Source organism: Mytilus trossulus, chromosome 1 (genome assembly GCF_036588685.1).
Source record: "Mytilus trossulus isolate FHL-02 chromosome 1, PNRI_Mtr1.1.1.hap1, whole genome shotgun sequence".
Lineage (NCBI taxonomy): Eukaryota > Metazoa > Mollusca > Bivalvia > Mytilida > Mytilidae > Mytilus > Mytilus trossulus.
In genome coordinates, this window is record NC_086373.1 from 12,002,071 (window position 1) to 12,222,938 (window position 220,868).

Below are 220,868 nucleotides of genomic sequence, written 5' to 3' on the forward strand. Positions count from 1 at the left end.
ACAGACATATTATAGGGAACATGTGTTCTTGGTTTGAAGTTGATTGGGCTCTCAACTTCATCAAAAACTACCTTAAACAAAACCTTAAACCTGAAGCAGGACGGACGGACAGACGGAAGAACAAACGGACGGACGAACGAATTAAAGAACAGACAAACGGACCCACAAACCAGAACAAATAATGCCCATCTTCTATGAGGGGAGTTGAGAGGGGGTCTCATCCCGATTTCCCGGTTTTAATATAAGAAAATCCCGAAATCCCGGGCATGTTTTGTTAAAAATCCCGATCCCGAAAAATGTGTTCCCCAATTTTAAAGTTTAAAGTTCAATGCTTACGATTTAAACGTTTCGGGTATGATTGATATATTCAAAGTATTTCAGCGTAACAAATATGAATATATGTATTATCATTATGACTGTGACGTCAAGCTGCATATAAGCATTTTATATATTTTTATATAAGCTTTAAATTTGGATTTCAAATATTTTGTCCACGAGCATCACTGAAGAGACATGTATTGTCGAAATGCGCCTCTGGTGCAAGAAAATTGGTACCGTTAATTTTATTATTATCGTAAATCTTCAGTAGCCAGTCATGCAGAAAATTGGACAAACTCTAGTTCAAGTCAATACAAGAACATTTATGACAAGCACTGGGATCGTTTTGTAACGGAGAGAATTTGAATACATTGAGTCCCCATTCGAAAAACCACTGAACCAAGTTCCAGACACAAACAGAACTACAAATGTCACTTGAGAAATTTATAACTTGAGTAGTCGAAACGCTGATTTAAGGCCCCATCCCATCGTAAAACATGATCGCACCACGTTCTCATCGCGTTTATTCTGCGACCTCACTACGCTTATCAAGATCTTTCTACGGTCTTCACGTTGTCACTACGACTATACTACGAGTTATCCAATTGCAACTCGATCTTACCACGCTTCTACTGCGATTATAGCACGATCTTACCATGATTGTACTACGTTCATACCGCGATCTTAGTTACGTTCTCAGCAATGACGTTAGCATCGTGTTCCATATCAATACAGTTCCATTCCTTCTATTTCTGATTAATACGTAGATTTCTCGGAAACAATACAGTCATGCCAACAAAATATATTAGAACACGTGGGCGCGGTGGTAGGGTTGATTTAAAGGCAGCGGAGGGGCAAAGTAACGAATCCTGTTCAAGCAGAGATGTCTGACCGACCAATCCAACCTAACTTACAACCTATTGCTGGTATAAAACTCAAATGAAGATATTTAAGGGAACGATAGCAGAGGTGACACAATATAGAGAGTGACCTATAGTTGTTAATGTTTGTGTCATTTTGGTCTTTTGTGGATAGTTGTCTCATTGGCAATCATACCACATCTTCTTTTTATACGGATGTGTCAACAGATACAGAAAGATGTGGTATGAGTGCCAATTAGACAACTCTCCATCCAAGAAAAAACAATTGGATGATCAATGCATTTGAATGGAGACATATAGTTGGACCCCCCCTTTTTTTTTGTCCTGGGTTGGGACACCTCCTTTTTAAAATGGCTGGATCCGCCCCTGAGGCTAACACACGGCCTCTAACATGGAACCTTGGCTCACACCAAACAACAAGCTAGAAAGGGCATAAAAAAATACTAGTGTAAAACCATTTGAACGGGAAAACCAACGGTCTTATCTATATAAAAAAAAGAAACATAGTTAAGCCGTTAGAGCAAATGGATAAATTCATAAAGACAAACAAAATCTAGGAACCGTTTTATATATTTCATGTGAAAATGACGATGATAGCATGAACGTAAGAAGAGCGTGACGAGGACGGCAAGCGCGTGCTAGAATCGAACTATGGTCCTGAACAGCGTTGTATAGTCGTAGACGACGTGGTGGGTAGCGATGAGAACATGATGGTCGTAGTGAGGTCATACTGACATCGCTGTGAGATTGTAGCAGTCTGTCCGAATAAAATTACGCTCTCGCTACGATGGTACAGCGACCTTTGCGATCTTAGTGCGCTCACACTACGCTTCTACTACGACCTGATTTCGCCACGACCGTACCACGATTGTTTTGAACATGTTTAAGGTTTATGTACCCTTCTGTAGCCATTTTTGTACGAATTTTTCAAACTTCAATTTTATCAAAACTACAGATATAATGAATACTAGAGATAGGACATTTAGTACATATTCCATGATACAAAGCATTATTTTTCACTGTTTCATTGCATTTGATAGAAAAAGAGGACTTTGTGGCAAATAAATCAAGATTTTTATAGAAAATCCACAATTTTAATACAATTGAAGTTTGAAAAGTTCGTACAAAAATGGCTACAGAAAGGTACATAAACCTTAAAGTTTACCAGGCTCATCACGATATTGAAGACCTCAACACGACCGTGAAACGACCTTTACTGTGATCTACACGATGGTACTGTACGATCATCAAAATTTGCATTTTTTGCACAAATCGTAGTTCGATCGTGGCCCAGTGGGACTGCGGTATTACATTATAAAATTTGAAAAAATAGCAGATTTTAAGACACGAGTTAGGATAAATTATTATGCTTAGGGCTGTATGTAACTACACAACTGATCACCAACAAGAAGCTGATCGACCGACCTTGGGAAAATTTTAAAAAGTAGAAAGTTAAGCTTATCTTATGTAGAAAACATGTTTTAAAGATTAAAAAAATCATGATAGTCGGATTTTGATTGAAGTATAATCATTATAAAATGGCATTTTTATATGTCCAAGGTACAGTTTTTTGTCAATCCCGTTATATTTCAACATAAAAATCCCGATTTCCCGTTGCTAAAAACGTGGCTTTCCCGTATCCTGATGTTTTTCTATCCCGAAATCCCGATCTTAAAACAAGGCAATCTTTCTAAAATCGGCCGATCCCGGCGTCCCGAAAATGGTCTCGCCCCCCCTCTTCTATCTTCTATCGTAGGTGAGGCATAAACATAACGTTGACGGCTTTGACGCAAATATGTATCTATCCATTTTATTTGATTGATTGGCATTGTTATCTACTCATATTGTTTGTATTAAATATGTGAACTAGATGCTGGATACCTATGATTCTAAATACTGAATTTAAATTTAGGTGTAATACCACCAAATCATGGTACGTCACATGCATACGAAAGTAGGTCTAAAAAAATATTCCCTTAAATTTGACCGTTGTAGGTAATTAATCCTACATTTTATTGCAGTAGAACTATTTCTGTGTCATAAACATATGTCTTGGGTATTTCAAAATACCATTATTTTTTATTTGTGATTTCTATAGAAAATTTTGTAATCTTGAGGTTACATGGTGACTAAACCTTGTACACAGATAGAATAAGGGGAGAAATTTGATTGGTTAACTTCCAATGATGGTTATTTTCTTATATGCAATGAAATGTTATGTGAAACTTTTTCTATAGAACTGGACAGGATAAAACTTTACTCATGCCAAGTATTTTTTTATTTGAAACAAAGATAAATTCTGTACAATTTTTTGAAAAGTGCAAATTTAACAAAGACTAATAGGGGAAAATCAATGGTGGTATTACACCTTTACTGAATTTTTTTACTATATTCATCACGATAATTCCTCGGTTAAATAGTGACACTACTTTTTTTAAAAGAAAGGCAAATATTGTATCGCTGGAATATACGTAAATGAACACTCAATAATTTTGACGAAGTCATTTGTTTTTGCAACTGATCAGTTATCGTAAATTGTTTGTTGTGCATATTTGCAGGAACATTAGCAATAACTAGCTTACTCTGATTCCGTTATATCGTATTTATAGTTTTTACTATCACGAATTGGTTGCTCGAAACGATGCATAAGTGTCTAAACTCACCAGTCACATATTTTGCAGACTTAAATCTTTACTTACCATTATTATGTTATAAGAATGTATGATATTTTGACTGATTGGGAATGTCATGGCAAGTGATGCATGCATAGGATGGAGATGTTTTCCTGGTCGACAAACAAAGTTTTACTCCGTTGCTTCTGGCGTACAAGATTTTTTACCGTGGCTTCTATGATGAATTTAATTAGATTGTCTCCGTTTTTGTTTGTAACCTTGATTTATCTATTCTTAATCAATTTGTGAGAAATTTGAACATTGGTAAACTACTTTCGTGTTTATTCATTGTAAAAAAAGAAGCTTTAATTATTTATTCTCTGCTTGATATTAGTTCTTGCGTACCTGTCATGATGATACGTATAGATTTACTACACATTGATATCGTATAATAGCAGCCGCGAGCCACATTCAAGTCCTTTTTGGCGAGCGTCTAATATTTTACGATATTTATACACAATGACCGCGTTTATCTGTTTATCGTTCCATTACTGGTCTTTATCTCTTCCTAGGACAGTTGTATGTTTAACGGAAACATGCTTGATAACTTTTTCGTTCGCTGTTAATGCCTGGTTACGTTTTGTTACGAAAATTACGGAGCGACAGAGCAGGGTGAAATGCGCGTAGGGAAGGACGATAAAATTAGAATTATTAACAAGTGATACCGTTTCACACTGAAGGTATGAATTAACGTTGTTGTTTAAAGACGATCAATCATTTACTCAGGTCAACGAATGTTAAAACGGTTGCAGGATGCATAATGATATTTGAGTGAACTAAAAACTCTTGGTATCTTCTGCTCATTTTCTTGTTATACAGAAATTACTATAATTAAATTTCATATTTGTTTTAAGGTAGCATGTTCTAGCGAGAATCTGTTTATCCCAAACAACGTTTTCAAAGTACGCTTTAATGCTGCAAGTCTCATTGAATATTTAATTGTTGGTGACATAGATTTTTCTTAAATTTCTATCTTTTAAAAAGTAATTGGCATATGACTGCAGGTGTAACACTCACATAATGATTAAATGTCTAAACAGATCCCTTTTACTGATGATACTTTATGTATATGAAAAGATTTTGAGATATCTTTTTTATAATGTGACAAAGGCAAATCAAACTAACATTTCTTGACAAGCATTTACATGATTTATGACAATAAATAGATTTGGCACATTACAAATATAAATGACTATTTCAATGAAGTATCAGACATGAACAACTTGTTTGGTTGGACGTTTAGGTTTTACATTGTTGACAGTTTGTAACATAATATCACTTCGGTAAGACTCCCAGTCCACAGTATTCTGTAAACGTGATTGCATCTCTTCCTCTGATGGATAGGGACATAACTGGAAAATTGACATAATAGGATGAATGATATAGTGTATGTATATGCATATTAATTAACAAAAACATTAAACAAAAATCCAAAATAGAGTTATTATTTTTTTCGACAGTGATTGCATCGACTCTTTGTTTGTATGTTGTGTTGTTGTTCATTAAAGTTTTGAATTGTCCCTTCGGATATTAGTATTCTTTCTTCTTTTTTTGCATTGCATTTGAGCGGGAGGTTGGCTAGCCATAAACCAATGTTCGACCCATCATTTTTTGCAAGAGAGACGAAAGATACCAGAGGGACAGTCAAACTCATAAATCGAAAATAAACTGACAACACCATGGCTAAAAATGAAGAAGACAAACATACAAACATTCTCATATTATAACGAATCCGGTAAATAGTCTAATTCGGTAGGTCACATTCATGAAAGGGAATGGGTTTGTAGTTACGACATAAGGAACATATCTGATATAATCTAAATGTCCTGTACCAAGTCAGGAATACAGCATTTGTTACCACATAGTTTGTTTCTATGAATGTTGGCGCTTTTTTTGTAGCAGTTCGGAGTATTAGTGGTTCCGTTGTGTTTCTTGAAAAGTTGATGTGTTTCAGTATTTGTTTGTGCACCGGATTTGTTTCAGATTTATGGCTATTGAACAGTGGTATACTACCATTGCCTTAATTCTAAAACGCAAGTATTTTTTTTATAGCTATAGTTATATGTATAAGATATAGTTTTCAATTACTAGGATACTGAATACTGTAACTACATGCAAAACATTTGATCAACATAGGCATTATTCTGTGACCATCTGTGTTTATTTGAATGTAACTATGTAGTGCTAAACTTACAGACTGTGAATGATGGATGTGTTCTTTATAAATGTTGAAACTTCATGATTGTTTAAGTTGCATGGACGATATTTTAACATTCAGTAACACGAGATAGGTTTATTTTAATGTCAGGCTACATGACATTCTGTTCATGGAAAAAAAAATCGTTTTAACAATTCATCTTAAACAAAATAGTAATGTCTCACCTCATTCCGAAGCCTGTTCTTTAGATTATCTGTAGTATGTTGCATATAAAAATGTTTATCTATCAAGATGCAATCAGCACCATTGCTTACAACACAGAAGTTTGGCTGAGGTTCTAATATCAAATCTGCTAGTCCCTGTAAACAGAACATATTGTGTTTTTATACGATGTGAAAAATATATTTCTTTCGCGGAGTTTGTACATGATATCATATGTTCACCCTTATTCACCCTTATGCATTTTCATATATCTTCATATCAACAAACTTTCGGGTTTAAGTGGAGTTCGTGTTGTTTCTTTTTTTTAAACTATTGTTGTACATGTCTTTTGGTTTGATGAGTCTTTGTTTACTCCTTGGTTTTGATTGTGATTATTTACCTTTAAATAGTCAAATATTTTTTTTTAAACATGAGTATAGAAAAAGTCATCTTGTTTAAGGAAACATGAACTCATAAAATGGTAATTTTCTGTTTTCTATTTGTTTGAAGTCATATACTAGTACACAAAATGATGTATCTCTTGAAAATCTACACTTAATATACTGTAGACCGACCTTGCATTATCTTTGAAACACAATGAGACAGAAACTACAAATATTACGCAAAATTCAGCACATGCTTTATTCTTTAGTTTTGGGTACCCACCAAAGCAGCTTGGGGATCAGACACAATCTTATGTTAGGTTCGGAATTCTCGATCTATAGTTCTGCATGTACTCTTAAGTACGTTGTTGTGTTGTCTTATTGTTATGTTGGTTTTTTTCTGGACAGTTTAGTTTTACCTTTGAAAGAAATTCTTTCTTTTCCTAGCTAATTTCAAATGTTATTTTTAAATCTAAAGATCAAAATTACTCAAACTTACAAATACTTGACCTTTAGTTAAAGTTTGTATATTAACAAATTCTGGCTTTAGATCAGCTTCTGTGATATGATCTGGATCCTGTAAAATAAAAACAATTTCAAATTTCTTCTATCCTTAGAATCTTTGCATTTTCATTATTGCGGTTCTCTATTATATATATAATATGGTGTCTTAGTGACCTAATGCAATATGTAATGTGTGACTAGTACACTATGTAACCAATTTATCTTACCAACTTCCTTAACATTTGGTATTTAGACTAGTGGCTTCTCAACGTGATCAAGTATTCAATATCGTTTGTATTTTAAAAGTTACTAGAACCATTGATCTACACAAAAACAAAATGCCAACAATACCAACTTATTAGCTTTATATGTGTTTTAGAAAATATTTCAATCGTTCATTATCATTATCGTCGTATGTAGAAACCTTTAAGATTCCTCCTGAACACCGTGTTGTTTTCTTAATGGGACGCAACACCATTACTAACTGTGTATTGAAATAAGCCCCGCATTCTAACCTACTAAGGAACCCTACTAACCTAATATGGATGAACGCGGTCTCCACGCGGTTGCTTTTTACCAATCAGAATAATATCATCATGTTTTCCTCTAGTGGTTCATTTACAAGACACGCACGCTAATATTGCATTCGCATTTAGAAGGCCATATTTTTCTGGCACATTCGATCGACAATATATCAAAAGAAAAACAATTTAAGGACAGATATAAGGGTGAAAAAATGTCTTCTTTAAAAGGATGTAGGTGTATTGATACGCAGCATCACTCAAGCGTGTAACATTGTTAGATACTTAAAAGTACCTTGTTACATGTTCTATAACTGTTAAATTTTCACTGATGTCTAATATTTTACCTTTCGTTTGATACCAGTATCTATATCATCCCTAAATGTTATTTTTTCTTCCTGAAACCCAATCATTTCTCTTTCTAACTCAGCAATGCTTTCTTTTCTTCTTGTATCTACAATGATATTAATACATTTTGTAAAATTGATGTATAGTTTAAATGATGTTTGCAGTAAATTCCAAATAAACTGAATAAGTAGAATTTGTAATTGGTAAAAGGAATATTTAAAGATTACCAATAAATCAATTGTTTAAAAAGGCAATAAATTGTGTTTTAGAACAGTTCACAACAAAAATGTCTTCCACTCAAAAATTGCTTCAGCACGACGAAATGAATTTGAATAATCTAATAACTTTAAGACTTTTATCAGGGAAATATACGGTTAACATTAGTGATAGGAAATTTTTTTGACCTATATAGGAGTAAACTTTACCTGTACTCAATAATAATTTTCCGGTACCAACTTCTTTTTTATTTTGTCGAGTATTATATGCATAGTCTACAGAACCTTCAGTGTCTTCGGACAGTGTTGGTAAATATAATGTTTGTATATTCTGAAATGAACTGCGACTATGTCTTGTTCCTTTGTATTCTGATGCAATATCCGGTAAACTGAAACTAGAGCGGTTGCTAGGCACTTCTGGTACCGATTCCATATATCGGCCATTAGACATGTCTATATATTTAATCGAATTGATTGGATGTTTAAAAATTTTATATTTTCCTGGAAACTCTTCTAAATATTCATCATCAGTCTGAGCATTTCTTGTTGGTATATTTAACTCTGTTAAAGCTTGTCGTCTATTCATATCTTTTTGATCGGCAATGTCTCTTTTCTGTTTTTCAGACACAAATTCTGTTTTCACTAAAATAAATAAAGACTATTGATTGCAGTTTAACCTTCATTAAACTAAATTAAACTTGTATTTAACCCCAAACTTAGTGATTATAAAAGACATGTAATTCATGGTTGTTGTGATTCATATATGGTAATCAAAAGATATTGAAATCGGATAGAACCGAAACGTTCTCTTTAAAAACAAGAAATGGACAATATCTTTTATAACAATTGTTTTTGTTGTAGGAGAACACGCTTTAAGACGAATGTATATTGAGTCTTATGTAGACGAAAGTCGCATAGGATGTACCAATTAATAAACCTGATACCTTGAATTAGTTTTTGCTAAATAAATACACTTGATATACTAATGATGTAAATCCTCGAACCCGTATTGATGAATTAGCAGATAAATATAAAACAACACCTGGCGAGTTCTGAGTTCTCAATTATTACTAATGAATACACGATGTGTAATGACGACTCGAATGACCCTAATGGGCTCAATTATTAAGTGAAATTTGTATTTCAAAAAAGAACTGCGAAATATATTTGTTGCAATACAACGATTTAAACCGAGCACAACTCAATATCTACAGGTATAAATAAAAAAAAATCGAAGTCCGAACACCTACTATCCTACTAGATTCCCCAAGAGACAACATGACATATATGTAACAACATGGGTTAACAGGACATTTAATAAAAGAATGTTTGTATTATTTTTTTCAGATAAATACCATATACCAGCATGTTTTTAAAGAAACTCGTCTACACAGATGACTTTCGAAAGATTTTTTGTTTCTATTTCATAAGTAAGAGACAAATGCAATAAAGTGAAGTCAACTATATTATATAAACATTAATTCGAATAGACTTTTTTTTCTTTTGGATGAATATTTTACAAGTAACTCCGGTTACTTGTGAAGTTTATTTGCAGCTATCAAGTCCTAACTTTGATTATGAATCTACAGAAAACATCATTTATGTACAACGTTTGATTAGGTCTGGAAATCGCTATCAAAGGTACCAGCATTATAAGTTAGTACGTCAGAGGAGAGTTTCGTCTACATAAGAGTTCTCAGTGACGATCATATCAAAATATTTATAAAGCCAAACAAGTACAAAGTTGAGGAGGATTTAGGATCCAAATTTCCAAAAAGTTGTGTCAAATACGACTAAGGTAATCTATTCCTGAGATAGGAAAATCACTAGTTTTTGAAAAATTTAAAGTTTTGTAAACAGGAAATTTATAAAAAAAAAAAAAAAACACCACATAGTGCTGACTACTGGGTTGGTGATACCATCGGGGACGAAACGTCCACCAGCAGTGGCATCGACCCAGTGGTGTAAATCGTTATTAAAGGTACCAGGATTATAATTTAGTACGCCAGACGCGCGTTTAGTCTACATAAGACTCATCAGTCACGCTCATATCAAAATGTTTATAAAGCCAAACTAGTACGAAGTTGTTGAAGAGCATTTAGGATCAAAATTTCCAAAAGTTGTGCCAAATACGGCTAAGGTAATCTATTCCTGGGATAAGGCAATCATTAGTTTTTCGAAAAATTTAAAGTTTGGTAAACAGGAAATTTATAAAAAATAACCACGTAATTGATATTAATGTCAACACCGAAGTGTTGATGATACCCTCGGGGACGAAACTCCCACCAGCAGTGGCATCGACCCAGTGGTGTAAATCGTTATCAAAGGTAGCAGCCATGCACTATGGTTCATTATGCATGATAACTTCAACAAAGTAAATACTGATTCTCTATTAGACACAAAGGTGTGTGTAACGTCTTGTTATTACAAAGGCTATAAATAAAGGCAACAGTAGTATACCGCTGTTTAAAAAACAAAATTGGGGTAACAAACTTAAACTGAGGGAAACCCATTAAATATAAGAGGAAAACAACGACACTACATTAAAATGTAACACACACAGACACGGATTAAGTATTAGACAAAATCCGATGAAAATAACAAATATGACATCATGAAATTGTTTTTTGGATGGAGAGTTGTCTGAATGGCCCTCATACCACATCTTTCTATATCTATTTGATATTTAAATTGTTTGTCCCTTAACCTGTATCTGAATAACTGATGTTTGGTTTTCAGTACAGCTTCCAGTTACAGTTGAAGCTATTATCAATAAAAAATACTGGTATTTAGAATGTCTACTAAATAATAAAAAGTACCTTTATTTTTCCATTCGAATGGAGAAACCTTTTTCAATTTCTTCAGTACACTTATACTGCCCTGAAATAAATGTTGAAAATATTTTTTATTAAATATCAAAATATTGAATGCATACATCAAATTAAACATTAGCCAATATAACAGTAAACTAAAATTCCAGAAAGCTAGCAATCATTTATAACACACAAGCTGTTTTGACTATGAAGTCAACTGAACCTATTTTCAATAATTTTTTAACTAGAATAAAATTTTAATAAAAGGCATCATTTAAAGACTGTCCTGTTTGAATGGTTTTACACAAGTTATTTTGGGCATTTTATAGCTTGTTGTTTAGTGTTACCTTAAATGTTTACTTTTTACAAATTGAGATTTGGATGGATAGTTGTCTCATTGGCGCTCATACCACATTTTCTTATAACTCATAAATAAAGACTTCAAATGAGAGAGAAAAACGGAAATTGTTGAATCGTATGTACCGTTCCTGGGGGGAAAAGAGGATTGATTTAATAATTATATTAATGAATTATATCCTATGGAACAGATTTTGACTTTTTAACATTTTTTTTATTCGAGCGTCACTGATGAGTCTTAAGTAGGCGAAACGCGCGTCTGGCGCAAATTTAAATTGTAATCCTGGTATCTACAATGAGTTTATATGCAACCGGCACTGGATCGATGCCACTGCTGGTGGAGATTTAATTCCCCAAGGGTATCACCAGCCCAGTAGTCATCATGTCTGTGTTGACTTGAGTTGTCATTAAAATCTTCATAATTATAAATTAACTGTCTACAAAACTTTGATTTTTTGGAAAAACTAAGGCTGTTCTACCTCAGGAATAGATTACCTTAGCTGTATTAGGCAAAACTTTGGGGAATTATATGTCTTCAATGCTCGCCAACCTCGTACTCTTATTTGAACTTTTTATCATTTTTTTATTCGATCGTCACTGATGAGTCTTTTGTAGACGAAACGCGCGTCTGGCGTAAATTAAAATTTTAATCCTGATAACTATGATGAGTTTATATGTAACTCCAAATTATTCAAGGTGTAATACCACCAAATAATGGTACGTCACATCCGGTTGCATACGAAAGTAGGTCTAAAAAAATATTCCCTTGAATTTGACCGTTGTAGGTAATTAATCCTACATTTTATTGCAGTAAAACTATTTCTGTGTCATAAACATATGTCTTGGGTATTTCAAAACACCATTATTTTTTATTTGTGATTTCTATAGAAAATTTTGTAATCTTGAGGTTACATGGTGACTAAACCTTGTACACGGATAGAATAAGGGGAGAAATTTGATTGGTTATCTTCCAATGATGGTTATTTCCTTATATGCAATGAAATGTTATGTGAAACTTTTTCTATAGAACTGGACAGGATAAAACTTTACTCATGCCAAGTAATTCTTTATTTGAAACAAAGATAAACTCTGCACAATTTTTTGAAAAGTGCAAATTTAACGAAGACTAATAGGGGAAAATCAATGGTGGTATTACACCTCAACAGTAATACATATTCCATATACTGTTGACATGTTTAACTAGAAGCCTAAGTTGACACTATAATAAAATACCGATTTATTAAATAAGGTTTTAGTTTGTAGCCCCGATTTGTTTTCTCACAATCGATTCATGTCTTTTAAACATAATCATTGGTCTATCACTATTGATTTTCTTTACATGCCACCTGTACTATCACAAGTCTCAATACGAATGTTTCATCCTTTTTAAAATTCATTCAAATCTTGTTCAAAGCTGTGCTAACCTTTTTGGTATAATTCTTTCGATATAATCATCGATCAAGTTTCTCGTATGATCAACAACGTACATAATTGGGCCAGTTCATCTACAATGTTTAATACAGTCTCTTCTTTTAGAGTTGCGATATTTAAACCTGCTCAACGTGATGTGTTCGACTTACATCATAATAGTTAAAACTATTATCATATCGAAAGGGCGTAGAACATTAACAAACAAATGTATATTTATGAAAATATTGTCACCCTAAGCAATCTGTCTTCTTACAGACCTACTTTTGATAATGCATTAATAACAATGTGTTTACTTACAGATTTGACAACAATGATCCAATCGAAATAATGCGTTTCCTTCGCTATTATATCGCCTCTCCTGTGAATTCAAAAAAGAACATAAACAGAAGTAAAATAACAAAAATACCGAACTCCGAGGTAAATTCAAAGCAGAGAGGCCGTAATAAAATGTCAAATCAGATGTTTAAGCACATCAAACGAATGGCTAATAACTGTCATATTCCTGACTCGGTACAGGCATTTAGTTATGTAGAATGTTCCTACAATGCCTAGTATAAACATAATTTCAGATACAAAACTATGCTGTCAAAACAATCCAAATATGAAAAAGACGAGTTTGCACTTTTAAGTCCCAGTTGTACAGTCCATTATTCGGGAAGCGCATCATGGGACATTGTAACGTGTAGATATTTGATTTGTGACGTCAAATGTTTCCTGTGAAAAGAGCCAGTTGGAAAATCAAGAATAGATGACTATTTCCAATTCGCACACTTTCCAATAAACTTCCTAAGTCACATGGCTTATGTTGGTGTGTTGGTTTCAGAGTAAAACCGGTCGACAAAACTGTGACAATTATCATCTTTTGTATCTATAGAGAATTAAATATGTTAGAAACTGTGGTATAACATTAGGTTCTAACGTTACATATTTGGACGAAAACGTCGCATTTCAAATGGTCTTAGTTCAATGATACTTTTAAGTAGTCACAGACAGCAATATAACATGAACACTTTATCACCTTAGCCGTATTTGGCACAACTTTTGGAAATATTGGATCCTCAATGCTCTTCAATTTTGCACTTGTTTGGCTTTATAAATATTTTGATATGAGCGTCACTATGAGCCTTAAGTAGACGAAACGAGCGTCTGGCGTACTAAATTATAATCCTTTGATAACTATTATCGTACAAAATATCTATATCCTACTTTCAAATATATGTTAACTTACTTATAATAGTGAAACATGGTTTTATCTTTTATTTCTTTAATAAGATCTATAGGCCATCCACGTAAAAATGACAAACTTCTACAACAAAACAGTAATAGAATGTGATTAAGTACAAATGAAACATTACATTATTTTTATTTATCAGATGTCAGACATATATAATTTTTAAATGCTATTTTGAAGTAAAACAAAAAACTCAAATGCCAAACATCAGTTTCCTTATTATAATGATTCACGTCAAAACTAACAAGAATGCTTCCTAATTTATAAAACAACGACCGGAACAAAGAGCAGAAAGCAGCCAAAGGTCACTAATCCATAGCCAGAAAATCCTGCACCTGGAGTCGTACTTCAGCTGGTCTCTAAACAAAAATGTGCACTAGTTGAGTGAGAATTGACGTCATACTTAAAATGGACTAGAATTAAAAATCTTTCAAACCTGTTTTAAAGTATGTTTCAAGTTATCACCGCGCATTCAATAAAAGATATCAAATGTATCATTCTATAACTTCTATTCAAAACTAGTTTGTTGTCAAATAGATTCATATTTTTATTGGTGAAACGGAAATAAACTTAACATTATATAAAGGTATACTAAGTTAACTACCAGCATCAGTTAGTTAAAGAGGGAAGAAAGATTCAAACTCATAAATGGATAATAAACTGACAAAACCATGGCTTAAAAGGAAAAAGACAAACAGACAAATAATAGTCACAGAAAAATAAAGACTGAGCAACAAGAACCCAAACAAAAACTGGGGGTTAGTAAAAGGGACCCTTTCATTAATTTCAGAGGGTTTCTGGTGTCAGAAGTATCAGACACATTCTAAATGTATATTATCATAAATATCAGAAAACCTTTTCTAACGTTCAATACTAACAACCTTAAATGATAACCGAGAAATATCATAAAACTTTTGAATGTTATTTCTGAATAAGGGTATTCACATAGCTCAATAACCGCGTGAGAATAAAGTGGAAGTGAAAGTGTATTCTATTGAATAGTCCAACATACTTTAGAAACTGGTCTTGATCAGGATCATTTATACTTTTAACTCCACCAAGCATGAATATGTTTTGGTAATCTTTCTTTGAAATGCTAAGTAGTTCTGTTGGTTCTCGGCATATAATAGTGGCTTTCCGTCTTGTTCCTTGTATGATTCCCAGTTCCTAGAAATAAAAGCATCATTCATTCCTTTGACATTTGAAGTGGACAGTCTGGTATAAAATTTAATGTAGTCTCATCAGTACAAATAAGCCACAAAACATGACAATAAAACTATGCTATCCAACACACAAAAGGATATTTTTTATTTATGGTTAATGAAGGAAGCTATAGTGTAAAATCTAACTGCAGCATTACGTGAAAAAATCACGAGAACAACAAAAAATATTATAAACCGACGTTATAACTCAATCCGTACCTTACTAGGCTTTTGTGTCACTCTTTTGATTCGATCGGCACTAGTAGGCATTTTTTGACGAAATATGCGTCTGGTGTATAAAAGATAAATCCTTGTATCTATGATGAGTTTATTTATGTGATGTCAGTTCATCCGACTTCAACCGAATGGTGAACGTGTGTTGGTAATCGTTGAATTCAATACTTCAACATTTATATACTATAAAAGTAGTTTTATCTGGACGAATGAAGGACGGGATTAGCAATCGTTCCTTTACTTCATACTTACACCAAAAGAATCTCCCTTTGATAAATGTAGGACGGGACGTGCATATGTATTACTTTCGTCCATTTTCATAACTACAACTGTAATAAATCAAGTGTTTAATATCTTTACGTACAATTAAACAAACAAGTTTTTATAATATGGATATAATTAGGTTTTTGTACCCATGTAAACGAATAAAAATCCTTATTTTTAACCGGTGTTAAATAGTTTGTTATATAGAATTTTTGAAAGAAAAATTATGAGTTCAAATAAAATAAGTCTTTTAAATTTCTTTGTTTAGACAATTTCGGAATATAGATGTGGAAATTAATATATTAGTTCGATCTTTGTCGTCTCTGTGTAAATTCATTCCCTTCTCGTTTTAAAACTCGTCCTTTTTTGTATAGTGAATCATTTATGTCAATTCCTGATGGATTGTTGTTCAGCTTACACTAAATCTACTCCACTCCTCATTTTACTTGTATGGAAATGAAAAAACTAAAAGAAAATTCAAAACAAATTAAAACCACTGAATTCGTGTTGCGCTATCACGAAGTTTGAAGGAAATCGTGATTCGACAGGGTTCAAAAGTATTGTTATTTTTGTCTAAAGCATTTAAAAAGTATATAATATACAAACATATCTATATATTACAGTGCTCAAGTACTTACCATCCCCTGATAATATGAAGTAAAATGCAGATGGAGGATGACCCTGTCTTACGATGATTCTTTTGGCTTCATATCTATAAAACATTATAAAGATTTATAAACATCAGTTATTTTTGAATGATTAAATACCATACACATAGTATTACTGATGAATGATGTGTTATGCACAATTTGCGAGGTTTGGGGTAAAAACTGAGCCTTATTTAACTTTAGTGTGCACTACTCGTATTTCACTTTTTTTCCTTATCCAAGGACTTTTAAATTATAAGACTTATTAAATACAAATTAGGATTTAAAAGTACAGGCAATGGTATTCGTGCTGTACAAACTGACCCAAGGCTGTGACATAAACTATTCTTGTCTGACGAAGTTCAATTAAGGTAAAATAACTAAATATGACAAAGTAAATTGTCAACGAATATTCAACACGCTTGGTTCTTTGTTGTGGACTCAATGTATACAAATATACCATTAAAAACTGAGTAATAACTTAAAATGAATAAAACAAAAGGCAGCCACCTAATACATAATAACTAACTGATAGGCCTTGTCAATCCTCCTTAAATGAATTAATGTGATTTGCTTCATTTTGATGTACGAATAGAGAAAACAACAGAAATATTAAGGCCGTATAGGAAAATCTTTTATACAGCTATTTAGATATATTTACATCACGTTTATGTGGATTTTGGAGGGGAAAAGGAATGGCAGTTTCAATATTATTTCGCTGACCAATGATGTTACAGGTTTTAAAAAAAGGTAAGAAAAACGAGATCTTATACTTAGCCCTTAAATTTCAAAAAAATAAATACAAAATATACAGAAAATTCAATGAGACCACTAAAAACTAATATTCTATTCAATTCTATGTAATACTATCCTTTTGATGTCACAAGACGGTATCTGTCATAACATTTTTTATGATTTGAATAAATATGTCTATACCTATGACGTAATAGATCATTTAACAAAATTTAATTGCGGAGGCATGACATGGGTTATCCTTAGCTCATAATAGTAAACGTCTCAAGTCCTGTCATTAATGTTAATGTATTGCGTAAGATGAAAAATCCGGCTATTTATTAAGTGTACAAACATATTTGATTTTCAGATATATAGATGACCAGAAATTCTCTTTGTACAATTCTCGTTTGAATTGTTTTACATTTGTCATTTCGGGGCCTTTAATAGACGACTATGCGGTATGGGCTTTGTTCATTGTTTAAGGTCGTACTGTGACTATAGTTGTTAATTTATGTGTCATTAGATCTCTTGTGGAGAGTTGTCTCATTGGCAATCATTCCCCATCTTCTTTATATATTTACTTTAATCAGCGAATGTTCATTGACGAAATCTTACAACAAAATGTTGTTTTGAGATAGACGTTTACTCATAGGCTAATTTTACCTTTAAAAATTCTAAACATGAATACCAATATCTGACCTTATAAGGTCTATCTACTGTACGTTAATTTTCTGTCGAAACAATTTTTTTTAGTTGATAGGTACCTTTCATATACTCCAACCTCAGCTATTTTCCTCTGCATCCTAGCAGGATAATCTGATATAGATCTTATATTCCTGAAAGCTATCTGTGCCTAGTTAAAATAAGCATTACATTATTACGTAAGCACACATAGAATATTTTACATTTCATAACGTAACTAGAAGTGTATACGTCTTTTTATCATACTCGATGAAAGTAAAACTATCAAAAGTCACAATCGGATTGCTGATCAGAGAAGTGGTTACTATTGTCAGTTTTGACACAGTAAGATGGGACGTGTTCCAGTATAGTAAGTAGTCGAAAAAAGTTATCAAAGGTTCCAGGATTATAATTTAGTACGACAGACGCGCATTTCGTCTACATAATAAGACTCGTCAGTAATACTAAAAGATGGACAGAGTATAATGGTCGTAGTCGAGCCTAATTTCATGTTACTCCATGAGCACATAAGCATAGTAACATTAAAATTAGTAGTTGATCTCGAATCCATGTTCCTCATTTGAACACAGAAAAAGTGACAAATTCGTTATACGTTGTAGTGGATTCGATTCAAATTTACTAAATGAATCCTAGTAAGATTAAATGAGTACCTTTAGTTCGTATAGTGCTCGAACTCATATGGCTCAATAAAAAAAAAGACCTATCAAGCAACAACACTCGTTCAAACTTATCGTGACCAAGCATGTATACACATGTTTTCATTCGCGCATTTCAACTATAGTAAGGTAACACGATTCAAAAGGCCTTGTTATATGACTAACCACGGCAAATAATTCCATAAACTTTTGTTTCCCTCTGCATATAATTACTAAAAGTACTTGTTTGCTTTTATGTTTGGTTGTTTTTCTTAAATGGGTAAATTTTAAGTGAGATTTATAAACTTACAGAGTATATGTCATGAGGAGTTCTGTCTTGGCTTTCTTTACTTAATATTCGCTTGGTTTCTTCTGTTAAACGCATCTACAATATATAAATATAACAAAGCTGAATAAATCTTCACCATATAAACATGACGGTGCTGAATACCAGGTAACACAGCACAGATAGAAGTTATTTATCATCAATTAAGATATCCTTTCTAATACTTACAGATTTGTTAGCTTTAAACTTGGAGGGATCAAACATCAGGTCTATTGGACTATCATAATCTCTGAAATGTAGACCTTTAATGAAAGGAGATACTTCGTCGTCATTTTCTCTATTCCTGTAATGCAAATGAAAAAAGATATATTTTCGAAATTGAAAGTATTGACATTCTCAATATAACAGAAACAATCACAATACACATTAAAGTAAAATAATAATAATATCAAACTCCGAGAAAATTCTAAAGGAAAGTCCCTTAGCAAATGGCAAAATCAAATGAATGGATAAAAATTGTCAAATTGTCCATATAAGTAAGTCGGTGTCTAAGCGATTATGATGAACAGAGGAACACACTGAATAGAAAATTTATATTTTATTCCAATGTGTCGCCAATAGTTAATACAGATATAGGAAGTTGTGGTGTGAGTGCCAATGAGACAACTCTCCTTCCAAATAACATTTTAGTTCTGATGTTCATATTTTACACACAAAAATAACAAAGTGTGTGTTTTAACTTTCTGGTCTAGAAAGTCAAAAAAAAAATGCCGGCGTTACTCAACGTCAATCGGGTCAAACTTCCAACTTCTGATTGCGCTGTTCACTTTTGTTTGTCTTGTGTGTATGGCTGTATTTTCCGGAGGAATTGGGTGTTTGCGATTTGGATGGTCTTTTGTTTGTATTTTCCCATTTTGAGGAAATTTCTGATATCTTTTAATATATTATTGAGAAATATCATTTGATTTTAATTTGCCACGAACAATACATTGAATAGGAGATAGAGATTAGTGCAATGAATACTTTTGGGAGTTTAGGTCCCTCAATGCGCTCTAACTTCCTACTTGTTCTTGTATCATTGATGATTCTTATGTAGACGAAACATGCGTCTGTTGCATAAAAATTTAATCTTTCATGGTATCTATGATGGGTGTAATGTTAATGGCTTGTCTCGTATTTAAAATGCTTTAGTTTACTCAGAATACTTTACAAACAATTCACAATGGGAAAAAAAGTATGGCTTAGGTTTGCATCAGTTTATTATACTTAAACTGTTTGAATTGCATATACCAATCAGTTTGGTACTGTTCTTACAGCAGTCGATGTAAAATGGCATATACACCTGTGGTTTTCATTGATTGTCATCTGCGACAATAGTTTTAGTTTATTGTTTTAGCATAATACAGGTCTAAGATTTATTCTGAAAAGGTTTCATTTGTTCATCCTTGGGCTTTTTGTAACCTTCTATACCCGTATTGGTATTGATTAATGTTTAAGGCCGTACGGTGATCCTTAGTTATTAGCATTAGTGTCTGTTGGACTCTTCTTTTTTTTTTAATTCTAATCAGTATACTTCATCCATGTCCTTATTTTCATATTTCTTGATGAAACATTCGATGATTATACCCAGTATCAATGCGTCATAAACTGAAATATCTTGTTAAACAAAACAATAAAATGAGAGGGTTCAGTACCTAAGGCTATGCATATTCATCAGTCGTATACAGTACACAGTCATCTTACCAGCAAGACGAAATAAATGGAGGCAAGCCTGAAAAGGAAAAATAAAAAATAAAGACTATTAAATTTTATAAGATAACTGAATTATGTATGATATATGTTTTTCCTTGTACAATGTATTAACATTCCTTTTCAAGTTTTTCTAACAATAGAAGTTAAGGAAATGCTCGAAATGAATCTACGTCCAATAGCATGCATAACGAAGGTTACATGTGCAACTTGTATTATCATTTTGTCACAATACCAAATTATCTGACAAGTGCTGTCTACCAGATTATACGTAACCTGTTGAAAATAAAATCATCGAACTTCGTTCTGCCTGAAATTAAATTCGAAAATTTTAAAGTGAATTTCGTGTGCCAAGTAATGCATTTCCTTTTCCCATCACTTTGCGTCCGTCGTCCGTCGTCGTCCGTTGTCCTTCGTCGCCCGTACAAAAATCTTCTCCTCTAAAACTTCAGGGACAATTAAACCAAACCTGTCCACAATCATCATTAAAGTATCTAGTTTTTAAAATGTGTCCGGTCAACCAACAAAGATGGCCGCCATGGCTAAAAATAAAACATAGGGGTAAAATGCAGTTTTTGGCTTATAACTCAAAAACCAAAGCATTTAGAGCAAATATGACAGGGTTAAACTGTTTATCGGGTCAAGATCTATATGCCCTTAAATTTTCAGATGAATCGGACAATCCTTTGTTGGGTTACTGTCCCTGAATTGGTAATTTTAAGGAAATTTTGCCGTTTTTTGTTATTATTTTGAATATTATTATAGATAGAGATAATCTGTAAACAGCAATAATGTACAGCAAATCAAGACCTAAAAATAAGTCGATATGACCAAAATGGTCAATTAACCCCCTACGGAGTTATTGTCCTTTATAGTCAATTTTTAACAATTTTCATAAAATTTGTAAATTTTTACTAACATCTTCCACTGAAACTACTAGACCAAGTTCATTATAGATAGAGATAATTGTAAGCAGCAAGAATTTTCGGTAAAGTAAGTTGCACAAACACATCACCATCACCAAAACACAATTTTGTCAGGAATCCATCTGCGTCCTTCACATAGACCAAGGTGAGCGACACAGAAAATCAGAGAGTACTGTTTTTTAAATGTGTAATGTTTGTCAATGGACAATAGAGATAAAAGTACTATCTGGAATGCCTGCGATAGAGAATCCTATCAAATCGTCCCACTTTAACGAAATTAAAGTTTATTATTGCATATTGAGTGTCAATGTATATCACAGAGGATCAATAATTAAGACTTAAATTTATCTGATATAATCTTTTTACGTATTTGATTGCATAATGTTCATGTTATGATTGTAATAAATATTTCATTCATTCTAACATTTACATTTGAAATCCAAACGTACTGCATTGTGTAAAGTGTCACTTGAACCAAGGAACGAATTGTAGAAACATTGCATTATATCTTTATCAAAATTTTAATATATTATATACATCGTGATTTTTTTTTATTATTTTTTATTTTTAAATGACAACTGCTGTGATTTTTCATTTTAAATTACATATAATTTGAGAAACATCAAACCATAAAAAAGTTTTAAAAAATTGAAACTGTTTAAATAACGTTTCTTGAAAACACTTGAATACTTTTTCGTTCTAAATCTGTTGAAATTATAACACTCAAAGATTTACAAGGTTGCATTATACGTGCGTTTAATTTGATTTGTTCTTAAATTTCTAATGGAAATGTGCTTTATGCGATCACACATGTCAAAATAAATATTAAGGACAACGATCAAAGAAAATAAATGTTTATATCAAGGACAAATAACACTTGGAACCTGGGATTAGATACTCAAAGTTGTCCTCAATATAATAATATTTGATGGTTGAAAAGAGGGATATTTAATATTTAATATTGTTATTATTTTTTGAAATTTAAAATTCCGCTCGGAGAATTAAGCTATTACAATTTGAATAGATGTTTTCTTAAGGTTTCAAGGGGGACATTTTTTTCTTTTTGTTTAGGGATTTTGGAGTACATATAGAGTCAAAAAGTCATTGAAATATAAATTTTTATAAAAAACAAATCATTTTTATTTGTTTACGAACAAAATATGAAGCCAAAATAAGTCATGAAATATGTGATGTAATGTATAGATTGGATTTCAAATCAACTAACATTCAAGGTGTACTCTTCCGCGAAAGTCTTGTGCTAGGGTGTGTTGCCACATATTAACATCGATTTGATTGCAAAATTCTCATTTTTTTGCATTAAATCGTCTTTTTTCAGTAGATAAAGTCATCATAGATCCCAGGACTACATTTTGTATCTACATTTTATATACACAGCTGTAAGGAATTACACTCCCTTTTCAATACCCTGGATCCGTCCCATGAAACGTAGCGTTTAAGTGAAAGACAAGGGATGGTTAACTCGGATTTTGAATGAAGTGTCTTACAAGGTTAATATGTTTCTTTGGTAAAGTACGTTAAATTTGTCCCAATATATAGGCGTTTAGAAAACAGAGCATATCAAATAAACACGTAACAGTCATGGAAAAGCACGAACTATTTGTCCTTGGACTTTCGGTCGCTTAAAAGCCACAGATCAAGATAAAATATGGATTTAGGATTGCTGATGAGACAGCTATCCACCAAAGTTCAAATTGATTTGGATGTAAGCAATAATAGGCAACCGTATGACCTTCAACAATGAGAAAAACACATATTGTATAGTTGGTTATACAAGGTCCAATGTATATAATGAAAAAAATATAACAACCTAAACTATACTGGCATTTTTAAATCAAAATCATCTGATCTATACAACTGTCATATTTTAAAATGAATATACTTTTGAAGACAGTTTAACGTTAAATAAATCGATGGCACACCCATTATACTCTGTTTGTGTATATGTCCACTTAAAGTACATTAATCATATCTGCTGTTCATATATATACAAGCAAACAATTTAGTAAAATAAATAAATATCTTTGAATTTCCTATGTTAATCAATGTTTTTGTAAACTGTTTAAAAACAAGAAGCTTTCGACTTTGTTTTAAATAATTGGTATTTGCAAAAGGGTATATTTAAAGTCGGTCTATTTGTATTTATAAAGTCGATGAATTTTTCTAAAGTTGAGCTATGAATAGCAAATAATATTTACGAAAGGCTGGCTTAATGTTTAACATTCTAAAAAGAAGAACATGTTTGTAAAAGAATTAACAAGAAAGTCGAAAGTATATTGTGGGCTGGATGGTTTTAATCAAATGTTTATTAATATCCAACAAACAATTTGACAAGTTTTTATGGCTAAGAAATAACAAGCCGTAATTTCCTAAACAGGGCTTGATCGCTAAAAGTGAATGGGTTATTCACAACCCGTTTTGGGAGAATTTTGTTCTCTTACATACATTAAGAACGGGGGCCTGTTTATCGAAACTGTCCTAAGATCGGTCCTAAGAATTTCTTAGGACAGAAGTTAAGATAAAGTTAGGACCGACTTACGACACGTCTCAGCATGCACATCGAAGCTATCTTAGGAATATCTTAGCTAGGACGTCCTAACTGATGTCCTAAGTATTGGCGGAAAAGAAAATACGAACTGAATATGAAAAAAATAAATTATGATATCATATTTTATCAATGATTTTATTTCAAATATGGTTAATTAGAAACTAATAACTAATAGGTAGTTCTAAATTAAAAGTAATAAATATATTTTGTAAAATAGTTCTAGATTTAAATTGTATGAAACAAAACATAAGACAAAAATAAAAATTGAACAAACTAACTGTTAAACAAGATTTATAATAAGTAAAATTCATAACATGTTTTTGAGTGAGTTGAATTCGAAGTGTCACATTTTCATTCTTTAACGGTTCAAATCCAAATCTCGTGCACTATTCATATCATTACTGATAATTTCAACTAGTTTTACTACTGCTTAAAAATAATACGCGTGAAAATGAACAAAAGACGAAATTCGAATGTATCCTAAAGTTAGGACCATCCTAAGACCATCTTAAGACACCTAAATTGGTATCCTAAAGTTAGGACAATTCCTCGGATTTTCCTAAGTTGCGACACGTTTGATAAACTCGTTTAGGACTAAGATGTGTCCTAAGTTGGTCTTAGGACACGTCCTAATCCTAAGTGAGCTTCGATAAACAGGCCCCGGATTGATAACTCTTTTTTGTGTTGGATACGACCGTTTCCAAAGGTCCTTCTGTAGAGAGATGACACATTTCCAGATTATATTAGTTAGTTTTCTTTCTGTTTACATAAAAATGTCTTTCTCTGTTTAATCATTACAAAATGTGTCAAAATTCACAACATGTAACTCGAAAATAAGATCGTTTACCTATAAACTGTATTATAATTTTGAAAATAGCTATTTTAACCTCATTTTGGCAAAATATAAAAAAAGGTAATGTTATCATGGAAAGTGTTATTCTACTATAAAACACTATATTGAATCTAAACCGAGATTAATTGACTGTTTTCAGCATATTCGTATTACACCTACGCGTATCTTTCCTTGCAATAGTATAATTCTAACAGTATCATTCTATGTAAAACCAAATAAAAGACATTCTCTTAAATAAGTCAATTATAAAAATTCATCAAATTACAAACGTGAATTACATTTATTTTTAATTTTCACAAATTGTATTGCACAATATTTTGTCGGAATTGTGTAATTGAAATATGGCACTTCAATTATATAAAAACGGATAACTCTATAAAATGTAATATAAATCAAATTTGTTTTGTTAAATATTAATGAAATTTTAATATAATGTAAAAATAATAGAATTCTTCCTCTTGAATGTTTCCGATTGTTTCCGATTCTCTGATTTGTCATTTTTTGGAGCTCTATATGAACGACAGTCATAACGAGATGACATCAAAGTTGTCAACAATATCTAAGGAAATGAAACTAAACACTTATTATGATGTATATGGCATAGTTTTTTGCTTTTGTTATACCGGGATAGTTTGAATTCAAAATGGTTTTCATGAATCATGGCCATGAGTAAAGGATTATAGTTCTCTTTTTATTGCTCAAAATAAAAACAAAATTTGCTTATAATTGTTTTCTTTTCATTTTGCTTAATAATGTAAATATAGTTATAACAAAATAGTTTTCAAAATTTGCTGTCGTCGTAAAGACAACTAGAGGCTCTAAAGAGCCTGTGTCGTTCACCTTGGTCTATGTGCATATTAAACAAAGGACACAAATGGATTCATGACAAAATTGTATTTTGGTGATGGTGATGTGTTTGAAGTTCTTACTATACTGAACGATTTTGCTTCTTACAATTATATCTATCATGAACTTTGCCCATTAGTAACAGAGAACTATATTTGGTAAAAATTTACATAAATTTACCAAATTAATGAAAATTGTTAAAAATTTACTATAAAGGGCAATAACTCCTTAAGGGGTCAATTGACCATTTAGGTCATGTTGACTTATTTGTAGATCTTACTTTGCTGAACATTATTGCTGTTTACAGTTTATCGCTATCTATAATAGTATTCAAGATAACCAAAAACGGCAAAATTTCTTTAAAAATTACCAATTGGAGGGCAGCAACCCAACAACCAGTTGTCCAATTCATCTGAAAAATTCAGGGCAGATAGATATTGACTTGATTAACAATTTAACTTCTTGTCAGATTTGCTCTAGATGCTTTGGTTTCATAGTTATAAGCAAAAAACTGCATTTTACCCCTATGTTCTATTTTTAGCCGTGGCGGCCATCTTGGTTGAATGGCCAGGTCATCGGACACATTTTTCAAACTAGATACCCCAAAGATGATTGTGGCCTAGTAGTTTCAGTGGAGATTTTGTAAAAGATTACTTAGATTTATGAAAAATGGTTAAAGATTGACTATAAAGGGCAATAACTCCTAAAGGGGTCAACTGACCATTTTGGTCATTTGACTTATTTGTAGATCTTACTTTGCTGAACATTATTGCTGTTTACAATTTATCTCTATCTATAATAATATTCAAGATAATAACCAAAAACAGCAAAATTTCCTCAAAATTACCAATTCAGGGGCAGCAACCCAACAACCGATTGACCGATTCATCTAAAAATTTCAGGGCAGATAGTTCTTGACCTGATAAACATTTTTATCCCTGTCAGATTTCCTCAAAATGCTTTGGTTTTTGAGTTATAAGCCAAAAACTGCATTTTACCCCTATGTTCTATTTTTAGCAGTGGCGGCCATCTTGGTTGGTTGACCAGGTCACGCCACACAATTTCTAAACTAGATACCCCAAAGATGATTGTGGCCAAGTTTGGATTAATTTGGCCCAGTAGTTTCAGAGGAGAAGATTTTTGTAAAAGATTACTTTAATTTACGAAAAATGGTTAAAAATTGACTATAAAGGGCAATAACTCCTAAACGGGTCAACTGACCATTTTGGTCATGTTGACTTATTTGTAGATCTTACTTTGCTGAACATTATTGCTGTTTACAGTTTATCTCTATCTATAATAATATTCAAGATAATAACCAAAAACAGCAAAATTTCCTCAAAATTACAAATTCAGGGGCAGCAACCCAACAACCGATAGACCGATTCATCTGAAAATTTCAGGGCAGATAGATCTTGACCTGATAAACATTTTTATCCAATGTCAGATTTCCTCAAAATGCTTTGGTTTTTGAGTTATAAGCCAAAAACTGCATTTTACCCCTTTGTTCTATTTTTAGCCGTGGCGGCCATCTTGGTTGGTTGACCAGGTCACGCCACACATTTTTTAAACTAGATACCCCAAAGATGATTGTGGCCAAGTTTGGATTAATTTGGCCCAGTAGTTTCAGAGGAGAAGATTTTTGTAAAAGATTACTTTAATTAACGAAAAATGGTTAAAAATTGACTATAAAGGGCAATAACTCCTAAACGGGTCAACTGACCATTTTGGTCATGTTGACTTATTTGTAGATCTTACTTTGCTGAACATTATTGCTGTTTACAGTTTATCTCTAACTATAATAATATTCAAGATAATAACCAAAAACAGCAAAATTTCTTCAAAATTACCAATTCAGGGGCAGCAACCCAACAACCGATTGACCGATTCATCTGAAAATTTCAGGGCAGATAGATCTTGACCTGATAAACATTTTTACCCCTGTCAGATTTGCTCTAAATGCTTTGGTTTTTGAGTTATAAGCCAAAAACTGCATTTTACCCCTATGTTCTATTTTTAGCCGTGGCGGCCATCTTGGTTGGTTGACCGGGTCACGCCACACATTTTTTAAACTAGATACCCTAATGATGATTGTGGCCAAGTTTGGTTTGATTTGGCCCAGTAGTTTCAGAGGAGAAGATTTTTGTAAAAGTTAACGACGACGGACGACGACGGACGACGACGGACGACGACAGACGACGGACGACGGACGACGGACGCAAAGTGATGGGAAAAGCTCACTTGGCCCTTCGGGCCAGGTGAGCTAACAAGGAAATTGCCATGAACGCAACAAGCGTTGCATTTAATTTCACTATCATAAAATAAAAGTAATTTCCCTATGTATTGTTGTCAATTGTTAAAACCGTAACTGAAATATCACTAACACACAGAAAGCGCTCTTTTTCAATATTGAAAGTTAAAAACCCCAAATATTTTCTCAAAAATTATAAACTTGCTAACATTTTCTTCATTTGGTGGCTAGTTGTATAATTGGCAATTATACCTTATGTCCCTAATTTATATTGTCAGTATGATATGTCAAGCCCTTGAAACAGAATTAGACTAGAATTGTTTTGAATAAAGATAAATACCTATGATAAACATCAAATCCCCAAACGAACAAAAAGCAACCCAAACATTAAGATATCACACATGTATCACTTGTTAAGCCATGATACCAGAACTAATGTTACATGGAACATAAAAATTAAGTTCTACAAATTCCCTCTTAACTTTAAGATAATAAGACCCAAAGTATATAGTCTTGCTGCAATTATCAATTGCATTACAGCATATAAGCATATTGAACAATATCAAGGTGTGGGTTAAATGTTAACGTTTTTGAATTAAACGAAAAATGTAGAGTTTGATTCACCAATTTAACATCAGAGGAGGCCTTGATAGAGATTATTGCATTATACTTTTACCACTCAAACATATTCATAATTGAGGTACAAACGTCTTCAAGGAAAGTATTTATTGCATTGGACACTTCATCACGTCAAGGATTTAAACGGGTCCCTGCATGGTAAATAATTATTATTTAAATAAATATTGACAGATCGCTGCTTGTTCAAAGTATGCTTGACAATTCTCTGTCAAATTTAAAGGGACTTTGTTGATTTGAAAATACCCACAACATATTATTAACACCAATTTACTCCTCTGGACAACTAAATTGTATCAAAATGATAATTCATGTAGTTATTACATATAAATACGAAACTTACACATATTACTTATGATATGACAATATCAATTATTAGTTTTCTATAAGGGTTTTTGTAAATTATTATTTGTATGCACACTATAATTCACATCAAACTTCATACGTGTAAGACATTCACTGATTTTAATTGATTGATTGTTGTTGTTTAACGCCACTTTCCGCAATAATGGCTACCTCGATGCGACAAAATTTTATTTTTTGAGAAAGTCCGATTGCTCTGAGAGAATTATCGACCTTCGCCATGAAAACTGGAACTCAATCGAAATTTGGAGTCGAACGCACCTACCAAGTGAGGGTTTCGAATTCATATCTTAACCTCACAAAATTCTCCCACAAGGCTGCTGTCAACCACTATGATTCATTTTAATCAATATGTATGAATTAGTTTTCTTTGAATGGTATGTTATCATATGAAGAGTTTCAAATTTATAGATCATCTCAGAAAAAAAGTTATTTGAAAAAGAATAAATATTGACATTATTAAAGATCTTTTCTAAAATTATATAAACTAATGTTTCCTATTTTTAAACATTTTCACACTGCTTATATTTATTTTAGCCTTTAATCTAACTGACCTGAGCAGCATCCTGTTTTTGCTTTGCAAGCCTCTGTTTTCTATTTTCCATCAAATCCCTAGACATAATACGTCTTAAAACACCAACAAAGTGTACTTTTCCTTGAAGAAAATCCCACTTATTCTTAGTCTCCCTAAATTTATCTATTCCGCCTCCGTTTAGTTTATCATTTAGTAAATCCCAGTGGCTTCTCTTTCTTTGAGATTGGAAATCTTTTTTCACTAATTCTGCGTAACTTCTTGTGGTTCTAAGATTCTTACGTCTTCCTCTAGACTGTGACGTATCAACAGTTGTGTCACTCTCTGAGTATCTAGATCGACGACCTATAGGTGTTGACCCATCAGGGAAACTCCCACTTCTGTAGCTTCTATCATCACTAACACTTCTCCTAACAGATTGTCGACTTCTGTTGTTCTCATTATAGTATTGCTCGGGCCAATCCCGGTCAAACGATACCCGTTTGTAAACACAATTTCCTTTCTTTACGTCTAAATTTGACATTTTATTTGCTCTTTGGCTTCTCTTTTAACAAACAGTAAGTTTTCTTATTCAAATATAGACCTTCATATATTTGCTTTCATACTTATCATAATTCAAAATGACAGTTTCAAGATCGACTTACTTTTAATTAACATTTCTCCCTCTTCTTTGAATTAAAAATATTGTAAGTCCTTAAAAACCATTATATTTTAAAATGTCCACTAATGTTACACCTTCAGTGAAGTAAGTACTGTGCTACCTATATATGCGTATACGTATATACTTCTCTACTTTTAACGAAATTAAAAGACAGTAAAATATCAAATGGTATAAAATGGCACGTTTGTATCACTGTTGAGATTTGGTTATGTCAATATTTCGGAATGATAGTAGCGCAAGGATCGATCATTAGATAAATCCGAATGTGTACCTTTTGATCAAATTATATATTAACAGGTGAAATCTTAGACAATTTTCTCATGTAAATTCTACCAAGGTCGAAACCTTAATTATATATTAAAACTTATTACTTTTAATTTAGTCCACATATTTTGATCTGACCTTGTAATTGACTAATCCAAACAATTATAAATTTTTGTGCAAATCTTTATATTTAGGATTTAAATGCTTTATTTCAAAATATAATTTCCAATGAAAACCTTTAACAAGCATATCATTTGTAACAATATTTTAATATGATATTCTGACAAATTGGGTCGAATGATAAAGAAAATGATTGCTATATAGTTTTACATAATGTTCAGTTTATTTAGCATTTTTTTCCGACTTTAAAATATTTCATTTATAAAGTACATAACCAACGGAGTGTTATTGTATTAAACGCTAGAAACCAGGTTTGTTATGAATTATTAATGTGTTTGTGTGGTTTTTAGATAGTCTACGATATTTGAAAATACAAACACTAGTAATGTTTGGGGCCCTTTATAGCTTGCTGTCCGACGTGAGCTGAGGCTCAGTGTTGAAGGCCGTACCTTGACTTATAATGTTTTACTTTTATAAATTGTTACTTGGATAGAGAGCTGTCTCATTGGCACTCATAATACGTCTTCCTATATCTATACAAAATGAATAAATTGAGAATAAAACAGAAAATTGTAAACGCACATAAATAAAAGAAAAATAAAAGGAGAAAGGAGATGCAATGTATACGTCAATGAACCAGCAACCTAGCAACACATAAACACAGACATTTATAGGTCAACATGAAATCTCCAACAAAAATATTCTAACTAAAATACAGATCTCAGAATACAGATCTCAGAATTGTTTATTATCATACGAGCTTCGATGAGTAAGCGAATGACGCTCATTCGAAATTTTTACATATGTTACTTGTTATAATATTCTTAAGCAGACCACCTTTTTCATCTCGATAAGTAGACTTTTAAAAATATGTACAATGAACTCAAAAGAAGACTAGAGGCTCTAAAGAGCCTGTGTCGCTCACCTTGGTCTATGTGCATATTAAACAAAGGACACAAATGGATTCATGACAAAATTGTATTTTGGTGATGGTGATGTGTTTGAAGTTCTTACTTTACTGAACGATTTTGCTTCTTACAATTATATCTATCATGAACTTTGCCCATTAGTAACAGAGAACTATATTTGGTAAAAATTTACATAAATTTACCAAATTAATGAAAATTGTTAAAAATTGACTATAAAGGGCAATAACTCCTTAAGGGGTCAATTGACCATTTAGGTCATGTTGACTTATTTGTAGATCTTACTTTGCTGAACATTATTGCTGTTTACAGTTTATCGCTATCTATAATAGTATTCAAGATAACCAAAAACGGCAAAATTTCTTTAAAAATTACCAATTGGAGGGCAGCAACCCAACAACCAGTTGTCCAATTCATCTGAAAAATTCAGGGCAGATAGATATTGACTTGATTAACAATTTAACTTCTTGTCAGATTTGCTCTAGATGCTTTGGTTTCATAGTTATAAGCAAAAAACTGCATTTTACCCCTATGTTCTATTTTTAGCCGTGACGGCCATCTTGGTTGAATGGCCAGGTCATCGGACACATTTTTCAAACTTGATACCCCAAAGATGATTGTGGCCTAGTAGTTTCAGTGGAGATTTTGTAAAAGATTACTTAGATTTATGAAAAATGGTTAAAGATTGACTATAAAGGGCAATAACTCCTAAAGGGGTCAACTGACCATTTTGGTCATGTTGACTTATTTGTAGATCTTACTTTGCTGAACATTATTGTTGTTTACAATTTATCTCTATCTATAATAATATTCAAGATAATAACCAAAAACAGCAAAATTTCCTCAAAATTACCAATTCAGGGGCAGCAACCCAACAACCGATTGACCGATTCATCTGAAAATTTCAGGGCAGATAGTTCTTGACCTGATAAACATTTTTATCCCATGTCAGATTTCCTCAAAATGCTTTGGTTTTTGAGTTATAAGCCGAAAACTGCATTTTACCCCTATGTTCTATTTTTAGCGGTGGCGGCCATCTTGGTTGGTTGACCAGGTCACGCCACACATTTTTTAAACTAGATACCCCAAAGATGATTGTGGCCAAGTTTGGATTAATTTGGCCAAGTAGTTTCAGAGGAGAAGATTTTTGTAAAAGATTACTTTAATTTACGAAAAATGGTTAAAAATTGACTATAAAGGGCAATAACTCCTAAACGGGTCAACTGACCATTTTGGTCATGTTGACTTATTTGTAGATCTTACTTTGCTGAACATTATTGCTGTTTACAGTTTATCTCTATCTATAATAATATTCAAGATAATAACCAAAAACAGCAAAATTTCCTCAAAATTACCAATTCAGGGGCAGCAACCCAACAACCGATTGACCGATTCATCTGAATATTTTAGGGCAGATAGATCTTGACCTGATAAACATTTTTATCCCTGTCAGATTTCCTCAAAATGCTTCGGTTTTTGAGTTATAAGCCAAAAACTGCATTTTACCCCTTTGTTCTATTTTTAGCCGTGGCGGCCATCTTGGTTGGTTGACCAGGTCACGCCACACATTTTTTAAACTAGATACCCGAAAGATGATTGTGGCCAAGTAGTTTCAGAGGAGAAGATTTTTGTAAAAGATTACTTTAATTAACGAAAAATGGTTAAAAATTGACTATAAAGGGCAATAACTCCTAAACGGGTCAACTGACCATTTTGGTCATGTTGACTTATTTGTAGATCTTACTTTGCTGAACATTATTGCTGTTTACAGTTTATCTCTAACTATAATAATATTCAAGATAATAACCAAAAACAGCAAAATTTCTTCAAAATTACCAATTCAGGGGCAGCAACCCAACAACCGATTGACCGATTCATCTGAAAATTTCAGGGCAGATAGATCTTGACCTGATAAACATTTTTACCCCCTGTCAGATTTGCTCTAAATGCTTTGGTTTTTGAGTTATAAGCCAAAAACTGCATTTTACCCCTATGTTCTATTTTTAGCCGTGGCGGCCATCTTGGTTAGTTGACCGGGTCACGCCACACATTTTTTAAACAAGATACCCCAATGATGATTGTGGCCAAGTTTGGTTTGATTTGGCCCAGTAGTTTCAGAGGAGAAGATTTTTGTAAAAGTTAACGACGACGGACGACGACGACGGACGACGACGACGGACGACGATGGACGACGACGGACGACGGACGCCAAGTGATGAGAAAAGCTCACTTGGCCCTTCGGGCCAGGTGAGCTAATAATAATGTCGGTTAAAAAGTACTAAATTTCATAACCGGTATAAAAGACAACAGGAACACATTCACTAATACAACCTGTATAAAAGACAACAGGGACACATTTACTTAAACGACCGGTAAAAAAGACACAGGTCACATGCATTAAAACAACCGGTATAAAAGACAACAGGAACACATGAACCAAAACAACCGGTATGAAGGACAACATGAACACATGCACCGAATCAACCGGTGTAATAGACAACAGAAAAACATGCACTAAAAAAACATTTAAATAGACAACAGGAACACATGCATGCACTAAAAAAACATTTAAATAGACAACAGGAACACATGCATGCACTAAAACAACCGATAAAAAAACTTAAAAACAACAAGAACACGTGCACTAAAACAACCGGTATACAGGACAACAGGAACCCATGCACTAAACCAACCGGTATAAAACACAAAAGGAACACACGCACCAAATCAACCGATAAAAAAGGACAACAGGAACACATGCACTTAAACCACCCATGTCATAAAACAACAGGAACACATGCACTAAAACAACCGGTATAAAAGACAATCAGAACGTATGCACTAAAACAACCGGTAAAATAGACAACAGGAACAGGAAAACAGAGCACTAAAACAGTAATTATCTTGCATCCACTTTATTTGAACTCTGGTTAATTGTCTCATTGGCAACTCATACCCAATCATCGTATTTTCATAAAGAGCAATTGAACAAATTTTGGAAACGCATAAATTGATATATTTAACGATTATAGATAAATTACAAAATACACCAATTATAAACCTTCATATGAATTTAAAATCTTATCGGGAAAATATTTCAAATCAAAATGACAATTTGTCTGAGACATACAAAAATTGTAATTTGCTAACAAAAAGTCAACCTGACTTAACAGACGATCAGATATAGATACGTCTAATTAGGATTAAATTTCCTACCAATTTAAGTTGAATAAAACCAAAAGAAGGCCACAAGAATATACAAATTTCTTTAAATACAAATTATGATGAAAAAAATAATTGCTGTCACCACCACTACGCTACCTGCTTTTACATTAACAAAACACTTTCACCATTTATATATAAAGTTGAAACTCAGATACCGTTTTTAGCATTTTCAATCACGAACGAAAAGATTACAGCCACTAAAAAACTAAAAAAAAAATCGAAATGATTTTTAGAGGACGTCAAAAGTAATATTCAAAAACAATTACAGTCAGAATACAGTGCAATATTTCTTAATAGTTTTACGATAGTCATACACTACCTGGAAAGAGGATAAGGAACAAAACTCTCAGTGATCCATTTTAAAAGAAAGCAAATGCATCGAAAAACATAGAAGAGGGTGTCCTTATTACTGTGTTGTATGTATATGAATACGTTGTCCACTGCGGTTTAGATATAAGGATGTGCTTCACGTAGATGAAGTGTCACCATCTCTTCTCGGTTAGGGAATCACTGCGACAACTCTTTTTGTAGTGCTAAGGTGGCCCATCACAATCCAAAACTCTGTAAAATTACAGTTTCTTAAATATATCTGGCACCTTAGATTTTACGCCTCTCCTTTCATTCAACAAAGTTTAAAAAAAAAAAAAAAAAATTTATTGTTCATTTGGTTTCGTCCTGAATATGCAATAAACTTTTTGCTATTTGATGTTATGCATGGGTTAACTTGAGTTCTACTACTGAATTGATAGTTTTGTGTTTTCTCTTCTGCTGTATTTTGTAGACTTGTCTTTTAGTATTTGTGAGTTTTTTGTCATGGCATTGTGAGTAAGTTTCCTACTTGTGATTTTGACTATCAATTTGATATCTTCTACTGCTTTCATATTAGGACACAAATCTATGGTTATTTAGAAACAACTCAGCTTAATAATTAAAAGTTAAAAACGTCTATTTTCTCACATTATTCACTTGAAACGTCATCTAATGTAAACAAAATACTGAATCACACCTTATATCAACCATTATTTATGATACAGGAAACTCAATATGTGATTAAAACTTTTATCTTTGAAGTCTCTTTTGAAATGCGATGTGAAGCCGGCTTTAAACATAAATACCCTGAAAGCGGAAAAAAGGTTAAATTTGAAAATTGATATCTATATAGTATACAATGAACAATACCAAGAGATAACGAATGTCATACTAATCTCCCGAATGTCATTTGAATACTAATGTATTATAGCTGGATTACTTGTTTAAGGATGTAATTTCTGTCCAATAGAGACATAAAACAAGTAGCAGTATTAATCGTTTCCTTGTGTAGACTTTAACCGTTTTTTGTGTCCTTTAAAATTCACATAAAGAAAATGGTACTTACAGTAACACAAAACGTATATCTTCTAATTTTGTTTGAACTATGAAATGTAACACATTCACAAACTAAGATAAATTTCAATGAAATTTTGAGAGAAGTTTTAGTGCTTTATATATTATGCAATTATTTTTTTTAAGAATAATTAAATAATAGATTGTGTACTGACTGAATAATAAAACTTAACGTAGATCTATTTATATAACAATTTATCATATATGTATAAAAGAAGATGTGGTATGAGTGCCAATGAGACAACTTTCCATCCAAGTCAAAATTTGTAAAAGTATATTAAATTTAGGCGACTAGTACACTAAACAATGATTTTATACAACAAATAAAGTTGACATATTCCCATAGCACTTGAAACACTAACCTGATCATAATAACTTTATTTTTTGGGCCGTGAAAATGAGTATGAGGTTTTGTTTTTCAACTTAATTAACATGTATTACAGTTCTAATGACCAATTATAGTTCAAATACAATTATTTCATACTGACCGAGTAACTGAACATGCCAAATTTCAAATATTTTCTACCCCCAGGAATAGATGAAGGAGCTTTGTTGGCCAAACCCGTCGGAATAATGGAATCTATTACGTTATTTGACCTTTTTAGATTCGAGCGCCACTAGACGAAAAGCGCGTCTGGCGTACACAATCCTAATTCTGTTTTATTTGAGTTAATCTTTATCCACCTCTAACAAAATTTCATTATTATATTGGATTAGCGCAGTCCAATAATATGTGACCAAGGAATGCCTCGTGCTGATGTTATTGCAGAAATCGTACATCTACATATTGTGTGTGAAATCAAGGCATGTATATCCCTTCCTTGTGGCTGTCATAACTATTTACTGTTTGTTATACAAAAGCCTGTGTGCATTTCACAAAGAGTTTTAAAGTGGTAGGTAATATGCAGTCAGTGGTTGTATATAGCATATACATATACATATAACTCATTTGACTGCTCAAATTACCAGCCTGCTGGTATTTTTTTTTGAGTTTTTAGAGAATAATTACATTATATAGTAGGTTCAATTACGTAGTACAAAGCTCAATAAACAGCTGCGCCATGATCACATGATACGCCCGACGTCTTGTGTGGAAGTTTTATGCAATAATCATAAATAGTTTCTGAGAAAGTTTTAACACCAATTCTCTGTAAGGGCCAAAAAATCAAAACACTGGCTCGGCACACATGTTTGTAGATTTTCTAGATATTTTGTCCACACATCATATTTGACCTAAAGTGCTCATAAAAAATGTATAACATATTTTGTTTTTGAGACACGGCGGGACATGTGAAACCCCCAACCCTGTTTTTTTTTTTTACAAAAAACTAAATATCACTAAAATAAAATTTTGAATCAAAACCAAAAAGTATACAGATCTTTAGATGATCTGATTAATATAACAAAGAAGTGTGTAAAGTTTTAAGCAATAATCATAAATTATTTTTGAGATGCGGTGCGACATGTAAAAAAACCTTCCCCTGTTTAACAAAATACTCAATAACTCCAAAATCAGGTTTTAAATCATCACCAAAAAAGTATACATATCTTTAGATTAATATAACAAAGAAGTGTGTAAAGTTTTAAGCAATAATCATAAATTGTTTTTGAGATACGGCACAACATGTAACCCCCCCCCCCTTTTTTTTTTACAAAATACTCAATAACTCAAAAATGAAATTTTTAATCATCACCAAAAAGTATACAGATCTTTAGATTAATATAACAAAGACATGTGTAAAGTTTTAAGGAATAATCATAAATGGTTTTTGAGATATGGTGCGACATGTAAAAAAAACCTCCCCCTTTTTTTACAAAATACTCAATAACTCAAAAATTAAATTTTGAATCATCACCAAAAAGTATACAGATATTAAGATTAATATAAATAAGAAGTCTTTAAAGTTTTAAGCCATAATCAAGAATATTTTTTGAGATACGGTGCGACATGTGAAAAAACTTGTTTTAGTTACAAAGTGCCATAACTCAAAAAGTTTTAATCTTATTTTCACAAAAAAGTATACAGATCGTTTGACCATCATAAGAAACAACTATGTTAAGTTTCATGAAATTTGGATAAGGCGTTCTCAAGTTACGGTGCGACATGTTTTCGCCGGACAGACGGACGGACAGACGGACGGTACGACAGTCGGACGGACAGACGGACGGACACAGGACATTTGTATACCATAATACGTCCCGTTAAAATTTTGACGGGCGTATAAAAACTGGTAAAAAGGTAATCATTAGGCAATAATTCAAATGAGTCAGATTATAGTTTCCATCATATTTGACAGTTGTTGTTTTTTAATCAGAGTGCTGTTGTTCATTTTAACTGTTTACAGTTCCTATCTATATTTCAAGACCTTTCATTTTTTTTTTAAATAATTGCAAAGCAAATCACTTTTTCATGATCGTGATGACTTTCAACATGCTCAAAACAACCGTGGTGTGGTTGTGGTGGAATGAGGTAGTAGTATAGAAGCGTAACGAAAGCGCAATAACTTCGTTGTAAGATCGCAAAGGTCGCTGCACCATCGTATATAATAAAGCGTAGGCAACGCGCGATCCTAGTCTGAGAGACTGCGCTACGATCTCACAGAGACGATCAGAGACGTTACTACGACCTCACTACGACCAGCAAGTTTTCATCACGACCCAACCACACTACTACTACTAAACCATGTTTACACGGCTCCGTGTTAAAGGCCGTACATTGACCTATAATGGTTTACTTTTTTTAAAATTGTTATTTGGATGGAGAGTTGTCTCATTGGCACTCACACCACATCTTCCTATATCTATTATACCACGCTGTTCAAGACCCGGCATATTTCGATTCTAGCACGCTCATGGAGGCGTTTTTTTTAAAAATTCAGTTTTAATTGAACCATGGAAACACAAGACTATGTAAATGAATACAAAATCTTAACGACCAGAACATGATATGTATATTGAGAGAAGGCGAAGAAGAAGTTTTAGATGCTGTAGGTCATGTTGAGTATGTTCTCGTATATCAACCGAAAGGAGACTATGGTTTGGATATATTGATCAGTTGATGAACGAGTTATGAATCATAGATGAACCTAGCTTCCATCTTTTTTGTTTTGAGATGTTTGATGAACTTCTCAACAGAGTTTGTCCAAAGAATCAAAAACTGATATTCTGTTTAGAACAGCCCTGTCATCAAGCCTTAACATTTTAGACAATAAGCTACTGGTGACAAGTATTCGACCCTGTAGTATGACTTTTAAAGTTGCTTGAAATACAAGAGTGCACACGCTGAAATGTCTCGCTTTCTTTACTAATCATTGATATTATGTTGATAGACCTAAATATGAAGCTTTATTACAACTGTCACATAAAATCAAAATTAACCAAGAAAATGAAACATTGATCAATGAACTATGAAAATGAGGTCAATGTCAGATGAACCATTCCAGCCAGACATGTACAGCTAAAAATTCTTCAATACAACAAATATAGTTGACTTATTGCTTATAGATTAAGAAAAACAGACCAAAACACAAACACTTAACACTTAGCAATCGACCGCGGAAATGAGGTCAATTTCTAATAAAACCTGCGTAACAGACACATAGATCATAAAATATATCCATACACCAAATATAGTTGACCTAATGCATAAAGTATTAGAAAAAAAGGCCAAAACTCAAAAAACTTAACTTTGACCACTCAACCATGAAAATGAGGTCAAGGTCAGATGACACCTGTCAGCAAGACATGTACACCTTACAATCATTCCATACACCAAATATAGAAGAACTATTGCATATAGAATTTAAATAATAGACCAAAACACAAAAACTTAACTATAACCACTGAACCATGAAAATGAGGTCAAGGTCACATGACACCTGCCAGTTGGACATGTACACCTAACAGTCCTTCGATACACCGAATTTACTAGACCTATTGCTTATAGTATCTGAGATATGGACTTAACCACCAAAACTTAACCTTGTTCACTGAGCCATGAAATGAGGTCGAGGTCAAGCGTAAACTGTCTGACGGGCATGAGGACCTCGCAAGGTACGCACATACTAAATATAGTTATCCAATTACTTATAATAAGAGAGAATTTAACATTACAAAAAATCTTAACTTTTTTTCTCAAGTAGGCACTGAACCATGAAAATGAGGTCAAGGACATTGGACATGTGACTGACGGAAAGTTTGTAACATGAGGCATCTATATACAAAGTATGAAGCATCCAGGTCTTCTACCTTCTAAAATATAAAGCTTTCAAAAAGTTAGCTAACGCCGCCGCCGTAGCCGCCTGATCACTATCCCTATGTCGAGCTTTCTGCAACAAAAGTTGCAGGCTCGACAATAATAAGCATATGTGTATATGTATCTGTTTTATACTATATATATATGGACAAGCTATATGATGTCATTCAGGTCGATTTGGTCTGTCCGACATCTTTACTGTATCAGGATTCGTAGCAGGGGCCATTTGCCTCTACCTCCACCCCTACCACAACACCCACGATTTCTGGTAGATTTTGGTGGCATGACTGTGTGGTTTCCAAAAAAATCTACGTATTTATAAAATATAAGGAATGGAAAAGTATTTATATGGAACACGATCGTCATTGCTCAGAGCGAAGTAGGATCGCGGTATGAACGTGGTAAGGTCGTAGTATGATCGTGGAAAGAGCGTGCTATGATCGCAGTAGAAGCGTGATAAGATCGTGTTGCAGTCGGATAAATCACGGTATTATTGTAGTGAGAACGTGATGTGCGTAGTAATCGTGATGAGAACGTGATATCATCGTACCGTGATAGTTGTAGAAGCGTAATGAGGACGTTGTATCATCGTCAAAACAACGAACATCTACATTTCATGCTATTCATACCACGTCCTCACCACGATCTGAATTTATTTTACATCGCTGTGAGCGTGGTGTGATCATGGTCTAGAATGACGGATGCTCTATGATTTTTTTATGATTTCAGTTCAATTTGCGCAACGGTTTAAGTAGTGAACCTTTTTTTTACATTACAGAATAACACCAGATACACATCAAAGTTACAAAATATTTCATTTTTGTTATAATAATCTACTGCCTGTGTCTATTGAAATATTTCCCCGACAGAACTTTCTTAGATAATCATGACAATAAAACATATCATCTCTAAAATTCACATCATGTTTTAAAAAAAAATAAAAAAAATAACGACGTACGAAAGATGTCTAAGGAGGGTCTAGTTTGTGCAAAATCCGATCTGTGCATAAAAACAATTTAAAACATTTCTATCAAAACACACCCTTTAATGGACAACAACAATTAAAGGTATTTTTAACTCATAAACAATTGAGTAAAATGTCAGAATGAATCTTTATCCACGACGTGAATCATCAACACAACACCAAAATCATAATTTGGTCACACAATGGCACTTAGGAATCAGCTGGACGGATTTCCAGATACTTTTTGATGTTTGGAACTGACTTGACTCTATCGACAAGACTCTGTATCGCGGAGTAGTCATCAATGGCACCAGAAAACGCTGCATCATTAAACCATTCCAAAATATCAAATAGAGCAATATCAGCTACTGTCAGCTGTTAAAAAAATATAAATTATCGTTATTTACAATACACCTTATCAATAATCCCGGCTGACCTGGCCGCTTGAACTTTTGACGCAAACAACAATCACTTTTCCATTGTGGCGTCAGATATTTTGTTTTATGACGTCGAAATTTTACGGGAAACTGTGTGATATTCAGTAATGGCGATAAGGTGTTATCAATATGTATACTGAAAAGACAATTTATGCTTTTTGCTACAACTATATTTATGAAAATTAAAAAAAATGCACTATTTACAGTTTTACAAAATTTGGTCCACATAATCTCCCTAGAAAATGAAACAAATGTCGTTTAAAAAAATAGCGGTCCATGCACTCGTTTTCTAATTAAATCAGTTTGAATGATAAACATCAGTCCAAAAATGCATCTTTTCCCGATATATCACAGTTTGACGGAGGTCGCGAAAATAACATTTTTTATTAGCAACGTCATTACCTCCCTGTAATTGTATCGTATGCCCTTAACGTGCATTCTGACATGAACATCATTTTAACTTTTGTTGGAAGAAAGTAAGTATCGTTTTGAATCCGAATGCCATAAGCAAGTAAAATACATCATGTTATTTTTTTATAGATTTTGTGTTTCCTGTTCAATACACAGTTCAGTGCTTTAAATTCAGTGGTTGTCGTTTGTTTTGTGTTACATATTTGTTTTTCGTTCATTTCTTTTTTTACATAAATTAGGCTTCAGTTTTCTGGTTTGATTTGTTTTACATTGTCGTTTCGGGGGCCTTTAATGGCTTAATATGTGGTGAATGTAGGACAGAAAGTCACAGGACAAAAAGTCACAGACAAAAAGTCACGGACAAAAAGTCACAGGACAAAAAGTCACAATTCATTTTTTACTGATTATTTTCTTTGAATAAAAACTGCTTATTTCTACAAAAATATTTTTGTATTTTTCTTAAACTATTGAATAAAAACCAACTTTGTAAACAAAATTTATCAAAAATATGTCAAAGATGATCAAATAATTGTTAAAAAAACAAAATGTCAAACTGGTTTGGCACTTAAATGGCTTCATTGTGCCAAGAAATATATCTTTTGCATGATTAAAATTAAATAAATCTTGATTTTTCAAGTATAATGACACATTTCCTAAACTTTAATATGAATATATGTATTAAAAAGTAAATATTTCAAGATATTTCTCTTATATATTCAAACAATTGTCAACAAATTATTTGTGACTTTTTGTCCTGTGACTTTTTGTCCTACCAAATTTGTGACTTTATATCCTGTGACTTTTTGTCCTGTGACTTTCTGTCCGTTTGGCCTTTGCTCATTGTTGAAGATCGTACGTTGACCTTTAGTTGTTGATTAAATTTCTATGTCATTTTAGTCTCTTGTGGAGAGTTGTCACATTTGCAGTCATATCACATCTTCTTTTTTATTTTATATACTTTAAAGTTAAAAGTTACCAAAATCTTCATTATTTTTCAAATATCCAACGGATTACTTACGTCAGATCCAACGAGATATTTGTTGCCATTTCCCTCCAAAACTGTAGTTAAAAACTTCAAGAACTTGGGTAGAGAGTTCTCCTTTAAAGGTTTTAATGCTTCTGCCTACAAAATATTTGTTGTCCCTTAATTAAACGTATTGCATCAATGAACGAATTGTCAGAAATAGAAATATTTAGTTTTGTAGGCAATGGTTATTTGTCACATTTTCTACATTCGTTTTGATGATATGAAATTACTCTAGTATAATGGTTTTTACCTTATTATCCTTTATTCAGTGTTATAAAGTGGAAAAGGATTGATTGATTGATTGATTGTTGGTTGCTTTGCGCCGCATTATCACAGAAAGAAGTGGGAAAGATACAGTGTTCTATGTTTGTAAGACTATAGGGGTAAATCAATATTGTATCCTGCATTTCTCTGGGATCTATATGGTGTATAAAGACACACTGGTCGTATCAGCAAAGTTTTAAAGTATGCCACTCCAAAATAAATTCATGTACTTCGGCCTGTTATGAACAAAATTAAGCTAGCGAGCGATAATCATAAATCTGACAAATAACAATAACAACAAAATTGTAAGAGTTTGACATATATTAAGTATGTGGATTGTTTTACTGTCGATGAAATTCTAAAATGGAAGGTTGATTATGTTTAAATAGAGCGATGGGTCAGAAAGTCTCTGCAAAAAGTGGCGAGATTTTTATTTAGGTTTCCAACGTTTCGGAGCAACCAATTCCGAAAACACTATAAATCAATTTGGAGTTATGACCTTATGATGTCTGAAAGGGACGAACTCTTTTAATATATATCTTAAAAAGTGTAAGATTCCGGTTCTCTCTGTTTTTGATATTATTTTGTATAACTTACCTTTTTTGTTTCATTTTTCTCAAAGAAGTATTTGAGCATATCTGTAACTATATCGTTAATCGTTTCTAGAATTACATCACATCTGGTGTTCTCCATATTATCCTTTCCATACAACCCTAGATATATAAAATGTATATACTCAAACCATGGAAGTATTTTAATTATAATGCATGTCGTTTATATGCTCAAATATTGTCACACCATGGAAGTATTACATATAATACTTCCATGTTCACACGAACTATTTTATAATGTGCCAGAAATTATATAAGAGTTTTGATACAAAAACTAAATTCAATTCTGTAAACTAATAAATCAAAATTCTGATTATATTTTACTGATTTAATCAAAATGATGATTTTAATCAGGAAAAATTATTTCCGTATAGTAAACAATTATTTGTGTTTCAGAACAGTTTAACAAACAAAACTATCGGTTCCTCTCTCCCACAATTCAAAGTGCAATCGACTGTACCGATACCGTTCACTTCTCTTCCGCACCAACTTCACCAATAATACATGATGATCTTGAAGTATATATTACAGGAACTGACGTTGTTTATCATTGTGTTGTTGTGCAATGGTATTTTTTGTATTCTTGTCTTTATGTGCTAATGTGCTTTGTCTATATGCCCTTTTGGGTTTTTTGTTTTTTTTTTTTTTGTTACATATTTGTTTGCTTTTGCAGTGATTATAATTACAACAGAATATTGACTGCCATACCCCTATTTTGACATTTTTACCTATTATGTTTTTTTTTGTTTCGTTCACACATCGTTGTCAATATAATGGAATTTTGTGCGCCTGACATACACATGAGAGGTTTAGCTTCAAACCAAGGTTTAATCCACCATTTTCTACATAAGTAAATGCCTTTACCTGATCTAGAATGTGACAGTTTTTATCAATTTGTTTGATGTGTTTTAACTTTTAATTTTGCAGTTTAACTATGGACTTTCCATTTTGAATTTTCACAGAGTTCGAGGTTTTCCCCCCAAAGATCTACGCAATGGTGTCGAAAACGTTTAACGCCATTTTTTTCTTTTAATCTTGACGCTGACTCAAGAAAATCCGATGAGACTGAGAACATTTTATTTCATAAATGGTTAGTGAAAAATTATTAGTATTGGGGAAAGCAGAGCCATGAGTCAATTGTAATAATCAATAAAAAGAAAGAATACTAACCCAATTCTCGAGCTAGAAATCGGACAATGGCACCACTCTGATTGATCATTTTCCCATCTACTGTTAAAACTGGCACCTGACCGTATGGTGTTTCTGTAATGAAAAAGAATATATAACTTTAATGATTAGAAAGTGTTTGCAAGCAACGAAGGAGAAAAGATTGAACTAAATTCGCGTTGTGAACTTCCTTTTGTAGGATTTTTTTTATTGTTGAGTTGTCTTCCTTTCTCCTTTATTATACCTTAACATATAATGCACTACTTTTTGCCAAAGAGTAGTGTTCCATCACTTTATTAATTGAATACCAAACATACATTATTAGTACATTGTTTGACATGGTAATCTAATCAATCTAAGGAACATTTACTTCACTACAATGCATGCAAATGAAACAAAAAAAATCAATTTCAAAATGAATCGATCCCCACCCCACCCCACCTTAGTAGCAATATACCAATTTCACCTGCATATGGAATATACATTTTCCAACTTATTCAGTATTCAAGAGCTTGCAATGTTCTGCTACGCAGACATTGTAAAACGTCCGAGTAGAAAGTTGATGAACCAGGGTAATGTCAAGGAATTCTCATCCATTTTCTAAAAACAATTTCATCGGAAGGTACCAAGAATTTGGGGATAAATATTCCGTATCAATTTCACAAATACGTCTTGAAGTATATATTCAGGGTTCTGACGTTATTTATCATCTTAATAACGTGTAATAGTATTATTTTATTTGTCTTTTTGAATACTAATTTTAATGTTTAGTTTGGGTTTTTTTTTATAATCATTTGACGTGGCTTGGTACTTATACATCCCATTATTGTGTTATTATGCTATGGTAAATTTTTGTATTCTTGTCTCGAATTTTTGTTTTTGTGCTTTTTCTATGCCCTTTAATGTGTTTTTGTTACGTTTTTTTTTTTTTTTTTAGTAATTTAGATCATAACACAATGCATACTGTTGTACCTCTATTTTTTACATTTTTACCCATTATGTCTGTTAGTTTTATTCACACATCGGTGTCAATATAATGCAATTTCATGCGACTTTCGTAAAAGTTAGAGGGTTCAGCTAGCTGCAAAACCAGGTTAAATTCACCAATTTCTACATAAAAAATGACTGTACCATGTCTGGAATATAACAGTTGTTATCCATTCGTTTTATGTGTTTGGGCCTTCGATTTTGCCTTTTCATTAGAGATTTCCCGTTTTGAATTTTCCTCAGATTTCAGTATTTTTGTGATTTTACTTTTTAGAACGGTTTCTGACAGAAGCGGTTCTACCTTAAATCCGTTTGGAACGCTCTATAGAGGAAAACATTTAAGACACTTCTAACCTACGTAAATATAACGGAATTTGATGAGACTGTCATTAAAGTGAGAGTGTTAGCGCTATAGAACCAGATTTAATCCCCCATTTTCTACATTTGAAAATACCTGTACCAAATCAGGAATATGACAGTTCTTGTCCATTCGTTTTTTATGCGTTTTGTTATTTGATTTTGCCATGTGATTATGATTTTCCGAATTGATTTTCCTCTAAGTTCAGTATTTTTGTGATTTTACTTTCTACAACAAACTCTGACTGTTGCCGTCTAGAAATAATTCTAAAAGGTTGTTCCCCACCAATGTAGAACACATGGAATATACATGGTTTTAAAAACAACAACTGAATTTAGTTTGATATGGTTCACTCAGGTTTAAACCCCCTATTGTTCTGTTCCTCTTTTGTTCCTATCAACCCATACACATCAAATCAAATCTTTTACAACCATATCATGTACACATACTGGCAAATTGTACTGCAAATGCAATAGGTATCAAACATAATTAAAAATTGCTTTGTCATGATAGCAAACATAACACTTTTGAGATTTTTTAAAGTTATAATGGAGAACACACATCCTTTTGTATTTACCGTAGTAAAAGCCCACAATGTTATCTCTTTTCATACAAATCAGTGACCCATATTGGGTAAAATATCGAAACTTAGAAGCAAATTAAAAAAATTCCAGAACGTGTTTCAAATTTTTAGAAGCAAAAAACGCATTAACTTTTCCAGGTTTATCTATAATCACAATAGATAATGATATAAACATTATAAAATCAGATATTTTGCAGAATGGTGTTGATGAACCATGATCGCCAATATTGCTATATGTATCATGATGAGTCAGCACATTTCTTATTTGATAAAAAAAAAAAAAAGGTTCAACGTTTTAGTATACCCAGACACACCATGCATCCTTCCTCACATAATAATACAGATTAAAATATCAAGTAGAAACGATATATATACTTACTGGGTTTGAATGCTAGCCATTCCTCCCCGGCTAATCTTTCGTCTTCGAATTCTTTACCAGCCGCAGCAAACATCAATCGAGCAAGTTCACCCCTTCCTTTTCCTTTGAAATACGACAATTTGTACGACGGCATTATTTATTTTATTCTATTCTTTTCACACTTATGGATAAAACAGGTTCTTCACCAGCTAAAAATCACTGATTCTTTGTTCTAGATTTTGAACTGACAATAGATATGTTCAATGACCTACGTAAAAATACCTGTGTTGATACAGGCTAGGTTAAACATGACATGTAAGTTTATACGGTTATCTTTCCGACAGGATAAATAGTAATGATCAGAAATATTGATTTAAATTGAGTATATATTGTAGCAATAGTTTCTGTGTTTTTTTTAAGGACGTAAACTATCTTTCTGAATCTTAGTGAACGCTGTAATGTATTCATCAAATTCAGTTCGTTCGCAAAACCGAATTTCAGTTTGAATTGTACATTCTAGTGTTGATTTCTTTTTATGGATGTCAACGAAATTGAATCCGTATTATTCAAAGTCGGATATCTATGTTTGCATATATTTGGTAAAAATTATAGATACAGCTTTGAAAGATGTATGATATTGTAGTTGTACAGATGAAGACTGATATAGATACAGGAAGATGTGATATGTAAAGACAACAGTAGTATACTGCTGTTCAAAACTCATAAATCCATGGACAAAAAACAAAATCGGAATAAAATACTAAAACCGAGGAAAACGCATTAAATATAAGAGGAGAACAACGACACAACACTAAAATGTAACACACACAGAAACGGACCAAGCATCAGACAAAATCCCACGAGAATGACAAATATAACATCAAACCAAATACATGAATTTGGGATAGACAAGTACCGTGACACGTCTTATCGCATGTGTGAATTTACACTAAAAAACAAGAGAAAACAAACGACGCAACGTTAAAATGTAACACACACAGAAACGAACTATAATATATAACAATGGCCATATCATATAAGTGCCAATGAGACAACTCTCCATCCAAGTCACATTTGATCAAAGTAGACCATCATGTTCTCTTAGTCTTGAAAGGGTCGCACCGATATTCGAACACCCCATTGGTCCGACAACCTATTGGTCCTACACCCCATTATTCCAACACCCCACTGGCCTAAAACCCCAATAGTCATACAGAAGTGGATACCTACATTAAATTGTTTATAATACATTTAGAAAATCTGCTTCATGAGTGTGTGAGATTTATGAGAACACATTCTACTAAAAAAGTAATGTCATCAGCAGTGCAGTCTCTTATCTTAAAGAATAAAAGAAGGACGAAAGACACTAGAGGGACATTCAAATTTATAAACCAAAAAATAAACTGACAACGCCATTGCTAATAAAAAAAATAAACAGACAAACAGACAAATAATAGTACACACGACAATACATAGAAAAATAAAGCCTTATCACCACGAACCCAACAATAAACTGGGGATGATCTCAAGTGCTTCTGCAGGATTTGACAAACAAATATACATGTGACACCTGTCTTAGTGCTCCTGTCAGTAAAAACACAGCAATAAGTTTAATTCGGTAGGTCAGATTCGTGAAAAAGAAACTGGATTGTAGTGACGACAATAAGGAACATATCCGCTATCATCTGTGAAACGGATATTCCACAACAGTCAACCAACTCGTGATGGCGTCGGTCGAATTTACGAAGAGATGATTTCAACTTCGCCATTTGGAACTCTTGGTTTGGTTTAATAGCTCCCTTGTGAGTAGTAAACCTCTAGCATGGAAATCATTCATGATAGGAAATTTAAGCCTGGGAATATTGTATAAATTGGGAAAAGTAAAATCACTAAGATACTGAACTCCGAGGAAAATCCAAAGCAGAAAGTCCCTAATCAAATGACAAAACACATCACATGGACAACAACTGTCATATACCTGACTTGATACAGGCATTTTCAAATGTAGAAAATGATGATTTGAACCTGGTTTTATAGCGTTAAACTCTCACTTGTATCACAGTCGCATCAAATTCCACTTTTTTCACAACGATGTGTGACCAAAACAGACAACAAACGTAAAATGGTCAAAATAGGGTTACTGCAGTCATCACCGTGTGATTATCTTAATCAGATAAAAAAAATATCAAATTAACAACACGTTCATTGCTTTCTTTTTTTGTATTTTAAATCAACCCATAAAGTATTGAAATATTTGAACTTCTGTGACTGAATGGCTAGGGTCACGTCAACTCTGGTCTAGAATCACGTGTTTGACGTCAGAATGTAAACGTCACACAAGTAGAGATATGAAATGATTTTGTTGGATGGGAGATATATACTCCGTATTCAGTCGCTGCTAAAATATTATTACATAGAAATGGAAAGTTCACAATTGGGGAACTGACATCATCTCTTTTGTCGTAAAGTTTTCGTTTTAACCGTCACTTATTGTCAATGTCTAGATGTAAGTCAAGATATGAGTCAGATTTAGCTGTATCTGTTGTATCCTTTATCTCTAGTTCATAATAATACAGGAATAAGTCGACAAGAAGAGGGACACAATTGGTTCCAATTGGAATGCCCGACAGCCTTTGAAAAACACGTACTCCAAACTGAACAAATATGATATCATGTACGTAATCAAGCATCTTGATACAGTTAGTTTTTGTGAATTTTTTGGTTGAATGTATCCCTCGCTAAGATAAGATACTTGTATCTACGTTGGCCATTCTCTTTTATGAAACAAAGCAATATCAACTCTTTCAATTTGTCTTTTATGTTGGAATGGGGAATACTTGTGTAAAGTGTATAAAAGTCAAATGTTTTAATATTATTGCAAGACGAAAGAGTTTTAGATTGTATGTACGTTAAAAGATCTTTGGATTTTTTTAATAACCACATCAGATTCACGCAGTTTCACCAAAAATTAAAGCCCGGCTTTGATTGCGGATAAAATAGATGTTAATAATTTAGAAGGAGGTTTCGTTGAGCACTTGGGAGACCCAGGAATATACCGTTATTTGGAAGGACACTTAGTAGTAGTTTAGGTATCCAATACAGTGATGGAAGATCCAGTTCTTCATCTTTGGTTGAATTTTAAAGGAACATAGAACAGACCTATGATTATTCAGCATTTCCAAGTGTCGTGAAGGTATATGTTGAGTTTCCAAGTGAATTTTCTTTACCTTATTCATTTATCAAGCAAGTGACTGTCCCTTTGGTATCTTTCGTCCCTCTTTTATGTAATGAGATTTACAAACGATGTTGTTTGGGGCATTATCTGCAGCGACAACAGCATGTTTTTCATTGGGACTGGACAAGTTTTTTCTTCTGGAAAAGGTTCATAAATTGTGCTGATGATAAAGGTGAATTAAAAGTCCATTAGAAGTCTGGTGTATAACTGTGACTGTCAGTCCAATGAAAAAAATTAAGCCGATGGACCAGTGTACATTCCTGTGAAACACCTTAGGCGAACTGGTTAATGATAGTCCGATGGTAAAATCTCGGAATAAATCTTCATTATCAATGCAGAATTCTTTGGAACTAGAGGTTCATTTATTATTTACTAACATTCAAAATATTTTCTTTCAAAGTACATAATCAGTTAAGTATTATAGTATAAAGGACTAGAAACCAGTTTTTTTATAGTCATATCTTTGTGAAATGTTTTGTTATACTTTACAAAAAAGATTTCAAAAGTCGTTATTAATCAAACTACTTGATTTGAAGAAACTAGCACAAAGAATAATATACATGTACTATAGGAATACAAGGAGAGCTAGGGAGGAAACATTAGTAACAACATTTATTGGTCAACTTGATGTCTCTTAACATTGTTTCGGCAATTATCTAAATATTTTAGTTGCGACCAGTAGAATAACAAAATTGTGCAAAGAATAAAGAATGAAAAATTGCTATCAGTTCAAAAAATCTTTTAATTGATAATAGCGATGATAAAAAATCAACAGGAACACATGCACAAAAATTTTAATCACTAATATAGAATAAAAACAGTTGTAGATACTATACATGTTCGATTAAATTAACGAACTTAATTACTGATTTATTGTGTGCATTTACTTAATAAAAAAGGGAAATAATATCATACTGTTGTTCAATAGTCATAACTCGATTTTACTGAAACAAACCTGGGTCACAATCAAAACCCGAGGGAAACATCATCTATAAAAGAAGAAAGACAGCACAACATAAACTGCTGCAAAAACAAACGCCAAAATACATAGGAACGGACAACCTGATAACAACTTTCATAATCCTAACTTGGTTCAGGACAGATATAGAATCATCAACACTCACAACAAGTAAAAATCAGAAACGGAAGCACAAAGTAACTTCAAACTAATTTTTGAAATACAGATGAACACTATTTAAGGCCAGCTTTTACAACCACATTTAACATCACCCCTACAACACTATACATACCAATAAACGGTGTTGTTCCTTTGATATTTTTATTCCATTTTCGAGTTGTGATTAGGCGTTAAAAATATACTATTTCATAAAAATATAACCTACTCTATTGTAGAACATTTTGGTACTCTTTTAGTATGAGCAAAGAGGAAAAGTTAAGCATTCACTTGGTGTAATATAATAATATATCATCTGATTATATTATTTTTACCCCTTCAGCTGTTTTCTTAATTTTTTTACATGATATTTTCATCTTTTAGCTAACACATGATGACGATGTTTACAACAGATCAGTAGATCATTTTCTTGTTTGATATGCTTTATGCAACAGCTAATTATGCCAAACAAATTTCATACCTAAGAAACATTATTAATGAAACAATAAATCTAATATATGTTGAATACATTTATCTTAAAAGAGGGACGAAAGATACCAAAGGGATAGTCAAACTCATAAATCTAAAACAAACTGACAACGCCATGGCTAAAAATGAAAAAAGACAAACAGAAAAACAACAGTACATATGACACAACATATAACACTAAAGAATAAACAACACTAACCCCATCAAAAACTGGGGGTGATCTCAGGTGCTCCGGAAGGGTAAGCAGATCCTGCTCCACATGTGGCACCCGTCGTGTTGCTTATGTGATTACAAATCCGGTAAAATAGTCTAATTCGGTAGGTCACTTTCATGAAAGGGAAGGGGATTGTAGTAACGACGTAAGGAATATATCCGATATCATTTGTGAAACGGTTATTCCATAACGATCAACCAACTCGTGATGGCGTCCGTAAAATTTACGAAGGGATGATTTCAACTTCACCATTTGGAACTCTTGGTTTAATAGCTTCCTTGTGAGCAGTAACCCTTTATCAAGAAAATCATGATAGGAAATGCAAGCACGGGAATATTGTATCAATTGGGAGATATACACCCCGTATGCAGGTGCTGCTGGAATTTTGCTACTTAGAAATGGAAAGTTCACAATAGGAAAGCTGAAATAATCTCTTTTGTCGTAAAGTTTTGTTTTCGACCGACCCTCATTGTTAATTTCTAGATGTAAGTCAAGATATGAAGCCGACTTAACTGTATCTGAAGTATCCTTTATCTCCAGTTCGATGGGATAGATGCGTTCCACATAGTCACCAAATTTTGAATTGTTTAGTGAAAGAACATCATCTATATAGCGGAAAGTAGAGTTAAAGGATATTGCTAACTTCTTATCTTTCTTCCTAAGAAGTTCCTGCATAAGGTCAGCCTTATAATAATAAAGAAACAAGTCGGCAAGTAGAGGGCACAGTTTGTTCCCATTGGAATGCCGACAGTCTGTTGAAAAACACGTCCTCCGAACGTAACAAATATGATGTCAATCAAGAAATCAAGCATCTCGGTAATATCACTTTCAGAGAATTTTTTGTTTGAATCAGAGTGATTCTTTACAAAAGAGGGACGAAAGACACCAAAGGGACAGTCAAACTCGTAAATCTAAAACAAACTGACAACGCCATGGCTAACAATGAAAAAGAAAAACAGAAAAACAATAGTACACATGACACAACATAGAAAACTAAAGAAAGTAGGATTTATCCCTCCCTAAGACAAGATACCTGTATCTACGTTGGTCATTCTTTTTTATGAAGCAAAGTAATACCAACTCTTTCAATTTGCCTTTTAGTTTTGAATGTGGAATACTTGTGTAAAGAGTAGAAAAGTCAAATGTTTTAATACTGTTACAAGATGAAAGCGAGTTAGATTGTATGTACTCTAAAAGATTAAAATTGTCTATTGGAACGTGATTTAAAGGCATTATTTGAATGGCTTAGTAAAAAGATTCAAATTAAAAATCGGTATTATAGTAGAACATTATTAAAAATGCAAAGAGATAACAAATGTCATATTGATCTTCCAAACCTATTGATTTACATCATTATTACCTTTATACTTGATAAAGTATGTTATTTCTGTCTTGTAGGGACATAAAAAGGTAGTTGTATAAATGCATTTTCGTGTCTGGTTCAATAAATGATTTGTTTAGGTTTTGTGTAGATTAGTAGCAAATGGTACTTTGTTTGGCGAATGGTATAGCAATTGTTGTTCCGGTTTCTTAGGTTTTAAATATCATACAGTGCATTCTATTTTACTTTTTTGTTGACTTAATTTTAAAATGAGTATGTAAAAGAGTAACTCGTAACAAATTTTGAAATGAGTATACAAAAACGTAACTTGTAGTAAATTTTGAAATGAGTATGCAAATAAGAACTTCATAGATTTTTCTTCATAAAAGAAGTGGGTAGTTTTCTTTAATCTTCAATACTGTATAAAAAAACACTGTACATAATATTTTATTTCAATATGAATTTATCATTCCCTAATGAAAAAATTATAAACCTCAATGTATATCAATTAATCATGAATATAAGGTCATGATCAAGGGACCTCTGTCAGAAAGACTGGTACAGGTAACAATGGTTATGCAGAACAAATATATCGTTCATAGCAAATTATCACCATCATTACGTTATATACATACACATAATATTTATCGTAGAAACCGTTTCTTAGAAAATACAAATCTGTTTACACATCGCTGTCAATATGATAGAATTGTATGCGACTCTCATGCATGCAAGTAAGAGGTTTGGCTATCTTTAAAACCAGGTTTAATCCATTATTGTCTACATGAATAAATTGCCTCGCCGAGCGCAGCTGGATACGACCACAGAGAACAAACCCTGAACAGTTTTTTTTTGCTTTTGTGCAATACACTCTGCTGTTAAGAATTGACCCCCCCTCCCACTAAAAGTAATTGTTCATTTACCAGGACTGCCTTGTTATCCACTTTGTTGCCCCTAATTTCTAAACAGTTTGAGCCATAACTCACCAAAGCTAAACCTTACCATCCTTTTCTGGTAAGGAACCTTAAGGTATGTTTTAAGAGAGAACCATACACTGTTCCACAATATATTGTCTAGAAACTTGAAAAATGCTTATTTGGGCCCCTCATTCCTAAACAGTTAAAACCACAACCCCAAAAATCAATCCCAACCTTCCAATTGTGGTTATAAACCTTTGTCTTTAAATTTCATAGATTTCTATTTACTAATACTAAAATTATTGTCTGCATACCAAGTGTCTTCGGACGACGCATACGACGACGACGTGATACCATTATATGAACGCAACATTTTTGCGGTCGTATAAAAATACCTGTACAAGGCAGGAATAATTCAATTGTTATCAATACGTTTGAGGTTTTGATTTTGCCATTTGCTTAGTGACTTTCCGTTTAGAATTTTCCTAGCAGTTCAGTATTTTTGTTTTGATGGAAAATCTATCTCAGGAATAGATCACCTGAGCTGTATTTGTCAACACGTTTAGGAATTTTGGTTCTCAATGCTCCTCAACTGCGTACTTTATTTAGCCTTTTTAACTTTTTGTTATTCGACCTGATGATTATTATGGAATTTAAATTGCGCAGTGGTGTTAGAGGATACTATTAAAAAGTAAACGTATCTAAAGGTAATAATACAATCTGAAACAACGTTATCCACATCATATTCCAATATGTTAATCGCAAGACACAAAGAAAATATTTTATCACAAAAAAAAACATCAACTACTCATAACAAAATTAGAAATTGTTGAAAAAATGTTAAGTTTAATTCACTTTACATTACTTTCTATTTATTTGTTAAGCTTTGTTATGATAATGCACATGCCATATTTTACTAAAAGGACTAATATAGGATTATGATAAGTTTATTAATTCATATAATTCTAAGGATATAGCTCATCATCTAAACTCCAAACTTATGTGATGAATGCATGAACTTTATTTACAGATGAAGCAACATTTCAAGTCATGAAGGTCTAGTTTGTGGATTCAATAATCAATCAGTTTGACTTAAGTTGTGAATGAAAACAGACTAAAACCATCCCATTTAAACAAAAGGAAATAACACTAAGAAGTGCTTTCAACTCGTTTGTGTTAGCGGAAGGGATGAACTTATATCTATGTATTTCTTCAAAATTTTAATGAAAACAAATATTTCTTGATGTTCGGAACTGTCTCTACTCTTTCGACAAGACTCTGTATAGCCGCGTAATCATTCAAGAAACCGGGATATGTTGTTGGATCAGCTATAAATCGGTACAAAATATCGAATACTGCAATATCCGCTACTATCAGCTGTAAAGGAAGTACCAGTTGCCGTTATTTAGAATAACAATGTGTATACTAAAAAGACATATTTATATATTAAACGTAGTGATTACTTGACATAGGACCTCTTGTTAACATTATCATCCTTACAACCAACAAAAATTATCTGATCTGAAATAAAACCACCATCCTTACATGGACTGTGATACAATGCTTAGATACTTTGCAGATATGCATTTTTCGACTAACGAAAACTGCATTTTTTGTTTAGCTTAGTTGGTCGAGCGGTCTAGTGAATTGTACACATTGCAGTCGGGGTTATAACGATGTCACTGAAGCAGGGGTTTGAACCTCGCTGAAAGAAGAACAAAACATTGTAACTCAAAATACCATATATAATATAATTTGGCTAATTTCTCTAATTTCTCTAATTCAATTGTGATTTAGCTCTTTCCGGAAATATAACGTAGCGACTGTGTTAAAGCAAATGTGTTAAAGTTGCTATGATATGTTACTTTCAACTCAGATTTAGAGCCAAGTAATGTATATCATTAATTTTGATTGTTGTGCAAAATGTCTTCTTTTTAATACACATGTCCGAGCTTTACGATATTGCATTATCTTTCAAATTTAAAATTCTGAATTACTTACGTAAGATCCAACGAGATATGTGTTGCCATTTCCCTTCAAAACCGTGTTATGTACTTCAAGAACGTAAGTATTGTGTTCTCCTGTACACTTTTAAACGCCTCTGCCTATAAAATATCTGTTCCTTAAACTTATTGTAGTATTAAATTATATACATTGACAAGAAAAGATAGGTTCCTTCCTCTGTATGTAGAGGTTAAATGAAATTAAAATCATGATCAATGTCACTGAATCATTAAAAATGGGACATATCACTACACTTTCTGACACATAATAAGAAGCATCCGCGTACCAAAAGTCATGTTTCTATATATACTGATGTGTGATGAGTGAGTAATGACAACAACAACGACGTGAACGCCACTGTTGTCCAAAATAGTCCCCCTGAAATTTATTTCTCAAGTTTTTAATCTTGATGTATATGATTTTTGAAAAAAATCTTTAATGGTGATTTATTTTAAACGAATTTTGGCTTCCTGTTTTTGGCATATGCAGTGCATTAAACCTATGTGTCTATGTTTTCATTGGTGATTTAAATTAAAATTTGTATACAGAACATTAAATACACTCGAGAAATCTGGAGATCATCGTACGATTTTCAATAGTAGACAGATATAATAGGACCAAATCTCTGACAAATTGGTGAATAAATTATACAGACAGACATTAAGTGTGCAATTGTTTCTACTCACAGATTTCAATTTATATAAAACACCTAGGAAAAAAAACGGGTAAATATTTATACAGATGTCAATCATGACAGTGCAAGACTCGAAACTTGAATACGATACCAATGTAAATACATTGTTCATTGTTACGCTCTGCGAGGCAATACTGTATCCGACATCCATTTCGAGAGAGTTGTGCGATAATCGTGATGAGAGTATAGCTATATCTGGCTTTGGCGCCAAGGAATCCATTTAATTGCTATGTTGATAATTAGATGGTTAGTTGAAAGGCCAAATAACTCCTCTCATTTTCAAGTGAAAGACCTATGTTAGGCTTCAATACTGGTCGTTTCCAAAATCAAGGTCGACGGAATGCCACGCTCTGCACATCAAACCTAAATCCGATATCCGTATTCAGAGAGAACTCTGCACGTCGAAGAATCTTTTCAAAGGAGACTTTGTAAAACCGTCACCTTTGTCTGAGCAGAATGTTGATGAACAAGGGTAATGTCAAATAACGTCTCGTCCTTTTTCTAGAGAAGTTCATCGGAATTTGCCAAGACTGTTGGTTTTGAACATAATTGATATGTTCATGATTATAAATTTAATATTAACAAAACTTTGAATTTTTGAAAAACTAAGGCTTTTCTATCTCAGGAATAGATTACCTTAGCTGTATTTTGGCAAAACTTTTAGGAATTTTTGGTCATCAATGCTCTTCAACTTTGTACTCTATTTGGCCTTTTAAACATTTTTTGATTCGAGCGTCACTGATGAGTCTTTTTTAGACGAAACGCGCGTCTGGCGTAAATACAAAATTTTGATCCTGATATCTATGATGAGTTTAATATCTAAATAATCCGTATCAACTTCAGAAAAAAGACACGATTGTCTTGAATTGTTGTAGGTGTCTTTGAAAATTAATACTTTTCGATTCTCTTTAGTCATTTTTTTTATAATATTCATTTGACGTGGTTCAGTTCTTGTAAATCATGATATTGTGTTATTTTTCCGTTATTCTGTCTTTCGTGTCTGCTAAAGAGTTTTGTTTTTTGTTTTGCATTTTTTTCTGTTGACATATATGTTTGATTTTATAGTAATTAAGATTTAAACATAATGTTGACTTCTTTATCCCTAATTTTTTACATGTTTAACTATTACGTCTGTTTGTTCTTTTCACACATTGTTGTCAACAAACTGGAATTTTATGAGACTGTCATACAAGTGAGAGCTTTATCTAGCTATAAAACCAGTTTCAATCCGTCATTTTCTGCATAAGAAAATATATGTACCAAGTAGGGAATTTGACAGGTTTTTTTATAGTGCTTGATCTTTCTTGTGATTTGCAGTTTGATTTGAAATTTATTCGGAGTTCCGTATTTTTGTAAATTAATTTTTTCAACAACTCAGATTGGTTTGAACATGGCCTGCTAAAATTCCAAATTTTGTTATTTTTTACGATGCACAGATTTTTTTTTAATGGTAAATATAAGTTAGAATGTTAAAAAAAAATCTTAAAGGTCTTACATTACTTATCAGTTATACTGTTTATGGTTTCTGTGTATCTATAGAATAAAGAAAATAAATTGATATATGATATAGATGAAAGGATACGACATTTTGTTTTGCATCTTTATCTAAACTATTAATACAATTTTAACGGCGTGAGTGACTACGTCGTAAGCAATCGAAAAAAAAAGTCTAAATATCGACAGGATATAGGACCACATGTGTTAATATATAGATATTAAATAAGTTTCGCTTCGTCCTCCTATATTAAAACTCCTTTCTTAGATCTAAAACATGTGTTCTAGTATGTTATGTCATCAAACATTGTCGTTTCTATCATTTGAAAAATCTGACATATATATAGGCAAGAGTATTTTATACCATTTTTGAATTGTACCGGTCGAACCCCACATCAATTTCACAAACAGTTTACTAATCAACAGGACAGGAAACTAAAAAATGGGAAGAGAAATTTGAAAAATTAAACTAACCAAATTCTCTTGCTAAATATCGAGAAATGGCTCTGGTTGATAATTTTCCAGTCTACTGCCAAAATTGGCATCTGACAGGTATGGTGTTTCTGAAATGATAATTGTGCGTTATAAATGGTATACATCAAAGTGTGAGAGATAACGCGGGACTAAATATTTTTCAATTTACATTGTAAACTGTAAAACTGTACTTTACAACAAAAATATTGGATTATCTCCCGTCAATATTTGTATGAAGAACATATTTCGAGATTTTATTAATAAGAAAATTTTATGAAGGATTATTAATTTTTGACAGTTGAATTTTAAAATGTCTCTGTACTCTTTGTAACGATAGGGCGACTTAGAATATTTGAAATGTGATATGACAATGAAGAAATAATGACTATAAAGCATTATAATTTATGATAGATATTTTTTTACAGAAGCTGACCGAATGAATCGGAGGCGGCGACGGCTTAAAAACAATCCTGAATAATTGTCTCAAAAAAAAGAATAACCGTTCATTGCATAGATTGCAAATTAATGCTCGTGCTAAAAATATAAAACTGTTCTAATTACATTTTTTTAATTGCATCTGTCGCAGTGATAGTTAATAATAGGGTTTGCTAGTGTTTTTATACAAATTATTGACATGCAGTTTGTAAAAACTAGTTACCCGTCATAGTTCAGTGTAAATGCATTTTGCTTCCTAATGTCTGCCATGCCTTCTGTAGTTTTTCTAGTTTTACATGCCACCACGATGTTTTACTACTTCGGCAATATTATCTTATTTGAATGTAAAGCACAGAATTTCCAATTACATTGCATGATATGTTGAAATTAGTTTGCTTAAATACAAAAACACAATTATACTAAATTGGTTTGAATGTTAACCGTTTCTCAGCTTCTGGTCATTCATCTTCGATTTTTTTAACAGCAGCAAACATCAATCGAGCTAGTTCACCTCCTCTTTGTTTATTTGAAATATGACTATTTGTACAATAGCATATTTCTATTTTCCCCTCTTTTTACACTTGCTGATTCTTCACCAGCTAAACAGTTATCAAAGGTACCAGGATTATAATTTAGTACGCCAAACGTGCGTTTCATCTACATGAGACTCATCAGTTCCGCTCATATCAAAATATTTATAAAGCCAAGCAAGTACAAAATTGAAGAGCATTAAGGATCCAAAAGTCCAAAAAGTTGTGCCAAATACGGCTAAGGCAGTCTATGCCTGGGACAAGAAAATCCTATTTTTTTGAAAAATTCAAAGTAGTTTTGTGAACAGGAAATTTTTATAAATGACCACATTGTTGATATCCATGTCAGCGCCAAAATTTTGATTACTAGGCTGGTGATACCTTCGGGGATGAAACGTCCACCAGCAGTGGCATCGACCCAGGGTGTAAATAGTTATCAAAGGTAATAGCATTATAATTTAGTACGCCAGACGCGCGTTTGGTCTACATAAGACTCATCAGTAACGCTCATATCTAGATATGTATAAAGCCAAACAAGTACAAAATGATAGAGCACTAAGTATCCAAAATCCAAACAGTTGTGCCAAATATGGCTAAGGAAGTTTTTGCCTAGGACAAGAAAACCCTAAGTTTTTCGAAAAATTCAAAGTTTTGTGAACAGGAAATTTATAAAAATGACCACATTATTGATACTCATGTCAACACCGAATTGGTGACTACTGGGCTGGTGATAATCTCTGGGACGAAACGTCCACCAGCAGTGGCATCTGTTTTCATTCCATCAATTGGCCAAACACAAGCTACAAAATTATGTCTCAGATTTTTGTTATAGGCCTCCAATTAAAAGATATTAAAACATCTGTGTGTAACATTTCATTTAAGCTTTCATCTTCGGAGACCTATAAATTATATATGTATATACATTAAAAACGGTGTTCAATTTGTGAGGCAGCTTTTTCTTTCTAAACAATGTTTAAAATATTATTCATATTTCATTAAACTGGTACGAATCTGACCATCACACAGAACATTGATTTCAGATCAACATACTCTTTTATATCATATGACATTCAAATGTTACAATTTTTCTTTATTTTCTGACATTTTAACTTATGTTGTGACCATTAGTCTCAAGTGTGACAGTCCACTAATACATTATTTCCCTAAAATTACAAATCAACTATGGCAAGCCGTTCTCGTCAAAACTATGGTTAAAACATTTTTTTGAAAAAAATATACACTGAGATTTAAAAACCTAACATAACACACTGAGAAATCAAAATTGCACACTGAGATTAAAAAAAAACCACAGACACTGAGAATTCAAAATTACACACTGAGATTTTAAAAAGACACAATGAGATGAAATAAATTGAAAACACACACTGACACCGAGATTTCAAAAATACACACTTAGATTAATATGCAAATTACTAATGAATATTCATGAGATGAATAATTCAACAGATTAATATCTTGATCTCAAGAACTCTTGTCATTATAATGAAATTGATTCCTTTAACCAACATTCGTAATAAATTTCAAGACTTAACATTGCTCATATTCATAAGTTTGTTGCCTTTAATTCAGATCATTACTACCAGTGTATCGCGTTTGTTTGTTTTTTTTACTTAAAACCGTTTAAGCATGGGTCCCTTTTCAAAAGTCTTCCAACTGTTACCCTGATTTCGTAAGGTAATCTTTTACATTTTTGTTAAGTTTATATGCTTGAGTAAACAATTTGCATTCTGTGTTTTTTTTGCAGATTGTTCCAATGTTTTCTTACAAGTTTTTCACCATTTGGTTATATTTTTGTAATAAGAGTAAGTGGGTAATTAACTTGTTCTTGTATTTCTAAAGTTTTTTTATTAATAATTTGGAACCAAATCGAAGGACTAACAATTAAGTCCTGTCCCCTAGCTGTTTTAAGCTTGTAATTGATTCAGATTAAGTATGCTAATTGAATATGTGCGCATAAAAATTGCTCACAAATCTCAGTGTGTAATTTTAAATTCTCAGTGTATAATTTTAAATTCTCAGTGTGTGTTTTCAGTTTATTTATTCTCAGTGTGTCTTTTTGAAATCTCAGTGTGTAATTTTCAATTCTCAGTGTGTAATTTTCAATTCTCAGTTTGTGTTTTTCATTTTTGTAATCTCAGTTTGTCTTTATGAATAGAATAGAATAGAATATTTTTATTTACCAAATTAGGGCCCCAGGAGGGCATCTGATACAGACAATAGTATTATAAACAATAACATATGCAATACACACACAATAAAAGATATGTAACAAGTGTTATAAAAATAATAAAATATGAATCTCAGTGTGTATTTTTATTTATTCTAAGTGTGTATTTTGAAGTTTTTAAATCTCACTGTGCTTTGTTGTAATTATCAGTGTGTAATTATTTTCGAAAAATGGTTTTAACATAGTTTTGACGAGAACGGCTTGCCATAGTCAACCTTCCCTTCAACTGAGTTTTACTGTGCGTGTTGTTGTGTGTTTGTTTTTTCTTCATTGGCTAGAGGTATAGAGGGAGGGTTGAGATCTCCAAAAAACATGTTTCACCCCTCCGCATTTTTGCGCCTGTCCCAAGTCAGGAGCCTTTACTCTTTGTTAGTCTTGTATGATTTTTAATTTTAGTTTCTGGTGTATGAATCAGTTCAGTATAGTGTCCATTATTAATGAACTAGTATACATATTTGTTCAGAGGCCAGCTGAACGACTCCTCCAGGTTTGGGAGTTTATCGCTGCATTGCAGACCCATTGGTGGCCTTCGGTTGTTGTCTGCTCTATGGTCGGGTTGTTGTCTCTTTAACCCATTCCCCATTTCCATTCTCAATTTTACTGAAATGATTACACTAAAATATAATTTGAAAAGTAGTTTGTTTATGAGATTAAGATTGCAATTGGAAAATAAGAGCGCTGGATAGCAATAAAAATTTTGCTTTTCAAAAGGCTACATTCGACTAGCTCCTGATCCATTGAGAGTTGTTGCCAGGTTGGTTTAGTTATGCTATTCAGTTAAACTCCGTTGTAAATCAAATACCACCAAATTTAAGGGAGCTGCGGAATAACCATTTATGACGGGTTCGATTTGCAGACACCCGATATTTTAGTCATAAGGTTTGTTAATTAATAGAACAGATATAAATTCGTTCCATGTATATATAGATTCTACCGATGAATCGAATTGGATACCATACTTATCCATTCGAGACAAAACAAAATCAAATTTTAAAAGCGAGGCTCGCCGAGCGTTTTAAATATTTAAAATCTAACTATTGAGGGTGGATAAATATCGTATTGCAGAAATTTGGTGGTGTAATCTGTTTCTCTCTTGATTTAAGACATCCTGAAACAAAAGATTTGTTCTTTCTATGTGACGTCATCAGGCATGATCGTATTTTTACATGACGCCAGAATAGGAGATTGATATGAAACAAGAAAAATGACGTCATAACCAAAATTTTGACCTATGAGGAACTGAGATCAAATGTAAGTCAGGAAAGGGATAAATCGAGTAAGAACTAAGCGATCACGGAAAAACACTTGTGCTGTATTTAGCTAATTTTCGTGAAACAGAGATTATTTCGATGAATGTTTATGAAACCAGTGATATTAACAGCCGTTTCCAATTACAATTGTGTACAAAAGGAAGTAATTCTAAGCGAATTCCATGATCAATAATAATTAAGTTTAACCATTTATACAAGACCAATGTATGGTGTAAATACAAAACAGATATAAAAGAGAGATTATCGTAAGGAACCTCGTCCGTTTTGTTTTTTATTGTTTGTGAACGAATTTTGTGCTGATTGTTTGTTCGAAAACTATGCTTAATTCGTTCACAAATATATAAAATTTGACGATCAATTCCATAATTGTAGACTCATCTCGTTGGTCTGTCTCTAAATTGTGACATAACCGATAGCAGCGGTCAAACGATTTGTTACTTGTGCAACACGACGGATGCTACTTGTTGAGAAGGGTCATCTTCTGCATCGGTTTTTCGATTTTCGTGTTGAACAATTTTACGTTTTCTGTGCAGCATTTTTACAAGTCCAAAAACTATCTTTATCTTTGCCTTTGTGGGTTTTACCCTTTTTCAAAACCCTTGATCGTGGTTTTTTCATCAGTTTATAGCCTTTTTGAATGTCTTATTCTTTGTTATTTGTCTCATTGTATTACGACTCGTCGACTTGGTACTTGTCATATTGTAAATTCACCTGTCTAATGTTGAAAACTGTCTGTTGACTTATTGACTTATGTCTTTTACTTACTTGTTGGTTTGTTTCATTGACATATGGAAGTTTTTGTTTTTCTTTGTTTTTCTTTGTTGACAGTTTTGTTTTGTTTTAACGTGACTGAAATTATATCCCAATGTTGACCGTTGTATCCCTAAAAAAAATTTGACATGTTAACCTATTATGTCCGTTTGATTTGATCACGCGTTGTTGATAGTGCATGAAATTCCTTGCGACTGTCACACAAGTTAGAGGTTTTGCTACCTATAAAACTTGGTTTAATCCACCGTTCTCTACATAAAAAAAATTCTATACAAAGTCAAAAATATGTCAGTTATCCATTCGTTTGATGTGTTTGCGCTTTTTATATTGAAGGACTTTTCGTTTTAAATTTGCCTCAATGTTCGGTATTTTTGTAATATTCCTTTTTGTTTTGTAACCCGGTTTAGTTTTCTTTCAATCAATTAAAAAAAATGACTTTTAAACAGCGAAATACTAATATTGCCCTTGTTTTGATTAATCTATTATGCATTACTATTCATTAATCATCTAAACTTTGTTATAATAATGCACATATTATGTCTGTTAATATATTCCTGAAAGGACTAACTCATATAATCCTAGCGAAATAACTCGCTATCGAACTCCAAACTTATGTTATAAAAGAATGAAAACTATTTACAAGTCTTGAAGGTCTAGTTGGTGGAAACAATCAATAATCAAAACAAGCTTGATTTAAGTTGTGAATGGAAACAGACTTAAACTTTTCCATCTAAACAAGATCTTTTAAAAAGACAATAACACTAAGAATAATTATCTTTGGATAGTATAATTTATATCTTTGTCTATCTTAAAATTATCAGAAAGAAATAAAAACTTTTGCATGTGGTGTGTTTGAGCTTTTGATTTTTTTATTTGAAAAATAGACTCAAATTTTCCTCCGCAATAGGTTTTTTCTGTTTATTATTTCTCCAATCCTCGATGGGGATTTTAAAGTTACTCTACTTTTATCAAAGAGAAACATCAAAACTAGAAAAGTTTGATACATCTTCATTCAAGTCATGCAACTTCCGTTTCTAGAAAACCGAGTTCTATACTCGAAAACTTTGTCAGTCAAGTCTTCTTGTTGACTTATTGACTACAAAGTGTCTTATGGCTTTTGCCAATACGAAATACAATTAAAATTCAGATCTATAGTTACTCGCTTACTTGTCATAATAAAATCAGAACTCATCTTTAATCAGAATATTATGGCTTTTTACTATACTAGGTTTCGTGTTGCTTTCTGTCTACCAGGCTTTTGGCTTCTATGCGTCTTCTTTTATTTGGCAACTAGGTGTCTTGTGTATTCATGAGTTTTTTTTGTTAAATTGACTAATATTCCACGCATAGTTTATTTTTCTCCTAAGGCAGATAGTCAAAACGTATTAGGACGACGTTAACTAGGGAATAGTGCATGCTGCTTAAAGAACGCTATTTTACAATACAACTTTACAACCATAAATAAGTCTACTAGACGATTTAGTCGAGAGAAAAAACAAAGAAAAATAATAAAACTTGAAAATCAAAAATGGATTAGTCAGCGGCAAAAATTTCAGGACTTAAAATTTATAATATTGGAAATATTGGGAAATTCTACTGTTGAAGTCGGATATACAATCAATTACTTTATTATCGAACTCCCCCTTTTATAGTTTTCCTAAAGCTAAATGTATATATATACTGAAATCATACCATACCGTCTTGGTTTTTTTGTTATTCATACCACTTAAATCTGAACTGGTCTACTGTGCCGAAAAGGTACAACCAATAAAAAAACAAATACACTACTAGTTCAAGCTCAATTCTAAAAAGTAAATTTACATATTTTAAATCCTCATGGAAACTATTTGCATTCGATATATATAGTTCTGACTTAGTTTATGAAACTCCGAAAAAAGTAGTGGGTTGAATCAGAGGTTTTATTGCACTTCAAATCTTCGACGGTCTTGGTCCAAAATTTTATTTATACATCTTGGCGTTAACGTCAACAATCAGACGAGTCACGAACCGGGTCAAACTAAAGACTTTAAAATCGGTATTTGCTGCTGCTCCGTGTACTATTTTTCGAAGGACAAATACATAATATTTTAATCAATTTAATTCAAGTCGGCTCGAGCTGGCCTGACTGTAAATTTTACTAGCCCTTTGTTAATTTATCTTTATCGTTGTCAATTCGTTTAGTTTATTCTGTGTCCTTTCCAAACATTGGACTAAAGTACTACTTAGTACTTTTATACTGAGTTTTACTGTGCGTTTATTAATTTCATATTGCATATAAGGAATAGGGGCAGGTTCAGATCTCATAAAACATGTTTTTCTCTGCCGCATTGTTTGTGCCAGTCCCAAATAAAGTCAGGAACCTCTAGCCTGTGTAAGACTTGTGTGGTATTTTTTTGATAATTTTTATTCCTTTGTTTGTTTCGGAGTATGGCGTCCATTTCCCTGAACTAGCATATATTATAAATTGATAAGTGGCGGGTGCGGGATATCATCGTTCTGTCAAAGACACATGTGTTACCTTAAACTATTTTCTGTCTTTGGTCCCGTTTCCAAACTCTATTCTATTTCACTTTTCGCTGGACGTTAAGCAGCCATGCATCATCACCATTGATTACTTTTTGTTTTCATAAGCGTCATGTTGCAAAAAATTCATGCATTATTCATGATGGTAACAAATAAAGCAATAAATAAAATAGGGTGTTCTTTAAAGTTACTACAAAGAAAAGAATGCCGAAAATACAGATCAAAATTCATCTTTGCATATTCATGATATTGGAAACAACATTTGTCATCAATACTACGTTCAGTGGGAAAACGATTATAGAAACAAAGGAACATTTATAGCTTTCTTCTTTATGATAATGTCCATTTATTTTAAAATATTAACGATTAATTTTCTGTAAATACAACAGACCATTATTTACTTAACGGTGTCAGGATAACTTTGATCATATCATTAACAGTATAAACTGAAATATGAAATCAAATGAAATCAAATGAAATACTAGAGATAACGATTTTACAGTATATTTGTGTCAGTTTGTTAGTAATTAGCTTTAACTGGTGACAAAAGAATGCCATGGTAATACTGGCAATAAGATTGGTTTCGTTCATTATTAATATGTCAATAACACCAAATACAGATGAATTATGTATTCTTCCTTTTAGAAAGTAAAATGTATTATTACGCAGGTGGTTACAGGTGGGTGATTAGTTGATACATTTGTACCTGAGATTACAGGTGGGAACTTGGTCAGATATCGACGAATTGTTGTTCGCTCCATTACAAATTAAACAACGTATTCTTGTTTAATTCAAACAGAGTCTCCCACAGGAAAATTCTACATGTAACTTAATGAACCTTCGTGTGAGAGCTCAAACAAGTTAACGTCTTATTCTCTCTTGAAAACTTAAAGCTCGGGAACATAGGTATAACCAGAAACCACCGTTTTAACAAAAAAAGTTAAATTACCCCTGTTAGACCTTTTAAACTACATTAAGGATCCATTTCCACCTCTAACAAAACATCATTTTATGTGTCGTGATGTTTATCAGTTTTGTAATTTTGTTAATATCATGATTTACAATACTACCAATATATATGCTCCTACTTGAATCAAATTAACTGTCTGATACATTTTAAGTGAAATAAAATATTTTCATGTACAATGATTTTACAGACCTATAAAAGAAAAAAATGTCTTGGCATATGTATATTCGTTTATGAAGGAATTAAGGCAGCAGTTGATAATAATAATGTTGCAGTGTCTACATATATAATAGTATATACGTTATGGGTTTTGAACATCGGTATACTACTGTTATCTTTACTTACGTGTCTGCAACACAAATCATATCTTTGTACTGCATGCCTATCAACGGTTGATATGAATTTCTTGATCATATATACGACTTCCTTCTTAAACCTTTTACCAAATGCTATGTCTTGCCCATATATAGGTGTTCTGTCATTGACCGTGTACCAACAACTGCCTTGTCAGTCATATAAAGATGTTACTTCATTAAGCGTGTACCCATATATATGGAAGTGTTTTACGACCTTGATTGGCTTTTCAGCCCTCGCACGGTCGGTAAAAATTTCGTGTACCCACTACTGTGTCTTGTCCTTATATAGGTGTTACTTAATTAACCGTGTACCCACTACTGTGTCTTGTCCTTATATATGTGTTACTTAATTAACCGTGTACCCACTACTGTGTCTTGTCCTTATATAGGTGTAACTTCATTAATCGTGTACCCACTACTGTGTCTTGTCCTTATATAGGTGTTACTTCATTAATCGTGTACCCACTACTGTGTCTTTTCGTATAGCTATATATAGGTGGTCTTCCATTAACTGTGTACCCACTACTGTGTCTTGTCCTTATATAAGTGTTACTTAATTAACCGTGTACCCACTATTGTGTCTTGTCCTTATATATGTGTTACTTCATTAAAAAGTTCAAATGACCATTGCATTGCTATCTTATAATATAATAAGACTAAAAGTTTGTTCTTTTTAAAAATGTTAAGAATTAACTAGATATAACAATGCAAAAATGTTAAGAATTAACAACTGACCATTCATAGATATAACAATGCAAAAATGTAAATCAAACAATCAAGAAAATTAAATGTAACTGATAAAAGATGCTCAGAACTAAAATGTATCTAAAATGTATGTCTAACCTTATCTTCATATGTTAAATTTGAAAATTTGTGAAACAAGTGAACCATTTTAGCAAGAAATGAGCTTATTCATAATTATGGCATAATGCTGCCTCGATACTCAGTTCACGCCATCACATTGTAGGCCAAATACTTAATCTTAAAATAAACCAATGAATTTTCTCCATAATTAGTTTAATTTGTCGATGGCCGGTGAAGCCGTTTTTGTAATTTTCTTGATTTTATATTTACTTATACCATCATATTGATTTAACTGAAAGAGAAGATAATTGTTCGTCGGCTATTGATTTCCTTCTGATGACAGTACAATGTGTAATAATGGCGATTACATTTGCAAAATTAATCATACAAATATTGAACCAATTGTTCTTTGCACTTTTAGAGAAAGATTAAATGTATAAATTTAACACACGTTATAAAAATTGGGTAAACTGAAATCGATCTGTCAAAGCTTTCATAAAATTGTACACATGCTACCTTGCTTACAGTAAATAGCATTTCCTAAAAAGGTTATTTGTATTAAGAAAACTGATTAAAATTTGAGATTTAAAATAAATCCTACAATAAAATAAATTAACACTTACGTTTGTTATACAGGTAATGTTCCTCACCTGGAATTTTGCTAATCAGACGACAACATAGGCACGTGACGCAGTGGAACATTTCTAGTTTGGCACCGTGGAATCACTGAGAACATATTTTGAATCAGTGAATTCTACAAGTGCCAAGAATAGTCATGCTCCTCACAAAATGCACCCGAATCGACAATCAATCTAGTCAACAATGCGTGATAACTGGCTATGTGGTTAAACAACCCATTGATGCTTGCAATATGGCGCCCGCTGTTAAAACGTAGCTCATGTGACTAGTAATTAAAGCCATAAATTGGTGACTAGTTTAATGTAAAGTACTGAAGCTGAAAATAAAGAACAATCGCGTTCGACCAAACACGAAAACAATTATAATGGACAGTGTAGTTTTTAACGCATATTCTGATTTCAATGTATGTATTTGAAGTATTATATCAAATTTATCGAAATTATAAAATGGGGTTATGTGTTAACGTTCAATGATTTAGATTTTATTGCACAAGGTTTTTACATACACATAAAGAATGTGTGACGAGAGAAAACTGTGAAAAAGCATTAAATTGTCCATTATGGAGGAATACGTCAAATTCAACATACATATTCTTTATCAAACTGTTAAAAGGAGGAAGGGAATCGTTGATTGCCTTTTTGATTTTTTTCAAATTAATAATTTCCTCTCGAAACGAAGACGGTGATTAGTATATTTTAATAAAATTGATAGCGAGTGACTCTCAAGATTTGAAAGTTTACTCGGTGAGCTTACTTGACGTTAATTTGACAATTTACTGTACATGTAAGTAGCATAAAATTTCTGTTCTTTTCTACAAAAAACTTATTCTTATGCTAAAATATAATAGCTATTTCTTTCTCTTTTATTGTGACGCTGTTGCTGCAGCAATCAAAATATGTAATCAATATGTTACAAGAAGTTTCTTTTCTTTAATAAACATCCAAACAGCTTTAATACCTTTATCATCATGAAGAGAGAGTTCCGCTTCACCAGTTTACACACCGTGACTTTCCGGAGGTTTTCATGGTACATGTAGGTGAAGTGATATACATTAAATTTAAATTATCTTCAGGCTTTTTAGATGGGTTCCAACTCGAGATCATGCTTCTAATGACAATCAAAATTATACAAGACATTTTAGACTTTAATTGTGCTGAACAATACCGTATATATGTATCTTTTCTAAATGAAAAACAAAATAAAAACGGCCAACTTTCACAATTGAAAATTTGAATAACAAATGCTCAATCCTTTAATGAGAGTTTGCATAATCAAAAAAGAAAAAAAAATGCATGGACTATTAATCCTCACCTTGCAAGCCTACTAAACACGAAAACTGGTAATTGTTGCACCTATGATTGCAATGAAATTGACAAAATTGACGGTATAGATATTCAATCTTGTCAAAATAAAATATCTAAAGTTGTCTTTCTAGAAACTCGATGAACATGCTGAATATGTTCAACTTTGTACCTCGGCGTTAATGAAAGCCATCGTCATCAGACAATTTGGACCGATTGGCATTGTAAACGATGTAACAGAGAAACGATCTTTCAGAAGCCTTTGACGACAAAGATCTCAAAGCTATTTATAAGGCAAATATACTTCACCAGAATTCAGTTCCTTGCTTTACAGAACATACTGTTCTGAGCATCTCTCAAACATATATCACGACTATTTGCGAATTAAATTTTCAACTCAAAATGATATGCAGGATCTCGATTGTGCATATTTCAACTAAAGGCAACAGTAGTATATCAATGTTTAAAACTCATAAATCGATAGACAAAAACAAATTCGGGTCATAAACCAAAACCGAGGGAAACGCATTAAATACAAGAAAATGAAGACACAACATTTTGTAACACACACAGAAATCTGAACCTCGTGATTTATGAAGGGCTAGTTCATCAGTAATAAGAAACACTTGTGAACCGCATCAACAAACGACAACTCCAGATCATCATGTTCATGACATAGGACAGGTGTAAATGCATCGGGTTTAAGCTTTTTTTTAATAGGTACAAAGCTTCACCCTAAAGTAACCCGAAACAATAGTGTAACATCACGACATAGAAAGACACACTATAAAATATCAATTGAAATTGCTTTACTCAATCAAAAGACATTTTGATACACATACACTGAACACATATTTGATGTGTTTCTTTTTGAAACAGTTATTTATTTTAAAGGGAGTAACATTATATTCCAATGTTGACTGCTGTACCCCAATTTTTCACGCTGTTACCTATAATGTCTGTTTGTTAAGATCACACTTATTGTCAATAATGTGGAATTCAATGCGACTGTCATACAAGTGAGAGGTTCAGCTAGATATAAAAAAAAAAACGTTTTAATTCTCAATTTTCTACATGAGAAATGCCTGTTCCAAGTAAGGCATGTGATACTAGTAGTTGGTTTCCATTCGTTATAAGCGTTTGAGCTTTTAATAACGCAAAATTATAAAGAACTTTCTGTATTGAATTCCCGTTTCCAGTTCAAGACGGTTTAGATACCAGTTCAAACGATCCCGATTCCTTTTTCCATAAGTATTCCTTCGTTAATGTAAATAGCATCATAGACATCAGAAAAAGATGTATATAGAAAAAAGAAGATGTGGTATGATTGCCAATGAGACAACTATCCACAAAAGACCAAAATGACACAAACATTAACTACTATAGGTCACCGTACGTATGTTTATTTATACATGTACAATTTTTGAATTATACTATGAAGTTTGTTACGACTTTTTGTCTAGAATTGTTCAAATGTGCTATCCACTTGTCAATCATTTGTATTCGATGTTTTAAATTGATTGGTTGGTTTTCTGTCTACATGACGTATACACTCTTTCTATACTGTTATTTATGTGGGTTTTTTTTTCCACCAACCAGATTAATGAGAATACGATTATGTGCGTTTGGAAGCATTTATTTGGGGATTAGTTTGAAAATAAATTAATTCCGTCATCAAAGTTCATACTGAATAGTCACTGAATGTAAGATCCTATAAAACCATCAACATACCTAGGCAACGTACCTATAAATTATACAAGATTAGAAAAAAATAAAAATCTAACAACAACGCACCTCAAAGCCTTCTAAAATAAAAATCTAACAACAACGCACCTCAAAGCCTTCTAAAATAAAAATCTAACAACAACGCACCTCAAAGCCTTCTAAAATAAAAATCTAGCAACAACGCACCTCAAAGCCTTCTAAAATAAAAATCTAACAACAATTAACACACCTCAAAACCTTCTAAAATAAAAATCTAACAACAACGCACCTCAAGCCTTCTACAATAAAAATCTAACAACAACGCACCTCAAAGCCTTCTAAATAAAGATCTAACAACAACGCACCTCAAAGCCTTCTAAAATAAAAATTAAAGTAGTCTGCCTTACAAGTAAAAAAAATAGCTATTTAACGTGACGAAAATATGCAGATTCGGAGGGAATATACCGGGACCTTTTTCCTCGATCGTTTCTTGTGTAAATGGCAAATGAATACATATATAAATTTATTGCAAAACTAATGGGTGTCAAATAAAATTAGATGATATAAGGGAGATAACCAAAAAAACATAAGTTAAGAATTTGCAAAGTATATTGAAGACATATACCAACAGATAACATGATGCTTGGTCAAGAATGAGCTTTCGTCAAAGGTGGTTTGACATAAATTGGTGTTGTGTAAGTGAACTTTATGATATGGTCAACTTCTATTATATAAAAATGTTACTTGGTTTTGCTTTGATAATATGTCAAAGAAATATAAAAGAGTTTTATAAAAAAAAAAAAGAAACGCACTTGAAAAGTTTTACAATTTAATGCATTTTTTATATTTAGATTTTTTTTTCATTTTTGTCGAGCCTTCGACTTTTGTCGAAAAAGCGAGACTAAGCGATCCTCCATTCCGTCGTCGGCGGCGTCCACAAATATTCACTCTGTGGTTAAAGTTTTTGAAATTTTAATAACTTTCTTAAACTATACTGGATTACTTCCAAACATGGACAGAAGCTTGTTTATGATCATAAGATAGTATCCAGAAGTAAATTTTGTAAAAAATAAAATTCCATTTTTTCTGTATTTTACTTATATGGACTTAGTTTTTCTGCAGGGAAACATTATATTCACTCTGTGGTTAAAGTTTTTGAAATTTTAATAACTTTCTCAAACTATACTGGATTACTTCCAAACGTGGACAGAAGCTTGTTTATCATCATAAGATAGTATCCAAATGTTAATTTCGTAAAAATAAAATTCCATTTTTTCCGTATTTTACTTATAAATGGACTTAGTTTTTCTGCGGGGAAACATTACATTCACTCTGTGGTTCAAGTTTTTAAAATTTTAATAACTTCCTTAAACTATCCTGGGTTTGTACCAAACTTAGACAGAAGCTAGTTTATGATCAAAAGATAATATGCATAAGGTAATTTTGTAAAAGAGTAAATCCATTTTTTCCGTATTTTACTTTTAAATGGACTTAGATTTTCTGCCAGGAAATAACATGTTCACTCTGTGGTTAAATTTAAAAAAAAAAATACTTTCTTTTGCTACTTTTAATTTGTACTAAACTTAGACAGAAGCTTGTTTAAGATCATAAGCTAGTATTTAGAAGGAAATTTTGATAATATTTTGTACCTGTGTATAGATTTTACTTATAAATGGACTAAGTTTTCTTCCAGTAAACATTACATACAGTCTGCAGTTAAAGTTTTTAAACATTTATTAGATTCATAAACTATCCTGGATTTTTACTAAACTTCGACAGAAGCTTCTTAAAATCAAAAGATAGTATCAAGAGGGATATTTTTATTGATTTTTTTCCTCATTTTGTTAAGCCTGTGAATTTCAGCAAAAGTAGGCGAGACACTGGGTTCCGCGGAACCCTTACAAATTTTTCAAATTTGTAACTCGTGTTTGGTTTGAATCATGTATGGTCAATTGTAGATTTGTGTGCGTATCTATACGAATAGATGGGCGAAAGATATCCGAGGGATAGTCAAACTCATAGATCGAAAATAAACTGACAACCGCCATGGCTAACAAAGAAAAAGACAAACAGACACTTATTTATTATAGTACACAAAACACAACATAGAAAGCTAAAGACTAAGCAACACGAACCCCACCAAAACGGGGGGTGGGTGGGGGGGTCTCATGTGCTCCGGAAGGGTAAGCAGATCCTGCTCCACATCTGACACCCGTCATGTTGCTCATGTTATTACCAACCCGGTAAATAGTTTTAATTCGGTAGGTCAAATTCGTGAAAATGGAAGGGTTATAGTAACGACATATCCGATATCTCTGTGAAACGGTTATTCCATAACGGTCAACCAAGTCGTGATTGCGTCCGAAAAAAAACCGAAGAGATGATTTCAACTTCGCTATCTGGAACTCTTGAATTGGTTTCTACCAGCAGCAACCTTCTATCAAGGAAATCATGATAGGAAATACAAGCCCGGGAATATGCCCGAGGGTATCACAAGCCCAGTACTGTCAGCACTTTTTGTGCTGACATGAATTATCATTGATATGGTTATTTTTATAAATTAACTGTTTACAAAATTATGAATTGTTTGAAATACTAAGGCTTTTTTTTACCTCAGGCATAGATTACCTTAGCTGTATTTGGCAAAACTTTTAGGAATTTGGTCCTCAATGCTCTTCAACTTCGTACTTTATTTGGCCTTTTAACTTTTGTGGATTCGAGCGTCAGTCACTGATGAGTCGTTTGTAGACGAAACGCGCGTCTGGCGTATATATACTAAATTTTGTCCTGGTATCTATGATGAGTTTATTTGTATCAATTGGGAGATATACACTCCGTTTGCAGGCGCTGTGGCACCGTTGAAAATGTATATCTTATATCTATAGCTGATAAATTTTCTCTATATATTATAGTTTTATAGGAATAATAAAAGGCATATCATTAATGGATAACAATTGGCATCTATAGATTGTACAGTTTACTTCCATCTCTTATACTTTTCAAGTAAACGGTAAAACCCTCAAAACATTGCCAATATTTGTAGTTCCAGGGCAAAGACCTACTCCTTTAATAGATCAATGTATTATCAATTTCAGTCATTTGACTTATTTTGTTAGATCAAATCATACTTATATTTGGACTTGTTTGTTTGCTTTTTGGCCTTGAATGTTTGTACCTAATATTTTAATAACTGTACATTTGCATTCAGGTATCGCAGATCAAATTTATTCGTTCATAGTGTGTTAATTTAATTCTTTAGTTTAGCCTTCCAATTGATATATATATATATTATCGTGTGTTTTCTATGTTGTTATGTTATGCTATTGTTTCAGAAAAAGGGAGAAGGTTTGGTACCATTTAAACGTTAAATCCCGCTGCAAATGTTGGTACCTGTCTTAAGGTAGCTGTTGTATGTATTTTATTCATGTTTCTCGTTTCTCGTTTTTTTTTATATATATATTAGACCGTTGGTTTTCCCGTTTGAATGGTTATACACTAGTAATTTTGGTGCCCTTTATAGCTTGTTGTTCGGTGTGAGCCAAGGCTCCGTGTTGAAGGCCGTACATTGACCTTTAATGGTTTACTTTTTTAAATTGTTATTTGGATGGAGAGTTGTCTCATTGGCACTCACCTCATCTCACCACATCTCCCTATATCTATTATAATTTTTAATGTCCACAGCTGTTTGTCTATCTATGATATTTTTTTTAAATGATATTTGAATTATGAAAGGGCAAACATTGTAAGTTAAGATTAATAACTTGGAAGTCCAATCGATTGACAATTTTGGTTGTCTTGACATGCAGATCATATCAGGCTGATTGTTCGCTCTTTTAATAGATTTTATTTACAGTGATGTTTTTTTTAAGATAATCGCCAAAAGATAAAGAAATGGGAAAAGCTCTCAGATGTTTTCAAGATCCTATAATTCATAAATGGTGTACTTTTGCTTTCGACTTGATTTTTGAAAAAAAAACTTTTTTAAGTTTACAAATACCATGCTATAATTTAAGTACATTTGTATAAACACGTCAATAAGATGGGGAAATTCTTAAATCATGCAACCACATTAAATTTTTATCAGAAATGGATGCAAACAATTCAAATATACGAACTTGGCCATGTTTACATGTAACAAAAAATTTGTTCCGGCATGACATTTGTTCCGCCGGAACAAATTTCATATGAAATAGGTTCCATTGGAACTTATGTCACAGAAAATATGTTCCAGCACTATTAAATTTGTTCCGGAACTAATTTTTTAACTAAGTGTGAAATAAGTTCCAGAACATAAATCACAGCACCACGAGTTTTGTTCCAATATTAAAATTTTTAAAAAAGTGAAATAATTTTGTGTGATATTAGTTTTGAACGAAGGTATTTTATAGAAATCAATGAAAATGTTCTGCTCGAACCGATTTCACAGAAAATAAGTCCTGTACTTGCATGGGGTACATTTGCAATTGAAGGCATGACTGTAGGATGAAGATACATGACTTGCTTTACTCCACATGATCCAAATTGGATGTTTAAACTTTTTATTTATTACCTTATAAAATCAATATAATACATGTATTTTATAATGACTTGAAACTCACTGAAGACAAGTGCTCAATATATAAGATAACTTGTTAAACCAGTGGAACATATTTCATAGACAAGGAACTTATTTCACCAGGTGAGGAACAAATCTCACAAATCCAGAACTTATTTCACCAGGTAAGGAACAAATCTCACAAACATGGAACTTATATCACTAGGTAGGGAACAAATTTCACCAACCCAGAACTTATTTCACCAGGTAAAGTATGGAACTTATTTCATATAGATGGAACAAATTATATAGAAATTGTCTGTGAAAAAAAGTTCTCCCAGAACATATTTCATGTGAAATTAGTTCCAGTGGAACTTTTTTCACATGAACAAATTTTGGCTCACACTAATATACAGGTACCAAAAACTACTCCCGGGAGATGCGTCTTTGTATTTAGAAAGAAATAAGTGTAAATAAGTTCTATACTAAAAAATATTTAATATAAAAAAGAAGATGTGGTATGATTGCCAATGAGACAACTATCCACAAAAGACCAAAATGACACAAGCATTAACAATTATAGGTCACCGTACGGCCTTCAACAATGAGCAAAGCCCATACCGCATATAGTCAGCTATAAAAGGCCCCGATAAGACAATGTAAAACAATTCAAACGAGAAAACTAACGGCCTTATTTATGTACAAAAATGAACGAAAAACAAATATGTAACACATAAACAAACGACAACCACTGAATTATAGGCTCCTGACTAGGGACAGGCACATACATAAATAATATGGCGGGGTTAAACATGTTAGCGGGATCCCAACCCTCCCCCTAACCTGGGACAGTGGTATAACAGTACAACATAAGAACGAACTATAAAAATCAGTTGAAAAAGGCTTAACTCTTAACTCTTAACTCTTAAGCCTGTTTGTTATGTTGAAAAGTGCAAATGTTGAATTAAAAAAAGCATTACTTTGAAATTCAAAATATGCAAAATTTTAAAGAAATAAACCTTGACTTAAGGTAAAGGGACAACTGCATACATGTTACTAGTATCATTGACTTATCTAATTAAAAGTATTTCCGCTTAAACTAACATATCACAAAATTTAAAGTGTAAACCATCACTGAATTTTTAAGGTCAATAAACCACGACTGAGGGACAGGGCCAAACAATATTCTACGTAAATGAGATACGACAATGTTTATGCAACTTCATATACCAAATATCAATGATTTGTCATACTTTATTCCCCTTAAACTAACTAGCAAAATGTTAACAATTGTCGACGACGCAGAAAAAAGCATACATACACTGTACTTCAATATTGTTTATGACTCCTTCATGACAAGACAACAAAGAAAAAACGAAAAAGAAATAAGAGGCATGCCTATTTCGCTCATTACATGCATGCATAAGCTTTATTCTTTGTGTTCAGGATCATATTTGCAAATCTAATCTACCTCCAAAAATCGACATTTCAGAGACAATAACTCAGAAAAGGATTACTAGAAACAAAATATCAGAGATCTTGTTCAGGTGTAATTTTTAAAGATTATTCTTTTAATCTATATCTCATATTTTTTTCTCTCAAAATAACAGCAAATAAATCGAAATGTGTCACATATTATGCATCCGCTTGCATATAACGTTACATATGAACATAGTGTCTTTTTGTTGTTGGGATATATGCAAGTACCCGCGCGGCCAAGTCCACTCTGGTTTTTTTTAGCTGTATTTCTATTTGTATCCATTTGATGAGTTAAGCCTGTTATACCACTGTCCCAGGTTAGTGGGAGTGTTGGGATCCCGCTAACATGTTTATCACAGCCATATTATGTATGTATATGTGTGTCCCAAGTCAGGATCCTGTAATTCAGTGGTTGTAGTTTGTTGATGTGTTACATATTTATTTTTCGTTCATTTTTTATACATTAATTATGCCGTTAGTTTTCTCGTTTGAATTATTTGCCTTTGCCATTTAGCAAGGAGCCTTTTAAAGCGGAGTCGTGACTATGTGGTATGGGCTTTGCTCATTGTAGAAGGCCGTATGGTGACCTATAGTTGTTTTAAATATCTGTGTATTTTAGTCTCTTGTGGAGAGTTGTCTCATTGGCACTAATACCGTGACATTTTCTTTTTTATATCTATAACTCAAGAAACGTAGAAGTGACACTACTTGAGCAGAGTTGTGTGGTAAAAATCATTGTATATAAGTTTCATTATCTTTGGTTGATGCAAACTTTAAAGTAGAGAACGGAAACGAAAAATTCAGCATGTTTTTCTTTTGTAATTGGCACAACTCTAGAATAAGAAAAGTGACGCCACCAAAATTAAACATTGATCTTGGTTTTGTAATAAAAAGCATTGTTTCATTTGTAAAGGACACAACTCTACCACAACTATAAGTGATGCCACCAAAATTCAAACTTGATCTGTGGTCGTTGGTTATAAACATTGTGTATAAGTTTCATAACATTTAGTTGAGGCACACTAACAGACACCAGTTTCGGAACGAACAGACGGACGTACAGACGGACAAGAATAAACTTGAACCCCTTCTGCCACAGAGGATTTATAAAAACTCGGGGAAATTGGAAAATATATGTAGAGGGGCAAAACCTCAAAATAATGTAGACACGGTTTTTTTTCTTTAGAAATTTGCAGTGTAAAAAAATCGTGTCTTTCTGATATCCCAGCTCTTGTATTTGTCATAACAGCCAAACACTGCAAAAACAAAATGGAAAATGTGTCCATGGGACACAGATGATGCCCCATCTTGCAAATCTAATAATGTTATAAAGGGACATAACTGAAGACGGGAAAACTGACGCTACCCAAAGTTGTAATTGATCTGAGTTTTGTGGGTATAAGCATTGTGTAGGAGTCTCATTACATTTGGTAAAGATTAAGATAGAGAACAGAAACGAAAAATTTGGTAGTTTAAATGTTAATAAAGGATCATAACTCAAGAACAGTAATTTTTTGACGCCACTGAAATTCAAACTTGATCTGTATTATGTGGTAATAACCATTGGAATAAGTTTCATAACATTTAGTGGAGGAAAATTGGACCTTGTATAGCTGACTATGCGGTATGGGCTTTTTGTTGAAGGCTGTACGGTGATCTATATAGTTGTTAATTTCTGTGTCATTTTGGTCTTAAATGGAGATTGGTCTCATTGGCAATCGTACCTCATCTTTTTTTTTACATGTAAACTAAAAATTCAGCATTTGTTTTGTTAGTAAAGGGGCATATCTCAAGGACGGTAAAAGTGACGCCACCAATTTTCGAGTTTGATCTGTATCCTGTGGTGATAAGCATTGTGTATAAGTTTCATAGCATTTGGTTGAGGCAAACTAAAGGTGGGGTTTTACGTACGTACAGACGAAGAAGGGTAACACTTAATGTCCCCTTAAATGTTCAAACAAAGTCAATGAAACATGACTGAAGATGAATAACTAGATATTCTCCATTTAAATGATACGTGTCAAATACAGCTGCATACCAAACATCTTTGATCTACCACTAGCGGTTATCCATAAACTGGCCTTAGCAGAAACTAAAACAAAGATGACGCTGGCGCCGACGTCGGAAAAAGCACATCTAAGTCTGGCATTTTTTTATACTTCGTCGGCACAAGACAAACATCGACAATTCAAGGGCAATTACTCCAAAAAAGTAGATGGATTATTCTTCAAATTTGAGGGTGGATACATTTTTTATGCTTTTTTTTTTGCTAATAACAATTTCGCCTTTATCCTAATTTTTTTGATTTTGGAAGCAATGGCCGACACTGAAATGCCATTGGACAAAAACTCCATAGCATGCAGGTAGACCTAATGTTCCAAAATGTTCAGGGTATTTACACATGGAAAAAAGTATTGCAACACCTTGATTTTTTAAAACTTGAAAAATCAGTCTCTGATTTTCGATGGAATATGATAGAATATTTGTAAAATAATATTGGAACGTAGTTAATGAAAACATTGGCTTCAAAATGAACAAAAATGTATGATAAAAAAAAAATTATCTGACCAAAATCTTTATAACAAAATGAAGTGTTTTTTGTACAAAAAAATGCATTTTACAACTTTTACTGTAGTCGAACTTTACAAGTTCAGACATTTCAAAATTAATCTTTAGATGATTGTTCACTTCACGGTTGATCGTTATACGCCAAAGAATTAGTACTTTGTGCGCAGCCTCCATTCAAAAGGATAACCGCATCTTAACGTCTTCTGATTCCTGCCATAATTCGACTAATTCGTTGCTTAGCTAGCAGCAACCATTATTGACAAAGGGTATTGTTTATTTCATGACTTGTTTGAGCTGGGGTGTTCTTTCATGCACTTTACGCCCAATAGTGTCCCATATATGCTCGATATGGTTCAAATTCGGGCTTCGATTCGGCCAAGGAAGATAAACCGAATGCTATTGGAACAATAGATCATCCTCCACGATGCTAATTTCCAACTTTGGCGAGCTCTGCACTATATTGGATACGGGCAATTGTGTGTCTGTTCGTAGGCAAAGGTCCCCGAAATGGTTTTATCGCACGGTAACCAGTAGCGACGAGCCGATCTCGAACAGTTCTTGTTTAAAGGCTCCTGTATGGTTATCATTCTTTTTTTAGGATTGTATTGTTTGCAATGGGTTTCCTTCTGAACAACCTTCATTATGCTTTATTTTCTCTAGCAGATGTTATAGGGGATCTTCTTGACCTCGGAGGGTCTTTAACATCGTTTCTTGTCTGATTTGTATTCTCAAAACGACTAATAGTCGAAAGGTGATGACCAACAATACGTGAAATTATCACAGCGACATACCTGCTTCCCTCATGCTGGATATATGCCATCTTGCTGCAATTATGAGTTGTTGATGACCAATTACAAGATGTCAATAACATAAATTTATAAACTTGGTTATTTTAAGTGTTGCAAACAATGAGGATAAAAACAGCTGTTTTAGTGTTTACGAGTACAGTAGCTGCATGTGCAGATAAGAAGTGATAGAGTCGAAATTTATTGATTAAACTCAGGTGATATTTAAATAATGTAGTTATATTTTAATTATCTAACAAAAAAATAAAAAGTTTTTTTTTTAATTTGAATTTCAATTTGGTGTTGCAATACTTTTTTTCCATGTGTATAGTTAGAACTTATTGTGCCAATCCTGATGATTATCTTCGTCAGTTTGTTCTAGTATTGTTTAAGTTTTAGAAATATATCAGTCAAACAGTAGTTTAACTGCTGTCCTATTTTTAGTATTTTTAGACACGAAGCCATGTTGGTTGGACAACCTGAACGAAAATCCTAATCTTTAGTTTATAGCCTACTTACAAAGCAGACTTTAAATTCTTTCGCAATTTTGGAGAATTTATTTTTAAAGAAAAGTGTAGGGATGACATAAATGTTATTGGTGGGTCATTTCACATATAAGGAGTTGACTGACGATACCAAAAATATTGGTCATTCAGCTGATTTAATTTTGCTGGTCAGTTCTAACCCTAAAAAGTTTCCCGCTATCTTCTTGTTTATCTTTTAGTTCGCTCCAAAAGCAAAAACCATCGAAAATCACTCTTCTTGTTGGTCATTTTTTAAATAAAAAAATCTATCTATTGTAGTGTTCAGGATAATAGCAAAAAGCTGTAAATTCTTATTAATACTTCAAGGCAATTAACCTAGTTATTCGTCTGCACTTTTTTGTCTAAATAAACCTTTAATCTAAGCATTAAGGTTTTACTTCATGTAACAATTTTATCTCTCTCCATGTAAACAGTTTAATAAATGCCACAACATAGTATACCGCTGTTCAAAAGTCATAAATCGATTGAAAGAAAAACAAATCCGGGTTACCAACTAAAACCGAGAGAAACACATCAAGTTGACAACTATAACTATAACAGGAAAACAACAGAACAACAGAAACGATGAAGTACAACAAAAACAAACGCCATCATACATAGAAACGGTCTATTTGATAACAACTGCCATATTCCTGAATTGGTACAACACCTTTTTTAAGAAAAAAAATGGTTTGCTGAACCTGGTCCTGGTTGCATGGCTAGCAAAACTTTGTTTAAGTATTATTGTTAAAAAAATATGCATGTTCTGTGATGAATTGACTCACAATGTGGTCAGCATATCATAGTTTCCACTGCAGAAATTTCTGATGATTTTTTTACCATATATTTAGTAATATGAAGACATGCTAACGTGTAAAACATATCTAAAATTACCTCAATAAATGGCAACTCAAAAATGTTAGTATATTACTAGGTATGCTGTAACATAGAAACTAGTCTTACTTAATTCAGACCTAAGTTGAGTGGAACATAACAGATTAGTGTTAATTTGAAGTGTTTAAATCATCTGCAATGAACTGTAACTGCCTCTGACAATGGTCCTGGGGTCTTTGCTCAACTTACCTGTGCTTTAGTCTTGGCGTTTTTTAGGACAATTCCTCTCTCCCTAGATGGCGACCGGGAGAACACGGTTGATATTTCCCCTCTCCATAGATGGCGACCGGGAGAACACGGTTGATATTATAATCCGTGAATTCTACCAGTGCCATTTACAGAAAAAGAATGAAATCCTCTCAACTACTGCATCCATATCTGTTTCCAAGTAACAAGTCTTTATTTTGCGTTGCCAATTTCTATGCTAGCATCCATGACTCAATGTAGTCTTACTGTGCTTGTTGTATTCCCGTACGTAAATACTAAAACCTGTACAATTATATCAAACATCGTAAAAAATTCAAGATGTCTAAATTTCAAATCAAACTTAATCTAAACTGCCTGAAGAACAGACGATTAGGAAGAACATGATAAAACAGTAACATCATTATGTCAAATGTTTTAAAATTCATTGTTAAAAACTTTGCCTCTGGTGTCAATAATGTCAAATGTATCTTTAACAGCTAAATAAAATCATAAGATCAAAAAGATGTAAAAAAAACAAATTACCTAAGAACTACATAATGCCTCACAATCTAAACAAATTTCCTGAAGTAGAACATGTTTGCCTCAAGTGCCTCTGATTTCTCTGGCAAAATATGATTAAAACATATGATGCAAATGGTGTCGTACACCTGTCATTTACCTGTGGTCAGCGTGTGACAATGTCTATTTCAGTGGTCAATCTGCAATTAGATATACTATATCTATGTATCGGTGATCAATATCCTACGCCAATTAGTCAGCCATTTACCTACGATTTCATTTAAACTGGTTTGGACAAAACAAGTGTTAAAAATACAGTAGTTATTCTGTTAAATGGACAATAGGCAGGTTTTATCCCCTGGGTATTCTTGTAGATTGACCATTGTCCGAATCTTGTCCGGACAGGTAACCTTAATGTTATTTTGTGGTATTATTGGTCATTGTTGACATAATTTTACAAATACAATCTATTGATATTTTTCAACTGAAAACCAGTTTAATACAGGATTATGTTTATTTAAATGTTCTCTTTTGAAGCCCACAAACCTTTTAGCCATTGTAAAGTTGTAAAATTCCATTGAATTTTAATCTGTAATTTTCTGGCCAATCAAAAAGAATTCCAACGGAAGCGACGCTTTTCAACCAGCTTATGCTTCACACAAACGTGTTAAAATAAGCAATTTAAAGTATTCCTTAAACAATATACAGCTCTTTATAGAAATGAAAGAACTAATTGTGTAGGGTAGCAATTCGTAAAATAATTAAATTAGATATTATTTTCTATCTTGCACATTTTTAATTTAACTTCAAAACTTTAAAAAAAAAAACACCAGCAGATACGCATTATATAACATTATACGAAAAAGCCACGTGCATGGAACTTATTAATTATAATCGGTAATGAAAGTAAGAATTGTAAATGCAAAAAAAAATTCATTGAATAAATCCTTGGATTATCTGAACATTGCGTTCTCATTTTTGTTTTATTTTGTATATCTTAACAATTTATATATATACCTGCATGAACAAATAATACAAAATAAATATCTTAAATACATTTTGTACCACTCACCGTCTAGATGAGGCCATTAACCGGGAGAATGAACAGTTATTAGCATAATTACAAACTAAGATGGTATTTGTGTAGGCTACAGTTTCATCATTTAAAATAAGCTGGGATTGGATCGGATAACATAGGAGCGGAACTTACAAATCAATGTAGGTCGAGGACAAGATTGCTTCTATCCGAGTCATCAAAAATTATAGAACTTCACTATTCAAACATGTGCCTTGTCGGTTGGTTTAGACCAAATTCTTCTATCCTTATACTGCATTTATTTCTTAATTGACATTTGTTTTTAATTGATTTTTCTATTCATTATTTTTTTACTATTTTTTTTTTTTGCAATATAGATCTTTATTGCATAAAAAAAATTAATATAGCAAATCAATAAAAATCAAATGGAAATTAGGAAATATATGAATTACAGGGACAGAAGAATTCGGTCTAAGGTTGATTGTACTAATATTATTACATAAAATAGGAAGAAATAAATAGAGATTTCTATAAATTGTTTACATGACTTTTTAATATTTAAGAGGTATTTTCACCTTTAGACATTTTTCCATTTTGATGCTTAGAAACGAAATCTGCATCCGTTTAACTAAGTGCACTCCTCGTTTGATATAAATAAATTATGAGTAACATTATCATAATTAACACAACATGGTGCTACTGAATAATACAACGAATTACGTCAAGATGGTCAGAGCGGACATTTTGTCCCGAGAGATGTGTTATAAATCATTGCCAATATTTGCAGCTTATTCTATTGCCAATATTTGTTTTTCTAAGAATAAGATAACTATTTTATCTTCGGTCTATATCTCACCACTGGAGCAAAATGCTAAGTAAAACAAGTGTTAAAAACAAAATCTGATAAAATTAAAGAAAACATTATATAAATGTATGGAGAAGAATGATCTCTTGAACTATAATGTATATACATGTACAATTATACAAATCGATAAATTGTGAAGTACTATAAAATTGTGAAACTGGTTTTCAATTTACAGTTAGATGTGAAATACATAATGAATTAAATACAATAATCTTAAATAAAAAATAGAGCAAGTTTTATATAACTGTACTTACTGTAAAATACACGCGTTCAGTGGTCAAATCTGAAACTGACCATTTATAACCATAATCCTCGAAACAACAGGATCTGGGAGATTATCCCACTCACGCGGATACTCAGATGTGACTAATGATAGAACATTCTACTGATAAAATTTGTAGCATTTAAGTAAAAAAATATTACTTTGCCGTCTATAAAATATTTTCATGCAAGACGAAAAAAATACAACAAATGCGTTTATCCTGTTATTGCGCAATACCATGTTTCGCGCTGTTATACGGAGTAAGTCAACATTTGATAACTAAACAAATAAATAAATACTTACGTTTAGAACTTGCATGTAAAATTGATGAGAATTGATATAGATAAAATGGCGTCCAGCATGTCCGCACGGCTAGTTCATGTAGAAAGTGGAGCGATTACGTAACTCTAGAATGCTAATGGCAATGTGGTCATTCAATAATTTCTATGGACTGTGCGCATTCACTGTTTAGTTGCCCTGAGGTCAATTGTGTACTGACCAATCGTATAATTTGTTTTCTTATTAGTATTTATATCGGGCCAAGGACAACGGCTACTATGATTGTTTGTCATTCAAGCGTAACAGATATAGATGTAGGGTAGATTACTTACTTTTATTTCGAAAAAAATTAATTTCGAAATGAAACTTAACCTTTTAACAGGAAAGTGTAAAAATTAGTCTTTAGCGCTATAATTGATTTTTATTAATCATTGTGTTTTAAATTTTGGACAAGGTGAAATTCAGCAGCCCACTCATGTTTATGTACATAGATATAGGAAGATGTGGTGTGAGTGCCAATGAGACAACTCTCCATCCAAATAACAATTTAAAAATTAAACCATTATAGGTAACGATTTGTTTCGGAGGGAGGAGTTTCGAAAATAAACCAAAATATGGTTTTATACAGAAACACTTTACGTTTACAGAAAAAAAATAATGCATAAAACAAATTTATACTAAAAAGATATTTGCGAATTCAAAACTGATATCTATTGCCTAATCTCTGCGACACCAGCTATTTCAAATCCTTTGATAGAAAATAATGTACTAGTATTACAATTAACATACTAGTAAAGGAATTTTAATTCTTAATTAAGTTGCATAACTGAGTCTGGGGATATTTTTTGTGGTCAACACTGGATTAAATTTTTCAGGCATATTTCTGCTCTGTCATGTAGCTAATTTGTTTTATGAAAATGAAGTGAAATAACAAAAAATAAAATACAAGATGGAGATTTTTTTCAAAAACCAAAAGTACAGCACTAAGGAAGCCATGAAACTGACCATTGTAAAGGTTAAGGCTTACGATCTGGGTAAAATCGAATATAACGACCATGACCATGTGAACACACTCAACAAATCTATGCGTACATGAACTCTTTCCTAACTTCATATAATCTTCTCTGTCATCTTTTTTTTAAATTTTTTCCTCATTCTTTTTAGTATACAGCTTAACCGAGGATTGTGTTACCCCCTCTCATGCGCCTTGAGGTTGATGTACTTGTAGCAGATTTGAAATAGTAGCATGACAACTGAGACAAAAATAATAAATTATCAGGTTGCAATTAGTGTGAACAATTTTTTTATTCCTCTTATTGCAAAAGAACTTTCAACGGTTATACAATAACATTGAGAATAGAGATTGAGAATGTGTCAAAGCGACAACAACCCGAACAAATGGGACAGAAAACAGCCGAAGGCCACCAATGCGTCTTCGACACAGCGAGAAAATCCCGTAACTGGAAGCGAGCATCAGCTGCGTGGCCCCTGAACAAACTGAGGTGTACTACATTAGTAGTTCAGTGGAAATGGACGTCACACTGAACTACAAAACATAAATGGGCTTTAAAAGCTTTTTTAAAAAATCATACGAAACTAACAAAGGCCAAAGGCTTCTGACTTGGGACAGACGCTTAGAAACGGAGGGTTTCAATATGTTTTGTAAGACCTCAACCCTCCGCCTAAACCTCTAGCCAATATAGAATAAACAAACACAACAATACGCACAGTAAAACTCAGTTCAAAAAAGGTCCGATTCCGATGTTGGAAAAGGTAACAAAAGAAACTATTGACAATGATATACGAATTGACAATGGAAAATTAGCAGTTGCTGACATGCCAGACCCATATATCAAAGTAAACTGATTGAAAGATTATTTCTTGATCAAGCACAATCCCTCCCGTTAGAAGTTTATTATAATACCATCATAAAATGCACGAGAGAAAAATAACCACGTATCAACTGGTTATAAAATAAATGTGTTATATTAGTACTAAAATATGTCATCTTTATTTTCCTGACAACAATATCGTAACTATATCCCTTTTGAATAAGTCTGTTTAAAGGTTTAGTTAGCTATTTTGGTGAATGCCGACATTTTGGTGCTTTGTATAGAATATTTTATGAAAGATTGGATTTGCAATATATGTATACGTATATTAGATGTCTGCATGCTGATTTACATTTACGAATGATGTCCTTGTACCGATGGTAAAATTTAGTAAACATTTTGTCTAGTTTGTGATATCGAGTGTTATAATTTTTCACAATCTAATTAAAATATTGATCTCTGATTACGTTATACTGCATATGAGCAGTATAACGTAATCAGAGATCAATATTTTAATTAGATTGAATTTTTCAGTAACACAGATATTTCTTTCGTTAAAATCAAATACAAGTTGACGGATATATTAACAATATAAGATGTTGACAAGGGAACATCACCATCTAAAATTTGATAGTTAACAATAGGATATGAAAAATCATCTCTGTTATCATAAATTTTGGTATAATCTTCCCGTTAAAGATATAGATTTTGTCCTGCTTAACTGACTTTAAAATAAAACTAACTAACAAATATCATCAAAATATCTAAAAGTGTTATTAAATGAAAATTGTATCAACAGGTCTTATACTGATTTTATTTATTAATTGTATTACAATACAGAAAAAAAGATTTCTGTTCGGCACCTCCTTTCCTCCGATTTTTTTTGTAAGGGGACGACTATATAGTGATATTCTGGGGAGGTGGATAGGACAAGAATTGTTTGCGAATTGAATAATCATTTTAATCTGTTGCTTCGCATGCAAATTTATTTCTTGCCGCAGAAATGACTTTGTACACAATTTTCTTTGAAATCCTGTCTCATGCAGAGCTATTAATCTCAGCTCCTCTCGGCCGGAAAATCATTTTTGCAAAATCCTGCTTCCTCTGCACCTCTTTAGAAAGTCAAATAGTCGTCCCCCCTTTCCCCTACTGAGAAACAAAACAATTAATGATTGAATTTGTGACAGATGCTGAATGTACATGTGTACTAGTAACTACAAACAATGGTTAAGAAATTAACACCTCTAAGGATTGTACAACAAGTTGTGTAGATTTTACCTTGTATATAAATCGATAAAGCTGATTGCCACCTATTAATTATCGACACGATATACTCTGGATAAAGAAAATAAATATCCCCATAGATTTATCAATTACATGTATTTGTATTTATTTAAAATTATCTATAGCATTTTATAATCGTCTATTGTCCAGCTAAGATTACGTCATAAGAAGTTAATGTGATTTCTATAATGGTAATTTAAAAATCATCTCAATTCATGTTATTTTCAATCGATCAGGTCGTCGCTCACTTACGTCAAAAGTTCAAACTATAGAACACAATCGACCACTTATAAATAATTTATTATAAAGTTTTATTTCAGAAAAATAAATAAATTAAAATGCTGACTCAGCGGAATTATCTGCTATCAGAGACGTTTTCATGATACTATAAATGCCTCTGTCCAATAAAAATAAATAAGATTCATCTTCATTTTCATTGCTTCCAAGCATGTTATTATCCTTTTTATATGTAATATTTGCAACTGGACATTTTCAAATAGCCACCAATCTACCATGTATCCATGGTAGACGTGTATCAAATACTGAGGATATTTATAATTTTTGGTTTGGTTTACATCGAATAAAATGAAGAACTATTTTTGAACTATTTATTTTCCATTTACTAACATAAGCAACAAATTAAATACATCTCTTATATATAGACGAGAACAAATTGATCATGTACAAATGAGATGTTTTATAAGACATAATATTCCAACAACACTAAGACAAAACGACATCAGAGAAAAATGTCATACAGTCCATATAGCTGTAACCGGAGAGCACGAATTTCATTACAAAATTGCTTGTCTCCACCGGGACTCGAACCCGGGACCTCTGTGTTACAAGGCAGCGCGATAACCGACTGAGCTAAAAAAGTATTTCCTTAGCTCAACCGCTTACGGCTGACTAAGTATCTTCTAAGTGTTTTCTAAGGGAAGCTATCCCGCTACACTTCCCCCACCTCAAGAGTCATTATACTCTATAATGATGATATTCTCATCTTTTTTTTTTATATTTATATTTTAACCTGGCTAGGTAATTCTTCTAACCGTGGGTTATTATTGTTGGGCGCCAATGTAACCGGAGAGCACGAATTTCATTACAAAATTGCTTGACTCCACCGGGACTCGAACCCAGGACCTCTGTGTTACAAGGCAGCGCGCTAACCGACTGAGCTAAAGAAGTACTTCCTTAGCTCAATCGCTTACGGCTGACTAAGTATCTTCTAAGTGTTTTCTAAGCGGGAAGCTATCCCGCTACATAGCATTCAACAAGTGACTTTACAAATATGTGAAGCATATACCCGAGACTATCCAAGATCAGCCTTTAACAAAATAAAGGCACCCACAGATACAGTAAATATAAAAAAGAAGATGTGATATGATTGCCAATGAGACAACTATCCACAAAAGACCAAAACGACCAAAAAGTCTGCATCTAGTAAGAGATGATTTCAATTTCCCAATGGTGAGCTTCCCATTTCTGTGTATCAACATCCCAAACGTGCCTGGAAATAAAGTATATTTGTCACCACTCCCAAGTTGTGCGATATCACATGGCTTGTTATTCCTAAAAAGATTTCCTTGATAGAGGGTTGCTGCCTTCGATGAAATTATTAAACCAAGGGTTCCGAATGTTAGTGCTTTGGTTAACTGCGTACAAGAAGATCACATATTTGTTCTCTTGTCATGACAGATCCTATTGTTCTTTTTTTTCCCGAATTTGTAATGAGTGACACGATTGGTGCCAAACGTCGAGCGGGAATTGCATACCCCACCAGAGTAAAAGTTAAAACAGTCTCGGTTTATTTTTAAAATTCGTCATTTCGTGACGCTCAAACTTCAGTTTTCTGTGCAGTATTTCGTGCACTGTTGATTGTCTTCGTTTCGTTTTTGTTCTTGTTTTTTTTTTAATTATTTCATGGTTCATGGTGTTTTCTGTTTCTATTCGATTTTTGGTTTTTAATTACACATTTGGTGTCCTCTACCTCTTTCTGCAACAACAAAAAATCTGTGAAAAAAGTGGAAATCGGTCACAATTATTTTGCATATTTCGAGATCATTGAAATGCACAAAAATGTAATTCTTGAGGAAAGATAGAAATTAATTATATTGATGTGAAGGCAATTAATATATCTCTAATCTATCAATCCCAATACGTAAATAATTCTAGGGGTCCTCCTCCATATACTGGCAACAGAAGACATTTGTGTCTATCAAGAACCGCAGGCGCTTGAGTATATATGATACAGGTATTTGTTGACTAAAATATTCAATTTTCTATATTATTAATACATATCTATCCCTACTGTGCATGTCTCACCTACAGTGGAGATCACTTCTAACCTCTCATTAGAACTGTCAGAATAACTGCCATAGAACTGTTCTAATTGTACTAGAACAGTTTTTCCCTTAGAACTGGTCTAATTGTACTAGAACAGTTCTTCCCTTAGAACTGTTCTACCCTTAGAACTGTTCTAAGTAGAACTGTCAGAACCAGTTCTAGGGTAGAACTGTCCAAATCAGTTCTAGTCGTATAACTGTCAGCAGAACTTACCAAATGTTTTCTAACCGTAGAACTGTCAACAGAACTGTCTAAAACTGTCAGGATTGTAGAACAGTTCTAAATGACGTCACTGCAGTTAGGACATCTCATTGGTTACAATTCAGTGTTATATATTTATTATATTCTTTTGACTTATTTATATTTAAGACAAAGACTTAAAACTGTTCTTAAGATAGAACTGACTAAATCAATTCTAGCCGTAGAAATAACAAAATCAGTTCTATTCGTAGAACTGTCTAAAATTGTTCTAGGATAGAACTGTCAGGATCAGTTCTAGATAGAACTGTCTAAATCAGTTCTTGGTAGAAGTGACCAAACCAGTTCTATGTTATACCTGTTCTAGCAAGGTATCAGGATGACAGTTCTACATACTGTCCTTGAAGTTGAACAGTTCTAACAGATTCTGACAGAATTGATGAGAGGTTAGAAGTGATCTCCACTGTAGTTTCGATTGATTAAAAGGACTCAGAGAAAAAAATCAATTTCACTATCAATACTTAGTGTTTTTTAGTATGGATACATGTAGTAACATTTTTTTGTCTGAATCATATATCCAAGCACCTGCGTTAAGAACGACTCTGAAAATTCAAATTCTATAGCATGCACATATGTGTTTTGTTGGCTTTGGGTGTATGTTCTTATAATTGGACAGAAAAACCATTCTCTGTTGTAGTATTGTTAAACACGTCTGCGAATCATTAGCAAAACATAAACTGAAATTTGGAAAGATTGAAAATCAATGGAATTATGGAACTAATCAATCATGCAATATGTTGACATTTTTCTCTCCGGGCATCTTAGAATATCAAATTGTGACAAGAAAGACAACTGCAACATTTTTTTCTAACCTAAACGCGAATATAGCTGCAATTGTTTTTCCATGTAGAGTTCGTTCGATGCGCGAAATCAACACATGCGAAAAGGTAAATGCATTGAAATAGAAAAATAACAACCTGCGCAACTGATTTCTGAAGAGTTCAGAATGCATTTATAAAAATCTACTAATTTTTTAACAACTCATTTTTAGGACAGACCGGATAAACCATTTTCATTATTACTTTCTAACCTATTAATTTTAGTGATTAACCATTTTAAAAAGTCTCAAAATCCCTCTACGCTATCCAATAGTATAACGTGAAATGTACAGATGATGTGAATACATATAGAACCCATATCCAGTCCTTCTAATGCTTAAAGATTTCATTATTATCTATACATACATGTACTATTTAAGCATTTTATTTTACTAAATTTTCCGCATCAAAAATAGATACAAAATTTACTTTTCGGAACTGACGCATTCATTATCTGCATAAAAAATAGTCAGTATGTCAGAATTAAGATTCCGCTGATTGGTCAAAATTAACCTTTCGAAATAAGGAAACGACCATAATCAATGGTTTTTTTCCATTTTTTTTCTGATCCCAAGGGAAAAATGACAAAAGAAGTATTTTGAATCCAGATTTCACCTACACTGTATATCTTATAGTGTTATACATCTTCTCATTTTTTATGCGCAGGTTAAACAAGGAAAATGACGTGACTGGTTAAAAATGCATGAATACTTACAAAAATCGTTATTTGTTAAACATTTAGAGTATTGTTTATAACAACTATTTTGCTTTTATGTTATCTCGTTCCCCATTAAAATTAATTACAATGCCTTTCTACACTCTTACGTTGGTTGTTGTCTTCCACAAAATATCTCATATACTATAACGAAGTAAACGGTATACAGTTGGTATCGTTTATGTTATTTTAAATTCCACTCTACTGGTGGACTGATAGTTCCCGAGGGTATCACCAGCCCAGTGTCCAGTACTTTCAATACTGGCATGAAAAGTTTGTAAAGTAAAATTTGCTGCTTAGTTTTTAGTTTTAATTATAATTAAGGAATTAATCTCCCTTATGCAAACCTCTGATTCCTTGCCCGGCTTTCGCTATACTTTTTTTGTCCTTTGTGGTTCTTCATTTTAATAAGCTTTCGTTTTTAAAAAAGATGGCCACGATCATTACTGATGAGACATTGATTGTCGTTTTGTGCATATGGTGCAGAATATTTGGTACCGTTGCAGGAAGAACTTTGTGAAGAACAAACTGTGCATGGTTTCATCGCAGAAAATAGTACAGGAAGGCACGATCTCGTGAAGAACAAACTGTTCATATTATCATTGCTGTTAAGAACAACCTGTACATAGTTTAATTGCAGAAAACAGAACAGTAAGACACGAACTTGCGAAACCAAACTGTACATAGTTTCATTGCTGTGAAGAACAAGCTGTACATAGTTTAATTGCAAAAATCAGTATAGGAAGACACGAACTTGTAAAACCAAACTGTACATGATTTTATTGCAGAAAACAATACAGGATGGCACGCTCTCGTGAAGAACAAACTTTTTGTAGTTTCATTACTGTGAAGAACAACCTGTACATAGTTTAATTGCAGAAAACAGTACAGTAAGACACGATCCTGTATTTAAAGACCACCTGTCTTAGGAGACCACTTGTTTGGTCTCCCTTCAGTGGTCTCTTAGAACAGGTTTGTCTGTACATGGTTTCATTGTAGAAAACAAAATAGTAAGACACGAACTCGTAAAGATCAAACTAATCATAGTCTCATTGATGTGAAGAGCAAATTGTACATAGTTTAACGGCAGAAACCAGTACAGTAAGACATAATCTCGTGAAGAAAAAAATGTCCATAGTTTCATTGCTGTGAAGAACAAAGTGTACATAGTTTAATTGCAGAAATCAGTATAAGAAGACACGAACTTGGGAAGAACAACCTCTACATAGTTTAATTGCAGAAAACAGTACAGTAAGACACGAACTTGTGAAGAACAAACTGTATATGGTCACAAATGTCATTGCAGAAAACAGTACAGGAATGCACGAGCTCATGAAGATAAAACTGTTTGTAGTCTCATTGCTGTAAAGAACAATCTGTACATAGTTTAATTGTAGAAAACAGTATACAGTAAGACAGGAACTTGTGAAACCAAACTGCTAATAGTTTCATTCCGGAGAAGAACAAACTGAACATCCAATGCAATGTCTGAAATTAATAAACTGTTCGGTTATTATCCTGCAAAACATTGAACTTATCTGACATATTATTGACATTGACATCATCTAGTGTGTCATACACGAGATATAAATTGATAAAAAAAAAAGACCATCGTATAAATTAGGAGATATACTTATATACTAATTCATAACAATATCAGGAAAGATTTTGCGTCCATCTTCATTTTAAGAAATTTCATATTTGTAAAACCGTGTCAGTTAAGAAAACCCTATTTTTATTGGGTCAATTTTTATTGGGTCAAGGAATAATACAAATATTTTGTGACTGAATGTTGTCTAATCAGATACAGAAAGAAAGATAAAGCGAGCAAACACACCGTCCTTCTAAATTATCGGAGCTCCACCTATAATGAACGGTATGTTAAGCAATGTGTTTACTAGTTTTACTAGTTTTATAAGCTGTATGTTCAGAATATCTTTTATGATTTTATTGAATTTGTTCTGATTATTTTATTTTTTTTCTTCCGGTGTAAAAATTTTTCAAAAGATGTCGCTTAGTTTTTTTGTATATGATATCATTCAGTCTATACGCTTTTGAAACTGACCCTGTGTTACCGAACACTTTTCTTTGTAAGAGTTATCTCCCCAAACACTGTTTTTCTTGTTATCAGATCTCCTCTGCAACCGTAAAAGAAAGCAACAAATTTATTTTTTCCAAATTGCTCGTTATATCCTCAGGATGTTACGTTTCATTTTATCGATAAAATATTTTCACAAAATGTGGGTTACGACATGGCGTAACACGTAAATTTTAGTTAAAAGGGTACGTAAACATTTGATGCGACTTTTCACCCTTTTATATCTTATATTAGTTGTATGGTAATATAACTCATTATCATTATAAAGTAAACGCTTAGGGTCTTTTGATTTAAGACCCTTGGTCCAAAAAAATGAAAATTAGGTCAAGGTCAAATTCTAAATTTTGATTTTGGCTTATTTTCACTCTTTTTCATTAACCTTATAAGATTTCAACAAATTATTTTTACTAAATTGTCAGTTGCGACATGACGTAACTTATAAATTTTGATTGGAATGGTGCGAAGAGAATAAATGGGATTTTTGCCCCTGTTATATTTAGAATTATGCGCAAAGTGATATTACTCATGAACCATACATAATACAGACCTAGGGTCTTTTAATTTGGGATCCTTGGTTTATGACCTTGAAATTGAGGTCAAGGTCATAGGTTGATTGGACGTTCTAGATTTTGACCTTTGCTTGAAATTCATATTTATATATCATTTAGCCATAGAAACTGACATTTTCAACTGAATTTTAATATTTTCATATCACAATAGATCCTTATTGGTGGAAAGACCTTCAATTGTTCTTTGAACAATTGGTTTTTAATTTGTTCATGTTTTTTTCTTTTTTTCTTCTTCTTTTAATTCCATTGAATAATTCCACTATATGTGTTGTAGAACTTTGTATATTTATTTGTTTTAATAAATACCAATAATGGTTTCTATCTAAATTTAAGTGGCCATATTTTGAAATCCTTTAATTATCCTTGTGCGCTTCAATTATACAATATGTACAAGAAAAAATTCAAGTTAACACAAGACCATCCAATAGGTAAAACTGTGTGGCATTTTGCACGTTATGTCTTGGAAAAGGGATACTGGTATATCTAATATATCCTAAACCTAGTATTAATATGGACTTTTTAATTGATATGTACTTATTTACTCTTCACTTCGATTTACAATAGTGTTCGATGTTTGGTTGAAACATTGGATATATTTGGATAAAACAAACCCCCTTAACATGATCTGACAGACCCTTCTTGCTCGTCTGTTGTGTGATTTCAGAAGGGAAAGTTTCGTGACCAAACGTCAGGACGGACAGGATGATTGTAGTGGATTAATGAGCTAAAATTATTGAAAACAAGAAAACAAGCAATTCTTTGCTTTGCACATGGTGATGTTTTTCTCAAACTGTTTATAATGTCTTTACACTGAATCCAAAGAGATGTTGGATGTGTACTGATTGATACTTTAGTCTTAGATACATGACTTTTCTTATTAGTTGTTTGTGGCTTTGATATAGCTATCAGTAACTGCGAGTACTCTCAGATCAGAACTTAGTGTATTTTTGTTGATGGGATATACAAGTACCCGGCCACGTCCACTCTGTGATTTTGTTAGATATATTTCTATTTGTATCCATGTATGTGCCTGTCCTAAGTCAGGAGCCTGTAATTCAGTAGTTGTCGTTTGTTGGTGTGTTAAATATTTGTTTTTCGTTCATTTTTTGTTTGTACACTAAAAGTATAGGCCTTTAGTGTTCTCGTTTGAATTCTTTTACATTTGTCATTTTGGGGAATTTCATAGCTGACTATGATTTACGGATTTGCTCATTGTTGAAGGCTGTACGGTGACTTTTAGTTGTTAATTTCTGTGTCGTTTTGGTCTCTTGTGAAGTTTGTCTCATTAGCAATCATACCACATCTTTTTTTTTATATTTTAGTACTTCTCGTCGTTAAAGTTATCTTTGATGCAGCCTTGAAATGATAATAGATCATATTTTATCAACGTTGGTGTAACGGTCTGTTTATTATATAACAATAATTTACGAATAACTTAAACTTGCATTTAATGATACACAAGATGAGTTTCTACCTGGTGTAGGTATGCTATACTTAATGTTCTGTGTGAATAGTTATTCAAAATTTTCCACTTTATTCTCATGTTCAGAGTCGTGCTAGGACTGAAATAGTTTTAAAAGTAATTCTGTTTGTTTTAGCAGTTTTAATTTACCTTTCTAATTTGGACATATTCGCAAACACATTACATTGGGTATGTTCATGAATTATACTTGATTTCTACTTGTAAAACCCCCTTTGGTACCTTAATTAAAATAATGAAATATTTGAATAAATTTATATTATGTTTTCTTACTCTTTTTTGGTGTTTTATTTTGTATGTGTGATTATGTTTTTTACTTGAATATTAAGTGAAGTGTTTCGTCTGATCAAGGATTTGTATAGTTAGACAAAAAAACTATACAAATCCTTGGTCTGATGCATACATTTCTCAGCTTCAGAATTCGCAATGTATTCCATTTACAAATATGAATTATCCCCCTTAGTGTTAAAAATTTACAACTGGTACAATGGGGACTACAATGTAAAGGCAGCATAAAAACAAAACAAACTGGATTTGTACTATTTGTACTGGATTGTTTTATACTGTCCAGTGTCCCATCTTCGCTAGCCAAGGGTTACGATCCACTCCCGCTCTGTGAAGAGAGCGGGAGTGGATCGTAACTCATGCCAGTGTCCATACTAGAGACGACAAAAATCAAAGGACGATAACTGTGTCTCTGGACCAACTGTAAACTTATAAACCGAGAGCACAAAACCAGAAATTGTTCACACAGTGACAATCTTACATATACTATGTTGTGATTCTGTCTTTACATATAGAAACAGAATATCACAGGATATAATAATACTAGAAAATTAGCAGCAAAGTATTTTAATCCATTTGCTAACACTTGAAATATTTTTTTCTAAAAGGTCTCGATAGATACATAGTGTGCCTTTACAAAAAACACAATCCGACATCAACTTCCAAAGATTTCCCCAATCATTTGGATTGTTTTTGTTGTTTCAGGGATGAAAGAGGCTGTGTGTTTAATGTTCTTGACTGGATGTTTAGCAGCATCAAAGCTCCATCAAGTGATAGATAATGGTCACAGCTTCAATGTTACAGTTAATGATATTTTGGTATATATTATTTCAATATTATTTTGCTTTTCGTCGGTGATATATGAAGATTTTTCCACGTTCTGCTTTATATGAAATTGATTCGGGTGCATTGAAATTTTTTAAATGAATCTAGCTAAAGTAAAGCAATGTGCTGTCAGTATTCCACTATAGATGTAGAACTCGATGCTTGAACCCTGTGTCTCGATTATCAACCTGCCAAAATGTGTTAAAAATACTACTGCAAAATTATTAACTGACAAAAATTAAGTTTTAGAATCATACAATGTGACTTTTTAAAATTCTTAATGAAAACATGTACGTTTTAAAATGTTTTTTTTTGCATTTTTCAAATATTTTCCTACAAATCCGACAAGCCTAAACATTGAACGTATGTTTTTCATGTAGATATTTCAACATACCTATGACAACCCTATGCTTTACGTTGGAATGGGAAGAACAAACTTCCTAGAATTCCGTGGGAATTTCCGTATTGAAAGCGACATCGACAGAAGAGTAGGACTGAGAAATTACACATATCAGAACTATAATTGGACAGATGAGATTGACTTTTTGTTTGAAGAACATCAGGTATACAGATATTCTCTTTTAAAAAAAAAAATTGATTGTAATTTACTCGTTTACATTTAATGTGCGTTATATCTGAAAAAAATAATCATATATTTTAAAGCAATCCATGTGAGATTGCACTTCTCTAGCGACATTTTCAATGGGCGACAGGGATTGTCCGGGATGTTTTCATCCATGGTCTGACAAAACTGACTCCTAAATATCAGAGAGGATACACAGTGGAATAACATAACGAACGGTGAATGTGTCGAAGGCTGAGAGTGCCTGGGCAGTTATTCAAGATATTGACTACGTTAGAGTCCTTTATTACAACGATTATGAGATCTAATTTTCCCTACATATATTTTATACAATATGCCAGATCTCAAATAAAAGTTAACAATGGCCATCTACAACAAATGCCGAAATAACGAAAATCCATCAGATCTGATTTTTTTTTCTTTCTTGAAACTGATATATTGTTTCTTTAAATTGTTTTTATTTTTAGTCAATTAAGTTGAATTAACTGCAGATTCATTTAGATATGATGACTCTGAAGACAACTACTAACCTCAAATTAATGTTGAAATGGTATGAGATATCGTATTTGATGTCATGTAATTTCTATGGGACTTTTAATGCAATTTTAAATACATGTTATTTTTGTCTTAAATAGCTGAGATTTCGGATCACAACATACAATGAGAAATCAGTAGGGATTGAAATAATCAATAATGGCATAGAATACGATTACCTCTGGTTTCGAGTGGTCGCTGAAGCCTCAGAACAAGTTTATGGTCTTGGAGAACAATTCAGTCACCTAAATCTGAGGGAATTTTCTTACACACCAGGAAAAGACCCAGAATCATTTTCAGTTAGTAGGTCAAGGGACAGAATTTATCCTATTTGGACAAGAGAACAAGGTAAATATACCTCTAAAAAATGTAACACCTTTCATGCTAAACATTCATAGTCATTGCTACATATAGGGTAAAAGTGATACTACAACAGAATAATGTGACAAGAAGAAATTAATTTAGACATGAACCTTATCTGTTTTGATCATGCTGATGGCAGTGTAGTCTGTGTTTCAAACAGTTCCCCGGTGAAATAACAGCCTATAGACAAGCCAATACATCCTAAAATCTCAAGAAGCAATATTAAATAGACCTTAGGCTTTCTCAATTTTGCCTACAGCAATTTTGTTTCTGCAAGTAGCAAATAAGTATGAAAATCAACATTTACAATTAAGTACTTAGCTCTGAGTTTTGCGAATAGGAACTGAAGTTACCCTTAATTGTCCCTCAGTGCAATAAAGTACCGTACTTAGCTCTGAGTTTTGCGAGAAGTAACAACTTACTCTTCAGTGCAACAAAGTACCGTACTTAGCTCTGAGTTTTGCGAGAAGTAACAACTTACTCTTCAGTGCAACAATGTACCGTACTTAGCTCTGAGTTTTGCGAGAAGTAACAACTTACTCTTCAGTGCAACAATGTACCGTACTTAGCTCTGAGTTTTGCGAGAAGAAACAACTTACTCTTCAGTGCAACAATGTACCGTACTTAGCTCTGAGTTTTGCGAGAAGTAACAACTTACTCTTCAGTGCAACAATGTACCGTACTTAGCTCTGAGTTTTGCGAGAAGTAACAACTTACTCTTCAGTGCAACAAAGTACCGTACTTAGCTCTGAGTTTTGCGAGAAGTAACAACCTACTCTTCAGTGCAACAAAGTACCGTACTTAGCTCTGAGTTTTACAAACAGGAACAAGTAACTCTTCGGTGCAATAAAGTACCGTAATTATAAAGCGCTAAGTTTTGCGGGAAGTAACAACTTACTCTTCAGTGTAATAAAGTACCGTACTTAACTCTTGAGTTTAGCGAGCACGAACAACTTATTATTAGGTGCAATAAAGCTACGTACTCAGCTCTGCGAGAAGTCTTGTTGCTCATTCGTTAGTTTTCCATGGAATGTTCTTGACTGTTTTTATCTCTTTCACCGATGTTTTGATCTTGATTATGGTGTTGTTTCTTCGACGCGTGTTTTTTTTTATTGCACCTTTTCATCTTTTATCACTTTTAACGAATGATTGCATTCCATAGTAGATTCGGTTTATTCTGTATCTTTTTTTATGAATTGATATATGGGTAATACTATTGACAATAATCATCTACTGCATGCTGTATTTGTCATAAATTACTTGCTAGATATCAACAAGACTAGTGTCACTGGTAATCATCTACCTCTAATATCTGATATCCTCTAATAACTTACATTTTATTTTATAAACTCTATGTTGCTCTATTTTTAATACTCCGGCTGGTTCTTGAGAATACTCAATGTAAGTTTCGGAAAGAAAAATTATTTTAAAAGATGTACTTTTATTTCAGGTGTTGGACGGGACAAGCATGACCAAGTGACATTTTTCGCCGATAAAATGAGTGGCGCTGGCGGTGATTATCATACGACATATTTTCCACAAGCAACCTTCATCAGTTCTAGAAAGTACCTATTTCATTACGATGGCTATAACTATGCTGAGTTCGATTTCAGTCACAACAAATACCATGAAGTTTTCATAAAAGGGGACTTTTCAAATATTGCAATCATACCCCGAGATAACATGGTGGACCTCGTGAAAAGTTTTGTTACAGACACGCCGTTGGGAAAGATGGCACCTCTACCTAGCTGGTTACGAGATGGAATTATACTTGGCGTTCAAGGAGGAACAGATGTTGTAAATATATATATTTTTTCAACATTTGTCCAAAATCATTTCTTCAACGTCTAAAAAGAATCAATCCCTAATGGAAGTAGACTGAAACTAGTACTGTTGATGGTCTTATTTTCTTATAACTGTTTCTCTAGCCTTTCAAACCATTTGTAGGAAATTTAAAAATTCAAATTCATGTGGGAAAACAAATAATAACGTTCCCATATATTGACATGATTACAATTTTTTTAAAAAAATGAACAAAATGTTCAGGTGAAGAAATATTGTACATTTAGATCTATTTATATTTGAATAAGCTTGATTGGTGCATTTTGTATAGATGCTAAAAAGGCTAAAGACTGCCCAAGACCAAGGTGTTGCTGTTAATGGATTGTGGATACAGGACTGGGCTGGAATTAAAAACACTACGTTTGGTCAAAGATTGTTTTGGAATTGGAAATGGAACCCCAAAAGATATCCGGGTAATTTTGTTGTATATAAATTCAATGAAGTATTTATACAAAGGAGTAGGTCCGGTAAGGACCGATTTTGGCCTCAAATTTCAGGTTCATCTTACGAAGGATTTTGACCACTTTTTAAACACTTAAGGATGTCTGCTGGTCATGTTTTTGAATTCTTGTCATATTTTCGATTTTCTCAGGTTTTATCCATCCAAATGTATTAAATTTTTTTTTACACGGCACCCCTCTTTTGTCTTCATAAATCTGTTCAATAGATCATTTCAGATTTAGTGATCCGGCGGCATGAAATCCTTGTTATTTTTTCTTGGTTTAAAGGGTAAAAAACAATTCCAATGTTAACAAATAGTAAAGTCTGAAGAAAACCCTTTTCCCGCCATTTTCTAAATGTCTCGTATTTTGAAAACTACACACGAGACCAATGATTTTATTACTTTATTTTGTTTAAATATCAAAGTTGTTTTCATTTTAAGAAACCACATGAAATCCTTGTTATTTTAAATTAGAGCAGCAGACATCCTTAAAAGTGTCTATTTCATTTGAATCAATTAGTTTATGTGAAAGATTTTTACTGATTTTGTCATTTAAAGCGACCCGATTCAAGCTCAAAAAATAAAATCTACCAAACATGCCAAAAAATGTCACTTTACAGATGGTTTTCGTCAAGTGGCCGCATCCGTGTTCATCCTCAATCTTTATAGATGTTATGTACTATCATAAAATACAACTTACATTTTAATATTTAGGATGAACACGAATGCGGCCACTTTCGTTTCACCTGAAAACCGCCTAAAATTTAACAAAAATGCTAGAATTGTGAAGATTTCTGTAAATAAGCCTGACTTAATTGTGCTAGTACCTGATATATGTGCATTGCATAGTCAAAAACAGACCATATTTATGTAGCAGGACCATTCTACTGTACAATGAATATCTAAAAGTTTACATTTTAACAATTTTGTAAAACTGCTTTATTTTGGGGCCAAAAAGTGGTCTTACTGGACCTACTCCTTTCAAAGATCATAAAAAAAGATCTCCACATATAGAGTATTAACACATGATCCGGTACAGCAAAACGGACGATCCTCTTTCGCAGGCGTTTTATTGTCAATCTAGAGATGGCCATGGAATGATCTAATCTATAATGATGTTACTAGATTCAAATTAGTTGGTGATTTTCGTATTCAAGGTGAATAAAAAGATTTTCGAACTCAATGTGATTAAAGTTAACCTTTCAATTAACTATACTTTTCGTAATTTTCCTTAATTCGAAATTAATTCGAAATTAATCCGAAATAATTCATTGCAGGTTTGGACCAGAAAATCAAAGATCTGAAAGCTCAAGGAGTGAAGGTGCTTGCATATATAAACCCTAATTTGAATATCGAAGGTGATTTGTATAAGACTGCATCAAGCCAAGGTTTTGTGGTGAATAACAGAACTGGAAACCCGTATCTTTTAGATTTTGGTGAATTTCTGTGTGGAATAGTTGATTTGACCAACCCAGCTGCATTTAATTGGTATAAAGGTAGGTAGAGTTGAGTATGTTTACAAATGATGGGACGGAAATTGAAAAATTACCAAATATCATATTAATCGTTAAAAAAAGGATACAATTTGAGTATTATAATTTACATTTCCTCATGAGAACACAAAAGGCACCTAAAAGCAGCAGAAACAAAAAAATGTTTCTGTTCTTTTGAGTAAATATTTATAAGAACCTTCAAATATGAAAAGTAAACACTTGCAAAAATGACTGAAAATAGAAGTGATTTTTTTTCATTGTTCGAGTGAATGACTGCGTATTTTTCCATTTTTGGTGGAAATAGTAACATATCAGCAGTGTCTATAGTTCATTGGTTAAAGTCACCATTGATTTTTTTCGATAGGATGTGCATTGATCATTTTTTTTAGTAGTACAAATGTACAAATTTTGTTGCACGCTGTTTATTTGTAATACAATTAGAAAATAAGACACATATGATATAGTTTTGTATAGAACTTATACAAATTAGGCATTTAAAATGTAGATCATTCTTAAAACTTGTTAGACTTTTCGCCTCTGACACATTCTCCATTTCAATTCTCAATTTCATAATGTACGACAATTTTCAAAACGCAGTACATTTTACGTTTAGACAAATTCATTATTAGACAATACCATTAATCCATATTGTGTTATTGTTGTAGGTCAGATTAAAACTAATATGATAGACCTAGGTCTGAGTGGCTGGATGGCAGATTTTGGCGAGTATCTTCCCGTAGATGCTGTAGTATTTGACAAAACTATGTCTATTGAGATGGTACACAATCAGTGGCCAGTATTATGGGCAAGTTGTAATAGGCAAGCAGTAGAGGAATCGGGCAAACTTGGAGAGATAGTATTCTGGATGAGAGCTGGTGCCGCACGTGAGTAATATCACAAATCAGCAAAATGGTTTTATGACCTCAAAAGTCCACCAAATATGTAAATGAACCTGGTATAGAGTTTGAAATGTTTTGGTGGGAGGAACCATTAAGGGAGACATTGGAATTAAACACAACATTTGAAGGTATTTTTCTAAAGTATCAATGTCCACCATATATACTAACATACCACATCTTATTGTTATATATATACTGATAAGTTAAAACAAATATCTTCAAACGATCCTTTTGGATACAGTCATGGAATCATGGATTGAATCAATTCTTCTAAACAAAGTTCTTGGCAGAACCAGGTTGACAGCATTCCATTCACTACATAGCTTCCTGTATTTGACTCTGCCTTTCAATTAATGTGGCGTCATTATGTCTTTGTTCGAGTTAGTGCATGGTCATGCATCTTGTTGGTAGATGCACTCTGCACTGCGTATGTTCTTTATCTATAGTTGTGCATTACACTTGTACGGTATATGGTAGATACATTGACAACAGAGCCCTGTAAAACTGGCTTTTGACCTCTGCCATATTTTGTAATTGTACCAAACCAGGCTAGCTTGACCATGTGATGTTTGTTGTTATCTCTCTTTGTAGGTCTTAAATATAAAACAAATCATGGAGTCTTGTAGCGGTTGTTGATATATAGTTATTTTTTAATAAACCAGTATTTATTCTTTAGGTACTTCAAACTATACCACACTCATGTGGGCTGGAGACCAGAATGTGGACTTCAGTTATGGTGATGGCCTACCATCTACTATTATAGCTGCTACGTCGATGGGTCTGTCAGGTACAGGTCTGACACATTTCGATATCGGTGGCTACACTACTTTTGGATCATTGGGACTTAGAAGAACAGCTGAGTTGTTACTGAGATCTGCAGAAATGGCGGTGTTCACACCCGTCATGAGAACTCACGAGGGTTTGTTTACCAGATATTTTATTTTATTTTTAATTTTGATGTCCGGGTGCGGCCAGTAAAATAAATAGATGTAGTATGAGTTCCAATGACAACTCACCATCCAAGTCACAATATGTGTCAAGTTAAGAACTATAGGTCAAAGTACGGTGGTCAAAGTACCGCCTTCAACACTGTGTGTGACGTTTTTACAATCGTGAGTTATTTTCATAAATGCAAAACGCGAAGATAAAAATAGGAATATACGTGAATACTGGAATATGGTTCCTTTTCGGGTAATCGCCATCAAGCTTCAGACATGCATTATTCCGAAAGCGTCCCGATTATCACGTACTCAATCCGACTTATATATATTTCGCATTGTATTGCAGCGTTTACGTAATGCTGATAATGATTTCCGTTGTAGATCAGGCACCGCTACTCCACGAACAGTGAAAAAGTCTGATTATTTTATTGTCTAATAGCAGACATATACGTTCGTAACTGATCAGGAATTGTCCGGAGATCCAGAGGGTGATCAAGCACTCCCGACAGTTAGGTTCTTCAAACTAAGACGATTTCGAATTACAATTGTGACTATATTTTCGAAAAACTATAAGCAATGTCGTTTGGTAGAAAGAGTTCAACAGCTCACATTTTCTTTATGTGGAAGCACTTACATGTATCTCACATACAAATTTAGTCGTTTTAATAGGACTTGTGTATCTAGCTTTTTGTGATCATTATTTCAACTTCAAATTAAAAGGTAAGCCAAACTGAGATTTTTGGTTTGAGAGAGAGAGTCTACTGTGACTACAGCAACCGCATCAACCGTTTGGTATAGTGATTATCCCTAATACGATTCAAGATAGGGATGATAGACATTGGGTAGAGAGAGTCCACTGGTAGTCGTATCCTAGGAAACGGTATTATAAACACATTGCATCTAACTCATAGTCATAAACGAGTTTTTTCTAGATCTGACTGTCAAAAATATATGAAACTTTTCAGCAGTTTTTACCTATCTCTTTTGTTTTCCTTTAGGCAATCAACCGGACTTCAATGTACAGGCTTACTCCAATCAATACATCCTTCTACAGTTTGCCAGGCTAGTCAAGATTTATAAAATGTTGGGAAATTACACTAATTCTGTCATACAGACATGTGTTAGGGATGGAATTCCAGCACAAAGACCTCTAGTTCTTCACTATCAAAATGATCCAGTGGCCGTAAATGCTAAATATCAGTACATGTACGGTTCCGATTTATTAATAGCACCAGTTATACAGGCTAATGTTACATTACAGAAAGTGTATCTTCCTCAGGGTGAATGGGTATTTTTATGGAATACTTCCACGCAAACTGCAGGAAATAAATACATAACGGTACCGGCTCCTATAGGACAACCACCAGTGTTTTACCAGAAAACATCACCATATTCGGCAACATTCATGGCCATTTCTAAAATACCACTAGTACCGCCACCACCAACAACCATCCAACCATCTACAAAGTCCCCAGGTAGTAGCAACTCTGGTGTTCTGACTGCAACTAATAGTGTTCTACTGTTACTAACACTTTATGCACAGCTTATGTATAACTTTTAATTTTTCTATTTTCATATATTTTCAGCTATTGGGGGAGGGGGCAATGCATATTTCCATTATTTTCAGTTGTTGTTTTGGGATGAATTACAAACTGTAGTTTTGTTTTTGTTCGTCTAAATCATCTCCAGTAAAGTTGACACTTACAATATCTCGATGATCTTTTTGCTTCACTTTTTAAAACTTTTATAAAATATTTGAAAATAAAATATATTTTAGGAAGATGAAGATTCTTTTAAATAGACGTGGGACAAACACGTTCCAGGAGGTTGTATTGATAAAAACATTCAAAATAAGTTGACAAACACGCATTGCTTATAAATGATGAACTTTTAGATTGTACAATTAAAGCAAGTTCTATAATGACCTTTAAAAAATCGACCAAATGTAGGTGTATAAATTGAATATTTTATTATGCTTAAAATTATTGATGAGCATTATGCTATGTACAGGTAAATTTTCAATTTAATACTCATTAATGCATACTTGATTTACTTAATGTTGCAGCTCTATGAGGAATCTCTTGGAGTTCACTTTTTTCGAGGTTGTGATTCATCATTTTTAAAATACGTCAATAAGAAGGGCGATATGATATAGACACAATTTCATTCATTTGTATATTTTAATCAGCAAGCATACAGGTTTAAATGTTACTCTTAAAAATAGTTCTTATTGTTCTGAACAAAATTTGCCTGAAGATGTTTCATCTGAGGATAAGTACCAGTAAATTTGTAAATAAAATTTGTTTTCAGAAATAAAAGATATTTCACCAAACTTTTGAGGGTTTATTCAAGATAGTGGATAAAACCACTAGGAATCACAGAGCACGAAAGTGTTCTGTTGCCCGGTCGTATCTCATAGAATAGTTCCATATTGGTACTTCGGAACGGGCAGCAATTACAGTTCTACAAGTGACTTCCGTGGCACAGAGTAACGGGTCAGTAAAGACTCTTATCCAATTAATCTCTGGAAAATGTAAACTCTATTACCGTATTCATGACCAAATTGGAGAGTTTGAATTGAACTCTGTTAAGCCATTACAGTACTAGTAGCAACACAACTTTGAAAAAATATCACAAATAACAATACAAAAATGAGAAAGTCATGTGACATGGAAGGGTTTTTAGTTTCTTCTCAATTCCAACAATAAATGGAAGGGATTCACTTATACAAAAAATACTGGGTATTTTTTAGAAATAGACCAAATTTGCATCTGTTCTTAAGGAAATCTCGGTACAGCATATGTTCTTAGGGAAATTTGGGAACAGCATATAACTGTATACAATTGAGAATGGAAATGACTCGGGAATGTGTCAAAGAGACAACAACCCAACTATAGAGGAGACAACAGCCGAAGGCCACCAATGGGTCTTCAATGCAGCGAGAAACTCTCGCACTCGGAGGACTCCTTCAGCTATATAAATATATATCTTCCTCAGAAAAGCCATAAATATTTTATGTTGGCTTAAGCAAACTATTCGTGTTTAGTTCTTTTCTTTGCCACTATGGGAGAAGGTTTTACACTGAATAATGATCTTTCAGTTCATGATATCTGTATATATAATATCTGTATTGTAGAAATACTATGTAAGACAAAATATTATTGAAACGTATCTGCTTTATAAAACACTTATTTATAATTAGTTGGTTCAAATTGCTTAGCTTTCCATTTTTCCTTATGTTATTCATAAAACGACAAAATATATATAGTCTGATAATGAGAATATAAACATGCTTAATTTGTTGTATTCACATTTTAATTATGGCTTTTTGATTATGTATATTTATGTACAATGATGCTGAAAAAATATTTTGGTTCTCTGCATGATATCGTATAGAATAGAAGTTCCTTGTCATATTTTGTCCAAAATTTTTATAGCCATGACAGAAGTGAGGAAATGCACTGAAATAACCTAAAAAAATACGGAGTATTTCAGTTTCTCTTCAATATCTTTCGGATTTGAACCCAACACCACATAAACCTGCAGAAGAATTCTTTTATTTTTAAAGGTAAAATCGTTCCTATCAAAAAACAAATACAAGTAAAGGTACATGTTGGAAATGTTATGGACCAAACCTTTTAAGCAGCAGAATTTACATTTATCGACCAAGCAACCTTTCAATATTTGAAACATGGATTCATAACAATTTCCATCTGTGACTTTCATCTTTACCAATTTATTAATACTTTGTCAGTAAAAATCACAGGCGAGGTTCAAGATAAAATAGCATATTTACATCTTAATTTCGTAATTTGGCTTGGGAATGCATCCAGATAACCTGGGTTAAGACAGAGAACAATATGCTAATGCATATATGCCTATAACGGTTAAGCTTAAAAGATTGTCCGGAATCTTACTTTCAGGGGTTGTGGTTCAAAGGGACTAAACAATATACGGCAATTGTTTGAATTTTGAATACCAATAACTTTTCACATACAAATGTATATGCTCTCTAATACTCCTTTCCTCAAAACTTTGGTTATTAGTTTCCACGTTGTATTTCAATATCTTCTGGGAGCCGAAATAAAGGAAATGTTCTAACACAGGTAAGATGGTTTATTCATCCATCCCAAAAAACAATTTCTTTATCAATAAACTCAGAATGGGTCACATCCATGGTATTTCTACAACTTGTCATTTCTGTTGAATATTATTTACCGATCCATTTAATTACTAAAACTGCCTACTAAAGTATTTAGTGTGCTGATTTCATATTTGTTTTAGCAAGATTCATTATAATATTTAACTTCACGTTTTTGTTATACTTACCAGTAATTTTATACTGATAAGGGAGCTTTTTTGAAATTTCCATATTTTTGTATGTAATATGTACATTTACGTAATTAGTTAGAGATTTCAAATTATAAAAATCCATTAAATAATATATATGTTTTACTGATGAATGTCTTTTTTCAACCTTAAAACACATCAGTACAATTTGCTTACTGTTAATATATTTAGACTATAACTTTTTGTAGGATTTTTTGATTTTATGACTGCCATGGAGTATCAAGCAGATAAGAACACATGTGATCCTTTACCATGAACAGTTAGCGTGGATATCATATAAATAGTTGTACATACATAATTTGACGACATAAACATGTTCAAATGGGGTTTAAAAGTAATTTTTGTTAACAAATATACTAATAAAAAAAAAAAAAAAAAATATCAATGAGTCCTGTTAAAATAATTGGAAAGGAGATTTTATTTTACACATTTTACACACAAGGTATTACTGTTTGTTAGTTTCAGTATAGATGTTTCCCTTTCACTGGGGAAAGTGGCAACAAGGAACTTTGTGTCTTTGTTCTTGTCTATAACAAACGTATAATATTTGTAAGGTGCTGCGTATCATTATGATACCAGTAACAAAGGATGATGCCTACAGTATAAAAATTAGTTTGCTTATCCTTCATTACAGACTCCAAGATGATAAATCATTGGTTTTCTATGTATTGAGGGGCCTCCGTGGCCGAGCAGTCTGAGTAGTCATTGAGGGGCCTCCGTGGCCGAGCAGTCTAAGTAGTCATTGAGGGGCATCCGTGGCCGAGCAGTCTAAGTAGTCAAACTACTGTATCACTAGCCAGTCAACACTGAGGTTGTAAGTTAGAAACTTGCATGGGACAGGTGCACTCGACTCCATACTAAACACTAGCCAGTCAACACTGAGGTTGTGAGTTTGAACTCCGCTTGTGCTGGAACACTGGACTCCAATCTAAATTGACTAGGATTGTCAGTTGTCCTTCTGAAAGTCAGTGTTTCTTTGGCACTCCGGCTTTTTCCAACAATTAAAACTGACCTCCACGAAATACATGTACAATATAGCATTGAAAGTGAGATTAAACACCAATTAATCTATGTATTGTTTTCTGGAATGATGCTTGTCTTTTCATCTATTTTCTTTTCATCTGATATTGTCTGTCTTTCAAACTAAACTAAATATTCAGAAACATATTATGCACAACTAGTCATAATAGTACAAACAATATAGTTTCAGTCGGATTATTATGATATTGGTTTGAGCAAGTTCGTTTTTCTTCAAATACTATTGGGACGGAATTTCAGATGGACAGACATTCAAAGCAGCAGCAATTTAATTTCTCCTATTTTTTCATGTCTTCTTGTTCAAGATTTATTTGTTTTTCAATCAGTTATGAAATACAGAGAAAAATATTGTATAAGTATATACCTGTGATAGTTTATCAGATCAAAGGAAAGACATGATAACAATGATAAATAATTGCTGCAAGAATTTTCAATATCTTGACCCTAAACAAAAACTGATATGGTTAATGAATAATGAAGATGAGAATTTATTATCAGAATTATGCATGTTCATTAAGAAATATGAAAAGTTTTAATGGGATTTATTTCCCTCTACTACTTGTAATTTGAACTTTATATTTTCTCCATAGTGAGTTCTAGAGCACCGTCCCTTGATGAATATTGTCCAGTAGCAATGTTAACCCTTGCTATTGTGCATTAGTCATGAGGAGAATCACTATTGGAGTAATCTCATGTATCTGTAGCTAGTTCTGAAGGATCCCCCCTTGATGACCTTTGCATTGTTGTGATGAAGTCCCTCACTACTGTGCACTGGTCATGAGGAGAACTACTGCAGATTGAGATACTATATTCCCAGTTCTATTTTTGCTATTTTTTAGTTTCCGTATTTTAAAATAAACTTAATATCATATCCTTTTAATATTAAATCGGCCTCATTGCACTCAATGTCTCTTACTATAATTATATCCTACATTGCTCATATTATCAATTTATTATTTGTGTATTACTTATTGTGTATTTCACTAATGTTTATATAATCATTGTATTATGATGTTTTTGTATCTTGCCTGACAAGGGCCCATGATTGGAAAAATAAAATAATGTCTAATGTCTAATATACCATGCCAGATCTCTGCTTGGTAGATATTTGTAGCAAAAATAAACAAATATAAGCTTTACTTTTTTATTATTTCAACAACATATACAATAACAAGATTTAGCAAGATTCATACACTTAAAGTCGTACTGTACTGACCAATTTTTGTAGTTTTTAGGACATCTATCACAGTAATATAGCCAACAAAAAATGTATCATTTTAAAAGTTTTTAAGCTTATATAAAAATTCATTTCTTTTTTCTTTGTCTCAAAATTTTCTGTGATAATTAAAAAAGTTTTCAAGCATATAAAATTATATAAGGAATAGAAAATCTCATTATTCATCATCTTTGACCCATGATCAACAGAGACAGCAATCTTGAATGATGAGCAGGGTATTAGGATGGAATTAACATGTTCCAATGGTGAATAAATTTTAAAAGTAAACTATCTGAGGACCTACTCCTGCTAAACTGGTATAATTATTCATGTTTAGTTAGCTGAAATTTCAGTTTCTATTCAAATGTTGATGGACGGTAGAATTTCAGATTGGTCTTTGAGTAAAACTGACAAAAATTGGTTCGCAGACTTCAAAAGCATACTATCACTACCTAGATTTATGAAACACATAATAACAGAAACAAGCAACTTACTATACTATACTATATAAATACTTGTTTTACAAATTCATCAATATATCAGACCACATATATTACTAAGTAATAATTTTACCAAGATTCTTGATATTCTTGGCAACAACATACCATACCCATTGGCAACCAAACACCATAACCTTGGCAACAACACACCATGCAAAATGACTTTTTATTAATTTCAAATGGAACACATAAAGCACTGTCAAATCCTGCTGTTATGGTCTTTGATTGTAAAAGATACTAAAAATTCATCTTCAAAAATGTTTACAGCATAGATGATGTCAGGTTATATTTGAAGAGAACAGGTTGAGCCAATATAATGACATGACTGTATCTCTATAGCTTGTATCTAACATCAGAATATAACTGTCCATCACATGTTGACCAAAATACTCAATAAATAAAATTTGCAGTCACTATCACAGTAAAAATAAAAATTGCATTTAATAAACAAATTATCAAATAATTTGCTACAAGCAACAAAATGTTCAGTTATCACAAAACTTACAAAAAGATGCTGACTAAGCTAAATATTGCTACAGTCATTTGGCACTATAGTTTATCACAGCAATCTACAGAGACATGAGTATGTATATAAGAATAAAAAGATTTGGTGTAGACTTATAAGATCTAAATGTATCATTTTTTCCCTACATCTATAATTTTTCTCATGGTCAGGCAATCTTATAGAAATATTTAATTACATAATATCTTCATTTCTAAGAGTTATCAACATCATAGAACTTTCAACCAATTGAACTTCAGTTAAAAAAAAACAAAGCACAGGTTGGAAGTGCTAAGTCATGGTAGGCAAGAAACTAGAATGATTTCATTGCCTTAATCCCTAGATAATCAAAAAGTATTATTGATGTCATATAAACAGAAAGCTAGCATACAGAAATCACTTCAAAATCACAGGACAAAAAGTCTGCACTGAATCTTAGCTGACATTTCATTATACAATGTACAAGGAACCCTGTTTGTCTTATATTTTTGGCAGTTTACAAAAATAAATACAATATATCTTTTAATCTATCTCAAATTCACAATTTCAAAATCATCCAGTCTAGAAAAAATATAATCCATCAAATGGATGCTTGAAAAAGACAACACTGATCATAGCAAACAATCAACACAAAATTGTCCTTCATATAGATATCTGTTAGTTTGGCAAGTATGGACAAATTTTGAATAGTAAAATAAACAGAATGCAATGCATTACATGTACATTGTATTATAAAAAAATTAAAAATTAAATTATTCAATTTCAAGTTTTCATGAAAATAAATATACGCTGTCAAAAACTTATAAAAATTTCAAAGTGTTAGGATGAAAGCAGTAGCTGAGCTAGTCTTGTAATCTCATTCTAATGGACAGAATAATTGTCACACACATCCTGACATCTTTTTGGTCTGAACTGGTCATCAGATTGTGGTTTTACTGTCATCCTAATCAATACATGATTACTATAATCTATTAAACAGTAAATCTATTTCAACATAGTTATTAAGAGATCCATCAAAGTTTATACCAAGAGAGATAACTCTGCTAGTAACTAAAGGGAGTGTATTCCACACAATAAGATACTTTCTTAGCTTTGAGAGCTAGTTCAGTATGTTGTTGGTACACTTTCATCCCAATACCAGGGAATCGTTCTGCTAAAAGTTGTTCCTCTAGTGGCGAGGGTAAAGGTAAGTGAGTCTTTTCTTTAGGACGTGACACCAGAATATATCGTCTGTAAATAAATAAAATTCATTATTTACAAGAAAAACTTTTAATTGAACATTAGAGTGACAACATAGTAAAGTGGAGGTCAAGGTTATATTGAATATTTCAGATGGTCTCATACATTGATGAACTAAAATATATAAAAAAAACCTATAGAGACTTGTCTTTTGCTTACTTAAAACTGTTGATCCATGAAAAAGTGGCAGTTCTGTAAAAAGAAACTGCCTGCCAAGATTACAGCATGGGTAATTTTATAACAAACATAGGATGAAATAATTGGGAAAAAAGACTAAGAAGACAAAGTGTATACTTTGTAATGAGTGGAAAAAGTAAGTTGCAGCTAAAATAGGTCACTACTTCAAGTTTCATAATATATGATATTAACCAAGTCATAAATGCATCTCATATTTTATATTTCTAAATATGAAAAAAAAGAATGGCTTAAGTAACTTGATATTTATTTTTTAATCTTTATCAGTATAAATACATATCAATCTTTTGATTTGTGAACTTACTGGCATTTACTTGGTATAGATTTAACCGTTGTCGGACGAACTGCATCTGGATTCCTTGGATCAAACATTCGTATATCTGGTTGTGGTTCTGGACTTAATATTCTACTGGGAGGTCGTGATACTTCTGGAGTTTTCTTTATTTTGTACCTGGGTAAGAAATCGTTTGTTTTTTAAATTCATTTTTATAACTTTTTTTTATAAATTGCTTCATCTGAGGTCACAAAAATCAGTAAAACAAGTACTGTGGATTCATTTATTTTCATGACTGAGGTGTTTTTTAAAGAAAAAAAAACCAGCAGCACAACAAAAAAATAATGAAGATAAAAAAAATAAGATCAATTTGCCTCATCAGAAACGGAAGGACTACTGGTAATCTCATTATTCATACACCAAAATTAAAATTACATTAAGTCATTGGATGAATTTATATTGTTTAGAACGTTTTAAACCAATCACAAAGTTTTGATTTCTGCTTTTGAAAATATTACCCAAAATGCATTAGATTCTGAAACGGCGAATTGACTCCTTCTATATAAACTTTGGTGAAATTTAGTTCTCAATGTTTAGACATAATAACAGTGAAATTATTAAGTTTTATATATACAAACCTAAAAGGCTTCTCTGCTTTCAACTCTTTCTTATCAAATGGTTGTAAAGCTGCGTAGGCTGTCTGTGGTCTTTTTCTGACCGTTACTGTTGGCTGACCAGTGTTCAGGGACATATGTGAGGTATTGGCTCTCTGCATTTGACCCAGGATATAAGAATCTGACTTTGTACTTGTACCAGAAACTGAAGAGAAAAATTACTGAAATCTATAGGTAGACAGTATGGAAAAAAAAAAAAAAAATTGTACATTTAAATGAACAAATGTCTTGTTGTAGGTGTGTGTATAAAAGGGAAAAATCTAAATTAGCTTTTCCAACAAAATGACATACAATTTCTTGAAATTATGATTATTTTTTTTTTAAAACAAACTATTTTAGCAAAGTTTTAGTTCGTTTGTTCTTTTACAATGAGAAAAAACCCATACCATATAGTCATGAACATTTTGAATCAATTAAGTTAAAAAAAATTATAAATAACAAAAATATTTTACAAGAAACAAATATGCCAGACATTGACCTATGAAAACCACTGAACTACAGGCTCCTGACTTGAGAAAGGCACATGAATCTTTTCAGGGCACCTTGAAAAAAAATTCTTAATTAGATTACAGCTACAAATGTTAAATAGATAATCAAAAACAAAATCTTTTTTAAAGAGTAATACCTGAATAATTATCAACAGTTCTCTTTGTGAATAGTTTTCTTTTCTCATTCAGTTTATCCTCCCAGTCTTGTCTTTTCTTTAAGGCACTCCTAGTTCGTAGTTCTTTCTGCATTCTTAGCAATAAATGCCTGGTAACAGAATAATTCAAATATCATTTCAAAAACTTTCAAGTTCATGTCACATTTAAACATTTATTCTATCGTCAATCATTGTGTGCTCTTTTTTGTTTAAAATTTCATTCAAATCTATCTTGTTATCAGAGATGATTCAATAGAGATTCTGATTTGTAATATTTCTGCCCTTACTCATTTTGGAAATATATAAAAATACAGGGTTGTCTACTGATACCTAATTTGTTTATGGCTGAAGTTAAGAGGTTGCTTCACAACAAAAGTTCACTTTAAATATATTTGTTCTGATTACAAATGTATAAAAATGTTAAGTTTTTAGATGCCAAATAGGTATTTGCCTAATTACACATATGACAGGACAATGGTGTAGAAAATATTTTAACAGGGAAAAAAAATCCTAAATTGATGAGCATGCGTCCATATCATAGTGAACCAGAAAGTACATTCTGCTGTTTGATTTGTATGAGAAGGAAAAGACTTCAGGATCAAACAGAGGGATTCCATTCCCAAAAGAGGAAGTAAGAAAAAACAATTCTTACAGACTCCATTTTTACATCATCATATGGTTACATATTTTCATTCAAACCCAATCTTTTATCACTATAAGTTCTAGCTCAATCTAACAGATTTATCAACTGTAAATTTAAGAAAATAAATTTACCTTTCAATTTCCCTGTCTGGCCAGTTCTCATCAAACATTAAACCATTGTTTCTGTGTAAAAGTTTGTCTTTAGTTGCAGTCTGTGGTGTCCTGCAATTATAAAAGCAAATATGGTCATTATATAAATTTCCTAATAATACTTCATTAAAAAAAACCACATATGAAATTAAAAAAAAAAGCATGAAAAATCGTCTTGAATATGTCAAATGTGGAATTTTCCTATTTAAACTACATCAAGAAAATCCATGGGAAGTGGTTTGGAAAGGGTGAAATGAATTATTTTAAGTATCCATGAAAATAAGTTGGTTTACAGTAAAAAAAAAATTTAAATAAAGTATTTTTAAAAACAAATTAACACAAAATTCTGCACAATAAACAAACCATACCCTGGTATCTTCTGAAACTTGTCCATAGCTTTATCAAATGCTGTTTGGAGTTCCTGTAATTGAAGATTTGGTGTTCAATAGGACATGAATATAGTATTAAAGGGTAATAACTCTTGCAATGACCTTGACGTATATCTATAATGTTGATTGAGACTTGTCAATCTGAGTGAGTTACTGTGAGTGTATAGTATACAAATCCACATTGACAGTTATCTTACTTCTAAGCAATTCTAAAAATACAAAGACTCTGTGGAATCAATAGTCAATGATTTGTGTCCACCAGTAGGAGAATATGACATTAAAAATGATTTAAGTTGATGTTCATTTCATAGACTTTATTGTAATGTAAATTTAAGAATTGATTTCTTGATGGCATTGAATTAGACATGCTATGGTTCTAACTGAGACATACATAAATTTACATTCTAATAGAAATTAGTTTATGGAGGCAAGCATCTTTTACAATACATATATCAAGTAATAAATAGCATGCCATTCTTTATTCTTCAGGAATGCTTCATAGTTATCATGAACACAAGAGTTTTATGTTCAACAAACTTTAAAACCAAATTACATAATATTCATTTTTCGTAATTACAACAATTTAATTCTACTTAACTATGCTGAACAAGTACATTTATAATATTATTAGTTTATAAATATTTCTATGGCAAATTTATGTATAAGGAATAACTAATTCTTAACTTCAGGGGAGGTAATTCAAATTACTTTTTATCACTCTTGATGTATGTTACTTGGTTACATAAAAATCAATATCAAAAATTGATGTTGTTTTAAAAGTTTAATAATTGGAAAGGAAATTGAATAACTTTAGAATTGTAAATATTTAATTTCAAGTTTCAAGTTAAAACTCCATATAAAACTGATGTAAAATGAACATTTAGTCAATTAACTGTATGTTATAATAATATTGAATTAAAAAATCAATTAAAGTAAACATTTAACAATTGTGTGCTTTCAACATTTCTGACAACAAATAAGATATCATAGAATTCCATTAAATGTAAATATGGATATTTTCAAACATTTGTTCTTCATAGAATTATAATTGCATACAATTTTTATACATTAACAATTTCAAACTCATAAAATTTCAACATCCTTTAAAATACAGTTTTTCCTCAATCTACGAATATTGATAGTTTTGGTACCCATGAAAATAAATGAATCCCCTGGAGTACAACAAACATGAAAATCATCAAATCAAGTATATACAAGGTGTTCTATATATTTATGGGCAGTAAGCTTTTTAGCTCACCTGGCCCGAAGGGCCAAGTGAGCTTTTCTCACCACTTGGCGTCCGTCGTCCGTCGTCGTCGTCGTCCGTCGTCGTCCGTCGTCGTCGTCGTTAACAATTTACATTTTGAACTTCTTCTAGAGAACCACTGAATGGAATGGAACCAAACATGGCATGAATGTTCCTTATGAGGTGCTGACCAAGTGTTGTTACTTTGTAGCCGATCCATCATCCAAGATGGCCGCCAGCGGGGGACTTAGTTTAACATAGGACACTATGGGAAATGCATACAAATGACTTCTTTTAGAGAACCATTGAATGGAATGAAACCAAACATGGCATGAATGTTCCTTATGAGGTGCTGACCAAGTCTTGTTACTTTGTTGCCGATCCATCATCCAAGATGGCCGCCAGCCGGGGACTTAGTTTAACATAGGACCCTATGGGAAATGCATACAAATGACTTCTTTTAGAGAACCACTGAATGGAATAAAACCAAACATAGCATGAATTATCCTAATGGGGTGCTGACCAAGTGTTGTTACTTTGTAGCCGATCCATCATCCAAGATGGCCGCCAGCGGGGGACTTAGTTTAACATAGGACCCTATGGGAAATGCATACAAATGACTTCTTCTAGAGAACCACTAAATGGAATGAAACCAAACATAGCATGAATATTCATTCCTTATGGAGTGCTGACCAAGTGTTGTTACTTTGTAGCCGATCCATTATCCAAGATGGCCACCAGCGGGGACTTAGTTTAACATAGCACCCTATTGGAAATGCATACAAATGACTTCTTTTAGTGAACCACTGAATGGATTGAAACCAAACATGGCATGAATGTTCCTTATGTGGTGCTGACCAAGTGTTGTTACTTTGTAGCTGATCCATCATCCAAGATGGCCGCCAGCGTGGGACTTAGTTTAACATAGGACCCTATGGGAAATGCATACAAATGACTTCTTTTAGAGAACCACTGAATGGAATGAAATCAAACATGGCATGAATGTTCCTAATGTGGTGCTGACCAAGTGTTGTTACTTTGTAGCCGATCCATTATCCAAGATTGCCGCCAGCGGGGGACTTAGTTTAACATAGGACCCTATAAGGAAATGCATACAAATGACTTCTTTTAGAGAACCACTGAATGGAATAAAACCAAACATTGCATGAATGTTCCTTATGAGGTGCTGACCAAGTGTTGTTACTTTGTAGCTGATCCATCATCCAAGATGGCCGCCAGCAGGGAACTTAGTTTAACATAGGACCCTATGGGAAATGCATACAAATGACTTCTTTTAGAGAACCACTGAATGGAATAAAACCAAACATGGCATGAATGTTCCTTATGAGGTGCTGACCAAGTGTTGTTACTTTGTAGCCGATCCGTCATCCAAGATGGCCGCCAGTGGGGGACTTTTGAATGAAATTAAACATGTTCCTTTTCTTATAAATGAGGTTGTGTTGTCACTTTTAGCCAAATTTTATATTTTTTTATATGATTTCAAAAACCCAAGTAGAATCAGGTGAGCGATACAGGCTCTTGAGAGCCTCTAGTTTAATAATCATACAACTACCTTTGCCATGCTGACTTTAATTTCCAAGCTATGCAAACTGTGCCTATCACCTGACCACTTACCCATGTGTAAATATACATACATATCAGCTTTCATTAAGCTTTTTATTGAGTACAGTCATAAATCAGAGAAATCTCTCCCATTGTGTTTAAAACCAAAAAATTCAAGTTATGAAGACATTATTTTTTTGGGGTTAAGAACAGGAAAATGTTTAAATTTTCAGATAAATTCATTAAAAAAGTCAATATTTTCAATTATATCATTTGATGGTTATTTCACTGAAAACTATATTTTCAGATGACTTTAAAGAAAGGCAAAAAATACTTTTAATTCATAAAAAAATTTGAGCAAATATCTAAGGGAGATAACTCTGAAAATGAACTTTGCTTTCAGTTTTGTGATCTATAATTAGGTATAATCTATCAATAAACAACAACACTGCATGTTAAAAATACATAGCTATATATGACCATTTTGTATAATCAGCCTGATACACATCTGTTAAATAATTAACCAATCAAATGTAAAAATTTGGTAAATAAGGTTTTCATATGTGAGTAAATGAAAGCTTGAAATATAATTGCTTTTTTGAGGAAGATATAAAATAAAAACTTATATTTGACTAAAACAATATTAATGATGAAAAACATTTCCCTTCCATGACATGTTTTTATGATAGAACTCCTTTTATTTTTCCCGGTTAGGTTGAACTCGCTTGATCATAGATCAAATGTCATCAAGTTGTCGTCTCATTAACATATCCCTTTTCTCTCTTTTTATTCAATTTCTGACCTTTGTTTTACATCGGTTGGAAGCTGTCTCATTGATGTACCATTTTTATAAATCTCCTGTTAAAATGTGTCAATTGATTTGCTGTTTTATGGGCATATTCCCAATTTCCCCACATACTGGTATCCATCTTTTGTTTTCCTGATTTATGTGTTACACTGTTGGGTAAATGTCACATTGATTTGAACAAAACATCTCTTTTTATCAATCTCCTGTTTTGTGTCATTGGGTTGCTGTCTATAATGACCAATTCTCTTAATCTCTTTCATTTCTTGATTTCTGTTTTGTGTTATTTGGTTGCTGTATTCTTATTTTCACATATATCCTGTTTAATGTTTATTATCGGGTTGCTGTCTCATTGATGTATTTTTTTTCTGTAATTTTATCTTGATGGCAACACTAATGTCCTTCAATGTCACTAGAACTTTTAAAATTAATTGGAACTAAACTCCTTCATATCTTATATCTTAAATAAACATTCCATAGTTTTTAGCAGAAACATATATATGTGTTTTTGTAATAATTACTTTAAGAATATAAATGTATTTGGATGATCTTCCATTTATTCACATATCAAAATCATATGATTTTTTTTTGTTAATTGAATGACAGATGTGTTACATGCTTAGCAGACAATGATTCACCAACATTCAATGACAATGACATATCACTCAGCAGTTTATGTAAAGGCAGCCTCAAAAACCATTCAACAGCAATATTGGTACAATGTTGTTCGTAGAACACATTACTCAATGTTCACAGATCATTACAGTGCAATCTGAACTTACAAATAAAGTTTGCCCATTTGGAAGGTACTGTTGTAAATGACAGACAGACCAAGGCTATTAAAATGTTCCTGGGTGGTGTATGATTAGGGACAGATGGAGTAACTTGAAGACCATTCTGGAGATACTGTTTTAACAGACAGACAGACAGACAGACAGACAGACAGACAGACAGACAGACAGAGACTATTACAATGTCTGTGTGGGGTAAGACTGTTGTAACAGACTGTTAGAAGAGGACAATTAGAAACAAAGATTGGCCTTTTGGGAGATACTTTTGTAACAGAAAAACAGACCCAGACTATTAATGTGTCCAAGAGCTGTGTATGGCGGGAAACAATTAGAAGTCAAAATGTTGCCCATTTGAGATTTATTGTGTAACAGACAGACTGACAGACCAAGACTTTTACTATGTCCCAGAAGCAGGAATGGCAGGAAACAATTACTGGTACAAGTAGTGTGTAGCTCATTTGTAGGCCTGTACTAACAGGCAGACACATCATTAATATGAAAACAGCATAAAGAAATAACCTATTTATTTAACTCTTAAAGAAAAACAAAATCCATAAAATTTTAAATTGCAATTACAATATGACAATATTTAACTCTTTAAGAAAAACATATTCACCAAATTTTAAAGCTATGACCACACGACAATGTATTTAACTGTAATGATCTGAGAACATTGTACCCAATTACTTACCTCTAAGTTTTCTGGGATTTCTAATAAAATCTCCAACTGTAGCGAGAGATCACATTCAGACATTTTTATATAGCAATTCTCTTTTTATAATAATCAATTTTTCTTTAAAAATTCTTTCAACCTCTGATTTAAATGAACAATTCCAATATAATTTGATTTCAATATGAAAAGTCACTATTATATACACATTTGTGCCATAGTTCTAGAAGATGTGAATTATTCCTTTTCAAACATTCCCAAACACTGGTTTCATGATGTTTTCATCAATAATCTATAAAGGAATAGTTTATGTGAACCAATAACATCAAAATTTAATTTAAATCTTCGATATCCATATTGTAATTTTAATTTTTATCAGAGATGAAAATCAACAGAGTCATTAAAATCATACAATATAAATTTATGATGATCAATATTAGGTTCTGAGATGTATTGTCCAAACCCAGTGTTTGTCTCCTGCAAACATTTGTAAACAATCAACTCAATTATATTTCTTTAACATGTTAACATCACTTAGCAAGATCTTCACTTTCCAACGAAACAGTGAAATCAAATCTTGACCTCGAATTTGTAATTTTCATATTGGAGACATATCAAGTTATTACATTAAGCTAAACTTTAAAAAAAAAACTATTATGTATTACGTATTTAAAAACTTTGGTGCATTTTGAATACATCAAAAACATAAATTAAACATAGAATATGAAATGGAAAATGTTTAAACATAGGTATAAAGTATTTTTGTACTTGTGTGAAAGAAGGGTATAGAATTTTTGAACAAACAAGTCTCAATAAACTGACCTTTAAAACTCTTTACAAAAATAACTGAAATGAAAGCTTAATTGGAGAATATATAAAGACATTTAAACACATTTAAGTGTTGACACTGTAAATTTTGAATAATGCCCCACAGGCATTTAATGATATAAGCAAATAAATGAACCAAAAAGACATTCAAATTTTAGCTTAATTTTAAATTTCTGTTCAAATTTTCTTCCCTAGTTAATCTTCACAAATCTCATTTTTCCACCGTATAGTTGCACAGGTTTACTTTGTAATCTTGCCTTTATTCAAGATCATCTTATTTCTTCGTTATATGAAGTATTCTTAATTAAACTTGAATCTATTACAAATGTATAGAATCATTCCTGAATGTATCTCATACATTTGTTGTATGTTTTGTACTATATAAGTATAAAAGAAAGTGAAAGCAATGGTTATTCACTGAATAAAGCTATAGAAAATATATATATATATGAATTGAAGGTTTCTTTATTAAGAATTTAAATAAGTATGAAAAAAAGTATATGAATAAAAATTAATAACAGAGAAGAAAAATGACTAAAAATCAAATCTTGGACTATACATTAGATGAAATTTTTAGAAATCCTAAAGTACAACAAAATTAATTGAAACTCACTATTTAAAATGTAAATACGAACTTTAAATACATTATAAAATAAAGTATATGAATAAAAGTTAATAACAGAAAAGAAAAATGACAAACAAACAAATCTGGAACTAAATCAGATAAAAAAGATAAGATATTCTTTAGTACTACAAAATTAATTGAAACTTTGTTTATTTATCAGATGAAAATTTTAAAAATCCTAAAGTATGAAAAAATTAATTGGACCTCTGTCACTATCTAAAACTTCTGGTCAATATTTAATAGCTGAATAAAATGAAAGTTGTCTCCTGCAGAGCTTTATGGATTATCCCATATTAATTATAATGTAGATATATGTGTTTTATCACTTAAAGGTCCTATTTTGTGTATGCCCCAAGGGATTCTATATAATAATTATAATACTTAACAACATTTAAAAGACACACAGGTTTTTATTTGACATTTTTTTGTGATGTATGATTCATTTTAAATCTTTAGGTAATCTTAATAGTCATTCCATGGTTGTTTTTTTTATTGCTGATGTATTAGTTAACAGCAATATAACATTTCCTCATTAAAATTAAATTTTTAACCACATTCTTAGTTCATAACATAATTTATGACAAAAAATTGTGTTTGGATTTGATTTACAACTTGGTAAATTATTTATGTACATGTATCAACCTTTTCACCCTTTTATTGGTTTTTGTTTACTGGGCTGTAATAAGATTGAAAGCAAAAATACCCTTTTCCAGGTATTGTATATTCAATTTACAGACGGCTTCAGAAGACCTTTTATTAAAAAACAAATGCTGAAAACTGAACATAATAGTCAAGGGAGACAGGACATACTTATTTTAAATTCACAAAACTAGTATTCAATCTGGTAATTTCTATCTTTTTACAAAAGAATGCATTTTACCTTATAAAACAGATATTTGCGTAATGAAATCTTAATATCTATCTTCTATGTCTGTTGATTAAAATGAAATGTAACTGCTACATAGGGTAGGTATACATAAGTGCCCCCCCCCCCCCCCCCCCCCCTTAACATTTTTTTTAAAAATGGCAAATGTAGTAATCTTTTAAGAACAGAATCAAAAGCATTCCAGCAATATTTTCAAAAGTGTACACCAAAACTTAATGATTTGTAAACGTTCTAAACAACTGAAATTAACCAAAGATGTAACATTATTTTCATTTTGGTGTATCCTCTAGATCTGAAAAGGTGAATTATCAGTTTTATATCCTAATAATACTACTTAAATACAATGGTTAATTGGATTTTATATATAGGATATCATATATAAATTTCTAAAGAAAGAAAAAATATTTGATATGGCTGTTTTTTTTATCAGAATTTCTCAAGTAAAAAAAAGATAAATTTGGAGACAAGATGACCAGAGGTTTTATTAACAGAATCCTTAGTCAGATCTGTAGTTTGTAAGTATGAAGACCTTCACCATGATCACCTGTTGTGTATTGAATAAGTCTAAATTATAAAAATAAATAAAATATTATATATATCCAATCTCATTTCTTTTATATCTATGCTAAAAAAAATGCATCAAATTATTTGGGATTGATTGTTCTTTTATATTTATAAATTTGGTGCATATTCTATAAACAGAATTAGATTGTGGTTGTGATAAATTTGTGAACTCAATATTATAAAATTATATGTAAATTAATATCTGTTTATCTCATTGGCACTCATACCAATATCTTTATGTTTATATACATGAATAACTTATTATATAATCAAACATTTTCAATTGACTTAAATTTTTGAAGAAATTTTAACTCTAATTGTATAACTGGCTTTGTGATAGGCAACAAGATATAAAAACATATAAACTTAGTTAATATCGCAAGCACTTTACTTAAACAACCTTTAACCTTAATAATAAGATTTAAATACTCCACTGTTGCTATGGAGATCATACACAAGAAATTTGAATAGATAAATAATCAGTCATGTATTCACTGATATAAAATACATAATTTCATATAGTATCTGCTTTATATAAAAAAAAAAAACCTAAGCCTTATCTTTAATCAGAAGCCTGTTTTATATGCACAAATATTCTGGGAAACATTTCTCCTTTGCTTTTGCAAAGAGAGTGAAAAAAAAGCATAAAAAAACAAAAAGACATAATATCAAGCATTGACCCTTTTCAAACCCGTAAGAATTCCATAAATACATATCTAGCCATGTCAAATAAAATTGGGACAATTTCTGCATCCTCAGCTGGACAGCTTTCAAATGTTTTTAGCTTTCTCTCAAATTTGACCCAAAATTCTTATCAATTTAACACCTTTCTGTATATTTTTTTATTTCTGACAAAACGTATAAGTAAAGATTTTGACCGTCTGCAAAAGCATCTTAACCCAAATGTAAATTTGTGGTGGTCCAGTCTAATAAATGAAGCTTATAATTGTTATCTGTACATGTTCTTATATTTTTTAAACAGACAGGAAGATCTTAACTGGAGAAAGTCTTGTAGCCCATCCTTCATAACCAAGCAAAATATTGTCATTATAAAGACATATATAATTTTTATAAAGATGAACAACTGTTATGAAAAATTAAGATTTTTCTACATCTGGAACTAACAGTAACACTGAAAATATTGTCTGAAAAATGAACCAATGACTCAAATGGCCAGTGATGACATTAAAATACTATAAGCTAATTTTACACTAAACCCCCCCGAGATGTTCTATCAAACTGGAAATCCAACTAAAAATAATTTGGCCTTACTTTCCAAATACAATAACATGCTAGAAACATTGCTGATGAACTCCTACTACTTCTATGGTGTTTAATGAACTTAACTAACCATTGAATATCATGGAGTCAGTAATTGACTAGAGAACATGACCAAGTCTAACATTTCTTCAAATAAAATAATTGTTTCCACTTTTTTGTTAAAGCTGTTCGTTATATAAAAGTGTGAACATAATTACAAACATTACCTCAGCTTTAAATCTTGCAAAAGCTGTCTGTGGTCTTCTTTCTTCACCAGTTACTGTAATGGTAAATTTCTTATAATTTAACGAGTCTATACAGATATAGTCCATAAATTATTTTTTATACAGTACTAAATGTATTGTATACTGACAAAAGTAATATCATCTAGACATTTTATAGAAATTCACAAGTTTTTGAAAAATTTTAACAAGTTCGTTTTTCTCATCAAATTATTTCCAAAGGGCACAACTCTTTTAAAAAAAGTTGATCGGCCAACATTGAAGAAATTGTCCATTATAAAAAATCTGGCAAGAATTGTACCCTTGAGAGTGCTAACAAGATTATTTTCCAAAAATTAATAAAAATTTACCCTAATAAAAATTTGATCTTCCAACAATAGAACTTGTAAGAGATAATACTGATATTAACCTATTGTACAATTTTTATACAAATCTGTTAAGAATTGTACATCTAAGAGCGTTAATAAGGCTATTTTCCATAAATTTTATATTTCCAAGGGGCATAACTCTTTTCAAAAACGTTTTTGGCAACCACAATAGAACAACACCAATACTGCAAACATATTGCAATATTATTTATGAGAGAAATAAAAGGTACCTGGTAACATTTTCTTTCTATGGAATGAAGAATAAGGTCTTTGATGAGCCAATCCTTTTTCCTCCTCTGTTAACAATGTTTCATCTTGCTCTTCCATCTTCTCTCCTCTCTTAAGAAGTCTCTGTTTGAATTCTTCATTGTCTGTAAATTCGTCATCAGCATCATGTATTGACTGGTGTGCATGTCCTTCCTCTACTTCAGATATTGGAGATGCACGTGCTGAAAGAATAACATAACTGAATCAAAAACCTTCCTTAGTAACTTCAAATATTGCAAAAAAACACATACTTAACTTTCACTCTTTATTGAAATTAAGACTATGCAATTTGTTATGTGTTTTCCAATAAATTAGCATTACTCCTGTTTAAAACTGAACTTCATACTTTAAATTTCATGCATGAATATCATCACCAAAAAAACAAAATAAATAAAAATATGCACCTCCTTTTTTTTTAATATCAAATCGACCGTAATACTTCATTCAAATTAATATGAAAGTTTTAAATAGGGAAAAACTCATTTTTTTTAAAACATAATGATAAACAATTGTACTTTATGTAAGTGCTTGTAAAATGTCATAAATAACAGCAACAAAAATAAAAATAAATAAATCAAACCCATCTGAAAAATAAGCATTGATTATTTGACTGGTTTAATTTTAACTTTTCACCTACAAAATGTACAATTTGTTGCTTAAGGGGGCTCGCGGGTCTAAATCATTTTTTTAAATTTAATATAGGATTTCGCTATATTTTTCTATAAATAAATTTTATCTTATGCTTGATAGAAAATTGAAATAAAAAAATGGGGTCACCGTTCATTTACGCTCACAATCTGCCTTCGAAAGAGGCATACATTTTTGTAAATGTCCTTTTTTTCTGTTGAACTAATAGGAGAAAAAGCGGTAATATCGAAATAAAAAAAGAACTAAATTACAGAAATCGCTTAAATTTTACAATTATTTAGTTTATGTACAGCTTATTCGAAAACATAAATAAAAAATATGGGTCACCGATGATTTAAAAAAGATTTTTAAATTTTAATGCCAAAAAATGGCATTTTTGCACCAAAGGGAGATAATTTTGAGCTTTTTCAATAATATCTACATTTTAAAAGTCCCCTGGGGCCAACAAGAATTGATTTTTTTGAATGATTTTTGTACTATATGATAAAGTAACAACTACTGAAGGTAATTAATAAAATTTGTTATGAAAAATAAAAGTTTTATTTTTTTCTGAAAATCTTATACCCTTCATCAAATTGGGGATCAGAATATTTTTTAGGAATTTCCTTCTTTTTTTGTTTGTTTAAGAAACAAGCTTTTTTTTTTTAAACCAATGAGATACAAACAAATATCCTTCCTTGAATCTTCAGTTCAAGGGAATTACAATTAAGGTGGTACCTAACACTACAGGGAGATAACTCTGTAAGATCAGCTAAACGTTTAAATTACATTGTGTTGTAAAGGGAATATTAAGCTTCTCAATGATAAGAATTAGTGTTTGTCAAACTGCTATATAACCAGTGTAATTTTTCTGATAAAATGGTTGGTTCAAAAACTTTGATATTTATATATTTTGGTTAAAGGGTCAAAGTAAATACTCTGTCAAAATTAAGAAAATTAAACGAGCAAATTTAATTTGAGTGAAAGTGTTGGGGTACCACCTTAAAGTTTTTTCCACAGGGAGCATGAACAAATTGTACTTCTTTTTTAAAATAATAGTAAGATTTTCTCCCTTTGTACATATTTCTATTTTAAAGTGTACTGTGTGGTGCATTTATAGCAGGATTGTATACAATAGAGAGGTAACCAGTGTGCAGGGGTAACCAGTGTGCATGAGTAAAAATAACAGTGCATTAATAATTAGATTAAGGTACACACTAATGTTTGTTCCACTCTCTCAGTCTTAAATTTAAGGTAAAAAGATATAATTTAATTTTGGATGTAACACGTCTTCTGATTGGCTGACGTTGTTTTGTTTATCAACTCATAGACATAATTTAGTCATGTAACCGTGACGTCATCAACATTTTTCAAGGTTTACTCTGGTTTAAAAATGGAATTAAGAATTAAATTATAAAAAATAACTGAAATATTTTAAAAAGAGCCTATTGTTTCCAGTTTTAAAACCCCAGAAATATTTATAGCACACATTGACAAAAGTAGAACTTTTTACAAATATATTTGTTTACAGAAAAAAGTTTAATAATCGTCTATCTTGATTCTTGAATATAATGTTTGAACAACCTAATGCACTGTATGTCTGAGGTCTAAATGTGGTTTGACCTTTAACAGATGACTTTTGCAAATTGTGACTTGGACGGAGAGTTGTCTCATTGTAACTCTTACCACATCCTCTTATATCTATAGAAATCCAAAGATTTTTTTTTATTTCTGATGAATGTGGCACAAACAGTAGTTAGCAGAAGGTTAATGAAATAAAAAAATAACATGCTTAGATTAATTAATATCTGGTTATTAACAAAGTAAACAATTGGTTAACTAAATGTTAGTCATTTATAACATTAACAGCTAAGGAATAACTCAAAAATAGAACAAATTGGTTAATAAGTTAAACTAGAATCTTGTATAGCTGTAAAAATAAGTAGATTACTGTTAAACTAAAGGATAAATAAAACAAAATGTTAACTACAAGATTAATGAATATGTGTTAATAAAAATAATAATCAACAGTTAAATGAAGTTAGCTGAATGATTAAATACAAAGAAAAGTTAGGTTAGAGGCTAAGAACAAGAGTTGCTGGTTTACATGCTTCAAGCTGCTGATCTGTCTCTCGAGGTAAAATAACTTTGATGGGCTGTGAGTTAGCTTTTTGTTCTTTAAGTCTCCTTAGTGCAGCTGTAGGGGTCTCTGCTCCAGACCTATCAATCCTTGACCTTGGTCTATCCAACCATCGGGGGTCCATTTCATCTCCTACTTCAGGGAGGTCTCCTTCTTCTCCATCAGCTACTCTCCTAGTTGACTCATTCACTTTTGTGCAAAAACATTTAAATAACTCAAAATTACAATCATGCATTAAAATGATCATAAGATAAATATTAAAATGGGGTATTGTTTAATTTTTTGCTTCATTTCTTACTTTAAAGTTTGAACATGATATTTGCATACAACAGAAAATTGATAATTAATAAGGTTATACTAACCTGCTTTATTTGATGTATCCAAAGCGTCATCTTGTCCACCAGGTTTCTGTATAAAAAAAATATAATAGTACTATTGAATCATTAATATTTATCAACCATTCTTTCAATATGTTACTTATGTATTAAGAAAAATACATACATAGCAAAATATATGAATAAACATAGATTATCTACAATAGTATATATGAATAACATATCCCCACATTTTTAGCAACTGCCTTTGAATTGTAAAATTAGCAATGAAACTGCTGGTAATGAATATGAGCCTCTCATAATTCACTTAAATGATATAGTTTTACTCATTGTTGAAGGCCTAACATTAACCTGTAGTTGTTTCCATCCTTAGTTGACTCATATGCTGTTATCCCACTTTGGCAGCATTTGATTAACATCAAAAAGGCTCAAAGGATGCATGGTTGCAAAGAAAAGAATTTGAATGTATTGATGTTGGCATCAACCACTTAACCAACCAAAGTACAACATTAAATTCTTGCAGGTTGAACTCTATTGGCAAAATAATCTCAGTTGCAATTTCTTACCAAATTCAGGGTAGATAACACACAATCTAATTTAGACATTTGTCTTAAACATTTTTAACAGGCTATTATTTGAACTTGGGATTATTTTTAATTATGGAATTTGCATAGTTTCTTGTGTTGGAAATTTTTGATTAATTCCATGTTTATTCTGTATTATTATGTTTTAAGCGGAGCATAACACTTTCAACACAGTGTATTTTGTATAGATAGTTTTGTGCGCGGCACAATCCATTCTATTGAAAATGTGCTATCTTCTTTGTAATAGAATATGTTGTGTGCAGCACAGAACATTATGATACAGAATAAACATGGAATTCATCAAAAATTTCTAACACAAGAAATAATGCAAATTCCATAATTAAAAATAATTCCAAGTTCAAATAATAGCCTGTTTAATTTCTAGATGCACCTATCTATATAAGTATCTGGAAACTGATTATGAATGTAAACAGGTATATTATGGCCAAAAACATTTGGGTTTGTAAAATCTAAAGTCACTGTTTTGTCAGGAAGTATTAAAACAAACATTGTGACTTGGATGGAGAGTTGTCATTGGCATTCATACTACATCTTCTTATTTAAATTTAGGCAGATCTTGCCAATTATATATGGTTTTGAGGAAACAATGATAGTCCGTTGGAAAGGGATGATAAATGGCTGACCCATGTTAAGAGAGCTATATCTCTTGCATGTAAAAGACACTCTTGTAGATTTAAAAAAAAAGAACAGGCTAATGCCACTATAAGGCAGCACTCGCACACGTAAAGTGGAAAGGGATTAATTTAAGTTGTAAAACTTGTTTCCCAATTCATTATAAATAAATATGTTTGAATTAATTATAATCCACATTCACTTCTAGTCAGTATACTCCCGTAACTACAAGGTATTAAATAACTGAATGACAAAGAAACATGCAGAGTTTGGTAAATGTTCACCTTGCAAGATCAAATTAAAATTGAAAAATAGACTGAAAATTTCAATGTTTTCAACTTGGGTAGGTTTAATACCATCAGAAAATATTTTTACATTCATGTAAAAATCATTTTCAAGACATCAAATTACTCATTGATGTTCACAATTCAATATTAACCCATGGTTTGCTGAAACACATTTAAAAATGCAACAACACTGCAGCAAGCAATCATACATAACATCAACAATATCAAAAGCACAACAAAAAATATAACTGGCAAAAGTAAAAAGGATTTAATACTCATGATGTGTTTCTGTTATGATATATAAAACTATAAGTAAAAAATTTATATAAATAAAGTGCATCTATCTAAAGTATATAAGTCATTGATATATATGTATTAGTACTGATTTTTCCAAATCTAAATACATTTATTTTTGTTCATACCAATTATTGTTGATTGCAAAATCGGTATCCAAAAAATAATAGCGAATCCTCAGTATTGCTATATAAATTTGTCTATTGAATATTGTAGAGGCAATTATATTGGCATGTACATCTGATATCAGATCTCTTTTTTTGTGGGGAAAAATTTGGTTGATTCTTTAGGGAATCACTGTATCAGTCAGTGCCCCCTCCTTATAAAAAGTTCTGGATCCATTAGTGACTCAGTATATTCTCCAACTGTTGAAAGCAGGTCTTTGATTGGGTATTGGTATACTCATTACTATGGAATGATAGATTATCGTTGATTATCTCAACGAGATTGATTTTCTCGCTTGAGCTGGTACAGCGAAAGTGAGAAAAGCAATCGAGTTGAGATGACCAATGATAATCTGTTTATCGCTATTTTACCTATGACGACGTTGTCAATTTCAATGTCAATTTCGTTAGAAACGCCACATGGCCTCCTTAGTTTCTAGTGATAATTTTTCCATCTCAAGCAAGAGGCATGATATGAAAATTATCACAAAAAATGATCAAAGGAAAAATGCACAAAATAGCTATGATAAAACAGGTTCTTGATTGTTGTGTAAGTATACTCCCCACCTTGATTGCAGTATGAGTTAGTTTACTCAACAAGTGTTGAGATCTAGTAAGAGATTGTGATATGACTCAGTATACTCCCCACCTTGATTGCAGTATGAGTTAGTTTACTCAACAAGTGTTGAGATCTAGTTAGAGATTGTGATATGACTCAGTATACTCACCACCTTGATTGCAGTATGAGTTAGTTTACTCAACAAGTGTTGAGATCTAGTAAGAGATTGTGATATGACTCAGTATACTCCCCACCTTGATTGCAGTATGAGTTAGTTTACTCAACAAGTGTTGAGATCTAGTAAGAGATTGTGATATGACTCAGTATACTCCCCACCTTGATTGCAGTATGAGTTAGTTTACTCAACAAGTGTTGAGATCTAGTAAGAGATTGTGATATGACTCAGTATACTCCCCACCTTGATTGCAGTATGAGTTAGTTTACTCAACAAGTGTTGAGATCTAGTAAGAGATTGTGATATGAGTCAGTATACTCACCACCTTGATTGCAGTATGAGTTAGTTTACTCAACAAGTGTTGAGATCTAGTAAGAGATTGTGATATGACTCAGTATACTCACCAACTGTTGTTAGCAGGTTTTTTATTTGAGTTAGTCCTAGTGTACTCACCAAATGTTGAAAATAGTTTCTTGACTGAGGTATGACCTAGTATACAATTTGAAAACTGTTTCTGGATTGTGGTATAACCTAATGTACTACTTTGAAAGCAGGGTCTTGATTGTGGTATAATCTGAATTGGGTGCTGAATTCAAATTACTGTCACATTTACCTACCATGTTTGTTTGGGTTACTCACCAAATATGTCAATATAACAGAACAACTGTCATACAAGTTAATTAAGCTATAAAACCTGGTTTCAACCAACAATTTTTCTTTGGAAAATCAGGAACAGTTTCTCCTCACTTGGTCCGTGATAACATTTGATTTTGTCAGTTTTTTATGGACTTCATCTATTTGGATTTACCATGGAGTTCGGTATTTTTATTACTCTTTTATACTCAACAACTGTTTAGATCTTATTCTTGATTGTGGTATAACCATATATACTCACCAACTGTTGAACTGGTTCTGGTGTGTCCAATCTGTCCAATTCTCTTGTTGGTGTTGGGGCCATGCTTGGTGTTTTACTTCTATCCCCTATCATGGTCCTTGGTCTGTCTGGATTATATTTTGCTTTAATCCCAAGAGCACCTGTCCCTTTCCTTAGGGGAGGTAACTCAAGTTTAGTTCCCATTAAACCTTGTTGTTTGGGTTCTACACCAGCTTCCATAGCCCAGAGCTGTTCTTCCATGCTCTCCATCATAGATTGATCGTCTACCTTTATCATAGGATCTTCTTTGAATTTCTCTGGTGATTGATTGTCCAATGGTTTCATATTAGGAGCTGGTTTGGGCTAAAATAAGGATGCAGCTAAAGCATGCTCACAACAGTGCACAAGCAAAGCAAAATAATATACATCTGATTCTGTATCTTTTTAAGTGATACTTGTTATAGAGGTATATTTTCAATATATACTAAGTGATTAATTTATTAAGAGAATATATAAGTAGTGCATTATTATTTCGTACTTATTCTTCTTCAGTTTAAAATTGTAAAACTCAGATCCTATATTCATTAACCATCCAAAGAAAGACAACTCTTTTGTTTAAAGAAATTTGTCTTAGATCCCACTGTGTGTCAGAACCACTCTCACATAAGATGAGACTGACAGAAAAATAGACATACATTGTTTTTTTGTATTTATGCTGTTAGATTTGAGTATGAAGGATCCTGGGGTAGTATCATGTGAAAGGAATCATTCAATATTTTAACAGATTCATATATTTAACAAAGCTAATTTGTGTAAAAAAAAAAAGAATTTCAAATCAATTAAACTAATTTAAACAACTTTTCTAAATTATATTAAATCATAGGGCACAACTAGTGAAATTAATATCTGACCTGTATGTAAGTGTTATAACAAATTACTTTTATCCAAAGCAATCATAAGATTGACAGACAAACAATAATAGATTATCCTGAAAAGTACTGGGTAACAAAAAATATGCAAACTTATCCCTATTTGGACCAGATTAGGATTTGACAGGGGTATTATAGTTAATTTCAGGCAAATGTAAGACATTTAATTTTAATCCAGTATTCGTTTTAAATGAATAGTACTAAACTTTATTCTTGCAAAAAATGACAACAATCAGACTCTAGCTACAACAATAAACATATGCATGTGAATAGCTTACCCTTAGATGAGGAGCTATATCCATTCTCTCACTTTGTTGTTTCAGTAATTCTTGCCTTTTTAATTCTAGTAATTCTTCCGGAGTTGGTCCTTTCTTCTTTTGTTGTATTCTGCGTTCTAACATTTGTTTTCTTCTCAGATCTTTTTGTTCTTTTAGTTTATGTTCTTTAAGTTTCTTTTGTACCTCCTGAAAACAGTTTATACATTTTTTTACAAAATACTACAGTCAAATTTCATATCTATGTAACAAAACATTCCTGTAATGTAGATATGGACAGAGGAGTTACTCAGGAGTACCATAACATGATAACATGATTGTTATTTTTGTCACTTTTGGAGCTTTGGAGTTGAGGTGGGGTTACTGTCTCATTGACAATATTATTAAAGTGGATAATTACCAGTTAATTTAGCTTTACTGGCAATAAAAACAAGGATTACTGGGTCTATATTAATCTGAAAAGCATTGTTTTCTGACAATATTTAATCTTTTTTTTTTTAAATTTCAAATCTTAGGAGCAAATGGTCAATTATTTGACTAAAATTGCCCATTTTTCTGCTCCAGGTCGGTGGTTCTCTTCTGGCACTTTAAATTCTACCAAAAATTAAAAATTACAACCATGTTTATAATAGTAGCCAATAGTACTGAAACACCGACAACAGAGTGAATTCAACTCTATCAAATACAACTAACACCAATTTTTATGTATTGTTACAAAAAGTTTTTATAGCTAGCTACTGTTTAGGTTAGTTTTATTGTTCCATTATAACTTATGGTAAGAATTATTCTATACTTAAATTATATTTACAGTCATAGTAATTATAGTCCTCGATATCTGAGAACCTACTTATTTTCGTGGATACTTCATTTTGCATCCATCCCTTTTTCAAGTCTATTTCATAGCGATTTCATTTTGATATTTTCTTATTTACTTGATAAAGTTTAGTAAAGAAATCAAGTTTTACATATTTGCGACAATTAATATTCGCAAAATTTTTCAAAAAAATTGCTCATGAAAATGAGTTTACATTATACTTACCGTTAGTTCTTCCTCTTCATCACTACTTCCTTCCTTCTTATGATCATGATCAGCTTCTTTGTTCCTTGTTGAGTCCGGACGTTTCTTCTTCCGTACAACTTTGTCTCCTTTAGATAAATCTTTCAGACTAACATCCTTCAGGTTATATTTACTGGTTCTGTCTTCTGGTTCTTCTACTGTCTTCTTGCTTTCCTCCTGCTTCTCTGTTGTACCTGTTTCCTGTTCTAAAGTTTCCTGTTGTTGCTGCTGTGCAGAGCTTCCTTCTGACATACCAGCTGTATAGTAAAGGGAATATAATTTGCCAATGAATAGAATTTTTTACTTTTAGACTTCAGAGGATGTTTTTTTTTTTTATAAGCATAATTGACTTAGCTTTTGAAATACATACAGAATAAATATAGAAAATATATATATTTTGTGTAATGAAATTCCTTAAGTGTTTAAATTTTCTTAAGGATATTATTTTAGCTAGATAATATTTATACAACACTAGATAATTTCACATATTTTTTTGTTAAATTTAAAAATGTTTGCTCCATAATAATAAAAAAATTAAATAATAATATTTAAAATAAATTATTCAAGAAAAAACACTAATATTTCCAAAAATAAGTTATTAGGCAGGATATCTCTACTATAAACCAAGAGTCAAACAGAAATGAGTATTATTTCACACAAAAACAATATTGCTCATGTGCATGTGCAACAAAACCAAACTAGAGTCAACAACATGATATTGATAAAATTCATCTTGTGATTATACTGGGAAATAGTGTCATGGAAAACAAGTTAAAAGGTTGCTGGTAGTTAGTTTTTTAAAAAACTTTTTTTGTGATGACGATATCAATCTACTCAGTGTCAGAGATCACCTTCTCTTGAATGTTTTACACTTTTTCGCTTGTTTCTCATAGTAGGTTTCTGACCGCCATGTTTTGATTCATCATCAAAACCAGAAACACTATCCACTGCCTGATTGTCTACTGGCCTTGTATGGGAGTGAACAGAAAATGACCCAGGGTCACTTCCTTGCATTTTGTTATTTTTTGACAATTTTGCTGTCTTGGCTAATTTTTTAGCCTTTTCTTGCTCTTCTTTCTCCTTATTCTGAGCTATAATTGAATCAATTAATCCTGAAACACAATAAACCTATTAAACATAACAAATTTTAGAAATGATTTATACTGGGATAGGAGATTTGGTTTGACCTACATCAGTTTTACCTTGAACTCATTGTGTTTTGGTTTAACCTTCACCAATTTAACCTTGAACTCAAGATGATTGGTTTTGACATTCACCAGTTTCACCTTGAACTCATAGTGATTTGGTTTGACCTTCACCAGTTTTACCTTTAACTCAAACTGATTTGGTTTGACCTTTACCAGTTTTACCTTTAACTCAAAGTGATTTGGTTTGACCTTCACCAGTTTTACCTTTAACTCAAAGTGATTTAATTTGACCTATGCCAGTTTTACCTTGAACTCAAAGTGATTTGGTTTGACCTTCACCAGTTTTACCTTAAACTCAAAGTGATTTGGTTTGACCTTCACTAGTTTTACCTTTAACTCATAGTGATTTGGTTTGACCTATGCCAGTTTTACCTTGAACTCAGTGTTTTGATTGACCTTGACGAATTTAACTTGAACTAATAGTGAATTGTTTTTAATTACACCATTTTTACCTTGAACTCATAGTGATTTGGTTTGAACTTTGCCAGTTTAACCATGAACTGATAGTGATTTGGTTTGACCTTTGCCAGTTTAACCTTGAACTCATAGTGATTTGGTTTGACCTTCACCAGTTTTACCTTGTAACTGTTTTTCTTCCCACTGGATTTCCTCAACAAACTTGTCTAGTTTGATTGGACTTGGCAAGTTTATACTTATGTCTGGGATGGAGGGGTCTTTTGGGGACTTAGCTAGGGTCTCTCTCATTTCCTCAAAAGCTTTTTCAAACTGAATATCCATTGTTAGATCACTGGGAGTTGTTTTAATACTTTTGTCATACACAGGATGAGCAGTTTTAGGCATTCTAATGAGTTCATACTCTGCCCGTGGTAATTTTTTAGGTTCTATGATAGTTCTTAATGGTACTAAATGATCAAACATAGAATAAGTTCGTTGAGGAACTGATGAAAATAAATAATAAATAATAAACAAAGGTTATATATAATTACAAAGTCAGAATGGTCACAGTATTGATTCTGTCATTTCATATACATTTAAATTTTCTTTGGTATTGTATATAATGTCTCTTAAAAGATGTAGATAAAGATATCTGGTTCTATGGAATATATGTTGTATGGAAAAAAAAAACATACTTCCAATTTGTGATGTAAAATTTTAGTGAACTATGTAAAAAGATAACAGTAGCACAGTCTCTAAAAAAGGTCAAATCAGGATGAATTCTAAAAAAGTACATTTTTCTGATGCCATAATTCAAAGTTGATCAACCACAACATAATACAAACTATTCATCTTTATAAAACTACTCATCAAATAATGACTCAATTTCCCAAATATGTTTGCAAAGAGAGATACAAATTATCTATGTAAACACATTCAAGACTCTTTGAACATACAGGTTTGAAAACTTCAGGACAAGTTGAGAAAACCCAGAACAGATTCCTATTTATCCTATGCTCAACAATTACCATATTTATATCCCAAAAACAAACAAAAAAATATTATATGGGGCAAGCTTTAAATTATGGCATATAGTCTTAACAAGAAATATATTATGTAGGACAAGCTCTAAATTATGGCATATATATAGTCTTAACAAGTTGTAAATAAATAAAAATGAAACCAAAAAGATCTATATCAATCAGTTTTCATGGTGACTGATTTTTTTTTATTAAGACATCACTATATGCTAAATACAATCCCTCACTGAAAACTTTACAATGCTTTCCATACGTACTTCCAAAATTAATCATAGAAATGGCTACAGATTATTTAGCAGGAAAACAAGTGTAATATGTATACATCAGAAAGTAATGATTCAGGTGTGTTGCTACTTAAAAAAGGAAACTTCATAATACACAGTAACAAATTATAAACTAGCTGGTCATATCTTTTTGTTTTAATGTCCTATATTATAAATCATATAAATAAGACAATATAATAATTAATACTATAATTACCAGGCGACGCAGCTTTTATTTCTTCTACAGTTCTAAGTTCATCTTTGTGTTTCTCTGTAGCTTGCTCTATTTTCTAAAAATAAAAAATATACCTTGTCAAAAACTGCTCCTAACTGTAAACATATTGTCTTATTTTAACCAAAACATGAACTTTTGTTTCTGAAATTTCCATTTAGACATAACATTTTAAATGATGCCTGAAACTACATTTTTTAAGAAATTGATGAACCATGAAAATAAGGTCAAGTGGAATGGATATATGCCAAAAATATGGACCATCAGAATACAAGGCATCTGTACACAAAATATGAAGTGTTCAGACCAGAGGTTGAAGTCATAAAACTTTGCTCAGTGCTTGGAGCACAAAAATCATGCTCGAAACATGAGATACAGCATTTTGATTGGTTGATTTTCGAGTACGAGTACAAAAAAACTGACTCGAAAGTTTTATGACCGCACGGCCTGGTATTGTCTAATATTTAAAGATTTATACAGATATTTTATGCAGAAGCTGAGGTTTGAGTATCCCTGTCTCAAAATACAACAAATACAAACATTAAGTAGGCACTGAGTTCTAAAACAAATATGCAAGTAACCTATACAGATTATAAATCTTACTACAAGGGTGACCAACCAGATAATTTAAAATTTCAAGGACTGTAATTGGGTGGTTTTGATTTGATATTGAGGTACATGTATAGCAAGATCAAAGGACTGTAATTGGGTGATTTTGATTTGATATTTATCTATATGTACAGCTAGATCTTTGAAGGTGTAAATACCTCTTGTTCTGTGTCATCAGGTGTTGTTGGTCTGCTACCTGAAGGAGTCTGTACAGGGGTGGGACCAGGAGAGTTTCCAAACTGTGGCATTTCAAACTTTAATTTCTCATCATCTTCATCATTATCATTGAAATCTGGAACCTCTCCATTCTGTTGGGCTAACATCATCTGCTTTCGTCTCTTTTTTCTTTCTGTGAACATATTGCATATTTTTGCTATCTTTGAAACAATACAATCATACCATACTTGTATGCACATTATTAAATGGAGATTATATTTTATCAAACTATCAATGTATAATACCACTATAGATAAATCTGAGTAGAATCATTGTTAAAATATGCTCTTCAAATAATCACTTAAATATACTGTAAAAAAAAAATCAAAAAAAAAATCAGTGAAGTTTATTTCACAATTAGCCCTTTTAGACTGAATTCATTATACTTAATTCTTGTGATTTTCTCTTTTTCTTGATGTGTTCGCATAAGAAAAGATCCAAGATGTAAAAATTTCTGCCATGATAACATTAACATTTTTTTCTCGCCAAAGTCCTGAAAATAAGTTGGTTTACAGTAATTCACACACAAGTCAAGTATAATTCATTCAAAGAGGATTTGTTTTTGTGCACTTATTTATTAGAACAATATATCTGGGATGGGGTTTGCCCTCAAAATACATTTGAAATCTATTTGAAAATCAACCACTTGAAAAACAATCAAACATATATTTCAAAATTACAATTCAATATTTCTTAATAAATATATTGAATAAAAAATCTAGTAACATCAATACTCTCATATAAAAACCTAGGAACCAGACTAAGTTTGGTTTCTCTTTGCACCTGGTAACAAAAGTGATTTTTATTTAAAATACCAAACAGTAAACCATGAGCAAGATGATCTAAAAACAGTAATAAAGATAAATAGATATAAATTAATGATATTAAAATGATATCAATATATTGAGATTATACTAAAATGATAAGAAGAGGTTAAAGTGTGGCAAAATTTAGATGAGATACAGTTTGAAACTAAAATCAAGAGTCTCCAAGGAATAATACATGTGTTCAAATGCTTCTATTTTTAACTAAAGGATAAATCTGCAAAAAAGACTATGTGCATCAGTGCTGGTAAAGCCATAACCAAGTAATAGTGCAAGTAATATGTGCATCCATACTGGTGAAACACAAAAAACAAACAAAAACAAAGTGAGAGTCAAATAATAATGAGATACACTATCTATAATGCAGGATAAACAGATAAAGCATTCATCAGAAAATTGGAGGAGAAACTATCTATGGTGCCGGATAGAAAGATAAAACATTCAACAGAAAAGTGGAGGAGAAATTATCTATAGTGCAGGATAGAAAGATAAAACATTCAACAGAAAAGTGGAGGAGAAATTATCTATGGTGCGGGATAGAAAGATAAAACATTCAACAGAAAATTGGAGGAGAAATTATCTATGGTGCGGGATAGAAAGATAAAACATTCAACAGAAAAGTGGAGGAGAAATTATCTATGGTGCGGGATAGAAAGATAAAACATTCAACAGAAAATTGGAGGAGAAATTATCTATGGTGCAGGATAGAAAGACAAAACATTCAACAGAAAATTGGAGGAGAAATTATCTATGGTGCAGGATAGAAAGATAAAACATTCAACAGAAAAGTGGAGGAGAAATTATCTATGGTGCGGGATAGAAAGATAAAACATTCAACAGAAAATTGGAGGAGAAATTATCTATGGTGCAGGATAGAAAGATAAAACATTCAACAGAAAATTGGAGGAGAAATTATCTATGGTGCAGGATAGAAAGATAAAACATTCAACAGAAAAGTGGAGGAGAAATTATCTATGGTGCAGGATAGAAAGATAAAACATTCAACAGAAAATTGGAGGAGAAATTATCTATGGTGCAGGATAAACAGATAAAGCATTCATCAGAAAATTGGAGGAGAAACTATCTATGGTGCGGGATAGAAAGATAAAACATTCAACAGAAAAGTGGAGGAGAAATTATCTATGGTGCGGGATAGAAAGATAAAACATTTAACAGAAAATTGGAGGAGAAATTATCTATGGTGCGGGATAGAAAGATAAAACATTCAACAGAAAATTGGAGGAGAAACTATCTATGGTGCGGGATAGAAAGATAAAACATTCATCAGAAAAGTGGAGGAGAAATTATCTATGGTGCAGGATAGAAAGATAAAACATTCAACAGAAAAGTGGAGGAGAAATTATCTATGGTGCGGGATAGAAAGATAAAACATTCAACAGAAAAGTGGAGGAGAAATTATCTATGGTGCGGGATAGAAAGATAAAATATTCAACAGAAAATTGGAGGAGAAATTATCTATGGTGCAGGATAGAAAGACAAAACATTCAACAGAAAATTGGAGGAGAAATTATCTATGGTGCAGGATAGAAAGATAAAACATTCAACAGAAAAGTGGAGGAGAAATTATCTATGGTGCGGGATAGAAAGATAAAACATTCAACAGAAAATTGGAGGAGAAATTATCTATGGTGCAGGATAGAAAGATAAAACATTCAACAGAAAATTGGAGGAGAAATTATCTATGGTGCAGGATAGAAAGATAAAACATTCAACAGAAAAGTGGAGGAGAAATTATCTATGGTGCAGGATAGAAAGATAAAACATTCAACAGAAAATTGGAGGAGAAATTATCTATGGTGCAGGATAAACAGATAAAGCATTCATCAGAAAATTGGAGGAGAAACTATCTATGGTGCGGGATAGAAAGATAAAACATTCAACAGAAAAGTGGAGGAGAAATTATCTATGGTGCAGGATAGAAAGATAAAACATTCAACAGAAAATTGGAGGAGAAATTATCTATGGTGCGGGATAGAAAGATAAAACATTCAACAGAAAATTGGAGGAGAAACTATCTATGGTGCGGGATAGAAAGATAAAACATTCATCAGAAAAGTGGAGGAGAAATTATCTATGGTGCAGGATAGAAAGATAAAACATTCAACAGAAAAGTGGAGGAGAAATTATCTATGGTGCGGGATAGAAAGATAAAACATTCAACAGAAAATTGGAGGAGAAACTATCTATGGTGCGGGATAGAAAGATAAAACATTCATCAGAAAAGTGGAGGAGAAATTATCTATGGTGCAGGATAGAAAGATAAAACATTCATCAGAAAATTGGAGGAGAAACTATCTATGGTGCGGGATAGAAAGATAAAACATTCAACAGAAAATTGGAGGAGAAATTATCTATGGTGCAGGATAAACAGATAAAATATTTGTCAGAAAATTGGAGGAGAAACTATCTATGGTGCGGGATAGAAAGATAAAACATTCAACAGAAAATTGGAGGAGAAATTATCTATGGTGCAGGATAAACAGATAAAACATTTGTCAGAAAATTGGAGGAGATTCTATCTATGGTGCAGGATAGAAAGATAAAGCATTCATCAGAAAATTGGAGGAAATAAACTATCTATAGTGCGGGATAGAAAGATAGACTTAAAGTGCTCATAAGTACAAACATGAAGGGTAAAGGAGACAAACTGTCTAAAGTGCAGGATAGAAAGACAAAGCCCTCATTAAAAGTGTGTAAAGTGCAGGATAGAAAGACAAAGCCCTCATTAAAAGTGTGTAAAGTGCAGGATAGAAAGACAAAGCCCTCAAAGTGTGTAGAAATTTTTTGCTGAAATTGCAGTGTACTCTATTCTGAGGTTTTACCTTTTTTACTCATAGTCAACAATCTTATCTTATGTTTATTTCGTTGTTGTAAAGCTAATTGGTTATTTTGTTCATCTTCCGCTGAAAACAAATTGTTAGATAGAACATTGCTACACATGCAAGAGTAATAACAAGACTATATATATACATGCAGATGCCATGCATTTTATCTACATATTTTTTTCCAAATATAGAATATACTACGTAAAATAGGTAATCTACTAATACAGGGAGCATTCCAATACATTAATATAAATATATCTTAGTAATGTACTTTATACTAAATCATTGTAAAATAGGTAATCTACTAATACAGGGAGCATTCCAATACATTAATATAAATATATCTTAGTAAATAGGTAATCTACTAATACAGGGAGCATTCCAATACATTAATATAAATATATCTTAGTAAATAGGTAATCTACTAATACAGGGAGCATTCCAATACATTAATATAAATATATCTTAGTAAATAGGTAATCTACTAATACAGGGAGCATTCCAATACATTAATATAAATATATCTTAGTAAATAGGTAATCTACTAATACAGGGAGCATTCCAATACATTAATATAAATATATCTTAGTAATGTACTTTATACTAAATCATTGTAAAACAATCGGTGAATGAAAATTAACCTCAAATATGAATTTCAATATCAATGAGTCTTAAATAAATGGGCATTGTCATCTATACCCATGCATAACTGAGCAGAAAAATAGCATTCATTAATTACAACACAATGTTGTTCTATTGCAGTAAGTAATATACAAATATGGAAAACAATGTCTTTAAAATAAGGGGAGGTTACTCATACCTTTCTGCTTTAGATGTTTAATTGTTCTCTTCATGTGTTCTAAAAGGTCAAATTTGCTGACTTCAGAATCCATGGTTAGATCCCACATGGACAGACTATCTGGGGTCAGAATAGGTGAGTCATATATATCTGATGGAGCAAACGACAGGGTGGAATCTGTATCAGAATCCTAGAAAACATAAATATTCAAAATGTTCATTTCGTTCACAGAAGACAATAGAATAAAAATAATACAAATTATGTGACAGCAAACTTAATTTTTGTATTTGTGTGCTCTGGAAAAAAATGTAAGATAAACCTGTGGTTGTTGGTTTTACTGATTTAGATCAACCAAAAATTAGTGAATATAGTATCTTAAACCTATGAATGCTTGATTTACAAATTCAGACAAATAAAAATTCAATCATGAAACTTACCCCATCAGAATCTCCAGAATCAGAGTCTAATTTTCCTTCAAGAAAATCCTGGGTAAATTTTTTATCTGGAAATGGCACCTTAAAAACAAATGTATGATTATAATCTCATTTTAAATATGTAATTCTTTAAAAAAAAAAACATTATGATAACAGCCTTCACATTTCAACAATGATTTAGATATTTTTTATTCCTGAGCCAAATCAATATTCAGTGAAGCATGAAGAGCAGTTGCATCAAATTAGTTTCACTTTTTAAATAACAAACTGAATAGAAAGATTCAACTAAAAAGAATCAAAATTGTTAAAGAGTTATACTTTACAAACGTCAACTTTAACCAGTCAGTGAAATGAAAAAAAGCAATTTAGATTGTTCTTTTTGTCTTGTATGTGTCTTTCTAAGCTGAAAATGATGTTTTCACATAGCCGATCGAAAGGATGCTTTACTTACAAGATAATTTTCTAGAGTTACTGGTTCTGGATGGAAAATGCTGCCTTCATATAACACATACTGTTCTTCTGAGATATGAGATTCTGAAAAAAATAATACAGCATAAAATAAACTATATCTAATTCATGTTCTCCTCATTCAGCATACAGTTATTTTATGTTATTTAACCACACTGCTAATCATTGGCTAAATTCACGGGTCAAGAAACGGTCATACAGTCCTATCATGATCAATTAAGGTCTTGAATAAAAAGTATCATTTGATTTTGGTCAAGAATTTTTTAAATAAAAATTTACAATGATCAGACATAATGATTTGATAATTATCAGGTTCTTTTCATCAAATGTTGCATTTTTTGGTAAGTTGCAAATTCATGATTGGAATTCTTTCAAGTAATAAAACTGCATTTCAGTATTGATGATAATTCATAAGAAATAAATACCTTTATCAAATGTATCCTCATCTTCTATTCCTTTAATCTGAGGACAAACTGTAAAATAATATCAAATTAAATCTTAAGGACAAACTGTAAAACAATATCAATTTAATCTTAAGGACAAACTGTAAAACAATATCAAATTTAATCTTAAGGACAAACTGTAAAACAATATCAAATTTAATCTGATGCACAAACTGTAAACTAATATCAAATTAAATTTTTAGGAAAAACTGTTAAATAATATCAAATTTAATCTAAAGAACAAACTGTGTAATAATATCAAATTTAATCTGATGGACAAACTGTAAAACAATATCAAATTTAATCTGATGCACAAACTGTAAACTAATATCAAATTAAATTTTTAGGAAAAACTGTTAAATAATATCAAATTTAATCTAAAGGACAAACTGTGTAATAATATCAAATTTAATCTGATGGACAAACTGTAAAACAATATCAAATTTAATCTGATGCACAAACTGTAAACTAATATCAAATTAAATTTTTAGGAAAAACTGTTAAATAATATCAAATTTAATCTAAAGGACAAACTGTGTAATAATATCAAATTTAATCTGATGGACAAACTGTAAAACAATATCAAATTTAATCTGATGCACAAACTGTAAACTGATATCAAATTATTTTTTTAGGAAAAACTGTTAAATAATATCAAATTTAATCTAAAGGAAAAACTGTGTAATAATATCAAAGGAGTAGGTCTGGGAAAGGACTCATTTTGGCCTCAAATTTTAGTTTCATCTGACGAAAGATTTTGACCACTTTTTAAACACTTAAGTGTCTATTTCACTTGATTCAATTAGTTTCTGTGAAAGATTTTAACTGATTTTATCATTAAAAACGATCCGATTCAAGCTCAAATATGAAAAATCTCTAAAATATGTCAAAAAACGTCACTTTTCAGATGTTTTTTGTCAAAAATGAAAATGGCCGCATCCGTGTTCATTCACAACCTTTATATATGTTATGTATTATCATAAAATACAACTTACATTTCAATGTTAAGGATGAACATGAATGCGGCCACTTTCGTTTCACACGGAAACCGTAAAAAATTCAACTAAAATGATAGAATTTTGAAGATTTCAGTAATTTAGCATGAGTTAATGGTGCTACAACCCGATTAAGGTTCATTGTATTGCCAAAAACAGCCCATATTTATGTAGCAGACGCATTCAACTGTCCAATAAATAACTAAAAGTTATCATTTTTACAATTTTGTAAAACTGTTATATTTTGGGGCCAAAAAGGGGTCTTACCGGACCTACTCCTTTAATCTAAAGGAAAAACTGTTAAATAATATCAAATTTAATCTAAAGGACAAACTGTTAAACTTACATGCCAAGCGACATGATATTCGTGTGTAAAACACGCTTTTTCAACGGTTTACACACGAGGATTTTGTCACATGGTGTGTACACGATTTCACCACTTTACATGCAATTACAAGCTTTTTTGTTCTTTTCATTTTTTGCTCATTAGTGATATCGCTATTCTCTGTTTTTTCCCTTATTCGGCGATAAATACCGAAAAATTCAAAGTAATTGTTTGGCTGCCATATTCTTTATTTTTCTATATGGACAAACAGTTAAAGGTAAGTAGTTTGTGATTAATTTTCACAATTTTGTGACTTTCTTTCAAATTCACTTTAAAAGGGAAATGTGCACAGAAAGAGGTCGCTTTCAGGGCCTGTACCGTCGTCTAAAGTGCCAATTGTTAAGCCAAAACAATGTGTACGTACCAAGATTCAAGATTTATAAATTATATTTTGGAGTTCGAGTTTAAATAATCAAGTGACAAGTAACACATTGTGCATTCTATGTTGCAATGATAAAAACAATACATGTGAGAGGAGAAATACAATGTATCTATTTGAATAACATTTAACATGTTTATTTAATGGAAATCAAATTTATAAAACATTTTTCTTTTTCAATTTCAGTTTCAACAGATTTTACAGGCCATGGGGATGAAAATATCACAGTACTGTTGGGTCAGCTCTTATAGTACCAGCTATCTTCTAATGAATTTCCCAGTTTTGACCAGGCAATAGCAATGGCAGAGATAATAGATGACATTTTAAATTGCCAAAAAACCAACATTATGACATTCTTTCAAATCTTGATAAAGCTAATTCAGACAAATATCAATTCCTACTGTGGGAGAGCATTTTCATTTATAAAGAAATTGACACTGAATTCTTATCAGAACTTGACTATGTTACATTTAATATTGTATGCTGTAATCAATAAATGTAACTAAACTTGAAACTGGCAGTTGTTTTGAATATATATATATGTGCCTAGTGGTGGTGATTTAAAAGCAACATAACAGACCACTGTTTAAAATAAGTTTACAGTAGAATATATATTGTTTTTTTATATTAACAAATTTGTATGTGAAATTATGAACATTACCACATTCATATTAAAACGTACACATCTACGTCACGCGTTTTCACACGCTTTTTGACATGTCATGACATGATTTCCCATTGTCAGAGGTTGGCAATTATGCTGTTAAAAAATATCAAATTTAATCTAAAGAACAAACTGTGTAATAATATCAAATCTTATCTAAAGGACAAACTCTAAAGTAATATCAAATTTAATCCAAGGACACACTGTAAAATAATCTTATTCCATTTATGTACTTACCTTTACTACGATCTATTATATACAGATGATTTTTGAAAGCCACCAGCATGTTAGCCAGGTTGTCAAGGAAACATGCTGATGACAGGGTGGCTCCCTCATCATCTAAACAAATCTCTCGGAGTAAAACTTTAAACTCGTCCCAGATTCTAATCATTCCATTATCACTAAAATAAATGTGGAATATGGTATCATATCTGTGGAACGATTGTATCAAAACCACTAAATTTAATACAAAAACATAACAAGAGTGCACACACTGAAATGTCTCGCCTTCTTTACTAATCATTTATACTATATTGATAGTCCTAAGTATAAAGCTTTATTACAACTGTCACATACACTTAACAATAACCAAGATAGCTAAACAAAGACCAATGAACCATGAAAATGAGGTCAAGGTCAGATGAACCATGCCAGGCAGCCATGAACAGCTAACAATGCTTCCATACAACAAATATAGTTGACTTAGTATTACTTATAGTTTAAGAAAAATAGACCCAAACACAAAAACTTAACACAGTGCAATGAACCATGAAATTAGGTCATGGTCATGGTCAAATAAAACCTGCGGGACTGACATATAGATCATAATATATTTCCTTACAGTAAGTTGATCTTTGGCATATAATATTAGATAAAAAGACCAAAACTTAAAAACTTAACTTTGACCACTGAACCATGAAAATGAGGTCAAGGTCAGATGACATCTGCCCGCTAGACATGTACACCTTACAATCATTCCATACAACAAATATATTAGACCTATTGCATAAATTATGAGAAAAACAGACTGAAACACAAAAACTTAACTATAACCACTGAACCATGAAAATGAGATCAAGGTCAGATGACACCTGCCAGTTGGACATGTGCACCTTACAGTCTTTCCATACACCAAATATACTAGCCCTATTGCTTATAGTATCTGAGATATGGACTTGACCACCAAAACTTAACCTTGTTCACTGATCCATGAAATGAGGTCGAGGTCAAGTGAAAACTGTCTGACCGGCATGAGGACCTTGCAAGGTACGCACAAACCAAATATAGTTATCCTATTACTTATAATAAGAGAGAATTCAACATTACAAAAATTCTGAAGGTTTTTTTCAAGTGGTCACTGAACCATGAAAATGAGGTCAAGGACATTGAACATGTGACTGACAGAAAGTTCGTAACATGAGGCATCTATATACAAAGTATGAAGCATCCAGGTCTTCTACCGTCTAAAATATAAAGCTTTTAAGAAGTAAGCTAACACTGCGGCCGCTGCCGTAGCCGCCGCCACCGGAACACTATCCCTATGTCGAGCTTTCTGCAACAAAAGTTGCAGGCTCGACAAAAATTCAATGTTTCTTATACGTAATGATGTATAAATGCATTAGAATCCATTTATGAAAAAATATTGGTCATCAATGATTTCAAAATATGCTGTATAATGCACACTATGTTAAATGATTCAGTATAAAAAAAAAAATTACATACAGCAGATTTATCTCAAATAGTCTGGGTGTCCTATATTTGTCTAAATGCCTCAGTGTCCTATATTTGTATGGATGCCTCAGTTTGGATTAATAGGCAAGTGAACACTTGCAATGAACTACTGACCAACCAATTGACTACTAAGGCTTCTCCCTTTTCTTTAATTAATTGAGAGATAAACTGGAGTTCAACACCCCTTTCAACAATGTTGTGCACTTTCATGACGGTTAGTTTTTGATGGTGTAGGAAGCCAGGGTGCCTGTAGGGAATCACTGACCTTTGGTAGGGAAAATGATGATTCTAGTCAATAAAGATTGAAGTCAAGCACACCTGCAATGTACAGAGTTTGAACTCAAGTGTTAAAATGCTAGTGATCACTGCAGATGAATTATATCGATCACTTGGTTTACAAGGCCCATCCTTTCTATTTGATTGATTGATTGTTGGTATTTTAATGCCACCTTAAAGTGCCACTTTTGGCTATTTCATGGCATCCAGTTTTTATTGGTGGAGGAAGACAGATCGAGTGCCCTGAGAAACCGCCAACCTTGAATACGAAAACTGAAGTTTGACACCTGCTAATAATACTTACCTACACGAGCAAAATATTTTCACGTTTAATGATCCATCCACTGATACAATCTTACTTCTGTGTTCTTTTTGTTTCTTAGGAATAATATCTTCTCTTTTAGGTTCCTCTGTTAAAATCAAATAACAATTTTTCATTGCATTGTTTATTTTGTATCTTTTAGCAAATTTATAAATACAAATGGGTATTTTTCACATTATTTGGCTTCTTGTATTATGCTTAACATAGGGTGTAGCTATACAGATTACATTATAATAATATATTGCCAAAACATTTGGTCAAATGCACATGATAACAATAAAATTCTGCTTCATAAGAATTGGTTAAAGAGAGGTGTGTGATTATGGTGCAAAATGATAATGAAAGTCAAAGTCCCATAACTAGTAGAAACTAACAAATGAAGTATATAGTAGTGTCAACAACACCTGATGACTACAAATCCTATCAAGTATGAAGGTTTTCAGAGAAATGAAGGAGTCACATTTAAAATATGTCAACACTGAAAAATAATAAGACCCACAATTTGGCAGTACAGAATGACAAAATTTTTAGCTAATGGGCTGAGAGGAGCTGCACTCATACAAACATGAAGCTGATAACAATTTTCAGGGATGTGGAAATATTTGCTGTGAGCACTTGTCCCTGGGCAAAAAAAGTTACTTGCCCTGATGGTCACAATAAATATTGAAGGATTTCATTGTTGGCAAATAGGACAGTAGGAAATGGGTTAACATCAATTGGACAGAAACCTAGCAGCAAACCAACCAATGAAATGACAGTTAAAGGAAAATTTTACCACAGTTTTTTAAATAAAAATTGTAGCCAGTAGGTCCATATACTACAATTGAGGACAGTGATTGAAGAAATGGAAACTAAATATTTAAATAGATAAACTATTGATTTTTTGGTGTTTCTCTCAACTCACACACTTGTTTTTTTTCTTGATTATTGATAATTGTTTTGATGGGCAATTAAAGTGTCTCTTCTATTTACCACTTGACAACAAATAATGTTGACCTTTCATCTATAAATAAGACAAACAAGAATGTGTCCAAAGTACACAGATGCCCCACTCGCATTATCATTTTCCATGTTCAATGGACTGTGAAATTGAGTAAAAAATACAATTTGGCCTTAAAAGTAAAAAGATCAACCAAAAGGGAACATGTGAACTAAGTTTCAAGTTGATTGGACTTTAACTTCATCGAAAACTACCTTGACCAAAAACTGAACCTGAAACTCACAGTTTTAATTTCTTTGTTCAGTGGACCATGAAAATGGGTTCAAAAGTCTAATTTGGTTTTAAAATAAGAAAGATCATATCATGAGGAACATGTGTACAAGTTGATTGGACTTCAACTTCATCAAAAACTACCTTGACCAAAAACTTTCACCTGAAGTGGGACGAACGGACGGACAGATGAACAGTACGACAGACAAAGGGACGGATTTGAACTTTCTCTTGTATATTTTTTTTACTTGTCCACGGGTAACCAAGACAAAAATAATGACTTGTCCGGTTCTTCAAATGTACGAGTCAGGCATAGCATTTCTACAGTTTACAAGGTGAACAGAAATGAATAATAGATGGATGGACTACAATGAACACATTTCTGATGGGAAAGATGTGTTTGCATAATAAAGAACTGCAAGAGATGAGAGACTTGCTTCTCTTAATGAATATGTATGAAATCATTACAGTAAATCTTCGTCTTGAAAGGGCAAACAGATTTTTTTTCTTTTTTTCCCACAGTAAAATACATAATCATATGTAAGTTAAGGGTCCAGGAACATTTTTACAATCAAGACTTACGTTTAGCCTTGAAAAGTCCAGCATCTTCAGCTGGTTCTAGTAAATAATAATTCAAATGTCCACTTTCATGACCACTCAAAAATGAGGAATTCTGAAAAAGAGCAAATATCATTTAGATACATGAATTGCAAGAAAGTGTCTTAAAATGATGAACTGTTCAGTAGCATTGTTAAAGGACTTTATATTTCATATGACTAAGACAAAACTGATCTTTGCAAATGAATTTTTTTTTCCAGCACAGTCACACTTTTTAAGTGAGAAAAAGAACTAGTTTGAATGGTAGAGATAAAAGATACTAACAATTCTTGCATAGCTTGTTATATCTACGTCACAGTACAGTTCATGGCTAAGTTCTAATTGTGGCAGGGTCCAGATCTGTACCATCATCAACTCTTTAGACCGGGATACAGTTATCAAAGAATTATGGTTTTCATCATGTCTCATATCTGATATCTGTAATAAAATGTTTTAATGAAATGTATGTATATATGCTTTGTGTCAAAAGTCTGTTTGCAAATTCATGTATTTGACCCAGAAATTAGAGATCACTTTTTTAGTTGTCTCCCTTAGGAGGGACATCATTTTTTCTATTGACAATGGAAAGCTACTAGAAAGAGCAAATATATTTGTCCGTTATGTGAAGCAATTAATTTTAAAAGTGTATAATAACAGACTCAAATCGGTAATTGGCAAATGGACTATTATGAATAAATCCTCTTTCATATTTGTTTTTCCAATTATCTCCCTTTATAGTTTACACAAATATGATCAAAAGTCAAATACACTTAATAAATTGTAGAAAATAATTTTTAAAAAATAGGTTCTCATACTAAAAGAATTATTAGTTCACTGAAGTTATAAAGTTGTTACAAATTAAAAATTATATTGTAAAGAAAATACTATTACTTTATACATAATAAACAGCTGCGCCATGAGCCCATGATAAGCCTGTCGACTTGTGTGGAAGTTTTATGCAAAAATCATTAATGGTTTCTGAGAAAGTTTCAATCAATAACAATATATTGTTTAGGAGATACGGCTGGACAGGTGAACTTAATATCACTAAAATAAAATTTTGAATCAAATCCAAAAAGTATACAGATCTTTAGATTAATTTAACAAAGATGTGTGTAAAGTTTTAAGCAATAATCATAAATTGTTTTAGAGATATGGAGCGACATGTAAAAAAAACCTCACCCTTTTTTACAAAATACTCAATAACTTAAAAATGAAATTTTGAATCATCCACAGATCTTAAGATTAATATAACTAAGAAGTGTGTAAAGTTTTAAGCAATAATCAAAAATCTTTTTTGAGATATGGTGGGACATGTGAAAAAAACATACCCCTGTTTTAGTTACAAAGTGCCGCAACTCAAAATTTTTTTTTTTAATTTTTACCAAAAATTATACAGATCATTTGACCATCATAATAAACAACTATATTAAGTTTCAAGAATTTGGATAAGTCGTTCTCAAGTTACGGTGCGACATGTTTACCCTGGACAGACAGACGGACAAACACCGGACATTTGTATACCATAATATGTCCTGTCAAATTTTTGACGGGCGTATAAAAATGTGAAAGTAAGATGTATATGTGTGGAGGTTAAATGTATGATATTTTCGCTAATATAAACAACACGTCTGTTCAGCCATAACTTTTAATAACAACTCAAAAGGTCCACGATGACGCCAATGGTAATGTACAAATTAAGGAACGCTGTTATCCCGCGATAATCTCGACAATATGTTTTGTGACTTTGTCCTTTTAAAGGCAATGGTTGACATTTTTCTTTTTGTTTAAAAAACAATTTATTTTCCATCATTTTCAAATCTTTCATGAAAGCAAGTTTCAAGGTTTCCTTTTACAGGGTTCATTGGGGAATGCCAATAATTTAATTATTGATGTCACTCCACTTGTTAACTTCAGAGACTATCTATTAGATCTGACCAGCCACAACAATATAATTCATAGATTGCACATGTCAATTTTTTAAGACTGTTTGTTGACCTTTAGTAGTCTTTTGGGGTTTTTGTCATTGGGTTGCTGTCTGATTGATGTATATCACACATCTCTTTTTACTCCTCTTGATAAGAGAGAAGAAACATTTCTTCTACACACAGTACCACTCATGTAGTGTACTAATTTTCAATGAAAGGAGTAGGTCCAGTAAGGGCCGATTTTGGCCTCAAATTTCAGGTTCATATGATGGGATTTGGAACTCTTTTAAAGTGTCTACTTCAGTCGATTTAATTAGTTTATGTGAAAGATTTTAACTTATTTAGTCATTACAGACGCTCAAATTCATGTTTAAATAATATAAATCTATAAAATATGCCATAATCTGTCACTTTCAGATGGTTTTTGTCAAAAATGAAAGTGGCTGCAATTTTGCTCACTCTCAACCTTTATATATGTTATGTATTATCATCAAATACAACTTAAACTTAAATATTAAGTATTTGACTTTCCAATAAATAGCTAAAAGTTTACATTTCAACAATTTTGTAAAACTGCTATATTTTGGGGCCAAAAAGGGGTCTACACTGAACCTACTCCTTTGTGTTTTAAAAAGTCAGAAAGAATCATAATTGTTTTTTCAACTTCATCTTTTATCAACCATATAATTCTTACAGCATCTTTAGACGCTTTAAATTCCATGTATTTCTGACCAATGATAACAGGATCTGTGAAAAGGACTCTTCCATCCTGCAATAAAAATCATAATTCTATGTAAGAATAAAAATAAAATTTGATTTTTCTATAATTCATAACATAGACAAAATATTACCAGAATTTAAAATTTAACAAAATGTAAGAATTCTACAATGTTACATAAAGTGTAACAATCCTGTTAAATTTAACAAAATGTAAGAATTCTACAATGTAACATAAAGTGTAACAAAAAAATTTAACAAAATTCAATCATCCTGATTAACTTTCAAAATATCACTTTCCTGTAAAATGAAATAACATTCTGCCATGAAACCCCCAACTCAATCACAGAGCAATATAAAATTATCTATACACCATTAAAATTGTATCTAAATTTATTGATATGGGAAGGGTGAAATATGGACACAGGAGACAGAAAAGTTTGGTCTAAAAGTGTCTCATTGGCACTCATACCACATCTTCTTATATCTACACACCTAAATAAACCTTTAAAACTTGTTTTGGACATATAACTTTCAATATCTATGTATGTCTGACAACTAAAATCTGTAATCAAACCACAGTTGGTCTGTTTAGGTTACTATAACAACCACTAATATTTTATCTAGATATACCTCTAGACCCATCAATAAGTAGCTATGTCTAATAGGACTACAAAATCCTTCATCAGTCCACATCATGGCTGGACTATTCAGGTTACTGAGACTGGAACAATTTGCAGCTATTTCATTTCCCATACCATGTTCAGTAGCTCTGTGTGCTGGACCTTTGCCTACAGCTGCTACTTTTGGAGACCTAAACATAATAAAATGTCAGCTTTTTTTATTTTCCTACAGCTGCTACTTTTGGAGACCTAAACATAAAAATTTGTAAGGGTTCCGCGGAACCCAGTGTCTCGCCTACTTTTGCTGTAAATCACAGGCAACAAAATGAGGAAAAAAATCAATAAAAATATTCCTCTTGATACTATCTTTTGATTGTAAGAAGCTTCTGTCCAAGTTTGGTAAAAATCTAGGATAGTTAATGAATCTTATAAATGTTTTGAAAACTTTAACTGCAGACTGTATGTAATGTTAACTGGAAGAAAATCTAAGTCCATTTAAAAGTAAAATACAGAAAAAATGGAGTTATTTTTTTACAAAATTTACTTCTTGATACTATCTTATGATCATAAATAAGCTTTTGTCCACGTTTGGTACAAACCCAGGATAGTTTAAGAAAGGTATTAAAATTTTAAAAACTTTAACCACAGAGTGAATGTAATGTTTCCCAGCAGAAAAACTAAGTCCATTTAACTGTAAAATACAGAAAAAATGGAATTTTATTTTTACAAAATTTAATTCTGGATACTATCTTGTGATCATAAACACGCTTCTGTCCAAGTTTGGTACAAACCCAGGATAGTTTAAGAAAGTTATTAAAATTTCAAAAACTTTAACCACAGAGTGAATGTAATGTTTCCCAGCAGAAAAACTAAGTCCATTTAACTGTAAAATACAGAAAAAATGGAATTTTATTTTTACAAAACTTACTGCTGGATACTATCTTATGATCATAAACAAGCTTCTGTCCAAGTTTGGTAGAAATGCAGTATTGTTTAAGAAAGTTATTAAAATTTCAAAAACTTTAACCACAGAGTGAATATTTGTGGACGCCGACGCCGCCGACGGAATGTAGGATCGCTTAGTCTCGCTTTTTCGACAAAAGTCGAAGGCTCGACAATAAAATGTCAGCTTTTTTTTATTTTCCTACAGCTGCTACTTTTGGAGTTGAGATTAACAGAAATACAAATATTGAGTTTATTCTCTGAAAAATGGTATATGTTATCAGTACAGAAGTCATGCAAAAATTAGCTGTTTCAATGACAAAGTGAAATTTTAAACAATAACATTAGTTTCAGTCTCTCTTATTCAGAAATTCTTATAGGGAACACATATTACATTATTGTATTAATTAAACCATTTTAGATGCCTTCTTCAGTGTCTATATTATCCTTCTTAATTACATGGTAGACATGTCACTTTTTATACAAATTAAAATATGGAAACTAAGAACCATTTAACACTAACCTGTTTGTTTGTCCATTTCCTTTCACGTCAGCATGCTGCATTCTTAGAACATTAATCTCCCCTATCTTACAACATGGATCAGTCCTGAAAACAGCAGTTTATACATTATAATACATTGTCTCCCTGGAAAACAGTTTAATACATTATAATGCATTGTCTCCCCTGAAAACAGTTTAATACATTATAATGCAGTCTCTCCTGAAAACAGTTTAATACATTATAATGAATTGTCTCCCCTGAAAACAGTTTAATACATTATAATGCAGTCTTTCCTGAAAACAGTTTAATATATTATAATGCATTGTCTCCCCTGAAAACAGTTTAATACATTATAATGCAGTCTCCCCTGAATATAGTTTATACATTGTAATGCATTCTCTCCCCTGAACAGTTTGTAATGCATTGTCTCCCCTGGAAACAGTTTAATACATTATCATGTATAAGTCTGCTGTCAGAAATGTTTGTCAATTTTTATAGACGAGTTTGAATTTTTTACTATTTATGGTGATTTTCTTCACTTTTTCTAAAAAAAATAAACCCTCTCAATCCATCAAACATAACTTTGTCTGAAAATATACTGCCTCATTTTGAACCTGATTTTTTTCTCTGAAAAAAAATAACACTGAAATCTTATTTGGAACTATTTAGTTCAGGACCTAAAGACAAAGATCCCTGGTGACAAATCAATAGATGTATTTAAATAAATCCTCTCAAAAACTTTTTCCGATGGATAGTAATTTATGACAGTCAAGTTTGGTTTTTTTCGACATCATTATATATGATTATTTGCTAATGTAACAATTACCAACATAGTTATAGCTACTTTGAAAATTTTTTTGTCATAATACTCACTAAAGAAAGAAAATGTGTTCTTTGTTAAACCTACCTTGCAGTATACACCCAAATTTTAGTTGGATTTATGAGAATGTAAATGGCTGTGAACTCTCGGCTGTAACAGACACTAAGAACTTTTTGTAGGGGAAGTAAATCTGGAGGAGGCACCGGTAACATTGTCGTCAAATTCTTCCTTTTTGTTCGGGAAAATAACTTCACACTGAAAAATAAAAACTTGCTATTAACCGAATGCATGATCAATACTGTTTTTGTGAAGTTGTTTTATCTAAACAAAATTTCTGTAAATACCTTATAAACATTTCAATTACGCCAGGTAAATATAAAATGGAATTTGCTAATTTCATGAATTAATTCACCATACATTTTTTATAAAACAGTTTTTTTTCACAGGTTTAAAATACATTTTATCTTCACAAACTGTTTCCAAAGTTCATATATATACATTTAGGAGATTAGTATGACGTCCATTTTCACTGAACTAGTTAAACTAGTAGACATTTTGTTTAGGGGCCAGCTGAAGCCCACTTCCAGGTGCAGAATTTTTCTTCCAATGTTTTAAACCCATTTCTGCAATTTGGTCAGGTTGATGTGTAAAAACCTACTATCTTTGTAAACTGTTTTCATAGTAAAGATATTAAATAAAATTGAGAATGGAAATAGGGAATGTGCCAAAGAGACAACAACCCGACCATAGAGCAGACACACAGCAGAAGGTCACCAACAGGTCTTCAATGCAACGAGAAATTAACGCACCCGGAGGCATCCTTCAGCTGGCCCCTAAACAAATAATTACCTGCTATCATCACAAACAGCCACCACTCTAGTTGTTTTATCCTCTGCACCAGACAGGTATAATTTATTAACATTGTTTCTAGCCAAGGCCCAGAACTTAAGAAACTGGTTTGTGTGCCATAATGTAATGCTGCGGCATGTACTTATATACAGCAGGTTATCATCAGTCAGCCCCATCCATAGAAGTCCATCAGAGGAAATGGTAGTGCTTAAAACCAAAATAATAAAAACTTAATATCACAGCATGCAAAACTTATCAACCAAACTATGTACGAGGGTTGTCCGTAAAGTTTGTGGACAATCTCAATAAAATATTAATTACCCGTCTGAAATAAATAAAACAAGTATGTAACAAATTTCATGATTTACTGATTAAGTGTACAAAATTTAATTTCAGTACCTGCTAGAATAATCGTATTTCCATCAATTCAAAAATCATAAGCAACTCTCACCCGGTGCACCAAAACAAATATTTCTGCCGTTCTGACGTTCGACAAAGACAACATTTTAACTTTTCACAACGTAGTTTCCTTTCAAAGCAATACATTTTTTACATCTTTTTACCCAGTCATCAAATAATTTCAAACTGTTCTGTTTTCTTTTTTAAGATTGTGTTCATTGCTTCCAGTTTTAGTTTAGATAAATCGACGAACCTTTGTCCACGGAGAAAATATTTGATATATGCTGGAATACCGCAAAATCCATTGGCGATAAGTCAGGGCTATACGGAGGATGTTTCAGACATTCGAATCCCAGTTAATCAATTTCTAGACTAGTTTTTAAAGAAGTGTGGGCCAGTGCATTGTCTTGTTATGTTTCATAGAGTAAAATTGAGAATGGAAATGGGGAATGTGTCAAAGAGACAACAACCCGACCAAAATAAAAAAACACAACAGCAGAAGGTCACCAACAGGTCTTCAATGTAGCGAGAAATTCCAGCACCTGGAGGCGTCCTTCAGCTGGCCCCTAAACAAATATATACTAGTTCAGTGATAATGAACGCCATACTAATTTCCAAATTGTACACAAGAAACTAAAATTTAAATAATACAAGACTAACAAAGGCCAGAGGCTCCTGACTTGGGACAGGCGCAAAAATGCGGCGGGGTTAAACATGTTTGTGAGATCTCAACCCTCCCCCTATACCTCTAACCAGTGTAGAAAAGTAAAAGCATAACAATACGCACATTAAAATTCAGTTCAAGAGAAGTCCGAGTCTGATGTCAGAAGATGTAACCAAAGAAAATAAACAAAATGACAATAATACATAAATAACAACAGACTACTAGCAGTTAACTGACATGCCAGCTCCAGACTTCAATTAAACTGACTGAAAGATTATGATTTCATCATATGAACATCAGGCACAATCCTTCCCGTAAGGGGTTTAGTATCATACCATCATAACATATATGAGAAGAACATAACCCGTGTCATGCCAACAACTGTTTTTAGAATAAATGTGTTTAGTTCCGACGCAAAGACCTCATCAGTGACTCAATATTAACGCCAAAATATGCAATCTTTAATGACTTGACAACAGTATCGTAATTATATCCCTTCTTAATAAGTCTATTCAAAGGTTTTGTAAGTTTATGAGGTGAATACTGACACCTTTGTGCTTTATAAAGAATATTTCCATAAAAAATTGGATGTGAAATACCTGAACGTATAAAAAGTCTGCATGTTGAGCTATATTTACGAATGATGTCTTTATACCGATGATAAAATTTAGTAAATGTTTTGACTAGTTTGTGATATCGAAAACCCTGGTGTAATAATTTTTCAGTAATACATAAATTTCTCTCGTTAAAATCTAAGACATTGTTACATACACGAGCGAATCGTACAAGTTGAGATATATAAACACCGTAAGATGGTGACAAGGGAACGTCACCATCTAAAAACGGATAATTAACGATAGGAAATGAAAAATCATCCCTTTTATCATAAATTTTAGTATTCAGCTTTCCGTTAGTGATATAGATATCAAGATCGAGGAAAGGGCAGTGGTCGTTGTTAGTATTAGCTTTATTTAAAGTGAGTTCACCAGGATAAATTTCATTAATATACATACTGAAGTCGTCATTATTGAGAGCCAAAATATCATCCAAATATCTAAAAGTATTATTAAATTTGTTTATCAGATGTTGTTTTGATGGGTCTTTGCTTATTTTTGTCATAAATTGTAACTCGTAACAATACAAAAAGAGGTCCGCAATAAGTGGTGCACAGTTAGTCCCCATTGGAATTCCGATAATCTGACGATATACGGAATCCCCAAAGCGAACAAAAATGTTATCTAGTAAAAATTCAAGGGCATATATAGTATCAAAGCATGTCCAATTAACATAGTTTTTTTGTTTATTGCAACTAAAAAATGACCTAAAAGAGTTTGAACATATATATTCACATTCTGATTTTTTGAATGCCCATTTAATTAGATGTGTGAATTTTTTCTTAATGAGAATGTGAGGCAATGTGGTATACAGGGTAGAAAAATCAAAACTTTGAACAGATTCAAAATCACCAATATAAGCATGCAATTTATCAAGTACTTCCAACGAGTTCTTGACACTCCAAAAGTAATTTATTCCACTATTTTCGAAGGCCTTATTTGAACAATTTATTATAAGGTTTTTAATTGTACCAAGTGTGCTGGTAAGAATAATAGACAATTTAGTAGTTGAACAATGGCTTGAAGACGAAATAAATCTATATTTGTAAGGGGTTTTGTGTAGCTTCGGAAGCCAATACATAGTTGGAACTTTCATTGTATTTGGCTCTGCTTGTAAAGCGGTGGCTAAAAGTTTATGTTTGTTACAGATTTCGTTTTCTGAAAATGGAGTCAGTTGGAATGTTGGTGAATTGGTGATTTCCTTTTTCAGAACCTCGATGTAAAATTTACGTCAAACAATAATAATATTATTAGCAGCTTTATCGGCCGGGACAAAAACAAATTCCTTGGCTAGTTCTTTTAGTTTATGTTTGATACGAGAAATAGGTTTATTGTGGTTATTGTTAATAGTAAAATGTTCTTTAAAATGTTGAATACGTATATCAACTATCTTCATTACTGAATTAAAAAAAGAGTCCAAAGATTTTTTGTCAGCTTTTTCCCGTTTTATCCATTTCATACAGTAAGTAAGGAGTGAGTCGTGGATGATATTACGACACTCATTCCAATTAATAATTGACGGGGGACGATATTTAGGTCCTTTACTGAGAAATGATTTTAACTCTCGGTCTTGAACGATGTTAAGATCTCCTGTTATAACATGGGAAATGGGTCCATAAATATATTCGGAATTACTGCAATTACATGAAGTAGGTGTATTTTCACTGATATTAACATCTTTACACAATTGACTATAATTAAACACAAATTTCCGGGTAGATTTCTTGTAAATATAACAAATAAGAGGTAGCTCAGTATTGTCAAAATATCCAGGAATTTGTTCTTTAACAGAATGGTCGTTAAATATACCGGCAATATTTACAAAATCAAAGCCTTTGTTGACATACTTAATTTTAATAAAATGTTTTTTATGATCTTCAGGGCGATCAATTTTGGGAAATAATTTAGAATAACAATATGCCATAATAATTTGAACAATTTCATACTTAGGACTGCTATATGAAATTGTGTTGCAATCCTCCAAAATTTTATTTAACTTATTAACCGGTAAAGAACAGAGTTTTGTTAATAGATAATGTCTGCCGTTGTTTTTTGAAAAAGAAATAAGGTCCGAAATATTGGTATGATTGGCCCGAAATTTTCTTTGATTGCGATTTGTTCTACAACCGTGAGAACGGTTTTTACGAACAGTTTTAGAAACAATATCCAAAATGTTAACGGAATTGGTTCTAGATATATTACCAATTCCCATGATATTATCATTTAGACCGAGAGGGTAAACTGTCTGTAATTTTTTAATCCAATTTAATTCAATTATTTTCCGTGATCGTACAAACTTTGAATGCGATTCACCAGGCTGCTTATTTACTACTTCTAAAGGTTGAACTGCTAAATATTTAAAAGGATGGTTGTGCTTCTTAAGGTGTTGGTAAATGATACTTTTGAATTTATTAGGTCTTTTAAAACGATACAGATGTTCTTGAGTGCGTTTTGATAAATATCTCCCAGTTTCTCCTACGTACTGAATACCACATCCCGGTTTGTTTCATGTGAGTAAATAAATAATACTGTTTGTTTTTCAAGTAATATCAGTTTCAAAATTTAAAGAAAATGTGCGACCATTAAACGTGGACCTTACCGTATTGTTGGTGGAAAGACGGGGACATGTAAGTCATTTTTTGGCATGACACTTATCGATAGAAGGGTAACCACGATTTTTATTGTTAAAAATGTTAGCGATGGTAGTATTTTTAGATAACCGATTTTGAAAATTGAGACGTGTAGATACCCTTTGAACAAGTTTAGTATTTAGTATTTTTCCGTTTCTTAATTTCATAATTGTTTTGTTAGTGAATTACATAATAAAGGAGCAAAGATTGGCGTCCAGAATATGAACCAGCATACAATAATTAAGTTAAGTAAAAGTGATAAATTTGTTCGGCTGAAAATGTCGAACGCTATCAGTATTAATTACCCGAAAAAGATAGTGTATATCAGGGTATGACTGATGGCTGACCAATTAGTAGAATGGGGCTGAATATTGAAATACTACTTTTTTGAGAACATGTGTGTTTCTGTTGGCATTTTTCCGATGTCTACACCAAATTTGATAACTGCCCGCTGCTCCACCTTTTCCGTAAACATCGGTTTTTTCAGTGATGCCGATTCTGAATTCAATGCTTCAAATCGAGATTTCGCAGCCATTTCGGCCATTCAAATTTATCAGATGTAACGTCAAGACTATTGCCGACGTCACAATGCAAGTGTCATGATTTTTTGGCGGATTTTGAAACTAAAAATAACAAAATTAAAGAACCTTAGTGAGCACGCTCACATACCCCACGTCCCCACATTGTCATTGGAGAAATAAAATATGTGTAAGAAAAAAAAATTGCATCATAATTTCCTATCAATATGCACATCTGCATAGTATGTCCTTATTATCTACAAAGTTTTATAAAATTATGTTGTGTGGTTTCAGAGGAGTTGAGATGACAAACTGTTGCAGTAGTACATTAAAGCAAATAAGTTCATGAAGTTCAAAGGGACGCAACTCCTAGAAAAAAAATGCATCATAATTTCCTGTCAATATGCACATCTACAAAGTATGTCCTTATTATACGAAAAGGTTTCATGAAATTCTGTTGTGTGGTTTGAGAGGAGTTGCGATGACAAACTGTTGCAGTAGAACATTAAAGTAAAAAGGTCCAAAGAGGCGTATTAAACTCCTAGAAAAAAAATTGAATCGCAATTTCCCATCGAAATGCACAACTACATAGTATGTCCTTATTATCTTAAAAGGTTTCGTGAAATTCTGTTGTGTGGTTTGAGAGGAGTTGCGATGACAAACTGTTGCAGTAGAACATGAAAGTAAAAAGGTTCAAAGAGGCGTAACTCCTATAAAAAAAATTGAATCGCAATTTCTCGTCGATATGCACAACTACATAGCATGTTCTTATTATCTGAAAAGGTTTCGTGAAATTCTGTTGTGTGGTTTGAGAGGAGTTGCGATGACAAGAAACAGGACTGACGGACAGACTGACGGACGGACGGACTGACGGACTGACAGACGGATGGACGGGTCAAAAACATTATACCCTCCGCAACTCGTTGCGTGGGGTATAAATATGAAAACATTAGACTGCATATTATGTGATATTTTCGCCGTGCTCCAGTTCCCTATTGCTAATATTTAAATGAAGTAAAAGTTATTATTTCGCATTTGATTCTAAAATGGGAACTAAAATGTACAACTAACACTACTGCTTCCCCATTAGGCTCTATATTATTTCTTTTGTTCTATTCTGAGGACAATAAAGTAAGGTATGCTCCCATGAAAATTGATGTGAGATGGATTTATAATAGTTTAGAAAACTAAGTTTTGAATCCTTTATTGACAACTAGAGAGTTTGTTATTTTTACCACTGACCTCTTTGTGTCTTTTGTTCCATTCTGAAAGCTTCAATGTTACTTTGAGATGTAGAATAGCACTGACAATAAAGTCCACTGTTTTTCTATGTGTGTGTAATGTATTTGTGTCATGAACTAATACACCAGGTCAATTCTGTTATATTAACATGTCTGATTACCTATATAACTGTTCCATTAACATGACTGCTTACCTATATAACTGTTCCATTAACATGACTGCTTACCTATATAACTGTTCCATGAACATGACTGCTTACCTATATAACTGTTCCATTAACATGACTGCTTACCTATATAACTGTTCCATTAACATGACTGCTTACCTATATATCTGTTCCATTAACATGACTGATTAGCTATATAACTGTTCCATTAACATGACTGCTTACCTATATAACTGTTCCATTAACATGACTGCTTACCTATATAACTGTTCCATTAACATGACTGCTTACCTATATAACTGTTCCATTAACATGACTGATTACCTATATATCTGTTCCATTAACATGACTGATTACCTATATAACTGTTCCATTAACATGACTGCTTACCTATATAACTGTTCCATTAACATGACTGATTAGCTATATAACTGTTCCATTAACATGACTGCTTACCTAAATAACTGTTCCATTAACATGACTGCTTACCTATATAACTGTTCCATTAACATGACTGCTTACCTATATAACTGTTCCATTAACATGACTGCTTACCTATATAACTGTTCCATTAACATGACTGCTTACCTATATAACTGTTCCATTAACATGACTGCTTACCTATATAACTGTTCCATTAACATGACTGCTTAACTATATAACTGTTCCATTAACATGACTGATTACCTATATATCTGTTCCATTAACATGACTGATTAGCTATATAACTGTTCCATTAACATGACTGCTTACCTATATAACTGTTCCATTAACATGACTGCTTACCTATATAACTGTTCCATTAACATGACTGATTACCTATATATCTGTTCCATTAACATGACTGCTTACCTATATAACTGTTCCATTGTGTCTAAAGACCAGATCCTAACTGTTCCATCCAATGATGATGTAATAAACATGGTTTGTGTCTCAGGGTGGAGAACCATTCCTGATACAGCTCTAGAGTGACCAGAAAATGTATGCAACAGACGTTTGACGCTGGAAGCTTTGTTGTCATTTGGTTTATCTATCAGACTCCATGCTTTAACTGAAATAGGAAGTCATTATATGAATCAGATTGGGCTGGTGAACTAAGCAGTGGGGAGCATCTTTATCCACCAAGTCATACCATTTGTAATACTCTCTTTTGTAACCTTACATTTCTAGGTTAATTGTCATTTTATGTAAAATTGTACGAAATCAAAAGCAAAATATTTCACAGAACCGTCAAATGATAATAGCGGCATGTTGAAATTAAGCATTCATCAGTTATTCATAAAAAAAATACAAGTACATTCATGTATTGAAACCATAGTCTCAAAACCTTATAATCTTACAATGAAATACATGTAGACTATGAGACAGAGCTACTTACTAGTTGTATCAACAGAACAAGTCAACAAAGCCCTGTAGTATGGTACATAACAACATCCAGTTATTGACATGTTATGGGTTCTGAAATAAATCACATTGAAGTAAAACACATAATCATGTTCCATTGGGTTTTTATTTTTTTTTAATTTTGTTTGCAAAGGCCTAAGTAGAAAGAACTGTTTCTGTTTTCCTAGCCAATTAAATTTTGTGGAAGAAGTATGTTTACATTTAGCAACAACTTATTTTGAAATTCCCAATTTCACCATAATGTGTAATGCACTTACAAAATGTTTCTGTCAGGTAACATCTAATAAATGTGTGCATAGTTTAGCCAAATAAAGCTAAGATTATATATTCCTGAAGTAGAATATCTGTAGAATATCCCACAAAATTGAAGCATTTATTAATTTATTTACTAATAAGAATTTTCAATTTAAATCAGAATCAAGAATTTCATTGTGTGGCCATCATTTTTGTTAAATGTCAATATTTTATAATCCACGAATTTCCAATATCATTCATTATCCATGAATTTCCAATATCATTCATTATCCACGAATTTCCAATATCATTAATTCATTACAAAATTTGCTTTAATTATCATAAAAAGGATTTCTCCAAAAATGACTGAAGATTGATCAAGGATGAAAAACTTAAATTTAAAAAAATGACTGGACAACATCACAGACCATTGTGTTTGGAATAATATATAAATGTATGAAATCATATACATTTTGTGTACCATACCAACCTTTCAATTTTAAAGAGTGTTTGTCCATCTGTCAATCTATAGACATGTAAATCTGTGTCGGAGCAGCAATATAGATGTTTGAGTGTCTGATCTAAATCAACTCTCTTCACCCAACTTCCACCGACATTGTCCCATTCACATCTTATAAAATATCAATAAAATATTCATTTAAATACTGTTCAAAAATTGAGAAAACATTTGTTCATACCTATCTCTTCAAAATTACAAGGTTGTACATGTACAACCATACAAAGTAACAAAAGTAAAAACAAAAATTATTTTATTTTATTAAATAATTTTACTTATACACACATTCAATAAGATTTGGATTATGTTTGATCCAAAGTCATATTGAGATATATGGTCAAGCTATTTAAAGACAGTTACCCCAATAAGGAGTAAAATGACAATTTCCATAACTTTATTTCCTTGTAGATCTTACCTTGCAGATCATTTTGCTGTTTAGATGCATCTCGTAGATTAGTTTACAAAATAAGGTATTTCTATATCTTATGCTTTATTGACTTTGAGTTTAGTTTTAAATCCAACTTTTGGTATGGGTTTTTCCCATGTTGAAGACTTATGGTTGCAAATAATTGCTAACATCCACTTCATTTGAACTCTGATGGATAATTGTCTTGTTGGCAATCATACTAACTCTCCTTACTTCTATATTAATGTTACAGTGTCATTATGAAGAAGGATTATATAAATTTGAATTGACTGTTGACCCTAAATTGATTGATTGATTGTTGGTGTTTTAACGCCACTTTTAAGCTATTTCATGGTGGCCAGTCTGAAGACCCTGGATGACAAGGCTACCTCAATAATTCTTCCTTCATGAGGCAAAATAAATTTTACTCACTTCAGCCTTAGAGTGTAATTTGCAAGTTCTTTCATTTTATATAATTGTCTTGAGTTATCTTTTTCAAACTTCCAAACCTGTCAATCAAAACAAAATCAAATTCTAAAAAACATTGTATAACAGATCCATGTTAAATATCTGGAACAAATATGCATAACTTGGATGTGTTTCTCAGTTGTATGCTTCCCATTATAAGATATTTACCATGAGAATGTAAATATTTAGGAATATATTTAAACATTACTTATTTTAGCTTGCATGATGGTAAAATATTGTGCAAATTGTAAAGGATGCACGCCTCCAGGTGCAGGTATATCTCCCTACATTGAAGACCTGTTAGTGACCTTCTGCTGTTGTTTTTCTATGGTCGGGTTGTTGTCTCTTTGACACATTTCCCATTTCTGTTCTCAATTTTATTGTAAAACTCAAATAAGTAAAATAGCAGTTTGTATTTAATTTGCTTAAATACTATGGAGTAATAAATAACCCTGATAATAACATTACTGCCACCCACTCAACCAATAATGAGTAACCCTGACAAAATTTTTGTGCCATCAATTCCACCAGTAATGAGTTACCCTGATAAATACCCTAATGCCACCCTCTCCATGAATAAAAAGTAACCCAGAAAAAAACTTAGTGCCACCCACTCCACCAATAAATAGTTACCCTGATTAATACTTATGTGCCACCCACTCTATGAGTAATTACATTGTAGTTACCGGGTAACCCTGATACTTTATAAATACCTTAGTGCCACTCACTCCACCAGTCATAAGTGACAGAGATAAATACCTTAATGCCACCCACTCCACCAGTAATAAGTGACAGAGATAAATACCTTAGTGCCACTCACTCCACCAGTAATAAGTGACAGAGATAAATACCTTAGTGCCACCCACTCCACCAGTCATAAGTGACTGAGATAAATACCTTAGTGCCACCCACTCCACCAGTCATAAGTGACAGAGATAAATACCTTAGTGCCACCCACTCCACCAGTCATAAGTGACTGAGATAAATACCTTAGTGCCACCCACTCCACCAGTCATAAGTGACAGAGATAAATACCTTAGTGCCACCCACTCCACCAGTAAAAGTGACTGAGATAAATACCTTAGTGCCACCCACTCCACCAGTCATAAGTGACAGAGATAAATACCTTAGTGCCACCCACTCCACCAGTCATAAGTGACTGAGATAAATACCTTAGTGCCACCCACTCCACCAGTCATAAGTGACAGAGATAAATACCTTAGTGCCACCCACTCCACCAGTCATAAGTGACTGAGATAAATACCTTAGTGCCACCCACTCCACCAGTAATAAGTTACCCTGATAAATACCTTAGTGCCACCCACTCCACCAATAATAAGTTGCCCTGATAAATACCTTAGTGCCACCCACTCCACCAGTAATAAGTTCATCTTCAACAGGATTAAATAACATGAAGAGTACAGATCTCAGATCACCACTAACACTACATGTCTCATCAAAGTATTGGTTAAGCACCTGTTCAATTAGAAATAAAGTCATACATTTGTAGTATGGAAATTTTCTAATTGTGGTGATGTTGTGATAATTCTATGAAATGTATGTTGAAATGTCAAATTGTTTCAGTTATTTTAAAGGATTTTTCACCAGTTATGTCATTGGTGATGTTTTTGAGATGTCATAAATGTAGGTGAATTGGTTAACACTTGATATTTGGCAAAATTTCGTGAAATTTATGTCAGTTTTCTGAAAAATTAACATTGGTGCCAACCCTATTCCACAAATATTTTGGGGAAATATTTCAAATATACCATATTCTTTACTTTGTAACCAAAATATCAAAGGGCAAGAGATGGCACACATATGAAAACATGATAAGTAAAAAAAATCCTAGAAAAATGGACTAAAATGAAATCTATGTATTTTCGGCAGAGTATAAACGGGGGAAAGTCAACATTGATCATCAAAATTGGGGTTGGTTTACACTTTTTTGAATTTTGCTCATCCTTCCAAGTAATTTGTGGTCATTTTGTGCATGTTGTCATTTGAAACATTTTGCGTTAAGCAGGTTGTTGCTTAATATAGTTAAAATATAGGGAACTCTACTGGTCATTAACAGCAGCTGGTCATTCTATTCAGGTGGTCGTTAAAGCAGGTTTTATTGTACATTGTATATGAATATAAAAGTTTGGGTACATGAGAGTATAATCTAATAATGAAAGTTTATTAATCTCAACCGCTGGTTAACTCAACTGCCATTTAAATCTATACTGCCGGTTAACTCAACCGCCAGTTAAATTTGAACTGCTGGTAAACCCAACCGCCGGTTACCATATCTATATAAATAGGGTGCAAACCTTAATCCACCATTTTGCCTCTGATGAAGGTCCTTTTTGGACCGAAACCGGTCAGGCTATGAAACATTACCAGGCGCTGTTAATTATGTGTATTGGTATATATACTATATTTTTATGCTTTTACATTTTTCTCACTGATACACATAGTTAATATGGCTTCTACTAATGAAAGCTCCATTTGGAGTTAATGTGTTTAGAGAATACTTATGTCAGTTCACCTTTCCTATATTGTTTATTACAATAGACATTTTGTATTCAAGTTTCATTATTTATGCCTCACATACCCTTAATGAAAAATCTTTCCCAAGAGCAAAGTAGCAGTTGTATTTCTTTGCATAGATCAGGTATGAAATCAACTTATATTCATATTTTGGATACAGCAATGCTCTTTGTACTGAAAATAAAACAAAAAACAAAAAGTTAGATATCATTTACAAGAGAGAAACAAAATCACTAAGTATTTCATCAAGTTTTTAACTCCAGTAATTTCAATTTCAAAATGAAGTCTTAAATTTGAATTTTTATCATGATATTTCTGGAATCTGAATAAACTGTACATATTTATATAATTTAACATGATGATGCACCTACTTCTCACATCTACCATGTCTCTTTTCCATGTAGTGATTCCCTTGGTGTCCAGTATAACAAACTGTCTCATTCTACTGTTGTATACCACTAAAAAGAAATATACTATGCATTTATTACTTTACAATATCATGATGATTTTTGGCAAATTATGACTAGTAAATGCAATCAAACTTACATGTTATGATGTAGGTTGCAGTCAGAATAAAAGACATTTAAAAAACCCGAAGAAACTTGCTCAAACATCCAATTTAAACTTTTGCTCCTAATGATCATGATGCTAATAAAACTGTTTCCTCATTTTTACTTTCTTGACCCAATTTTTTCCAGCAAAGACATGTAGACTAACAATGCAGAGAAGGGAATTTTATTTGCTGGTACAGACTTTTTCATGATATAAAATCTAGTTTCTTGAAGAGTGAAAGGCATATATTACTGATTAAATGAAACAGACTTAAAGAAGTTATTGCTTAATAGTTGGATATAACTTAATACTTTTAAAATAATAAAAGTAACACATTTTTGAAACTTCTTATATTGAAGAGCAATCAAATAATAATATACATGTATCAAAAAATACAATCAACAGCACTGTAACTTAAAAGATAATGAATAAACATACTTCCCATAATATCTGTGTTCTTTTTCCCATGTTCATAAGTTGACCTAGGATGAAGGCCATATGTTACAGTGGTAAAATTTTCTGATAAAACTGGATTGCTTTCTTCCTCACTTTCTTCTGAAACAATGGATGACACAGACTCAGCTTTTTCTAAACTCTCGGAAATTTGAACTTTGATTTTATTAAGTTCGGGATCATCTGCTGTCTTCAGATCTTCATCTTCGTCTAAGGCAAATCTATTGGTAGGATCTATACCGAAGTCTTCTCCGATCTCAACATCATCTGATATAACTTCAGTCAGGTAGATAGAAGATTTTACTTCCTCTTCCTCTGTTTTATGCACCATTTCACTACTAAAATATATAAAATTATTAAGAGCTTGGAATTATTTTTTTAGCACATGCAAAACTGCACATTTTTAAATATAAATTTAAACCTCACTTGACTTGCTTTATTGACATGGTTCAAGGGCAAACAGCAGCCAATTAAGTTGCTTCAACTTGCCAAAAAAATATCACACTTTAGGTGTAGAGGGGAAGCGGTTAATTTGTAAAGTTTTTTTTTTTTGTAATTTTAATAAATTTTGTAACTAAAAATCACCAGACAAATTCTTTAACTGAGTTTATTATTAAATAGCCCATTCATATTCAAACTAAAAAGGTACCCATATCCGTAATCTTTTTTATGGAACGCTGGTTTTGGCAAACCAACATTTTTTTCAATGTGGCCCCACATCAAGAATATGATAGACCCAGAAAGAAGTCTGTTACATTTTTGTACATGTATATATTTTGAACAATACCTATTAAGGTGTAACACCACTAATTCAGGCCCGGCCAGAAAGCACATACCAGAAAGTAGTACATATTTAACACAAAATAGTTCCTACGCATGAGTGTAACTTTCAAAATATGTAGAATATTTAGGTATTTTTGGTATCAAATGAAAGCTGAAGGACTGGTGATCATTGTAGAACACTTTTGGACCTTTAGTTTTGAATATTAAAAAAACTGCACCAAATTTTAAAAAGAGGGTACATTTGGTCTGTTTGTCAGATCTGAAGTACCTGTTTTGGTACATCTGAAGTTCTGGGAACCAGTTCTTTCTTATATGCCATGCAAGGTATGTTAATTTTTTCAGTACAAGACACCATAAAGTGTTGCTTTGAAATGCAATGATTGCCACTTTATTTGAACTTAAGATAAAAGAGGTGTGCCTGCTTGAAACGGAGGAATTTAACATAGAAAGCAATGGGAGCATGAATTAGTGGTGTACTTCCTTAAGAGGTCATAATTTTTATAGATATAATAAAAACTACCAACCCAACCCAACATGCATCGTTTAAGTTTTATTTCGTCATATTTCATTATATTATGTAACAAAAAATTACAATACATGCATCCTGGACTCATCAAAATCTTTAGGGACTCACCATTTCTAAAAGTGATGAGTCCCAGGACTCAGTCTCACCATGAAAAATTTCTGGTAAGAACCCTGACCTTACCTAGGGGAGTTCCAAAGTTATGGGTTCAAAAAATGGCAGCATACAGAAAACCAGGCGTCCAAGACATGCCTCCTCACTTTTAGAAGAGGCAGAACCCAGAAATAACTGTTTTTGTTAGTAGCTTTTTATGGTTGGTATCAGGTACGTTCGCGCCCAATATTCTTTCCCACCCTACACGTTTGCACCCAAGGTCCATTCCCACTCTACACATTCACGTCCAATTTTATTTCAAATTCAAGTTGAATTATTGGAAAATCATGATTGTTTTTTTTAAATTTCTTTGGTGAAAATACTGAATGTATTTAGCTTGGTATAAGTAAAACATTGAAAGGGGTCTCATTGGGGGGTTCCAATCCCGGATCCCACTTAATTTTTTGTCAGATTCCCGTATCCCCTTGCACTATGTATGTAAGCAATTTTCCTTTTTTGTCATTTCCCAGGTCTCCCTAGACCTCATTTCCCGTTTTCACAACACAATAATTTGACTTTCCAGTGTCAGGCTTACAAAAAAACGGCAATCCTGCGTCAGGCTTAAACCCAATGTGACCCACATTGAAGATTTTAAATGAAAAACACAAAAGATAATTGTTTATAACAGCTTGGTTCCTTTGATCTGAAACAATGAAACAATAAGATAAAGCAATACACTATTATAACCAAAACATGATAAAATTTATTCAACACACTCACACAAACAAAAACGTAGTTAGAAACTCACTTTATTTTGAAACGAGTCAATGAAACAAATTTATGCAATACACTAACAAAAACATGATTAAGAGTTATTCAACACAAAATAAAACATTGACAGAATCCCACTTTATTTTGAAAGGATTATTATTTTTCTTAACAATACACTATCCACAACAAGATTTATTCAACACAACAACAAAAAAAGCTGTCTCACTTTATTTTAAGACAATGACAACAAATATACTTATAAGAATACACTTCCCAAAACTTGATTACAAAGATAATAAACATAAAACCAATCAAAATTTGGCGTGAACATGTAGGGTGGAAAAGTGAAAGGGAGCGAACATGAGTGGGTGCGAGCGTGAATTGGCACGAAATCAACCTGGCTTCTTTATGGTTGACAGCATTTTTTACATTAAATAACAGTTAACAGTAACTGGTTTTCACTGTATAAAATCATCTTCAATCAGTAGAAGTACATGCATAATGCATGTAATTTGTAAACACTGGTGGCTGTTAGTAAGAGTTACAGACCTTGACCTGTTGAATTAAAAGCAATGACAGATGCCAGTTTTGAGAGGATTTTTTTTCTTGCCAAGTCAATAAATAGTTTTTTTACGACTTTTCTATCTCATAATTAAATAACACTTTATTTTGAAGTAAATTGTGTACAGTATTATAGTTTAAAAACAATTACATTTATTTCAAGTTTAAGACCGTAATCTTCATTGGTTTCACATTTGGTTATTTCATTTCTTTTGTATAGGTTCACTAACACAATGTGACAGCTTTAAATTAGTCGAACAAATCATGGTTGGTGAAATCTGTATTAAAAATATTTGTTTTACAGCCCGGTCATGGCCCGGTGCTCGAAATCGTCCATTATTGTTTACATGTAGCAACCAAATGACCTCTGGCGGGAATCGACAAAAAGGGGAGATAAAAATTATTCCCGCCATTAAATCGTGCTCTCAGAATATTGCAGTGAGGGGGGATAGGACCTGTTGCTATTTTATAGACCTCTTACAATAATAGCCCACAATCTTGTATTAGGACTGAGAGATGGGGACTTTTCTATATTGTTTTTTTTCCAAAAATATAAACAATACAGTAAAAATCTTATGAAATTCCAGGTGAAATTTTATCATTTTATTTATGCAGTGGCCACTTTTTTATAATATTATATCCCACATCCCCACTTTTAGAACCTACTACCACAAAGCCGTATCACCCCCCCCCCCCCCCCTCCCCCACCCCCTTTCTCTCTACTGAGTTTACGAGATTCATTTTCGGAACATAATTAAATATCATCAAGTAAATTAGTTCGACATGCCTTTGTAGTAAACACCTTTCTCAATTACCCTTACTTTGATAATTATCCACCATTTATACAATTTAGGGACTTTCCGTTTCGAATTTTCATCCGAGTTCGGTATTTTTGAGATTTTCCTTTAACCTTGTAGTTTAGTTCTAACATATTTTTTTTGCTGAATTAAATCAAAATGGATTAGACACAAGTAAATCAAAAAGTTATGAAGTCTTCTCCATAATACAATATAAAGTTACAATTATTAGTATAATATAATGGACATGCATATAAAGCAAACAATTTTAATACAATATAGTTTTAGCTTTCATAGGTGGAAAAAGAGGAGAGAAAGTAAAAGGAGAAAAAGAAAGTCCTATAACATATGACTTCGCATTCTTATTCAATTATTAACGTTTTTATAATGATATTTTCATTTTTTATATTTTTTTTAATGCTTGGGTGGCACATTGATAGTAAAAAAATATCAGAACAGTAACTAGAAATAGTAAATAATGCCCCGAGGTCATATGTTATAGAACTATCTGTGACGATGACTTGTGAATTTACTTACGTTCCGTGTCAGTAATATAAACGCTCTATCAAAGCATACTGACGAAATCTGTTTGACCTTTTTATGAAATTTTGAACATGTTTGAAGATTTGAATATTTTGTTCTTAGGAAAGTTCCTGGTGTCCGCAAATTTATAGTTTTGTATCTAAAACAAAGTTTTCAGATAGCCAGTTAAGGTTGTGGAATAAGGTTTTTCTACATAATGTGTATTTTGGGCAAACGAAGAAGTAATGGTAGACATCCTCAATATCGGACCCACAATGGCAAAAAGGGATCATTTATAATATTTGCTCTAAATAGGTCATTGTTTAAGAATGAAGCGGAACATCGCAATTGCGTTAAAATAATATTTAATTTCTTTGGGCCGTACACATGAAACGTTTCAATTTTACATACATGCATGTAATAGACTTTCTTTTTTTATTTCTTTCTCAAATTTAGAAATAGAGTCGACACTGGCGATTTTTTTTATCAAGATTATTCCATTCACGTATAGTAAAGGGAATAAACGATTCAGTAGTAAGGGAAAGTCTACAAATACAATGACCATTTCGCAACGGGTATTTGGTTGTACTTTGTACACAAGAAGGTACAAGATTGCATAGGTACTCTGGTATAATCAGTATTTAAGTTTGCATAAAACACTTAAGTGTTTCTTTACACTTGTAATTATACTTTCAATATGATTGTTCCATTTTGCGTCACTACTGAAATTAACTCCCAGGTGCTTATGAGATGCACTTAAAGGTATATTTTGCCATTTGAGGAAAAGCCAAGGTCTGGAGTCTCAATATTTGAAAAAATCATAATTTCGGTTTTGTCTGGGTTAAATGAAATAAGCTAAGTTAGAAGACCAAACATCCAGCTCTTTCAAGTCGCGAGCGATAACAGATTTAATCTGTTCTCCGTCGTTACCAGAATAATTGATTGATGTGTCGTCAGCAAATAGCCGACACAATGAAGTAAGCTTATCAGCAATATCATTAATATATAAGACAAAGAGAAGAGGGCCCAGAACCGATCCCTGGGGAACACAAGCTGAAACACTACGGAAGGAAGAAGACGAGTTATTTAATACTACTCTCTGTTTTCTGTCGTGTAGATAATCCTGAAACCAATTCAATACGTTATCTTGTAATTCCCCTATTTCTTATGATTTCAATTATTTTTTAGTCCTTTTTATAAAACTATGTTATTGTTTGAAGTTCATACTATCGTATTATCTTGTCAAATTCTGAAAAGAAAAGAAAATATCTGAAAATTAATATTGATATAGCCGCTTCAGCCGTGATCGCTAAGAAAATATGTGATCGGATCACACGCGACTCCCTGGTGCTGCTGACTTTAATATTACATGCACTTCCGTACGCACATTAAAAGACATGCGCATTGCAATGGCCGCGGACAAATAGCCCTAGCACTATACTAATTATTCGGATTGTCTTTTTTTAATTAAAAAATACTTGCCCTTTGCTTTTCGTAACTGCAAGGCGTAATTTGTACAACTCCCATTTCTACCAATTTTGCACTTAAAACATGATTCTCATCCTAGCGTTGCAAAGACATCTCAGTTTCGTTAGGGTTTAGGAAAATAATTTGTTTTGCCTTTGGTAAAATGCATAGTGCACCAAGTCTTTAATAATACAAGATAACGGGCGCACATATCGACCAATCACGATTATAGCCATACTCTTAATACCGAATACCATGTTATCTTGTACTCTTTTTAACGACGGTGAAAAGGAGACACGGGTGGGTAGGTCACTACCAAAAACATGAAACACGACCGCGGCGGGCGATGAGGTTGTGGATGAGGGTACTTCATTTCTGTATTTTTTTAATTTTAGGCATTTTTTCTCTATTCTTTATGTTTCTAACACCTCACATTATTCTCTATTCTTTTATACAAAGGTTTGTTGTTTTCTATTATATTATTTATTTATGTATTTCTCTGTGCTGAGCTTTCTTGCGTTTGGTCGTACTGTATACCTTTCACGTAGTGGTGTCCTTTTGGGGATATGTTTTTAACATTGCCATATTAGCGGGAGGTTTGTCTAGTCATAAAACCAGGTTCAATCCGTCATTTTTCTTTAAAAGTCCAGTACCAATTCAGGAGTATGACAGTTGTTATGAAATAGTGCGTTTATATATATGTTAGAGTTTTTTTAGTTTTTTTTTTTTTGCAGTTCCATGTTTCTGTTGTTTGTTTGGTTTCCTTTTATAGTTGATATGTTTCACTTGATTTTATTTTTAGGATTTGTTTTTTCTTAATCGATTTTATGACTTTTGAACAACGATATACTTCTTTTGCATTTATTTTTCAAGCAACCTCCGAGTTAACAGTCTAGTAATGACTAAGATAACCTAATTATACCACTCGATCGCCGAGGCCCTAGGTTTCAAAAGAAGAGAGTCAGTGACATCGTTCATTTTAATACAAATACAGGGTCAACAAAATTATCTCGGATTTTATAGTACCTATGTAACAAAAGTGAAATAACAAAGACACAATTCCTGTGATGGTGACAACGGTGTCATCCATTCTCAATGCATCGTTAATTCTTTGTTTAACTTAGCATAATTCATTTCGAATACGATTCCTAAAGTTTTACAAACCAAGCAAACATGAGATATTTCTAACACATAAAAATGTCGTCTTTGTCCATCTTAAATATTGTATAAAATATAAGTATTAGGGTCAAAAGAATATGTATGCATATGTTTTTTGACAGAAAAATATTATCGTCTTGTATATGAAACTAAGAATTAGAATCGTTAAGGAAACAAATTATTCACTTCAAAACAATAATGATAAATATAATTGCACTATCTACTTAGGATTTCATAATAACATGATACTATTGAGACAATTAATATAGATCTTGTTAAAATATTTTGTTGTTGTTTGGCCTATAACATAAAGAAACTATGTATATTAGGTCAAAAGTGTACAGATTAGGTCAACAGTGTAAACACATAGTTCTTTTAAAAGACAGCTTGTAATGAAATAGAAATGGACGTAAAATGGCTTTTCTTTTGGGTCCTGGCGATAGGAATCTGTAATGGTCAAGGCGACAATATGGCTGCCTTGACAGCATTGGTAAAAGAAATGAAAGAAGAGATATCTGCCATGAAATCTGCTATGGTTTCAGGATTTACCAGTGTATGTCCACTGATAGCTGCACAAAGTAAGTATACAGATCTTTGTCTGTTTATGCTTTTTTTTTGTGTGATGAAAATTGATGGATGCAAGACATGGATAATAATTTGGCAGGGTAACAGCGTTTTGTATAAACTGGTTTAGCTTTTATAAAGTTTTTATTAAGTAATAAAAACGCTTAATACGTATGCTGTAAAGAGATGGTTCACGGTGTAAGGTCGACATATAACAGCTTAGCATGGCCTAGTTAGCATGGTAAAGTGACTAAAAAACACAAAAAAAAAATCCCGCTTCTTTAGGGCAGTATCTAGTTATCTTGAAATACTATTAATCAAGGTAATGACATGAAACTTCATACCATGAGCAGAACTACGGGTACACTTGCAGAGAAAACAGCTGTCTATCCTTCCAAAGCACCCAAAGTTCAACCAGATTAACTTTTTGTATAGCGTTCTGGCTTATTGTTGGTCGTGTTCTGTCTTGTTGTTTGTCGTGAACTGTACTGTTGTTTGTAGTGTTCTGTCCTGTTGTTTGTAGTGTTCTGTCCTGTGTGTAGTGTTCTGTCCTGTTGTGTGTAGTGTTCTGTCCTGTTGTGTGTAGTGTTCTGTCCTGTGTGTAGTGTTCTGTCCTGTTGTTTGTAGTGTTCTGTCCTGTTGTTTGTAGTGTTCTGTCCTGTGTGTAGTGTTCTGTCCTGTTATTTGTAGTGTTCTGTCCTGTTGTTTGTTGTGTTCTGTCCTGTGTGTAGTGTTCTGTCCTGTTATTTGTAGTGTTCTGTCCTGTGTGTAGTGTTCTGTCCTGTGTGTAGTGTTCTGTCCTGTTATTTGTAGTGTTCTGTCCTGTTGTTTGTAGTGTTCTGTCCTGTTGTTTGTAGTGTTCTGTCCTGTTGTTTGTAGTGTTCTGTCCTGTTGTTTGTAGTGTTCTGTCCTGTTGTTTGTAGTGTTCTGTCCTGTTGTTTGTTGTGTTCTGTCCTGTGTGTAGTGTTCTGTCTTGTTTGTTCGTCGTATTCTGATTTGTCTTCTATTTCTTTTGCTGATGGTGTTGTATGTCCGTTCTACTTGTGCTTTATTGTTGCCCGTTTGAAGTTTCTATTTTGTTTTACATTTTACAAAACATAAAGTATATGTCCATAATACTGAAGGACTTTTAAAAAATGGTTCTGACGTGAAATAAATTCAGCAGAAATTGGTTCTATAATTCTTTGTATTTACAAACAGTTTGGTTTAATTATTTGTGTTTTATCCACAAAGCCAAACCAAAGGACTGCAGAGATCACCAGTTACTTGGGAAGAATGTTTCTGGTGTGTATAACATATACCTACCAGAGTCGAAAGAGAAGAAGCAGGTTTTCTGTGATATGGAGACAGAAGGTGGCGGATGGACGGTGAGTACCATTATAAATATGACAGAAGGTGGCGGATGGACGGTGAGTACCATTATAAATATGACAGAAGGTGGCGGATGGACGGTGAGTACCATTATAAATATGCATGATGGTATATTTCTATGTTTATGAGCTGCTCATTGAAAATTCACTATCAAGATTGTACTTTCATGTTTGAAAATGTGACTCGTTTGGTATAAAACACGTAAAAACTACTAAATTTGTAAACATGACAAAAAAATCCCGCTCATCTTTTTGATGATTTACCATTAAAAAAAAGTTTAATACAGCACAAACAACATTTTTCAAAAGACCAAAAAAGTGAAAAAATATATTTTAACATAAACTATGCACGAAAATTAGTTCTACCCACAAAGTTATTTATCTGAAATTCCTGGCAACGCTTTATAGATGTAAAGCGTTACTCACTCCCCCGTACAAAATATATCGATCGATGAACCTAATACACTTAACTTTGTCTTTAAAAATATAAAATGGTAATTCCACACAAACCAAAACAAAATATTAGGGGCAAAATGCGGTCTTCAAGTGTAATTCGGTAAATTCAATTAATAGTTATGTTTGATTTTACTACAATAGGTTATACAGAAACGGAGAGATGGTACACAAAACTTTTATACGGGCTATAATGATTATGAAGTAGGGTTTGGGAATGTAACATCAGAGCACTGGCTGGGTAAGTTATATACGGGCTATAATGATTATGAAGTAGGGTTTGGGAATGTAACATCAGAGCACTGGCTGGGTAAGTTATATACGAGCTATAATGATTATGAAGTAGGGTTTGGGAATGTAACATCAGAGCACTGGCTGGGTAAGTTATATACGAGCTATAATGATTATGAAGTAGGGTTTAGGAATGTAACATCAGAGCACTGGCTGGGTAAGTTATATACGAGCTATAATGATTATGAAGTAGGGGTTGGGAATGTAACATCAGAGCACTGGCTGGGTAAGTTATATACGAGCTATAATGATTATGAAGTAGGGTTTGGGAATGTAACATCAGAGCACTGGCTGGGTAAGTTATATACGAGCTATAATGATCATGAAGTAGGGTTTGGGAATGTAACATCAGAGCACTGGCTGGGTAAGTTATATACTACTGGTTAGGTTAATCAGTCATATGAGGGTGTGGATGGGGTCCGTCATTTCCGTATTCTTTATACATACTAGAGCACACCCGTGATATCGCGGGTATGTGACTGAATTACAGAATATAATTATGCGTAAGCCTTATTTTAGTATTGGTATTGTCATCTGATAAAGTCATGCCAATTATAAGATGCACAGTTTTCTCTGCTTTCAACATCTTTCTGTTTGAACCCGTCGACCTGGAACTTATCAGTTATTGGTATTACTAATTTTATTTGGAAAACAAAAGGACCTGGAAAGGAGTATTTTTTAATCAACAGCATTGTCCTTTATGAGTTATACATAATGTTGAATTCTTTGATTTCTTTGTTTTACGTCATTCCGGCTAACAAATTGAAAACTGTACATGCTGTACCTATACGCCTTATTCTAAGTCAGATTTTTATTATTCGTATTGTCATCTTAGAAAGTCATACTGATTAAAATGCTACAATCAGGAACAATGTGACAATGATTGAATTTAGTAGTGTCAACCCTGTGATAACGACCCGTGTATATATATAGCAAAATCCTAAATACAGCGTTTGGTGGTGCGCCTGTCACATGCGGAACGTACAGATAACGGTAATAGGTAACAGGTGAATATACTATTGGTATCGGTATCGGATTCGACCCGGAACTTCTTGATTATTGGCAATACATGGTCATACGGTCATTAATTATGTGGAAAACAAAAGGGTCTGGAGTGGTGTAATCTATATTAGTTATATATAAAGTTGAATTCTTCGATTCATCGTTTTTACGTGATGACGGCTGACAAATTGGACCTCGTAATTTTAGTATTATAGATTGCCTGTTATTCGCTTTTCTTAGAAACGTCGCATGATACTGGTGTCACCTAACGTTGCACACTGAAAGACGTAAGACAAAATAAGAACGTTGGAATGCATGTTGTTCAGATGGCTTTTACAATAAATTTGGATTGATTTTTTTTCCTAAGAAGGATTTTTTTTCTTAGATAAAATATGCATGTTAAGCTTTAGTTTTATTAACAAATTAAAAATAAAAAAGTAACTTGAATTAAAACCATTTGATTATATACATTTTAATTATAAGGGTAATCGATTTCTTTTTTATGGATAAACTATGCGCTGCAAATGCATTCATTTTTGCACTCCAGAATATCAAGGCAAAAGGACTACGGCATAACTAGCATGAAAGTTCTGCACAACTTCTTAGTTGAATATATGCAAAGGAATTAGCGGGAACAATTATTATAGCTGTTTTTTTTCTATTAATTTGTATTCTAGCGGATCCGACTATTATAGTCCGTAAACACTTCAGTTCCGCGAGGAAATCTCCGAGTCTCCCCACAGCACCCCTTTTTGTGAATCGGTAGAGCTTCAAAATAAAACATTAATTTTTAAAGTTTTCTAATTAAGCAACAAAATAAAATAGCCGTATTCCAAATCATCTGTTAAAACTGCAATCATGACAATTAGACGGAACGTTAGAAGCATATTTTATTAAAAATAACGTCAAAATCGTATGTGGGGACATTGTATCGGACATTTTAGTTTTATCTGATATCTTGTATATTAGATTCATTTTATGGGAAATTAATATTAAAATAGAGATAAATGTTTGTACTTTTATCCATTATAAAAAAAATTATGTAGCGAATAGCACTGTATTAAAGACACATCATGAAAACACAGAAAACGTAACCCTACGTTTAATTTGGTTTGAAGGGGACAAAATGTCGGACATTGCTAATCAACTCGAATAAAAAGAATTTGTTTTAAAATTTCCTGATTATTGCACGAGGTGAAAGTGTGATCTTTGTACAAAATACTAGTATAAGAATTATTTACTTTCGACATGGGGATTGCTCTGGAATTCCCTTTTTGGGACAATTTAAAAAAAAAATACGGCAACCTTTTTTGCATAGGACACATAATTTGTATCATCTTGATCCCTTTTTCTTATATTTCCGTCTTTTCGAGAGAGAGAAAAATCGACAGTACGTCTTCGCCCACTTATAAATTGCTTGTTGTAGACAAACTTTTATATCGTTTGGTAAAAGATATTATATGTTTTTTTACGGAATTCAGAATTTCACAAAACTAAAAGTGTAACGCGGGACAAGGAAATCATATTGCAACCTAAAGGTTTTATTGAGTTTTTATTAATAAAAAAAGGTCTGTAACATATACAAAATTGTAATAATCCGAGAGAAGAGTTTAAAAGCTTTAAAATGATATACCACACTTAATAATATCATTGTTTATGTTTAAAAATTAACAAGATGAATGTGTCTTGTCCGTGATTTTACCAAAGTAACACCATGAGCGTGCGACGTTTCTTTATATTTTAGAATCTGGAATTATTCTCTTTTCTTTATTATTTGTTTGACCTACTTTTCTCTATTCGTAATTAGCCCTTTTATTCGGCACATTCTGCACATTTTGTCATTATTCTCTATTCTGAAAACCCCATTCAGACCCTACATTACGCATCAACCATTTGATTTTCGGGGGGGGATGGGGCTCTTGTTTTTTTCCGGACAAACTTTGTTCGGAAAAAACAAGAGCCCTATCCCCCCCCCCCCCCCCGAAAATCAAATGGTTGATGCGTAATGTAGGGTCTGAATGGGGTTTTCAGAATAGAGAATAATGACAAAATGTGCCGAATAAAAGGGCTAATTACGAATAGAGAAAAGTAGGTCAAACAAATAATAAAGAAAAGAGAATAATTCCAGATTCTAAAATATAAAGAAAAGCGAATAATAGGCAATCTATAATACTAAAATTACGAGGTCCAATTTGTCAGCCGTCATCACGTAAAAACGATGAATCGAAGAATTCAACTTTATATATAACTAATATAGATTACACCAATACTAAATTTGCTGGATGTGGATTTTTTTGGACAAAATAGTTTGTTTCCAGTTTTGGGAGAAAAAATAACTTGTTTTTGACCCTGAGAAACAAAAAAAATTAGGCGGGGGGGGGGGGGGGGGGGGATGGGGCTCTTGTTTTTTTCCGGACAAACTTTGTTCGGCGAAAAACAATAATAAAATTATTTTTGGCGTCAAGTTAAAAACAATTTTTCTGTCAATTTTAGAATTACATATAGTTGCAGCTGAGGGTGAAACAAATTTTTGTTTCTCAGGGTCAAAAACAAGTTATTTTTTCTCCCAAAACTGGAAACAAACTATTTTGACCAAAAAAATCCACATCCAGCAAATTTAGAACCGTCCAATACACTGAATATGCACGGTATATGTCGTCAAAAAGAGGTGAGGATCATATCCGAGTCCTGTATTTTTTTTTATCAACATGTTCAAAATCTTAAAGGTGTCAAATCCTTTAATGAAATTTCAGATTTAGACACTCTTTGTATCAGAAAGACAGTATACAAATCTAATCCAACAGAAGTTTGGTTAAGAATGTCTTCTATCTTTAATTACAACTCCAATAATTTCCAAAAATTATGTCAAACTGGTCGCTTTGAGTTATCTTCGGGGATTAAGAAATTATAAATCTGTTAAGAACTAACCATAATAGTACAGGACGGCGAAAACACATATAGATCTCTGATACTGTGAAATTAGTCCTATTGTTAAGCAAACTCGGGGGAAATTGGCCTCTTTTTTAAAATACACAAATATTTTGTATTGCTTACTTCCTTATTTAACTTTTTCAGGGAACAAAAACATCTATACAATCACAAGCAACGGCGAATATGAATTACTAGTTGTGCTGACCGATTTTCAAAATACTACCAAAAAGGCCAAGTACAGCTCTTTCAGTTTGAAAGGTCCAACAACCAGCTATGAGCTTGAAGTTTCTGGATATTCTGGTGATGCAGGTAAGATTCTACTAAATCCAGTGTCTGAGTTTTCTTGTGATTTGGGTGATTCCTAAGAAGTAAGGGTCTGATCAGTAAGGTGATGCAGGTTAGATTCTGCTGTACAGAGTATCTGTATTTCCTGGTGATTGAGGTAAGATTCCGCTGGACTCCGTGTCTCTGTTTCCTGGTGATTGAGGTAAGATTCCGCTGGACTCAGTGTCTGTGTTTCCTGGTGATTGAGATACGATTCTGCTGTACTGAGTGTCTGTGTTTCCTTGTGATTGAGGTAAGATTCCGCTGGACTCAGTGTCTCTGTTTCCTGGTGATTGAGGTAAGATTCTGCTGTATTGAGTGTCTGTGTTTCCTGGTGATTGAGGTAAGATTCCGCTGGACTCAGTGTCTCTGTTTCCTGGTGATTGAGGTAAGATTCTGCTGTACTGAGTGTCTGTGTTTCCTGGTGATTGAAGTCAGATTCAACTATCTAATCATTCTGGGGATACAGATAAGATTCAGCAGGAAATACCTAGTCATTCTGGTAGAACAGGTAGGATTCAGAAGGAAATGTCTAGTCATTTTGTTGATAAGGTAAGATTCGGCAGGAAAAGTCTAGTCATCTGTTGATGAGGTAAGATTCATCAGGAAAGGTCTGGTCATTTTGCTAATGCTGACAAGATTGAACAGGAATTGTATGGTCATTCTGCCGATGCAGGTGAGATTGAGCAGGAAATGTTCGGTCATTCTGCTGATGCAGGTGAGATTCAGGAGGAAATGTCCGGTCATTCTGCTGATGCAGGTGAGATTCAGCAGGAAATGTCAGGCCATTCTGCTGATGCAGGTGAGACTCAACAGGAATTGACCGGTCATTCTGCTGATGCAGGTGAGACTCAACAGGAAATGTCCGGTCATTCTGCTGATGCAGGTGAGATTCAGCAGGAAATGTCCAGCCATTCTGCTGATGCAGGTGAGACTCAACAGGAAATATCCGGTCATTCTGCTGATGCAGGTGATATTCAGTAGGAAAAGAGACGAAAAGATACCAGAGAGAGACTCAAACTCACAAGTCGTGGCAAAAAAAAGACCAATAAGACTGGGTTATTCTTCTGATACGAGTATCAATGTAGGCAATACGTGTTAATGGTTTCAGACTCAGATGTGAAGGTCACCAATTTGAAATGCAGATTTAGATTCCATAGCAGCCAGTCTATTAGATAAAACCGACATTTGCATATGTGTAAATGTTCAAAAACTTGGAACAATTTAACTGAAAAATGGTATGGCCCCACTTTTGGGATGTTCTCTGATTGTGAAAAAAAATCTCTCATCCCATATTTATGTTTTATAGAATTAAGCTGGGATGCACACATTATTTAACTGTTAACTGTTGAACATTATATTACAGGTGATTCCCTTGCATTTGACCATAACGGACATGCCTTTTCTACTGCTGATCATGACAAGGATGGATCCAAGGACATAAATTGTGCTCAGAAACATCACGGTGGGTACTGGTACAGTGGATGTTTTAAGTCCAATATAAATGGATTGTGGGGCAAACCTGGTGAACAGGGAATAATTTGGGGAAGCTATCATAGCTGGCAAATGTATGTTCTAAAGGAAACCACCATGATGATTCGACCAACAGCTTTAAATTGATTCATCCTACAGTCTACAGTGGAATTTTATAAACCTTGATGATTAATACCACAAACCAGCAGACAACTACAAGCTTATTTTAATAACTGTAGCAATCTATCGGTTCTATTGCTAATAAATATACAATGTAATTAAACTCTTCAAATGATAAAATTAAAAAATGATAATGTTATTTCTTCTATACTAAGTTCATAAGTTTTTGCCAATGTGAATGTAATTGTTTTGGCTTTACTCATTGGTCGTCGAGGACGCAGATATTGTGCAAAGTAATAAAGGGTCACATAAGTTGAAACTGTTGATAAGCCAATTTTATTCAAATCTCATTCAAACACTAAACACTAAAATTGAGAATCATTCATGAACCACATCAACTAACGACAACCACTAAACATCATGTTCCTGACTTTTGATAGAAGCAAATAATGCAGCGGGTTTAAACATTTTAACAGGTACCGCCGTACCAACCTTCATCCTTACCTGAAACAATAGTGTAACATCACAACATAGAAAGACACACTTTAAAACATCAATTGAAATGGATAAACTCAGTCAAAAGATATATTAACAGAAAACAAGAAAATATACACAGAATGATTTAATTTGATCTATGAACAATGTAAATACAAAATCAATAAAATAAGGGGTGAGACCATAAACAATTTCAGAAAATCAATCATAACCTTGCACAAAATGGTTGGTATATATGTCGTGTACAAGTTGCGATTTTGTACAGGTTATAACATGTACAAAAATATTGTACATGTTATAACTTGTACAATGCAAAAATACAAGTTATAACATGTACAAAAGTACCTCATACATGTTATAACCTGTACACAATATTGCTTAAAAATGGTTTTAACTTGTACAAAATCGAAAAATAAGGATATTTTTCTAATATCGCAACTGATGATATTGACCTCAATAACATTTTCATAACTTTTGTATTATTCCTTCATGTTAGTGTGTTTTGTCCTTTTTTGATACAGTTATTGTCAAGGGGTCGGTATTACGAAGCATCCCAAGACCTGTCATAAGAAATATCCTAGGACATGTCTTATGATCCTCTTATGACTATCTATGGACATATCTTTATTTGATGAATTGTAATTTGTGATGGTCCACTTTGAAGGCAATAGTTAAATACTTTCTTTCTAGTTGACACTAAAAGACATAAGAGGATGGCCAGGATAGATGTGTCTACAAATAAAATTGGGAATTGAAATGGGGTATGTGTCTAAAAGACAACAACCTGCCCATGGAGCAGAAAACATCCAAAGGCCACAAATACATGCTTTCAAAGTAGAGGATGTATATTTAAAACATCAAAATGACATTCGCCTCATGCAATTATCTTATAGTTTATAAACCAAAATTGAGTTTTAAATTTACATAAGTCATGCTGAAGGCCAAAAATATTGAAGAGTAGATCAAAAGATATTGATAATGAAGCGTGGTCCAATGAAAACTATTTCAGCTCTCTCTTGCTTTTACAGAGTCAGCATATAAGACATTGTTTTAGTCTTTGCATGCTATAAAAACGAGAGGGAGGAGTATTTCCCAAAATTGTTAGGAATTGTTCTTAAAATGTTTGGAAGAATTTAGTTACTAGTATCTAATGTAATTGTCATTAAGGAATGCAAGCTTTCAGTAAATAGTTTCACACTTATTTAAGCCATGATGGACTGCATAAAACATACAATTACATGAAAACACATTTTGCCAACATAAGCCATGAAACATATATTTCTGAAACTTTGTGATCATTGTCCTCTACAGAAAAAGACACGTTCTGGCCTATTTGTTGTTGTTCTTTATGCATTGGTGAATTTAAATGTATATTTTACTTCATTAAGATTTATTTGAAATTTTGTACAAGTTAAAACCATTTTTAAGCAATATTTTGTACAGGGTATAACATGTATGAGGTACTTTTGTACATGTTATAACTTGTATTTTTGCATTATACAAGTTATAACATGTACAATATTTTTGTACATGTTATAACCTGTACAAAATCGCAACTTGTACACGACATATATTTAAAAAAAAAATAGAGAGACGAGATATAACTTTAAATGAGTAAACATTAAATGACTAAAAAGCATTTCAAATTGTATCATCAGGTCAAATTAACAAGAAAGTAAGATTTGAGAGTTCTCGCAGTTACTGAAAGCTAGTTAATAGTCAAAAACAATTAAAAATGACAAAAAAAAACAAGGCAGAGTTTTATTTATCTTTTTTTGAATTGTTTTGCATTTTGTTGTGGTGGAGCCATTTATAGATCACTTGGTTGTACTGGTTTTGGTCATTGTTGATAGTCGTACTGTATAGTTGCTAACGTCTAGGCCATTTAGTCTCTGATCAGTCTGGTGGATATAGTTGTCTTATTGGAAATCATACCACACCTCCTTAATCTACAAAGGCGAAAGACAACGATTGAATTTTTATATATTTTTAAAACAAAAACAATGACTGCCAGTGTAATTTGATCAAGTTTATTTCGAATGTAGTTAGTTTTCTGTTTTGACCTATTCACAGTTTGTTATCTGTAGGCTCTTAATGGCGGGTTTGCTCTTATTTGGCTGTGGTACAGTTGATTATCTGTTTTTGTTTATAAGCGCACCTCATCTCTTTACTTTCATATTTAATTAATTTTCTATATACATCCTTTTAAACATATTACCACGAACGCTCTGAAATCAGGATTCATAGATACATTGTATGAAGTTTTTTTTCTTTCTTTCAAAGTTGATCTATTGTCCAGATTGGTTTTATTGCCTACTATATTGAAAGTAACAATATTTATTTAAAGTTAACATATTTGTTTTGTAATTTGAAAGTCATCTGACATTATACATAACAATGTCTTTAAAATAAAACAACCTATGTACAGAATTGATTTTCTTGTTTTTTGATAAAATATTTAAACAAGCATGCACCTTTTCTATAAATTGTCAGTATAAGGTGTAATCTTAAGTTTAAGTAACCCTTGACCACACGAAATCAATTATTGAACAAACTGATACCAGTTTAAGTATACTGAATTGTATCACGCTAAGCTAACTTTGTATTTAATCAAACTATACCGTTTTTGACTTCAGAAGGCCAATATCAACCACAAATCGATAGGTTTTATAAAGACATTCTCTTTAGTTACAAGATAAAAGGAACTTTGGGAAAGTCATAGATCTTGTATTAATCAGTGTCTAAAACTATTTGAGTTTCTATTACATGTAGTGGTATCTACAAACATAAAGATTTGTAATTTGTTACATGAAGTACTTTATGAGTTTAGGAATCCATAATTGAAGGTAAGCTTATATTGGGGAAAACAAGAAAAAACATCAATTTTGTTGGAAATTGAGTCCAATATGCTTTCATCTTATTATCAATTGCAGCTGCTCAAAATTAAATCTTACTGAAAAAAGAGGTTTAACTAACAAATGTTAAATCTAAATGGAGAGGGTTGTTTGTTTTCACCTTCCAATTGTATACTAGTAATGTTTTGAACTTTATTAGAAAAATTTTGGATGCATAAAATCGAATTTTGAATACTAAAAGCTATGTAAATATATATATATTCGTAGTTTATTCCGTTTTTGTATTTGTCAATGTTATATTTATTTTTTTAAAGGCGAGAGATTTTATTACATTTTTTCCGAATATATTTTTTCATAAAGTAAACCATAACCAAAACTAATCTTAAGATGATTTTTTTCAAATTGACGAAAATTTATTACAGTTTCAATAAGTACATTCTCAAATAAACTTTTTTAAACATGTGTATTTATGAGTATCGGCATATTTGCTGAACGTATAAATCATAGTTGTAAGGCACCCCAGATAACATTTGGTGTACTGTAAAATATCTGATATACTTCAAAATGTATCAATATAACAACGTCGAATTGTTGATAACATTCGAATACGGCTTATATCTGAGACGTAAGCCATATTCAAACAAATTTGTTTATGTACGTATGACTTGCAGTTGACAATATAGATTTTTGAATCTCTTTAATAGTCAATGTTGAAATAAACCCGTACTAGTGACAAAGTCTTGTAAAGGCGGCACGAACTGTAGTCTAAATTTCAAATAAAACGTCATGTAAGGATAAGAGATATTGCGTTTAGATCAATGAGACAGCAACCAAAAAACACAAATAACTAAAAGACATCAAAGATTCTTTGATAAGAGACAGCTGTATGTGCAAAGTGTTCGCATATTGCTTTTCCACTATTTTTCGCACAACAGCATATGCAACATTTACTAGCTTGAGATGTGAATATATTATAATAAAGCATAATAATGCATATATATATATATTTGCTTTGTTAGCACTATAGCATGTATGCAACATTTACCATTTTGAAATAAAAATACATAAATCATTGGAGACTTTTCATCCAAATTTAACAACGTCAGGCTCCATATTTTTTTATGCGTAATCCATATTATTGTCATAAACCACGCTTCTTTTGGTTTTTGAACAATTGATTTATTGGTAAATCATATTTTAAGTCAGAAAGGAGAAAAAGGTACTAGTGAGTGAGTGGTCGCCCGGGGAACAGTATATCTAACAATATACATGTTCCCGGAGTGATTTACAAAATAGTTTTAAAGATGGAAGATGTAAAAAGAAGAATCAAAATTCATAAAATGGAGAATTTACTGTTATGAATAGATAACAACAAAAAGACAATTACCAAACAGTCTATATAACACTAATTACAAACAATTCAATGATTAGCGACGCAAACCTTATGCAAAACTTATTTATATGGGTTTAACAGCTTGTATATAAAATGAAGACATAACAGCTAAATATCATAACAACAAATGAGTTGCTCCAATTTATTCCGTGCTCAATATTTAGTTTTCTGTTTAGTATTTTGTTGATCTGATGTTTTTCTTCATGTTTTAGTTTTTGTTTAGTATTTTGTTGGTCTGTTGTTTTTCTTCATGTTTAGGTTTCTGTTTAGTTTTTTGTTGAACTGTTGTTTTTCTAAATGTTTAGGTTTCTGTTAAGTATTTTGTTGAACTGTTGTTTTTCTAAATGTTTAGGTTTCTGTTTAGTATTTTGTTGATCTGTTGTTTTTCTTTATGTTTATGTTCTATTTAGTATTTTGTTGATCTGTTGGTTTTTTTCATGTTTAGGTTTCTGTTTAGTATTTTAGCTTTTTAAGTAATGTTTTGCTCTTAATGATTAGTTTTCAATGTAATGTTTTTTTTACCATGTTTTGCTCTCAATGATTAGTTTTCTATGTAATGTTTTTTTTACCATGTTTTGCTCTCTATGATAAGTTTTCTGTGTAGTGTTTTGTTGACCATGTTTTGCTCTCTATGATAAGTTTTCTATGTAATGTTTTGTTGACCATGTTTTGCTCTCAATGATAAGTTTTCTGTGTATTGTTTTTTTTACCATGTTTTGCTCTTAATGATTAGTTTTCTATGTAATGTTTTTTTTACCATGTTTTGCTCTCAATGATTAGTTTTTTGTGTAGTGTTTTGTTGACCATGTTTTGATCTCAATGAGAAGTATTCTATGTAATGTTTTGTTGACCATGTTTTGCTCTCAATGATTAGTGTTCTATGTAATGTTTTGTTGACCATGTTTTGCTCTCAATGATAAGTTTTCTATGTAATGTTTTGTTGACCATGTTTTGCTCTCAATGATTAGTGTTCTATGTAATGTTTTGTTGACCATGTTTTGCTCTCAATGATAAGTTTTCTATGTAATGTTTTGTTGACCATGTTTTGCTCTCAATGATTAGTGTTCTATGTAATGTTTTGTTGACCATGTTTTGCTCTCAATGATTAGTGTTCTATGTAATGTTTTGTTGACCATGTTTTGCTCTCAATGATTAGTTTTCTGTGTAGTGTTTGTTGACCATGTTTTGCTCTCAATGATTAGTTTTCTGTGAAGTGTTTTGTTGACTATGTTTTGCTCTCAATGTTTAGTTTTCTTTGTAATGTTTTGTTGACCATGTTTTGCTCTCAATGATTAGTGTTCTATGTAATGTTTTGTTGACCATGTTTTGCTCTCAATGATTAGTTTTCTGTGTAGTGTTTGTTGACCATGTTTTGCTCTCAATGATTTGTTTTCTATGTAAGGTTTCATTGACTATGTTTTGCTCTCAATGATATGTTTTCTGTGTAGTGTTTTTTTACCGTGTTTTGCTCTCAGTGATAAGTTTTCTATGTAGTGTTTTTTAACCATGTTTTGCTCTCAGTGATTAGTTTTCTATGTAATGTTTTGTTGACCATGTTTTGCTCTCAATGATAAGTTTTCTATGTAATGTTTTGTTGACCATGTTTTGCTCTCAATGATTAGTTTTCTATGTAATGTTTTGTTGACTATGTTATGCTCTCAATGATTAGTTTTCTATGTAATGTTTTGTTGACCATGTTTTGCTCTCAATGATTAGTTTTCTGTGTAGTGTTTTGTTGACCATGTTTTGCTCTCAATGATAAGTTTTCTGTGTAAGGTTTCATTGACCATGTTTTGCTCTCAATGATAAGTTTTCTGTGTAGTGTTTTTTTTACCATTTTTTGCTCTCAGTGATTAGTTTTCTATGTAATGTTTTGTTGACCATGTTTTGCTCTCAATGATTAGTTTTCTATGTAATGTTTTGTTGACCATGTTTTGCTCTCAATGATAAGTTTTCTGTGTAATGTTTTTTTTACCATGTTTTGCTCTTAATGATTAGTTTTCTATGTAATGGTTTTTTTACCATGTTTTGCTCTCAATGATTAGTTTTTTGTGTAGTGTTTTGTTGACCATGTTTTGATCTCAATGAGAAGTTTTCTATGTAATGTTTTGTTGACCATGTTTTGCTCTCAATGATTAGTGTTCTATGTAATGTTTTGTTGACCATGTTTTGCTCTCAATGATAAGTTTTCTATGTTATGTTTTGTTGACCATGTTTTGCTCTCAATGATTAGTGTTCTATGTAATGTTTTGTTGACCATGTTTTGCTCTCAATGATAAGTTTTCTATGTAATGTTTTGTTGACCATGTTTTGCTCTCAATGATTAGTGTTCTATGGAATGTTTTGTTGACCATGTTTTGCTCTCAATGATAAGTTTTCTATGTAATGTTTTGTTGACCATGTTTTGCTCTCAATGATTAGTGTTCTATGTAATGTTTTGTTGACCATGTTTTGCTCTCAATGATTAGTGTTCTATGTAATGTTTTGTTGACCATGTTTTGCTCTCAATGATTAGTTTTCTGTGTAGTGTTTTGTTGACCATGTTTTGCTCTCAATGATTAGTGTTCTATGTAATGTTTTGTTGACCATGTTTTGCTCTCAATGATTAGTTTTCTGTGTAGTGTTTTGTTGACTATGTTTTGCTCTCAATGATTAGTTTTCTGTGAAGTGTTTTGTTGACTATGTTTTGCTCTCAATGATTAGTTTTCTGTGTAGTGTTTGTTGACCATGTTTTGCTCTCAATGATTAGTTTTCTGTGAAGTGTTTTGTTGACTATGTTTTGCCTTCAATGATTAGTTTTCTTTGTAATGTTTTGTTGACCATGTTTTGCTCTCAATGATTAGTGTTCTATGTAATGTTTTGTTGACCATGTTTTGCTCTCAATGATTTGTTTTCTATGTAAGGTTTCATTGACCATGTTTTGCTCTCAATGATATGTTTTCTGTGTAGTGTTTTTTTACCATGTTTTGCTCTCAGTGATAAGTTTTCTGTGTAGTGTTTTTTAACTATGTTTTGCTCTCAGTGATTAGTTTTCTATGTAATGTTTTGTTGACCATGTTTTGCTCTCAATGATAAGTTTTCTATGTAATGTTTTGTTGTCCATGTTTTGCTCTCAATGATTAGTTTTCTATGTAATGTTTTGTTGACTATGTTTTGCTCTCAATGATTAGTTTTCTATGTAATGTTTTGTTGACCATGTTTTGCTCTCAATGATTAGTTTTCTATGTAATGTTTTGTTGACTATGTTTTGCTCTCAATGATTAGTTTTCTATGTAATGTTTTGTTGACCATGTTTTGCTCTCAATGATTAGTTTTCTGTGTAGTGTTTTGTTGACCATGTTTTGCTCTCAATGATAAGTTTTCTGTGTAAGGTTTCATTGACCATGTTTTGCTCTCAATGATAAGTTTTCTGTGTAGTGTTTTTTTACCATTTTTTGCTCTCAGTGATTAGTTTTCTATGTAATGTTTTGTTGACCATGTTTTGCTCTCAATGATTAGTTTTCTATGTAATGTTTTGTTGACCATGTTTTGCTTTCTATGATAAGTTTTCTATGTAATGTTTTGTTGACCATGTTTTGCTCTCAATGATTAGTTTTCTGTGTAGTGTTTTGTTAACTGTTTGTTCGTTATTTTCATTTAACCATATTGTCTGTATTTCTTCGGTTAGTCATGCTTTAGATTGCTTTTATGTATCTGCGCCTTTTTAATTCCTAAATGTGTGGCAGATCGACTTTCGGGAATTCCCTTCCTCATATTTGCTATGTAATCTTATAAAGGCGAAAGCTGAATTTACACTAACTTTATTATTTTACGAATGCAAGTTAAAAAAGACTCAGAAAATAGTATTTGCAAATCTATCTTATATTTGTTTTCATTTTCAGACATGAAAGACAAGCACGATCAGAAAGACCCAACAGGGCATAAAAGCGGCCATGGAGGTTCGGACAAAACAGAAAAAAACAGTCATCATCAAGAAAAGCACCATGCCAATTCAGACAAACAGCATGCCCATTCAGACAAGACACATGCCCATTCCGACAAACACCACGCCCATTCTGATAAACATCATGCGCATTCAGATAAACATCATGACAAGCACCATTCCCACCATGACAAGCACCATGCCCTAAAAGGGGCGACAATAAATGCCACATCTGCCAACTCTTCACATCCAATGCGCCATAGAACAAAGAGTTTTACTAGAAAGGATACTGCACATTCTATAGGACATGGGTCGGTCAAAGGTCATGGCCATAAGGACCACGATAGAGGCAGTGTAGCTTCTACAGGTGACCTTCAACCTGAAGTCAAATATGAAAATACATATAAAATGTTACCAGACTACAGATTCTTGGATTCCCAGGTCAAGCAAATAATGCTGAATGTGTTTGAAGAAAATGTTAAAGACGACCTTTACGATAACTCTTCAATGGGACAAAAATGTAAACTTGCAAGTGAAATAATTAAAGAAAAGGTGAAATCTTTAAATATGCAAAGATTCAAATTCATATGCCATGTTTTAGCAGTACAAAGGGCAGATCAGAGTATGGTGATCACTTCTCGATGTTTATGGGATCAAAGATTTGACAATTCTTCCACAGTAACTGTAAAACGTGGTGACTATAGTGTTATCGGTATGGTTTTCGCTGTATATGCAGAATGATGTACACTGTATATGACTTTCATATTTATATTTGCTTATTTGGTGTTCAGTGTTTAATAAATGAAGTGCTGTATATAAAACGGATTCTGTTGCATTACTTGATTTCATAAAGACAATTATGTAGGCAATAAGTCGTGATAATTTTATTTTTTTCTTATCTTATTTGTTGGTCTTAATTATTTTCATTTTTTTAAACCATTTTAACTGTAAATTGTTTATAGCCGGGAAAATATGAATGCCTATTCATATCCAATCTTTTTTAAAAATCGATTTTTACAGAAGATTGTCCAACGTGCACTTGCACTATTATTAGAATAGTGGAATAGAATGATATACAAATGGATAAACATTATATATATACATGTAACTAACTATTATGTCAATATAATATATAACAACAAGCCAGTGTATACTGATTAGTATCAGTACAATATAATAGTTATTACGATGAGGTTGAATTTCCTATCATTTATTCATCATTCACGAACGAACTTGTCTCAGAAAAAAATATATCTATGTGCATTAACCTCAGTTTCCGGTAAAGAGGCGTGATTTTATTGTGACATTGAAGTGCTGTTGACCATCCACAAGAACTTGCGACCATTCGATGTTCAGTACTTCAGTACTTTGATTCGTGTCTTACATTCACCAAGATCGTTATGAGCGCTCAAATACGATGATTGCTGTTTAGGCATTGGTTTATTTCATTATTTCATTTATTGTCAATCGATTTGCTGTTTTGACTTTTTGTTAAGGTTTTTACTGTTTGTTTTTTTTAGGGGGGGGGGGGGGGGTCTATCATATTGTAAGTTTATTCCTTTACTGTGATCAATCAAATGTTATTGGCATATTTTGAAAAATAACGAATCACCATTTGATAAGCAAATACTAACAATACCCACACATATTCAGAAGATATAGTATCTCTAAACAATCTAAAAGTTTTTTCAATTTAAAAATGAAAATTGAATCCAACTCAACTCTTTCGTACTAAATCCAATAACAACAGTCAATGACATGTCAACATTTTGAACTCTAATATTCGAATTTCTCATGATAATCTACACACTAAATTCTATTCATAAACAGGACGAATTGTCCTTGCCTATTGTTTATTTTCTTTGTTTCATGATGTCACGGTTCCGTTGACTTAATTAGAAAAAAGGATATAGCGTATCTATCCATGACACAATATAAGTACAAATGTACATGCACATCAAAACTTGAACACACACAATGCAAAGGAACATCACTTTAATTGCTGTTCTTCGTCTCAAAGTCACTTTGTTTGGAGTATACGTACACTTGTCTCGGCTGGTTCGATATATGGTCGTTTGTAGTCATAGATATAGAAAGATGTGGTATGTATGAGTGCCATTGAGACAACTCTCCAATTCAAGTAACAACTTATAAAAGTAAACCATTATAGGTCAAGGTTCGTCCTTAAAAACGGAGCCTGGGCTCACACCGAACAGCAAGCTATAAAGGGCCCCAAAAAATACTAGTGTGAAATCATTCAAACGGGAAAATCAACGGTCTAATCTATATATATAAAAACAATAACCGAGAAACACTTATGAACCACATAAACAGACGCAACCTTACTGAACATCAGATTCCTGGCTTACAGGTGCAAACAATTGCAGCGGGATTCAACGTTTAAATAGTACCAAACTTGTTTTCCTTTTCTAAAACAATAGTATAACATCACAACATAGAAAGGCACATTATAAAATATCAATTTGAAGGCTTAACTCAATCATAAAACGTAAAGTAACACACATTGACATACCAAAAATTTCAAATAACGTATTATTGTTTATAACAGGTATATGGATGTCACGAATTGGATACGGAAATATGAATTTCACACCCACTTTTGTATAGTGCTACGATTTATATAGAAAGGTTTATACCAGGGTTTTCGATATTACTTAATCTAGTCTAAACATTTACTTAGCATGCTAAGTTTTATCATTGATGCAAGGCCATCATACGTAAATATGAAATCAACAATATCTTATACGTTCAGGTATTTCACGTCCTATATTATATGGTAATATTCTATACAAAGCACAAAAAATGTCGGCATTTACATCAAAACCTTACCAAACCTTTAAACAGACTTATTCAGAAGGGATACAGTTACTATACTGTTGACAGGTCGTTAAAGATGAGTTCGAATCCAGGCGAGGGAAGAACAAATAATTTGCGAAAGCTAACTTACAGATCTAACATTGTTGGGTTGATGTTTAGACGAGTTGTATATATATATATGTAGGGTTTTGGATCGAGCTAATAAATACATTTATTTTAAACAAGTTGTTGGCATGATACGGATTTATCATTATGGTCTTTCCATATGTTTTATGATGGTACGATATTAAACCCCTAACGTGAGGGATTGTGCTGGATTATCATAATTGTGATGAAAACCTACTACTCATATTCTAATCAGTTTAACTGAGGTATGAAGCTGGCATGTCAGTAACTGCTAGTAGTCCTCTGTTAATACATGTATCATTGTCAATTTTCTTGACAATTCTTACATCGGACTCGGACTTTTTTCCAACTGAGTTTCACTACAACATACGTTTTGGCAATTTGCAGTGTGTTTTCATGTTTTGGCTAGAGGTATATATATAGAAGCAAGGTTGATAGCTCACAAAAAATGTTTTACCCCGCCGCATTTTTGCGCCTGTCCCAAATCAGGAACCTCTTGGCTTTTGTTAGACTTTTATGTTATTCTCTTTATTTTTAATTCAATTATACATTCTGGAGTTTAGAGTGGCATTCATTTCCACTGAACTAGTCACACATTTTTGCTTAGAGACCAACTGAAGCTCTCCTCTGGGTTAAGGATTTTCTCGCTGTTTTTAAGACCCAATGGTGAACTTCGGTTATTTTTTACTATTTTATCTTAGTTTGTATATCTGCATTGAAATTCTGTAAATGTTTGTTTGCGTACTACGAATGAATTTGCTGCATGAAACTGATAAATCAACATAACAAACGAAAACTAAGAGAACCACAGGATCTCCAGAAGAACTTTGGTCGTGCATCAATCTTCCACCATACGAATACAAATTGGAAAATAAACGTCAATTATCTTTATTTGCACATATGTTTTTCTTGATTCCGAATTCCGAATTCCTATAAATGTATTTCTGTACATTTGGCATCATTGTGAATTAAAAATAATTGTTGAGGTTAATGCCTTTTTTCACTAAAAGATCTTCGGACGGCTCCGGCCTTATATTTTGTTATAAAAAAAATATATTACTAAAAAAAAATTAATTAATCACAATTTTCAAAATTACGCACTTCAAATTTATTTCCGAAACATTTTGTTTTTGAATGTGTAAATATATGCTGCACAAACATCTTCAGATCACTGATAATGGAAATACTAAAAACCTAAAGAAGAAAAAAAAATGTTGATGTTTTTCTTAACATTTTTTTTAATTAAGCATTAGTCTATGCGCTGACATTGTAAATTTTCTTCCCCCAGCTAATGTATATAAAAAAACACGGTCTAAATATATAGATTTCAGATAGGTACGACATTGTGGTGGTACGAGTTAACAATAAGTCGCCACCTTAAAATACTTGTAAGGTCAAGGTCGTAGCTTTGCAGCATCCTTGTACAACGTATCGTATAACAGAGAATCATGTCACTGCCATCTACTGCTGTTTCCACGAAACCTTTTGAGGGTCAGAAACCCGGAACAAGCGGACTTCGGAAAGCTGTCAAAGTGTTTCAACAAGAAAATTACACAGAAAACTTTATTCAATGCACACTGACCGGTGCACTTGCAGAAAAACTGTCCGGCTGCACTTTAGTGGTTGGAGGAGATGGAAGATATTTCATGACTGAAGTGGCTGATAAAATTGTGAAGATTGCAGCAGCTAATGGGGTAATTTATAGCAAAAGTAAATCAAATTGTCTTCATGTTAGTTGTTCCTTGTGCAGTTGTGGACATTTGTAATACTATAGCCTATGCCTATGGTCAGATCATTTTGTTTTCGTACCTCATATGAATTTGCACAATGCATGCTTATTATGGCCTAGTCCAAATAATTATGATGTCTGGCAAGGCTATTTTATTCTTCTTCCCAGAAAAATAATAAAATAGCCTTGCCAGACGTCGTAATTATTTGGACTAATTATGGCCCACCTTGGGGCATTATGTTTTTCGATCTGTGCCTCCTTTAGGCTTTTGTTTGTCCATTTGTTTGTATCTCCCGCTTCCCGAAATTGATAATAGGGGTTCAAATTAGCAGTGATCCAAGGTCCGTGACCTTCCACTATTATAATTGGACTTTTGTTTTGGTTACTGTAGCTAGTCCCAACGGACCTTTTGATTTGAAAAAAAAATGAACTTTGCTGAACTTTTCAACCAAAATCAACAAATGATTCCACAATTTTTTTTCATCTTATACTATATTTTTCATTTTCAGTGAAAATGTTTAACTTTGTTTAATGCATACAATATGAACAGGTTGATAATTGGTCATTCTTTCACAGTGTGAGCTTTTGAAGTTTTATTGACATCAAATACCCATTGACACTGATCATCCAAATTTAAATTAGTTTTATAAAGCTTGAAATGTTTTGATTTAATTGTGTTGTTTACAGGTTTCGAGGTTAATAGTTGCACATAATGGGTTGATGTCAACTCCAAGTGTATCCTGTGTCATTAGGAAGTATAATACAGATGGAGGGATCATAATGACCGCCAGTCATAACCCTGGAGGACCAAATGCTGATTTTGGCATTAAATTTAATATATCTAATGGAGGTATGTACATATAAATGTATGAATTATGCTAAGAATTAAAGTGAATTACCCACATATACTTATATATCATGTACATGTCTATATTTTTCTCATATTTTCACCCATTATGTTCATTTTGTACCTTTAAATTTAAAAGAGTTTAAGTTACATTTAACATTGTTCAAGCACTACACAAAATCTTAATGAAAAAAACAGCCATCAATAAATTGTTAAAAGGTCAATAAAATTTTGAAATAAGCAATCTTCAGATGATGACTGATAACTTGTTAGAACAAAATCATTACCTTAAAACCAATACTTTATATGTTCAAGATTTGCTCTGTTTGTTTGCACACATATAATCTGCTAGTATATGATGGTTTGTTTGTCTCTTTCAAACGCTTAGTGGTTTACCTTAGACAATCTGAAATCTTTCTATAATTTAAAGAAGGAAAAAATTACCGCCTTGCAATATTGAAAGTAGTGAAAACCAGTTACTGTGGATTCATTTATTTTCGTGGAAAACCATTTTTGTGGGTATTTGTCTTTTTGATTTCTTGATTTTTCCAATCTCTGCATATTTAAAAAGCCTACAGAAAATTTGTAATTCCTTGAACATTTGAATTCGTTGTTTACCTGTACCCATGAAAACCATGACAATTGGTATCCAACGAGTAATAATGAATCTACAGTAACCCCTTTAAAATATCAATTTAAACAAATTAAATGAAGGCCTGTGTATTAGTGACTTATGTAAGGGAAATCAGTAAATTGAGGAATAGAAGCAAAACCAGATTAGTACAAATGAATAACAAATAATTGTCCATGATGTCAAGACAAACATAAAACCATGCTGAAATTTAAATTTTGAACAAAATGGACTCCCTTATAAATAAGCATTACTCTGTGAACAGTTGAGAAGGAGGGACACAAGCTACTAAATTGTCAATAGTTCAATGATGTTAAAAGCAGACTTTTAGTTGGCCTTTTAGTACAAAGATTGATCGTTTCACTATTTCAAGGATAGATTAAGTAAAAAATAGTAAAATTTGTACCTTTTTGTTTGTGATTTCAAGGTCCAGCTCCTGAAGCAGTAACCAATGCCATGTACCTGCTAACAACTACCATTACTGAATATAAAATATGTAACGATCTAAATGCTGACCTCTCAACACTCGGAGAACAAAAGTTCCAAGTTGACGGAAGACAATTTACAGTACAAGTGATAGACTCTGTAGCGGATTATATAGACTATATGAAAGAGATCTTTGATTTCTCTGCTATAAAATCTTACTTATCATCACCTGGAGTTAATGTACTTCTAAATTCTATGAATGGAGGTTTGTTTCATCACTTTTATGAGTTTTGTAACAGATGAGGAAAATTCACATCCATAATGAGTTCATAAAAAAAGAATTCACAATATACATGCAGATGTTACTGTTAAATTAAGATTTTTTAATATTATATAACTTGTATAACACAGAAGATTTTCTGACAAATTTTGCATTGCGAATTCCACAGCTTTTTATGATGAAGAAATTGACATCTTTGCTCTAGATCTAAGGTCCCAGCAGGCAAAAATTCAAATGAAATTTTGTTTGCACACATTTATGTAAAAAAAAAAATATTCAGGAAGTTATTACTGTATGTAGATTAGATTGAAAAATAATCCCTTTTTTTGGTCCCAGTTTATGAAATAGCAGCTGTTATTAAGTCATAAAATTTCAAAATAGTAAGCACTACAATATTTTACAATAAAATTCATAATTTCATTCAAATTGTATGAGATGTATTGTAAATTGAACTATAATATATTTAATAATATTTTAAGTGAATGAAGAACAGATTTTGTTGTTACAGTCATCTTAATGAACAAACTGATAAAATATAATTTCCTGTATTTCAGTGATGGGTCCCTATGTGAGTAAAGTAGCCTGTGATGAGCTTGGAGCTTCACCATCCAGTATAGTAAACTGTAAACCATTACAAGACTTTGGGGGCTTACATCCTGATCCTAACCTTACATATGCTGCTGATCTCGTCACAGAATTAAACAAAGGAAATCATAGCTTTGGTTGTGCATTTGATGGCGATGGGGTAAGTTCAAAATAGTATTGCATCAGTGTATTTTCAAGTCACAATAATCACATATATTTTGAAATTTGAAGGGGAAGTGTTCTTTCATCAGAATAAAGTTGAGCTGTTACACACCAAAGGTCATGTCTTGTTGAATTATAGATTTTAACTGACCATTAAGAATTTATGTGAATGTATAAAAAGTTACTTTAGTTATCCTGAACATGTAGTCATGAATAAGATACATTTTTGTAACAGATAGGCTTTTGGAATAACACAGTCTTGAATCACAATGTCTGATATCGGTGAACCCTTCTCTGTTAAGTTTATGTACTGCTAATTCCTAAATTGTTGCGTGCATTTATTATTGCGATTTTGTCATTTTTGACTAAAATGCAATTTTAGCTCACCTGGCCCAAAGGGCCAAGTGAGCTTTTCTCATCACTTGGCGTCCGGCGTCGTCGTCGTCCAGCGTTAACTTTTCCAAAAATCTTCTCCTCTGAAACTACTAGGCCAAATTTAACCAAACTTGGCCACAATCATCATTGGGGTATCTAGTTTAAAAATTGTGTCCGGTGACCCCGCCAACTAACCAAGATGGCCGCAATGGCTATAAATAGAACATAGGGGTAAAATGCAGTTTTTGGCTTATAACTCAAAAACCAAAGCATTTAGGGCAAATCTGACATGGGGTAATATTGTTAATCAAGTTAAGATCTATCTGCCCTGAAATTTTCAGATGAATCTGACATTCCGTTGTTGGGTTGCTGCCCCTGAATTGGTAATTTTAAGGAAATTTTGTTGTTTTTGGTTATTATCTTGAATATTATTTCAGATAGAGATAAACTGTAAAAGGCAATAATGTTCAGCAAAGTAAGATCTACAAATAAGTCAACATGACCAAAATGATCAGTTGACCACTTTAGGAGTTATTGCCCTTTATAGTCAATTTTTAACCATTTTTCGTAAATCTTAGTAATCTTTAAGAAAAATCTTCTCCTCTGAAACTGCTGGGCCAAATTATTTGAAACTTGGCCACAATCATCATTGGGGTATCTAGTTTAAAATTTGTGTCCGGTGACCCCGCCAACTAACCAAAATGACCGCCATGGCTATAATTGAACATAGGGGTAAAATGCAGTTTTTGGCTTATAACTCAAAAACCAAAGCATTTAGAGCAAATCTGACATGGGTAAAATTGTTAATCAGGTGAAGATCTATCTGCCCTGAAATTTTCAGATGAATTGGACAACCTGTGTTTGGGTTGCGGCCCCTGAATTGGTAATTTTAAGGAAATTTTGCTGTTTTTGGTTATTATATTGAATATTATTATAGATATAGGTAAACTGTAAACAGCAATAATGTTCAGCAAGGTCAGATTTACAAATAAGTCAACATGACCAAAATGGTCAGTTGACCTCTTTAGGAGTAATTGCCCTTTAAAGTCAATTTTTAACCATTTTTCGTAAATTTTATATATCTTTTACTAAAATCTTCTTCTCTGAAACTGCTGTGCCAAATTGATCCAAACTTGGCCACAATCATCTTTGGGGTTTCTTGTTAAAAATGTGTCCGGTGACCTGGCCATCAAACCAAGATGGTCGCCACGTCTAAAAATAGAACATAGGGGTAAAATGCAGTTTTTGGCTTATAACTCAAAAACCAAATAATTTAGAGAAAATCTGACATGTAGTAAAATTGTTAATCAGGTCAAGATCTATCTGCCCTGAAATTTTCAGATGAATTGGACAACCTGTTTTTGGGTTGCGGCCCCTGAATTGGTAATTTTAAGGAAATTTTGCTGTTTTTGGTTATTATATTGAATATTATTATAGATATAGGTAAACTGTAAACAGCAATAATGTTCAGGAAAGTAAGATCTACAAATAAGTGAACATGAACGAAATGGTCAATTGACCCCTGTAGGAGTTATTGACCTTTGTAGTCAATTTTCAATCTGCTTCCTTTGTTTAATATTAACATAGACCAAGGTGAGCGACACAGGCTCTTTAGAGCCTCTAGTTATTTTTGCCATAATGAGAAAATCCTTCTTGAAAAAAATTTATTGTGATTATAACCTTGTCGCATTTTTCTCAATAATAAAAACATTGCAATAATTTCTGAATTTACAGAAGTTAAAGAAGAAAATAGAAGTTGATTCATAAAATTGAGCCACTGAGTCCATTTTCTCACTTTGAATTAGAACAAAATCATGCGACAGGTTCTATCTCTCAGTCTTCTACATATTCTCACTTAATGAACTAATAAAAACTATAAAAAACAAAATTTAATAACTTCATTACTTAATGCAAATTGAATTTCATTATTTAGATAATGCACAATTTTGTTTCTGATTTCCAAGTACTCGGCCAATATTGAAATGATATTATTTATATTTAACAGGACAGAAATATGATTTTGGGTAAAAATGCCTTTTTTGTAAACCCATCTGATTCACTGGCTGTGCTGGCTAATAACCTAGATTGTATCCCATACTTCCAAAGAACTGGTGTCAAAGGTTTAGCTAGAAGTATGCCAACAAGTGGAGCAGTAGACAGGTAAAAAACATAAGAGATCATAAGTCTAGCAGTTCACTGTACACTGGGTAGAAATGTTTGCAATATTTATCTGAAAAAAAAATGTCAAAAGGGGCTTAGCATTCCAATAATTAAAACTCACAATTATACATTACATGTCATCACTTTTATAAATCATACAAGTTTTGTTTCTCAATTGCTAATGACAATAGTAACTGCATAAAATAACAGGCATCAAGTTATGAAGCAAATACGTGAATAAAAGGTATCACAAGTTGAGGTATGAGCATACCACTGGAATAACATTTGACAGGTAAAAAATAAGGAGCTAGCTCTATTAGTAATTTGACCAAATGATACATAAAATTTTATTTTATTTTAGGGTAGCAAAGGCTAAAGGATTAGAATGTTTTGAAGTTCCAACAGGATGGAAATTCTTTGGTAATTTAATGGATGCTGGCAGGTTATCATTGTGTGGTGAGGAGAGTTTTGGTACTGGTTCAGATCATATACGAGAAAAAGATGGTTTATGGGCTGTACTGGCATGGCTGTCTGTTTTAGCAAATAAAAAATGTAGTGTAGAAGAAGTTATTTTAGATCATTGGAAAATTTATGGAAGGAACTTTTACACAAGGTAAGTTTTGATTTGATTTATTTATTTTTAGTTGTTTTTATTTTGTAAATCAGTATTGGATTTGGCTTTTTGGGGTGGGTTTACTATGGGTATGTGATAAAGTAAATAGATATATTTTTGATATATTGAGAAATTATACAACATTAATACATTGTTCATTTGACTTAGAATTTCTGGAAATTTTATCTCGTTTTCTATCCTTTTAGATTTTGTCTAGTTGAGAAGTCGTATGTCATAAATAAATACACAAATCTTACAAATCCACAGAATTTCAAAAATTGTGTTGATTACTCTGATTTTATATTTCTGATGATCAGATAAAGACTGTTTTTAATGTGTCTTTATTTTCCTTACGTTTGCCTTTTTAGGTATGACTATGAAAACTGTGAATCAGATCCTGCTAAAACAATGATGGACAATTTAAATAAGAAAGCTGATGACGGAAGTTTAAAAGGTCAAACGTTTTCATCAGGAGGAAAGTCATATAAAGTAGCCATTACTGATAACTTTTCATATACAGACCCTATTGATAAAAGTGTCAGTAAAAATCAGGTAAGTCTGGTATTTTCCTATAAGTATAGGATAGATGATGTCATAAGGTTAAACCAACAAAAAAATGTACATGTGATTTATTTTATGAAAAAAGAGGGTCAGCTGTGGAATTCTTTTTATTTTCATGCACTTGATGAAGCATATACATATTTTTCATTGTCTTGACATTGAAATTTACAATATAAGCAGAATGAGAAAGATTCAAAAGTTTCAATAAGTGATTTAAGCATGTATCTCATAAATTTATGGCTTTTATACATGTATATGTGTTGCAAAGACTGTTATTTCCTCCGGTGCTCCCTATCATTAACTAGTTCAAAATTAATTGGAGCTGCAAACCAGTTGCTTATCCGTCAATAAAGCAGCAGGTGACACTTTTGATTTGAAAATAGTCTATATTATATAAGATATCCGATAGCATAAATATTTAAATATCATTGATAACCATTGATATCACTTCCAGCTTTTGATTTTTGAGCCTCTAATTTAATAGACAAGAAATGTAATTATTAAAAAATTCTGGCATTCATTTACTTTTGGGTACCAATTCCACATAGCCCTAAACTAAATTAACCTTTATCCTGACACTAGCCATAGCCCTTAAACAATCCTAACAATTGTAGGAACCCTATGCTACCTCTGAAGTACGAGGTTCTGGAAAGTAATTGTAGGCTAAATATCCATTGATCATGATAAAAATTTGTAAGGGTTCCGCGGAACCCAGTGTCTCGCCTACTTTTGCTGTAACTCCCAGGCTCAACAAAAATGAGGAAAACAATAAATAAAAATATTCCACTTGATACTATCTTTTGATTGTAAGAAGTTTCTGTCCAAGTTTGGTAAAAATTTCAGGATAGTTTATGAATTGAATAAATATTTAAAAACTTTAACTGCAGAGTGAATGTGTTGTTTCCTGGCAGAAAATCTAAGTCCATTTAAAAGTATAATACGGAAAAAATGGATTTAATTTTTTACAAAATTTACTTCTGGATACTATCTTATGATCATAAAAAAGCTTCTGTCCAAGTTTGGTACAAACCCAGGATAGATAAAGAAAGTTATTAAATTTTTAAAAACTTTAACCACAGAGTGAATGTAATGTTTTCCCGCAGAAAAACTAAATCCATTTATAAGTAAAAAACAAAAAAATTGATTTTTATTTTTGCAAACTTTACTTCTGGATACTATCTTATGATCATAAACAAGCTTCTATCCAAGTTTGGTAGAAATCCAGTAAAGTTTAAGAAAGATATTAAATTTTCAAAAAATTTAACCACAGAGTGAATGTAATGTTTTCCCTCAGAAAAACTAAGTCCATTTATAATTAAAAAACAGAAAAAAATGAATTTTATTTTTACAAAATTTACTTCTGGATACTATGTTTTGATCATAAACAAGCTTCTGTCCAAGTTTGGTAGAAATCCAGTATAGCTTAAGAAAGTTATTAAATTTTCAAAAACTTTAACCACAGAGTGAATATTTGTGGACGCCTCCGCCGCCGACACCGACGACGGAATGCAGGATCGCTTAGTCTCGCTTTTTCGACTAAAGTCGAAGGCTCGACAAAAATGAAACATCTTTTATTGGATCCAGCAATAACTGTACACAATTTGCAGCAATTTCCCTTCATTCCTGTTGAATTGTCAAACAACACAACAATTGTATCCACATTCTGCATGCTTAAGATAAAGTTTGTCCACAACATTTTTGAATTTTGCCAAAATTGATTTTTTGTTTTAAAAACTCAGTATTTCAAGTCAAATTTGTATGATAATGCATGGGAATATTTTGATTCAATATGCAAATTTCTTGTAAAATTAACAACCAGGCACATGCCAGGCAAAATATGGGAATGATATTTTATTCGGATAAATTTGGCTCATTTTCTGTTACATTTTATTTCGGTGTTTGAAAATTATATTTAGATTGACTCTAGGCTAATGTTCTGTTTATTGTATTTCAGGGTTTAAGAATTATATTTGAGGATGACTCCAGAATTATTTTCCGTCTGAGTGGTACAGGTAGCAGTGGCGCCACAGTAAGAATGTATATAGAAGGATATGAGTCTGATGCAGCTACATTTACTAGAGATCCCCAGGTATTTTTTGTTTGTTGCACAATAGTACACTAAGTAGGTGGTCAATTTTAGTGTTATGAAGATTTTGTATCAATTCATCTCTTAGTTGATTTTTTACCATTCATGCAAGTTCTGGCCAAAATGTCAATAATGTATAGGAATCATTGCATTCATCAATTAATTGAATGTTAAACTTGAATATAACCTGGAGATTGTTGTGGTATGAAGAGGTTAAGGTTAAAAACAATTAAAAACACAGGGTATCTTATTTGAAGTTTCGCCTTTGTGTTTGCTAAAATCAGCAAAATTAATTTTTCAGAATGTGAAGAGTTATCTCCCATTGACCAATTTAAAACACAGCATATTCTTACATTCTTTTCTTTTACATTTTCAGGATGTTTTGAAGCCATTGATAGATATAGCATTAGAGATTTCCCAACTTAGAGAATTAACTGGCAGACAGTCTCCAACAGTTATAACATAATCATTACATATGGTTTAAAAGGACAATCTGACCTGTTGTTTTGGGGGGATTATCATAGCATAATATCATGTGGGGAATTATATAGTGGTTATTTATTATTTAATACTAAAATAAGTACTCCTATTTTTTGGAGCATAAGAATATGTTTTTGTCTAATTGAGAAGAAAAAGTAAATATATATTTTATAAAACCAAAAAGTTTTTAAGCTTACCTTGTTGATAATGATATGAAATCTGTTTTCCGATTGATTGTGATTGATAGCATGCCATACCCTATTTTGTTTTATATGTCAAGCTTATTGGCTCTGTTACAATTTTAAGTTTTTGTCAAGATATTTGTGAAGCTTGTTTTTGAAATAGCATTATTAATATCAGAATAATTTGTTATGTTTATATTATTATAATATTAAATATTTTAACAAAACCAATATTGCTTATTTATAGACATATTCCCCATTTCCTTTCTTTATTTTATCTCACAAAAATAATGCTTTAAACAGCTTTTCAAAAGGATATATTGGCTCAAGGTTATATTTGAATAGCATAGTTTACATTTGATACTTGTATTTGCAATCGTATTGGTGAATTTGGGTCATAGCTTTTTACAACCCCTTTGGATCAAAGTATATTGTCATTCTTTTATCAAATTTACTCAAATGATGGCCTTGCCCAAAGGGCACACCTAGCAGATTAAGACTACAAGAAGATAATATTTGAACACAGATTTTTTTTTCATTTTTAGAATTTCGCATTGTTGGCAGATCTTGGATAGTTTAGATTTTATTCATTCACTATTTAGATACTTATAGATTATCGTTGATCATCGCAACAAGATTGATTTTCTTGCTTGAGCCAGGACGGCGAAAGCGAGAAAGGCAATCCAGTTGAGATGACCAATGATAATCTGTTTATTGCTATTTTACCTATGGAGAAGTTGTCAATTTCATGTCAATTTCGTTAGCAATGCAACATGCCTCCTTAGTTTCTGGCAATAGTTTTCCTTCTCAAGCGAGTAGCATGAAATGAAAAATTATCACAAAAAAAGATCAAAGGACAAATGCACATAATAGCAATAAATGAACATAATTTACAGTTTGAGATATTATATAGACAAATGTGTATTGTTGAAAAATGTATTGCCCTCTAGTTGTCTTCTGATTATTTGTATCAATGGGTTGTTGTCTCACAGTTTACACCATTAGTCACTAGTTTCATGCCTTAAATATGGATTCTGAATGGTGAAAATTTTCAAAATTTATTAAGTCATATAGGGACAAGTTTTGATATTTTGATTCTTGAATTGTAGATTAAAATGTTTTTGGCAAATTTTAAAGACTCTTATTGAAAATATCTCTTATTTTTTTGTATTCACATTTGCTATGTAGACTTGGCAACAAAAGCATGTTTAATTGTCCCCCACGTAATGTGTTGTGGGGGACATAGAAATAGCTGCTGTTCATCTGTCCGTGTCTCCTTCCTGCTAGATTTCTTAGGGTCCTTACATGTACTTTTTTTAGGTTAATATCAGCAGAGTCTTGGACAAGTTCAAAACCCAATGCCAATCACTATTTTTATACAGTTATTCCTTTGGCAAGTTTCATAGTTAGCATTCACATGTGTATAATTTTTGCCAGATTTTTATCAAACTTACATGTATATCGTAGATTTATGTCAGTAATGTCTCTGACAAGTTTGAAATTTGGTGGCAGTCAAATATTTTTTAAAGAGATAAGCCTCTTGGAAATATTAATTATGGTTGACTCGGAAATTGCATTATAGTTGCTCTCAAGACTATATTTCTCCAAGATATTTGACAAAAGTTTCAAAAAACATAAATAAAAGATTCTTCTAAATGTGTGGTTATTAAGTACATTTTCTAGATCAGCATTATAATGATTATCAGTAATACACAAACATTTACTACAATAAAAAAAATAATTAATAATGATACTACATGAAGAACAATGTCATTTACTTTGTTTCAATCATCACTGCAAAACGATTTGTCAAATTATGATTACTTACCAGTTAGTAACACCTAGATTAGAAAATGTAGTATTGATAGCCTATCAACATAACAAGAAATTTTGATAGTAAAATTCCTATGCTGAAATTGAAATAGCAATACTTTAATATGTAAAAAAATGCAAAACATTCAATGAACCATGAGTAAAGACTAGGACTAGAAAATCTCTATAGACAAATGAAATGCTTAAATGGTTATACAACTGCATCCCAATTATCATTGACTTGCCATGAGTAACCCAACATTTAAACTATTAAACTAAGCAATTGTTTGAAAGTCATTAGAAGATGACTCTGGGGATGGAGTTGTATTTGTGTAATCCCTTATAAAATTGGGTGTGCCGATACATGAATAACTGCATAACAACTATAAGTGATCCCAACTCAACCTGACTGACCTACTTCAAGTCCTCTTAGATATATGAGATGCAAGCACTTGTTGACATGTGGGGTTTTATTTGATAGGACAATGTATATGTACTAAATACTTGGCAAGATGATTAGTTTTTGTTTTGTATGAATGAATACAAAAACAAGGTCAGTTATATTTAAATTATGAGATGTCTGCTGAATTAAGTAAAAGACACTACTTTTACAGCAGAAAAAGGAGCAACTTTAGAAATAAAGCTAAAACAGTGTGTAAAGGATCTCTAGAAAAAATCTGAACTTGCAGTTTCTATTTCTATAATAAAAATATTCCACCTGAATATTGTATAGTCAGCAACAGACTTAATTTAAGACAATCTTCCTAAACATGCACAGTTTTGTGTTAGCTTATTTTACATGGCTAGAGTTATCAGGGGAGGGTTGAGATCTCACAAAACATGTTTAACTCTGCCACATTTTTGCACCTGTCCAAATTCAGAAGCTTCAGGCCATTGAAGACCCATTTGTGGCCTTGTGTTGTTTTCTGCACTTTGGTTGGATTATTGTCTCTTTGACACATTCCCCATTTCCATTCTCAATTTTATAAAATATTTGCCACTGGAAGTTAAGCAACCAACAATCAATCATTATTGTAGAAGATTATGCAGGCATTCAATTTAATTAGACTTGAGACTTGATAATGTTAACCAAGTCAATATAAAAAAGATGTGGTATGATTACCAATGAGACAACTATCCACAAAAGACCAAAATGACACAAACATTAACAACTATAGGTCACCGTACGGCCTTCAATAATGAGCAAAGCCCATACCGCATAGTCAGCTATAAAAGGCCCCAATAAGAAAATGTCCAAAATTCCAAACTGTCAACTGAATTGAAAGGACTATAGAAATAGTTAATTCCAATGTTAAACGTGTTTTACTACTAAAATATAGTACTAGCTCTTTTAGTTTAATAGAAGTAAAGGAAAGAAATTACAGTACAGAACGATTAGTTGTAGAACACTTACTAGAAGCTGAAATGAAACGATGTTTGAACAGATTGGTGTGTAGTTTATGTAACGAATTGATATATATTACTAGTATGTACTTTCAAATTTTCAGAGGATGTCTTCAGCAGAACTGTGGTAGTGACATGCTTATTTTCTATTTGATTCTTTGTGGCGCGCACGACCTTAAATGTAGATTAATGTTTAATGTCATTCATAGCATTTACGTCATACTACCATCATTGTTTGACAGATGCATCTTCTTCCTGGTAGTGGCTTGTTAGTGAGATGTTACCCAATATGCCATACACAGCTGAATTGATTAATACCAGAGTCATGTGTCTCGGCTAATTTATTTTCATTTTCGTCTATGTATGATAGTTTCCTTCCTATGTTAGTATGTCTGACGATTTATTTTTCTTTGTCGTCTGTGATGGAAAAGGGGTATAACTGTTTCCGTAATTAGCAGGTATATTTAAGTTTAGTTCATCCTCTCAGTATCTGTCCATTGGTGTATAAACCCATTTATACAGCTATGAATTGATCTAAAATCATACTAACTCTGGTTCATCGTGTGTCAAACGGTCTGTGAGTTGTTTATCTTCAACAGACTGTACCGTCTGCCAGTAATAGGACGGTCACATCGTCTGTCCTCAGTTCTGATAGTCTGCCATTATTAAACGGGATGATCCCATCGTCTGTCTTTAGTTCTGACAGTTTGTCAGTAATGGGTCAGTTTCGTCGTCTGTCTTTAGTTCTGACAGTCTGTCAATAATGGGTCATTCCCATCGTTTGTCTTCCGTTATGAAAGTCTGTAAGTAATGGGTCGGTCACATCGTCTGTCTTTAGTTCTGATAGTCTGCCAGTAATGGAACGGTCACATTGTCTGTCCTCAGTTCTTATAGTCTGCCAATAACTGGATGCTTCCGTCGTCTGTCTTTAGTTCTGACAGTCTGCCAGAAATGGGTCAGTCTGATAGTCTGCCAATAATGGGACGGTCACATTGTGTGTCCTCAGTTCTGATAGTCTGCCAGTAACGGGATGGTTCCGTCGTCTATCTATAGTTCTGACAGTCTGGCAGAAATGGGTCAGTCACATCGTTTGTCTTTAGTTCTGACAGTCTATCAGTAAAGGGACGGTCACATCGTTTGTCTTCAGTTCTGACAGTCTGTCAGTAAAGGGACGGTCACATCGTCTGTCTACAGTTCTGACAGTCTATCAGTAAAGGGACGGTCACATCGTTTGTCTTCAGTTCTGATAGTCTGTCAGTAATGGGACGGTCACATAGTCTGTCTACAGTTCTGACAGTCTCTCAGTAAAGAGACGGTGACATCGTCTTTCTATAATCCTGACAGTCTGTCAGTAATGGGACGGTCACATATGGTAAGTCTACAGTTCTGATAGTCTGTCAGTAATGGGACTGTCACATCGTCTGTCTACAGTTCTGACAGTCTCTCAGTAAAGGCACGGTGACATCGTCTTTCTATAATCCTGACAGTCTGTCAGTAATGGGACGGTCGCATATGGTAAGTCTACAGTTCTGATAGTCTGCCAGTAAAGGACGGTTATATCGTCTTTTGTTTTGTTTTGTGGTGAAATGTGTGTGAGTGACAATGAGGCGTCAGTTGTGTGGTTCGTTATCTTTCTTCATACGTTCACATAAGTCATATTTCAGTGGAATTGTCTTTAATATACCTACACTTTAATTTGTTAGTGGGATTGGAAAAGATGGTGCATTCGTGATCTTTAAGTTGCGTGCTCGAGATTCATCACCTGTCCACAGAGCAATCATAAAAAGTGTGTCATAGTAGTCACCAAACATGGCATATATCCGAGTGTTAATCTGCATGTCGTGTTCAGTGTTAATCTACAGGGATGTGTGATAGAAACAAGTCTGTATAAGTTGTGAAACTAACGTGACTACATGATCGAATTTCGGCCATTAATTTTAATGAGGGCGTTTATAGCAAGACCAGCATGATTCTCAATACAGAATCAGACACATATACGTGTATATATGTCTTCACGTGTATATTTGTCTTCATGCATATATTCTTTGGCAGAATATAGGAGGGGGGAGTATTTCAGTAATTTGACCATATGTTATTGAAAAGCAACATACAGAATCAGAGACATAAACGTGTTTATATGTCTTCATGTGTATATATGTCTTCACGTGTATATTTGTCTTAATGCATATATTCTTTGGCAGAATATAGGAGGGGGTAGTATTTCAGTAATTTGACCATATGTTATTGAAAAGCATGGTTAATTTTTATAAATTGTTTTTTGGATTTTTATATAGATTAGACCGTTGGTTTTCCCGTTTGAATGGTTTTACACTAGTATTTTGGGGGCGTTAATAGCTTGTTGTTCGGTGTGAGCCAAGGCTTCGTCTCATTGACACTCACACCACATCTGCCTATATCTAATTAATGCAAGGTATACAATTTCATCTTGGCGATAGTAATGATATAGTTTAGATATATGATAACACACAAACAGCATTGTTAATCTAAAAACTGATATGCGGTCAATAAAAAAGACAATATATAAGTGGCATTTGTAGTCTTTTTTGTTGCATATTTTTAACGGGTATTATCAGATAATGAAACAATTTTAGTACCATGTGGAATGTTTAATGTCACCATGTAATCAAATTGGTAAATACAATATGTAAACTCAGCAACCGGTTTTTTATTGGAGATTACTAAAAGTAGTAATAAATTACTACTCCTCTCATCATTTGTTCAAATGATTTTTTTTTTTGCGTTTAGTGGTTGAAATTTAAGAACAACCTATAATAATCATGAACTAATGAATTGTATATCGAGATTTAGACGTTCACAATGCTGGGACTAATATATGTATTTATTGGTTAAAGATAGTGCTGTTACCAATAGAAAAGGGTAGGGGAGAAAGAATATGTTAACTTATTCCATAGATTGAACAGGATTTTGACAGAGTTATCTTTCTTATGACGTGGAATCCGAGTGAAATGTCTAAATGAGGACTCGATTAATTTAAAAGTTATTATTTTAGAAATGAGGAGGGTATGCGCGTAGTCAATATCAGAAGAATGTTCCTCTTCACGTAATTATAGCATAGTATAAGACCAAAGTCTATAAAGACCCGTCTAAATGGCATTTTATTGATTAATTCAACAACACTTAATATACACTCTTCGTGGTTATCTTGATGATATTTATTTGTTAAATAATCAAGATATAGAAAAATATATTGCGGTAATTTACACAAAGGAATTTAATCGGGCTAAATAAATCAAATATAAACAGCATAATAACTATCCTTTCCTATATTTAGACATTTCAGTTGTTCACATTAAACTCTACACTAATTTAACTGCAACAAAAGGGTCGATTTTCGATTTTTGTTCCCTCTTGTTATTTTTTATTCTAGACGGTGAAGTTCCTTTTGCATCCTTTTACACATTTGCAACTAGGTACCGATTATCAGGTTATCTGCATGTTGATATCGTAAAATATCAGCTGCGAGACATAATATGAAGCTTTTTGTCGAGTAAGCGTAGCGAACGAGATCAAAAAGCCTTCATATAATGTCAAGCAGCTGATATTTTACAATATCACTATGCAGATAATCTGATAATCGATTTATCGGGCTATATTTGCGTGTTTCGGAAGTGTTTTCTTTGTTTCGCCAGCACAAACAGATGACTTGATAAGTTCGGGTCAAAGTTATTAACGTCGGTTCAAACATTATGACGTCGCTGATATGTCCGGGTCAAAGTTATTAAGGCCGGGTCAACGTATTTGACGTCACGAAGACATGATACGGAATAATATTAAGAGCTGAACAGAGTGATATAGACAGAGGGACGACCGATAATTCGCTATACCCGTGTCTGTTGTGACGTTTTGGATTTAAATATAAGATATGTATTACTAGAAATTTTCAAGTCAGGGATTTCATTACCACAATGAACTTAAATTCTTCCATATATATAAATATAATTGTTTTTACCTCAGTTTAGCTGCACAAACTATTTCAAACGGGATTGTTACAGATCTGGCTACACTTATCGATTGTTTAGAATAAACTTATTAAAAAAAATGTGACTTGGCTGGAGAGTTGTCTCATTGGCACTCATACCACAGTTGCTTGTATCTAGTATTTAAAAGGTTACCAATTCAACACTGTAAAAAGATCTTTGAATATTGTTTTTTTTTTTATTGTATTAATATTGCTCTTGTTATCAGTAAATTAAAATCAAACTGAATATCTGTACACTAACTTCGTTGGATGTTAGATGTGTACTGAATGGTATTTTAGTCTTTGAAGCATGCTTCTTATGTTGATGTTTTTTGTTGTTTTTAAGTAGCTGTCAAAAACTGCGAGTACTCTCAGATTTGTACCTAGTGTGTGTTTCTTTTGATGTGATGATGTATATGTTCCTGGACACGTCCACTCTGTTATTTGTGAGAAGTGTTTCTGTTTGTATCCTTCTGATGAGCTAAGCATTTTCCAGCTGGTTCTTATGGCGTACTTTTAAATCTCTGTCCCATGTTTGGGGAGGGTTGATGTCTTCAAACGAATTAAACCCTGCCAAATGCTGTTTATGCCTTTCCCAAGTCGGGAGCATGTTATTTTAAAAAGTGGTTGTTGTTTGTTGCTGTGTGACAAACCTATTCATATTTCGTTTATAAATTGTTTTATATATTGACTATGTCGTTAGTTTTCTAGTTGTTATTTCGCGGCCTGTAAAAGCTGACTATGTTGTATGGGCTTCGCTAGTTGTTGAAGGCCGTATGCTGACCTGTAGTTTTTAATTTCGATCTTTGTCATTTAGTCGAGAGTTGTCTCGTTGACAATCATACCACATCTTTTAAAGAAGCACATAATTCAGTGTTTTTTATTTGTTGCTATAAAGATAAGATGTGGTATGATTGTGAAAGAGACAACCATTCACTGTCTGTTTAACTGTTGATTTTTGTTTGTTTCCTGTTTGTCATATATATATATGTCATGCCTTTGGTTTTCTTGCTTATTTTTTTTCACGTTTTTGAATTCTGGGTCATTTATAACTGGCTATATCAGTATATATGTACTTTTCTTATTGTTGAAGATCATACTATTACCTTTAGTTGCTTACATCCACTTCATTCTAAGTGGTGGTAAGTTGTCTTATTGGTAATCAAACCACATATCCTTATTTTATATTATTGAAAAAAAAAATCATCCAAAATTAGGCGCCCCTCTACCTCATTGGAAATTAACCCAATTAAGGATATTTCCTGGACTTCGTTAGGATAATAGTAGTAGAAAAGACACACTCAGTATCTAGTAATTCGTTAAAAGTCCAAAGTTACAATATAAAAAAATAAGAATATGTCAGTTTTATTGCATACAAATAATGTTTTGTCTATGTACCAATCTGTCTATTTGGTTATGAATAATTGTACAGCTCTAAACATGGCTCCATAATTTGAGTTATGAAGTATGTCGATGTCTATTGACAATCTCTGGCTCGTGATATGTCAAATAATTTCAAATTGGCACATGTAATGACAGATTTGACTAGTCAGTTTTTACTGTTCATAGTGTCAAATCAGCATGTTTTAAACAAAAGTACTATCAGCTTTCTATCAGTTATGTCGAGCATTATATGTTTGCTTTGTCTTGTATTTTGTAGTTTATTATTCCGGTACTGTACAGTTCAGTGCTATTTATGAACTGATTGTGTTTGTACTTTCGTCTATCTACCTTTGTAATTCCACTGATTGAGACTTAAAGGTGACAGGTTAAAATCACAAAGTGCTTGTGAGCGCTGAAGGGTAAAGATTGCATTCATTGTGCAGTGAGATCTAGAAAATTAACACTTGCATATTGTGTTAGGCGTTTGAAAGCAATGCCACGAATTGTAGAAGTGTTCCATTTCCCTTGATTTTAGTTGGTTCAACTGATATTATTGCAAAGGAAGATAACTCTTTTAACTCTTCTGTTTAATTTAAAATATTACATTATCAATGCCATCGTAAATATTTTAGAACATAAACTACATACTTACACAATGCACATTGTATGTCTTGGCAAGTATAGTTAAACATATACATCATTTTGCAACTTGAATATATCTCAATATAAATTTTTTGTTATGCTCATAAATAGGATGCAGAGAATGTTGTGCCAAGTCAAAGGTTTTTTTTAAGTGCTGTGTTTTTTCTTTTTCTTAATAGAAGTGATAACGTCTGTAAAATTGAAGATTAATAAGCCAACCAATAACAGTTTTGGTTGAATGAATGCAATCCCCGAAACTGTAAATGTTGCTGTATAAAATAGAACCTCATCAGTAGTGGTCTACTAAAAACAATGATGCAATGTTTCTCACACACTGGATGAATTATCTTCATAAATACAATTAGAAGATTGAAATGTTCTTTTAAATGTGATTTACAGATGTAAAATCAACGCGTGTAGGTATCTTTTATTGCTGTGCTCTGTAAATATTGTTTCAGGTTGAGTTTTTGTATTGTTAGTGTAAGCGTTTATCTATGAACAGTCATCTTGATACTGAACATGAAGTGGTTATTATAACTGTAAATTTTTTTTTGGATCAGAAGCAAAAGAATTTCTATTTGTCACAGGTCTATGCTTTTGTGATTTTTTTGTAGCTATTCACGTTCATAACTTTTAATTTTCTGATTTACTGGTATATGATAAAATTAAACTTTTGAATAGACAAAAATTGATCCTCCATTTCAATAGAAACTTCTAATATAGATTTTTTTTTAAGAAGAAGAAGTAATATAAGTATACCTATATAGTAGAAGTAACAACAACAGCATGTACCA

At 32.4% G+C, this 220,868-nt stretch overlaps 7 protein-coding genes across 10 annotated transcripts; 4 read left to right on the plus strand and 3 right to left on the minus strand.

Annotated features, from left to right (window-relative positions):
* Positions 1-4,952: 4,952 nt before the first annotated feature.
* On the minus strand, positions 4,953-30,453 carry LOC134715347 (uncharacterized). The gene is made up of 16 exons (XM_063577471.1): positions 29,483-30,453; positions 20,433-20,509; positions 18,967-19,081; positions 18,763-18,837; positions 17,880-17,968; positions 16,372-16,445; positions 15,722-15,798; positions 15,046-15,200; positions 14,031-14,108; positions 13,100-13,160; positions 11,021-11,081; positions 8,412-8,843; positions 7,986-8,092; positions 7,113-7,190; positions 6,254-6,388; positions 4,953-5,223 (listed from the first exon to the last, which is right to left on the minus strand). The coding sequence occupies exons 1-16, from the start codon at positions 29,981-29,983 to the stop codon at positions 5,080-5,082; spliced, it is 2,259 nt and encodes a 752-aa protein (XP_063433541.1). The 5' UTR covers positions 29,984-30,453; the 3' UTR covers positions 4,953-5,079.
* A 10,865-nt stretch (positions 30,454-41,318) lies between these two features.
* On the minus strand, positions 41,319-47,764 carry LOC134715354 (glutathione S-transferase 1-like). Its single transcript, XM_063577483.1, has 5 exons — positions 47,483-47,764; positions 45,179-45,271; positions 43,995-44,110; positions 43,125-43,229; positions 41,319-41,633 (listed from the first exon to the last, which is right to left on the minus strand). The coding sequence occupies exons 1-5, from the start codon at positions 47,613-47,615 to the stop codon at positions 41,469-41,471; spliced, it is 612 nt and encodes a 203-aa protein (XP_063433553.1). The 5' UTR covers positions 47,616-47,764; the 3' UTR covers positions 41,319-41,468.
* Positions 47,765-95,816: 48,052 nt separating this feature from the next.
* On the plus strand, positions 95,817-112,975 carry LOC134715359 (sulfoquinovosidase-like). Of its 2 annotated transcripts, XM_063577506.1 has the most exons (11): positions 95,817-96,026; positions 99,288-99,400; positions 99,788-99,970; positions 100,626-100,872; positions 102,338-102,684; positions 103,001-103,142; positions 104,449-104,667; positions 105,330-105,548; positions 106,240-106,482; positions 107,503-107,979; positions 111,043-112,975. In XM_063577506.1, the coding sequence occupies exons 1-11, from the start codon at positions 96,020-96,022 to the stop codon at positions 111,108-111,110; spliced, it is 2,265 nt and encodes a 754-aa protein (XP_063433576.1). In that variant the 5' UTR covers positions 95,817-96,019; the 3' UTR covers positions 111,111-112,975. The 2 variants fall into 2 exon arrangements, with proteins under 2 accessions (XP_063433576.1, XP_063433567.1); XM_063577497.1 differs by lacking the exon at positions 111,043-112,975 and having other exon boundaries at positions 107,503-108,836.
* Positions 112,976-113,022: 47 nt separating this feature from the next.
* Positions 113,023-175,958, minus strand: LOC134715372 (uncharacterized). 3 transcript variants are annotated; one of them, XM_063577516.1, is made up of 40 exons: positions 175,767-175,958; positions 172,870-173,222; positions 172,251-172,337; positions 171,944-172,053; positions 170,701-170,820; positions 169,309-169,385; positions 168,444-168,584; positions 167,694-167,773; positions 167,168-167,366; positions 160,083-160,289; positions 159,321-159,488; positions 158,435-158,518; positions 156,980-157,160; positions 156,324-156,398; positions 153,987-154,139; positions 153,687-153,777; positions 151,877-151,982; positions 149,803-149,966; positions 147,125-147,172; positions 146,683-146,765; positions 146,235-146,312; positions 145,819-145,987; positions 144,996-145,076; positions 141,271-141,461; positions 140,489-140,561; positions 138,216-138,476; positions 137,347-137,621; positions 136,311-136,496; positions 135,125-135,466; positions 131,561-131,606; positions 131,166-131,387; positions 128,395-128,613; positions 127,782-127,834; positions 123,413-123,448; positions 118,296-118,348; positions 117,910-117,999; positions 117,118-117,245; positions 116,457-116,637; positions 115,849-115,995; positions 113,023-115,340 (listed from the first exon to the last, which is right to left on the minus strand). In XM_063577516.1, exons 2-40 carry the CDS (start codon positions 173,213-173,215, stop codon positions 115,154-115,156), a joined length of 5,538 nt encoding a protein of 1,845 aa, XP_063433586.1. In that variant the 5' UTR covers positions 173,216-173,222; positions 175,767-175,958; the 3' UTR covers positions 113,023-115,153. The 3 variants fall into 3 exon arrangements, with proteins under 3 accessions (XP_063433586.1, XP_063433601.1, XP_063433596.1); XM_063577531.1 differs by lacking the exon at positions 138,216-138,476; XM_063577526.1 differs by lacking the exon at positions 123,413-123,448.
* A 3,885-nt stretch (positions 175,959-179,843) lies between these two features.
* Positions 179,844-188,245, plus strand: LOC134706723 (fibrinogen C domain-containing protein 1-like). The gene is made up of 5 exons (XM_063565916.1): positions 179,844-180,137; positions 181,357-181,490; positions 182,091-182,187; positions 186,315-186,479; positions 187,861-188,245. Exons 1-5 carry the CDS (start codon positions 179,963-179,965, stop codon positions 188,112-188,114), a joined length of 825 nt encoding a protein of 274 aa, XP_063421986.1. The 5' UTR covers positions 179,844-179,962; the 3' UTR covers positions 188,115-188,245.
* A 2,973-nt stretch (positions 188,246-191,218) lies between these two features.
* On the plus strand, positions 191,219-197,711 carry LOC134706728 (uncharacterized). Its single transcript, XM_063565929.1, has 2 exons — positions 191,219-191,428; positions 196,712-197,711. Exon 2 carries the CDS (start codon positions 196,714-196,716, stop codon positions 197,491-197,493), a length of 780 nt encoding a protein of 259 aa, XP_063421999.1. The 5' UTR covers positions 191,219-191,428; positions 196,712-196,713; the 3' UTR covers positions 197,494-197,711.
* A 3,396-nt stretch (positions 197,712-201,107) lies between these two features.
* LOC134715387 (phosphoglucomutase-1-like) lies at positions 201,108-211,064 on the plus strand. Its single transcript, XM_063577541.1, has 9 exons — positions 201,108-201,410; positions 202,133-202,295; positions 203,351-203,614; positions 204,184-204,374; positions 206,757-206,911; positions 207,273-207,524; positions 207,893-208,076; positions 210,040-210,174; positions 210,548-211,064. Exons 1-9 carry the CDS (start codon positions 201,165-201,167, stop codon positions 210,635-210,637), a joined length of 1,680 nt encoding a protein of 559 aa, XP_063433611.1. The 5' UTR covers positions 201,108-201,164; the 3' UTR covers positions 210,638-211,064.
* Positions 211,065-220,868: the final 9,804 nt, after the last annotated feature.

Coding starts and splice junctions, on each gene's coding strand:
- LOC134715347 (XM_063577471.1), bottom strand. CDS start 29,983: ATGTCAAATTTAGACGTAAAGAAAGGAAATTGTGTTTACAAACGGGTA. Junction 11,082..13,099: donor GGATCATTGTTGTCAAATCT/GTAAGTAAACAC, acceptor CATTTATTTCAG/GGCAGTATAAGTGTACTGAA. Junction 5,224..6,253: donor AGAACAGGCTTCGGAATGAG/GTGAGACATTAC, acceptor TCAATTTTCCAG/TTATGTCCCTATCCATCAGA.
- LOC134715354 (XM_063577483.1), bottom strand. CDS start 47,615: ATGCCGTCGTACAAATTGTCGTATTTCAAAGGAAAAGGAAGGGGTGAA. Junction 44,111..45,178: donor ATTTCTAGCTCGAGAATTGG/GTTAGTATTCTT, acceptor TTATATATCTAG/GGTTGTATGGAAAGGATAAT. Junction 43,230..43,994: donor AGAAAAATGAAACAAAAAAG/GTAAGTTATACA, acceptor AATATTTTGTAG/GCAGAAGCATTAAAACCTTT.
- LOC134715359 (XM_063577497.1), top strand. Junction 104,668..105,329: donor TGCATTTAATTGGTATAAAG/GTAGGTAGAGTT, acceptor TTATTGTTGTAG/GTCAGATTAAAACTAATATG. Junction 105,549..106,239: donor GATGAGAGCTGGTGCCGCAC/GTGAGTAATATC, acceptor TTTATTCTTTAG/GTACTTCAAACTATACCACA.
- LOC134715372 (XM_063577516.1), bottom strand. CDS start 173,215: ATGGTGCATAAAACAGAGGAAGAGGAAGTAAAATCTTCTATCTACCTG. Junction 156,399..156,979: donor ACTTATTGATGGGTCTAGAG/GTATATCTAGAT, acceptor TTTTTATTGCAG/GATGGAAGAGTCCTTTTCAC. Junction 149,967..151,876: donor AAAATATTTTGCTCGTGTAG/GTAAGTATTATT, acceptor CATTTATTTTAG/TGATAATGGAATGATTAGAA.
- LOC134706723 (XM_063565916.1), top strand. CDS start 179,963: ATGGACGTAAAATGGCTTTTCTTTTGGGTCCTGGCGATAGGAATCTGT. Junction 180,138..181,356: donor TCCACTGATAGCTGCACAAA/GTAAGTATACAG, acceptor TTATCCACAAAG/CCAAACCAAAGGACTGCAGA. Junction 182,188..186,314: donor AACATCAGAGCACTGGCTGG/GTAAGTTATATA, acceptor TAACTTTTTCAG/GGAACAAAAACATCTATACA.
- LOC134706728 (XM_063565929.1), top strand. CDS start 196,714: ATGAAAGACAAGCACGATCAGAAAGACCCAACAGGGCATAAAAGCGGC.
- LOC134715387 (XM_063577541.1), top strand. CDS start 201,165: ATGTCACTGCCATCTACTGCTGTTTCCACGAAACCTTTTGAGGGTCAG. Junction 204,375..206,756: donor GTGCATTTGATGGCGATGGG/GTAAGTTCAAAA, acceptor TATATTTAACAG/GACAGAAATATGATTTTGGG. Junction 206,912..207,272: donor ACAAGTGGAGCAGTAGACAG/GTAAAAAACATA, acceptor ATTTTATTTTAG/GGTAGCAAAGGCTAAAGGAT.